The sequence below is a fragment of the Dermacentor albipictus genome, chromosome 1, assembly GCF_038994185.2.
Source record: "Dermacentor albipictus isolate Rhodes 1998 colony chromosome 1, USDA_Dalb.pri_finalv2, whole genome shotgun sequence".
Lineage (NCBI taxonomy): Eukaryota > Metazoa > Arthropoda > Arachnida > Ixodida > Ixodidae > Dermacentor > Dermacentor albipictus.
This window is the reverse complement of record NC_091821.1, coordinates 168504929-168793286: the sequence shown is the minus strand read 5'-3', so window position 1 is coordinate 168793286 and position 288358 is coordinate 168504929. Positions and strand designations below refer to the sequence as shown.

At 45.8% G+C, this 288358-nt stretch overlaps 4 protein-coding genes and 2 long non-coding RNA genes across 9 annotated transcripts; 2 read left to right on the top strand and 4 right to left on the bottom strand.

Annotated features, from left to right (window-relative positions):
* Positions 1-44391: 44391 nt before the first annotated feature.
* Positions 44392-48183, bottom strand: LOC135905724 (uncharacterized). Its single transcript, XR_010565457.1, has 3 exons — positions 47679-48183; positions 45594-45691; positions 44392-44907 (listed from the first exon to the last, which is right to left on the bottom strand). It is a non-coding gene; the product is annotated as an uncharacterized lncRNA (long non-coding RNA).
* Positions 48184-67257: 19074 nt separating this feature from the next.
* LOC139060018 (uncharacterized) lies at positions 67258-105640 on the bottom strand. The gene is made up of 3 exons (XM_070538726.1): positions 105101-105640; positions 67808-67948; positions 67258-67272 (listed from the first exon to the last, which is right to left on the bottom strand). Exons 1-3 carry the CDS (start codon positions 105620-105622, stop codon positions 67258-67260), a joined length of 678 nt encoding a protein of 225 aa, XP_070394827.1. The 5' UTR covers positions 105623-105640.
* Positions 105641-106621: 981 nt separating this feature from the next.
* LOC135905766 (nose resistant to fluoxetine protein 6-like) lies at positions 106622-150117 on the top strand. The gene is made up of 15 exons (XM_065436821.1): positions 106622-107599; positions 114890-115101; positions 117376-117487; positions 120451-120535; positions 124540-124631; positions 124715-124894; positions 129662-129755; positions 132018-132104; positions 132222-132384; positions 134907-134989; positions 135346-135468; positions 140647-140767; positions 145527-145716; positions 147004-147146; positions 148913-150117. The coding sequence occupies exons 1-15, from the start codon at positions 107320-107322 to the stop codon at positions 149201-149203; spliced, it is 2256 nt and encodes a 751-aa protein (XP_065292893.1). The 5' UTR covers positions 106622-107319; the 3' UTR covers positions 149204-150117.
* Positions 150118-151610: 1493 nt separating this feature from the next.
* On the bottom strand, positions 151611-162313 carry LOC135905721 (uncharacterized). Its single transcript, XM_065436697.1, has 4 exons — positions 161957-162313; positions 157254-157560; positions 155810-156041; positions 151611-155431 (listed from the first exon to the last, which is right to left on the bottom strand). Exons 1-4 carry the CDS (start codon positions 162023-162025, stop codon positions 154297-154299), a joined length of 1743 nt encoding a protein of 580 aa, XP_065292769.1. The 5' UTR covers positions 162026-162313; the 3' UTR covers positions 151611-154296.
* On the top strand, positions 151616-283293 carry LOC135905722 (CKLF-like MARVEL transmembrane domain-containing protein 8). Of its 3 annotated transcripts, XM_065436701.1 has the most exons (6): positions 151616-152304; positions 172907-172971; positions 267846-267963; positions 273549-273737; positions 274790-274900; positions 278667-283293. In XM_065436701.1, the coding sequence occupies exons 3-6, from the start codon at positions 267895-267897 to the stop codon at positions 278802-278804; spliced, it is 507 nt and encodes a 168-aa protein (XP_065292773.1). In that variant the 5' UTR covers positions 151616-152304; positions 172907-172971; positions 267846-267894; the 3' UTR covers positions 278805-283293. The 3 variants fall into 3 exon arrangements, with proteins under 3 accessions (XP_065292773.1, XP_065292771.1, XP_065292770.1); XM_065436699.1 differs by lacking the exon at positions 172907-172971; XM_065436698.1 differs by lacking the exons at positions 151616-152304; positions 172907-172971 and adding an exon at positions 195033-195179.
* Positions 192215-278740, bottom strand: LOC135905723 (uncharacterized). 2 transcript variants are annotated; one of them, XR_010565455.1, is made up of 3 exons: positions 278616-278740; positions 193740-193830; positions 192215-192514 (listed from the first exon to the last, which is right to left on the bottom strand). It is a non-coding gene; the product is annotated as an uncharacterized lncRNA (long non-coding RNA). The 2 variants fall into 2 exon arrangements; XR_010565456.1 differs by lacking the exon at positions 278616-278740 and adding an exon at positions 198589-198891.
* Positions 283294-288358: the final 5065 nt, after the last annotated feature.

The window sequence follows — 288358 nt, the reverse complement described above, 5'->3', positions numbered from 1 at the left end:
CTTTGATAAGTGTTTTGTGTCGCGCTCTCCCGTTATCTTTGTAGCATCGCGACAATGCTTTCTGAGAGGGGGGCGTTGACACGTGCATTCGTTTATCTTTTTTGGGAGAGCGCTTTTAACGTCTAACAAATGTTATCGCTCAGCGTGGGACGCGCCTGCATGTATCGGAAGTTTCTGGATTGTTATCGATGGTTCTATCCGCTTTCTTTTGTGACCGAACCTTGTGTAATCTGATGGAATGTATGCGCGACGCGAACGGTGTGGAACTTTCTGGAGGACACGCGGGCACCAGCGATTTCTATGGAACGTTCGATGGCTCGTGTATAAAAACCGACGCGCTTGACGGGCAGATCATATTTTAGACGATCGCCGACCGTGTTCGCCGCTATGGCTGTGCTTTGAGTGTAACTTGCTTTTGTTGGCACAAGTTCGCCCAATAAAAGTTAGTTTCGTCATCCACAGATTTGCTGCTCTATTCTTCACCGTCTCTGCTACGTGACAATATATTGCTACCGCTTAATATATGCTTTCATTTTTACAACTGACATGTTCGCTTTCTTACCGCTAATGGCTAAGAAATAAGCATTAATATTAGTTCTTTAATCCAGCAGATCACAGTATCACCGCAATTGACTTTGCAGTGGCTAAGATAATTCAGCTTACTGCAATGTTACGGACTGTCGGGACAATATATTGTGATAGTAAATTTGCCCGTTTGTTAAATGCTAGCTATTTAGTATAAGAATAATGACAACTGAATAATAAAGTCCGTCTATATTGGTAAGATATCCTTCAGAGATTACAACATGCTTCTTTTGCTAACGAAAGAGTTGTACGGCGCGACAATAAAGGAAGTATGATGCAGAAATCTTAAACCATACGCACAACTAAATGCGGTACAGCTAAATCCGATGTGTACAACTGCGTTTTTTGTCATACTGTGGAACGTGTAACCTCATGCAATGTCTTATATGTGTGTGGGTTTTTTTTCTTTCTTTTTTCTCTTTTTTAATGTTTTTCTCTTTCTCACCTATAGCAGCCCTTTGCCCCTCCCCCAGGACAGGGTGGCTAACTGGAGATAATCTCTCGTTCACCTCCCTATCTTTCCTTTGCCTCTCTCTCTCTCTCTTTTATATACAACACGTACGCTGGATTGCAGCGCTGTCAATCGTGTTTCCAATGGACGATCGTGTTTCTAATGGCGGCGAGTGTGTTTAGATCTTCACAACGAAGGTGTTGACGTGCGCAGGACGCCGTGGCTGCTCACTTGGTTTCCTTTACCAGTTGGCGCATTGGTATGTGGCCTTCGTTCTTTGTATCGAGAGCGATGCAATCCAGACGCCGAAGCACGCAATGGCTCCTATCTTTTTTTTATATTTTCATTTCGAAGGCTTTCTTCAGAGCAAGGAAAAAACGCCACGTAAACGATAACATCATGAAAGCCACTTTATTGAGTGTCTCAGAGCACACTCTATAGCTTTTCAAGTACGACTTACGGCCGGAAATGCATATTCGAAATTTTCTTTAATAAACTTAACTGAATAGCATACTAATCATGCTTCAAAAAATTGCCTGATGAAGAGAGAAAAACCAAACTGGGCCATAGTCCTAGTAAATCAAGACTACTATGAAACTATATTTCGTTGGTGCGTTCTGTCTAAGGTGTACCACTGCGTTCTTAGATACCGTCCGACCCTTATGAAAATGGTTATGCCCTTTATGTTTACTGTATGTTTCCCGCAGTTCACATGAGGAAATGTCCTTTATGTTTCCTCCATGTTGAAATTTGGCCACTGCTTTTATGTTTCCTTCGTGTGTCCTCCCTTTATGTATCCCTTATGTTACCGTACTTTGTTTCCTCCATGTTGAAATTTGGCCACTGTTTTTACGTTTCCTTCATGTGTCCTCCCTTTATGTATCCCTTATGTTACCGTACTTTATGTTTCCTCCATGTTGAAATTTGGCCACTGCTTTTATGTTTCCTTCGTGTGTCCTACCTTTATGCCTCCTTTATGTGGCCGCAGTGATGAAATCCTGTATTTTACGTAGACATGCATAGATGAAGAGTTCCGTGTGCACATTTTATTTTTATAAACATTTCCTGAGTTAAAAAGTTTTGCATTGGTTTTCATTGTGAGGTTACTGTTCCCTACATGATGCAGCGCACGGATTGGAACTCTTCTATGGCACAGAAATTCATGCCAATTTGTTCTAAAATTACAAAGTAATTAGACTTCATATATTATTTCAGTAAAACACTTGGAGTGCCATGTGTACGTTCCTCACTGCAGTGCTGCTGTTCTAGTTATGTCTTTGTTACTAATATAAAATGTAATGTTTGCATAGAAAGATCAGGTTGGATCAGTGCTCGCACTTTTAAAAGAAAGTTTTGACTATACTTTGCAAAGGTTTGTCTGAAACTACAAACAGTTTATTGGACTATCTGGATGTTACTGCAATTTGCCACGTCTGCTCACAGCAGACCTCTGGAATGTGGTGCTTGGGACCTGAAAAACAAAACAAAAGCCAATCTTTTTCACTCATTCAAAAATATTCATATAAGCAAGAACAGCCTGGCCTGTATGCACACAGCTAAGAAACGTGGAGCAGTCAAAAACAGCTCATAAAAACATCAGGGCAACACAGAAGCTTTTAACTAATTGTTGTTTGAAACAGACTGAGCTGCCAGTCCACTCAGGTATTAAACTGCTCACAAATTTTTTTAAACATTTCTGCAGCAGCTGCTAAGTAGTACATGACATTTAGGAGTAGGCAACTGGCCAACAAATCTTTGTGTGCCTGCTTGTACAGATGTCTCGTAGTTATATCTCAAGTGGTTACACTGTTATATGGTAAAATTCAGGCGGGAATAAAACCAGCAGCAAACATCAGACTACCTGGGAAATTATCACCAAAACTCAAATATCTAGTAAATCAAACGAACAATCGATTACGAAGGGTCTAAAACCTAGGCCGCGATTTCATAGCGATCCCTTTTCCGATGCTACTCCTTTTGCTCATTGATCTGACCGACATTCGGCTATCGTTATTAACTAGAACAGCCAGCCATGGAAGGTGGGTTATAAGAGTGGCAAACATCGAGCGGAAAGCATCGCAAGAAAATCGCATCCCTTATTAGGCAGTGCTACAAGCCACTGTCTTTAACAATCGCAGGCACTGACATCCTGTTCTTCGGATGAAAATATTAATGAAAACGAGCGTCTGATTGACATGCCTCGATTAAAAAGAAATTTCGCTGTTGTTATGTCGGTCTCTATTTGCCCTACAATATAAAAGACAAATACGCGAGCACGTCGAACACAAACAATGCAGACAAGTTCTCGCGAAGCTGGACTTCAAACTGAACACTTTTAACAAAGTAATCTTCACACAAGCTAATATCTGTTCAAGTGTCAAACATCGCAGTCGCGTGCCAACTCGCGATGCCCGTGACACATCGACATGTATTACACACGTAACTTGCGGAAATTCATATCTACGGAAGGATTTCTTGCCGGGAAACTACCGAGAAAACAGTAACTTTCAGCGTTTAGGTAAATATTTGCCCATTAAGTCCCAACGATCAGCGGTGGTAGCACATCACTCCATAAAGCAAGTAAGCGGTAAGAAATAATACATTTCACGGAAACTCCCCTCGTGAAACGCTTTGCTAAATGTGCAGAGCAACATGGTCAACGTACGCTCAGAAAGTGCTCTGTTGTCGCTCCACAAAGCTTACTACATGAACCAGAAGCTGCGAGAATGCGCGCAAGCGTCAGACATGCTTACCTTCAATGTGGTCGGCAAACGGCTCCTTCGTCTCGCAGGCACCACGCGACGACGCTCTTTCCAGCGCGAACACTGTCAAATTGCCGATGAACACCCGCGCACGAAAGCACAACTTTCAACAAATTCTTCCACGCACCATAATTCGAAGCCACAATACCAGGTATTCCACGGGCGAACGCGGACAGGCGAGAACAAAGGCAGCTCGGACGGGCGCTGTAGTACACATAAGACAGTGGCGTATCACAGGAAACATAAGGCGAACTAATGGCGTTACACGAGTCCAGAGGTTTCCTGATGGGTTATGCACACGGTAGGGATCACAGTTTGTTTAGGCACTTCGAGAATATGATTAAATTACCGTGTAACTGCAACGAGCACTCTCCAGCTCACAGCAACATAACGTGGCCCAGCTCACCGTCAACCGTTACACTGCGGCAGCGCCGCACTGCGGTTAACAAGTGAGTAGCCTCCGAGATCTGCATTTTCTTTTAGGGCGTACATGTTGACAAAGCACGGCCTTCGATATTTAAAGAAATCGTAGCTGGAAGGAAGGCTGGTATTTAAACACAAATTATTGAGTTTAAAGTGTCTTGGTGCGCTGTCTTGTTTTTTAATGTATATACAGAGATTTTAGACGAACTATGCACGAACTTTTGCCGGCGGACACGAGCCAATCAGCGCGCACCATGTGCAGCTCCGTCTGCTTTGAATGGCGGACGGTGGGCGGGCAGCCGCGATAGCTGTGACACCCACCGATCAGAAATTCGGAATCGCCACACATATACACGCTTCTTATGGCGCCCAGTGGCGTGTTTTTGAGAATGTCAGGCCTTATCTTGAATAGGTGGAACCATATTTCCCGTAGCGTAAGGAATAAAGGCAACAAAATGTGGCGATGGCTGGCTTGTAGCGGCAGCGGAACTTCGGCCAAAGCAGGCGTACTGCTTGCATGCTCGCGTAATCAAATACGGCCATACCCCGCACACAACTTTCATACTCAGCCAACTCACAATTATAAGTTATTCAGTTGTACGCCCAAGCAAGCATTTACGGGATCCGCGCTGCCATTCTTCTTCTACGCGTGCTAATATCGACACAGCAGTTACTCGTACTTGTGGTCAGCACGAAAGCGACGAGAACAGCTACTTAAATGGTTGTATCATCATATACCCTTACTAGCAAAGCGGCAGATTGGCCGCGGAGGCGTCCGCCTCTATTGCGGTTCATGTAGCGCAAGCCATCGAACACTGCGCGTCGTGCCACCGCGTCTCCAGCCGCCGCGCAATTATTTGTCGTGAGGGATTATTCGCTGCATGAGGCTTTGATGTACGTATGTAGTGTTGATGGCGCGTGGTGATCAATACGGCCAAGATAGGGAGGCAGGTGCACCCCCCATTTTTTTTTGCTTGGATACGCCAGTAGTTAAAGTTAATTAATACATCGTTCAGGTAGACGATCTATCTGTAGCATGTGTAAAAAGATAATCACTATATATAAGCGCACTCTATCTTACCTGGATGTGCACTCAAGGGAGTACACAGCCAGGTAACAGATATATAAATTAAGTAGATTATTTCCCAAACTGGAGGCGAAGCGGAGCATCTGAAAGACGCCTGCTATGAGAACCGTCTTAAACACTCAATCAACTCTATTTGATAGCCTGGCGCACAACTTTCATGAAATTCATGCATATTAGGTTAAATACTGCAGATTTCTGCATATGACTTGCTACTGGAGAATAGCAGGTTGAAAAAGTAAGAAATACTTTATATATTAAGAGAATGCATGGCATAAATCATTATATGCACCATCCTATTTCATGGCATGCTCGATTTTCCGCACAATATAGCCACAATTAGTGCCGGTCGGCATGTCTAGTGCGAGGGGTGCAAGCAGTGCCTTTTCCTTCAATCTGCCAGTGACTAACATACAGTACAGATAGCTCTAACTGTACTATTCGCAAAAGATGCTTACTGCGCACATTCTGTTACCTACATGTGCACTCAAGTGCACATGTAGGTAACATATAAAGAGTGCATGCACCATATATAGATTAATGCTCTTTGTTACCTACGTGTGCACTGAAGTACACACCTAGGTAACATCCCGCCGTAAACACAAAGGGCACATAATACAATAATTATAATAAGGGTTGTTTTCTTGGGGCAAAGGAAAGGATAAGTCAAGATTTAGTACTTACAATGACTCTGCAGAGTGTATCAACGGCTGTCACAAAGTACAGATATATCTGCCTGTATTATATGTACAGACAGTTGTTACAGTGAAGAAGAAGTGATTCTATTGCTGAGTGCTTGTTCTCCGTCACCAGTAATTTGTGGTAATTCTCGCTTTCTTCCGGGCATCACTGTTCCCTGCCCGACGGGAATGGAAGTGGAGCCACCCGCACTCCCACCTGATGTAGCGGCGCCCGCGTCGGCAGCCTCAAGGAAGCGGAACAGCCTCTCGAGCGACAGCGAGGCTACCCTGATAGACTCGACCGAGAGCGACGACAGCTCCGATGACGACTACGTGACTGTCCTGAGCCAGAAAGCAAAGCGGCGGATGCTTAGGGCCTCTGTGGACACATCTACTATGAGGACTCCGCAGAGTTCGCCGAAGTACACCATCCTTTTCTTACCTGTGCTACCCTCCGACAACATGAGGTTCCTCAACAGGCAAGTTGCATCGGTTGAACTCGAGAGACTGTTGCCGAATAGCATTGAGGACGTACGAGTCAACCCTCGGAAGAATATTGTCGCGGTAGACGTCGCCCAAGCGTCGGCGTTAGATTCTCTGCGAGCCGTCACTGTTCTCGGTGGCATGAATGTCCGTACCATCATCCCGATGGGAAAAGAGACTACTACAGGCGTCATATATGACATTGATGCGGCCATCTCAGGCGAGGATTTACCCCTTTTGATAAAGCCTGCCAATCATGGGATCCAGATACTACAGGTGGCCCGTCTCGGAACTTCCAGATGCGTGAAAATTGTCTTTAAAGGTGACTGCCTTCCATCGCATGTGAAGGTAGGTCATTTTCGACATGCTGTCCGGCCCTTTGTTCCGAAGCCGCTTCAGTGTAGAAACTGTCAGAAATTCGGTCACGTGAGCGCCGTATGTGGAAAGTCTGCTGTATGTTCCCGCTGTGCAGCGCAACACTCTGCAGGCAACTGCCAGGCAAAAACTTTTAAGTGTCCGAACTGTCAAGGGCCCCACGATGCCTCATCAAAGGAATGTCCTAGAGTTAAGCGAGAACTCTCCATCTTGAAGAAAATGGTGAGGGACCGGTCGACTCATCGTGAAGCAGCTGCTGACGTCAGGCGACGTCGTTCTCGTCGCAGACGCTCATCAAGGAATTCTGCTCTCCGCACACAGAATACGCGTGCCGCACAGCCTCTTGCTGTTAAATCTGCTCCAACCTCAGTGCAGAATGTTTCCAAACCATGAATAGATAACGGAGCATCTCAAAAGAATGCCGTGGATGAGGAATGGCCACCACTGCCAAGGATAAGCCCTGTGGAAAAACCCCAACAAGGAAAGGCACCACAATGCTCCACCCCTCACCCAGATGAGCTGACAGAGCATGACCGCCGAATTGTTACAATGCTCAAGTCTTTGATACATGCGATTCGCACGCTTGTGGGCAACTCGAATACGCCAACAGCTCGAAGCGCAGTGCAAGTGTTGGATGCCCTGAGCCCAGTGCTTGCAAATCTTGCATAAGCACAATGGCTCTTCCACTGCCTTCATTCCGTGATGAAGTGCGTAGCGCGACGATTTTCCAGTGGAATGCCAGAGGACTTAAATCACGGATTTCATGTTTCCGCCAATACGTTTTCACGCACCAATTTCCTGTCGTGGTAATATGTGAACCGAACGTGTCCAAAGCGCTAAGGCTCTCTGGATACGAAGCCTTTATGGCGTCGACGTGCGGGCAATCCAGCAAAGTAATTGTTTACATCCGTACAGAACTGACTTACATTCCCCACTCCGTGCAGCCTCATGATGGAAACCAATACGTGTGTCTCCGCATTACAAAGAATAAAGTGGCCTTCACCCTTATCGGCGCCTACATATCCCCATATAGTCGGTTCGACGGCGACCGATTGCGAGACATCATGACGGCGACTACTGGACCCTGGATTATCACGGGAGACTTCAATGCTCATCACTTGGCTTGGGGAAGCTCCAGAATAGATTCGAGGGGCCGGAAACTTGTGGAATTTGCTTCCGACCATGAACTTAGCATTATGAACGATGGCAGTCCGACGTACTTGCGTGGTTCGAACTACAGCAGTTGCTTAGACTTGACCTTGGTGTCACGGCAACTTGATCAAAATGTTCGATGGTTCTCTGACATCGAGACTCATGGTAGTGACCATATTCCCACCTACTTAAGTATCACTGGATTCGGAAGCTTCTCCTCTTGTACTTCCCGACAAGTATATATAAGGTGGTCAACGTATAAGACAAAGGTGGAAGAGGCATGCAAAGAAGGATTTACCAGCACCATTGAGAATCTTATTACAAGTGTACTGGAATCGTCTAAGTACACATTTACATCCGCTAAAAAACGTACGGATTTTGACATGGAGCTTGAGCGACTTCGAACCATTCGCAGAAGAGCCGAGAGGCGATACAGGCGCACGAAGTCAATTCATGACCTTAGAGTCGCTCGACGTATACAGAAGAAAATCCAACGTCGTATGGACAGGCTGGAGGAACAACGATGGAAGACGTTCTGCGAATCACTTGACCCCCGCAAGCCACTGTCTATCATATGGAGGACGGTGCGCGGCCTTGGCTCGTCTCCACAGCAACGACACCCATTCTCATCCCTAGCCCTCTATCAAGGCCGCTCACAGGTCGATATAGCCGAAGACTTCTGTGTGAAGACTGCGGGCAGTGTGGTCACCATCAGTGACGAAATTCTGGGTGAGGTTCCTGCGACACGCTTCCCGGAATTGAATGTGTCCTTCTCACTTGAGGAATTGGACGCTGCTCTGGCCTCATGCAGGCGCTCATCGTCGCCAGGACCAGACGGCATCACCTACGCTGCTTTATGCCACCTAGGTGAAGATGGCCGAAGCAGACTTCTGGAATGTTATAACCAGTCATGGACTGATGGCGTCGTTCCTGAGCGGTGGAAGTCCAGCCGCTTGATACCACTCCTGAAGCCTGGAAAGTCGCCACTTGACCTAGCGTCCTACCGACCCATTGCGCTGTCCAGCTGTGTTGGGAAGGTCATGGAAAGAATGATTCTCACCCGCCTAGAATGGTATCTTGAGCGCCACAACGTATACCCCGATGCCATGGCTGGTTTTAGAAGAGGCCGTTCGTCTATTGACAACGTCATCGATCTAGTCACGTCTGTACAACAAGAAAAACACCACAAGCGTATACCGGTTGCACTATTCCTCGACGTGAAAAGCGCCTACGACAATGTAACGCATGAAGCCATCCTTGATGCCCTGGAAAATAATGGAATTGGTGGACGCATGTTTCGGTGGATTCGGAGCTATCTATTCAAAAGATCCTTCTTTGTGCACAGTGCAGATGGCCGAACTACTGACCATTACACTTATCGTGGCGTCCCTCAGGGTGGGGTTCTTAGCCCCACTTTGTTCAACCTTGCAATCCTTGGCCTTGCCGACGTTCTACCGCATACAGTAAACCTCTCAATGTATGCTGACGACGTATGCATATGGGCCTCGGCAGTTACACGTCTGCAGGTGCGTGCACGGCTCCAAAAAGCAGTGACTCTAACATCATCGTACCTGCGTGCGCAAGGCCTAAGTATTTCGACCGAGAAGTGCGCCTTAGTCGCCTTTACCCACAAGCCCATGACCTGGTACCCCATTTCTATTGACCACCAACCAATTTCGTACGCAAAAACTCACCGATTCCTAGGCGTTATTATAGACAGAGACCTTTCATGGAGCCCCCACATCTCATACTTGAAGAAGAGGCTTACTTCTATCTCCCATATACTAAGGTTTCTTGCCGGTAAAACGTGGGGCACATCCGTGGCATCTATGCTTCAACTATACAGGACGCTCTTCCTAGGATACTTGCGATACAGCACACCAGTGCTGTCCAATGCTAACAAAACTAGCATCCATGTCCTACAGAGCATTCAAGGCCAAGCCCTTCGAACATGTCTGGGGCTACCTCGAAATGCTTCAACCGTTGCAACAATTGCCCTCGCGAGAGACAACCTAATAAGGACCTATATAGATATCGACACACTCCGGGCGCATGTTCGCCATATATCCAGAGTCCCTGACCACCATCTCGCTCACTTGCCTGAGAAAAGACCCAAGGCAGCGTTTTCCAGATCGATTGCGGCTAACCGGCACTCTTTGTCTTTGAGGCACTCACCCGCAACAAGAACGCCATCCCCTATGTGGTGCTTGAAGAAGCCTCCTGTGTACCTTGCTGTTCCAGGAATAGTGAAGAAAGCTAGCCTGCCCACCGCGGCTCTCAAGCAGACCACATTGGAACTTCTACATTTTTCATATGCTAACCGAATTCATGTTTACACGGATGGTTCCGTGTCCGAAAATTCTACGGGCGCCGTTGTTCTACCATCTCAATCGGTCGTCATCAAGTTCAAAACTTCTCACGTAACGACATCTACAGGTTCTGAACTGGCCGCTCTTCGCGCTGCTGTCGAATACATTGAAAAAGAACCGCCCAACAAATGGGCAATATTTTGTGACTCGAAAGCAGCCCTCCAGAGCTTGCGAAGCTTACGACGTGGCAATTATGAACAGCTGGTGTCACAAATCAACGAAACCTGCCATTGCGCATCTGAACGAGGACATGACATCATATTTCAGTGGCTGCCGGGACACTGTGGCATCGTTGGTAATCACCTCGCCGATGACGCTGCCCGACGTGCCCAGGCTGGCTCACCGACAGTCCTTATACCTTTATCCAGAGTCGACGCTGCAAGAGAGCTTCGCAGTCTTGCTCGTGCAATCACGTTAGGTTGCTGGCATACACCACAGAACTCTAAGTGTCGTTTACACAGTCTCGACCCATCACTAAAACTTACATTACCAGCGAACCTTCCACGACGTGACGCAACACTGCTGTGTCGGCTGTGGGTAGGAGTAGCATTCACCAACTCCTACAGCTACCGCATTGGAATGGCGGATTCACCAATGTGCGCTAAGTGCAAGTGTGAAGAGACCATCAGCCACCTTCTGTGCCACTGTTCTCGCTTCGATAATCAACGTGAGACTCTCCAGTGTGCATTAAATAGACTGGATGACAGGCCATTCACGGAAGCGAAGATCTTGGGAGCCTGGCCTCACAGCTCATTGGCCCAAAAAGCAGTTAGAGCGCTTTTTCGCTACCTGAAGGCGACGGACTTGAGTGCGCGACTATAGACACTTAAGTTCTCTCTCTTTCTCTTTCACTCCCCATTCCCCTCCCCACGCGTAGGGTAGCAAACTGGACTCAGTCTAGTTAACCTCCCTGCCTTTCCGTCTTCCCTTCTCTCTCTCTCTCTCTCTCTGTTATGTGCACTCTATGTCACCTACATGTGCACTCAAGTGTACACTCAGGTAACACATAGTACACGCCCAGTTAACATCCTGCCGTAAACATAAAGGACACATCCTAGAGGCATAATAAAGGTCACTTCCTCGAGGTATACGTTAGGATGAGTAAACATGTGGTACACACAAAGTTGGCGTCCCGGAGGTCACACAAAGGACAAGGAATCATAAAGGTCACATAGGGCACAAGAAGGAAACATAAAGGAAACATAAAGGCAATGACCATTTTCATAGGGGGAAGCAGACATACAGTGTGGGGGATAGACAAAGTCAATTGCAAAGCTAACATTCTTGCGAAAGACTGCAGTCGAACCTGTGATGGTTTGCACTAAACGGAGACGGTGCGACTGAGCTGCGAAATCAATAGGAACCAGCTGTTCGAGTTAAATAACTATTTAAGTGAGCACTTGTTAACGCGACAGCGTTAAGGGCTCCGTGTTGCAGAAAATCCTGTGTAAGCTTCATTACCCGGACATCCTGTGAGTGAAAATTGCCGTATATATTCTATACAGCACTAAAGTTCTTCTATCACTTGAAAAAGAAAAGTCTACTTGTCAAAACGTTGGCTCCCGCTTTTACCTTGTTCTCGTTTTGCTCATCGTCTTGAACTTCCATATCCCAATTTCCTCGTGTTTTCTATCACTGAAGTTACTCATAAGTGTCTTACATTCTTTACAAAGTTATTCCTCGAAATTTTGAGACTGATAGCCCACAAACAAATGTCATGAAACAAAACACCGACAGCGCATATTTTTTGTGTTAAATCTTCTCACACTGAAATATTAAAAGTGCGAAACAATAACAAAAGATCGGCCCACACAAGAGGCCGCGTTTCTACCAGAGAGCTCGCCTTCCTGCATAGCGTTCGCCGCCAGCGTTTCCCGGTAAACATTACGCTTACATGAGCCGCATGTGCCGGAAAGCATGAGAAGCAGTCAGGGATCTTTGAATGCAATGGCGATCCACTCTAAAAGCCAAAGCTTAAGCGTCCTCCAAATTTTTATTTGCATTTTAGACTACCAGCTTTTTGATTTAGGTATTTGTAGGTGTCATCCTGTTCGAATTTTGCAAGGGTTCTCCCGTACGCTTGTTCATGCACTGTTCTTGAGTCCTACGTCAGCTAGTAAAGACGTCTCTCGTGGCAAAAACACACCGTATAAACTGTAACATGGCTGATGACGTGTGCTGCAGGACTGACGTACGCCTGATTAAAGAATATGTGCTCAACATTATTCAAGTTACACACGTGAAACTGCCAACTTCTCACTTGTGAGGACCATGTCAGGCGAAATGTCAAGGAGCGTCCGTACCTCAATGCCCTTAGCGCGAAAATGGAAGCTCACTATTGTTTCCTACACCATCCATAGTTTTATTTTTCACACCTATATTTGTTGTTATGTTCTTTTCAGAAACTATATCCCCATCTTGGGTAAAAATTGCATTTTTTAGTAAACAATGATTCCTCTTGCGGCCTGTGTGACTTGACTACAGTCTGACAGCACGCGACAATAGCCGTACACCAGTAGCTCATAAGAAACTAGTGTTATCACAATCCCATAATTTATTTAAAAGAATATACTGCTGTCAAATTGTTTCCCGTTGTTTATGTGCTTTAAACTATGCAATCTTTGTATTTGACCCCAAGCACTTTTGGCGCCTCGCATGCAGGCGCCCCAGAGAAGATGGTGAACGCAGCCAGTGTTGGTAGATCAATATGCATCTTTAAAAAATAGATTATGGGGTTTTACGTGTCAAAACCGTGATCTCATATGAGCCAACCCTTAGTGGGTGACTCCGTATAATTTTTACCACCTGGGATTCTTTAACGTGCACCTAAATCTAAGTTCATGGGTGTTCTTGCATTTAGTCCCCATCGAAATGCGGCCGCCATGGCCGAGATTAGATCCCGTGATCTCGTGCTTAGCAGCGCAACAACAAAGCCACTAAGCAACCACAGTGCGTCAATATGCATTTTGAATGTCCCCTATTGCCTGCATTTAGGACCCAGTCATTTGTGCTGCTTAGTTAGCTTGGCAGCTTTACCAATTTAGCCCACTTTTCGCTTCATTAAATATCAGTCTTTGAATTCAATGACGTGCAAGCAAGCTATGTTGGAAAAATAGCCGCAGGAGGCAATGGCCTGTATTGAGAAAGCAACAACGGTTCACGTGGAGTTGCTACAACGGTCCTTAAGAGCATCTGCCAGCCTATCACAACAGCGAACATAATATTAACGAAAGTGCCCGACCAATGACAAAACAGCTCGTACGAACAAAACGTTTTGTGAATTTGTAACAATATTTTTCGACTGCTCACAACTGGAATTCAGCAGATTTTAACTTCATTCTCGAAAAGCCTCGCCAAATAGCACCTGTCAACGGCTGCCAAGCAATGAAGCAAATCAAATAGTTCTAAACCACTGGTGGAGCCGTGAACGAAACCGCCATAAACTTTCGAATCTGGCGCCACATTCGCATGGCTTTTCCTTCCTAAGGGCTCTTTCTCATTGGTAAGCTGCATTCAGTCATAATATGTCCACCATCTGGATTGGCTGAAATTTTCGTCTTACGAACAATTCTAGCATAAGAAGTTTTTACGAATACGAGCCCTGGGGCCGAATTTACAAACTTGCCGTTCGTATGTGTTCTTTGCCATTGGCTGGTCGCTTTCGCTAATGATATGTCTAGCACCAGGTTTGGCTGAAATTTTCCGTTCCGAACAATTATACTGTAGGAGCGTTTTGCGAATACGGGCTCTGGGACGAGCTCTCTATGACTAAACCAGCACCTCAGCAGTGCCAGAACATTATCCGAGCTACCACTGGATGCTTTTGTCGGAAGGCGAACAAGTTTCATGTGTCTAAAATACTGTGACGGTGATTACTCTATTACTGCACTTAAAGTACAGATGTGGACAATGATGATTATAGAAAGATGAAAGTGAACGCACTGGGCACATGAAACAAAGACAGTGCATTCGCAGTGCGAAAGGCGACGATGGTGGCGATGAAGGGACATATTCTGCGTTTAAAGAAACCTGGAGATATTTTCAGGTCAGGTTTCAGGTCCCTGACTCTGTCACTTCCACGCAACATACGCGCACGCACATAGCTAGAACCAACTCGTACACACAACGGCTAGTTCACGAGTGGGTCCCGATATTAAAATTATATTCTGGGATTTTATGTGTCGAAACCCCGACATGATTCTGAGACGCCGCAGTGGAGGGGCTCCGGATTAATGTCGACCACCTGGAGTTCTTTAACGTGCACCCAAAGAGTCCCGACATTGAGGGCTCTGGTAGCTGTAGTGACAAGGGAACAGATGATAGCTTTTAAACGAGTTTTCATCATGCTTCATGGCTTTCAGAACACTAGCAAGGTCGAAATGATGGAGTGACAAAGACAAACTTCGTAACACACGTTCTTACACTTGTGTTTCGACATTGTGTTTGCCGCGTGCCTACGATTTGCTCTATTTCTGAGAATCGACTTGCTTCTGCCCCGCCTCCGTTTTCTGTCAGGTGTTCAGCGTTTCTGCATTCGGCTACTCATGGGCTGTGAAAAGATCCATCAAAGGAAGGCACCCCTGTTTTGCACATCTCGGCCCATATTCACGAAGTATCTTAATCTAGGACTGTTCGTAAGGGCAGGTGACAGCAAATCATGATGCATATACTATTAGCAAAGGTCGCCAACGCCAAGAAGCTCTTACGAAAGAAAAACTTTGTGAATTCGCCCCAGATCTTGCATAGCGCATAAGCGCAGGTTTGAGTAAGGGACACATATACTGCGCTGAAACCTTACTGTGCCTGTACAACTTGTGTCGCCAAACATCTACCGTACCAGAGCTGCCAAAGTTACAACTCTCCGGTTGTAGTGTTTGCGCTGGATAAATAGGGATAACTAAGGGGCATGCCTTTTGTATCGATTATTCCTTTCTTTACCTGCCGTGGTTGCTCAGTGGCTATGGTGTTGGGCTGCTGAGCACGAGGTCGCGGGATCGAATCCCGGTCACGGCGGCCGCATTTCGATGGAGGCGAAGACACGCGTGTACTTAGATTTAGGTACACGTTAAACAAACCCAGGTGGTCGAAATTTCCGGAGTCCTCCACTACTGCGTGCCTCATAATCAGAAAGTGGTTATAGCACGTAAAACCCCATAATTTAATTTTTATTGGTTTCTTCATATTCTTGCCCCGTGCAATTATGCACGTCATCCACATGTGGGTACCAAGCAGGAAACATATCCCGCTTGATGCACTGGCGCCGTTGATCAATCGACGCCATATTCTTTTTCTGCGGTTTTACGTGCCAAAATTAAGATTTCATTATGACACACGCCGCAGGGGGGGTGAGGACTCCAGATTAGTTTTACCTACCAGATGATCTTTAACGTGCGCCCAATGCACGGGACACGGGTGTTTTTCCACTTCGCCCCCATCGAATGCGACCCCGCGGCCGGGATTTGATCCCGCGACCTCGTGCTTAGCAGGGCACCACCATAGCCGCTAAGATACCGCGGCGGGTTGCCATCTTCAGTAATGATTGCGTTGTATGCAAAGCCTTCGACGCAGCAAAACGTAAAATAATTGTTGTTCAATTGCTGAATGTATTGATTTTATTTCAGTGGTTTTCTTTCCTTTACCTTACGTTGAACGAGCAGTGTGGAATCCGGGCTCTTGTCGGACTCATTGATCTTATAAGGTTTATCAGGTAAGGCTTTTGGCAACGAGACCTTCATTCGCAAACACTTCTGCGACGGCACATAGGCTTCTGAAATCCTGATCTTTTTGTCCCAAACTTCATTATGCGGAAGGTTTCTAAAGTTCTAGCGAAAGTTTTTGAGTTTCATATAATGTCGATTTGCCCGCTGAAGATTGCTTGTGATGACAGGGTTCGTGGCGAAAGTAACAATGAACGGTGAAAATTTTTATTGTACTACCCTCAGAAATGTAGGTATTTGAATTGTTGCAGTTTATCTAGGAGCTTGCAATATATTTCATGGTAGGCCAATGCGCATTTCGTCAGGGAAATGCAGAGGGGAAAAAGAGACCGTGAAGCATGGTGTTGGCTTGTTTGCATCATAATTTTTGACGCAAAGTAGTTCAAAGTTGTTTACACCAACTATAGTAAAGAGGCAGCATATTGATTTGAGTACTTGCTTATCTTTTTTCGATTACAGCCCTTTCAGTTGATAGCACCTGTTATCGCTCGGCGGAAGGTACGCCCGCATGTATCAGAACATTCTCGATTGTTGTTGCCGATCCCATTAGTTGTCTATGGAATAATATGTCGCCGAACCTTTTGTAATCAGATTGTATGCGTTACGCGAACAGTGTTGGGCATTCTACAATGTACGCGTACACCAGTGACTACGGTGGAATCTTCGGCGAATCATGTGCAAATCGCTGACGCCGCCTGACCCGTCTATGAGATTGCCACGATCGAGCCATGTACTCGATACTATCGTTCTGCTCGAGCGTAACTTGTCTTCGGGAGCACCGGTTCGCTCAATAAAGAGTTAGTTTTGTGACTCGACACTGTGCCATGGTCTAATTGTTCACCGTCATGACAACGTGACATGCTGCATGGAAACTGCCAACGCGAAAGATGGCGAATACCTTTACTAGCCAAGGCATTGATCACATCAATATCATCTGCGGCAAGTTTTTATTTTTGGCTTTTTACCTTGTTGGTTGTCGAATACAATGTAGGCGATCGATGCCTGCTATGAAACGCATGACTCTTTGAAGTGCATCGCGGCATTGAATTGAAATATGGGTGAACTGAATAGCTTTCGGTATACCGTGTTCTCGCCGTCCTTTAGAGCGGCCATTGCAAGTTCACCTCGTCGGCCCCTGTACCGGCTTCACTACGAAATTTCTAGGAACCCTGGAGGTATATACTTTCTGCGTTAAAGGGCTATGTGAGAAGAAAGCTTCTGCCACACCATTGGACAAGTCACCGGCTGGAACGTTTTATTCGCGGCGCACTGCATTTCTTAGCTACCATAGGCGCTCATTCACCGATGCGATTTGGTTACACTATATTTTTCCAAACTTGCGTTGTGTCTGATTCTTCACGCCGTCATCCACCCCAATTATATGCTTGTTCTGACACCAATTACTGATGTATATATAATGTTAAATATTAGAGGAAGACGGCGACGTGGACAGCGCATTAGCGCAAGCGGCGCGATCGTGTGCCGCGATTAGTGACTGATTCTAACGACCATCACGGACCCGTCTCGACTGTTCCCTAGGTAACCAACGCCCCCTTTTACGCCTTTCTACCGCGAAGACTCCTTAGTTTCAAGCAGAAAATATATGAAAATTGAGGACTATTACGTCTTTTATTTTTATGAAATTATTTGCTCCGTGGCCTATAATGCGAATTAAACGTATCCAATCGTTATTCGCGTTCGATTCGGTGCTCCCCCATTATGATACTCAGTCGATTCACTTTATAAAGATACAGATCGCGTATCACTGAACTTTTGATTGATTTATGATCCTTGCAATGTAACTTACCAAACGCAACCCAGGGGTGCGGACGGACACCGTAATCGAGGACTCCAGTTGAAACGCATGAATCTTTGAAGTGCGTTGCGGCATTAAATGTAATATGGGTGAACTGAATATTTTTCTCACCGTCTTCTTTTGGCTTTATGAGCCATTTATCGCGCACCTGAATCTAAGCATGCGAGCGTTTTCTTTCTTTTTCCGCTTCGATGGGAATGCGGCCGCCGTGGCCTGGAATCGAACCCTGCACCTCGTGCTCAGCAACTGAACGCCATGGCCACTGAGTCACCCGTGTTCTCGTCGGCGTCGTGTTCCCGGATTTTTTTTTTTTTTTCGAAGTACAATGAAATTCTGCGTTCATATTTTGTATTCATGCCAACAAATAAGCATAAACAAATACAATGAGGCTCTAATTACTTCAGCAGCCGAAAAAAAGAAAAGCTTAAACCCTCGTTAAAGTAGTATAAAAAGGGGCCCCCATGTCGAAGCGCTTTTTTATTTCTCTGCATCTGTCTGATGATTTCTTATCGAAATTCAGCCCCAAGAAAGTTTACAGAAAACAAATATTGTGAGTTTTAATGTCATTATTGCTTTCAGAATCGTCTTGCATAGGCGATGGGAGTACCTTGAGTATAGGGCAGTAAGTCAGTAAATAAAGAAGGCCGGGGACACATGCTGCTAACGTAGTGCCATACTGAACTGTGTCCTTTTCTTTTGCAGGGTGACCGTGAAACATTCTTTATGATTATATGTACGCACCTTCTACTGCTAGAAGCCTCTGGCCCTAAATCGAAAGAATACGAGACCACTGGTGGTATTTGCTCTTATTCGCAACTGGAGGGAAGATGCCAAAATTGTAAGTACTTCAGAAATCTGAAAGTACTCATGTAAAATGATAGCTGTGTGGCGGTTGTTAATTAACTGCGACAGAAACGCAAGTTTGGCCAAGGTGCGGAAACTCCGTACATCCCCCTCGGGATGCTCGGCCGCATGACGATACGCGGCGGCAGCGCCGCTTCCACCACTAGCGGCTGCCGGATATCCAACTCTGGAAATAATTCACTACCAAAACAATGTCTTCATCACGTCACTGGTGAGCTCAAAAGGTAGAAGGAGAGGGCGTGAGCCGGAATGAGGAGTATTCCCGCGGAAGCCCTCCTTTCCTCCTTCGCATGAAAGCTGGATGTCCGCTGGCCGTGCGGCGCCATTAGAAAAATTGCGCAGCAGGACCCGCTGATGTGTGCCGTCTTTACGAAGCGCTTTTTTTCTGCCGCGTTTACCTTGCAAGCTTCTGTGCATTTTTCAAAGCACTGATAGATCCGTCGTACACGTCAGCGCTAATGAATTATAATGAGGAATATTTATATAAGAAACTATCTTTAACTACCAGTATTCGCTGTTAACATGTTACATTTTGTCATTGCGTGAAAGTTGTCTCTTTGAAATTCTTAAATTGTGGTTAAGTTTCGGGCTACAGTTTAACTAGTCCACAGGTATAGTGGGTGGTAGTATAAAGAAAATAACTCCCTGGTACCATCAATGGTTAATTTTGTAATATTGTAACATTGTAACATCAGCGGGAATGGTCACGCCGATGAAGCCGCCCGATCTGCACATGAAAGCGGTCAACGAGTCTTCATTCCGCTTTCGCGAACAGACGCTGCGGCTTAGCTGCGATTGATGTCCCGTGAGTGTACCTTGCCCCTGTGGGACTCGAATGTTTTCACCATGTGTCGGTTACGTTCGTTTTCTCCTGACATACGGATGCACCTCCCGCCTGGATTACCACGACGTGAACAGACGATTCTCTACCGTCTGTGGCTAGGCGTTGCCTTTACAAACTCCTATGCTTTCTTCATAGTAATGCTTAACAGCCCCACGTGCGACACATGTAACATCGACGAGACGCTAGCACACATTATCTGTTTCTGCCCGCGATACAGTGCTGAGAGACAAGTGATGTGCAGAGTACTGGATCAGTTGGACAATCGTCGACTCTCAGAACTAAAAGCTTTAGGCCAATGCTCCGAAAGAACATCCGCGTTGAAGGCCTTACTCGCGCTATTAAGGTTCTTGTGGTCCACGGGGCTTCACGACAGACTCTAAGAATGCCGTCCCCTACCGCTCTGTAGTGTACGCGCTTTGTTCGTGCTTGTCTCCCTTTCTTTCTATACCCCCTTCCACTCTGTTTCTCTTTTCATCCCCCTTAACCCTGTCCCCTGCGCAGGGTAGCCAACCGGAACTACCTCTGGTTAACCTCCCTGCCTTTCTCTGCATTATTTTCTCTCTCTATCTCTCTCTCTCTCTTGTTCGTTTGTTGTGAAGTGGTCCAACTAAAGCTGGCCAATTTCTCAGTCAGCCAAAGCTCAACACAAATAAAAGTTTAATGTTTTTGTTTTTATTCACACATTTCAATTTGGAAAAAGACTAACCTCCACACAGTGCGAAAGTGTCAATCTGCTGAAAAATTCGGAGAAAATACATAGCTTAAAGCTTCTTCAGTACGATCAGGGGTGCATCAAAACGCAACAAGGAATTACGTGCGTGCATCGCTTCACCGTCATTGCTCTTGATGTTTGATAAAACATCACGGCTGTTATTTTTTTTTTTACTTTAGGCTCGACTGCTCATGTCGACAAAAAGTGAACAAAGCGCACAGCATACGCGCACTCAAGCGCTTCATTACACGCATTTCACCGACACCAGATGGGCTGCTGTCGTGACGAATGAATCGAGCAAGATCGTTCTTCTGTCAGTTCACTCAGGCTTGCACAGAACTGGTTCACTCATGCAAAATGAATATCTGCTGAGAAAATAAAGTGAAATACTTGCGCTTACGTGTTGTCCTTACCAAACCTGAACGATTCCGCAGAATTGGAAGTCCCGGTGTTAGAACACCACGGAGCTGCACAAGACATGTGATGCGCTGATTTAGCCGCCTTCGTCTAATTCTTGGTAGACTGCCCTCCTTTCCGTGCACGCGTGATCAAGCTTCTCTGTCTTATCTTTCCCATCTTCATACTTCGCGCGACAACCGAAGCTGATGACCGAGCGCGATTCGACTTATGATATCGCTGAGCGAGCGGCAAGTGCGAGTGGAGGGAAGCTGGACAGACACACGAAGTCAACCACTTCGCGTGCTTTAAAATTCACAAAAAGAGAAATAAAAGGTTACCTAAACGGAAAGAACAGTCACTTGCCGTTCACTAATGCCATCTTCGACTGGTCGTTTCTGAGCGCTCTGGAGCGCTCTCGCGAGCGGCGTTGTCTTCGGCTGGTTGAAAGAGGGTGCCCGCCCTGCGTTCGGCTGGTTCTTCTCGATTGCTCTCCTCCACCTTCGAGCGCTCTGAGGCGCTCCGAGCCCTGTCGTCGGAGCAGTCGTCGAAATTGAAACGTCATCGCAGAGCCGCATCGCTGCTGTTGGCGACGGCCCACCGTAACCTTGGCAACCTAGGCCACTGCGACGAACGCTCGTCCCGCCGGCGCGTCCGCCGGTTTTCCCGGCAGCGCCGGGAGCTTTCGATAAGCGAAACATCTGACGTTGGTAGTAGTCACGTGGTTTAGCATCTGCCATTGCCTCCTCCGAGAGCGAGTCGCACGTTTGGCTTGCGCGCTCGTCCTCTACCTGTGAGCTCGGGGAACGCCGGATCTGCCCGACTCTGCTTCGGGGGATGGAAGCGACCAGCCGAAGATAGCATAAAATTTCGTTATTTCTAAAAGCTTGCGAATGACAAGAAATGTGCACACGCACATGTACTATCAGCGTCAAATGAAACTTGAACAGCGGAGCGCGTGGCCCAAGTATATGTGAAGATATAGTGCGCGCCTTCCAGTCATCACCATTGACAGGTGCGCAAATCCGGTTTGGAAGCACTGCGCGATCCCCCTCTAGTGAGATAATTTCGCTTCTGTTCTGGTTCTTACATTTCAAAGGAAGAAAATGAAAAATAAAAATGAAGCTAAGATATTTTAGTTCACGGCGAGTCTTGTCGCACAGATCGCCGAAACCACAAGTGCTGTCGGCACGAGCAACGGTGCGCGTGGTGCAGTTTGCACCGTCATCGCCGGCGCCGCGCAAATGAATCTAACTTGCGGTGACGGTGCAAACTGCGCTACGCCGTTCGCACCGACAGCACTTGTGGTTTCGGCGATCTGTGCAACATGACTCGCCGTAAACTGCAATATTTTAGCTTCATTATTATTTTTTATTTTTCTCTTTGAAATGTAAAAACCAGGGGTGCTATTGTCGACACGCATGGCGGCTGCACGGCCGCCATTATGCGCCATGTTGACTCTCTGATTGGTTGTGGAGAGCTCACGTGCCTTGGAATTTGTGCAGGGAAATGGAAGTTTTGCGAAATGTCATTTTGCGTTTTCATCAAGATGACGAAACGTGACGTGGAGCTGCAAATTTTATGGACTAATACATTTTTTTGGTCCTTGGCATATATATTGTGATGTTAGCGCTTCAAAAAGAATGTGAGCGGTAGCGTGCAGAAGCCAGTGCAATGCATCTGCAAATGCGCGAATATGTGGTGGCGATCCAAGATATGCGCCATGCCAGCTTGCTGATTGGCTGAAGGAATATCTCGTGAGGAGCGTCACAGGAAGGGCTGTTTCGTAAACGTCATTTTGAGGATGCGTGACGTTGCGCTGGGCCGCCATTGCTGAGATTTTCTGCCATAATTTTTGCTGCGACGAGCCACGCGAATTATGCTAATGAGCAGCCATATGCAATGGCAGCCGAGAGGAATGCGTACCGCCACATTTACCCCGTCGTTTGGCGCCGCGAAAACCTTTTGTTCATAACGCGTGCTCATAGTATTTGCATCGCTCTCGGGTGGTGTTGGCATTTGTGTTTGGGGCCATCATTGTTTAAAAGAACGCGTTTATACGAAATAATATTGGTTGAACATAGCAAACTTTCGGCAATGTTGACCACTTTTCACTGCTGCATTTGTATTGTAACCAAGATTAATGCCTTTTCGCACAATCAAAAGTTATGACAATGGCCTCTTTCTAATTTATAAAAAGAAATGTACGCAAGGCGGCGCCTTGAAGTTTCCTCCCGCGGTGCGAGTAACCAGCGAAATGAACAAGAGATGGCAGCGCCGGCGTTTGCGTCGCGCTAGTGGATATATCTGGCGCGCGCAACGCTATCGGTGATATTCGGCCGTTTCTCAGCCAGCCGAGTCGGGCTGAGTCACTTGCGTTTCACGAGATAGCGATAACGTGGCCTAGAACGTGCGCGCATCACCACTGGTAGGTCGCGTATGTTGTCTCAAGCAAGAAACAAGCCAGTATATATACGATTACGAGGCACGCACTTCCAGTAACTGACCGTGGCGCGGGAATTGATATACCAAAGACAGAAAAATAAAGAAATATCGGCCCCTACAGAGTGAAGTTTGCTAATGCATAGTGAGTATAGCGTAAGTGGGTTAAATAAGGACAAAAGAAGTGGTGTCGACGCCATTCCTATGGAAAATCCATGAAATCGTACTCCCAAGGGCAACATCCCTGTTGTTGCCGACCTCATACCATAGAGAAAGAAATTCAACAAGAGGGGACACTCAGCGAAAACTGGCAACTGGATACGCGTCACGCCTAGTGTTAATCCCATCCGTTAGTTGACGCAAGCATTAGAAAAAAAAGAATGTGAAATTGACTTACATAGTTTTATTTATTTTTTATTCTTTCCCGCTAAAACTACAAAGCTTTGCGTATACTTCATACACTTCGCGGCCTATTCTTCTTGCGTTACCTAGCAACAGGCGAACGGCACGCCAGACGCGCCATATGATGCGTCATGCGCCAGACGTGCCAAGGACGTGCCGACGTGCCACCGACCCCACCGAAGCGAGCGAGGCCGGCTGCGCATGTGAAGTTCGTCTGTTCGGCGACCCGTCTCTTTTGGATGTAGCCCGTTTGTTGGGCTCCAGGCGTTTTCTCGCGTTCATTTTGCACTTCGACACGGCACCACTGCACTATTGGACTACGGCAAGGTGAGAAATATTGTGACACTTTTAGGCTTTTAGGCCACAAAACCGAGACTAGTGACGCAGTTAGCGAAAAACAGCTCGGCCATTCTGGCGCAGTTAATTTGAGTTAATGACACGTACTGACCCAACATTACTGTATTTCGCTACTATTTGGGATACTTCTGAGGTACGCGCGCTGCGCATGGCGTTGTGCGGCAGTTAGCGGAAAGCAGCTCGACTGTGTGCCGCAGTTTTGCGTCTGCTGAACCTTACTGGTACAAGTTCGTGACGCAATCTCTGACCCCCAAAATTATTGTAATTCGTAACTTTCTGGGATACTTTTGAGGCATGCTACCCGCCGTGGTTGCTCAGTGGCTATGGTGTTGGGCTGCTGAGCACGAGGTCGCGGGATCGAATCCCGGCCACGGCGGCCGCATTTCGATGGGGGCGAAATGCGAAAACACCCGTGTGCTTAGATTTAGGTGCACGTTAAAGAACCCCAGGTGGTCAAAATTTCCGGAGTCCTCCACTACGGCGTGCCTCATAATCAGAAAGTGGTTTTGGCACGTAAAACCCCAAATATTATTATTTTGAGGCATGCTCGCCGCGCCTGGGGTAGTCAAGCAGTTAGCAAAAAAGCAAGCCGTCCGTGGTCGCAGTTAGTTCTGCGGGTACTGAATTTTAGTGGGAAAAGTTTGTGACGCTTTTTATGGCCCCGCAACAAGACACACCTCCTTTCGGTACTCGCGCTTGTCGAAAGCGCGACGAGCGATTGCCAAGAGTGATAACACGGGAGTGTGTTGCGTGTGCCTGCAGGACGCGTAAAAGATAACGCCAAGGAGCTAAAAAACCCAGAACTTGACAATTGTCTTCTGAGTGACTGAGAACAAGCTTTGCACCCACGAATTTGTCTTGAGTGCGACTATAAGGCATTCTGCGAGCATGTAATATTGTCTGGCTAAAAGCATAGAGCTGAGAGCCTGTGTTGTGGCCCCTTCTGTGTACTTAGCGTACCATCGCGTCGAATGAGGCCAAGTTTTGGAAACGCGCAGTCAGCCGTGCATTTGTGCTCTTAAAGCGTAGGAAATAATGCCAGGGAAGGGAGGGATGCTTGAGAATGAGATGTTTTCTTCATATTTTATGGCATTGTTTGGGAAGAGTCCATTTGCTACGAAATGTATGTAAAAGCGAATTTATCTGTAATGCCGCCCATTCGCCACTTACGCAGGTTTCCCCTCTACATACAGTATTCCTGTTAGGTCTATATACCAAAATGATACATGCTTGTAATTATTTTTCAGCTGATGGCGTCCGGTGGAGCTTCGTACGGCAACGACTGCTGCTTACCTGGTGCCACAACCCTGGGTGAATGCACAAAAAGCCCATAACGAGTATTTCTACAGAGCAAAATAAACCTTTCATGATTTCAGACGTCTTGCGTTTACTTTATGAAATTCCAATTGGTACAGATTCGGTGGAGGGTTGTAACGATCGTTCGCAATAATTTTTACTAAATAACACGATTCCCCGTCAAGGCCGCACTAGTTCAGCAGTTGAAGCGAAAACAAACAAACAAAAATGCTGCGCCGATGAGCGGAGCGGGCGTGGCGTGTACCAACTGGTGTTCAAAACGCGCGAGCCTAAAACAGAAACCGCAATATGTTAATCCCATCCGCTTGGTGCGCTGCAGTCAATTCGGAAGCTGGGTTCTATGGGAGTATCCGCTATTGTTGCTCATACCATCATTTACTTGCCCTAGCTACTAGAGTACCTGATAAATGCAGTAATGTTTCTGGCAGGCTTGACATAAAACATGTAGACTGCAGCAATATGCAACCCGTACATTTTGCTTTCATTCATTTCGGTTACATCATTATATTATCCTACTCGCGCTTCAAACGCTGCTCCCATAACCACCCTTGCTGATGTCGGTGACAATTAGTTCTGAACCGCTTTTCGCCCGAAGCTTCGCGACCTATTTGGACCGACCTTGCGACGCTCGCACTGGAGCGTGCTCTGCACACGTGCGCGCATCATCGGCGATCTCGACGCTTCTCAGCGGTGTAAGGCGCTGATATGCCGTGCGGTCGACACTCACGCGATATGTTTTTAAAATGCGGGAGGCTGCGCAACGAGCAGTGCAAGGCTAACGGGAGAATCTGGAACAAACGCGAACGTCATTCCACGTGCTTAATTTATTAAAATCAATGTATAATTAACGTGTAACAGCATTAAACACACGCGGGCTGAAAAATACTGAAACGGCGACGCTGAAGTATAACTAATGAATAAGTAAATAAGTAAATACACATTATTATGAAAATAATTAAAACAGTGTAAAGCTCATGACGTGTACTGCAGGCAAGGATAAAACACCAAGTTCCTTTAAAGTGCACGAAGTAAGTGCTCATTTACGCTGATTCAATTCGACCACGGCACTGTTATATATAGTCGTATTCTATATGGGCCTGTACAGGGATATCTGTGATACTGTCATGCACTCTCTCGAGCACCTTTGGTCGTCTTTTATACCTTTCTGTTCATTTCTCCCTGTCCGACGCACACTGACAAAATAGCATTCACCATATTGAGCTCTATGTTTTCTTTTTTCTTTTTTAAGTGAAGCTTTCTTCGCCGAGTCTCCCGGACTTTCCTGGACGTGGCCACTGTGTGCAGCTTCTGTCTTGCCGAATAGCTCATACTTAAAGAAATGAATTACGTGCCAGATGGTCGGATCGAACCTCGATCCCCGACGACATCAGCCCAGTGCTCTAATCATCAGTCTACAAACGATTTTTGTCTTTACTGCCCATCAGGCCGCAATCGCGCATATTGACCCTTTTCGCGAAGCAGTCTGTTCTAGGGAAACGAGATGGCGCTTTTGCCGGCGCGCCCCACGCTTCCTCAGCAAAAGCGCACGAATAAGAAACCATTAACTTTTCTTCCCTGCTTCAGTACGATCAGCTGTTGGAAATGCAACGGGATTTTCGCTAATGCACTGTGCTCCATTCATGATGCAAAATATGGAGCCGTGGAGTGAAGACGTGCGTGCGGTAGTTGGCTGCAAAAATTCTGACTGGCATATTAAGGAATGGAATGAATTTGTGGGTCCAAGTTCACGGACCATTGATGCATAGGGACTGCCTGAGTTGCCGGCTCTTCGCAATGCACGCCTTCTCCCAAGGATAAAAAAAAAATCACTCATCCGCCAGCGTTATAGAGCTAACCTCCAATTAAAGGACTTCAACCACGGAACGTCAGTGCGAGTGAGTACCGCTCGTTATACGGTGACAAAGGGAGTAGTGCCGCTTCTTGCCATATAGTAAGTTTCCCGCACGTTAGCTACACACATCCACTCCAACCCACATGCAAACTTACGCCCAATCTCTCGCCAACGTATGCCCAGAAAGAATGAATCCATCGCAACTGAGTACAACCGCGGGCGATCAGGCAGAAAATAAACAATCCGATAGTGACCGCCCGGGGAACGTTACCGAGTCAGAAACGTGACAAGCCGCTGCTTAAAGCATGTGCTAAATAAAGAACAAAGAGCTAAACACACTGATACTGATTCATTTCATGAGCGGAAAGTTAGGATAGATTGAAATACATTTATACCCGCTTTTATAACAAGCACCATTTACGCTGCTCGCGCCGTGTGGACAAAGTGTATAATAGGCTCCGAAAGCGCTTACATCTCCTTTGAAGCCAAAGCTTCGCGTGTCGTCCACCCAGTCGCCGTCTATGATATCCGCCGAAATAGATGTTTTCAGAACCGCACCGGTGCCATGTACACCTATTGTAAACACAGAGGCAACGGAGGCAGCGAAGGCAAGCAATGGACGTGTCAACGCGTGATCAAACATGGCAGCGCCCGCGGGATCGCCGCGGAAAGGGTCAGCAGTTCTATCGTGCCAACGCCAACTATAGCTCGCTGATGATCGCCGCATGTGTCACATTACGTAGCAGAGCACATGCGCACACGTTAGTTTCTTTTGCGCCAAAGACGCAGGAGTCAACTGGGTAAATTTCTAGCATTTGATTAACCGCTTCACGAAAACTTCACTTCACATTGCTTCTAAAACGTAGGTTGGATATGCACATTTTCTTTGCCTTTTTTTTTCTTTTCACAGCCAGGCGTTTCCAAAAATTTTACTCTGCTATCTACGTCAACAGTTCACACTCACTTTTACGTCTGTTCTTGTTTACAGAAAAAAAAATGGTAGGTTGTCATTCTGTTCTGTGCCATTGCTGCGTGGCAATATACGGCACGATTTATGCCACCTTTCCTAGTTGCCGTCACAAACTCATTCAGGTAGGTAACGCGCAAATGATTCTGCATCAGAGCTTACAATTTAAGCAGCGCAGGACACGCTGTCACTCGTGTGTGCATGTGCTCCGTTTTTGACATAAATGCTGCAGTTATTTCTTAAGCATGCGATCCGTACATCCTACTTTCGTTTGTAAACAATCCATGCTTAGACGTGACGTCCTTACGCCTCCAGAATCTCCGCAGTATATTACGACCATAGTTTTGTTTTCCCTAGTGCATTTTGTGTTCTACAGCTAAACAGATACTTCACCGGAGACTCCTGGCACACCGGAGACCAAGAAAGAAAGCAGTCGCGATAAATGAGCGGTTTGTTCGTAATTACTGTAGGCGCAGCGGCTACGTCGCAAGGATGCAAAGTACATTAGTTGGCCATCTCTTTTGATTAGTGCATTCAGGCACGTCACTCTAATCGGGAACCTGGGTTTCCTGCAGGGTATACTTCGGGATGGTTTTTATTACATTCAGGAGCGCAATGCTTTGCCATGTTTTCGTGCCGCCGTTATTAAGCCTCGATAACTTTTTGCCTGCGCCATAGTCTCTTCTTACGCTGACGTGAAGCCTTGCGCTGTAAGCATAGTTAAGGATGACCCACCAACTGGCCCATATATTTACGTTGCTAAGATTTTTGCACTTCCGCCAAACCTGAAAAGTCAGGCTGTCCCTAAATTAAGGTGCAGGGCACATCGAACCATTAGTAATCATGCATTGACTGTCGAGAACTCGTAAAAGCTTGAACTCTGGCACCTGCGATCATTGCTCATAACAGAGAACTAAGGGTCCCCTGTAAGTGCAGGCTACTTCCAGAGTCATCGTTTCTGGATCTATAAACTATGACTGTGCTCAAGTAGCGACAAAATCTTTTTCGACTGCATATTACACAACGATAGAAGGAGAGAAAAGGAAACGAGGGGAGGTTGTATGCAACCATTTCGCCTTTTTGAAGATATAACAGCCACGTACCTCTGCAGTCCGTACAGACAGACAGACAGACAATGAACTTTTATTGAGGTCCTGAGGGACTAGCCGGTGGAGACCCGTTGGGGCCCCCGGCTCGCCGCTGGCTGCTCCCATGTCGGAATCGGGAGGCCAAGCCTCTCCGCTCTTTCACGGGCCCTCTGGACGGCCATACAAATTTTTTTTAATACGTACGTAAATGAAATACCTAGTTTAGAAGTACATTTGAGATAAATACCTGATCCACTAAGTAAGTGAAGGAGGAGGGAGCTCTGGATTAATTTTGACTACCTAGAAGTGTTTTTTTTTTTCCTTCCACGTTCATTGCCCGCTTTATGTTTTACGAAACCCCTATTATTAAATTTAGGTACGCCCCTTCCACCCGCAGTTCAATCATGTCAAAATACATACTCACCCTAATTTTGTAACCTTACTCCTTCAGGCTTTAAAATTATATTATGATGAAAATGAAGACGCCTGCTGCCACAAACATACACGAAAGTGTAGATATATTGTTTTCTAATGTTTGTATAACGACTGAGCTGCTCTTCTGTGCTGCAAATTTTAAAGCTCCACCTACAGGAATGCACGCGTAATGCGAATACGGGGGATCGTTCTCCACCTGCGGCAAGTTGTTTTTTCATCCGCTTTCATTGCCATTAATTTATAATTTCTTTAATTCAATTAGTAAGTACAAGTAATTTCCTCTATGTTGCCCTTGGTGTCTTTGTTTGTTGGCTTCTTATGATGAATAAAAATCGGGCCCCTCGGTTAACCCCCTTTCTTCTCGTTCACCACCAGGAACGCGAACGATATGCTAAAGTCTGGTACCCTAACTCTGGTTGTAAGCGTTGTGATAAATGTTTCTCATAATAACTTCCAGATCTTATACTTGTGGTGTTTGTGTTAAGTATCAAGAAGACATTTGTGTTTCTTGCAGCAAATTCTTGGACACACTGAACAAATACTACAATAGGTCATTTTACCACGCCGTATGCTTCTCCGGACGCATGGAATTCCTAGCAGTTCAGAAGTACCATCACAGAAAGATATCCAAGGCAAGTAGAATTTTATAAAATCATCGTTACTTGCGTGAGATCCTGCAGCATTATTTTTTATCTGGACATATATCTCTGGAAGTTCATTTCAAAATGCCAGACGTCGTTTCAGTACGATGTCACATATACATGTAGGCACATCCCGCATGTGAAAACAGAGAGAGGGAGATGCAAATGAGAGGAAGGCAGGGAGGTTAAACAGAATTAAAACGTCCGGTTTGCTACCCTGCACTAGGGGAAGGGAAAGGGGAAGTAAAGACGGAAAGAAGAGCGTGACCAAAATGAAAGCGTGAGAAAAAAATATGAAAAGGGACGAAATGGGGTCATTATAGTCTTTCTAATAGGCCACTGTCACGTAGAAAAGTCAACAGAGCCTTGACCGACTTTTGCTGCGACAGTTCACGTCGGCATTCCAAAACTGGCTGTTCTGAAAGTGGCCTGTCGTCAAGGCGTGCCAACGCGGTCGCTAGAGACAGCCGGTGCGCGCTGTATCGAGGACAGTGGCAAAGCACGTGTTCAATAGACTCTTCGCCGCCGCAGTGCCTGCAAGCCGCGCTGTCGTCCATACCGACTCGGAAGGCGAAGGATCTTGTGTAGGCGACACCAAGCCACAGTCGGCAAAGAACTGCTGTTTCGAGTCGAGAGAGTCCAGGTGGGGGTCGAAGTCGAAGGGTGGGTTCAGTCGGTGTAGACGTGTATGCTTTAAGCTGGGTGTGTTCCATTAAGTTTTGATGGCTTCATTTGCAAGCACACGAATTTTCGTTGCAGCGTCTGTTCTTGAGAATGGAATGGAGTCTTGCAAGCCCTCCTAGTGTGCAGATCGTGCTGCTGCGTCGGCATGTTCATTGCCCATTATGCCACAGTGGCTTGGAATCCACTGCAACGTGATGTCGTGTCCTTGCTCGACGAGATGGTGAAGTAGCAGTCTGATTTCCATAACTAGTTGCTCGTGGAGTCCTCGGCGTAAGGCAGAAACCAAACAATGAAGAGCAGCCTTGGAGTCAGTGAACACGCTCCATTTCCGGGGTAGTTCTTCAGAAATTACACGAAGTGCACAACGAATAGCAGCAAGCTCCACGGCAGTCGATGTAGTCTGGTGAGATAGTCGTATCTTTATGGTGGAAGGTTTTGCAGGAAAGATCACCGATCCTGCAGATCCATTCACCGTGGTTGAAGCGTCAGTATAAAGATAGTGATGCTCGTTGTACGTCTCATACAGCAAGAGCAGTGAAAGCTGATTGAGGGCTGGAGACGAGAGTTGGGCTTTTGTTCGTATTCCTGGTACCATTAGTCGAACATTTGCTTGAGCCAAGCACCATGTTGGAAACGGAGGAAGGAAGGAAGGAAAAAGTGGAGAAGGAAGGCAGGGAGGTTAACCAGTTTAGCTTAACCGGTTTGCTACCCTGCACATGGGAGCGGGATGGGGGAGATGAAAGATGGCAGGAGAGAGAGAGAGAACACATAACACAGCGAGCACATCGTCAGTTACAGTCCGTCACTCTTGCGCAGTAGGCGATGTCACTGTCACAGCCGCTTGTCCAAGCCCGTATCCTTCATAAACCGAAGTAGTCCCTTCGTCGCCTTCAGCTGCGATGTCTTCTGTCGGCGATATGTGAAAATGGTTGCAACTGACAATGGTCTATTGTCCAGGTGCGCTAGAACAGACGCCATGGACTGTCTCTGAACAGTATATTCAGGACAGTCGCACAGAATGTGTTCCAGCGTCTCGTCCGGTGGAAACGGAACTTTCGCTGGAGCTGTATAACCTGGTGGAAGGTATGCGCGATAAGGCAGGACTGTTTCACAAAAGGAAGCACGTGGTCGATCCTCTGGCAGTGAGGCTAGATGATGGGCAGGGGCTCGAGCAAGGTGTCTTACGTGTGCTCTGAGCGCTTCCATGACTATATGGGTCTTGGCTGGGAAATCGTGTGCAATGGCAATTGTTTCAGCCGTTGACGAACACCGCGGCAATCCAAGACACACTCTAAGTGCCTGGGCCTGGACGCTTTCGAGTGTACGGATATTACTTCTGCAGGTGTTGGTCAGCACAGGCAAGCTGTATCGCAAATACCCAAGAAAGAGCGTCCTGTACAGTTGCATCATTGCATGTACGAAGTACCCCACATTTCCTCCAAGAAACTTAAACACATTAGAGATATCTGTCAGGCGCTTCTTTAGGTAGGCCACATGAGGACTCCAGCAGAAGTCACGATCAATTATTACGCCTAAGAATCGGTGCGTCGTGACATAAGGTATGCTTTGACCGTCAATAGAGACATCATATGATCTCATTGGATTTCGGCTAAACGCGACCAATGCGCATTTTTCTGGCGAGATCTTGAGGCCTCCCAGTTGAAAATGACAACAGAGGTTGTGTTCAGTACTACAGAAATTTCTGTTGTACAACAGGATTTTTCTGTAGTAACTACAGATTCCTGATGGAGCGACAGACTTTTCTGATGTACAACAGACATTTGTTGTTGCTACTACAGAAGTACAGTCTGTCGTATGTCTGTTGTTACAACAGAAAGCTGAAGCTCTACAACAGATTTTTGTAGTACTACAGAAATTTCTGTCGTACAACAGGATTTTTCTGTAGTAACTACAGATTCCTGATGGAGCGACAGACTTTTCTGATGTACAACAGACATTTGTTGTTGCTACTACAGAAGTACATCTGTCGTATGTCTGTTGTTACAACAGAAAGCTGAAGCTCTACAACAGATTTTTGTAGTACTACAGAGAAAATTGTCATCACTACAGGCACCCTATTGTCCCAACAGAAATGTTCCTGAAGTAACCCGAAAAACTTCTGTAGTGCTACAGAGAGCTGTTGAAATACTACAGAAACCTATTGTGGCAACAGGCCCCCAGTTGTCACAACAGAAGTGTTCCTGAAGTAATGCGACCAACTTCTGTTGTACTACAAAAAAATGTTGTTGTACGACAGAAGCCTATCATTGCAACAGGCCCCCAGTTGTCATAACAGAAGTGTTCCTGAAGTAATGGACAAACTTCTGTTGTACTACAGAGAACTCTTCCCCAACGGAAACCTATCGCCGCAACATGTACCCAATGATGACAGCAGAAGTGCACTGAAATTGTGTGATGCGACAAGCTTCTGTAGTGCCTCGTTGAAAAAGACAAAAGGAATTCCTGTCGCAACTACAGAAATTCTGTTGTACGACAGAAGTTGTTGACATTTCTTAATTGCGAGACATTTCTGACATTACGACAGAAATTCTGATTTCGCAACAGAAGCATTCTGTCGCGACAACAAGAGTTCTGAAGTCGGAACAACAGCTTTATATCCAGACAGCGACTCCGACGTTACGACACCAATTCCGACGTCGCAGCAGAAACATTCGATCGCGACGGCCAAGAGTTCCGAAGTCGCAACAGAAGCGCTTTCCGTCGCGGTTTTTTAAAATTGTATGTTTTCGCATCGGTGGTGTACACTGTACTTTTCTCTTGCGCGGTATTCAATCGCGCTTCTCTGAAGCCGGCAATGCTGATGGCACTGACACAGGTAATAAAGTCGACGTGGCGAATAGTTATAATTGTGCCGTGACGACGCGGCACCAGCAACGCCCTGCCGGTCTCCTTAAAATCGGCCGCTGATCAAAATCGTACCATCTGCGGGAATGGCTGCGCATGCGTTTTGTTTTATTTGGTAAAATGTGGCACACAGGCCTGTGGACTTACATGTGCTGTTACACTGACACATTAGTTAATTTCCCAGGAATATTTCCCAAGCTTATGCGAAGCGGAAAAGAAGTTTTGGGTTGTTCCACAAAGTTGCGTGAAAGGCTGTCTCGCTCGGGTCACATTAATCTGGTACAGCGCTGCCGTGAGAAGCCAGTATGCTGTCAGAAAGAACTCTCATCCACGAATGTTTATGTAGCTATTTTGCATTGAACACACGAATTATATGCGCGCTCAAAAGTGTAAAGAACGAGAGACAACTGTCGAAACTAGCAGTAATAACCCTAAAAGTCAACGTTGTCTATTTCTGAATTTCTTATTTAATAAGGATATCGTACATCAAAATCGATGTTCTAGCACTGCAAGATGTACCTGTCGATGGTACGAACACTCTTGCTCTTCTAGAGATGCGCCACTTGACGCGGTGGAGTGATAGCGGATCTTGGCTCTCAAAATGCAAATGTAAACATCAGCGCATCAGCACGTCGTACTGTTCACATGGCCAAAACGTACAATCCGAGAGCATGTCAGGGGTGGTGCAAAAATGTGAGTTGCAAAAGTATGATGCACTGCGTTACAGAGGTGCGCGCGTTCGATCTCGAAATAGGCGTGCTCTGCAGTCTGAGCAACCAACACGTCATGCTTTACTTGACGAGCGACGTCACGCTGTTTCCAAAGTAATTCCGGAAATATACTCCGAAGGTAGCCTTCTAACAAATACTAATGACATAATTTCTGAGTTCGAAACTTTCTACACTATGTTGTTCAGTGTCCCTCCGGATGATCACGATGCAAAAGTTTTAGAGAGTTTTGTATCTCTTGTAAAACCATTACAGGATGATGAATGTGCAGTTATGAGTGGTAGCCTTACGATCCAAGAAATTGAACTAGCTATTGATCAGCTGCCTCTGTCGAAAACACCCGGCCCTGATGGACTTTCCTGTGAATTTTACAAAGCTTTCAAACCAATTATCAGCCCCATATTATTGGACATTTTTATTACAAGTTTAGAGGTGGACGCCCTTCCGCAATCTTTTTGCAAAACCCACACAGTTTTAATTCCAAAAAGTGCAGATAAGGAGAAACTGCGTTCTGTTGAAAGCTACCGACCAATCACATTGTCAAACGTGGATTATAAAATTTTTGCAAAAGTTTTATCGAATAGATTGCAATTTGCGATGTCAATTCTCATTGGTTCCCATCAGACGTGTGGAATTAGGGGCCGATCCATTCAAACCAACATACATATCGCCCGTACACTCCTTCAATACTGTTACGGTTCCACTGAGCAGCTTGCAATGCTCCAGGTAGACCTTGCTAAAGCTTTTGATCGTGTCAGTCACTCCTATTTATTTACACTTCTGGAGCATGCCAATGTTGGCTCCGTTGTGGTTAAAGGCGTTAAGCTTTGTTATACGTGTTGTACTACTCGTTTAGTTATTAATGGCCAACTCTCTAAACCCGTTTCCATCTGCTCTTCGGTAAAACAAGGATGCCCTATGTCCCCATTACTATTCGCCCTTTATCTGGAACCGCTATGCTTAAGTATTATTCAGTCGAGTTACATCCATGGCTTCAATATACTGGGTCATGAAGTAAAAGTCTTAGCTTATGCAGATGATTTAGCGTTCTTCTGCACGGATAAGTCGAGTGTTGAAAAGGTAGTATCAACAATAGAGGAATTTGGCAGCGTATCAGGAGCACGAATGAACTCCACAAAAAGCTTAGGCTTATGGTTTGGCTCATGGTGCTATACACCAGAACAGTTTGCAGGCGTTAATTGGACCAATGTCCCGCCAAAGTATCTCGGCGTGCCGCTAGACGCATATAAATTAAGCGCACACTATTGGAAAGAACAAGTTTCGGCCCTGCAAAGTTACGCCCAGACATTCGTTCCACACCGACTTTCTATTTTTGGGAAAGCCGAGGCCTGCAATAAGTTCTTGGCAACAATAATTTACTATGTATTGCAAGTTATACATTGTGCCAGGCTCTACATCCAACGCTTTCACCGAATCTTTGCAACCTTCGTATGGTCTTCAACTTTTGAGCCCATGAGGCGAGACAATATTTTCAGGCCCGTTAGTGAAGGTGGGCTGGGTTTAGTGCATCTTTATGTGCGGCAAATAGTGTCTCGTTTCTTCTTTTTTCGCGATACATCGCATCCTATACTTCGGTCATTCATGCAAGTCACACTTGTTAATGCATTACCCGACTTAATTGTTTCTTCGAATTTTTCTTCGCGTTTATGCTTGTGGGGATTCATGCAAGAAGTTTACTTGGCGATTCGTTTCCTGACAGTTCGGTTTTCCACTGAATACTTGTACTCTGCGTCGCGTAAAACGTTATACAAAGATCTATTGTGCATGCTTTTTCCGCCTCCATTTTACCGATCACTATACATTCAATGGCCAGGTCACGATGTTCTAAAGCGAGTTCGTAAAATGTATGTATCCCCTTGCTGCAAAACGTTCTTTTATAAACTTCATAGTGAAACCGTACCGGTTAAAACATGGCTACAGAAAAAGGCTATCTTTGTCTCTTCTGTTGTCGGCTTTGTGACGTGCCAGAGACGATTGAACATTGTTTTATTAGCTGCACCGACGCCATACTATTTTGGGATGTCCTCCAACGGACTTTAAAAAAAGACTTTGACATCAACGCTCATACTGTGCGATACCTGCTGCCGACCGCTGATAATAGTGCACCTTTTGATATGTTTTTTCTCATCGGACTGCACAGTTTGTGGAAAACGCGAATGATGGACAGAAACGCCGAAATGGTTGTACCTACAAGGGTGAATTTCATCCAAATGACCCTACATCTAAAGCAGGTTTATGATGGACTTGATACCCAGCCGGAGTGGTACCCCATTTTGGTGAGGTACCTATCCTTACCACCCTTCTAAAGTGAAACCACATTTCTACCCACAGTATGAACGATGCGTGTTCTCTAAGTGACTGTCAGTGTGCTCTCCATTCTCTGACTATGCACAACTGGTGAATATCGGGTTGTTGCTACTGTAATAAATACCATGAAAGAAAAAAAAAAAGTCAGGGGTGGTGCAGTGGTAAGATGCCGGGCTCGGAATCGTGAGGTCGCATGTTCGAATCCTAGGCGAAGACGGTTTTTTAAATTTTTTTTTTTACTTTTATGTTTTTCTTTTTTGTACTAACAAATTTACATAACCTTACGGACGTCTCTGTCAATTTTTAATTAAATATTGATCAAGAACTACACAACTTTCTACTACAGGACGTCACACTACAGACAACAGAACTACAGACAACAGAACTACAGGCAACAGAACTACAGGCAACAGAACTACAGAAACAACGTCCCAAAATACGACAGACTCTTAAAATGTCCTGTTGTGTTTTTCAACTGGGCTTGTTCATTTAAGTACGCCGATGTTGACGTGGCAGCTTTTTGAAGCCTGGCGCGTACTTGCGGCCGTGTCACACCAGATGCCCAGACGCAGATGTCATCGGCATACATTGATATTTTAATTGTGTTCGGAAGTCGTTCCGCGAGACCAATGAGTACAAGGTTGAAAAGTGTGGGACTCAAGACACCGCCTTGTGGAACTCCATGGTGCGTATAGTATTGCGAGGTTGGGCCAGCTTCAGTGTTAAGAAAGAGAGACCGCCTATGTAAATAACTGCGAGTCTAACGATATAATGGACCGCCTAGGCCCACCGATTCCAATGCTTCAAGTATGGCGTCATGGAGAACGTTGTCGTAGGCTCCCTTTATGTCTAAGAACATTGCGACAGATAACCTCTTACACGTCTTTTGGTGTTGAACATAGGTTACCAGATCAATAACGTTGTCGATAGAACATCGGTGACGTCGAAAACCAGCCATGGCGTCCGGGTAGATTTCGTAATGTTCAAGATACCACTCAAGTCTGGCGAGGATCATTCGCTCCATTACCTTCCCAACGCAACTTGCCAGCGCAATTGGTCGGTATGAAGTAATCTCTAAGGGAGACTTGGCAGGCTTAAGAATCGGTACCAGGCGGCTGATCTTCCAATCTTGAGGAACTTTGCCCTCGTGCCAGGACTCGTTATAGATATTAAGGAGTGCTCTTCGTGCCCGTTCGCCAAGGTGACATGGCATGCGGTAAGATATGCCATCCGGACCAGGCGACGACGACCGATTACATAGGGCGAGCGCCGCGTCAAGCTCTTGCGTAGTGAAAAGCAGATCCATGCGTGAATCTCGTGAATCTGGAATACGGTTCAATGTAAGCGAACCTGTACGAGTTGGCTGGCCCGCAACCATAGCACAGAAGTCTTCCGCCACATCAATGTCTTGTCGGCGCTGGAATAGTGCTAGGGCCTTAAACGGGAAACGCTGTTCCGGAACAGAACGTAGACCTCGCACAGTTCTCCATATTTGAGATAGCGATTTGCGGGGATCTAGCGACGCACAAAATTTCGACCACCGCTGAGCCTCCAGTTTGTCCATGCGGCGTTGTATCTTCTTTTGCATTCGCCTGGCTGTTCTTAAATCCTGAATTGACTTAGTGCGTCGATATCTTCCTTCGGCACGAAGGCGAATCGCACGAAGCCGCTCCAATTCCAGGTCGAATTCAGAACACCTTGGAGAACACGTGAGTGTGCGCGTGGCTGTCTGTGCCGTTTCCTTGATAGCTTGTTGAAGTCCACAATAGAGGCCTTTGTGACAAGCGTCCTCAATGTGGGATTTAAAGACAGTCCAATCTATTCTTCGTATCGTGGTGGACGTATACGTGTTAGACATTCCCTTGATCTTGAGGTAAGTGGGGATGTGGTCACTTCCATGCGTTTCAATGTCCAAAAACAACTTAACATATGTGGCGAGGCGGTGGGAGACGAAAGTCAAATCGAGGCAGCTGCTGTACGTTATTCCCCGCAGAAATGTTGGACTCACGTCATTCAGCAGGTAGAGACCATTGTTGGAAACTAATGAAGCTAGTCGTCTTCCCGTCGCGTTAACCTTAGAGCTTCCCCAAATGGTATGGTGTGCGTTGAAGTCACCGGTGATAATCCATGGACCAGGTTGTGTTTTTAAGATGTCTTCTAGCCTTTTGGTCTCAAATCGGCTTGATAGAGACAGATACACCCCCAAGAGTGCAAAGGTGACATTCCTATTTTATTCCGCATGTGAAACACATGTGCAATGCCAGTGATGTGCTCGCGGTAGCTTTCTCTATACGTGTGCAGTGTGTACAGATCAATTGTTCATGCATGCTTTGACGAGATGATTCAATCAATTGGCTGGTGCACTTCGCTCTGATGCGGCCTCTACTGTCTGTTCATGAAGCATGAGTAGTACCGCAGCGAAGCCCGAGCCAGTGAGGTGAACCGAATGCTGTACCCTTTCACAGACTGACTATTCTGGTCCTTGTTCTTGGCCTGGTTCATATTCGCCTGCGCCACAAGCAGGGCAGGTGAGCGGAGCGGCAGCCGCAAGGCGTCGCTGCTTAACATAATTTATGACCCTACTGCGGCACATTTACTCCTTAGCGTTAAAGTCAATCTTGGCAATTTGACTGTTTCAGAGATTGCTTACCTGTCCACAGTTTCAGACTACAGAATCATGTCACAAGACAAAGCCGATTTCGCAGGCCAAATGTTTGGCATGCACCGGTGCACCATGCGCGTGCCAATATCACAGCTTTGTTTTATGCTTCTTTTCGTCCCGACCAGGTCCCGCAATCCAGATCCTGTCATGGGAGGGTTTCCTGCCGTTCAGTCGGCTATCCTTCTCTACCCATCTCACGATGAATGTCGACATTCGTGTAATTAGCATTGAAGGAATCTATCGACACACCGTATTGCCACCGTCTAAATGCGTTATGTATGAGGCGTGTATGCAGCCAGGCGTCCCTCTCGTGCTTCCTTCTGGACTCGCTGCACCATCTACGTGTGAGACTAATATTCAGACAAGATTGTCTGAATATATTGAAGCGGGTTCGACTCCACCCAGCACCACAGAAATTTAAGTTATAGAGTTTTTTGTTGCTGTTGTTGAAGAGCGGCACATATCTAGTGGCACTGATTTAGTGACACAAGTTGGAGTCAAAAGGATTCAACTTAGACTCCAAGGCCACAACAGGACGAAATAAGTGGCATCGCCGTCGAGAAATAAAGAGCATTGGGGGTTATAGCGCTGGAAGGCACGAACAAGAGCGAGACAACAAGGACGAGCGCTAACTTGCAACTGAGTGTTTATTTCCAGAAAAAATACCGTATTTGTAGGCCCGCACACCGTACACAATAAAGAGTTTCAGTGACAGAAAGAGAAAATTATGCAGAAACTTCACTGAAGTTTTCTATGCATGCGTAAGCATCGTGCCACGTGATCATTTCCATGCATACGACGCGGCGTATGTTGTTTACCGAGATTGACGAAGCAGTGGACGGTTCATTTAATGCATGCTTCATTGGCCTTGTAATCTGTTTTGGCTCTTGATGCGACCAGTGTAAACTGTTATTAACCCTTATCGCTCGTTATCGAACTTATCATACTCGATCCGACCCTTACCAACACTTATCGGCCCTTATCAGTCGTTTTATCGGAATTGATCTGGCCCTTATAAACTCTTATTTGTCTTTGTCAACCTTATAGGAACTTATTCGACCCTTATGAACCCTTATCGGTTGTTCCCTTATCGGACTCAATCCATCACTTATCAACCGTTATCAGTCGTTATCAAGCTCATCAGGCTCGATTCCACCCTTATGGATCCTTATCGGTTATCAACCTTATCGCGATCGCTCTGACTCTTATCAACCCTTATCTGTCCTCGTCAACCTTATCGAAAATCATCCCACCCTTATCAATCCTAATCGGTCGTTATCACCCTTATCTGAATCAATCCGACCCTTAGGTCATAGGTCATGATTCGACCCTTATCAATCATTATCTGTCCTTATCAAGCTTATCGAACTTGATCCGACCCTTATCAATCCTTATCGGTCCTTGCCAACCTTATCGAAAGAGCTCCAATCTTTCTAAGCACTTATTGCTCTTTAGCCCCTAAACCATCCTCGTCGAAGCATTACCAACCGCGATCGGACTCATATAACCTCTTATCACTTCTTATCATCCTTATCAACTCATTGTTTACATTTATAACCATCTGACTCCATTTCTTTAGTTTAGTTATCAATATAGCATTTTCTGACGCAGCGAAAGCATCACACATCAGGCGTTATGTGCCAGGCAATTTTGTTAAGTGGATCGACATAAAAATGCTTAAACTATCATTTTAAGCAAGCGCGTTCTGCGCTCTTGGTGAGTGGCCTCCTATCTCCAGATCGTAGCCTACTGCACTGCGAAGTGTACACTCTTGTATGTATGATAGAGTGTGGAAGCGCGACTGAACGAGGACGTAGAAAGAAACAGATACAAAGAGATAGCACTTCAAATGGATTCAAACTAACTAGTCCGCCAACGTGTTTTAACACTCTTCTGTCCTCCAGCACTTAGATGAGAAATATGTGAAAAGAAGCTCACTAATGATGACATAAAATCTCCGGTGGTGTAAACCTAGGCACTAAAAGTTGGTGTAACATGCCCCACGCAGTGCGTTCGAGAAGTTGTGACAATTGTAAAAACTTAGCGCGCTGTCCGGCACGATCACACAACTCCGTTGCGCTCAAGTGTAAGAAATTTTATGTCATGCCATCAGACCTGTCTGACCCGTTGGGCAGAGAAGGCCCAACGAACTTCATATCGCCTTGCAATATACGTTCAAAAAGCTCTCAAGAACTTCAGGCACAATGCAAATTCTACTCAGTAGCTTCATGTGTGTTTCTGACATGCGAATTAAATGAGAGGAGTCGCCAATTTAAAAAGTTGAGCTTCTGCTTATGACAGAACTGACAGTCTTATGGATGGTCGTCGTCGTTGTCTTCGTCGCCGTCTTCGTCATCGTCGTCGTCGTCGTCATCGTTGTTGTTGTTATTTTATATTACTTTTCTTTCACAGTAGGTTTCGTTTCGGTGTTGCCAATATTTATGTCTCTACAAAAGTTTGAACACAGCGTGCATGAAACAATTTTCAGGTGTGATGTTAATGTGATCCAGTTTTCCGTCTCATGCCTCTCACAGAAGCTTATATGGGCTTTTTAAGATTATATAGCAAGATCTGTTGCTCTGGATTACACTCGTTTCGACAACGTAATAAGTCGAACCAGTGTTGCATAACAAAAGTGCAGTTATTGAAGTAATCACTACGTCAGTGAAGATTCAGCACTGTGATTCGTAATGGGTTGTTATATAAGCAGTACTCTGAGGAAGAAGAAAAACACACGTTTATGGTCTCTATATTCATTAAAGTTTGAATACACTGCCGCAACATGGAAGGAGATCAGTAGAAAAGTATAAACTGCAATGATGCCACGTTTCTGACGCTTAGAATTGACACAGCCACTGCTGCCCTGCAGCGACCTCATCTCTCGGAAGCAGGTGTTGTTTTGTGCGAGCTGAGCACTCGTCCTTGAACGTCTGCGGGGTGCCTCCTTTGAAGTTACCAGAAGGCGTCAGCGGAAGCTGATGGCGAATGTGAAAGCGCCCTCGACGAGGCCTTCAATCTAACGATCCTTCGAAGCTCACAGCTTCAGGTCATTAATCTGGGCCGCAGCGGCTCAACAGAAAAGGCTGCTTCAAAGAATTTCATCTTGCTGAAACTGACAGCAAGAGGCTCTGCGTTGGTTTTTATTTGTCTTTCATATTTCTTGTTCTATTCTTTTTTAATTGTGAAATCACAATCAGGAGCCAAACTGGCTTGATCCAAGTGCTCGCAGAGTCGCACTTATACCAGTATCAAACGAGGCACCAGTTTTCGATTCATTTCCCCTCAGCAAAAGTTTTGGGCTATTCAACCTAAAAATTTGCGACAAAATACACTGTTGTCCTACGTCGAGGTTCGTACTGCCTTAATCAAGCTTTGAAGGGAAGGAATATGCGGAACACAACTGCATTTGCCGTTACTTCTAACATAAACCTGGAAACTGAAGCTATAGCCTCCAGATTCTAAGACAACCTACGTTGAGCAATGACCAGCCCAAATTCCGCCGTTGCGACATCCGTGTGTCAGTTAATAAGCAGTTCATTGACGAAGTAAGCATATCTAAGAACTTTATTGCAGATTATCGCAAAATTTGTTAGGTTCATCGCTACTGCACTGTTGTGAATTTCGTCGAGATAAAAAGAACTACAATTTTGTCCCAAATCACTCATTACTCTCAATATTAAACATATTCGCTGCCATAACACTCGATATGGTGTTATCGACAGTGTTAAGCTTCCAGCATATTCGGAAGTTCTTAGTAAGCGTTATCACATATGTTTCACAGACTTATTCACTCTCCGAATCGAAAGCTGACTGGATAATAACGCGTCACTTAATCTTTTTTCTCGGTGCCTTCTTTATGTTTGACAGAAGAAACTACGCCTGAAAAACAAATGCAATATAGCAAGAATGTACCTACATCGCCAGGTATATAGCGTGGGCAACACCTAGGGCTCGCGGCAAAAGGCCTGATGTAAATAGAAAAAAGAAATCCCAAGACTGCAGTGAGCTATATAGTCCCTTAGCTGAGTTATTGCGAACAAGAAGTATTAGCCTTCTGGTTACACATACGTTTAGATAATTCCGCGTGATCTTGAGAAGAACTCCCCAGTATGCCTGAAAAGATTCAGTCGAATTCAGTCGTTTAACATAACGACGGAGTTCTTTCGCCCAACAAGGCAGATTTTTCGCTGTTAAGATAGCAGACAATTTGAGCTCCCCCTGGAAGAAGTCCTGGAAACTCCTGAACAACGCCAAAGGACTTCCCCACTTTCTTAAGAATCAGGAAGCTTTCATGCTTGCATGAAGCAGCAGACACGCATAGCGAGCCCTCACGTCACCCTCTCCTTCAATCCCCCCTCCACCACTATTTTTTTCTTGTTTGCTTCACGTGTTCGCAAATGTCGCAAGCAACATGTTTAGCACTATACGAACGCCGGTAAACTGAAGGAAGAGCGCGCTACACCGTGTGTCAAGGAACATCCCAGTTACTGCGTTTCGATCAACGCTGTGCACAGCCGGGCGCCCGTTAGTGCACTGGATGAATCTGACGGGAAGCTGCCAGTGTTTGTCAGTGTTTATGGCCAAGCGGCAGTGCCGTAGTGATTCTGACCGAGATAATGCAACGATTTTATTTTAATTATTTGCCTTTCCTCACTTCGTCACCGTCCGAGTGGCACTTCGAGAACGTTAATAGGTGGATCGGTAGTGAGCAGTGGATGATAAGAACGGAATCGAGCGAAAGTTTCTTTTTCGAAACGCTTACAATATTACCGGAGTAGATTTCTCTCCCAGCTTGAACCTGCAGTTTTCCTTTTTCTTTTTTTTTTTCGTCACGTATGTACGAACGAAGATTTACATGTCGAGTATTTCAATAATTGGACAGCACATTGGACATCACATTGGACAAAGAAATGTATTTATTGTCAAAAAAAAGATTTGAACTTTTGACTAGCAATATATTCACACAAACAAATGAGAAATCATGATGTGACTTGTGTATACGATGTTCTTTCCCATTCTGAAAGAGTTGGTAGAGTTAATACAACCACAGCTGCTCAATTTGTTCGCTGCTTACAGAAATACAAATAGAATACGCGCTGCAACTGCTCCACTGTTGCAGCGGTTTCACTTCTTCTCTTAGTGCAGCACTTTCACTTCTTCTCTTAGTGCGTTATGGCATGAACAAGTGCGTATGACAAAGCCAAGAGAGCTGTCATTCAGGTAAAACACATGGGAAAAGCAAATTTGGTCGAAGAAGGTCACGCTTCTAAGGAACTTCTCTCACACTATAGTATAGCCAGTGAGTCCCAAGCCTCAGTAGCAAGTGCATACGATGTTGAATGGTCCGTTGCAATAGCCTCCTCGGTGCCCACGTTCATCTCGGCATTCTTGGACACAAGACAGTGCCGACTTAGGGCAGCCGACACCTGTAAAGAAGAATAGGGCGCATGTTCATGACAAGTGATGCGTGGTGCAAATTACATGATCAGCAGCTACCGAATCGGTGTTTCTCGCTTTCCGTGAGCTGAGTAACAGAGCTATTCAATTTTATATCAATATTCAAATTCAAATTCTTTATTTCTGCCTTGTACAAATACAGACAGCGGAGGCGCAGAAAAAGCTGTCAGAAACAGCTTGACAAAGCCGCAGCCCCCTTTCGCTTGGCAGTGGCTTCACAGCAAGGCTTTTTAAAACAAAGGTAATTGCATTCTAATAACACTTATACATAATGAACAAATACAAAAGGAAACATAACAAAATTATACAATATTTAGACAATATTCACCACAAAGAAGAACAGAACCTATATGGTAACATACATAGTACGCAAAGCACTGTTTGACGCACTGAAAAGATCATTTAACGTGAAGAAATAACATGCGCGCTTCTCTGCTTACGTATCGCTGATAATTATTCGCACGCAGGTTCTAGCATAAATCATGTGGTATGTTGGTTCGATCGAACCATCGCCCCCTGGCTGTACATTGAATATGATGACTGCGTGCCTTAAGTGATTTTTCTTTCTGAGCGCGAATGATCGTTTCTCGTTTTGTTTACACTGTAGCTTTATGAAAACCTTCCAAAAAGTTTCCTTGTCGTTGAACAGACTCACCGATGTTAAAGAAGGTGGCGTCGTAAGCTGCCGCCATGTCAATCAATACGGCACAGGTGACTAGGACAAGGACGAATGCTAGCAGCTTTGCGTTCATCCTGAAATGAAAGTAAAAATGACGATATGACCGTATGTTTTCTGTAGAACTTCCTGGCAACACTGAGAGAAAGGATAAGAAAATTTTGCAGCACCGAATTTGATAAACATGACAATTATATTGCTTCTTGCTCTAAGAAGAGCAAGATAGGGTGCCGAGCATGCACAGGAAGACAGCACATGTCATAATTCTCCAAGGCCAAGTAATATAATACTGCTATTCTTCATCATTACAATGAGACTCTCTTCGTCACTAGTCGTTGACCAACGTTTCACCGTGCCACCGGTATCGCCGAGGAGGAGCAATGATAATTGTTGATGGGGTTTATTCGTGTGATAACACCCCAACGCAAGCAAGCACAAGATCTTCAACACAATTGCACTTCACACCGAGCTAGCAGCAACAGTGAAACAAAATTTTTAAAAAGGGGAGGAGAGGGTACACTCGTCGAGGGTTTCTTGAATTGTGATCGCTAAAGATGAATGCCTGAGGTGACGTTGCATAATACCAGTCCAAAGGATAATATTGCCACAGACAATATCAAGCACTTTTCTTTACAAATGGCATATTGCGGCTATACCGTGTGTCCTAGCTAACGACATCAAAGCTGTAAAATGAAAATAAATATTAAAAAAGTATGGTGGCATGATATAATTGTAAGACCTACGATGTTCGGTCCTCCTAGGCCTGATGATGGAACAGCGTATGTTAAAGTCGTATCTTGCACCATGTATTTTTATCTTCTTTTTCGTTGAAGAGTTTGGCTACGCAACGCAACCCCATATACGCAACGACGCTTTTGTATAAGCCCTTGTCCAACTGGTTGCTATGATTTTAGGCAGTGACTGCTCGATTTCGCTAAAACAAACATGGTTGAATATCCGATAGTTGCGAAAAGGGCACACCTCACTATTTTATGAGGGGAAGCCTCGTTATTCAGTCCCTTGTTAACTTTAATCTGGCAGAAGACCTGTCCTACAATGTACACAAAGTTAAACATGAAATGCCGAAAGTTACGACAAGCGCCTCTTTGATGTCACGAGAACCAGAAACTTGTAACATCGAACACTGTAAACATGACCATTCTACTAAAACCGCATGTCCAGACCTGAAGAGATAAATAAATTCGTTAAAACTACGTAACATTCTGAAGACAAACGTTGGTACCACGTAGTTATGTACCGGTAGCGAAGCTGAATAGAGTCCACTGCATGTAATTAGTGTCTTTCATTGCACTGAACTGTCATAAGTAGTGTATTGCACGACATGTTCTTCAACATCTTGTTCACTGTGACAGCAGGAACTGCGGCAAAGTCCGCGCAACTTGTATAGTATATTTTTGCACGCTTATGTGCAAAAAAGTAACCATAAAAGAATATCAAACAGTGAATGGTTCAACCTAACGCCGCACACATCGTGGACAGCGATGTGGACAGCAGTTGATGCACGCTCCTTCACAAGTGCTACTGTTAATTGCAATGTTAATGCTAACATTCTAACGCAACACAAAGCCACGTGGCTTTGTCAAGTGGCTATATTTTGCGTAAAAATTGTTTTGACCAAATAAAAGCACATGTAATCTTTCAGACAGCCATTAAATGCCTGGAGTGTTGTACGACGGGGAACTACATGTACTTCTGGAAGTATTTCAGAACCCCTGAATACGAACTTTCCCAATTTTGATTGAAGTCTACAAGAACGTTCTACGCAATCACCTTTTTCATCGCTTCGCGGCATCTAAATAACGAACAAGTAACGTACTGCGCAATATAACAGAATAATTTTGGTAGGGGGGAATGGAAAGATCGAAGTGCACATTGCTCTCTGTCTGGTCTCTCTTTTCGCCTTTCTTTGCGTATTTGGCACAGTACGTTACTTGTTCAGTATGAATCGGCTATTCAGCCACAGATTACTTCTGGATCTAAGTAATGTGAGCAATCTAATTGTTCCAGCGCCAAAGACATAAGGATGGACGCGCGGTTACTCACTTAAAGTTTGAAGGCACTTCTCACACGGCAGGGGAATTTCCACACTTGTCTGCTGCTCCGGACGACTGAGCTCCAATGAGTGGATCGGGGATGCTACGTGGCTGGTCTTAAGCCACCGCAGCTCAGCCTTCTCCCCGTCACCCACCCCTCGGTTCGGGAGGGCAACATTCGGGGAAGTCCGGTTGGGCCGCTGCAACCGCTTTTATTGCAGTTATACATGGTGGCGACCGCGGCGATGCGAAACTGGGCACAGCCACGTGTCCGCTCTGATCAATGGTCGGCCCTCTCTTCGGGGAGGGACAGGGCTGTGCCCTTTCTTCGCTCCTCGTTGTGCCACCGACACTGGTCGCACGGCCCGAAGACCACACCGACAACTTCTCGGACGTCGGGTTTCCCGGTTTCCGCCGGAGGCGGACATTCGTGGCAATAGCAAGGCCAGAGTGCGGTATAGGCGACCCGGGACGATCATATTTTGTTTGCGATTATTGCAAGCTATTTTTCTGCGCGCGCACTAGGTTCGACAGAAAATGAGGTTACGCGCGCGACAGACGCAAAACGCGCGGCAAAGTGACAGGAAACGGTGATATCGAGCAGCGCCGCTGCTGCGTATGTTCCTGTACGCCTGTAAGGTGGCATTTCCGGACAGGAACTCTTTCACGCTGTTTTCTCGCGGCTTCGCTTCCTTCAAATTGTTCCTGTCTTCTTTCGCGGCATGAAAGGGCAGAAGTGTTTTAAGGTGCACCCATGTTTACAAGAAGCAGTAGGATGTGACGTAAAGAAATGTTGACGCGTGATTGACTTTTATCGTTTCCATTCCGTAAATGTGTGGAATTTTAGACACTTCTTTGAAGGTCGATTGCGATGTCATGTCGCCCGTGTGCGACGTCATTCCTCGCGCTGAATCATCCCTCACGTCATCCCTCACGTCATCCCTCATGCAAATCTGAAATTTAATTCCCTAAAGTTCTCGTTCGAAAGGACTGCGTGTAATTACCTCATCCTTTCTCGTGCTTATTGAGTATAATCAACGTGCGTGGTCCTCTGTTGAGGTACATTTATGGGGTTTAGTTGTTGCCTTATTCTGCCAAACATATTTTATTAACCACATCCACAACTGCTTCAAAGGCGAGGCTGCGAAATGCTTGGTTCCTTCTGGTCCTCCAGAAATCCGCGACAAGTCATATATTCAACCAGTCCTTCCATCCTCCACGGAGGCGTAGTCAGTGAATGAGTAATAATAATTTCACTATTACGATTAATAAGTACAGCTCCCGAATATGAAATGCTTTCCGAATACAAGCTTCGGGCCTATTCTCATATAGGTGTATATCACGAGTGCTCAACAGTAACGTGCTACCCCGGCGAATTTTACACCGGGGAAAGGCGTCGTGAGCGTTCTCCACTCAAGGAAAAAAATTAATTACTTATCCCACATAGCTTATAACTAATCGCTATTGCATGGATTAAAGAAAGTATATAACATGTTTTTCTCCATTCTCATCTCGTAGAAAAATTCCTCACAACGAAGTTGCGAATGTCAGTGTTTGGAATTAAGATGCGAGCGGAAATAGACCGGTAGTTGAACAAACGAGGGGAGAGATTACTTAAAAGGGAAAGTATAAGGTAGGCTCCTTGCATCACAGCATGATGCAAGGAACCTGCCTACTTGCACAAGCCAGCTTCTTCCAGTGCCTCTCATCGCGGAACCAGCGAAGTCTTCCATGCTCAATATAACTCTGGGGACACTACTGTGGGTATACGCCATGAACACTCATAACAACAACGACGACGACGACAACGATAACAGCACTGGTCTCGAGGGGCAGCCATTGAGACAACGATACGCTTGGTGGAAATGTGCCCGATCACACTGGAAAAGACGCTGGTTTCACTGCAATGACACTGGGTGCCCTGCAGCTTCTTGCTGGAGTTCGCTGGCATGCGCTGGAATCTGCGCTGGCTGTGGTGGTGCCATATTGGTTCCCGTATTGCGCTTTTTCTTGCTTTATTTTTGTTTTTATTTAAATGTAGAAGCAAGGACAAATAGGCTCTGTCAGAGCCGGCTATCCCAAAATCCCAAATTCCTTACTCAAGCACCAATAAAGAACGAAAAGAATGAATAAAACATCAAAATCACGAAAAGCACACGAACACAAGCGCGCAAAGATTGCCTCCTCTACGTGTCTAACAGCACCGAAACACAGCCCAGTAACTACAGCACAGTCGCTTATCACACATGAGCGAATAAATACATGCAAGTCTCTTCATATACACATAAGGACAACACCACCGTGACATGAGCTCGTTAAGAAAGACGCGCAATGTAGAAGACTAAACAGTAATGTCAATTATAAGCAGTCTATGAGCTTAGTGGCTACTGAAAAATTGCAAATGGCACTGAAAGCATGCCACTGCTTATTAGGGAGCAAGGAGCCGGCGCCGTTGAAGATCAATCTGTTCTGACCTGAGAGAAAAGAAGAAAAGATAAACTGATTTAAACTGTTTATTGTAAGCATTTTCGGGCAACGAAACACTTCTTTGAAGACGGAAATACGAAAACTAATTTTGGACGGAAAAATAGCGGTACCCATTTCCGTACATCAGGCCTAAGTAGAGTGAAAATAAAGGAAGTAGTTTCTGCTTACAAGCCAAAGAAACCGGTCACATTTAGTCTCTCTAAGGCGGGTTTTTCTGCTGCAACCTTCGTTACGGCATATGATGTGAGTCTTCAGGGCACATGCTCTGAAAAATGTTAGTGAATATGAAATCGGACCTCTTTTGGGGGTATTGAAATCATCTTCATACGCTTCGGGACTGGAACAGACACATCGGTTTCCTCTTACAGCTGTACTGTACTTTCGCCTTCTTACGAACGATCTTTCGCTGAGTGAATGCACGCACGGCAATGCTTTAAGCATTCGTGTTGGCTTTCTAGCTTCGAGTAACTTCGAGTACAGCATATATTTTCTATACGGATGGTTATACAAATTGAGTGACTGCATCTTTTTACAGCGAAGCTGTATATGGCTAGAGTTCCATGCATTTTGATTTTCCGTTGTCTCATACCCCCGTAAGCATTCATGCTCCCGCTAGCAAGCAAAAAATGCAGTGGCTCGTAGCCCCTTACGGCAGAGGCTACAAGCACTCAGCAAAGTGAAGTGAACAGTGCTTATATTCTTTCTAATCATGCATACAAAATACAGAACAGCTTGTCGAAAGCTATCATCATCAGTGACTCATACCCCCCTGAGCAATAGCTTATACCCCCGTAAGCAAGCAAAAAATGCAGTGACTCATAGTCCTGTAAGGCTCATGGCTACCCACGTTGCGTGAATATTAGCTGCGATGACACTACCCCTGTGGTCGCTGCCGGTAATTTCAATGCGGATGTGTCAGTACCGAAAAGGGAGCGGTTTATGGGGGAGAGAGAGAGAGAGTAAAACTTTATTAAATGTAAATAAAACAAGGCACGATGGTTGGAGCCCCTATTCCAGGGCCCCACTGGCACGAGCGGCTCGCTGGGCTTGGTCCAGAAGAGCCAACTGGCTCTCCCGACCCTCGTCCGCAAGTCATGCCTCCCACTGCCTATTCCTCATTAGTGGATGTTCGTGTAATATGGGACTGTCTATGTGTGGAGGCCTCCTGGGACACTCCCATGTGATGTGTTTTAGTCTGGGTGTGTCTGCGCACCATGGGCACTCGTCAGTGAACCTCGTGGGGTCTATTCTGTGTAGGTGGTGCTGGTTGGGGTATGTACTCGTCTGAATACGACGCCAGTCCCTCTCCTGTTGGCTGTTTAAATCGGAGTAAGGATGTCCAAAACGTCTCCGCTCCTGCCTTTGCTGTAGGAGGATGTCACGAGAATTCGGTGGAAGGTCATCGCTAGGCCATGCCGTTGCTCGGACGTGCAAACCTCGAGCAATACGGTCTGCCTTAGCGTTTCCTGCCAGTCGCTCGTGTGCCGGACACCAGACGATAGTGCGGTGCCCCTCTAGTTGAGTGCCTAAAATTTTGATTTATTGATTTGGGTGCCGTTCCTTGTAAAAACAGGCGGCAAGCCGCTTGTGAGTCGGATAATATTACAGCCGAATTGGTTTGGTGCTCGGCGTCCTGAATGGCCAAGGCGATGGCTGCAGCCTCTGCCACGCATGCCGAGGCGGTTTTGAAGGATGCCGTTGTTATGTTGTTGTTGCATGTAGAAACTATGGTGAAAGTGTCTGAGCTGGCTCGACTGGCATCCGTATAATACACCCCCGGTCCCATGCCGAAACGTTTGTGAAGGTTCTTTGCCCTTGCTCTGCGTCGTCCGGAATGGTACTTGGGGTGCATGTTTTGGGGAATTGGGGCCCCCGCGATGTGCGATCGAACATTGCGGTCTATCTGTGCCGTTTCCTCTCCGCAATACTGGGGTCTCAGGGGAAAGCCTAACCTCGCCAATACTTCCCTGCCCTGAGTTGAAGAACAAAGTCGTTCTTTCTGGGCATATAACGTCGCGACTGCGTACTCGTCAAAAGTATTGTGCAGGCCCAGTCCCTCGAATCTCTCTGTGCTAGCGCATTCGGGAAGACCAAGGGCGGCTTTGAAGGCTTTTCTTATTATTGCGTTTGCCTGTTTAATCTCTTCGTTTGTCAAGGCCTGATATGGAAGGGCGTATGTGAGTCAGCTAATTACGAATGCGTGAACCAGGCTGATGGTCTCTCCCTCAGTTAGGCTGTCTCTGCTTCTTGCCACTCTCCTTATCATTCTGGCCACGTTTCCTGTGACCGCCTTTAGTTTTTGTAGGGTGTGAGATGTTCCAGCATTCTGCTGTATCCACATCCCCAATATTCTGAGTGTCTCCACTTCATGAATTGGCGCCCCGTCGAGAGTGAGAGTGAGCGGCACCCAGTCCTTCTTTCTTGCGTATTTCGCACGCACCCGAATGAATTCCAATTTTTCGGGTGTGCATACCATGTCCGCCGCCCTCGCGTATTCCACGACTGCGTCTATGGCCTTTTGAAGGGTTTCTTGCTTGTCCCCGTAGGACCGCTGGTGAGCCCAGAACGTGATATCATCGGCATATATCGCACAACCGAGATTCGGGTGTTTATCTAGCTCCAGGGCTAGCTTTCTCATCCCTACATTGAAAAGCAGTGGAGAGAGTATAGCTCCCTGAGGGGTACCTCTGTCGAGACAGTTGAAGGTGTCGGACCTCGTGGAGCCTAATCCGATTGTGGCCGTGCGGTGGCTGAGGAACGAGCGCACGTAGTTATAAATTCGCGTTTCGCAGTTCACCGCTTCCAGTCCCTCCAGAATAGCGTGGTGGGAGATGCTGTCGAAGGCCTTTTTGATGTCCAATGCCAGTACAAATTTATCTTCCGACCCTCTGTTGGGGTGCAGGACCTCGTGTTTTAGTAGTAGAAAAACGTCCTGCGCTGACACGTGGGGTCGGAAACCGAACATGTTTGAGAGGAACATGTTGTTTAGCTCTATGTGGTTCGAGAGCCGGACCTGCACAACCTTTTCAAAGAGTTTCCCCACGCACGACGTTAGGGAGATGGGTCGAAGGTTGTTGATGTTACGAAGGCTTACCTGGTTTTGGAATAAGAATAATTTTTGCTTCCTTCCATTCTTTTGGAAGGACGCCGTCCTTTGTCCAGACCGAGTCGTTAAAGAATTTGGTCAAGCTCTTTAGCGTGTCGTCACTTAGATTGCGAATCATTGCGTTCGTGACCTGATCTACCCCTGGGGTCGTGTTTTTCTTGAAGGAGTGTGCCGCTGCGTAAACCTCTTCAAAGGTTATGGGGGCGTCCAGTTCCGGTTGGTCCTGACCTTCGTAAACGGGTTTGGTGGATTGCCCGGTCGGTACAGTTCCTACGTATATGTCTTTATTTTGTCTATCATGTCAGCTTCCCGACCTTCAAACTCGTTTTCAAGCAGCTTGAGTGTGCGATTCGCGACTGTTTTTGTTCCTCCCGGGTCAATCATACTTCGAAGAATGCGCCATGTTTTCTTTGTAGTCAACGTACCCCGAAGCGAGTCACTGAACTGACGCCAATTGCTGTCGCTTAACTTTTGTGCGTATTCGTTAGCTTCCTGCGCTAGCTGAGCTATCCGTATCCGGAGTTTGCGATTAAGCTTCTGCCTTTTCCACCTTTTTGTGAGGCCTCTCCGGGCTTCCCAGAGATGCAAGAGGTGACGATCCACGGCTGGAGCCTCCGTTGTCGTTTCAATTGTTTTTGTGACCCTAGAGTGAATAACTCGGATCCGCTCGGCCCATTCTCCTGCGTCTGTTATGCTGCCGATTGTTTTCTGTTTTTCCCGAAATTTGGTCCAGTCGGATAGCCTTGCCTTGCCAATAGCTCTTCGAATCCTGGCTGCATTAACCGATATGCTTAAGATATAGTGATCGCTTCCTGGGTTTTCACCTAGGTTCGTCCATCGCGTCTCACTTTCATTGTTGGTGAACGTGAGGTCGGGGGAAGTGTCCTGGGACACGCTGTTCCCGATTTGCGTTGGGAGATCTGGTTGAGTTAGCTGGAAAAGTCCGTAGCGCTCTACAACGTTCTACAACGCTCTACAACCGATCCGGCCCAAGCGACCACCCAGTGGCGTGCGTGCATCGATTTGACATTATCAAAGAATGTGATTCCAGTTGCTAGTGAAATGATGACCACCGATCAAGACAATAAATGAGTTCGTACCTTTGTTCAAAATTACGTGTCACCTCCGTGTCGTGTGCTAAACAGCTTCTCTGGTCAACCATCTTCACAGAGTGGAACGGTTCATGATTTTTTTATATAACAATATTTTAAAAAGTATCTAAACGAGCACTGATGCCCTCCCATGACGACTCCGTAGGTATCGTGTATGCTACAGTATTAGGTACGCCACATATGTCAAGCGCTTGTTGCAAGATATTGTTGTAAATGGTTGCGAATAGCATGTTTACGATCGCACGCTAACACCCTGGCCTCCAGCAAGCCCTCAGTAACCTAAATAATTAGTTCCGTTCTTACTAGGTGAATTCGCGGCGCGTATCGGCTATGATTCACAAAGGCTGGCAGAGGGCACAAACAATCGCTGCTCTAAAGGCTCGATAGAGAATTACAAACTACAATACTGCCTACGTGCATGCTTGCCAATCTTTGAAGTACGCGCAAAGGCTCGGCGGTGGCCGCTGGTGCTGTTATGTCTCTTGTGTCTTAAAATCGACAGAAATGCGCGCGACCGATCATCGAGTAAACAGGAAATGTAATCAGTTTTACAGTGAAGCTGTTAAGCACTAACTTCCCCACTATTGTGTACGCGTGTAGAAAAAAATACCGGAGATAGTGCAATGCCAGGCCAACCTGCGGCTGGGAAGCAGGTGTTAAGCCCTCCCCATACGTGAGCCGATCCCGAGATAGTGCAATACCGGGCCGACCCAGGGTGGAGGTGCAGTTCGCCATTAAGGAGCCAACATACACAGCCTCGCTGGTCACCCTTCACAGAGTGGAAGGGTACCAAGTTTTTTAGCACACGTTCGCGAAGCGGGAACGCGGTAACAGTGTTTCACTCGGGCTCAAACAAGAGCATAGTTAGCTTACGTTGAGTAAATTATCTCTAGTCTTTCAGGTTAGTGAGTGATCACGAGAAACACTTATCGTGTGTTAGCTCGTCTCTTCACGAAGTCACGCACTTGTCGCGAACCGAGTTTCACCATCAGTAATTAAGAGGGGCATGCATTGAGGACGGTTGCACTCGCTTCGAAATAACATTTGCAAGATTTGACATTTGAGAAGTCACGACCGAGCGAACGACTAAACAAGCGACGACTAAACGAGCCAGTGAACGAGCCGCACGTTTTCTTTGCGAGTGCTCCACTGCCGCGTCTAAGCCTTCGCAAAAAAGAGGTGCTCATGAGGCGTGCAGACAGGGCAGAAGAGTAGAGAAGTGGACAACTGGAACGCCTAATTTTACATAATGAATCTTTACCAACTAGCTCAGCTTTCTGCCGTTCTAAGCCTTCGCACTGTTTAACCCTCATGCGAATTCATGTATACGTCTCAAAAATCTATGATGGTGCCGTTCCGCGAAGAATGCGCCCCGTAACTCGATTTCAGGAGGGGGCACGCATGGTTTCCACGGCTATCTTTGCATCCCAATCAACCGGCCGACCGCCAACGACGAACACGAACAAAAGAGGCAAACAAAGCTATGCGCTCTAAGCAAGGCTAGTAAGTAACCACAAAAGGCCGAGAGTTGCTTTCATAAGAGGAGTTTTCATGCTTGAGCTTCAAATTTAGTCAAAAGGACTGTGGTGAATCTAAAAGTTTCGCAATCAATTTCTCGCACGCAGCCTCGCATGCCAGCAAATTATATATTTTATTTTCGCACGCATCGATAAATATATACCGTGCGAGCGGAAACAAACGTGACAGCAAAAAAGAACATTGAGTGGTACATTTCGTTGAACCGGACACGTGTGCAAGGCAAGTGAAAAAAAGAGAAAAAAACATCTACTACAATTGTCACGAAGACAAACCAAGGAATCGTATCTCCTTTTCCGAAAGTGATACCGAAGGCTTGCTTACGCACTTTTGCTGTAATTTTGCTATCTCGTATGCCTCTACAATCTCCCTCGTCATCCTGCTATGAGCCTTATACAGAACGGAAGTGCTTTCAAACATGGGCTTGCAGGAACAATCTCGGCAGTGAATGCCCAAGTGACCCGAGATTACCTTATTGACATTGTATTGATGCTCCCTTAATCTATCGTTGATGCATCTGCCGGTTTGACCAATATACGTATTTCCGCATGAAAGTGGGATGGCATAGACAACGTTATGAGTACAGGTTACAAATTGTTGGCGATGTTGGGTAGAACATGAGGGCCTTTTGTTAAATAACAAATGGTCCCATGCTTGGGACTTGACGTAGGATATGATCCTAGAAGGGGGAACAGTATTTATTGTAGAAGCCTGTCCATTGGTGCTTTAGAGGTGTGGTCTTCTGATATTCACTCATAATGCTTCTTCTCAAACAGCATGGCTACACACCCCTGCACCAGGCAGCTCAACAAGGGCACACACTTATCATCAACGTGCTGCTTGAACACAGAGCTGCGCCTAATGCCATTACCAACGTGAGTATATAATATCTTCTTTTTTTAAATTTTGTCTTTAAACAGTGCAACTTCTTTTTAACACCAGTGAAAAAGTCATTGTACTCGCGGACAACTTTCTGTGGCTATTAAGGGAAAGCTACACAGGCAAAGCATGCACAAGTGAGAATGCTTCTAAAAAGAGTCCTGCATTTCATTCATGTTAGTTTAAGCTCGGGAAGAGACACCATAAACACCTTATTAGCAACAGTTAAATAAGAAAGATCACACCACTGTACGTAAAAGTTCACTTATTTTGGGGCTTTTCTCTTCCACATCTGGGCAAATGCGAAACCATCACACATGGAAGCTGTGTCGATTCACTGTCTGTTCCGAGCAACCAAAAGCACTGTCACATGCTGGTGGACTACTTGGCGCGGTAACACATTCGTAGAAGCTCCACCCCTGTAGCTTTCCCTTCATAGCCACAGAAAGTTGTCCGCGAGTATAGTTGGGGTTGTTTTTTTTGTTTTTCTTGTCCTTGTCCCATTGCACTGCTTCAATACTCATTGAGGATGAACCAACTCACCCTAATCAGGTTGAGCAGACAGGAGCAGACCTAGAAGTTTTGATGGTCATCATCATCATCACCCTGGTTACGCCCACTGCAGGGCAAAGGCCTCTCCCATACTTCTCCAACTACCCCGGTCATGTACTAATTGTGGCCATGTTGTCCCTGCAAACTTCTTAATCTCATCCGCCCACCTAACTTTCTGCCGCCCCCTGCTACGCTTCCCTTCCCTTGGAATCCAGTCCGTAACCCTTAATGACCATCGGTTATCTTCCCTCCTCATTACATGTCCTGCCCATTCCCATTTCTTTTTCTTGATTTCAACTAAGATGACATTAACTCGCGTTTGTTCCCTCACCCAGTCTGCTCTTTTCTTATCCCTTAACTTTACACCTATCATTCTTCTTTCCATAGCTCGTTGCGTCGTGCTCAATTTGAGTAGAACCCTTTTCGTAAGCCTCCAGGTTTCTGCCCAGTAGGTAAGTACTGGTAAGACACAGCTATTATACACTTTTCTCTTGAGGGATAATGGCAACCTGCTGTTCATGATCTGAGAATGCCTGCCAAACGCACCCCAGCCCATTCTTATCCTTCTGATTATTTCCGTCTCATGATCCGGATCCGCCGTCACTACCTGCCCTAAGTAGATGTATTCCCTTACCACTTCCAGTGCCTCGCTACCTATTGTAAATTGCTGTTCTCTTCCGAGACTGTTAAACATTACTTTAGTTTTCTGCAGATTAATTTTTAGACCCACTCTTCTGCTTTGCCTCTCCAGGTCAGTGAGCATGCATTGCAATTGGTCCTCTGAGTTACTAAGCAAGGCAATTCGTTAAGCGCTATCAGCAAGGCGCTAAGCAAGGCGCTATCAGTGTTGTTCAAAAATAATTTGATTGTAGAGACTTCGACGGGGACTGTGAAGTGCCGTCGCGACGATTCAATTTTTTTTCCTCTTCTACATTCTTGGACGTTTCAATATTATTTCTCGAGTTGCGTCGCACTGTATGTTTATCGGTGTTCTCAGCGTGCGATTTACCGCTGCTTCTTCATTGTAATCGAGTGCATTAATTCATAACACAAACATGACCATATGCCATGATTTTTTAAAATGTGCTTTTTATCGCTCCCTTTCCACTCCAGCGAACTTGTCAGTATGTATAGCATCGACAAGTTCATAGACTAAACCGTCATGACATTAGTCGGGCAGCGGACTCAGGCGAGCGTCTCAGTGCGCGTTTTCCGAACATCACAGACCCGGCGCCGTAGCAGAAATCTTCCTCGCGTCTGTGCTTGCTGCATACCCGAGTTGTAGCCGATGGCTGTTTGCCGGTTTTATGTTTCGCGAGCCAAGCTTCACGCAGCTTCTTGTCCTGAGGCCACGTGTGAATAAGGCTGACACCGGGCTCCGTTGCGTACGTCCGGCACTGCGGCACCAAGCAGTAGTGTACCATGTTGCGCGCCTTCAAAGGCAGCCACTATCTATTGTGGTGCTTTCAAGCGCTCTAAAGGAGACACTCGAAGCGGGAGAATCTCGCCACTAAATGAGGACCGCAGCGTACGAGGGAATTTAAACTCTCGTTTTCAGCTCACTTCGGCGCTCCCGAAGCAGCCGACGTGGACGCTATGTCCACGTGATCCCTAATAGCACGTCACGTCGACGGTGGCGCCAGCTTTTCCAGTGGTGGAGCTCGAGGACAATACCCCTGGCATTCCATTGATAGATCGACGCACTTTTAACTTCACATCATGGCTCACAACATCATGGCTCGGCCAATAGTGCGCAAGGGCACTATTGGCCGAGCCATGATGCTTAAACGATGCTAGCAAGCCCTGGATTTAGTCCATCCAGTATTTGCAGAGCACTTCGAGCTGCTGTTGTTTGCAGCTTGTTCAATATAATGCGCTTTGTATTAATTAGCGATTGGAGCATATCAGCCACCTGCCTGTCTTGGTCGCACAAATCACCGACAGTAGACGGCGGGGGTTGTGCAGCAAAAGTTTGCTGTGATTCTGTTGGTGAATGCTGTCGTTTCGGTAGAGGCGGCCAAGATTCTGCAGATGTGGTCTTCTCAGTGCACTTGTTTTTCGCGGTTCTTCCCACAGTGCCTGTCCTGGGAGGTAGAGGAGGAGGTGCACGGTGTTGTAGGAAGTGGCATGCGCGTCGCAAAGCCAACAGCCTTCCTTGAGGAGCACCGGCGACGGGAACGCCGTTTCCTGATTTTATGGGCGGCTTCGCGATGATATACAATCTCTTTCAAGATGGCCATTTCCATCTTAATGTGTGGGCATTTCGTCGATGAAGTCGAAGAAATGCCCACACTAGTCGAAGGTCACGGGATGGGCCACTTATGCACCTTCATGTTTTTGCTGCGTGTGGCGCCAAAGGTCCTTCTTCGCGAACCCACTCCGCCATCGCGGCACGTCTAGGGACAAACGCATACAACACGCGCTAAGAAACTTCCCCGTGGTACATAGGCAGTCGTGTATTCAAGGAACCAAATCCGTCACATTTTCTCTTTGGCACCCGCCCTTATTCGCGCAAGCGCCCAAACGTATGGCGCCTCCGGAAGTGCCACACCCCGCTGTACTTACTAGCAATTGTAAAGTCGCCATCACGAGGGGAACATGCCCCCCTCCCTACCCTCCCCGGAGCATTGCGCGTGACGAAGACGGCGCGCATCCTCTCTTTCGTGCGCGAGATAGAGCCGCGGCGGCCGGCTCACCGTTGCAAGCTTTCTCGCGCACATACAGCATAGGGCGCGCGGTGCGCAGCGGCCATTTTATTGCCCTTCGACTTTATACGGAGACTCACGGCGACGGCGACGCCAACGGTAGAAATGCGTTTGGAGTATCCATATAATTGCTATTGCAATAATTCTGCTGCAGGAAACTGAAGTTTCAGTGCAGCTGTTTAGCAAACGCACGAGGTCGAATGACTTCTTTTCCGTAAAATTTACACTCATTCAATAAGAACGCTCGTTTGTAGGCATCTCATCTAATGTACGATTTTGTTGTATGGCTTAATTGGGATGGAAAAGCTAAAAAATAATATCGAGCTATGACTTTCCAAGCTGTGGGACGATACACACGAGCATTACAGTTACTTTTGTGCTTCAATGCATAAAAAGGCGTTTTGTTAAAAAGGATGAGTACAACAGCGTCTTTTTACGTCGAGTTTCATGGCGCATATCTCCGAACTTGTAACATTCTGGAAATTCATTCCAAGTGCATACGCCTTGCAAACTCACCGGCTACAATTCGTAAATTACAATATGAGCCGTAAAGTAATTAGTTGAGAAGTTAATTTGTTATTTTTTAATTAATTGAATATGTCTTGAATTCTCGTGCTCGTAATGTCCACATGCTTGAATAATCCAGCTCAAGAACTATAATTATATCTGCAACATGCGATTTTTAAAATTTTTTTTAAAAAATTCTGAAAAATAAGTTTGATCACCCTGTATAACCACGGGCAAGTCTTTATTACTTGGCTCAAAAGTGTAACATAACAGAACGTTCAGCTTTCGTGCCATGTGGTTTAGAACAGATCGTTATTCTTCAGCTCTCTAGTGCCTCAGTTGCATCGACCCGCCCTGTCCATGTACGGCTTTGAAAAATTCTGCGCTCCTCGAAACATGGTCTTGGATTGTAGCGCGAAGTGACCCGGACACACTTTCTATCCTTTTGCATTGCGCTCCTCGAAACGCCGCGCGCTGCCACAAAGCCTTTGAAGTGGCGACGCCTGGCGCCCAATAAGCAACTTTATTGCGGCTCTTGTATTCGGTATGCTCCACAGATGCCGCCAAAGACATTATTGCAAGGGGCTTTATATTGCAAGTACCATGGAGGAAGGAAAACTGAGGAGGGGCCCTGACGTCACTCATCGTGAAGCGAATGTTGGCGTTGCTGCGCCATCATATCGGGCCAGTTCTCCTCTCTTGTTTAAATTTTAAACCACGCCGCGCTGGGCGCAACCGGGCTGCTCGGACGCGCGCGCTCCGCAGCAATACTGAACAAAAGGATGTAATCGCGATGTCTCATTGCATTACCGTTGCCAACGTTATGTTGAAAAAGAATGATAATGAACTTCGCAAATTGGGCTGTGAGGTCGAATTGGTTGCTTTTACCGGCTTTTATGAAAATAAGCAAGCTTTATAAGGCCAGCCAAGTGAACGCTTCTCATCAACCGCAGGTACCGCCCGCTGCCCAGTTCTTGCGCTTTTAAAAAAGGTCCCCTTTATCGCTGCCTTCTACTTGCATTTCTCTGCTTGGGCTTCCTCGGGCTCTCAGACGGACTTGCGAGCTAGACGTGTGGCGATACGAAAAAAATGTACTAATCCTCACTGCACCACAAGAACACATTTATGATCCATTTGGAGTTTATGAGCACATACACTTTTTCTCGCTGTGGCTTGAGGAAACGTCGTGCTTTATTGAACAAATTTAGGGTAGCCGCGCACTACTACGACAGCGCGCCGCCGAGAAGGCAGAACGTCATTTCTGACTCCGCGTTTACATTTATTAATCACGGCCTGAGGTGCCTTCTTTCCACGGTCAGTGAAGCTTCCCGGAACCAAAGTTTTGCGATAGCCGGCGCACGGTGCTGAACAGTACGCGCATAGAACCGGCCTACGTGCGACCATGGAACAGCCGTTTGATGTATTCGCAGGCGTACATTGTGTGAAGCCGTACTCACTCTTGCAGCGCATCCGCTGAACTTCATTTCCCTGCGCTTCTCGCGCGCACAGATAAGATACGCCTTCGGTAGGGAGGATTCGTTCCTTAAGTCAAAGCTGCCGCTTCTTTACCATCTCACTGGATGAAGCGTCGACGGGCCGCCGCCAAGGTGTCGAACGCAGCAAAATGCACATATTCTACGTAACACTCTATCAGCACGTGCATTGTGGTACACCTGTGCAGGCGTGTAGGACACTCTAACGCGCTCTGCTTAAAAGACTTCCTGATGTCGCGAGTACTGCGAGAAACAAGCACCAGTTGACCAACATATGTTTTAATATGCACAAAAGCAAGTTGTTACTGAACACTAATATTCTAAAACCAGGCCTATGGATTCGTGCATAGACCGTGGGCTGTCAAAAACAGGAATCACTGACCTGCAAGGCGTTCATGTACAGATTCTGAAACGCATCGGTTTCTGCCTGCGATCGCATGTTCGCATGATTGTGCCGCATGCTCTGTTCTGTTCGCATGCTCGGCATCCTCCTTAAGAGGAAGCTTTAGCTCGGGTGCTCCTATCTAAATACATGTAGAAGGGGAGTTCGTTTTTCTCGGCAACCACTGCACCAAATTTGGCGAAGTTTGTTGCATTTAAAAGAAAGAATTGGGGGGGGGGGGAGTTCTAGTGACTGCTAGTTTCGAATTTTTCATTTAGGTCGTCAATTTATATTAAAAATTGGCCAAAATCGCATATTTTCCGAAAACGAACCTTTCAAGTTTAAAACTCTAACTCAACAATGAAAAATGATATCACAATTTTGTTAATTTCATCTAATATATTAGACTGTAGATGAGCTATAGCACATCTACAGCGGACAAAATTGATATATTACACATGAATTTAAAAAATTTAGTATTATGGAAACACGGCTTTTGCAGAACCCTTGTACACAATGTAACCAATTCACGTAAGATACAAATTGACATACCAAATTTGTCCGCTTTGACTGTTATAATAGATGCCGTTGACAGAACCGTGATATCTGTTCTTGATGCCGAGCTGTCAGTTTGTAAACGACGTGCTCCTATTTTTTTCGAACTTGCACATTTTTTTGAAAAATTTATACAAAATTCAGGCCTAAATCGAAATTCCGCTTCCAACAGACACTACAATTTAACTTTCTCTCTCAAATGCAACAAATTTCATTAAAAGCGATCCAGACGTTACTTCAGAAAAGCCTTTCTGCGTTTTACGTGTATTTGAATTGGCCGCGTCAGGGTGGGGCCCGAGCTAAAGATTCCTCTCAAAGAATTTGTCGAGGGATCAAATACATGAACAATAATTGCATTGCCAAAGATGCTGCAAACGAATTTTTGAACGCTACGTACCGTAAAAACAAGTAAAATGTATCATTCTTCACAAAAGAATATATTCGTATGTGCCAAAAATTGTGTCCAAAATAACTGATATCAATGCTTCCATGTTTCCTTGTCTATTCAATAAGTACAGAAAATATCCCAAGAACTTTAAAACTATATCAGTTCGAAACCAGCAAAGTGGTGCATACCGCTGATATTAAAGATGTAAAGTCCATGAAATGAACAAGTTGAGGACAAATATCTTAATGAAACTTTGTCTTTCAAGAACCGTGTTTACATTCATGTACGTATGCAATGATCAGTGCAAAATATCAATGACGCTGGCATTTGTTCCAATGTATTACGCAGGAGCAGCCGTCACCGGTCGTGTACATGAGTAATTGCACCAAAATTATAGTCGCAACAGGGAGCACGTATAAAAAGCAGATGTTCTGCAAAATATACGAGGGCGATTGAAATGAAAGTGAGCCAATGCGAATATAGGACAAACGGGGTATTTTATTTAAAAGTAGAGTTCATGAGCATTTAGACATTTTCCCCATTGACTATGGAGTCGCGTGATTCCGGTCTCATAAAATTCCTTGGGTTGCTGCTTCAAAAAGTCTGCAACTGACTCTTTCACCTCATCGTCCGACACGAATGTGGTTCCCTTGAGCAGTTTTTTTTGGGGGGGGGTGGGGGGGGGGGGGTCGGTGGCCCCAGAATGTGGATGTCGCACGGCGACAGGTCTGGGCTGTGTGGCGGATGTTGCAGCGTTTCCCACTTGAATGTTGCCAGTTTTGTATTAAATATATCAGCGATGTGGGCACAGGCATTGTCGTGGAACAAGATGACCCCATTCGTCAATTTTCCACATCGTTCTTCTTGATTGCAACACACAGCCATTCCGGCGTTTCACAGTATCGGAAACAATTGATAGTCTCTCAAGACTTATCAAATTCTATCCGTAATGGTCCCTCACGATCGAAAAAAAAAAGTCGACAACACCTTTCCGGCGGAAATGATGGCCTTTGCTTTCTTTGGGCGTGGTGAATTCGAATGTTTCCACTGTAAGCTTTGCCGTCGTGTTTCAAGCTCGCAGTAGCGGCACCATGGTTCGTCCCCGATCAAAATTGCAGACAAGAACTCGTCATCCTCATTGTGATACCGGATCAGATGAATCAATGCACCGCAGAATCTTCTGGCGGTAGTTCAAAATCTTGAGCATCCATTAAGCACACAAGAGCCGATAACCGAGATGAAAAATGGTGTGAACCGAACCGTGACTAATGTTCACACGCTCTGCCAGTTCATCGATGCTCATCCTCCGTTCTTGTCTCATCAGCTCATCAACTCTTGCAATTTTGTTAAGGGTGATTTCACGATGGCGTTAGTCCCGTCTTGGATCGTCTTTGCAACTTCCACGTCCTCCTCGAACCATTTGCTCCAACGCTTCACAGTGGCCAATAAAATGCGATGTTCAACCTACACGGCAGCCATACGGCAACTAATTCCTTTTTACGAAATAGCTTCAGCAGTCAAAAACTTCACGGCACCACGCTGTTCAACTTTTGGAGTTTACAATATGTCACGCAACCATATTCAACCCAATGTATGAGAGCATTACAGAACCTTTATCCTCACACCTACGTGTGAGTTTTGTAAATGAGACATCCCTCTCGTCTAAGCACATGCCTCTGAGATAATATACCGAAGCATTATTGCGCGTGGTGGGTAGGCTCACTTTCATTTGACTCGCCCTCGTACATTAGAAATTCGAATGGAATACGCAAATGCTTGATAAAGGGCAAGAAATTGTCACTGGAAACAAAGTTCACTGCACCTATAAACAATATCTCCCAACAAGATATTTAAATATACGAATAAGTCTCCAATAAATGTACGTATCTAAGAAAAAGTCACAGTGTATAATGCGTTAAACGAAGCAAATAAGCACCTTGCGCAGTCACAGATTCACACAATCCTAGATACTGCCCCCATTCCATCCCCTCCCCCCGATGTATCCCGCGCGACGGAAGATGACTAGCTTGCTCTCCGATTTTCTCTTTTGCGCACACAAGACTGAGTCCCCATCGTCGGCTCACCCATTCCAGCCCTCCCTTTCCGTACGCTTTCACTCGCACATGCAGCATGCGGCACTCGGTAACGATGTTATCGCCCTTGGACTTTATACGAAACATGAGGGCGACGGTGACGGCAGGAATGCGCTTGGAGTGTCCATACAATTGCTATTGAAATATTATAAGAGTATCCGGCAACTGAAGCGTCCCGTGGCCCATTACTTTCCGCAAAGGAAGAAGTAACAAAATCGAACTTTCACCATGCAACAATTCGCTGCGCCGCACCAATGTATTCTTTTTTTTTTGCTTTTGTGGGGAGGGGGCACCGAAATGAAGAAGCCCCAAGGAAAATATGTTGGCCACAATTTAATGCCTACTTTGCGCACTTAATCTAGCTACCGAAAGAATATCGAAAAAAAAGCGTGAGACGCTTGCTCCACAGAGAACCATACGCATACTGCTCGGTATCCTACACCGGCGAGCCAAGACTTTCCGGAGAGGTTGCCCTCAAGCGAACGTGGAGCAATCGGTTGAGCCCCCACAGTGGTGGAGGCGAGCGACCATTGTTTCTTTTTCTCGTCTGCTAGCCAGAAAGCATCTAAACCTCTGCCAGGCGCAAATCCACTCGGCCAGAGCAAACCGAACACGCACCGATGTGCACCACGCGGTGGTCAGGGCAACACGAGAAAGACGTATGCTCTCTGTATGGCTTTGGCAGCCCGCGTGTAGGGTAGCAAGGCAAAAAAAATTGAAGACAATCAATGTGTCCTCGGGAATAAAAGTCAAAGTAGAAAAATAAGTAAGAACGTAGTTACCTTGGCTGGCTTTAGTGTCTTAACATGGATGCTTTGGCGTAGGTGAAAAAAAATAGATTTTTATTTTTATGTGACATGATGGCACAAATGAACCACCACAACGCTTCGTTTCATCGGACCTCGCCGGGTGCTTTATCTTTGTATAATAGTGTGTTGATTTGGCTTGTCCCGTTGTATGTTCCAATGCAAAACTTTAGAAAAGCCAATGCACCTTTGGCGTCAAATGTTTATAACAGCATTGGACCCACAAAGTTCCGCAATTGAAAATCTAAAGCACAACTTTGGAAATGTCATTGCACAATTCACATCAAAAGTTTATGAGATTTATACCCATAAAGTTTCGGAATTGATATGCGTGCGCTCAGTAGATTCCGCGGCCTCCGCGAAATGCCGCGGTGAGCCCGTTTGTCACCAAAACGGCATTGAAACTTTGTGCTCGGATGGGGCTGCTTGCGTTATGTGACTCCCGGTGCATGGCGCAATCCCGGTGCAGTCCAGCCCGAGTGTGCAATTTTCGCGGTGAAATGCCTTTTCGAGCATGAAAAAGACATTCTAGACAAATTCCAGAATTATTTCCAGCGCCAGGGGTTGCTTTGGTCGGCGGTGCATTGACAGCTCGACAAAACTCGACAAACTTCGATGAAGTACACACAAAAACACTGCTTAGCATGACACACTTCTCAACTGTGGTACATATTTAAACTAATATTTCTTACGCGTAACGCGAAGCAAACTTGCAAGCTTGCTGAAAGGGATATGCTCACGTAACCTGTTCGCTATGCTCAAGTTTCCACTCAACTATACGTGCAAAAATTGCGACAAACTTGCGTACTGTGCATGCCAAAAGAGCAACATTGATGTGAAACATACGTGGTGGCATTCATTTACGAATTTCGCAAAGAAGACACGCAAGTACGAAGGCAATTTAAGAAAACAAGACATGCAGGTGCTTCGACGGCGATGGCTCTCGCTTATTTTCCTTAGCGTACATGAAACGCGGACTGAATACCCATTACGCAGCAATTACCTAAGGAAGAAAAAAGAAGAGGGAGGGAGAAGAGCAATGTAGGCATATAGATAGATTACAGGTATTTAAGGTTGCTGACACGTACACGTAAAATAAGTAAAAAAGATACAAATGAAAAGTCCTAAGCAGGAAAAGGTTAGTTACAATTGAATAAACTGTTAAATTACGGGACTGTTGCAAGCATTCGTACTGCGCAGGTTGGAGGATATTGCGCTGGTCAACGAATGAACTGTGATGTGATTATAAACTCATTTTAAGGGGGTGGAAGCTTTCAAAGCTTCATTTAAATCAAAATCGAGAGAGTATTTTAAGAAGTCATTCATTCATTCATGAATTACCCGTTTGTTTCAATGTAAAACAATGTCTACACGCAACACGCACACAAAAATACCAAAAACATCAAGGAAGATAAAAGACATTAGTTGGTACGTGCAGAACAAGAAGGTCGCCATGCTCAGGCGTCCGTATCGATAAAGAAGGTTGAAGCTGCTACATTGGATTGGACAAACATTAATAAAGATCCGGCAGGACGCACGTCAGCACGCAGTGGGCGTCTCCCACGCAGGGACCGACAAGGAGCACCTGGCGGCTGCTGCGCGAGCCTCCTGGACGGGCCATTGCTGGTCTTGGAGGAGCGGGCTTCGTAGGGTCTTGCGATACGTAAAAATGGCCCGCCCTGCGCATGAAACACCTGTGGCACGTGAAAGTGTAATCTGGTGCTTCGGCTCGTCATCGATGCGCGTCCATTATTTCTCCATTACGATTGTTCTTGAAATATCAGTTCTTTACGCAACACCATTATGAATAACGTTTAGCTAATGGCTGCAGCTGACGAGCGCCTTCAGCTACCGCGTTATGTACAAAAATGACGTAACAAGTGCCCTTGGAATGGACGAGAAATCGTATGGCCATGTACTTGCGAGTCAGGTATTGCGCCTCTTTCCATTTTATTTTTATTCATTTATTTTTTAGGCAGCTTCCTCTAGTGGGTTACTACAGCCGTCTGTCTGGTAGCGAGGTTATGCTCGAAGTCGAACTGCACGACACTAAAGATACTGTGCGGGGAGAGCTCATGTCATCATTGACTCCTAGCCGTCACTACTGAAGAGACTTTAATGATAGCTGTCAAATTTACGTAATCAAATATCATTCCGGAGCTTGCTAAAATCTTCTTCTACTACTCTAGTGTGGGAAATATTGAAAGTTTGGCCATTGAAAGGGCCGACTATTTCAATATATGAGCTAATGAAAGCTACAAAAACAAAACAAAAAGGGACATGGTAGACTACAACAGTCTCAAAGCAAGTCTCTAATGAAATCTATCACACTAGCGCAGCGAGTCAATTGATGACGGTGAGACTAGAGAAATAAAAGAAAGTTGTAAGTAGAAGAAGAATATAAACATGCGCAGGTCATGAGACTATACAGAAAAATTAAAAATGCGCATAAACTATACCGTTCACAGAGAATTAGCAGAGTCAAATGTCGTGAGAAAATCCAGTAAAGCATTTGGAGCTAATCTTTGTTTCTCAGACTAGGACCCGGGTTCTAGCACTTTTGACACAGAGAAAGGGCGCCTATCTAAAGCGCTAAGGCAGACAGTTGACTGCGAGGATCTTCGTACGATGCAAAAAGTTAAGGTATATAGGTAACCCCGTGGCATAAGCGGTTTAGGAGCTCATCTAGCGTGCGATCGACTTTGAACTTACGCCTAGTGTCTGATCGAGAGAAAATTACAGGTGTCTGCGTGTCTGTAGCCTGTACCGTTAGCAGCCAGTTTATCTGCGACTTAATTGCCATACTACACCAATATGGCTTGGAATCCACTGTAACTGCACCACACAACTACTAAAGTTTGCAAGTGTTAATATTTTAGTAATTTCATGAGATGGGTGCATGAAGAAGAGTCTAATTGGTAAGAATAATTCGTTAATGTCTCGAGACCTGCTTTAGAGACAGAGAAAATTACCCATTTGCTGCTAGGTACAGACTTTCGGCAACAAATTCCGCAGCTTGAAGAAGCTCTAGTTCTTCCACTATAGATGACGTTTTGGGAGATAGACGATAAATGTTCCGTGTGTGGTGCGCCTAAATGTATAAGGCAGCTGTCGAACTTGCAATTGTGGAAGGCCATCCGTAAATATTAAAGTGGAGCACTCCTGTAACAAGCTCATAAGCACTGGTCGGAAGTTTGGTCTCAAGAGGATGAGCATTTCTTTTTTCTTTCTTTAAAAGTATGTAAGGAGAGGCTGGTACCTATGTGTGGCGCCGGCTACTCCTCTTCTCTTACACGATAGTTTTCATCGGAAAGTTCTAAACAATCACAAAATTGGACTAACAAACACATGAAGGAACGTTCCCTTACTAAGGCTCAGTACTGAAGTATAAATAAATGTTTGCGCAACAGAAGAGTTCACATAGCATAAGTACTCACAAAACCGAAATGTTCACACACCAAACATGAGTTCACACAACATAAATGTTCACAAAACGAAGATGTTCACATAGAAGATGTTGGGCACTTGCGAGTTAAGTCCCTCTTGAATGCCGCCTCTAAATACTACGAATGTAAATACAAATGTGACATGAATATTAAGACACAATGGCCATGTAATTAAAGGTGCCTGTTAATAATAACAATGCGAGCAATAACTTCTGCGTGACTTAGTACTTTTGTGATATTTTTGATTTCTCCAAAAATTGTACTAAGGCGCGCGCAAGCGTTTGAAGTTTTTCTGTTGGCCATGGACCTAAAATTTTTCCTAGGGAGTGGTCGTCGATCCAAGCCATGTAGCTTTTCCGAAAGGTTCTTGTGGGGAGCATCATTATTTTACAGAGTAAAAGAAGGTATTCTACGTATTCTTCAGCCTCTACACATGAGCATGTAGCACTGTTAGTTTTTCTTATCCTATACAGGAAGCTTTAAGTACAGGCAGTGCATATAGTCGAAGCCTATGAACTGTTAATTGTTTTATCAGGTCGACTAATTTTAAACGGAATGTTCAATTCTATTCCACGATCTATATTATATCATTGTGATTTCTGTACGTCACTTATGGACTAAGTTTCCTTGTAGAATTTACCGCATAGTTTGTTCAATAGACATCATGCGTCACTCGCCGCTAGAAGGAGTAGTGATAATTCATTCCCCTGATGTGCTGCGCGTGTCATGTGGTCAGCTGTTACATTTCCTATGATTTCACGGTGAGTTGGAATCCATAGGAAAGTTATGTCGTGTTGTACGTGTTTCGCAATGGTGTACATCTTCTGTATTTCGTATGTCAATGTGCTGTTTGTTTTTCTTAAGCCGATTTCATTTAAGCACAGCAATGAGGCTTGTCAGTCACTCAGAATTACCCAGCGAAGAGGTTCTGACTGCTGACATATGTAACGTAAAGAAAAAAGTATTGCGTAATGTTCTGCCGTTGTGGACGTTGTAAAGTGACAAAGCTTATAAGCTCTTTTCTCTTGGTGTGCAGGTATATAAAACGCAGATCTAGAGCTTTGTCTCCAGCATGGCCCATCGATATACACGTGAATGCGATCTACGTACTTAGTGTAAAGATGTGAAAAAGTTAATTGCTTTACCACAACTACGGGCATATCACATTTGCGACCTGCTCCAGGATTTGAAGTGACTATTTCTGGAATTGCTAGTCACCATGGGGGATGAGCTGCGCAAGTGGGGCAGTATTCGTAGGCAGGCAGTAAGTTTTTGCACCACCGTATATGTTCATGTATGTGTGCAGCAGTTCTATCCAGAAGCTCTTGGCATAGTGGATGATTAGCATGTTGCGTTGCCAAACGAAAAAAGTGACCACAAGTTTCCGTAAACCTTAGTGCATGAAAAGTTAGTTGGCCCGACACGGCCATTACCAAAGCATTGGCAGATTCACGCAGAAGGCCAAGACACATGCGAAGACTTCTGTTCAGCAATCTTTGCATTGCTTCCTCTAGATTACAGGATATATCCGTGTAGCACAGGAGCAGAGTATGCTATTTATTGTCTAATGATCGCCAAGTGAATGCGTAATAAGGAAGAGGTTTAACTACCCCATCTCACTTCACCAGATCGAGGCAAAATGTTGATTAGGGAGTTTATTTTCTCCTCTAATGCTTTTATTTGGGGAGCCCATGATAGCCGTCTGTCTATTATAACACCTAAGAACTTGTGTTGTCGCACAAGTTGCAGACGCTGAAAGTCTATCACGAGCTGTAATCTGTTGAGGCACTTCCTTGTAAAAGGAAGTGTAGCAGTTTTCTCATATGAAATAATCAAACCTCTGCTTCCCCAAACAAATTGTTCGGCCAGCTTGTAGCTTTTGCTGAACGGCTTTATACTCGAGTTAGATGCACAAGTCGTCTGCATATAGTGAATAATTCAAGGTGGCAGGCAGGATATGGGGTAATTCAACCATAACACGGTTAAATCGAAATGGACTGAGTACATTACCTTGCGGAACGCCTTGAATGACTATATGCTCTGTGCTTCTGACATCCGCAGTTGCAATAAAGATTTTCCTATCTCTTAAGAAATCAGCAATCCATCTCAGTGTTCGGCCAACTATGCCCAACCATGTAGTACGTGAGTGCAGCTGGTTGCGTCAAATGCACGCAGAGCCCCGTCAATGTTGAAAGTGAAATATTTGTAGAAGGTTGTGGATAAACACTAACTATAGTGATATTTACTCGGCCAAACCGAACTTCACATGCTACGTATTCTGGAGTGTCTCGCACTGCGGCACTTAATAATGCTGACTGCAGGTCTCTTCGCACACAGACCATCGCCCTGCGCAGTCCTGAAGATCAAGAGGACGTGCAAACAACGTAGTTAACTAGTCTAAAAGCATTGTCTACACTGGCCTCTGTAATACATAGCACTGGAAAGGATAACTGAGCCACAATTTTTCTAAAATCCGCACCCTTAGAGGAAGACTACTTGCGTTCCATTGGAACACGGCGACATTTTGATAACAATTATTGATGCGCCGCCTGCGCAAAGGCTGATGTGATCTTTTGCAGAATCACTTGTTCCATCAACAATACAGCCTTGACCTTCGGGAGGTTATTAGACTGTGGAATCGTGGCAAGTGGGGCTTTTGAAGCACAAAGTAACAATTGTATGACAAGTTTAGCAATAGACGCAAAGGCGTTCGCCTGTTTCGTTACACTTATTGGTAGCGGTGTGCTCGCATTCTGTCGTATGTTAGCCATGTGGTTGCTCTTCTGACGATATGCCTCCTCGAGCTTCTTGTCGAGCTCGATGTTGGCGTGGTGATGTCCCAAGACTTTGCCCTCGGTGTCGTGGTCCCCTTGTGACTGTTGCATTTTGCATAGAAGTGTCCTGATGCGGAGGCGCTTGTGGTCGAGGTGGTTGCGCTGGGTTCATCATTTCATTTTTGGTTCCGGTGCACCGCGTTATTGCGTGCGACCATAGATAATGTCGTTTTGATATTGAAAAGAGGCCGCTTTGTTCTATCCAGAAAAGGATGAAGTGCGGGGCTCATTGCAATTCGCGCACTTAGGTTGTCTTAAAGACTTGCAATTTTTGTGGTGGTGGTCTTCTGCACTTATTTTGCAGCGCCTTGTTCCTCGGAAGATTTTTCCCTAAGTGATCAAATTTCTGGCAGTTGTAGCAGCGTCTGGCTGGCTCCAGATATTTCTCGACTGGATCACTAGTGAAACCTAGGTACACTCGCTCTGGGATTGGTCAGTCATTACGGAACTGCAAAATTGCACTTCTCACAGGGCGCGATTCCACGGTGCCATCTTCTTGACGTATGTAACGGGTCTAGCGTCTAGCTGACGCCACTCCTGCCTCTCTTACATGTTGTGTTAATTGTTCTTCTGTGTACTCAAGAGGTACATTTCTGATTTTTCCAACATTTCGTATGTATAACTCCGGAATGAATGGCCTCACTAGTAAGCCAGCCATCTGCACACATGACAACAAACTCTTCACTAATTCGACTTAACTCACAGTGACTGAGAAACTTCCGTCTTTGTTCACTCGGAAAGAACCTTTCTCTTTTGCTAGCTCAAAGATTTCTGAGGCTAAAACATTTGTATTTACTTTCCAGAACGTTTTCATTTCTTCAATTGGTCGGAATACCACAGGACTATCCTCGACCCTTCTTTTTTTCATGTGTCACAAGAGTGAAATTGCCACCTCATCACATTCAATCTCTTCTTCTTCGCTAAAGGACTACGTAGATGTTTTCTCATTCATGTGGTCAATCTGATATTCCACTCCCACCTTCTTCGCAAATCGTCGTCGTCGTCGTTGCCATTTCATGTTATCAATAACATTTCTAAATATATTCCATAAAAGCATACAAAAGCACTAAAGGAAGAGTTCATGTGAACAGTACAGAAACTTTTACAAAACAGGTCATGAGTCACGTCACCAGTTCCGTTCAGCCCCTGTGCTGTTGTGGCGATGGCGTTCTGCTGCGGCATCAATGGGGGCGTGATGTGAAACCGCTCGTGTGTTAAGGTTTTAGTGCGCTTTAAAGAGCCCCAGGTAGATGAAATGAAACCCCCAGAGCCCACTACGTCCCTCCTTGCTCCTAAGTTGCTTTGAGACGATAAACCCCGTTTGTCAAGCGTACGTCAGCACTTGGTATGTTCTCTTCAGAAGGCAGAATGAACACATGAACACAAGGTGAGGCACAAACACGACCTTCATTGAATGTACAGGTTAAATTGACGTAACCACTGTAAAGTACATGATGTTTGTTGCAACATGTTATCCACACGAAATGCGTCCTCCCTTACTATGTTCTGCGTTCACACCACAGCGTCAATCAACGTTGTGGGGCGATTGTTTACACGCTGGGGTCGTGGCACTTACAGTACCGGTAAGTCCGTCGCGGGTGTCTTCGCAACCTGGTCTGTGGTCTGTCGTCGCTGGTCACCGGCGTCATCGTTGCTGAGGCTGAAGTGGCAAAAGCGCCGTCGCTCGGTGGCTGTCGCACTTCGGCAAAACGGGACTCGTGCCGGCTGGCGCTCCTGGTGTGCACAGATCCAGCTTAGGTCCGCATGCAAGACGGGGACTGGCTGCAGCAAGCTTTCGCGCGTCCACGTTCAGCGGCGTGAACGGTGCCGTGTCCCGGGTAGGTCCGGGCCAGTGGTGGTTCCAGAGCTGGCGATCCGCTGCCGCCGAGCCTGGTACTCAGGCGGGACATCGCTGGATCGCCAAGGTACTGAGGCAGGACACAGAGTGGCGTTCTCCGGGCGTCTTCTCTGGGAACGCTGCGGCCCGGGCACCACGTCCTTCCATGCGCACACTCCGTCTTCAAGATGGCGTCTCCGCGCTCTCCCTTCGCTTCTTCTTCCGTTTTCTAATATTCTTGTTCTTGTTCCCTAGTGAAATGGAGCGAACCACTCTAGGGGATCAGTTATGATTAGGGCAGTCAAGTGACTGTTATAAATATTTTTAGGAAATTAAGGTGAAATGAAATAAGTATCATCTACATTGGATTTCAAGTGTCTACCGGTACAGATATAAATGATCAAATATCTAAGTATTGCAGAAAAAGAGTTTTGAATAATTATGGGGTTTACGACCCAAAACCACAATCTGATTATGAGGCACGCCGTAGTGGGGAGGAGGAGGAGGAGGATGAGGAGGAATGAACGTTTATTGTGAGAAACAGCGAGAAAGTGTTCTTTCTTCGCCCTGGGTGGGTGGCTCTCGTAGTCCAGAAAGTCGTTGGCTAATGCCGCAGCCCGGGCCCGGTCTACCAGACTTCGCTGATCTTCCAGGCTCAGTACCTTTAACAGTGCCTCCCACGTTTCTTCGATCGCTTGTAGCGGTTCTGAGGTATCATCGTGACTGTTTTTCTCGCGGTGTGGGCACACCAACACCACATGTTGGAGGGTGTCTGGTACATCACAATATCGGCATAGGTATGAGAAATTAATAGGGTGCATCCGGTGCGTGATAATTCTATGGACACACGTATTCGTTTGTAGTCTGCGGAGGGCGGTGGCATCTTCCTCGCTTAATTTTGGATGTGGTAGAGGATATTCTCTTCTTTCCAATCGGTAATGTTGCAATATTGCGGTGTAGTTGATGGGAATGTCCTCCACCCTCGTCGCTTTCCGGAGATCGTGCGGCAGAAAATCCCGGCTGGTATGCCCTGGAACGACAGCATGTGCTGCTTTGTTTCCTGCCAACTGTTAGTGGCCTGAAGTCCATGCGACGTAGGTTTCGGGTAGTTCTTGGCGTCTTGTTATTCCTTTTAGAATCGTCACTACTGCGGCAGAAATTTGGCCTTTTCGTAGGTTTCTGCATGCCGTTTGCGAGTCGCTCAAGATGATCAAGCGATGCCGAGAACGATGGCCACTTCCTCCGCCGTTCCTGGATTTCTGACCGGTATGGTGGCAACGACTAAGTCATTCCCTTGGTTATTGGTCATGGTAATTGCGTATGCTATCCTACCTGGGTAATTTGCCGCATCTGTATATCTCGTGTTGGGGTTCTTTGAATATTTCTTTCGGAGCGCTCACACTCTTGCTTGTCTTCTGTCTTTGTGGTATGTTGCATGCATGTTGCGAGGTATTGGAGCGACTGAGATAGAGTCACGAAGAAGTGGCGGCAATCGGGCTTTCGCGTCTGAGTCTGCTATGAAGTTTTCGCTGTGTGCGAGTTTGCGAAGTACTGCTCTGCCTGTTTGAGTCAGCTTAAGGCGTTCCAGCTGGCTGGCTCTGTGCGCTTCGCTCATTTCTTCCCAGGTGTTATGGAGGCCAAGTTTGAGGAGTGTCGTGGTTGAGGTCGTACTGGGGAGTCCTAGTGCGCTCTTGACTGCTTTTCTGATGATGATGTTGAGTTTTTCAATTTCAGCTTTCTTGAGGAGTAGATACCGGGTGCCATATGTGATCCGGCTTATAGGGAGTGCTTGGATTAATTGGACGGTTTCTTGCTCTTTAAGTCCTCTTCTTTGGGTGGTTATACGCCGAATGAGATGGGTTACTTGTGTTAGGGTCTTCTGAAGCTTCGTAAGTGCAGCTGCGCCAGAACCGTCTTTATGTATTGTAAGGCCAAGGACGCGGAGAGAGCCAACTTGAGGTATATCGATTCCATTGAGTCTGACGTTGGGATCTGGGGCGACGCAGGCAGGTGGTCTTCCCCGGGTCCTTGCCTTGAGTACAAGTAGCTCTGATTTTTCGGAGGCGCACTACGGACCACAACTTGAGAGGTACTGTTCTATGTGTTCGATTGCCTCTTGGAGGGTAGTTTGCTGTTGGCCGGTTGTGGGCGCTTTTGTCCATAACGTTATATCGTAGGCGTATATTGCATGGCTTAAACATTCGATGCTATCGAGTTGTTGCGGGAGCTTAATCATGGCGAGATTAAACAGCAAAGGTGAAATGACTGACCCCTGTGCAGTTCCTTTGTCGGGCATTTCGAACCTGTCCCTTCGGACGTTGCCGATACCCAGCGTAGCCGTGCGATCTTTGAGAAAGTCGTGTGTGTATTGGTAGGTCCGGATTCCGCAGTTTGTGTCTTGGAGATTCTGGAGAATTGCTTCATGCTTCACATTATCGAAGGCTCCTTTTACATCTATTGTTGAAATAGATAAATTTTTGTTGCGTTCTAGGTAGTCCAAGAGGTCTTCCTTGAGCTGTAGTAGTATATCTTGTGCTGAGAGGAGGCGTCGGAAGCCAAACATTTTGTCAGGCATGAGTCCTTGAGTCTTAGAGGTATGTGGTGAGGCGATCGTGAACCATGTGTTCGAGAAGCTTTCCAGCGCAGGAAGTAGGGGAGATGGGCCGTAGGTTGCTGATTTGTAGTGGCTTTGTGTTTGGGGATCATGACTTCTGCGTACTTCCATTCTGCCGGGAGTTCACCTTTGTCCCAGCAGTTATTCATGTAGTCGAGGAGTCCGTTTAGGGCCTTGTCTGGGAGGTTTCGTAGGATCTTGTTCGTCACCTTGTCATTTCCTGGCGATGTGTTACGGGTGAATTTGGCAAGGGCGGCATTGAGTTCAGGAAGCGTGAAAGGGCTGTCGAGGGTGAGGTTTGGTTCGCCTTTGTACGGTCGGGGATCGGTAACCTTGGGGGCATTGTCTCCGACTAGATTACGTTTTATTTCTTCCAGAATTTGTTTCTCAGTTCCTGGATGGGAGTTAATGATTTTCTTGAGGTCATGTCTTTGTTGGGACTTGGTTTTCGTGGTATCTAGAAGGGCTCGCAGTATATGTCAGGTCTTCTTCGTGCTGAGTGTGCCTTGAAGTTAGTCACACAGCTTATGCCCGTTCTGACAGCTGAGTTGATCTCCGTATTCTTCTGCTTGCTTTGTTATGTGAGCGATCCGTTTCTGCAGTTTGCGGTCAAGTTACATCTTTTTCCACCGCCTCAGTAGTCCTCTTCTGGCATACCAAAATGTAGGAGGTGAGAGTCTAAGGCCGGCGTGTCTACTGTGAGTTGGATGACCTTCGTGTGCTTTTCCGCCATCTTGACTACTTTGGTGAGACACTCTTCAATATTTTTGATGTTTTCTGCTATGTCCTCTTCTCAGAAGGCCTTCCAGTCCGTCAGCCTTGCCGTTCCGGTTCTGCTCGGCTTCTTATGGCGCAGGATTTCAAGCTGAAGGATGTGGTGGTCGCTGCCAAAATTTTTTTCCAGTGGGATCCATTCCGCGTTGGATATTCCTATTGTAAAGGTCAGTTCGGGATTTGTATCCCTGGACACACTGTTGCCTATTCGAGTCATTAGTTTTGGATCATTCCAGAGGGTGAGGTGATACTGTTGCGCCGAATCGTGCACTCGCGCTCCTTTCTTGGTCGTGTGCAGGTAACCCCATGCTGTGTGGGGGGCACTAAAATCCCCCATTATTACTAGTTTATGGCTTTTAGATAGTCTTCTGGCTTGCGTAATGAAGTTTACAAAGTCGGATAATGGATCCCTGGGAGGACTATATAAGCATAGTCCGTATAGTCTTTGGTGTGTCTTCTTGTCAGGTAACACTTCCGCTAGGGTGTGTTCCACCGGTTGTGTGATCTTGCGTGGTGAGATTTTCCTTCGTCAGGTTGGCTGTGCTCTGAGATCCGGTGTGAGTATCATATCCCTGTATGCGCAGATTCGTGTGATAAGTTTCTTGGATAGCAATGATATCTGGTTGTTTCAGTTTGGTCGGTTCTTGGAGGTTTGTTCTTTCCGTTCAGATAGAGCGACAGTTCCATTGCCACAGCTTCATTGGTAGTTTTGGTAATCTCTTCTTGCTATTACTCGACATCTTGTTCGATGTCGTCGCCCCGGGCCATAGATTTCGGTCTGGCTGCATTGTGGAGGTCTTTACGTGCTTTCTTGTGAGCCGTGTCGGTGCTGTTGAGTAGCTTTTCTACTGTGGCTTTCGTTACGTGGTTCTGCTTGGCATAGGACATGAAGTTGCTGAGGTCTTGGAGGGTAGCATGGATAGGAGTCAGCTGAGTGGGGAAGTGGTGCTGGAGCTGTTGTGTTATCTCCTTTGTAAAAGTGGTCATAGCCTCCTGTATCTGCTTCTGAGCCTCCATTGTTACAATTTCCTTGATTCTTTCTTCAGTGAGGGGCGGTGGAATGTTTGGCATTCGTTGAGGTTTCGAGGCTTGATTGGCGCTGCTTTGTTCTTTGCACCTTTGTATGAGCTTGTCAATGAGGGCTTGCTGAGTTTGGAGTTGCGCTCGCAGATCTCGTTCGGTTTCCGTGGGTTCTTGTGCTCGTGTGTTTCCTCCCGCAGCGTCTGCATACGTGACTCGCTTTTGTGGGTTGCGTGTACGGGATCCAGACTGTGGTGTTAACCGGGGTCCATCGTTTGCTTCACCACCTGTTGATTTGGAGTCACTTCTGGATCTGCGTGGACTGTGTAGCGAGGTGCTGCTAGATACGGATAGTGCCGGGAAGTGTCAGTCTGAATTTGAGTTCCATCTGCGTTGCTGCTCTTGTATCTTGTTTTCCCATTGCAGTCTGATCTTGTACGGGAGTGGATTTGGTCTCAGTTTATGTAGGCACCCCTTTCCTGCTGTCTCATGGGGTTGTTGACAGATTTTACAACTGGGTTGGAAGTCATGGTCTTTCGATTGAATTTCCATCACGCATATGTAGCAGAAGTTGATAAGGGGTTTCGGGCAGATATCTTGCCGGTGCCCTAGTTCTCCGCAGGTTCTGCAGTATTGCACAGATTTCCTGTATGGTTTGCAGCGGTAGTCACAACATTTATATATGATGTTATATGGAACGTGTGGTCCGTCGAAGTAGATGAGTGCTGTTGACGATCTTCCCAGCATGCGCGCTGCAAGAACCGTGTATCTTGCGGATGCTCGTACCCCTTGTAGTAGTTCTTCTTCGCTCGTGCCTGGCGGGATGTTGTAGATTACGCCTTTGCTGACACCCTCTGGTGCCCTGACATGGGCTTTAACTTCGTGAATGGGCCCTCTAACTGCATGCTTGTGATCTTGAGGAGCATGTCGTACGCTATATCCTTGCTTGGTGTACTTGCGATTATTATATTCTCGACATGTTGCACTTGAATCCGGGTGTTGTCATAGAAGTCTTTTTGGGATAACTTGCTAGCTCGGACGATGGCATGTCTCATTGCCGCCAATGTCCATTTGGAGAGTTGTAAACCCGCCTTAGGCCTGTAGATGATCTTCGTGTCGTCCACTGGCAAAGGCGGAAGTCTCGGTTTTCTATAATGTGGCATGTTTCCCGTAATAGGTTTTGTTGCTCCGGCTTGCTGCGTTCGTAGTTGGTCTGCTTTCTCGGCTGTGGATTTTATATGCACCTGAGTTTTCTTGCCTTTAACGTGCACCTAAATCTAAGTACACGCGTATTTTTGCATTTCGCTCCCCCCTCCCCCCCCCCAAATGCTGCCGCCGTAGCCGGGATTCGACCCCGCAACTTCGCGCTTAGCATCCCGACACCATAGCCATTAAGCAACTACGTCGGGTAGAAGAGAGTTATGCGAGCATAATATGTAGTAAGAAGAATTTTAGCATGCAATTCTTTTTGTCTCACGCAGAAAGATGCAGAGAGCTTCCCAAACGTTCCTGTGGCTGTAACCCAGTACGGTAGCCCCAAACGAAAGAATTACAGGAATAGTCAAATTCAAGCCAAGCATTTGGAAGGGTTGTTCTACAAATCTTTCCTGTTGAATAATGAAACGGCGGCATGTCAAAAAGAAGTGTTGCAGAGATTCAATCTCATAGCATAAAGGTCACAAAGGTGATATAGCCAAACCAGACCTCTGGAGGTAAAAGTTCAGTGGGGGGACTCGGCATAGTAGTCTCGTAATCGTTACTTCAATTTTTCTAGTTGGCACCATTTGTTGTTCCAAGGAAAATTGAGATGCGGGAAATCAGAGATAGACAACGGTGATTGTGCGAAGTTATTTGCAGTAGTATGTTTTCTTAATCGCGCCGGAGTTATGAAAGCTGACGTATGTAAAATGGGGATTATAGGACCATCGTGGGATGCTACTGCGAGTGCATCTGCATATTCGTTTTAGGCTAGACCTTTGTGGCCTGGCACCCGCACTATACGCAAATCTCTTGGGAGGAGAGAATAGTCAGTTTCTAGTGAATCTAGCAATTTGTATGTGGTTAGTTAAGAGCAGACAGACAGACAGACAACAAGTTAAAATTACTGCAGATGTTATTGCTGAAACCATGACTGATGTTCACACGCCCTGCGAATTCATCAACGCTTATCCTCTGTTCTTGTGTAATCAGCTCATCAATCTTTGCAATTGTGTTGGGGGTTATTGCACGGTGGCTTTGGACCCATCTTGGATTGTCTTTGCAACTTTCATGTCCTTTTTTTTAACCGTTTGCTCCAACGCTTCGCTGTGGCCAATGAAATGCAATGTTCAATGCACACGGCAACCGTAGGGCGACTAATGTCTTTTTGGGAAACACCTTCAGCTGTCAAAATCCTCACGAGCTGTTCAATTTTTGGAGTGTTCGTTATGTCACGCAACCATGTTTAACCCAGTGTATGAGAGCATTAAAGAACCTTTATCCTCACACCTGCGTGTCACTTTTGTAAATGAGAGATGCCTGTGGACTACGCGCATGCATGATCTTGAGGAATGTGATAACGAAAAGAACCATCATTGCTCCAGGTTGGCTGGCTCACTTTCATTTGACTCGCCCTCGAACATTAGAAATGCGAAGATACAGCTTGATAAAATATAGAAAAGTGTCAATGGAAACAAAGCTCACTGCACGTACACACAAAACCTCTCAACAAGATATTTAAATATATGGGTATAAGTCGACAATACGTATACGTATCTAAGAAAAAGCCACTGTGTATAATGCGTCAAACAAGGCAAATAAACATGTTGCGCCACCACAGGTTCTCAGCACCCCTTCCTCCATGCCCCCCCCCCCTCCTCCCCCTCGCCCGATGCATCGCGTGCGACAGGACGCGGCGCGCTTCCTTCCCGCCTTTCTCCCTTGCGCACACAAGACTGAACCACCATCGTCGGCTCATCCATGCCCCCCCTTCCCCCCCTACGCTTTCACTCGCACATGCCGCATGCGGCGCGCGGTCACGATGTTATCGCCTGTGGACTTCATACGGAACATGAGGGCGACGGCAGGAATGCGCCTGGAGTGTCCACACAATTGCTATCGCAATAACATAATACAAGTATCTGGCAACTGAAGCGTTCCGTGGCCGATTACTTTCCGCAAAAGAAGTAGTAACAAAATCGTACTTTCACCATGCGACAATTCGCTGCGCCGCAACGTCTTTCTTTTCTTTTGTGGGGCGGGGGCACGTAAACGAAAAAAGAACGCAAAGGAAAGCATGTTGGTCACAATCGAATGCCTACTTTGGGCACCTAATGTGGCTACCGAAGGAATATCGAAGGAAACGTAAGATGCTTGGTCCGTAGAGAACCACACACATACTGCTCGGTATCCTACACCGGCGATATAAAATTTTCCGAAGAGGTTGCGCTCAAGCGAACGCGTTGCAATCCGTCAAGTCCCCGTAGTGATCGCGACGAACGACCATGCACTTTTTTCTTTTTCTCGTCTGCTAGCCAGAAAGCGTCCAAAACTCTGCCAGGCGAAAATCCACTCTGCCAGAGAAAAACGAACGCGCATCGAAGTGCGCCGCGCGGTGGCCGGGGCAACACGGGAAAAACGCATGCGCTCTGGCTGGCTCCGACAGCCCGCGGGTAGCGAGAACGAAAAAAAAAATTGAAGAGGCTCAATGTGTCCTCGCTAATAAAATACTAAGTTGAAAAATAAATAAGAACACAGTTACCTTTGCTGGCTTTAAACGAGAAGAAATGGGGTTAACCGAGGGGCCCGATTTTTATTAGTCGTATCATAAGAAGCCACAAACACTGACACCAAGGACAACATAGGGGAAATTACTTATGCTTAATAAATGAAATAAACAAACGTTAAATTAATGGATATGAAAGTGGATGAAAAAACATCTTGCCTCAGGTGAGGAACGATCCCACAACCTTCGCATTTCGCGTGCGTTGCTCCACCTATTGAGCTACCGCGTCGCCGTTTCCCCATCCACTTTCTTGGGCCCCATAAGCCGAATTAACGATAACTAAATACAAATTAACCAGAACTCCAGTATACCGATACAATAACACAACAAAAAGAGGTCTGAAGCTATGAATTATATAGGCATTCTTTTAGACAGCCTTTGAATGAATCGTGTTATTTAAGAAGTAGGTTTTAAAGTACACTGTAAGTTATTCAACAAGTTAGTCGTTCCAAAGGCTTAGGTATATATTCTGCAATTACTGAGAGCCTTAGAAGTGAAAAAAAGTATTCGCATAAATGTGGTGCAGTAGATTGTTTGTGAAAAGATTGGAATTAATAAATTAAATCAAAATATCGTTTGCGTTTTTCTGACACGCCTAACCGATGAGATTATAACGAAATATACAACCTACATTCAAGACATCGTCGGATGAAAGCAGAATGTTAGTTTTATAATCGGGATATAGATGAAACAGGATATAAAATACTTGACTATTTATTTATTGTAGAGACGAAATATGACACTGGCATGTATTTCCTCATGACACAATGCTGTGCAGTTGAAGCGGCTCTGAATGAAGGCAATGTACAGCTAAGCAAGGGTGTGACAAGAAAAAAACTAACACGCCTCAGTTAATTCAAGAATTTTCAATAAAGTCGCCTTTCTAATGTGAGCAATGCGGTTAGTAAACATTATTAGGCCGGTATATTTCCCGTCGTGAAGAATCACAGAAGCAGTGGAACCCTTAGGGGTAGATATATTTTATGCGTATATTTTCTTTACTTTTTGACGACGTTGTGGCCCCGTGACTGTTCGTCTCTCTAGCGAATTGAACAGCCTTTATCGTAGTCTATGAAAACCACAAATAGAAGGGCTGTTTATATTCCGCAGGCTTCTCAATTACGCCATTGATGATGTGGATGTCATCCATTGTTGAATATCCCTTTCTAAAGCCAACTTGTGGCCCTGGAAGGATTCAAGCGAAATATCGTTGTCATTATATTCTAATTGTTATTGTTATTTAATTGTTATTCTAAATGTTATATAATTGTTGTGTATATCCTATTGTGTTTTTTTTTCAAAGCGAAAGCAAGCTGATGAGTCTATAGTGCGTAAGTATCGCTTCTCATGGAGTAATAATTAAGAAGTTGGGTCATTCTTTCCAGTCTCTGGCAAACCTTAAATCATTAGGCGCCGGCTATGGAGGATTGCAAGTTTTTTGCTAGTTATGTCATTTATTCCGCCCTTTAAGTTGATTCGCTTTAATTTGTTTACTGTACCATAAACGAAATTTCAAAAGCTGGAAGTCCAACTATAGCAAGGTATGCATGTTTGTTTGTTTTTTTTTTTGCATTCAGGAGCGCTATAACGTAAAGCTATTCTAAACATTTCTATTCCAATTCTGCAATCAGCCCGCTGCGATTGGTCGAAATCTTTTTTGGACCACCCCCATTTCGCCTGTCTGTCACGAGACGTCACGAGAGCTGCGATAGCTCCCCATCTGATATGACGTTGCACACTGATTATGCATGATTGGATCAAACAAGCGAAAAATAGCTATTTCTGATTCGACGCCTTTTCGCCATTAGCCCTCGGCTATTGGCCAAGTTTTCGGACTGCACCCACTTCACGTGCCTGTCACGCGACGTCACAAAACCACGGAAACTCACCACGTCAAAGTTACGTGTATTAAAGGCCCATTAATGTACCGAACAAAACTGTTTATTTTTTTTTTTTAGAGCGCAGCTCTTTGGCGTCCGTTCCTGGGTTTCGCGTCGTCGTCGTCGTCGGCGTTGTCGTCGGCCTCGTAACCAGCTCGCCGACGAATCTGCTCCGCCGCCGCGCATTCGCGCTGTCGGCTCTCCGGGCGAGGGAGGATGATGGAAGGGAGGAGGAGAGACTGTGGAGGAGGGCTGGCTACACAAATGGCTCTTTGGCGTCCGTTCCTGGGTTTCGCGTCGGCGTTGTCGTCGGCCTCGTAACCAGCTCCGCCCCCCTTTCATCCCCCCAGCGCTAGCAGCGACCGACTGATACCGCTTTCGTGAGTCCGCTACCGCACTCACGAAAGACGTCGTGCACTTCCTGCAACTCGCATTAACCGTCCATCGATCCACACCGATGTTAGTAGTGGGGGACTTTAATGTTGACATAAAGACAAACAGCAATTTCCTAACACTTATGCGGGAGAACATCCCGTTCCTCTCGCTCGTAACGCGTCCCACGGCTGTGACAACCTCGCGAGGCACTTGTATAGATCTCGTCTTTGAGAATCAAGCATTGGTGTACCAAGTCGAACATATATCAGTCTATTTCTCCGACCACAAAGCTTCCTTCATGACTGTCAAGAACTGTTAGTGGAGTCTTTGTTAAAGGAATACGTGTGAAAAATAAAAAAAAATTCTGTGATAGCGCATACATGTGTTGCTCGATTTCTTTGCCTCAATCTATCGAAAAGGTGAAACAGCTTATTTGCTGCGCTCAAATTTCGCATTAGGAAGTAACGTAATCGTCGGTAATTTTTTTTTGAATAGCCGCAGGCTGCCCCGTTCGGAAGGGAATAAAAGATGGCGGCCGCCGATCGCTCAGGCACTGGCTACTCATACCTGCCGGAGGAGATGGTTTTATTTACGTATAATAAAAACCTTTTGCGTGGCCGTGTAACGTTTTCGAAAACTTTCGGCACGTTTACGACCTCGTTCTGCCAACTCTTCCTTGCTGAGGATCCGTTTTAGCGTCATTCTTAAGCTTCCGTTGCATGCCGCCGCGAGTTTCTACCAGCCATTGCTAAGCTAAGCTAAGTAAGGGAAAACTGACTAATCGCAGACGCCGGCACCACCCTCTTCATCCGGTTATCTATTTTCAGGGCAGTGGCTAGGCCCCATTGAATCCCTCTCCACTTGAGCATGCTCCTCGCTTCTTGTCCTCCAATTAGATAAGACAAGCCGCTCAGTGTAGGCAGCATTATTTGTTCTTAAAGCAGACAAAAGTGACTTCCCATAAACGAGGAGAGAGTTTCATTGGTCTGTTTAGACAACCGTTCGGGTCAGCGCCCGATGCTTGCGTCGGCGGTTACGCAAATGTGCCGCAGGAAATTGGAATGAAGCATATTGGAATAGTTTTACGTTATAGAGCGCCAGGATGCGCAGTTCCCTTTTCACATAGGAGAGTTAGTGCAGAAAAATTTTAATGCAAAAAAAATAAAAGCAAGAACTGCTGCTTCCTCTATCTACTCCGCCTTAGGCCCGCACGGGAGCTTGTGACTTCTTGTGACTCAAGACTTCTGCGTACGCCATAACACTTCGTGCCTACATAGTATGTACGACGAATTCCCCTTCGTGCAAAATAAGCAATATATTTTTCTAACTGACAGCTAAACCCCGGACGTCGTGGAAATTCTTCTCAACCATCGCTCTCATCCAGTGCCGAAAGCATGCAATTCTAATGCTTAATATAGGTCCCAAATTTATTCGGAAGCTCTTAGCCATGACCAAAAGAAATAGTGAGGCGAATACACTTCTAATAAAGGTGAAAGAAAAGCTGAGGCACCCGAGAGGAGTGCTCAACCTAAAACGTAAACACTGCAGTTGTAAGCGGTGCCGATAAAACGGGGATTTCTTCCTACTATAGCGACCGGCCGTGGGGGCTGCCCCCGATCGAGGTACAGATAGGCGGGGTAATTCCGCTCCGCCGACCTAGAGGGTCGGGCAACGTGCGTCTGGCAGTGGCCCTTGTTTACCCTGCGTGAAAGCAATCACTCCGCATTTACCTTGACTCATTCTAGCACACAGAGAAGACTGAACGGAAGACGAACGCGGCGATTAAAGCTTGGATATGGTCTTAAGCAGTCGTGCTGAGAAAAGGAAAAATTTTAACTGCGCTACGTTATATGCTGCGAATGTTCCAGCTGTGGTCTCGCCATAATGACACCGTCGTTGCAAAATCGCGGCCAAAAATGATTCACATTTAGTCACCAGGTGACGAAGCAAAGGTCACTTTCGACGTCTGGTGTTGTGGGGAAATGAAAATGTTCAAGGAGCATGAACGAGAAACACTAAATCTGCTAAAAACGATTCCTTCAAAGCTGCTTTCATTGGAAGAAAATTGTTGCTTATAAGAAAACCGGGAATTGACAAATCCCCTTGTTTAATTTTGCGCCCGAACCACAGCACTGATTACGTCAGTTTAACTTCATGAAGTTCGTTGTATATTTGAGTATTTGAGGCAATCTTGTGCTGGGGCAAATGTGTCCTGAAGCGGCAAGGTTTATTCTTTGCTTAAGTTTACAATGTGATGTAATTGTCGTTTACGAGTATATGTAAGAATACCGAACACTGGCACAATTTAAGGTGGTAAAGAGCACAATTGAATGTCACGAGTCACATGTCCGCCACGGAACAGAAATGCGCGTTGCTGAAAAGTGCTGCATGCTATGTTGAATTAAACTGAACAGCCTGTCACTTCAAACAGCAGCATTCATTTTCATACAACCATATCGGCAACAAACTAAAAAGAAAAGGTTTGCTACTGCAGCGGACATCAGCGTTTATACAAATTATGCAGCGTTGTCTGTCACTTAACAATTGAGCTGATTAAGTATGCCACCTTGTTCTCACGTGGTGTGCTCAATCATATTTTTTTACACATACGAAGGTAAACCTCTGGGACATTTACCGCTGATTTATTCTCTCCGCATTTTTTCGACCTACTCCACAGCGGTTCACTAGAAGAAATTATGCCAAGGCCAGAAGGTATTCTTCATGTGCAATGCCGTTTCTATATCTCTCACTATTAAATAAGCAAGACCGCAGTTGCACAATTGCTGCAGCGGTGAAACTTTCGTTGAAATGTTTTCGTACAAAGTCATTTTATTGGACGCTTGCAACTGATGCACACTTTACTAGTGTCATGGCGTGTCGAACTTTAAGTCTGGATTAAAAATGGCGGTATCTTCGCAAAGAATGAAGCAATAAATCCTGTAGGGCGATTCTTAATTATATCCGCCCTGGTGGTTCGCTGACCATCGGGTTCTGGTGCTGCTGCAGCACCCAAAGCTTGTGGGTTCGACTTCCTGGCGCGGTGGTCGCATTTTCTTGAATTCATAGCCCCCGCGGAGCAATTTAGGACACTAAACACCATGAGCCTGTCGATTAACAAGTACGAGGGTAACAAAAGCTTACATCAGCTCACCTCGATTTCACTTGCGAAATGAATTAACTTCATCAGTAAGCTACTGAAATAGAGCAAGCAGCAGTACGCTTTCGTAGCGCTAGAAAGGGATTATCAGTACGTCACGCTCATCAGAAGTGTGCGACATCCTGTATGTAAGCAGTGTAACCAGGTTCTGGGGACTGACCAGCCAAGTCAATTTTCGGCCGTTTTGTTTTCTCTCTCATTTTATATTAAGCAGTGCCCTAGTTTTTTTAGGCGCAGAAAGTTATGTACATTAAAGCTGACGAAGGCGGTTATGCCAGAAAAATTAGAAGGAAGGCCCCTAGAGTCGTTAAGCCAGGGCATGTTCGATGCTGCTATCGTGCGGTGAGATACAATGAAAAAGGTACGGATATTGTGAATGGGAAGAAGACAATATAACCAGCACATAGGGTTTGCATTTGCAATCGATATCAAAGTGGTCTACCAATACAATGCGATTACTGGCTTTTGAACCGAAAGCATTTTGTTGTTCTTTATTACTTATAACTTCCTTCCTTTCCCCTTCTTTTTGCCTTACTTTATACACGGTGTTTCAGCTAACTTTAGCCGGAGTTTAAAAATATGCCGATTCCCTCTAAGACGACGCGACCAAATGCATGTTGCTCAATTTTGTATGTAGTGGGTCACGCTATTGTTGTGTGTTACTTAATTAGATTATTAGTCAAGATTAATTGACCAACTTTTGAACCAGTGAAGTTAGGCAAAAAAAAATCAATTCTGAAGTTGTAGGTCACTGTGCAAAACGTCCGATTAGACAGTTTCTAACTTTCTATCTATTAAGTATTAGTGTTTTTCCAGTTACTGCGGATGCCCCCAAGATACAAAAAAGTGCCACGTGACATACCCCCTTGTGCGCCGTGATTGCAGCGCTCCCAAAGTGTCCGTGTACAAATGAACATAGCATCTAGCAGGGTGTGCTGCCGCTTAAAGGCGACAGGGCAGTGACGAAGGCGTTGGCTGTGCGATTTACGCCAGCGATATGCTTCCCTCGCGGCGATTCATGCATGATAGCGATAAGCAGACGCAGCGGCAGCACACCCGGCTAAATGCTATGTTTCTTTGTGCGCGGAACTCTTGGGAGCAGTGCAATCCCGACGCGCAAGCGGGCATGTCATGTGGTGTTTTTTTTTTTTGTATTTCGCGGGCATCCGCAGTAAGCTGAAAAACACTAATACTTAATAGATAGAATGACAAAAACTGTTGGTCCGGAGGTATTGCAAACTCCTCTGCAACTTTCTCATTGAGATTAATTACTAACTTCGTTGCTTCAGAAGTTGGTTAATTAACAGAGACTAATTATTTAATTGGGCAAAATAAAAAAACGTGACACACTACCTACAAAAGTGAGCAACATGCACTTGGTCGCGTCGTCTTAGAGTGCATCAGCATATTTTTAAACTCTGGGTAAAGTTAGTTGAAACACCCTGTAAACGATGCGTCACAAAACGTTCAGTGGAACATTTGAGTGAATCGGCGTGATACCGTGTTCCTTGTTCCATTTACCTGCGTTCACTGCAGCTACACTTACCAAGGACAACACAGATTACAGTTGCGTTCGCGCCAAGCCACAAGCAGCTACATGTAGTACCTATACCGTAAAGTGATAGCCAAGTCAGATACAAAGAGACAAATATATGTCCCCGACTGTTTTCTTAGCCGAGGTCGTGTACTATAAAGTAGTTCCTCGAATCCGACCGTTCTTCGTCGGGATTCTTTTGCACAGTATGCCATACGTCTATCATTCCTGCGTGTTGCACGGCTCAGAAACAACGGAGGCGTAACCTGCTGCTTTCTTCTTGCCCATTTTCGTTGGTTGAAGTACCTACCGCACCGATCCATTGTGTGACTAAAGCATTACGCAGGACCGAAGCCACCCTCCTCTATCGCATCTGCACAGGGTCAGCGTAAACTCCACCGTGGCGATGCAAGACAGGACTTGGCGCGTAATCATCGTGTTTGCGCTGTCAACCTCTTGGTGACAATGCCAATATTTTGTTAGAGTTTCCTGAACCTGATATCGAATTGAAAGAGTCAGTAGAGGAACTCAAACGTAAAACGCCCTCGTACACAAGCGCAAGGGACAATTTATCCCCTCAAGGACACTGAATATTTAAAAGGTAGGTGTTTCAGCCCCTCAAATTCCTCACCGTGGGAGAGCTATAGCGCGGCGACGTGGTATGAATGTTGCTCATCGTATTGCACCACGCTTCAAGTCCATCCTCGCCCTGTATGCGTTGTGGCCGGTTTCAGGCTCTACCTCGATTGATAAGTGGTGCTCAGGCGGAAAACCTGCCGGCAACGTTTATTATGTTACGTCGGCCCGGCAGATTGCAACACCCCTGCTCTCCGACGCATGTTGTTTCCTCGTGAGACGAAGGGTTAGAAAAATGTTCGCCTTCATTTGTGACAAAGTTATGTGACTGAGGCCACTCTATGGTCGTAATTGAACTGCCGCGCCGGGCGGTGCGTCACTGAATTAGCCCGCTGTGATCCTACTTCTCTCATGTACTAAATATTACCTGTTCATCAGTGCTAACGAGAACTTCACCCCTATATATATGTATAACGACTTGTTGCGCTCACTTCGCACGGGCAGACTTACCGGCGACAAAAATTTATTTCAGCACTGTATATGTAAGAGCTCCATAAAGTAAGTTAACTCTTCGATTCCGTACTCCTAACTTTTTTTTTTACTCCCACCTTCATAAAGAGCAATTTCTCAGCACAAGATAGCCGTGTACGAAAAACAGCACCCGCGCTAAAACAGAAGAATGCTCCCCTCCTCGTGTGACGCCCAGCGACGAGCGCCGCTTTCTGACCACGTAAAATTATCGCGGATAATATTACAGGCCATTCTCGGCTCATGCAAATGTCAATGCATTACCTCGTTGCTATGGCTGTTGCACTCCTAAATGCTGCATGCAGAACGGTTGGGGACGACTCAAGGTCTTACCTTAGCAGGAATTTTGTGTCTCATGTTCTCTCTCCCTTTTGTTAAGCCTTCGGGGCGCTGTGCCTTGTGCGAGTGTGCGCGTGCGTGTGTGTGTGTGCGTGTGCGTGTGTGTGTGTGTTTGTGTGCGTGCGCGCGCGCGTGCGTGTGTGTTATTAGCCAGGCCACCTTACCTCACGTTTTAATGCGAAAGCATTATATGATCCATCACGCGAAAATCCGGCGCTTAGTCAGCGGCGTGACCGAATGATGTTGCCAAAAATGGCCGAGGGGAAAGAATAAGAACACGTCAACAATCACCCGGATTCACGTCAAATTTCTCAGGGAGGTTCCTGTAAACAAAGTAAACTAATGCCCTTTGAAAAGAATATTAGGTAAATTTCGGTTTGTGTAGGAGTCGAATCCTAGCCTCCGGGATGCGAGACGAGCAGGCTTCTCCGATAACCACGGCAGCTCCACAGTTTTGATTGACTAAACGTGTGGCCTAGTGCGTATGTCGTTGGGCAGGTGGCGGCGCAGCCAATGGGTTGTAGGTGGCGCCACGTCGTGAGTGTATAACATGAGTACATAGAATAAAAAACAACAACATTAATGTCCGATTGAAGGCCGCCTGAGAGGTCCTTCTAATAGTGAACTTCTTGCGGGCAAGCGAGCTCGTTGAGACGCTTGGCGCGTTTTTATTTTGCCTTACCGCATCGCGAGGCGCGCTTAAAACGCCGGCGAGAGCTTGCGCAGACAACGAACGCGCAGAAAAAAAAAAGCGTTTCACCAAATAGACCTATAATGCTTTCGCAATCTCACACGTAAGCAGTCTCAAGTGTCTCTGTTGAACTTTTTTTTATTTTCTAGTTGGTGAAAAAATGTTACCTTGAGAACTAACACGTCAGCCGTCGATCTTTAAGAAGTGATCGGAATTATAAGAAGCCGTAAAACGCTGTCGTCCGTTGCGAGAAACAAGCAGCTCCGGCTGCATGGGCGTCTTGACCAATTTTACTCACCTCTGCTGACTGATGTAATTGTGTATGAAGCAAGATATCGGGGAAACTGAGATATCAAGTGCACTATACACTTTGTCTTTTCTTTTTCTTTCTTGAACTCAGTGTCGTGAAAAGCGTTTACAGCACTTGCAGCCTACCCTCTAGTACAACTACATTTTCGCTGGTGAGAAATACTCACTGCTGCTCATTGGCCACAACCAGCTCTTCTCTTATTTTAATTATGGGTTCTACTCAAATTGAGGACGACACAACGAGCTATGGAAAGAAGAATGATAGGTGTAACGTTAAGGGATAAGAAAAGAGCAGATTGGGTGAGGGAACAAACGCGAGTTAATGACATCTTAGTTGAAATCAAGAAAAAGAAATGGGCATGGGCAGGACATGTAATGAGGAGGGAAGATAACCGATGGTCATTAAGGGTTACGGACTGGATCCCAAGAGAAGGGAAGCGTAGCAGGGGGCGGCAGAAAGTTCGGTGGGCGGATGAGATTAAGAAGTTTGCAGGCACGGCATGGCCACAATTAGTACATGACCGGGGTTGTTGGAGAAGCATGGGAGAGGCCTTTGCCCTGCAGTGGGCGCAACCAGGCTGATGATGAAGATGAAGATGACGTGCCAAAACCACGATCTGATTGTGAGGCACGCCGTAGTGAGGGACTCCGGATTAATTTCGCCTACCTGAGGTTCTTTAACGTGCACCTAGCTCTAAGCACCACGGGTGTATTTTGCATTTTGCCCCCATTGAAATGCGGCCGCCGTGACCAGGATTTGATCTCGCGATCTCGTGCTTAGCAGCGCAACACCGTAGCAACTAAGCAACCACGGCTGGTGCCACAACCAGTTCACCACCGGTATTTGGTCATTCGTCGTTTCTTCGCGGCGCCAGTTGCATGGCCGCCAGGCCGCTTTATGGTCTGCCTTTCATTTACATGACGTCCTACCAGAGTCAGATTAAGTATCTCCGTGGTGGATATGTCGGAGGGGGACAGCAATAGCTGACAAAATGCGGGGTGGGGGGGGGGGGTACTCTAACTAACAAATAAACTGATGCAAGGGGCTCGATTTTTTGTTAGTCAGAAGGCTACGAAGAAACAGACAATGAAGCAAGAGGAATTTATAGGGACAATTATTTGTTGTAGTTGACTGAAATTTAGAAATAGGGCAAACGGAAAGTGAAAGTGAACTAACTTGCCGCAAGTGGAAAAGGAACCCACATCTTCCACATTACACGGGCCATGTCTTACCTTATTTCGACACTTCAAATAAATTAACAATTAATTTCCCCTATATGCTTTACTTGGCTTCATTGTCTATGTCTTCGCATGGTTTTATTTATACCAGACAGAAAAAAACAAGCTGAACGCCAACAGCCCTTGTGGACCATCCTGCACCTTCTGGATTTCAGCAGAACTGATTTGCCAACGCAGATTGATATGGTAGAGTTAAGTGCGATCGCCAGTAGGTAATCTCTCTTGCTGTGTCCCCGCCTCTAAAAATCGATCTCGTGAAAGTGATGCTTCGCGTTCTGGTACTTCATGTGCTTTCGGTGGGAAGCGCCGCTAGAAAGGCTCGCGTTTAAACCTGGCAATTCCTGCATATTTGGCAGACACCCTGCCACTAAGCCATTGTTGTATATAGCCGGTGGTGATAAGAACAGAAAAGCAGCAAAAACAAGTGGATGACTTTAGTGGTAATGTGTCCTGTCCTGCATTGGCTGCGCGCTTTCCATTTGGATAAAGTAGCAAACGGTCACGATCTGCTGCATTTCTGCGGCGAGATGTCGGGTGACTGCGACGAAACGCCACTAATCGAAAGACACATTACCGCTTCTCACTACTACCGACGTCAGGCCGTACTCGTTTCGACCATGCAAGCCAGCTAAACAAGTTTAATTTGACTAGTTGGTGTCCCTGCAAAGACAAAAACAATAAATCCGTGCAGCTTTAGACGCATGACGAATGAGAGGGAGACCCACAGGTGGCCAAGCGTGTTTTTTTCTTCAGGTTTTCTCCACTTCGTTCGTTCCTTATAGTACAGCGCCATGTCCATGCATGCCAAATCAGAGCCTGTATTTGTAGACCCACTCTTACTTAATTGCCATCCCCGATTGTCATCGTCACAGAGATCTCTTTCACGAGTGGACGGCGCACCGAAAACAGTCATTGAAGAAATCCCCTTAAAGGGTCCCTCACCAGGTCCCATAGCAAATTTCGGTTATACACTGGAAGTGGTTACGCGTCCTCTAGGGAGCGTTCTGCCGCAAAAATTTTTCAAATAGGCTCATTAATAGCCAAGGTAGAAATCTTTCAGTGCCGCGAACCCATGATTTCAGGAGGCGCGGGCTCCACTGACAAGCTAGACACTCTCTCCACTCGCCCCGTCTAACCCCCGCAAGCGAAATTGCTGTTGCGACTGTTTCGTTTCGCGCAGTACACGATTTTGCGCTCTGTGCACGTGGGCACCTGACTAGCGGTATAAGCCTGTGCTACACGAATACTGAGGTAGACACAAGCAGATCACAGAGCATGATCCCGCGCTTGAACACGGTAGAAAATGACATAGTCTCGGTGTCTGCGCTCGCGACTTCACGACGTGGGAACAAGCAGACGAAACAGAAGTACACCTCTCGTGCTGCGGTGCAAAGTAAAACAAAAACACGCAGACATTCACTTTGTGTTTTATTATTTTTCTAAGCTTCATTTCCTCTATGCTAGTAACATATTACACAAATAACAGGTGTTGTCTTGATTAATTGTCGAAGTCACGTGTCACCCCGAGCGACGTCAAAGCACAAGCTCGTGTACGTAGGCGCACTAGCACGTGTACGCCATCCTCCGGCTTGGAGCGGGGTGGCGGCAAGAAGGGAAAACGGCGTTCAGTTTGAAATTTCAGGTCTTTCCGTGGCGCGTAGCGATGAAATACTTTGTAGCCACGATCGTCATCGCGCAATGTATGCTCTGCGCTTGTCAGCTCAAAATTGCCAGACCTGGTGAGGGGCCCTTTAAGGAATCGAAGTTCTAGCGAATGTTGGCCTAGATACCTTAGACATCTAGTACATAAACCGGAAAGAAAACATGAGCAGTGCGAAACGTACATACGCTGTGTGACTTGATAGAGAAGCACCACAACTATATTATAAAAGGTGTCGTCGATCAAACCACTCCACGCACAGATAGCTCAGCGTTGCGCTAGCACGGGTTATCGAAACCATATACAAGCTAAATGATGATGCCAGCGTGCGTGCCTCCGTATTTCTTCGCTTAAACGCGTGAAGGTCGCGGCGAAGACCGCCAACGCCAAGAGATATGCACGCAGACTGGAAGAAAGCGCCATTTTGTTTCGCCATTTTCTTGTCTTGTTTGTGCGTTCGCGTGCGCGCGATTACTTGCATTGACGGCGCTGGCTGCTCAGAGCCAGCTTGGACAAATGCCAGGTGCCCTTTGTCGCGGCGCAAAAAGCCGCAGTCGCCTCTTGGAGTGTTTCTCGTAGTGTTTAATGGTGTGGCTTTCTTAACAAGCGCGCACGGTTGCAATGGACGATAGTCAGACGCAATTCGATACAAGACGATAGTCAGAGCAGAAATATTGAAGCTACTTTGTGGTGATGTCGGGAGGGGGGGGGGGGGGGATCGACGACTTCTGACTGGTTGCAAGGAAACTCTCTCTGTATCTATGTTGTTTTATCAGACACCATCAAGAAAAACATGCAGCTGCGTAGATACTTTGCTCGAGTGTGAGCATTCAAAGTAGCTATAGCTAATTGATGATGTGTAGTGTTTTATGGCGCAAGGGCCAGGTATGGCCAAAGAGCGCCATGACAAGCTATAGCTAATTAGGGTAGAGGCTTGGGCGAGAGAGAGACAAAAGGGAAGGAAAGACAGGGAGGTTAGCCAGTGTAAATACCGGCTGGCTACCCTGTGCTGGGGAAAGGGCTAACGGGAATAAAATGAGAAGGAAGATGTGTCGTGGTTCATAACGGCGATGTTTGCGTAGCGCACGAAAGTGATTTGACTTATCAATGATGTGCTGGTCCTGCATACCCCCCCCTTTTCTGCGTGTTTTCCTGTTTGCCGCGCATATATATTATGCTCGTCCGCAAATAGAGATCTGTTAGAAGTTGGCGCTTTTTACTCGTCTCTGCCCTTCCTTTCCTACTTTCGTGCGTTACGCAAGGACCGCCGTTATGAGCTATAGCTTATCCCGCATTGTAGGACGCCCTTCGTGAGCATTTCGATCGCTTTCTTTTCTCCTTCAAGTCTTCTTTATTTCGTCGAGACCCATTCATATTCCGCGCGATGGTAAAGCCAGAGTTCCTTGTTTCAAACTATTCTAACAGAAAAAAAGTGCCGATATCGTACAACCAGGCTATCACACTGTAACCCACACTGGGACGCATACAAGGCTGCCGCTGATGCGTATATAGCTGCGCTTAAACAAGCAAAAGATAACTTCCTTTCAAACGCTTTACCATCGATGCTATCTACCAACATCTCAAAATTTGGCGCGTCGTCAACCCGCATACCGAAGAATCTATTAACTTAACTGACGCGTCAGGTGACCCTATTCCGGCTCATTTATGAGCATCAGAACTTAACGAAACCTTTGCTCTGAACTTCTCGCACACATCAAACACCAAACATCCCGTTCCACTCCGGTATAATTTCCCAACTATGCCTCAAATTTTCATCGATTCCTCTGGCGTCGCTAAACTTATTGATGCCCTAAAATTTTATTCATCGCCCGGTTTTGACTGCATTCTTGCTAATTTTTTAAAAAAATACAATTGTCTACAGTTCCTTAATACTAACAGATATTTCAGCAGACTTTTGATAGTTACATTCTGCCAACACAATGGAAAGTCGGGAAGGTGGTTCCATTATTCAAATCAGGAAATAGAACATTCTCTATAAGTTATCGCCCCATCTCGCTCACTAGTACTTGTTGAAAACTATTAGAACATGTCATCTTCACTAACCTTGTGAACTTTCTCGAGTCTAATTCATTTTTTACACCCACACAGCATGGCTTTCGTAGGTCATTTTCTTGCTAAACACAACTTGCCAGCTTCACTATCAAACTTCACCATATTTTAGATCGCGCATCTGAAGCTGACTGCATTTTCCTAGATTACTCGAAAGCATTCGACAAGGTATGTCACCGCTTATTATTTTTAAAGCTAACCCAACTGAATATCGACTACAATGTTCTCAAATGGAGTGAATACTTTCTTCTTAACCAATCGCAGTTCGTTTACGCTAATAATTTTAACTCACGTTTCAGCGAAGTATACTCGGGCGTGCCACAGGGGTCAGTGCTTGGACCCCTTTTATTTCTTATTTACATCAATGATCTCTCTTCCATTGTATCATCTAACATTCTTTTGTTTGCTGACGACTGTGTTGTTTTCCGCGAAATAAAATCCCGCAACGATGCTAACATTCTTCAGCGTGACCTCTCTAACATTTCTCTTAGGAGTAATGAATGGCTTATCGAACTTAATAATAATAAGTGCAAAATTATGCGAATATCAAAAAGCGCCAACTCTCCGCCTGTGTACTACCTAAATAACGTTGCATTAGAAGCGGTTACTTCATCTAAATACCTGGGTGTTCATATTTCTGCTGACTTTAATTGGAAGCGCCATATTGAATACGTTACTAACAAAGCTAACTGCATGTTGGGCTACGTGCGCCGTAACTTTTCCAAAACTCCATCTTCTTTTAAATTATTGCTTTTTAGAACACGAATACGTTCTTATCTGGAATATGCCGCCGCGATATGGGATCCGCATCATGAAAAACTGATAACTTTGCTTGAGCTAGTTCAAAATAACGCTGCTCGTTTTATCCTGTCCAACTTTAGCCATACCGCAAGTGTAACAAGCATAAAAGCTAATCTTTCTTTACCTCTTTTAGCATCCCGCCGGCAGACAATTCGTTTGAGCCTTTTTCATAAACTATACCATCACCCCATGCTACGCGATTCCCTCATTTCGTCCCCCAGATACGTGTCAAATCGCATTGATCATCGTCACAAAGTTGGCATTGAAACACGCAACACTAAAACTACATTTCAGTCTTTCTTGCCTCGTACATCACGTGAATGGAACCACCTTCCCGCGGATATCGTCGACATAATTGATAACCAGCATTTTCGTTCTGTACTAGCTAACATTGTGTAACAGGAGGATGATAATACTTGTTCTGCAATATGCATTGTATCTATTTATGCATTTTTGTTTTGTAACCACTCCCCTCTTTAATGCCTTTGGCCCTGAGGGTTCAATAAATCAAATGAAATGAAAAAAAAATATGATACCAAATGTACACCAAGAGTCGGGGTATTAAAATGCAGTACAAATAAATATTAACTGTTCATATCAGTTCAAATTTTGAGTCCGCATTCATTGAAACCAATGCAAGGCGAAGAGCTTCTAGCCAAAACTCATGCTTCGAGCAGTGCATGACTTCAATTCTGCGATTACAACAAGCCCCCTAATGTCATGAATTGAAAAAGTCAATTACTGCGACTTTGTTTATTATAGCTTATAATGGAGATTATCGCGCAAACTATGTCCACCTCTGCTATGTAGCTTTGAGAGTAAAAATTATAACTTTTCCTGAATCTGATACTTATGAAATTTTTTGACAGTGGTAGCAGGAACACGCCGTATACATAAATGGATAGCCGGGGATGATCTGACCGGCATGATCATCCTTCAACCCACCATCTTTCTTTCTCTTTTTTTTTTCAAGAAATGCTTTTCTGCTCTGTTGGCATTGATGTGCTGGTTACTTTAACTGTCTGTGCAAGTTGATTGGCTGCCTGTGTTACTGCCTGTGTTCATTGTTAAGCATGAACTTCAAATGTTCGTTTTCGGCTAAGCTGCGGGTCCATATTTTTAAACATGCATTTCACTTCCTATTCTTCTTATCATGCGTCGCGTGCAGTGTTCAATCGCAGTGATGGCGGTATTGCGGCGTCGTCCGAGCCGATCTGTGACACGAAGGGCAAAGAGAACGGGAAGTTGCTTACGGAAACAGGGTGGGATTTATTGTACTCTCTTCCGTGCATACTGAATTGCGTACCGAACTCTGCATTTCGGACTCTCGGGCTGTAGCAAGTGATTTTTTTTATGATTTCACTTTTTTGTTTGCAGTGCGACAAGGAGTAGCCGCAGTGCCAACCTCTTACAAAAATCTTATCCTTAGAAAAACAGAAATTGACTATTAGGTGGTGTGTAAACCGTACAGAAACATTAAAAAGAACAAACGCAAAAAAAGAATTGTGGCGCGGCAACATTCATATGGGGATGGATTACCAGCGAATCCATTTAGGCCGCATAAAAATTCTCCTCTTTTCCGCGGTTCCACCGTCACTGGCTGCATTCGCGTTTCTCCTTCCCCCCAGACGCCTCTCCGCTCGTTCCTCCGGCGTGAGCCGCCGCTGTCACCGCGCCTGCCATGCATCGGCCGCAACCGCTGCTGCAGCCGCGGCGGCACCTCCGACGCGCGTGACGTCATAACCACAGAAGCGCAGGCCACGTAGCCACGCAGTCAAGATGGGTAAGGGATTAGTTATCATCTTTGCCAATGCCTGCGCACTGTTGCCAGACTGAACGCCGCGCGCAACAGTCGCGTCACATCAGGGGGGAGCTTTGCGCCGATCCTCACTCCCTTGCATGCGTAATCATGCGAACGACATATAAAATTTGCGGTCGGGTATCTCGGAGCGCAGACACGCTGGAAGAATTCTTCCGACTGATTGTGTGTAGAAACATGACTGGCTCTAATTTTCCAATACAAGCATACCCACTTACTGCCATCAACAATTTAATTATTCAATTTTCATTAATTGGGCTGCTGACAGCGATAATAATCATCTTACTTTGTGTCCCCCTCGGCACATAACTTGTCTGCACAGGTGGTCTTCGCCGGCCTCCCAGTGCCTAACTTTATGAAAACCATCAGGCTTAATTTTGAACACTGGGTATAGTCGTATTATACCAAGTTAGCACCCACCTGACGAAGCCTTGATTGTTCCTCCCGGGTTGTCGTTAAATAAAGAATGAGTACTGCTGAATTAAGTGTATAATTACTAACAATTTCTCCACTACATAAATATATATATATATATATATATATATATATATATATATATATATATATATATATATATATACGAGAAGAAAGGAAGTTGCGAAGACGTGGGATCGTGCCCCACCTGCGGCAACGTGTTTTTTCATCCGTTTTCATTTCCATTATTTATGATTTCTTTAATTCAATTATTAAATGCAAGTAATTTCCCCTATGTTTTCCTTGCTTGGTGTCCTTGTTTGTTGGCTTCTGATGATATATATATATATATATATATATATATATATATATATATATATATATATATATATATATATATATATATATATATATATATTCTGTTGTGTCTGTTAGCGCTAAATACATCTTAACCGGAAGTTGGTAGGCGCAGCATCACTGCGGCGACTCTCATTGGCTCTGTATCGGTTTGAGGCGTTATAAGCCCCATCCGTAAATCGTGTGTTCCCCCGCTCATCGGTTGCCCCCCCCCCCTCTATGAGTGACAGAGGGGGGGGGGGGGTGACAGGCTCCATTTTATAATAGCTCCTTTTCTGCGTTTGTGCGTGCTCGCACGCGTTAGAACTAAAGTTGGAGTAATTACAAGAAATCGAACCAGTCCGGAAACCCGTCGTCGAAACGGCGGGTAGACGAGCGTAGACGGGGCGCCTCTCACGAACCATTGGCGGAATGCGAAGAGGAAAATAATTGGTACAGAATTCTTACAGAATACAGTATATATATATATATATATATATATATATATATATATATATATATATATATATATATATATATATATATATATATATATATATATATATATATATATAAAATACTATATATTTGTATATTTATTTATCTATGTATTTATTTATATATAATAAAATTTAGCAATGAGAGGCAAAGAAAGAAGAATCAATACTGGCCCGCTGCTTTCGCTCCGCAACAGGGCTGGATGAGGTTAATGCAAGAATTCTGTACCAGTTATTTTCCTCTTCGCATTCCGCCAATGGGGCGCTCTCACGAAGAGGAAAATAACTGGTACAGAATTCTTGCATTAACCTCATCCAGCCCTGTTGCGGAGCGAAAGCAGCGGGCCAGTATTGATTCTTCTTTCTTTGCCTGTCATTGCTATATTTTATTATATATATATATATATATATATATATATATATATATATATATATATATATATATATATATATATATATTTATTTATTTATTTATTTATTTATTTATTTATTTATTTATTTATTTATTTATTTATTTATTTATTTATTTATTTATTTATTGATACTGTTGACCCTCGCTTGAGGGTCGTTACAGGGAGGGAATACAATGTACAACAATGTACAATTTTGCACAACATACAAAGTTCATATATCATAATCATCAAGTTGGGTGCTCCTGACAAAAGATGTCGATAGAACGTTCCAACTTGTGCACGTCCGATTGCTCGACAACTTCAACAGGCAAACCATTCCAAATTTCGATCACATCAGGAAAAAAAGAAAAACGAAAAGCATCAACACGTGACTCGTAAGGCTTGATGGATCGTGTGTGGTTTGTTCTCGCGCTCCGTTTTCCCGGAGGCTGAATATATCTATTTGATTTAATCTTAAAGTGCCCTTGAATTATTTGAAATAAAAGCTTTAGTCTTGATTTTTTCCTTCGATTTTCAAGTGACTCGAGCCCACATGATTTCAGCATTTCCGTCACTGAATCCCTTCTTCTGTATCTTGACGAAATAAAACGAGCGGCCATTCTTTGAATTCGTTCCAGTTTATTTTTTAGGACTTTTTGGTGCGGGCTCCAGACAACACAAGCGTACTCCAAGGATGGGCGGATGAATGTTTTGTAAGCTATCAGCTTGACATCTTTTGTTGCATGTTCCAATTTCTTCCGCAGAAAGTAAAGTTTTTGGGAAGCTGTCGAGCACACATTATTAATATGTTTATGCCACTGCAGATTATGTGCAATTGTAACACCTAAATACTTGAAGGTATCAACATTTTTTAGATTATTTTTTCCAATATTATAAGAAAATAGCTGCACAGTCTTCTTATTAGTTATATGCGTAAAAGTTGATTTTGTGTAATTAATTTCCATGTCCCATTTTTCGCACCAGAGATGCAAGGAATGAAGGACACGGTTTATTCTAATTTGGTCGGTAGCTTGTGTTATTCGAGAATAAATTAAACAGTCGTCTGCAAAAAGCTTCAATTCTACGGGAGATTCGGTAACCTCGTTAATATCATTAATATAAATTAGGAACAGTAATGGAGCTAAAACCGATCCTTGAGGAACGCCAGAAAGTACTTCTAGTGTAGAAGAAAAACAATCATCCACATGCACAACCTGCCTGCGATTGTTCAAATAGGCTTTAATCCACTTAAGAATGGTTTCGCTAATTCCTGCTCTGTATAACTTGAAAAGTAATTTACTGTGTGGAACCTTGTCAAATGCTTTTGCAAAATCTACGCAAATGACATCTATTTGTTCTTGGGCATCTATGGCTGAACTAAAATCATGTATCGTTTCTATGAGCTGTGTTATGGTAGATAGCCCTCTTCGGAATCCGTGCTGATACTGATAAAAGAACGCGTTATCCTCGAGGAAAGTTAGTATATGTTTACTTATGATATGTTCTAATAGTTTACAGCTGATACTTGTCAGGGAAATTGGGCGATAATTATTTGCGAGCAGTCGGTCGCCGTTTTTAAAAACAGGTGTTACGACTGCGCACCGCCAATCTTGTGGCAACGAGTTAGTGCGTAAGGACTTTGTAAAGATTATTGTCAAGAAAAATGATATCCACTCAGCGTATCGCTTTAAAAACTGGGTTGGAATCCCATCCGGCCCGCTAGCCTTTTTAGAATCCAAAAGTAACAATTGATTAAACACGCCGGCCTGAGTCACGACCAGGTCTTCCATCGAACATGAGAGGGAGGAAGGCGGGTACGCGTCAAAGTCGTCATTGCTTGGTTTAGAAAAAACAGACTGGAAAAAGTTATTGAAATGATCTGCTATTTTTGTTTTTTCTGTTACTATGTTGTCACTAATTTGAATTCTATTTATTTCCTCTTTGTTGCCACTAAGGTAAAGCCAAAACTTCCGAGGTGCCGTTTTAACGAAGCTACATAGTTTTTTATTAAAAAATTGCTCTTTTGATTCCATCAGAGCCGTTTTTAAACTCTTTCGTAATTTCGATACCTCAGCTGAGCTGTCTTTTCTCCTGCGCAGCCTCTTTATCTTGCGCTTGATGTGTATAATAGGTCGATTAATCCAAGGGTTACGGGGTTTTATTTTCTTTTGTCGAGTTGGAATGAATCTGTCAACGCAATGTTTTATGATATTCTTGAAACGTAGCCATAGATCTTCAACTGGTTCACAATCGCAGGCAAGTTCGAATTCACTATATGACATTTCTAGAAAATCTTGAATGGATGTGTCGTCTGCCTGCCTATAAGCCTTAAATTGCACAGGTACAAAGGGTTGGCCACGAGTGTTTGTTCTGATCGGAATGTGCACAGAAACCATTTTATGGTCAGATATCCCGTCTTTAACAGACACAGTATAGTCACCCACTCTACCCGAGAGAAACACCAAGTCCAAAAGTGACCGGGATTCGAGTGTTACCCTCGTGTCTTCTTCCACGATTTGTTTAAGATTGTGCGAAAACATTATTTGCAGCAGTGCTTCGGAACTAGAAATTTCAACGTTCCCAGGTATCAGTCTGTCCCAGTTGATGCTTGGCAAATTAAAATCTCCGGTCATTATTAGTCTGGTGGTACGGTTCAAGTGAGTGCATAAGAACATATTAAGGTCATCCAAAAACTCTGGTGAAGTGGCAGGCGGCCTATACACTGCACCAACAAGGTAAGTAACACTCGCATAAGTAATTTTGCACCAAACTGTTTCAGGCAAAGTGCACTCGACCGTTACTGCATCTATAGATCTTTTGACAATGATTGCAACACCCCCACCACGAGTATCCCTGTCCCATCTGAACATCTGGTAATTTGGGGGTACCATACAGTGACTAGGCACACCGTTGTTTAGCCATGTTTCGCTTACGACGAGTACGTGTGGACTTTCTGTCAGTAATACATATTCTAATTCGGTTACTTTGTTAAAAAGGCTACGAGCATTCAAAGATAAGATTCGTAGCTATGACGGGGTGAGTTCAGGCATTGATTCGCCGGAATTATCCGAGCTGTCAGAGCCATCATGCGAGTTGCCTGCTTTTCTAGTGCGTTGCTTGAACTTATCTCGGGAGTTCAGGAGCGAGCGTGCGTTCTTCTCGTTGTCCCATGTGTATAACTTGTCATTTATTTTGAGCTTGTCGTCGATCAAAAAGACTTTCTTGCCCTGCGCCCTTTCAGCAGAGGCACTTTCCCACAACTTCCTTCGCACCGCTACCGTTTCCTTTGCATAATCATTGCTTACACTAACCGATTGTCCTTTCAGTTTATTGCAGTTCTTTAGCACTTGTTGCTTTTCTCTGCTGTCATAAAATTTCATAATAATTGGCCTAGGTCGTTCTTTGTTCTTTTTCCCGATACGATGAATTTTTTCGACGGTTTTTACTTCAACTCCCAGCGTATCGTGAAAAATTTTATCTATGACAGCTGCCTTCAACTCCGTCTCTGAATCGCCGATTTTTTCAGAAACACCAAAAACCAGCAGATTGTTACGACGACTATAGTTTTCATATTCAGTCAGTTTCCTGGCCTGTTGCTGAACTGTTACCTCAAGATATTCAATTCTTTTGTTCAATTCTTGTATCACTGCCAAGGAATCAGTCAGTCTATCAGTCTTTTCATTAAGTTGACCAATATCCTTGCTGATATTAGTCAACCGGCAGTCAGACGCGGCTTGATTATCAATAATCGTCTGTAACAGTTCAGCTGTCTTAGGCCCGGGGTTTTCTTCTATGTCTCCCGACATCAACAGCATCAGCACGGACCAACAGTCAATAGCAATGCAATGAAGCCTACCAGGGCACGGCAGGACAACTAAAAATCTATTGTCACTATGGTAACAGCAGTCTGTGGATGGGGAACCAACCTGCACAAACAGCAGCAGCGGGTGAGCCATGCTGTCCGCAGGCCAGATGCCGTGCCCTCTGATCTGGTCGGTGTCGCGTCGTTCCTTAAGTAGATCGGCTGCTGGTGACGTCACACCTCGTGGTCGATATCCCTTGAATGTGCTGTTGCTTGTAACGTGGCCCGCGCAAAGCATCAATGGTTGTATCACGGTGATGTTGGTCGTTGATACCGGGGTGGGCGTTGCATGCAAAATCCACGGCAGAACCTGCACAAACAGCAGCAGCGGGTGAGCCATGCTGTCCGCAGGCCAGATGCCGTGCCCTCTGATCTGGTCGGTGTCGCGTCGTTCCTTAAGTAGATCGGCTGCTGGTGACGTCACACCTCGTGGTCGATATCCCTTGAATGTGCTGTTGCTTGTAACGTGGCCCGCGCAAAGCATCAATGGTTGTATCACGGTGATGTTGGTCGTTGATACCGGGGTGGGCGTTGCATGCAAAATCCACGGCAGAACCTGCACAAACAGCAGCAGCGGGTGAGCCATGCTGTCCGCAGGCCAGATGCCGTGCCCTCATATATATATATATATGTCATAAGAAGCCAAGAAACAAAGACACCAAGCAAGGGAAACACAGGGGAAATTACTTGCAGTTAATAATTGAATTAAAGAAATTATAAATTAATTGAAATGAAAACGGATGAAAAGACACCTTGCCCCAGGTGGGGAACGATCCCATGTCTTCGCAACTTTCTTTCTTCTCGTTTATATATATATATATATATATATATATATATATATATATATATATATATATATATATATATATATGTGTGTGTAAAGGAAGAAGGGTGAAAGAGGGAAATACTAGCTGTATGTTCGCCTGGTCAGGACTCTCTATATTAAGCAGGGAAAGCAATATTTTAACACTCTTACGGGTGCATAAAAGGTACCTACAGTTACCGACCTCACCCTCCAGGGGTGTGATCAAATCGATGATCGGGACACGTAAGCATTTCTTTCTTTTTTTTTCGGGACTTTTTGTGGCAAGTAAACGTGCGCATAGCTGCGACAGGCGACACGAAAACTACTTCTCATAGTTATCGCTATGAAATTCTAATGTAAGGTATTTCTGCGCGGAAATAGGTGAGTCAGAATTACCGCACAGGTTTAAGCTGCGGCTTCTCTCATCACAACTGTAGTTTGACCCCTTTTGTTATTCACAGTAGCATTCTTTACGGCTTTAATGGTAAAGGTGTTAGCCACGAGACAAACCAGCACCCATAAGCGCGTAAACAGTTCTAGAGTTATGTAGAAGAGAAAACAAGCAGTTAACTTTGAATATTCAGAGGCAGCGACAATAATATTATGCACTAGTTAAGGATACCAGAATCAAGCTAACTGCCCAAATTAACGCAATGGCAAATCCTTCACCCAACATCGGTAGGTTGTTCACCGGCCGATCGTCACCGCAGGTCGACATTCATATAGAAAATTTCAGCAAAGATCGTTTATCGTAGTTCCAGAGACTATAGCGCGTTGGCAAGCGTCCCAGTCGACTGGAAAATACGCCATAATTTTTGTTAGCCTTCTACATCCTCCAGCTCATTAGTGATTCACTTATTTCGTAATGTTTTCCGAACAGAAACGATACCGAAACGGGTTCCTGTTCCCTTTGGCAGCTACTTCTCCATCTTTTTTCGTTCTTGTGGCACTAAGCGTGCCCTTTAGCAGGTTGGCGGCGGCAGCAATTCCCCTTCCACAATGTTTGCGTATGCAGGCGACTGTTTTCCTTCCCTTTCCCAGCAAAGTTTATTTCAGCAAGTGGCGTTTCGCAACCAGCTCGCGCGTTTGTCCGGCGACGCCACCAGCGTGACGAGCGCGCGAGCGTCACTGGCCGGGCAAAGCCACGGGGTGACGTTAGCCCCGAGGGAACTTCACTCTCTTGGCTGCTCGGCGTAGCTCGAACAGACGAACAGCGTACACCAGCCAAGACTGCCCCGAGGCCAAATTGGGCGAGGGCGAAGACGTAGAGTCGCTTCGCGCGGCGCCGCATCACGGTGAGAGCGACTTCGCAAACGACGGCTGCGCACCTGCGCTGCCCAAACTGGCTGCGGAACGAGCCGAGATTAATTTGCAGCTTCCACTCGTGGTCCGCAACACTTTCGCTCGTCTCTTCAATAAGGCCGCCGGCGCCGCTTCAAAACAGATCGGCTTTCGTACATCGTGGATCGTGGGCCGGAATGGCCGCCGCAAAAGCGCTACCATGGGTGTCGCTCCTTTGCTTGCTGATAGTGTGCGTGCCGGCGATTTGGTGCTACGATGAAGGAAACACAACTACTACACCGCAACCAGACGATGGTGTCGTGAAAAAGGTGCAGGCGTTCGTTGCCAGCATAATGGACAAAATACCTCCCGACGTGACGAGAAAAATGTTGACGGCTGAAGTTTCGTCGACGTGCAGCATCGGACTCCTCAAACTCATCGGCGCAATTCGGAGGGTGGAACCATGGGCTCTCAGACGTGAGTTACTTTTGGCATTACGATATTTTTGCGCTGATAAAAAAAGTAGATCTTTAGAATTTGTTAAACATCTTAAGAAGCCAAGAGGCCATTTTACATGAGCCACTCTAGGAATATTACAGCGTTTCTAAAACGCTGTAGTATCCCGCTCTTCTTGGCGTTCAAAGTGAGGAGCTCAGTGAAGCTATTAACCTGCTGATTTAATTGTAACGTGCTACTGGAGGAGGGAGGATAGTGGGAACGGTACGTGGTTAATTATTTCGTACTGGACCAGTAATTATTTCGCTATGGTGTTTGTTACTGTAACTGCAGTGATATTAAGACCACATCAATTTTAGCAGCTTTTCTAGGTACCTTCTGCTTACGAAGCGTTATTCGATAATATATTTTTTGTTACTTCTACAGATTACAAACTGTTTGTCATTGCGCGCCTCGTAGTATAGGAGAATGTTGGAGAGAGAGAGAAAGTAGAGAGGAAAGAGGCAGGTGAATTGGTACAACCGGATACCGTAACCACACATTCAGGAAACGGATTATTAACCTTGCCCCTCTGCGCTCGTGGCGGTTCACCTAACATTACACGGGAGGGAGAAAAGGAGTCGTCAGAAAGCATTGCTCATTTGGGCTCTCTTCAGTAAAGGAATGAGTGAACGAACGAAACGTCTCTCTTTGTTCTGTGTACTACGCGGACAAACACAAATGGTGCAGGCAAATTAGCATTTAACATCACACCACGACTGTCGTATGCCGTCCATATCACCATCAAATACCGTCAATGAACGCAAACAGCACAGAAAGCTTCGCTTACATCGATTCCCACAGTGCGTGTGATCTGCACATTTTCTTTTTTAAGTTGATGGCCGGCAGCAGCTCTGGTCGGCCTCCCATCGCTGCTATAACGTCATCGTTGCGGTCCAGTTCATACGACTTCCTAAGAAGTTCCTAAGAAGTTCTTAGGAATCAAAAAGAGCTGTGAATTGAGCCCCAGCTTTGTAGATGCGTGCGTGAGCACTCGCGTGTGCGTGCAGGAGAGAGAGAGAGAGAGAGAGTACAGTAAAAAATACGAATTACGTTGCTGCATCTTCTACTTGTTGCAAACATGTCTGTCCGCGACTTCGTAATGCCGAAGATATCTTTGTTCCTACTTTTTTGTGGTTTCGTGCTACCCGTGTACTTTTCGGGTCCATTTTTGCAGACGCGTAGACTTCGCGGTACAGCCGGTGCTTTACGAATCAGGTGTTGTCCGTTAGAAGTGCTATGGGAGGAAACACGCTCGGCCTCAAACCCGGACCTTCAAGGCTCAGAAAACCCTAGGTGGGAGAAAATGCGAGTGCAGAGAGAAGAAAATATCATAGAAAAATAAAAAAGGATGTTTAGAAGAAGCAAGTCGGTAGGTACAATGATAGGCGCCATGGCGTGAACAGAATGAACAGAAAAATGTATAACCAGACCATGCGCAACACACATGAGAGCTACAAAATGCGTTCACTGGAAGCTACGAGTATGGTATGGTAAAACTTTATTCGGGTCTTTCGGAAAGCGCGTCAGCACGTAGGGGGCCGCTCCCACGTCAGTACAGACAGGCCGAGCCTCTCTGCTGCGTCGCGGTACAGCCCATAGCTGTGCTTCGACATCGGGGCTGCTTAGTACAGCCTCCCATTTGGACGAACGGCTGATAACAACAAAAGTACGATTCCTACCTGCGAAAAGCTTTGTGAATTCGGCTGTATGAGAGTATTCTTGGAGTCCTTACCTGACGTTGCCCGAAATTTATTTTCCGCCAGTTAAATTATCGTTCTTTAATCTTTAATTGAAACACGGTACCTAGTACCTCCACCGAGGTGTGATGCAAAAGGAATATGGTAGAAACACATGTACAGTGATCATCAGCAATGGTCCTTTATAACATAGCCACGGAGTCAATTTCAGTCCCGTATCTACATATTTCTAACACAGCGTTGGGATGTATTACGTATGTAACTATCTTATCCGCCCAAACCTATTGTACCCCCCCTCCTGCCATGACCGAATTCACATCAACGCTAAGCGTTAACTCTCTGACAAGCTCCCCACTTGTTCTTGTTAATGAGTGAACGTCAATCGACAGCAAGTACAAAACTTATCACGTTACAGCATCGACGTGTTCCGAGCTCGCGGCCCTCCCTGGAGCTATTTATTTGTTAATAAGAAAATAGGATGCAGCTAATTACTGCGCTATATCCTGCCATTCGTGACTATACGTTGTCAAGTCCCCCCACTCAACATTTATCTTCAGAGGTCTGGTCTGGCCATATCACCTTTGTGCCATTTTTGCAATAAGAATGAATCACTAGAATATTTCTTTTTAGCGTGTCACCGTTTTACCATTCAAAGGAAAATATTTTTATAAGAACATTTATTAAAGCATTACTTGAATAAAGGTTCCTAAAACCGAACTGGGTTTTAGCCATCAGAGCGTCTGAGATGCTCTCTGAAATTTTCCGTACGAGGCAAACAAGATTTCATGCTGAAATATTCCTTTTCTTATTAGAGCGCAGCTCATAGGCGTAACCGAGCGAACGAGCACCGCGAAGGATGAAAGAGCAAATGCAAATCGCAGCGGAAGATGAAATACGGCGATAGCGAAGAGAGCGTGAGGAGGAAAGAAGAGGAGGGTGCAGCGGGACGATGAGGCGGAAAGCGGAGAAGGAGAATAGGGCGAAAGCGTTAAAGCCCCTTAAACTTCGTAAAATAGTGACACTCTCCTCCTCCGCCTTCACTCCTCCTCGTTTCTCCTCTCTTTCACGCTCTCTCCTCGACCGTGGTCCCACCTACACTGCTCGAGCGTAGCAACGACGCCAACATGCGCTCCTCGCCACTCCGTAGACGCTTCTCGAGCAAAAATGGCGCTGATTCACGGCGCGAGGGCCCATGTGATGCTATTAGGCCAATAGCAACGCGGCATCAGCCTCGGCCAGAGCGCGTGAGGAGGAGGCGGCATTCTTCAAAGCGTGGCAGTACTTTACGAAGTTTAAGGGGCTTTACGAAAGCGTGACAACAAAATCGTGGCGCTGCGCAGGACGTGTTCTGCGGCGACGATCGCTACGAGATGGCGCGAGAGTAGCGCGCGTCGTCTGTTCACCGGTGATGCCACCGATACCATATATGCAAACAAAGCGCGGCATTAGAGGAGGTCGGTCTACGGCAACTGCTGTGAATCGCGCCCACGCGTCACCCACGCGCTGCCACTCGCGATCTCCCGATTAGCGTGGCAGTCGCGCCACACTTCGCTCCGTTTGCAGCATGCCGCACGGCATAGATTGTCCGCGGCAGACAATATATCGCGAAATGAAAAACGTGTACAGCTGCGCTCAAATTTCGCATTAGGGGGTATGGTAATCGTCGGTGATCTTTTTTCGTTTTTGTATTCAAATTTAATTTTATTGGTTACTACAGACGTAATACCTATATCAGATAACTTTTAATTGCACAACTTCCAGTTAATAATCTACTCTTAATTTATTTTACTCCTAATTATTATTATTATTTAAAACCCTTGCACCACCCGATTTATGGCCGATCCAACAGTCTCAGTCGCGCTATTTCACTGAGGAACAACCAATCAACCTTCAAATAAATCCCTAGAATGTCTTCTGTGAGCTATATTTGTAAGCGGATAACCAGACAGACAGCCAGCGTTTGTCCCGTCTTCCTTCTCGTGTTTCGTCTGTATGTGCGCTGCCCAAGAATCTACGAGTATATTTGTCGTGGGCCTGTAAACAAGTGGGGTTGAAGGCGCGATAAAGACACCACCGCGCAATCAAGAAAGGACATAACGTCCTTCAGTGGTTAGTATAGTCCATTGTGGCATCAAATGAAGCTTCCTGCACTGCACAGCCCACGAAGGAGGCTCTGTATCACTTTCGTGTTCAAGAACGAACGCAGCATCGCACCTTAGCAAGCTTGCTTGTGCTACAAATTTCCGGCTATAGAACTCGCCTGGTGCCACTCACCGTCGCTTCTCACCAGTCGACCGATCCGCCGACTACTTGGTGTTATTCTGTGTCGTTAAATTTAAATGACATCAACATTAATGTAACTGACACCCATTGGCTTTGTTGACCTCATTGATTTAAAATCAAACACAGCGTTTAATCTAACACCGGTGGTGGCAAGGACACCTTAAAAAGCTTTCTGCGCGACTGCGCTCCGTTAGAAGATAACAGGCTATTTTTCGAATCGCTTAAAGTCAGCTGGGTGGATTAGCTTTCTTGCAGGTAAAGACTCGGGCCACCACGACTGCTGTCATGTTTTCCGAAGTCAGTCGAGTTGAGTGGCCGCATGCGATGCCTTTCCCGTGAGCCTCGCGAGTGCATCAAATCTGTCTTGCCTCTCCCCGTCCATGAGCGACAACCACGCTCGATCGCGATTAACTTCCATGTTTCTCCTTTGTCCATCTTTCTCTCTTTCTCCCTCTCCAAATATATGTCTAAAACAAATATGTGAGAGCTCAACGGCGTCACGTTTTCAATTTCTGCAGTCTGCATCATGCACCGGAAACTGCATTCTGGTAATTATTCGGGTTTTTCGCTGGACTTGTTCCTATCTAGATGGCAGGCTTTTGCTTGATTATAAACGACACGTGAAGGGAACGAGGACACAAGCGAAGAACTGCGGCCTTGTCGCCTCGTTCCAGCTACCACTGCGTTCTTTGCGTGCGTACTCGTTTTCTGTGCGCATCGTTTATAATGAATCCATTCAGTCTTGCTCAAATTTCAGTCGCTTCTGCTTGTATGCTCATTCACACTCCACCCTCACAATCATTAGCGATGCCTTTGAAGCGGCAGCTAAGTTTATACCTTACCACGGAGCCAAGCACTATATTTTACGCCCACGTTCATTGCACATAGACTGAGCATAGCGATTGCTTGGACATTTATACCGACTGCTCCATTTCGTCTGCGAGCTGATCGGGGGCTGTTATCTTGGTGCCATTAGTAATGATCAAGTTCATAGTGCCCCACATAACGACCTCGATGGCGACGGAGCTTGTTCGCTTTAACACGATTAATTACGTCATTGAAGAACCACCTAGGAAATGGGGTCCCTTTTGCGATTCCAAGCCAGCCCTTCAACGGCTTCTGTCAAGTCTACGCCAACCGGCCATGGTTGCTCAGTGGCTATGGTGTTAGGCTGCCGAGCACGAGGTCGCGGGACCGAATCCCGGCCACGGCGGCCGCATTTCGATGGGGGCGAAATGCGAAAACAACCGTGTACTTAGATTTAGGTGCACGTTAAAGAATCCCAGGTGGTCAAAATTTCCGGAGTCCTCCACTACGGCGTGCCTCATAATCAGAAAGTGGTTTTGGCACGTGAAACCCCATAATTTAATTTTTAAGTCTACGCCATGGAACGTACGACCAGTTTTTGTCCGAGATCCGGGAGGCTCACCATCCTGCTTTCGAAAAGGGCTATAACATCGTTTTTCAGTGGTTGTTGGGTCATAGCGACATCGTTGGCAATGACCTCGCTGACGGTAGCGCTATGTCCGCCCACAACACATGCCCAGGCAGTTAGGATACCGGTGTCTAGAACGGACGCTGCAAAAGAACTGAGATCACTAGCTGATACCGCTACTCGAGCTGACAAGGAACTCCCCCCGTCTCTAGCATTGCCGCCTGGGAATTGTCGACCCTTCCCTGAAATTCCAGCTACCACAAGGCCTATCCTGCTGCAATGCGACATCATCGCGTCGCTTGTGGCTGGGTGTGGCGTTCACAAAAAAGTGATGCGTTCCTACTAGGGATGAGTGATACACTCTCGTGCGACAGGTGCGGGTGTGAGCGGTCTATCTAATAACCCCTCTGCATCTCTCCCCGCTATATGGTGACCAGTGCCATTTTCTCCGCGCCATGTTAGATCACCTGCAAGGTCATTCGCAGTGACAGAAGTACTTGGACCGCGGCCACATGCCCACATGCCTAGAAAGTGATACGTGCATTCAACAACAGTTCTGAAGTCGACATACCTCAGTGAGCGACTGGAGTTTAGATGTGCACTGCTGGTCCAAGTGATACCCAAGGTGTTTTCTGTTTTTTTTTATTTATCTTCAACTCATAACCCATATCCCCTGTGTAGAATAGAAAACTGGATGTAAGTCCTGTTAATGCCATTGTTTTTCCTTCGCTTCTGTCTCTCACTGCAGACATTTACGATCAAACAACTTCACTCAGAAACTCTGTATTAGAATATTTTGTATAAAGAGAGAAAGAGAGAGATAAGTAGTGAAATAAAAGTGAAGGAAAGACGTTAACGTTAATCAGAGGATATCTCAGGTTGGCTTCGCCCTGTACTGGGGTAATGTAAATTAAATACGAAAAGATGGGTGAGAACAAAGAAATAAAAAGCAAGAATAAGAATGAGCAATATTAGACTATCCTTGTGGGCGCTGACACACAGACCGTCAAGGAGCCACACAGGTCGCAGATAGTGTCATTATAACATGCAGTAAGATACAACGTCACAAAGTTCACAGTGTCATCCAGTCACAATTCGTCGTACAATCCAGACGCTCGACGGTAATGCTGTGCTAGGATGTCCCAATGATAACAAGACGGCATCGGATCCAGATAAACTTGCGTCGTTATAGTAATTACGCCTGAATGGCTTCGCGCTGAAATGTACGTTATGAATCACTACTTTCATGACTCGTGCGTCGCCAATGCAAGCCAGAATGGCGGAAATACGTAGAACTCATCCACCTCACTATTGCCAACCTGCCAGACGACGAGGCGCGTTGAACATTCACCAATCAGTAGGGCCAAAGCAGTCTTCATTGTAGTTTCGTTTAACCGACGTAGACAAACAAACAGTTTCGCTGTTATTGTAAAATGTATAGAATATTCTTCTTAAGTACAACAATGGCCTCGTAGTTTCGTTTATGTGAAAGTTACCTTTGTTCATTTGCGTTCATCAGGACCCTGGCCTCTCGAAAAATATGTGCCTGATAACCACAAGTGTTATTGTTATGTGCATCAATGATTTTTGAAATGTGCATCACTAAGTGTATGTTTTGTCTTTATGAATGCTAATACCTTATGTTACTGACGCTAAGCGACGAACAGTAGTCACCTCAAACAGTACAGATGGACCCTCAAACTTCCCGTGTCTTTATAGCATGAACACGGGGCTTGGTCTGACTAACTATATCTGAGCTTTAGGCATCGAAATCCTCAGGTATTTCTCATGTAAGAAGTGCACGCATGCTTCCCAGTAATACGTTACACGATTTGCGTCACTCCTTTATTTCAGTCATCGATGCGATGGGCAAATACCCTACGGGACTAATGCAAGCCACAAAAGCTGACCTTGGAGCATTCGACGAGTGCGTGGAAACTGTCGTGCGTGACAGTTTTGGTCACGAGGTTACACGGGGGCAGTATTGCAATCTGGATATGCGCATCAGTAAAGGCAGCAGCTTTGTGGAAGCGACGTTAGCTGCAATGGGAATGGCCTTCCCGCACGTAAGTAATTATACTTCGTTTCCGAAAACCTTCTGCGCCTTTCGCCAAAGTTAGATATACTTATTGTTCTGGAGATTCATTTGAGTTCTTGAGTTTGCATCGTTCGTCTGCGTAGATATTCCATGTATTCACATTTGTAATTAAACACACGAAATATACTTTATTAATTACCAAGATCTAGTAAGCTTATGCACGTTTCTGTTTGTTTCCACTGGCCGCTGTTGCAGTGTATAGCCCAAAGACCAAATTGTACCATGTAAACTTGCGCACTTTAGCACTTTTCAAGAAAACTGACCTGTGCAAAGATCTCTGACTGCTTGACTGTCTCTGGCGCATGCGCGCGCTCACTGTGTCTATATGATAATGCTCACATAATATATGAGCATTAGGTGTGGATATACAGGGCCTCATGAAAGGAGGCTAATCCGCACATGGCAATAATATTTTTTCCGTAGATTCTTGGGTCTCACTTTTAACTATATTTAATGTATCACTGCAGTTTAATGCTTTCCTTAGCGCAGAAAATGTACTCGTTATCAGTGGCTTCGTGTTTTCTTATTTTAATGCAAGAAATATTGGCCGCGAAGTATAGTGTAATATATCAGAATTTGTAGCTTAAAAAAAAAATTAAATTATGGGGTTTTACGTGCCAAAACCACTTTCTGATTATGAGGCACGCCGTAGTGGAGGACTCCGGGAATTTAGACCACCTGGGGTTCTTTAACGTGCACCTAAATCTAAGCACACGGGTGTTTTCGCATTTCGCCCCCATCGAAAATGCGGCCGCCGTGGCCGGGATTCGATCCCGCGACCTCGTGTTCAGCAGCCCAACACCATAGCCACTGAGCAACCACGGCGGGTTGAAATTTGTAGCTTAGCCGTTTGTATTCCTAACAAAAGCAAATCAGTCTGATCGTAAATGTTCTGCGTACACTTAAGTAAAATTTCAAAGAATCATCCAAGCAAGCACGAACTTAAAAAAAATTGTTTTTTTTTCTGAAAAGAAACTGAGAGCATTTTTCTAAATTTTATTTATACACAGTAATATAACGCCTGGTATTTCTCATAGAGGGATTACGAAGTCAGTATTTGGTAGCAGATATAGTTTTCATGTGACCGCAAGAACGCAGCTCTCACCGCCCTAGAACCCAAATATGGCGGCAACGATGACGTAGCTGCTCCATATATTCAGGCGCACATTGTATTCGTTTTTGAGGGCCAGTGTTTTTCACCGGTTCATCACTGTTATCGCCGCGTCTTTCGACGCAAGACGCGCTTGTCGTGCTGTCACGTTTCTTGTTTACGCCGTTTCTTGACGTGCTAGTGCACCAAAAAAAGGCAGCCGCTATGATGTCTGCAAACTATCGATAGATCAGTCAATTTCCCATGGGACAGAAACATAAAAAAAAATTCAGCTATTACGCGCGCGACGCCTCCATTCCCTTTGCCAAATAGAGCTACCGCAAGCTTGTATAGCCTCTTCTAAACATTTGGATGGCAGTGAGCAAGTGCCAAGAACTGTCGCCGGGCCCTGTGGCGGGGAGGCGCTGATGAAAGTGACAAGTGCTGCTTTTGACGAGGGGCCCGATTTTTATTAATCATATCATAAGCAGCCAACAAATAAAGACTCCAAGGACAACATAGGGGAAATTATTTGTACCTACTAATTGAAATAAATAAATTATAAATTAATGGAATTGAAAGTGGATGCAAGAACAACATGCCGCAGGTGGGAAACGATCCCACGTCCTCGCATTATGCGTACTATCCTCTACCAATTCAGCTACCGCCGGCGCCGTCTTCCCATCCACTTTCTGAGGTATTTATGTGTTACGACTAGAACTAACCCTGGGAGTGTTAGCCAGCGCCACCACTAACAAACCTTGACGGAGGATGTGGAACATCCTTTCTGCTGCAGGCGTCGCGAGTGCGTGATCTTTTTGAATGAAGGCATCTGGTCAGTAAACCCACACATGTTACCTGAAGGCATAAATGTTGTCGGATTCGAGACCCTCAGGCGTTTGGCATCCGTTCCATTCATTGCCGCACAAAGGGAACTGTAACGGCCTGGATGCGACTGCGTCAAACCAACATCTACACGAGAATCACAGGAGTGCTATTTCGGGTGGCGTAGAACACCAAACTTCCTTTTTCTTTCACCTTTGAAGAAAACTACCGCGGAAGAATAGCGTTTGCTTTTCTCTTTAGCTCTCGACTTTACAACTTATACTTTTTACTCCTGTTTCAACAAGCATGCAAACTATATCTTTGCAGCTTATCAGATACAAGGAGCATATAACAGACTTACGTCTGCCACCAATTCGCCTTGGAATCTGCGTCACGAACGACTGTAACGAGGAGGAATTGCAAGAACTCATCAACAAAAGTAAGTGGAGCAACTGCTATACGCAACTTCAAAGCACACCGCCGGGGGTGCAGTGGTCGTGTACGAAGTACGATGAACGAGATGTCGCTTCAAAACACGGTCTATGCAGTCAGCGATGGATTGGGCAGTTGAAAAACGCAAATTACAAACGGAGGAACAACATTGCTGCTGGTCTTTTATGCGACAGCGACATTTTACATTATCATAGGTCCTGTGACGTCGCCTTATATTCATGACCCCGTCAGTTCAATGCCGTCAGTGCGATGCTTGTAAAAGATGTTGGTGGGAATCTCGGGATTCGAGTCTTCCACCTCTTCACCACCGAGTGATTTTGCAGAGCGTTTTTTTTTTTGCGTCGCTTGGTGCAGTTATGTACGTTCCTCCACCTGAAGAGGACTGGTGGAAATCCCTCAGCTACCTAGGTGGCCACCGAAAAGCCATGTGGTATCTCCTGGCATCACTATGATTTATTCACTAAAATCTTGCTCTATCTCAGTTTAGCCAAGTGCCGCAAATGCGAGCGACTAGGGTGAAAACGTACGGAGCCAAGTGAGTGAAACACCCCGTGTTTATTGGAAATGGGCGCAGCTTTCGATGACCCTGAGCATTTATAGAAAGTGGTTTTCAACGTATGCTTTCTTCGTCGTTATTATTTTTCCTCTGAACGCTACGTGCTTTCTATACGCGCTGGTGTCCTGTAGCTTCCTCTTTTATATTTCCACCACGGGGCTTCTGTTTACTCGTTCGTCGATGGTGTAGCACTTAACTCACTTACCTCATTTATTTGTGACACTTCAATCCGTTAACCTGTTTCGGAAACAGATTGTTTCCTAAAGCAGAAATGTAACCATCACACATAGGTAGAATGAAACGGGGCTGCCATAGGTGTTTAATGCACATATAACGTATAAGGACATGCCGTTTGCATCACGAGGTAGAGTGGGCTACTTGGCCAAAGTGGTTTATGTGTCGGGGTGTAAAACTAAGCACAAGTTTCCATTCTCAGAGCCACAGCAATACCTATTTTACTTGTGCCTGCCCTTCCTCCAATTAAGCTAAAAAATTATAACTTCATCAACGACACAATTATTCCCTTAATCACAATATTGTAGCGTCAGCGCATAGGTGTGAACCATCAAGTGACAGTATGGGTTCATGGTTTCGCGAGTCTGCCGCAGCGAATTTTTTCTGTGAGCACTTCTATTGCTTCACTTTAGTCAAATTTCTCAGCGCAGTCTCATGTGTAGAACTAGGTGGCGTTAAGCTCCGCTCGTACATCTCCCTGAACAGTGGTTCAACTACTGTTGTCATCTACGACGTGGACGTCTCCATCTCCAGCGCTGACTTGCGATTCTAGTGAAGCCTGCCGCTGATGGCGTCGCCATAACTCATGTGTATCGCCTCGGCACATCCCGCTGTGTGAAAATTATATTCAAGGGCAAGACTATCTAATCGCACGTCAAGGTGGGCCACTTTAGACACGCTGTGCGACCATTTATCCCAAGGCCACTGCAATGCCGCAGTTGTATGAAGCTGGGACACGTGAGCGCCGTGTGCGCGAACACGAGAGTTTGCTCGCGCTGCAGCGACCCCCACGCTGCAGACTCTTGTGCAGCCACGGTTCTCAAATGCACCAGTTGCCTTGGGTCCCATGATGCTTCCTCGAAGGACTGCCCCAAAGTGAAGAAGGAAAAGGCGATCTTGAAGCAGATGGCGAGAGACCATTCGTCTCGTCGGGAAGCTGTTGCGGCCGTTAGAAAGCGACGCTCCCCAGGCCGCCGGACTTCAAAGAACGCTGATACCTCTATGAAGAGTACGTCCCATCCGACATTACCCCCTCCTCGGCCTCCTAGGCCTGGGGCAATTCAATCTAAATCGGACAAGGCCATGGCGGAGAACAATACAACTTGGTCCTCACTACTAAAGCAGCAGCCAAAACCAGAACAACAGCGGAAGCCACAACCGAAGTCATAGACGATGCCACAGCCGATGCCACAGTCGGAGGCACAGCCGATACCACAGCCGATGCCACAGCCGGAGGCGATGCCGCAGCCGATGCCACAGTCGGAGCCGGAGCCACGTCAAGAGATACAGCTGCGCATGGCTGCAGAGCGAACAGCGCGGGTTCCTGACTAATTGCCCGGAGAAGACCTACAAGTGGTCGTGACGCTCCGGTCTCTGATGAATACCTTTCAAATGCTCTTAAATAACCTGCACACTCCGTCAGCGCGAAGTGCAATGCAAGTGTTGGATGCTATCAATTCAGTACTTGCAACTCTTGAGTAAGCATCATGGCTCATCCGCATCCTTATATCCGCACTGTAGTCAGAACGGCTGAGGTTTAGCTTAAAGATATACTACCACGCACTGCAACGTACTGCTGACGCCCACCGGCTCCTTAGTCTTCACTGGTGACTTAAACGTGCATCACCAGCTATGAAGCACCAATATTAGTTTCAGACAGCAGAATGACGGCAGCTTAACGTATCGACAGTGTACTTCCTTTGACTTGACTGATTTGCAGGCGCTTTGCTGCGTGCACAGACAGTGTTCCTTCTACCCCGCTTTCTCCTTTGTGTTCCCCCTTTCCTTTCCCCCAGTGTAGGGTAGCAAACCGGACGCTCGTCTGGTTGACCTCCCTGCCTTTCCTTTCTTTGCTCTCTCTCTCTCTCTCTCTTGCCTTACGTGCCCCATTTGAACGAAGGAGTTACGCGTGGCGGCTATACTTGTGGCGTCAGTCAGCGAATTGTAACATGGCAGTGTCCATGCCTCTAAAGAGTACGCACTGTTTGAACGCATTTCGTGGTTTTTCGCCTTTGTGAAAGCAGTAACAGATTTTTGCGGCATTCCTACTACTTAAACACCGTGTATATTCGATATGTTAAAGCAGTCTTGGTAACGTTGAAAAGTATATTGCTTTATTGGTGCCGACCGGCTTTACATTCTTTTTTCACACGTTCCAGTGCTACCACCTGCGTTTAATCTGAAATTGAGCAACTGCGTGACAAATCTTCCAGTGCCACTAACCAATGGGCAAAAAGCGATATTGTAAGTATGCCACATTGCCAACTATCACGCTTTCTTAATAGTTTGTTTGTTTGCTTGTTTGTTTGTTTGTTCTTCGCCCTAGATATAACGTATTCCAATGAGATCATCCGCGCGTCTAGTTTACTCTCGCCGAGAACGCCTGCCGTCTGTGTGCTTTTCAAGCGTGAAGGACGCCAACAGCGGCATAGGCGTCGCTCGTTTTCCTTGCGACGGAAAACTTTCCATCAGCTGCGACAACAAATAATTCTGTCCTTGAAAAGGATCGCCCCGAGCAATAATTAGCTGCGTTTCCGCCTAGCTATATATTCCGATGTGCTCTCCGTTAATTTCGGCGGTTATTAGAATGCAACCGAAAACACACCTTTAAGCCACCTCGCGCAACGTATAGTCAGCTGCAGCAAAACGTTTTTGTGATTTTATTGGTGCTAGACTAGATAAATTGAGTACAAGGTTGGAGAAAATAACTTGAACTTGCGTGATTCTCAAGTAGCGTTATCATCTCTTGTTCATGGTAACATCAGTTCGCAAAACTTTGTTTTAGTTCATAAAACGCTAAACAAACTCACACAAGTCGCACTACCAACCAAAATCACTTAATAATGTTTCAGTGGGTGTCTGGCCAATAGAGTATCTCTGGAAGTGATGCAGTTGATGAGACTGCACGCCAAGCGTAGGTAGAGCGTAACATCGAGACTTCTGGTGCAAGGCGAATTTCGTCATATTGAGACAAACTGCGACTTGCGGTTGCCACATAGCTATGCCTCAAACTTCAAAATCATCATAATTGTTTGACATGTACCCTTACCCTGGGCTTAATATCCACACACATTGAACGCCAGCAGATTTTTCGATATTCTGGGTCCTTGATTGCGGATCGGTAAAACGTGTTCCCAAAACACTTTCTTCATAAACTTTGCCGCGCTAGTAGTCTAAAATGCACTTGTTACACCGCGAATGAGGATGCACAGCATCGGCTATTAGAATGCCCATGACACAACGCTGGAAGACGACTTTTGATGTGTGGTCTAACGGCATTTGCTTGCAGGCCCTTAACCACTTCATCAAGGTCTTTAGGTCAACAGATACAAAGACTAGCGCTGTAGTCTCCCTCCAGAGATTTCTGGAAGCGAATATATTTTTTTGGCAAATCTTGAGTATAGTTTGTATCACCTGTTGTAAGCTGACTGCGTGTGTTACATTTGACTTTATTCTATGTTCCTTTCTGTGCCTTACTTCATTTTGTGGCGCAGGTATATTGTAGCAACAGGCAGGTTTAGCCTGGTGATCGGGGCCAGAAATTCATGTGCCTTTCGATGACTTCGTGTCGTCTTTTCTTTCTTGTATTCAGTGTGCTTATATTACCTTAATTTGTGTTTCAGTGTATCTTGCGTGACCTTATTTTCTTCTGTCAGCTCTTAAGTGCATTTATATTACCCTTTTATCCTTCCTGTAACATGCCTTTTGCTCTGTTCCGTCTTTTTCATTCGTTCTTACTATGCAATTCTATGTGAAGAGAAGGCGCCGGTGCCACCAACATTTCCATCAACATAATGTGTTTAGAGAAACTGTAAATAATACTGCGGGCATGCTGTCAGTGTCTTCTCTGCGCGAAATTGCGTGTAATCAGTTTACACTGCATAATTAGTGCTTTAGTGGAGTGCAAATGCTGCAAACGAAATCCTAATAAATTCTCGTTAAGGAGAACTATATAAAGGGCGAAAAGTCGCTGTGAAGTAGGCTACAGATAAGTGAAACGAGGTAAAGTAGCAATCTTGTGCACTTTTCAGACAAAGACAATGTAACTGAGCATAATTACAGTTAATTCATTCAAGATACCTTTCATTCTAATGATTAATTAGACTTTCGCAAAAGTAATTAATTGATTGATTGCAAAATTTTAAATAATTCGATTATTTACGGCTTACCACGTTTGTGACAATTTCGCGTCGGTGCACTCAAGAGAATGAAGAATACATTGCAATACATTGTTTGAATACATTGCAGTACATTGAATATTTGCAATACACTGTTTGTTGTCGGTGCCATGTGACCTTCAAGGACTGTTCTTTTGGGGAGTTGTTGCCGAAGGTGTTCAGCCCTATCCTCACAAAATTATCACTCGCGGCGTCGCAAATGCTCGTTATTCACGAGCAAGCCGCCATGTTCCGCGGTTGCCATTTCGTCACACCGCGACATGGATTGCTGTTGTTCACCGAGTTCTCAATTTGTTCCCTGCGTTCTCTTTGCAAATGTAAAAAAAGTAACAGCAGCTTGGCGGGCATGTCCGAACCTGTGCTCTGTAGTTGACCGCTGTTCTATACACTGCCACGCACGAGTCACTCCTCCAACCCGGCAGAATTGTTCGCCACCTGTTGCGCGGTCTCAAAGTTGCCTCAATTCTTGTAACTTCTTTGCTGAATATTATAACGGAATCATGTAGTTAGTCGGCGGTTATTCAAGAAGAGTAACTAAACTACCGTGTGCGCTACCACTCCATAGAAGCATTCACTCACTTACAAATTGACAAATAAGAAATACGGCAGACTTGTGCTACCTCGCAGGAATCACAACCCAATCACTATAGCGAAGCTACATAATGGGTGCAAAATTATCTGGCCAATGCACTCATTAATACGTTTACGGGAAACATTTCGGACGCCCGGCAAGCCCTGAGGCGTGTCGAAAATGCTACAGTTTTTTTTACATTTTCTTTTGGCAAATTCAATCGTTGTACAACTTTCAAACTTCGTCAGCACGTTCTCGACTGTATTTTCACGATACTCTGTTCGTACAAAATGTGCTTATCGGGCACACGCAGTGTTACATCGCGGCGCTCTTGTACCGCTTCGAAGTAAGCCTGTGCAAGCAACTGTAGAAAAATACGTAATTTTCCCGCAGTGCACCTAGTCAGCTCTCCTGCTTGTAACTTTGCCCACGCATCAGCCTTATCACCAGGTGCTCCTTTGTGCTTGTGTTTGTTCTTTCAACGCGTCTCCTTAACGTTTTACGCGTCTATATTTTCTTTTTCGGACGCTTCTGTTCTCAATCACAGCTTCGCTGTAAACGTATAGTTACAAGTGATCAATTACTTGTAACGCGTAACGTGCCTTGCGCGTCCGACATATAATAGCTGTTGAAGCTATGACAGCTCGCACTAAATATGCAAAGAGTGCTCTCCGCAGAAGCGTGGAAGCCGCTACTTGTGGACATGCCGCCCGAAAACTGAGTGTTGTTCGCTAGACCGCATTTGCATTCAACGCAGTTTTCGTTGATGCGGTACGGTGATTCAGGTTATTGACAAAGGTGGCACCGGACCGACTGACTGAGCAGCCTTCAGTTTTCTTCCGCGACAGTGTCCCTCGCCTTGGCCGTGCCTACCATTCAGTATAGCATTAATACGAAAGCAAAGGGCTGCGCGGGTGGTCTCCTGGGTTAATACGACAACTGCTCTCATCTCAGGCTAAAATGTGCGCGATCAAACTACTTGGTTGCGTTGGAAAAGAGAAACCAACAAACAGCAACGCACTTCCTCCTTTCTTTTTTTTCTCTTCTTCTTTTCCTCTTCTCTTCTTTTGTTTGTGTACTTTCCGGCTATATAAATATTGACTACATCTCGCACTTGCATTCACACGTTGCAGAGCAAAGGAAAAACCCTAGTGCGTCGATTGCACTACTACTTTCCTCAAAATGTCTTAGGTAACGTAGTATAGCTTAGTTGTTAAAATTCACGGGTTGTTTAATATAAACCTCACGAAGGGTCTAAACGGAGTTATACCAAGATGCTTGCTACCTTTTTTTTTGTTTGTGTGTGTGTGTGTGTGTGTGTGTGTGTGTGTGTGTGTGTGTGTGTGTGTGTGTGTGTGTGTGTGTTTGTGTGTGTGTGTGTGTGTGTGCACTGACCTTCGATTCCTACCCTCCCCCTTTTTTGTTCTTTTTTTGGGTACGTCGCATCCCACTTAGATTCCCTTCTGTTTGTTGCTTCTTCTTTTCTTCTTCTTCTTCAGGATAACTCTAGGAGTCCTTGTCGCATTGTTGGCGATTGGAACTGTCACCGATGTTTGCGTGCGCTCACAACCCAAGAAAAAAGCAGCATGCGGTGAGAAAAGAGCCACATCTGCTAGAGAGCTGTGAAGTGCAACGCGAATGGCAGAGAATGACGTTCTCACCCCTTCTTTTCAGATATTCTGCTGCGGTGCCTCAGGGCATTTTCCCTCGTCTCGAATACAAAAGTACTGCTACAAGTGGTCAAGGACAAAAGTTCCGACGCCTACACCCTTCGTTTCTTCCACGGATTGAGGTTCTTCAGTTTAACGTGGATTGTGCTCGGCCACTGTTACGGAATCTTATCTCCAACTTGGTGTAAGTGGTTCTGCTACGCCGTTGGAGTCGTGGGTATTGAGTGTCGCAACAACTGCAGTTTCGCATCATTTTTCGATCATCAGATCCCCTTACGGTAGACTCCGATAACTGTCAAAATGGTGGGCAATAACGTAGCGGATGTACTTTCATGATGTTGCGCCATATCATATACATTAGATGTGCGTGCGCTTGCTGAGTCTTAGCCAACCACCGGTAGGCAAATGATTTGTGGATTGGGACGCAGGCTATGCGAGACCATGTGATTTAAAGAGTGGGCGAAATCATCCCTTTTGTGCAGCATACATCGCCTGCTACGCTTTTAACCAGACCTCGATGGGGTACTACTCGTACCCACCCCATCCACCACTCTCCGTCTATTCCCGGAACGAGACGGCACTCTCTGCATTTTTTCGCATCTTATGCGACGAAGGAAGTCCTTGTGCTGCGCTCGTTTTCATACCGCAGACGCTTCTGATTAACGTTTTCCAATGTATAGTGCCCGCACTATGTGGCCAGCAGAGTTATATGTGTTTTGCAGTCGCGTCGAAGATACGTCATGAGAGTTATGCACACTGGTCGTGCTTTCAGAGGTGTGCTCTCAGAGCTCGACGAGATTATAGCGCTGTACCATTACACGTTCTTCTTTTTTTATAATTCTTTTCTTCTATTCTAATGCATTCTGACCTTTTCGCGTGGATGTGTGTGTGTGTGTTTTGTTTGGCAACTCTGATAGCACGCTATTTATAGTGAGTGTGCAAGCTAGTCATATTGCTCTCAAATTGTGCGTTGGTTTTACGGTTACGTCTGGTACAGTATGCTTGTCGGCCATATTTTTTTCTACTTTCCTTTTCGTAGTTTTGAATATTTGTCTTAGGGGAAATGCTTTTCGTTTATAGACAACAAGGAATTCCTGCAATTTGTTCCTTCTTTTTTTTTACACAATTCTCGCAGTTGTATCTTCTGAGCTTTTATTTTGATGCGCCTAGCTTTTAGTATCCAAATTTTCATTATTGTTGCACCTAACCTCGTGAATTCTTAAATTATTTAATTAAATTATTGAGTGTTACGCACCAAAACCACGATCTGATTATGAGGCACGCCATAGTAGGAGACTCCGCATTAATTTTGAGCACCTGCGTTTCTTCGACGTGCACCCAAATCTAAGTACACGATCATTTTTGCATTCCACCCCCACCGAAATAGAGCCGCCGCGGCCAGTATTGCACCCGCGACCTCGAGCTCAGTTGTGCAACGCCATAGCCGCTGGGCTACTGCGGAAGGGGGGGGGGGGGGGCGGCTCTCGCGAATTCTGGAGGCCATGGAATTGGCTAACACTCTTCTGTGCGCTCCGCTTGTCGCCACTCGTAAGCTACAAACTTAGCTCATTTTTGTTTATTTAACCAGAGTGCGAGGTTGTAAGGAACCTGTTAATGAAATAAATAAAAACCTAATTTAAGGAAAATGTAAAGTTGCTGTGGCGTAGTACTAAAGGGCCAATATCACAGTCGTCTTATTTTTGGTTCAAACCAGTCATTTAATGTGAATTTCTTTTGACGTTTTCTTTACTATGCTGACACGTTCGAGTGTGATGTTGCAGACATATAGCCCGAATCCCAGTTCATAACTACTTTGGACAGTAAATGAGTCACCGAAGAGCATTTTTAGCGGGTTTCAAATTATTGTAAGCGGATACAGGCGCTTTGAGTGGAACATGGATGCTCCTAGCCAGTCTTCTGCGAACTAGCGAAAGACGTATGGGACGTCACACCACAGCCGCATCGATGCAGTTACGTCGTAAGGTTGGCGGGCCAATTTTATGTTCCGATGAGCGCCGTGACGCAAAAATGAGATAAACCTTAACCTTGCTTGGCTGGCGTCCCATTTACGGAGTTTTATGGCGCGCCTTTCTTCTTCTACCTCGCCGACCTGTTAGTCACCCGATGTTAGGTCAGCGGTTACTGATTAAGAGAAAACGACGTGGCGCAACATACCTTTCTAGATCATTCCTTATGTACTTTTCATGTGTGAATTCAGTAGAGAAATGAAGGAGCTCATATTGCAGGTTAACTCCCCCCTTGATCAGTTACCTTTGATCTGAACAGCCAGAACCCTTTTATTAACTGGGACAGAATACAAGGTCACAACGCAACTGTTTCTCACGAGCGATGCAATTTAGTTGTACAGTATTGGTAAAGCAATATATATATATATATATATATATATATATATATATATATATATATATATATATATATATATATATGTGTGTGTGTGTGTGTGTGTGTGTGTGTGTGTGTGTGTGTGTGTGTGTGTGTGTGTGTGTGTGTGTGTGTGTGTGTGTGTGTGTGTGTGTGTTTCGGTATGTGCTAGGCCACAACGCCCTCTGTATGAAACCTGTCCAAGTGACAAAGCTGTCCGAGACTTCTCTTTTTCAATAAAGCAATCTTAAAACGCAATAAGGCTTTAACTGGGGCTAATTGGTGTAACATCAATTGAGGCTTTCTGCGGCGGTTCCCGCACGGAAGACAACACAAAGAAGGTCGCCTGCGCAAAAGGACAACTGAGCAGTTTTTCGTTCTTGTCCTCTATAGACTAGCCTTCTTTTTGTGCAGAAGCTAGCGCAGCAAACCGAATTATTTAAACACAGCATTATACATAAACACATTGTGATTAGACGCACATACTTCAAGGGTTCGCTTTGAGTCTAATGATCACAGAGAGTAGGCATATCGCTATCGCGGCGCGCTATGCATCTGCGCCCACAGTTATAGTATTTAAGGAGGCTCTGAACCACCCCTCGAGCTTGGTGGAAAAAAAAACACAGTCCGCGGATATCACGCGCGGCTGTGAACAACTGAGCCAAGTTTTGCAGTCGTGCGCGGCGCGTGGAGCTAGCAAGCGGAGCGCGAAGTCGCTTTTTTTCTCTAAAACGCTCTTTTCAACAGGAGCCTGTTCCTCGCTCTTTTCTTGACGCTTTATTTCGTAATATAGCGGATTTCCATTCGCGGCTGCTATTGACCAATAGTTGATATCAATCAAGAAAGGTGTTTGGATCAGCACGCTTCTTCCCACTGTTACTGTTTGTATTTATCGACGCAGTTTAATAAACAGGCCCAAGTAAGCGAAAATTTGCTTTCAGATTTCGATAATAATTACGTACTTCCGGAAGAAGCCGACTATCGTCTGCTCACGCTCGGCCGGGGCTGCCCGCACAGGAATTAAACTTTGGCCACCCTGCTTATTGGCGTCGTAGCCGTCGGGTCTCGCTAATATCGACTAGTTTTGAACACTCGACTAGCCTATAATCACGCGAAACCTAAGGTCAGACCACACGCACGCTTGCCAGTGCGCGCTCGCTCCTGGCCGCTCCTTGTTAGACGCCTCGGCAGACTTCGCTTAGTAATGAGCTGTTGACAGCAATTAGCAATGGGCAAGTTTATATGACTATACTATCCGCGGGTAAAGCTGGTGCAGGAAGAAGCCCCTCCGCACCGCGTAGCACGGCTAGACTGGAGCATACGAGCGCGAGCGGGCACTCAAGCACTGTCGTGCCCAAAGCAAACGCTGCGCATGCGCACTGCAGTTGCATGTAGCTGCGGTCTGCTAAGTAGCGTAGATGCCGAAGTCACCGCGGGATGCTGCGATGAATCCGCTGGCTGAGCGCATTGCGGCCCGTTGAGGACAATCGCGTTTGGCGCGTGATAGGCGCCAGTATCGGAAGTATGGTGGCGTGTACGTGAACACCCAGAACCAAATTTAAGCTGCGCACCACGGTGACGTTGAGTATAGGCGGGGCGTTGTGGGCACGCCTCGCTTTGCCGTAGCCTTCGCAGTGCAACTCGTTGAAGAAGGAATGGAGGCAGCGTTAACGCGATGTTATAGATTGCCAATAAACTCCGCTATATAACACATTGAAGTATACTCTTTGCTGCAAAATACTTCTGAAATTGTCTAATTTAACTGCAAATGCGTTTCTCAACTTCGAGAAAGAAGTGGTTCACGGCCCCTTTAATAGATCGAACAGTGCGGTGTGCCTTCTGGGCATTCGACGCCTGTGCACAGTGTTCAACACTTTTAACAACGCGCCCGTCAGCCGTCCTTTGTAGCTTCAAAGGCTGTAGGCTACTCGCTTCTATTGAGGGTGATTGACCCAGTTGCGTTAGTAGAGTGTGAACTGAGCAAAGGCAGCGCTAACCTGAACAAAACGAAAAAATATATATCTTAATATTGCATGCTGTCTGGAACACTATTGTGCAGCAATTCGACATTTTGTGCGTCGCAAAGAACGAAGAGTAGTACCGCGGCCGTAGTCAACGCGGAAAGGTCGTTTGAATGTCTCTTCCTTGTTGTTGGGCCCACTTAATGAAGCTGAAGCAAGCTATATAAAACTGGAATTTATTGCCTCATTCGTAGTTGCGCGATATATAGACGGAATAGAAAAAAGAACAAATAAAGACGCGGTTGCCGTTGGCTAGCTTCCCAAGTTGAAGGCGAAGTTTGTTTCTGGTGCTCGGTGGCCCAAGTGCAAACACATTTCAATGCCAACACTCCCACTGTATGCTTTGCGTGTTATAGCGTTGAAGTGCCTTCTAAGGACACAAAATTCCCCAACGTACTTATTTGTCAATGGTGTTTGCTGCGTGTCTCCAGCAAGAACTTGACGAATAAACGCTTATAATAATTTTTGTTTTGGGACACCGAGTTCTTTGCTGTGTCGTCCTGCGCTCTGCCGCATAACCGAAGTTGGTTCTGCTCTTTTTCTTGCAGCGCGACTGCTAAACAACTTGCTCATGGCCCAGCGAACGCCAAGCTTAGCGGTTCCGGCGGCCTATATAGCTGTGGATACGTTCTTTTTCCTCAGGCATGTCAGCTCCTTTACGAAGTTGTATTGCTCTTAACACACGCTCGCTATTTATGGTCTTGCAGTTGAGGCTACATGGTAAAGCATTTGCATCGTTCGAACACGCGTATCTGTCTTTTATTTTTGTCTCCAACTGTAGTGTGCTTTTAACGAAAAAAAATGCTGTACGAATGCTGTCTCTTGCCGTATAAAATGGCGAGTTTATCAAATTCTTTTCCTCGCAAAAGAAAAATACATTACGTGCAATTAGAGCCCGTAAGAGAAGCATGTTCAGCTCAGCTGTTCGCGCGTCAAAAATTATGTTGGGTCATCTCTCCTTGTCAGATGTCAACTTGTTTATGTTAAATTCTTTTAAAGGCTAGGGTGCCGGTTTGTGATGTTAAAAAAAGACTGCTTGTTTTTTTTTGCCTACAAAAACGACCACGGGTGCTACGGATGCAGTTGCCGGAACTGAATTTTCCACCTTTTATGGCAAAGACTCGATTGACTCAGGGTAGGCAGTCTCCCGACCTTATCGCTCAAGCTTTCCAGAGGCACGGAGTGACCTGTTAAAACATTATTGGGTGCCACAAGGGTTTATGTGGAAGTACAAATTAGAGCAGATATTTTTACTTGCACATGAACATTTGTATTTTACGAACTTCTCAGTGGCATTTGATTTTGCGTATTTATGCTGTGTGTGTATACTATACATGAGCTTCAGACTGTTGTCACTATATTACTTTCCCAGTTCTTTGCCTGAGAATTTTGTATCGTTGGGTGCACATCTGTCAGTTGAGGGGACACCAGTTGCTGGCACCGTCAACAGGTACCAACGTTTCTTTGAACACATATAACGGCAAAAAAATACAAAGCGAAAGAAAGAGAGAAGCCAGGGCGCTTAACGAGCTGGTATTTGCAATGACTTCTCGTTGCTTCCGGAATTTTTTGTTTTCTTACTTAAGTATATACTAATAGACTAGGGAAGTTCTGTTGCAGCGCATAACGTCGGAGAATGTGGGCCTCAAAACGTAAGGACGTAGATATTTTAGAAAATAACTACTTTTTCTCGCTTCTTTTCTTATGTCAAACAACTTTTTAGTAGTATAGTTCTGTTGAAACTTCGTGTGGAAGCTTTACTCTTGAATCCCAGGAATTCTTGTTCTTGTAGGCTTTTGAGCCTTTATCGTGTCTGTGCATAGATGTAGGCAAGAATATAACGGAAACGTATCGGCAAATAAAGAAAGAGAAAGAACGAGAAGAACCAAGGCGCTTAACGAGCTGATCTTTGCAATATATTCTCGTTGCTTCTGTAATTTTACACGTTTTCTCATTAAATATATACGAACAAATTAGGCAAGTTTTCTTGTAACGCATAACATCGGAGAAGATGGGCCTCAAAACGAAGGGACATTTATTTTTTATAAAATGACAATTTTTTTTCTCTTTCTGATGTCAAACAATATTTAAGTACTGTAGTTCTGTTGAAACTACATGTTGAATCTTTACCCTTGAATTGCAACAATTCAGGGTCCTGTAGGCTTCTCAGCTTCTATCGTGTCTGTGTATACATGTAGGCAAGAATGTGGACTAGTCACTTTCTTTGATGAAGGAATCATGTGCTACGTGTGATAGATTCAGTGCGAACAGGACGGGAGAATGAGTGCTTCACCCTCATCGCTCGATGGTGTCAAGTGAAGTGTAGTCCTGTTCGCGGTAAAGATATCATGAAAATGTAGCGCTGAAATGAGTCGTTCTTAATATCAATCTTTGTCAAGTGTTCGATGAAAACTCATCGTCTGGCGAGGAAACATATTCATGCCAAAAAACGGGCACTCGCCAAGATTGAAAGAAAAATAAAGTATGATAAAGAATAAACTTTAAACGGCGCTTGAAACAACACATGAATGAAGTTGCCAAGGGCCACACAACCGCGAACGCCCTGGCGGAACATCACGAAAAAACCGGACACATCATTGACTGGGACTCGGCAGCCATCATCGCAAAAGAGAAACACTTATCTGCCCGTTTGCTTTTAGAATAATTTTACGTCCAATCAACTAGACACACGGTAAACAGGACGCGGGATAATCTTCCCGACATATACACCCGCACGCTGCGCCACCTCACCCATAAACAGCCGCGCGCCCATGCTTACATCTTCATTGTGATCAAGGGACCTGTACGGGGACCAAAACGTCTGTTCTTTATTTTTCTTTTATTCTTGGCGAGTGCACGTTTTTTGGCACTAATATCAATCTTTGAATGTCTGGTTCGTTGCAGTGCGTTCCTCATGTGCTACACGATATCAAAGCAAAGGAAACCTGCCATCGTCGTGTTCATATTCGCGGTGATCCGACGGTTTATAAGGTAAGCCCTCCGCCTCAGCGGGCTGCACAAATTTCGCGAACGGCGAGGTGCCCATTCTATAAAGCAAGGTGTGCTGCCGCCAAGCTTTACAACGCAGCTTATTCACAACTCTTGCAGGACCATGGTGCCGGTATTCTTCCTTCTCATGTGCATGTACTTGCTCCCGCTGGTTACGTCTGGACCAGACGCAAAGAGTTATTTTGAGAAGTTCTACGACGAAATGAACCGGCTTTGGTTGGACATACTACTTCAGATTCAGAACTACAGGAAAACTGCTTTCGTAAGTGTTCGAAATGTAATTGCAGATTTTTACTGTTCGAACTTCGATGTACCAGATTTCGCTGGAATAGGGTAAACCTATGAGTTTGTAAAGCCGCATTAGCGCAAGCTCTTGGGCCAATTGGGTACTGTAGACAAAGCTACATCACCCAATGGTGGCCACAGTAATAAGCTGGCATGTATGCGTACGTTTCTTTTCAGCCTGTGGTTGATGTAGGTTACGTTTGAGTTTGCAAGAGAGAGAGATAAAAGGAAGGCAGGAATGTTAACCAGTCAAGAGTCCGGTTGGCCACACTGCGCTGGGGGAAGGGAGAAGGGAAATAGAAAGAATGGAGAAGAAGAGAGAGCTGGGGGCAGGGAGACGTGTACGGACAGCACTACGGAGTCAAAGGCGCTCGCACAAGCCAAACAATCTCAGAAAACGCAAAAGTGCCTTCACTGCCTTCTGAACCGATTATCGGTGGGGACGGTATTCTAGTATTGTCTGTTTACTCAGAAGACGATCATCTAGTTAGCGAAGAACTCATAACAGCTATCACTGTAAAACTGCCTTCAGACTGCGTACGCAGTGCGTAGATATTTTGCAAGAAAGGCAACCGCAAAGTCAATGTAACTACACATTTTGTTCAGACTGCCGTAGTATGGTGAGTGAAGAGGGCATCGGTCGCATTAGAGGTGAGCGCAGTTGTTGGTAGGCCCGCTGCATTTACGTCGGATTCAGATACGGTGGGATCAATGGGCGCAGTATTTTCGGTTTTTCCTTTTTCGGACAAGGAACTTCCTGCATCCACTGCAACGTCTGGCTTATAGACCGGCAGAAGCGGCAAGGGCTTTTGAGATGAACGACTTTGAGCGCAGCGACCGTACTTCTGCTTTCGAACGACCAGCAGCATTTACGATTATTGGATTACCGACGCCCACGAGCATTAATAAAACAAATAGGAGCATTGCGAACTTTACGACCGCACTGTAATCACAGCATAATACAAAGAACTTGTGGTCTTGTACACTTGTACAACATACTGCTTATATGTTCAGGCTTCTGCGTTCAATAATTTCTGTTTGCGTGTAATAATTATCATAGTTATTTCTACTGTTATCTCTTTGACGTTTAAAAAATAGATCTACAGCAAATATGGTTGATTTATGTATTTATCATTTATTTATTTATTTATTTATTTATTTATTTATTTATTTATTTATTTATTTATTTATTTATTTATTTATTTATTTATTTATTTATTTATTGTGTTTAACATCCCAAAAAAATCTTGGAACTTAGAGAGACGTTGTAGTGGAGGACTCCGGATTATATATTGACCGTCTTGGATTCTTTTAACATTCAGCCATATCGAAGAGCACGAGCGTTCTTGCAGTTCGCTTTCATCCGGATGTGCTAGGCAGCAGAACGTTCTGGCGATATAGCCACCATGGCAGGTAGCAGAGCAAATAAGGCTGCATCACTGACGGTCATTCGCGTTAAAACGGGTAGTCTTCTGTTATTCGATTTTGAGCAGATGAAGGCACTAAACCCCTCAAAACTTACCGAATAATGAAGGCAATGACTGGTGATAAAGTCCTTTTCGTGCAACAAGTGCAGAGCTATAATAAAGATTTTGCAACGGCATTACTTCTATGCAAGGCAAGTTTTTCAGGCATGACCAGCTGATAAAGCAGGCGCTGCCTGCGTACCAATCAAAGACAATCTTTCTTTTTCTGGTAATATTTATGTGTTTACCTAGCACACGAATAAGCTTGCTAAAAGATATGAATCCTATGAAACAATATGCAGACTTCTGCAATTATTGCTTGCTTCAAGTTCATAAAATATAGTTAATACACGCTTTTAGTTCAGCAGCTCTGGTAAATACGCCATCCATTATTCTAATTCACTCGGCTCTCATGTTGAATGTTCCTGGAAGAAGCAGAAGCACTTCGCAGAGCGAACAATGGGAAACAACAGCCAGAGATGACACATAGGCCTACGCTATAAGGTCTCGCTACCTTGATGAAATGAAAAGCGAATATGTGGCGATATCACCGAAACTGTTGTGGGCTTGCGCAGTGAAGCAGCTGCACTGCGGCACGTCAGTAGCAGGTGAATGCAAAACTTTCTTGTTCTCTTAGTGGCGAAGTAGCCTTATTCGTATTGCAAACTGAAACCAACCCGGAACACTTCATGGTCACGTAGCCGATACCGCCAGTGCTGGTGCTTGCCGTTCCTCTCTCCGGAAGGCCACTGTCGCCTTGTTAGCCTTAGACAACCTCTGACTGCAAATAATGGGACAGGAGGGTCCCCGTGTACTGCTACTACTTAACAAAACACGCAGACCGCCGCTCGTCTGTAAGTTGTTATTATCTTGCAATAGAGTACCTGCACTTAGCACTGAGCAATATAGTTAACAATCCCACTAATGTCCTTAAAAATAATTTTTAGTCAATATTGTCACTCCTCACACTGCGAATACTGTTCTCGTGGCTTCACGGTATTTCTTGTTCTTTGTTCTTCTACCTCGTTCGCAGTCCATATTGGTGCACCTGTGGTACCTTTCCGTCGACTTCCAGTTCTTCCTTATAAGTCTCCCGATAGCCATCATCTTGAAAAAGTACGTCCTGCTAAAGCTGTAATACAGCCACAGCTAGTTCCTCAAGTACAGCCTTTGTAAAAAGAAACAAGGCAGTTTAGCAGAGAGCCGCAGCCGACTATGAGATGTCGGGTCAGCCTCCTGCTGCAGCAGCTCTTCTCAAAGCTCCGTATGGGGAGGCGAACCATTGTCTCACTCGCCAAATTCTGTCTCCAGCAGTTCCACGCTCCCCAGCACCGCGCAGCCGAGATTAATCAGCGATCAAGCACCTAGCAGCTACGTTTCTCTTGCAAAGGCTGTACAACTGCTAGAAATACATACATAGAAACGGGCTACGGGCTAGCAACTTCAATCTCTTGTATTCGTTTTCATTGCAGCCGACAACGCTGGGCGATTGGCGTCTTCATCTTGCTTTCTATAGTAAGTTGCTCAATCTCAGCATGGCAGATCAGCGGAACCCACAATACGCCTTTCGTGATTGCTGTCACGGAAAAAATGGCGTAAGTGATTATTTTTTTATTTATTTCTAGTAGTAGCAGCACTTCTGGACAAAACGCTTTTGGGTGCGTGCGTGTGCATTCGTGTGTAAGCGTGCATACGCGTATGTGTGTGTGCACGCGCTGAACTTATTATGTCATTGGAGAAACTCTACCGGCAAAGATAACAATGATACTATTTTAACCACTACCTCTATTCAGAGTGTTCGCTCTCGTCAACTGCGCGTCAGCACTGTTTCTACAAGTACGAGAGCGAAGCTCTGTTGCTAAAAGTTTACTCTTGCTCGTGCAATAACGTGCAGTTCACAAAACGGCAGTATTTTAGCATACTGCAATGCTGTAAGGCGTAGTAATCCATCTTTTGATTCGTTTAGTTTCAATACCACAAGTCAAAGGCTGGGGTGAGGGGCGATAAGTAATAGTACGCATAAAGTTATCGGCATCTGTGGTTGAAGTGAGGGGCAATCTCTGAATTAATTTTGTTTCAGATTTACAACGCAGTGCGGACATTTAAGGGTGCATGCAAACTTTATGGTCTGTGCGGAGAGCACGTGTTATCGCGGATGATATATTATTGGTTGGGAAAGAATTACACAGTTTGTCTACAACACAGATTATATAATTTCAAGGGAGGAATCCTAACGCAGTCTTCATCATCGTTCTTTAGCTTGGTTAGGGAGTACCTCGGTTGTGCCCTGCAAGAAAGTTTAGAGCAATTTTGCGGACGCGTACAGTTTCGCTGCCAACTGAACGTGCTTCATTCCAAAATGCTCAAAAGTGCTTGCGAACGCTTGTCGACTCTTTAAGTACATCAGTATTAATATAACCAACTTGAAATACAGTTGGTATCATGGGGAAACAGGCGGAAGACTAGAGATGGAAATTCAAGACGATGAGCAAAACGAGAACAAGGTGAAAGCGGGAGCCAACGTTTCGACAAATGGACTTGTCTTTTTCAAGACATGTTGGTATCATAGTTACAGTGGGAGGTCACGAGGTAAAGCAGCGAAAGTAATTAAATATTAATGCACGAACATTCCGCAGGCAACCAGCATTTGTCGCAAAAGTACGTTCTCGGTAATAAGGGCGCATGGGATTAACAATAAAAATAGAGCGTTTGAATGACACAAGTGATGTATGTCATTAATCAAATTACAACACTCACATAATCAAAGCACGCTTAACGTTACAGGGCCTAAGTATTGGTGATAGTTTCTTCGAGATGTGCATATTTTACACGCATGAAACAGAAGAGAGTGGCCCTGATGGAATATCTACAGTCGTCCTTAACGTCATAGCATCAATGCCGCGTACTTAATGACGATTTACAAGTATTGTCTTGAAACAAGGTTCATTCCTCAAGATTGTAAGACTACGAACCTGACATCTGTTTCAAAATCACCAGCTGAAGAACTTACAGAAAACTATCGGCCTATTTTATTACAGTTAATATGTTGCGATGTATTTGAGCATACTATTAGCAGTTCCATATTCCCACTTCTTGATTTTGTTGCCTTATTGCACCTTGTCAGCACGGTTTCTCCAAAGGTTATTTCTGTAATACACAACACATGCGATTTCAGCATATCGCACCCGGAGTCAATGATAACAATAGCCAGATATGCGTCATTTAATTTTGTTGTTGTTGTTGTTGTTGTTGTTGTTGTTGTTGTTGTTGTTGTTGTTGTTGTTGTTGTTGTTGTTGTTGTTGTTGTTGTTGTTGTTGTTGTTGTTGTTGTTGTTGTTGTTGTCGTCGTCGTCGTCGTCGTCGTCGTCGTCGTCGTCGTCGTCGTCGTCGTCGTTGTTCTCGCAATGCTTCTCAGTGCCAGTGTCACAACACTTCTTAGATATCAAACTTACTGCTTTAAACATAAACACTAAAGCTTGCAATTGGATAGAAAGCTACCTGAATGGACCCCCTCCGTTGTCCTCAAAAACACCAAAGTCTTCACAAATAACAAGCTTCGGGTGTCTCTTAAGGAAACTTGTTTGGGCCCAATATTGTTTTTAATCTCCATAAACAGCATTGTTCAGAAAATTAGGTCACCAATCAAACTATTTCCCGACAACTGTGTCATTAAAGAAATCACATCTGAAAATGGCACATATATTTTGCAAACTGATTCGACAATACACAAAACTGATGTCAACAATAGAACGTGCATTTGAATACTAGAAAAGTCCGTTTTTCCAAGAAATTATGCAAATTATAGCTCCAATGTCGAATCAATAAACGCTTATGGACAAACTGTCTAAATGCAAGTATCTAGGAGTCTATTTCACCGAATCACTCACTTGGAACAAACGAGTTGACTATGCCCTATCATAAGCAGGTAGGATTGGGAGGTATTTCGAGGTATATTGAGCAAGCAACGCCGGAAGTCAAGGAAGCTATTTTTTACGTGTCATGTCAATACTTGATTGTGTCTGCTCATAATGGGCCAGATATCAAGAAGGCTAGCCTATATTATTACCAGATCAAAAAGCAGCAAGGTTTCCATGCAGTAATTCCGATCCATACTTAAGCATTTCAGAAATAAAGGCCACTATATAGGGATGACGTCTCAAAGCGTTACCTGTACGTAGGCAAAAACTAAGACCTAAGCTAATGCACCATATATTTGACAGTCAGATAGGTAAACCGTTGTAATTATATTTTTTACCCAGCTCATAGTATATACTTTCGCTTTGATAACAATAAAAGATTTCGGAACATAATTCCCGAAGAAGCACTTTCCACTATTCCTTCCCAAAAACTGTAAGAGGTTCAAACCGTTTGTCAGATGATGTGTTACATGTATCCAATAACTAATTATTGTTTTCTGTGCTGGGTGATTGCTAGGGAATTACAACTGCCTTTTTTGTATATTGTACATGCTCTTCTCAAATATTTATTGTTCAGTTTATTTGTATGTATTTTTCGAGGGATCATTCTCCTGCGTTATCTACGAATGTGATGTGTAAGTTCTAGTATATCTTGCGCGTGGTTTGCCAGCGTGCATCTGTATGGGTAAATATTCAGATATGTGCATTGTTTTTCAGTTACATTTAATGCGTACATTAAACATGAGATTTCTGTTCCCCCAACCTAATGCTTTCAAGTCGATGTAGGTATATTGTAATTAACTACCAAATATATCTCAGTCAGATTGAAGTAAAGGTTTGTGTTTCCTTTCGGGAACATTTCATCCTAAAAGTTCTTATTTTCAACATTCTGTGATTATGCTTATTCAGATGAGAAATATTGGCCACTACTATAGCCGACCACCCCACGAGAGCAAATGGTTACATCATTAAGCAAGCTCGAGATCAGATAAATGAAATACAATTTTAGAGCACCAGCTCGACATAAACCATGTAGTTGTTTGGCTGGACGCGAGAATAGAGAGCATCAAAGCAATTTCTGCATTTTGGTGCCATTAGGTAGGTGCCCACTCTTGGCCGATCCTCCAGAATAGGTCGTTGCCGCTGTGGCGCAAGGGGAACAGAATCGTTGGATGCATTTGACACGTGTCGTTCTCCTCTGTGCCCATACCGCTTTTATCGCTATTCTTCCCTCGACAGACATCATACATCACCTGAGTCATCGTGACATCAGTGTGTCGAGTCTCACTGTGTGTATCCGTCACATTGGGTGTTTGCATTTCGGCGTAGTTTGTGAACGCTGCAATGCATAAACATAAACATTGCGTTAGATTAAAGTTGCGACCTATGCGAGGCGTACCCGTCGTGGCTACTTAGTGGCTTCGGCTTTTCGCTGCTGAACACGAGGTCGCGGGATCAAATCCCGGCTGGGGCGGCCGCATTTCGATGGGGGCGAAATGCAAAAACGCCCATGTGCCATCAATTGGTTGCACGTTGAAGAACCCCAGGTGGTCAAAATTAATCCGGAGTCCCTCATTGCGGCGTGCCTCATAATCAGATCGAGGTTTTCGCACGTAAAACCCCAGCAATTATTCTTTTATTTATACGTGAGGCATAAACATAAACATTACACGAGGCTACGCGTTGCATAGGATGCAAATAAACGCAATCGTACATCAGAATGAGTTGTATAACATTTCATTAACCGCTCCACTTATGTTTCGCTTCACATAGGTTGAATGAGCGTTCGATCTCTCCCGCCTGGCGCTCGCTAGGGCGCTCTTCTATATCTTTTGCCTAACGATTCGCAGTACCTATGAGTAAGACTGCAGCAGGGAAAAATTGTACACCTCAGTTGATGACGCCAAGTTACACCAAGTTATGCGCTCGCGCATATTTGCCCGTCTGACCCGAGTAGAATTGTTATTTCTTGCTACAGTTTACTTGGTACACTATTGGACCCGTATTCACAAAACGTCTCTCATGTATCTCCGTTCTCGATGGGCCACCGCTGTAGCGATCACCTCGCTATCACTTAGCATGCGCCCGAACACCGGCCAATCAGCAAACTCTCTTGGGTAAAAAAGACGCCCTGGGAAATACAGGCTCCGCTTCTTTGACGACTCAGGCCTTCTCATGCCTTGACACTCACTCATAGGAACATATGTTCATAGAACCTTTTTTTTAACCTTCTCTGTTAGCTATCTAGAGTATTTAGCTTGCAAACCAAACGCGAAAATAAAGTTACTTCATAATGCACCTCTTTTGTGCCCCCTAACGCCACTTCCATTGCCTCTTGAACAGCTGCAATAAGACCCGAACGATGAAATAACTTACGTGTACTGTTTCCAACATCGCATGCATGATATTTCATGTTTTCAAGGTATACAGTACTCCTCGACCATGGGGTATAAAGTATGACGCCTTATATCGGACTGTTTTTGTATCCCACGCCTTTTGCCCTAAATAAATATAATGCTGAATAGGTGAAGATGAAATAGCCGATTTCCCGAGCATTACTAAAAGCGAACTTTCGTAACCGAGGCTTCGTGGACTCTTTGTATTTTCTCCGAATACTCCTGATTGTTGAGTCTTTTGAACCCACCATGCATTCGTAAAAGTGACGCTTCAAGTCAAAGCACTTTTCCTTATTGCATTCATGCGTACTGTGCAATTTGCTACATCGCTCTTCCACAACAGTGAAAGCGGCATTGATTTCTTTATTCGATGAGAAGACTCACATTTAAATTTTTTGTTAGACTTCATGTGCTCCTGCTATCACCACAATCTTTCTTTTGTTTTACTTTAATTGTACAGAATACTGGAGGACACATTAAACAACTACTACATGTTCCCTTTCTACCACGGCGTATGCTACTTTTCCGGCTGCATTACATTCTATCTGCTGCAAGGCTTCAAGAATGTCAAATTGTCGAAGGTAAGTGCGTAAAATTTTCGAAAATACACAACTTTCTCTCTTTACCCGGTTTTCTTTCTTGCTTTTTTTTCATTTCTTTGTTCGCATTTTTCTTTCGCCAAGCGTGTTCTAGCTTTGGTTGACAAATACGCCTGAAGTTGTAAGTTTGGTTTATACTTGGACCTTTTTAATGTTCAAGGCCGAATTCTAAAAGCTTTTCGTTCGCAAGTGCTCTTTGCCATTGGCCGAACGCCTTTGCTAGCATGTACTTCACGATTGGCTGGCGACTACTCTTGAGAACAATCCTATACCATAAGAACTTCGTTGTGAACACATGGACCTAATCTGCGGCCGATACGTAGAAATCATGAATAGCAACAATGAAGACACGTTATCTCAAATGAGTGAACTACGATGTCGAGTGTCGCTTTTAATCAGATTGATGTGAACTGTGAATAATGTTATTATTGACAATAATTCATATTGGCACTAGTTGGCGCAATGTATACTTTCGTCCAAAGGCGGAGACAGACCAAGAATAGAAAACTCTGTTCTTTATCTTTTGTGTTTTATATTGTAGCGTTTATCTGGAAGGCCACGCTCAGCTTTTAACAGCTACGTGAGTGGAACACACACACCCCGTGCAACAAGGAAGCATAACGACCTTTAGGTCGACCGGGGAATATCACGCTCCGCTCGAGTGAGAGCGCCTGCCACTTGAAAGCGGAGGGTGATAGTGATCCTCGCGTTCCCAACATTCATGGCGAAGCTTGTTTCCTCAGGTGTGTGCAATACTGGCCAATCATTCCCTACTAGGCCTTCGTGCATGCGTGTATATATATATATATATATATATATATATATATATATATATATATATATATATATATATATATATATATATATATATATATATATATATATATATATATATATATATATATATATATATATATATATATATATATATATATATATATATATATATATGTGTGTGTGTGTGTGTGTGTATGACCTCGTCTGTCACCACTGTACATGATGGTGCTGATTTAAAGCGAAGCTTCCTTAGCGAACTCTCCTGGAATTTGCTTAGCGTGGCCGCTGCTGCTGTCAGGGTGAATCGCACAAATCAGCTTATATATATATATATATATATATATATACTGATCTATAACAAACCTACAGATGCGCCGGTGACAGACTACCTTCGCTCAGGACCTACGCATTGAAACTAGAACCTGTACCTACCTAAATATCCTCGTTGCAACAAATATGCACGTTCATTCTTCCTTTTAGCTGTTTGGGCCATCTTCCCCGGTGTTTGGGCGTTTCTGCTTGGTTGGTTTCTCGCAGAGTTAACAGGGCCGATCCCAAAAGCAGTGTAATAGCGAAATGGGTCGATCAAGTGTAATACGCTGTCGCTTACCAGTACTCGCGTACGGGGCAGAAACCTGGATGCTTACGAAAAGGGTTCTACTTAAATTGAGGACGACGCAACGAGCTATGGAAAGAAGAATGATAGGTGTAACGTTAAGGGATAAGGAAAGAGCAGATTGGGTGAGGGAACAAACGCGAGTTAATGATATCTTAGTTGAAATCAAGAACAAGAAATGGGCATGGGCAGGACATGTAATGAGGAGGGACGATAACCGATGGTCATTAAGGGTTACGGACTGGATTCCAAGGGAAGGGAAGCGTAGCAGGGGGCGGCAGAAAGTTAGGTGGGCGGATGACATTAGGACGTTTGCAGGGACAACATGGCCACAATTAGTACATGACCGGGGTAGTTGGAGAAGTATGGGAGAGGCCCTTGCCCTGCAGTGGGCGTAACCAGGCTGATGATGAATACGCTGTCGCATTGGCCACGTGAATAGCATGGTGGGGGTCGCCGCATCTGGCCGCGAAGGCACCTATGCGCTATGCTACCAAACGCGGTTCAGAAGATGAATAATTTATCTATTACAAAGGCATGTTTGGTTCCGGGCCCTAGTAGAAAGATAATTAATTGAAGGAAATGTCGGCAGAGAGGTCGGCCTGAGCTGATAGGTCCAGCTACTCTGCACACGAAAAAGCAGAAAGGGTGCAAGAAACAAAGATGAAATATTGGGAGGACGAAAAGAAAGGACGTGCATATACAATAATCACCTAACACCATGGTTTCCTTAAAATCTTCAGTCTAGCACGGTGCTCTTCATATAGTCCACAACAGCCCTTGTATCTATTATTGCAGCTGTGTGGTCACACATTGCGGCTGAAATAGTACTTCCGGCAATTTTTGCCTTCCTGCATCTGACAGCGTAGCAGCCAGCGTCTTCCACTGTGACGGGTATGCTGAGGGCAGTCACAAAACACATCTTGTAGTCTCAGGCACTTGACAATGTTCACACTTCGAACTGTCAGCATGGCCGATAAAATGTGTGCAGCCTCGACTGAAGGCGACGTCCAGGTGAATCCGGTGGAGCGTACTTGCTCGGCGTTGCTTAAGATCAGCTGGGAGGCAAAAAGTCATGTCATGGTCTGTTTCCCACAGAATCCATGTTACAGCTGTATAGGTGTTGTTTGTTGGGTTCCTCCGGTACAGCCTACTTGTAATATCCAACAGCTGCAAAACCAATTTGCGTACAGTTCAGAGCATTTAAGTCCAAGCTCTCAGGATATGCCCTGGATTACCATGCAGTGCGTCAACGGTTGAAACTATTGCCATTGCTCAAGATTATTCAATTACGACGCACATCGTCATTGAGACAATGCGTATACATGTCAGGTGCTCGGACCCCTTGCCACCACCTCACCGCACTCACCTTGGAAAGACCCCGCACGTGATTTAGCACAACTGTCAGGGCATATCGTGCGTCGCTTACATCGGGGTACACACCTGCGCCAACGTCGGGGTCTCCTCCATGGTGTTTGTGCCGTCGTGAAGTGCACCTCAGAATTCGAGGACTTCAGAAAAATTCAGATCTACCATCATCATCATCATCAGCAGCAGCAGCAGCAGCAGCAGCAGCCTGGTTACGCCCACTGCAGGGCAAAGGCCTCTCTCAGACTTCTCCAACTACCCAGGTCATGTACTAATTGTGGCCATATCGTCCCTGCACACTTAATCTCATTCGCCCACCTAACTTTCTGCCGCCCCCTGCTACGTTTCTCTGCCCTTGGAATCCAGTCCGTAACCCTAAATGACCATCGGTTATTTTCCCTCCTCATTACATGTCCCGCCCATGCCCATTTCTCTTTCTTGATTTCAACTAAGATGTCATTAACTCGCGTTTGTTCCCTCACCCAATGTGCTCTTTTCTTATCCCTCAACGTTACACCCATCATTCTCTTTCTATAGCTCGTTGCGTCGTCCTCAATTTAAGTAGAACCCTTTTCGTAAGCCTCCAGATTTCTACCCCGTACGTGAGTACTGGTTAGACACAGCTGGTATGCTTTTCTCTTGAGGGATAATGGCAACCTGCTGTTCATGATCTGAGAATGCCTGCCAAACGCACCCCACCGCTTGCACTAAAACAATTGAGCTTACTCCTGTGATACGAGAAATGCAGTAGCCACGTACACATCTATACTGACGGATCGACCACATCGACTAGTTCTGGGGGTGCTGTGTTTATACCGACAAGACGAGTAACACTGCGATTCAAGACGTCACACGTCACGACGACCACGGCTGCAGAACTCACGGCTTCGCGCAGTGCGCTTCACTTTACTGACACATAGAGTCCTGGTACATGGGCCGTGTTTTCCGACTCTAGACCGGCTTTATACGACATGCAGTCAATTCTCAGACGTAGAGGTCACGAACAGCTAACATACGAGATCGTCAAGCTTCATCATGACGTCAAACAGAAAGGCCACGAAATTATTTTCCAGCGGCTACCTGGCCATTGCGGGATCAGTGGAAATGATCGGGCAGACAAAGCTGTTCGAGAGTCACATCGAGAACAACACAGCGTTCCCATTCCTCTTTCCAGGACAGACACTGCAAAGCAGCGTCATCACCTGGCACGCAAGCTCTCTTTAACAGAGTGGAACACCCCAAATATAAGGCTCACCAGGTTGTACGAACTGAACCCTTCGCTACATCTCCGACCCCCACCCTGGCTTCACCGATGTGAGACATCGCTTCTATACCGGCTGTGGTTGGGAGTGGCTTCCACGAAGGCGTACACTACTTTGATTGGAATGACCGACAGTGCTGCATACGACGTCTGCGGTGTGGAAGGGAACATCGAACATTTATTGTGCGATTTTCATCGATTTCAGTCGGAAAGACAAACATTATCTATCGCATTGCGACGACCGGACGATCAGACGACTGGACAAGTGCTACTTGAAGACCGGAGTCCCCATCGCTCGTTCGCCCACAAAAGTATGAAGGCAATTTTGTCTTGAGGGCGACTGGCCTATGTGAACGTCTTTGACTCGCTCAGGCCCTCCGCGTGCATGCGCTAGCTCACCGCGGCTTTCCTCCCCCTCCCCTGCCTCTCTCTATCTTACCTTTTTATTCCCTCTTTCCCGTCCCCCAGAGTAGGGTAGCCAACCCAGACGCATTTCTGGTTAACATTCCTGCCGTCTCTCTTTATTTGCTCCTCCTCCTCCTTCCTCTCTTTCTATCTGTCTCTCTTTAAACATGCCTCGGCCCTAAATGTGCGTTCGATTTATAATATAGTACTCACAGAGATAACTTGATTTATTTCTCCTCTAAATGGTGTATCTTGTGTTCAGTAGGTTTTGCAACATAACGGTGTTGTTGTTTTTTCGTTTTTTTTTAATCCAGATTGTAGAGGCACTCCTCTGGATCGTCGCCCTCGTTGCTGGTGCTGGCTGCGTCTTTGACAAGCAGCCCTGGTACATGGAGGGACATCCGACCTCCGAGGTTGGCAAGCTGTGTGCGGCATTCTTCGACCGAATACTGTGGTCGGTGTGCCTCAGCTGGATTACGCTTGCGTGCGCTACGGGACGAGGAGGCAAGACATTTCTGCCATTTGAAGAGTTGTTCTCGAATGCTTACATGCTAATAAGAGCTGCTAGCGTTATAAAGGTCGAGTTTGACAGCGTTTCGTTTATTAACGACAATGCGCCACAATTTCTGTTTTCTACATTCACGTTCATTAGTTTGTGGCACATCTGAATGGGAAACTTTGCATTCTTGTGGAGCTCCAAGCGCGCGACAAATGGTTACACCACATTTGAGCCGTGGCATGTTGACATCTTAAACTTTCCAACCAAGCTTCAGATGTCTCTTTCACAGCTAGCAGATGGTGCTATGTGCCCGCAATTTGTCTTCGCTATAATCGCTTACACAGTATCATCTGCTCACAGCATCCAGCTCTTCACTACTCTCACATTAAAATCACAACTAGTAGTGTTCATCATGCTTCAGGCTTTCGCATTTACGTACGCGAACGACCTAAATCTTTCCAGTGAAAATTTGCGAATTCTTGAGTGCGTTCGCTGATACTCCAGGCATAGTTATTGTTTATTTTTTCTGCTACGCCAGAAGAGCGATGACCGGCAGGGCTTACGAAAAAGGACGAATATGTTAAAAGGACACTAAAACCAAAAAAAAAATAGGTTGAGCTGTACTGATAAATTTCCTTTCTATAACACCGTAAATCTCCCTCCTTTCGTGAGAAGAGGCTCGGTGAGATCAGAAAAAGATGAAGACACGAGGACTGGGGTGCGATGCCGCCTTCAATCTCCGGCATCAGCTTGCCGTTACGTCATAGATTTTGATACCAGCTGCTCGGGCGTAGTTAGTTCATCGGTAAAGATGGACAAAATGTTCGTCTAAAAGGGCCAGATACTGAAATTGGAAAGTTTCAAGAACTTTTTTTGAGTCTCAGTGGCCCAAATACGAGAAAATTGTTTGAAATACGTGACATCACACTGACGTACCGGTGCTGGGGTTTCGGCACGAAATTTAAAGAATGGAGCTTCGACCTCCATTTTCTCTGTATTAATCAAACTCTTAGAGTGAAATTAACGAAGGTAGACGTTTGAAGGTGTGCTGTATCCGTGTAAACTAATTGTCTCTCTTTCGTGTCCCTTTAAAGGGCAACACTTTCACTATTTTATTCAGTGTAGTTTGGTAATCGACATCTATTGGGGTGTTTACCAACCATCGCCACCGTTATCAAAATGAATCGCGTGCTTCTTGCTATGTCTAAAAATTTCACATAACATAACTGCAAGTACAGACCTTGTGGTTAATCTTGTTCATGCAACGAAGCCCTTTCCTTCTTTTTTTTCAGGGTACATGAACAAGTTCCTCTCCTGGAACGCTTTTGTGCCACTAAGCAGACTCACGTTTGGAGTGTACCTGATTCATTATCCCTTCATTGTGTTGTTCCTGCACATTTCCAGAGAACGGATCTTGTTTTCGCATTTCACTTTGGTAAGTAGGAAAATTCTGTTTGGTTTGTTTGTTTGTTTTTTCACATATGAGTTATTTTAGTGTCCTTATGAGCGAGTGCTCTTCGCCACGCTGAACGCAATTTTGAAGGCTTGTTGCTACACAACAAAACAAGTTTCATGCAGCATTATTATTGATGCGAAATCGTCAAATGGCCCATTGAGCGCAAAAGCCGGCGTCTGTAGCAGCGAAACAGCACCTTAATTCCCATTGGCTGCGACGCCACGTCAAGCGCGCGCCTCGACGGAGCAGAGCGGCCGAAATGGAACGCCTGCTGCGTAAACGCGCCAGGTATTGCGTAAAGGGAGAGGGCAACGCCGCGACGTGCCTCTGTCTCATACCCCACTGGGCTTAGCGGCTGCGCGCCCCTTCGGGCCTTGGTGGCCGCTGTTGCTTCATCGGTCTCTCGTCGCGCAGGAAGTCGGTGGCATGCGGCGTTGGCACCGCAGGCGGCTGCTGCTTGCTGGCTCGGGCAGCACGTACCGCTGTGGATTCTGAGGCGGCCGCAACCTCGGTAGTAGCGAAACGTGGCCGTCCGCGCCAGTACACCGCAGTCGAAGTAAGGGAGCGAAGGAACGCAGCAAAACGAGTGAAGAGGCCGAGGCACGTCACTCTGCTCCATCGAGGTTTGCATGTGCGGGCCGAGTTCTTCATCAGGCGCCGCATTCACAACTGCTAAATATTTCCAAGGGGCCTTCGGACTTTATTATTATTATTATTATTATTATTATTATTATTATTATTATTATTATTATTATTATTATTATTATTATTATTATTATTATTATTATTATTATTATTATTATTATTATTATTATTATTATTATTATTATTATTATTATTATTATTATTGAGTGTGTGGCCTGTCTACTGAAACTGGTGGGCACTTAATAGATGCGGCACAGAGAGAGAGAGAGTAGAATTCAGGAAGGCAGGGATGTTAACCAGTCAATAGTCTGGTTGGCTACCCTACACTGGGCGTCGGGAGAAGGGAAAGAAGGGAGAGAGAAGGTGTAGATACGGGTACGGGCAGCACTTCAGTTAAAGTCGCTCGAGCAAACCAGAAGTTCTGAGAAAACACAAAAGTGCCTTCACTGCCTTCTGAGCCGATGATCGGTCGGGTATATCAGACAGCAAAGGGCTGGCTGCTTGGGCTGGTTGGTGAAGCATTCTTTAGAAATGGAAAAATTCCCTTTCGCATGTTCCTCCCCCCTCCCCCAAACCACCTACGACTGTACTTATTCCCCGCCATCTGAGCAATAAACTTGGCTTTTAGTGTGCGCTCTGTCCTGTCGCTTTCATGCTTCCTTTCTACGTTTTCGTGCATTAAAGTGATTTTTCCTTATCTAAAGAATATAAAATGGGTCACGATATTGCAGCAGGGTACGCTGCAGTGCCGTGGCGCTGCTGATGAGGAGGTATTGCAAAAGTTGCTCATGTGGCGTGCTTTGTTCAGAACCCTCATGTGATCGAAGTTATACCACAGCCCACGCGCACCACGGCGCCTCTCACAGCTTCTAAGCAAGAACATTAAGATTAGCTTCCGCGTTTTGTTTGAGTCACTGTTACTCAATTTTTAGGTGGCACGGTCGGTACTTCGTGGTGCTGGCGTCCTTCTTCTTTTTTTTTTTTTTTGAATATAGCAGTCGAGCTGCCTAGAGTAGTTGCGCATTCTGAATTAATTATTTTGAATCTCGTTCACCCTCTACGCACTAAACTCGAAATTATATATGTTTTTTGCTGCGCAGGTGTCGCTGTCTTTCGCGGTCTTGGTTTGGAGCTACTGCCTCACGTATCTGATGTTCGTACTGTGCGAGGCTCCAACGGCGCAGCTGGACAAGCTCATTTTCATGGGCGCCGGAAGGAACGAGCGGCGGCAAAAATTGCCCCTTCAGAACGGCGCTCAACTCGACAAAACGTGGGTCGTCCCGACAGAAAGCGCTGTAGAAAAAGGCCAAGCACACGTCGACCTGGAGAGCGGCAACAACAACAACAACGTGAACGGCATCGTTGGCCAGACCGTTACGTACCATCTTTAAGAACGGTTCGCGAAGTTACTTCAAATTGCTGCTCGATGATTTTTCACGCGAGGCAGATGTGCGCCTCGGGAAGCGAGGACGAAGGTTGAAGGTATACGATGCGCCGAAGTAGGCTTTATGATGGGTAAAGTATTTGCGTCGTAAGTACTTATTAGCGGTAGTTCATTTTCTGCCTGACAGTCTCGGTGCTGATCCCATGTTGAAGGTCGCCATAACAGAAAAGGCCAGCAGCATATCGCACACAACTGTTACTTTAGTGTTTCCTCTGACCTTCATACCGGTTGAGGTCAGGCACGTCACAACAGCAGTGCCAAAGCCCACAGAACGGCGAGCCACAACTGCGCCGGCGTCACACTTCGCTACGCAATTGCGCAGATGCGCTCACTCGGTACAGCCTTTGGCTTTTGGAGTTTTGTACGTGTGTTCATGGCTAACACAATCATCGTATTCACGCTTATACTCTGATCACGTGCGCGCTGTACACGACTGCGCAGTGAGCTTCAAAAAAGCACACCGTCGCACGCGCATACCATGCCTTTGGCTGCTGTGCAGTTCGTCACGCTCGAGTAGGTGTCAAGGAGTCAAAATTATCCATTGTAGTTAAAGAATAATTAAGTTCGTGTGTTATTAAAGAAAAACATTGTTCTACTTCATTGCACTAATGGGCACTTCTCTCTTCGATATACGAAACAAGTTCAATCCTTAGTACCATGGCTGCATCATTTGTTTCATTTTTTTTTTCATGCTGAAAAAGCATTTCTTACCGTTTCCATACTGGCCGCTATGTGAGGCTGTGAACGGTGTCACAGAAATTAAAGCAACAAAAACCTTCTAGTCTTTGACTGTACATTGCATGCATTGAACATAACCTTCTCTTTAGGTTGGATGACTCTCATTCGTCCAATAAACGCTACTTTGAATGAACACCGCGTTTTCTTTCTTCTATTTTCTGCAACTGTGCCTGAGCGATCATTCAGATTGATGTAGTCAGACTTGGGAATTTGCCTCGTCATGCGATTTTACCAAAATTCAAAGTGTCTTATGAAAAACAAAGCACGTGCATTTATTGAGCTGCACTCCATAATATTGTCAAAAATACCTGTTTCAGTTTGAACGTTTTTGGATATGTAGGGCTCCAATCGTAACAACTGTTTGTGCACGGAATAATTGTCATGTGCCTATAAGCACTTGGGCAGCAGAACAACGTAAGCAGATCGTGCTAGAAAAATTGCGCAGATTCACGTAAGACTGATTACGTATGGGAATGCGAAAGCATTATGCCGTTTGTAGAACTCGCAACGTCATGAACGCACTCATGTTATACACTCATGACGTGGCGCCACCTCCTCCGGCCATTTTTTGGTACCATCTTTCGGTCACGCCGACGACCCCGACGGATTTTTGCGTAATGAGGCACTTTCGCATTATTAACGCATCTAAATTATGGCTCGAGGCCTATTTGGGGTAGTAGGTAAGTGTAAGAGAGGTCGGGCTAAATGTTATTCACTATGGGAGCTTCACATATGAAGCTCTATAGGGATGTTACGGGCCTTTTCACTATTAGCTTGTGTCCCGATCCAGCACTCAGCTTTAATAAGTTAGCATTTAGCTTCGATTAAGATGTTTGTCCCTAATTTATCTCTCTCGTTTTCTTTGTTGACGTGCAAGAACTGAACTATCAGAATAAAAATACTCCCTCCATTGCTAAGCTTTCAAGGGGATTCGTTCATAACCTGAAAATTTTTTAGGTTCGGTGTTTGAAGCAACAAACCTGAACCAAGTTGTATCATGAAAAGCATTTTTTTATGCAACTACGTGACTAAGAGGAATCATGAATTGAATTCTGGGGTTTTCCATGCTAAAGCCATGATTTCATTCTACGCCAGGAAACTGCCAATTAACAACGCGGGATTCCCGTTAAAGGCGATCAGGAACTGAAGTCATCATAAAATTCTCGTAAACTACGAGATTTCCTATATAACCCATTAATTTCCAGTTCGCTTGTACACATAATTACGTGAAGAAAAGAAAAAAAAACGAATACCTCTTACTACAGACACCTTCATGTCTGAAGAAGTGTGATTCATCCGCTGCGAAGGCAATATATGGTATCGAGTGCCGTTAAGCACGCGCGCCCATATTAGTTCACCCTGTACGACAGTTAGTGCGAATACTTGAAACACCTCATGATAAGTGCGGCGATCGGCATAACTGCCTATACATAGCCATTGAAGGCGGTGACGGGCAGAACAGAGTACGTTTTCGATAATTACAATGGAACGTTAAAGAGCACTTTCAAAAAGTGGTATTAACTGTTTCGCGTTGTGTGTGAGCCAGTTGGTTCCCTGAACCTCCAAGTAACAGAAACGGTGCATACCGTGAATGGTTACAAAATCCAGACCTTGGGCCAGTTTCTTGAAGATGCATTTATTATGAATGAATTTTTTATGGTACAAAATGAAAATGGTACATATGTACACGTCCTTGCTTTCAACGTATAGCAATATCCTGACGCACTTGCATACACACGCTAATACAGAATGCACCTTCAAATACACACTGAGAGATAAAGTGGACTCGATGAGTGAAATAAGTAATCATGACGACACACTGGTGTTAAACAAATAATATATGAGGTACGCTGGCCGCTTGTAATTCAGCGGTGGTCCCAATAGGTAGAAATGCCGCTAAGCACGCGCGTTAAAGCGCCCCATCCTGGCCATGCGACACCATGGCACAGTACTTCGCGACAGGCGGAAAGCGAGGACATGAGTCCGACCGGATGATGACGTCATGCATGCACGTCCGCTGAGGTTTCTCCTGTCAAAACATGTACAACCGTTCGGTTCCTATGTATATGATCAGGCTTTCACGCTTTCCGACGATTACTAAATTACAACAGCGGCTGCAACGGTCACTGCGCGTTCCCGACGCGCCATGTCAGCCTTCCGACAAGCCTGTCGAAAGTACAGTGCGCCTCCAGCCCTCATTGTTGCTTTCAGCATCACGAATGGCTTGAAAGCGATAACTTTTGAACGCTGTTTTACCAGATCTACAATTAATGCACAACGAGTTCGCTGCATCCTTCACATAATTTTCAGGTAAAGTCCCAAAGTCTTTCTGCAGTGCTTTTGTGTAGTCTGCCACTGTCTTCTCTTTCTTGTTGTCGGAGCTAACCACTGGTTATAGCAGTTGAGCGTAATTGCATTGCTCATGCAAGTGATTCCTAAGTGTCCAAAGTGGTCAAAGGGAAGTACCCTAAAATTTCGCTACTTGTCAAATATGTCATACTGAGAGAGTTCAGAAACGCGTCCAGCATTTCGCAGCCGTAAAAATATTCACCATTCGCTTATGCAAGCCTAAAATGTGAGCGAATTAGGCAAACTAGTAGTAGGCTTAGCTCTCAAGGTCTACATCTGAGGTAATCACGTCGTATCACCTAGAAGTGACGCTGAATAAACTGTTAGCATTCGTAGTGCTGTTACCGATCATTGTCGGTAACAGTCACCCTGCTACTAAGTATTATTATGCTTTCATTTTCCTGTGTGGAGGCGCTTTATTTTCTACTACGACAATATATTCAAGGCGCATAACTTTTCAACATCTAAAGCAGGAAGTAAATTTTTCTGAGCTGCTTCTTGAGCCCCTATAGCATAGCTAGAGCCGTCTTATCTTCACATCGTGCTCTTTATAATGAGATTAAATAAGTTTCTATTAGTTAAGTACTCGTGATAGATATCACTATTTATTTGAAGAAAATGATCTTAGACAAAATTGCACTTTGCCTAACGATGCTTAGTCTGCACGTCAAAACCATCCCCTAGGCTACACCGTAGAGCGATATGATCTGTCTCGTTGTCATCTGAATAGCAGCGCCAGTTAATGTATCAACGAGTGCGTGTTCGAACACCTCTTTTTTTTTTTTACAACCAGCGACAGTGACACTGTTTATATTACAATATTATAGCCTAATATTATAATCAAGCACAGAAGAAAAAAAGCAACGGAGCCCACTACGAGAATATTTAATACCGATTGCTGCCTTCAATTTACTCGTGTTTTGTATTTTCCTATGGGGTGGTTTCTGTGATGTGCTATATACACCTGCTTGTTGCAGTCTGTTATTGGCGGCACTAGAGATAGTTGTAGTATTTTTAGAATTAAATGGCTTTGCGCCATTTTTATGTTCACGATGTGTACATTTCAAGTAGTTCATGTTCAATATGTATATGTATTTAGTAGCGATGTAAAGTAAACGATACTCTTACTACTCTTTGTAACTAGTGATAGGCTGCAGCATTTACCAGAGCGATGAATTGGCTAGTTGGTGTAGATTCATTGTTCTTGCGCCATGTACGGCACACACTGGCGGGAGAAGATGAACACTAACTGGAAACCGATGATACGAACTGACACCAAGAAGCGCGAAACTGACACACAGTTTGTGTCTTCTGTTCCCAGTCAGTGTTCATATTGTTCCCGTCAGTATGTGCCCTACATGGCGCAAGAACAATGAAGGCTTCAACATATCAGTATTTAAAAAAAAAAACTTACGCCACGCAGGCGCAAAACGTCACACAACGAGTGATGTTCTTGATGAGGTCTTAGTGACCGTCGAGTCTACGCATACTATAATAGTATATTTCTATATATTTTTTCATAAATGCCTAAGAGAACCAGAAGTGAATGTGCAGGTTCACGATATGGAGCAAAGGAGGACATAGGTGCTCGGGCCTGAGATTTCAGGGTACAGCCGCAGTTACGTACCCAGATAGCTTAAGAGAAACTGGAAATGAACAGAGTATTATCACACGTCGGCATGCACAAGACAAATATCGGTTTGACCACAAGACAATATTTTCGCTTCGCACAAGTTAGTGAGCACCAAGCTCGACATTAGCTTGCTTCGTTTAAAAGGAGCAATGTTACTTCTTGCAGACGCGATACCTTTACATGTCGCGATTGTGTGCAGAAATGGCCTAAAAATACTCTCTCTGGCTATTGCAGAATAGGCGGCATAATGCGGTATACATTGCGCATCATTGATAAATAAGCACTTAGCGTTAAAAAACGGTGGTTACATGGCACAAACTTCAGCGTAGGAACAGGCTGGGCAAGCTACACGCTCGCTGTCGTCTCATCTGCCTAAGCATTTCAGGGCACAAAACCAACGAATGGGAACGAATTCTATCTTGGAGCCGACTTTCTTCGGCGAGATTTCCAACGGTTAGGCTAACTTGGCAGTCGTTCTTGCAGTCGACTGCGGTATACAGGTGGCTTCTTGGCCGCGCTGTTCTCTTGCATGCATGTAGTGTTTCACTTGTGGAGACGCAATCTTCTCCAGTTAAAACCGTGGTTGCTCGAGAAGTCATGTCGGCGTCTTCATTCTTCTTGTCGCGAGGAGAAAGGCAATGCGTCTGCTGAGACGACGGGGCGCCCGCATCCCTAAGGTCGTGCGCTTCTGTAGCAGCAGGCGTTGCGGTGTCGTCCGCAATCTGGCTGTTCGCGGCAGTGGCCTTTGTTATGGACCCGTACGGCGAGACGTGCGTGCCACCTTGGTTGGGACAGGACCCCATATCGGCTGGCATCGAGTACGGCCTCAGTGTCCGTTCGTTGGGGGACGACTCAACCACGCTCGCAGTTTCTTCAACGGACGCTGTCTTGGCTGGCTCCGACTTGCGCCGCCTGTGAGTTTTGGGAGGCAGTGGTGGCGGTATGTCATCCTCTTTCTCCAGCGATGCCCTTCTCAGCAGCACGTCATCGAGCTTCTCGTAGATGCGTTCGTCCATGTCGCTGCAGACGCTGAACGCCACCTCGGACATGGGCGACTCAAGTTCGCTGTCGGCGTTAGCGGACGTAATGGAGATTCCGGAGTCGAAAGTGGAAATGGACAGATGGGACTGGCGGGAGCAGGGGAACGCCTGCACTTCATCCAGTCTAGGAGAAGGCAGAGGCCCCTTGAAGGTGGGCATCTGCAGCACGGAGATGGCGTTGGTTTTCGGCACACTGTAGCCGTTGCTGTCTTCAACGGCGGCCGTGCGATGCTGCTGAGCGGAGCCTTGGCGTCGCGCAGGAAGGTGGCCACGCATCTCATGTACTTCTTTCCAGCTGTACTGTTCGGGTGTCATGCGCTTGAGAATGCCTTGAACGACGCCGCGCAGCGTGTAGACAAAGTTGAGCGCTTCCGGACAGTAGAAGTGGAGCACGCCTCTCCCGGTCGAGCTCTCGCTGCGGGATAGAAATAAAGAAGGGGTTAGGTTACGTGGGCATAACACTATGTTCTGGTCGAGGAGTAGCTTTTCGAACACGCACATTCACGCTTTCAAGAAATGAATCTTGCCATTTGTATTCACTTCTTTTGTTTATTCTTTGTTATTTTTTAATGTGAGAGTGTCAGAAGATGGGCTGATGCCTGCAAGGGGAGCTGGTCGCTCCTCACTGTTTATGGGGAAAAATATAGCTGTCTGCGAGATGTTCATCAATATTATTATTAATATGCGGCCGACAGCGGCACGGTGCGCGATATGCAGCGAATTCAGCACCTGGCTAGGGGTCTTGACACCGTGTCTAGTGTCTAGTCGCCGAAGCTCGGAACTGCATGCTCACCTTCCACACTCGATTGCTAGTAGTTTGCCATGGTCCGCCTCGTGTTTGTTCCGCGAGACCTGGAACCGGACGAGGGTGTTGAGGTACCACTCCTGAATCACGTGCTCCGTGTGCGGATGTGTAAGGATAAGTTTGTGACCACTGATGGACAGGTTACCGTAGCTGCCCAAGAGGCCAGCGCGGCCGCTCCATGCGTCGTCGATGAGCGAGGCCTCGAACTTGAAGCCCAGTACTGCGGGAACATAATAGCAGAAGACCATGCCCCGGTTGTAGATTGCAAAAGAAATGTAAAATTGAAATAAACTGTAAAAATTAAGCGAAACAAGGCCGAGGAGAAGCGTCAATTCAGGGCGAATATGGGCGAAGGGAATAAAGTGGCTGTAAATTAGGTGCCCTATAGAGTAGTAATTGCAGACGTGTTCAAAGATAAATCACCCGCGATCAGCCGGAGAAAGGCAAATGGCTGTTCGCTGTTGCGCAAGTCATTCATGATGGAACGAAAACGAATATATCTGTTTTTTTTTTCTTTTTTTAAACTTTTTTGCAAAGTGCACAGCGCAGCCGTTTCGTTCATTGAGCAACGAAGAACAACTTCCTCCATGGTTTTGTTTCTCTTGCGTCGCTGTTCGCTTTCTACGCCGCTGTCTCGCTAAAACCCTGAAGGTTTTGAAAGGTATAGATTGTTTCAGTGACACAGAGAAATGCAGATCGTACTACAGTTCTACGGCTAATGTATACACGCTTGTGACAAAGCCTCCTTGCGTGCAGAGGAATCTCACTGCTATTCTCATCATGGGAAGCCATATTAAAGAGCTCTACAAGGTGTTTTCGACATGCACGATTATGTAGTTAACCGTCGTCGGTGTAGCAACCTTTCTTGGAAGCGTGTTGTACACCGCTTCAGTAAGCTTCGTGTCCTTCCCAATGGCCTGCAGTTTCCACAAAAATTTGGCCACGTTCGAAATCAAGCGCTCGCGCACCTTCCCGCTTTCCACTCCAGCAGTAATAAATAAATAAATAAATAAATAAATAAATAAATAAATAAATAAATAAATAAAGGCATTGTCTTTTTTTTTATATTTGCTTACTCCAAGTCTGTTATTCCTACTGCCCGTGAGCTAGAATTGACAAGCCGTGGCAGGTGAAAGAATCCGGCTTTCCAAGTAACTAAATGACGGCGATTTCAAAAATCAACAAACTCAACGAAGGGCAAGCGCGACTTGTACAACAGCACTGTTGGTTGTATTGTCGAGTGTATAGGGGAATCATATTCGGCTCTTGCACTCACGACACGTACCTAACCAGAGAGCAGGTGTATTTACTCTTTTCAGAACGGGTTGCAGGGCCCACTTAAACGATTGCTTTGGCATTCGGCGTGCTCGCGCGCATCTAGTTTTGTCCCGCGATCCCAGACGTGCGCGACGTTGCGTGGTCCAACACGTACCGTTCTCAAGCTCCACCATGGGCACGGGCGGCCAGAGCAGCGCTCGCAACGCGGCCATCCACTCCTGGCTCTGCGTCTCGCTCTCGCCGGCCAGGTAGACCATGGGCGGCCGCTGGCCCGAGCGCACGGCCAGGGCGAACTCTCGCGAGCTCGAGCCGCACCGGAACACCTGGGCGTTCTTGGGCGACAGCGTGCCGCGAGCCTGGACGCCCGAGTTGCGGTGGGCGCGCACCTCGAGCAGCACGTCGCACGGCTGGCCCAACGCCGACTCCAGCTGGGTCAGGTCGACCCATTTCCGCTTCCAGCTCTGCGTCGCAGCGTGCGAGCCAGCATGAGGAACACAGCCGCGGCGGCGCACACACTCGCCGCGTCAACAAACGCTCGCGGCGAGTTTCAGCGCGGAGTACGTGCGCGCAGCCGAGAAACACACCACAGCTCGCTGCGCTATGTTACTACGCGCTGATGCTACACTACGAATGTTTATAGGGTACTATTGTGTTTATTTCTCTCCGGCACATGTTTTCACTACAAGACGCGTGTGCTGCTTTCAAGCATGCAGAATAGGAAAATAAACGATGCGCTGTGACGACGCGTGCTTACTGACAGTGAATATAGCCGTTAAAGGCGGTCCATGTCATGCATTCTTCTACATATGAGCGCTGTAACGTTCTGGTGTCAGTAGTTATTCTGCATTGCGTGCGTGAGCTTCGCGAAAGATCTAGGAAAGTATTCCATTTGCTTTTGTTTTTTGATCGCACGGTTTGCCCTACTTCGACGGTGTACAGCGCCATGGTAACGACAGGGACAAAAAAGGAGACGCGAACACCCTTGAAGATGCCTCACCAACTAGGCCAAGCTACCACTTTGCCAAGTTTGCCGTGCGGCATATGGTTTAACTTAATGCGTGAAATCTTTCTTCGTGAAGAAGCTGCATAAGTGGCCCCCTTAAATTATCGTCCATAATTAACCGTTGCTAATCTGTGGGCTGCTCTGTCCGTTTCCCAGCACCTCTAAGCATTTCTTGTGGCCTTCGTCTCTGGAAACAGCCACACCAGGTGTCGAGCATCCGCTGCGGACGCGGGGGCAGAGCACTTCGGGCACTTCACGGGGTCTTCAGGTGCTGGGCCCAGGCTCAGGTTACAGATCGGGTAAGGGCCACCTCAGCCCAAATTCTCCTGAGAAAGGCTTCCTTCACACAAGTTAGATTACGAGCAAAGGAGCATACACGCGACGGGATTAGAGCACAGATGACCTCCTCTCAATAAGGAGCCGGTATGTTCCGCTCCTTTTATTGTAAGCTGGACATATCTGCATCGAATAGTAGTAGTTGTTTTTAGCTTTTTTTCCCTAGATGCGTTCAAGTATGACCTGTAATACTTGAAGTACTCTACGTGTGTAGTTTGTATTGTTTGTTGAATTACTGTCACCGACCGTTAGCGGCGTACGTGCCTTAGGTCTCTTTGTCCAGCCGTTTCAGCGTGCCCAGAATATCGGTGCTGTCCGCATAGCACCGGCTTTTGCAAGCGGCGGCGTCAGAATTCGGACAGAGACAATGAACGAACTGTGCTCAAAGCGTTTCTTATCTCCTGTACTGTTCGAATATGTCTTTCGTGCAAGAACCTGTGAGCTAAAAGATACAGTGGACATATTCGACGAACTCTGGCATCTACTGATAACGCAAGCGGTATCCTGTGGACAATGTAACGATCAGATAGGTAACGCATGGTCCACCACAACAGCTTATGGAACAAGGGATCTCAGAAAACGTTGAATTTCCGAGAAGTCTATAAAGTAACCAGTACAGCCATGTGTCGCAATGTTGTTAGCATATAGTAGTAGAGTCTGCAAATGCGAATGCCAGGCTGCGTTGTGAGGCTGTGGAGATATTCAGCCTTTTCTCAGATCCCGTGGTCAGTAAAATTTTGTGGCTGATTGAACATTTTTAGAAGCCCGGCTATCCACATTAGCTGTATACGCTAAAGGAATGACGCAGAACTCCGAAACCGCGAGTGATGTAGGTGCCAGTGGTGCGTTATTCCTTGAATAGTGGAAAAGAAGCGGGACTTCTCATGCCATTAACTTATGGGCATATTGGTTCAGTTTGCTCACTCCACTGCCACGCGGCGCATCAAGACCTACAAGTGTCCCTGTTGACCAACACTCTATAATGGGGAAAGGCGAAAAGGAAAATTCCTTTTCCATTTTCCCCCCTCTTGGCTAGCAGACAGAACTTTTTCTAGTTAACCTTCTCCTTTACCATTGTTTTTTTCTCTCTCTCTCCCTCGCGTGCGAATGCCGAATGCAATGAGAAATTACAGTGTGCGACCAATTGGTAAATTTATCACAGAGGTGGCAAAGAACCAACCTGTGCCGGCCGGAACCACAGAAGACGCACGTTTGCGGTATAACAAGTTATAAATGTCATATATTTTCCTTAATTATTAATGCACATTTCCTAAGATTTGCAAGCACGTTAAAAAACCGCACGTGACCAAAATACGTCTTCTATAAGCCGATATTTCATATGTGACTGTGAAGTTCTTGGACATTTTTACATATCAGCAATAATTTTACTTCTAGTACTACTACTACTGCTACTACTACTACTACTACTACTACTACTACTACTACTACTACTACTACTACTACTACTTCTACTACTACTACTACTACTACTACTACTACTACTACTACTACTACTACTACTACTACTACTACTAACTAGTACTAGTAGTGGATTCCAAGCCGAGCGCCTTAGCGAATGTAAGCGGCGAGCTCAAGAGTACCAGCGTGGTGAGCAGGGCGCAGCTGCTGAAGTTTCAAAGTGCTCGATACATGTCCAACGACGACCAAGAGTGAGTTCAAGGTGTTTATTAGGAAGTTCGTAATTACTGGAGGAGACATCGCTGGCGGAGACCAGAAGGGAAAGTGCAGGAGCGAGCCTGCTAAGAAAGTACGGTCGAAGAAATTTATCGAATGCGCGCAACTCCGACGCGAACTACTCCAACAAAACTTTCGTCGATATCTTACATGTACCTAGACACTCGTGCGAAATAAGAGGCCTTTAATTTTCTTACAAAACAAAAGAAACTTCAGAATCATGTTTTTTATGACTTCTTGCGTAGCGGCGACTGATCTTTGACTGACAATCATCACTGTCCTAGTAACGTCGCATTAATTTGCAAAAAAGAAAAATTGCAGCTTTCGAAGTTACCGTGAACTTCAAGTGACAATGACTGGCTTGCTTGGTTTAGTTAAGCACGAAAGTAAGCACACGATAATGGCTGCTGCTTATAGTGGTCATGTGGCATAACCAGTGCTAGATACATCTAAAGACAAGCGTCTGACAAAAACAAAAGTGAGAATAGTTACAAATATATACGAAGTCTGTGGAGAGTCAGTGCAGACCTTGTAATCAAACGTTGATAGTACACGAGGCGTAGTGTTTGTCCCGTTATTCTTTCTTACACAGTTTCGCTGGCGCACTCGTATAAGTCGTTCATTCCTCCTTGTCGCAAAAATGCTAAGAAACACATTTCCCCGATATTGACCATTTTCAGCCTTCGCTATGGTTCCGCGGCTATGACGTTCCGTTGCCGAGCGTACGATTCCCGGCTGCGCTCTAATAGGCACTGAATGCAAAGAAGACTTGTGTACTGACCTCTCAGTGCGCGTTAAGTAGTCCCGCGTGATTCAAATAAACATGGTGTTGCACACAACAGTGCCCCTCGTTGCGTGTAGACTTGGGACATAAGTCGCCATGAGATGTTAATGTTGTAAAACTCGCACGATATAGTATATCCGAAGTGTAGAGAATGTTTTTCGTTCTCTTGGTTGACGCATAATATATAAATAAACAAATAAATAAATCACCTTGCAATAATATCCTGAAGTCGTTTGCTACCCTATATTATCGGCCAGCAAGCTCTAAAGTTTGTAGTATTTTTCACGCATGATCTCTAGCTTCAGCAAGCGCACATTTTATCGCTTAGATATTCATCTTAGACTAACTCATCGACGAATAGAGCAAAGTTAAGCGTTTAAAACATGAAATACTCTCGTTGTCTACCGACAGAGTTGCCTGACCTGTGTTTATTGGGACTTCCAGGTTAATTTATTACATGTGGTGTCGAAGTTTACAAGCTTGCGCATAGTAAAGCAAATTATTTTCATTGTGGTCTCTTTGGAGACAAGGTGAAATATAATCAAGATAAACCAAAAAGGCGCATGTGAATTCATGACGTACAACGCACAGTGCAAGTACACAATAGCAAAGCACTCATGACCGCATGGAGCATAACAACTGCTACACAAGGACATTATGCAGATACTAACCGCTGGAACAGCTCCCATAGGTCCCGTTAGCGATCATGAGGTCAGCACTTGATCGCTAGCGCGACTGTGTCCATTTCGCAATGCGCATTTTCTCCACCCTTTCTTGGACATGGTACCTATTCCGAACTGCTTTTGAACTGCGCGCATTCTCCAATAAACTTGACATCGTATTCGCTTCCTCTGAAGCCTGATGACGGGAGCACAGAGAAAGTCAATCAAGGGGAGAATCAAATACAAGCCTTTGAATAGTGCTAAACTGCTAATCTTTTCTACACCCGCTAGAAAGGCGCACTCTCGCGCAAACATTGAACAGCAAACAAGCGTTCGACAACACAGCCGCAGATGCAAAGTGCAATTGATGCTCGAACCTTCCAAGTGGAGCTGTTTCGGGCGCTTTGTGGCAGCTTCACGTCCACATATCCGCTCTTGATCACCATGGGACAGCTTGGACTCGACGGTAGCGTCGGCGAGAGAGTCTTTTCAAAAGCCAGTTGCTGCTCAACTTCGCCTGGCTGGTCTCTTCTCCCGGATTCACGGGGTCGCCCGCCTCACCAGTGCCTGCTCGGAAGTGTTAGCGCCGCGCAGCGCCCAGGATAGGACTGACTGAGTGAGGGAGCTTCGGATGAACGTCGTCACACGACGGCTGCTGAAGCGTGTCTGCTTCTGGCCTCGTTGCACCGAGGGCTTTTGGCCCCTGGAGCTGGCCTTATCGGCCACCGAGTGTCGACCACGGTGTGGCGCCAATTCGTCGCTGGAGCCTATTGTCTTTGCTTATCGCCGATGTAGTAGGCGGCGTGTACAGAGCGGCGCGCTCGGTTCCTGCTATTGTGTGTTTCCCTACGCGCGTCGTGTGGCCGCACTTTTTCTTCACATGTTACGTGCATCGCGAACGCTCGGGATATAATGTATCCGCTGTCTGCGCTGTGGTCACCACCACTGTTCATTCAACTAGCCCGTGCGACTCACGGGGCCCAAGATAACACCTCGGGCGTAAACGCGGTTGCCAAGCGATTTCGCTTGAGGGCAACGTCGATCACGAGCCGCCACGCTTGTAATACGCAAAATGAAACATAAGCAGCTGGCAAAAACTCCCCCGTTCTAAAACCTATTAAATTCAATAGCTAATCAAGGCAACTGAAAAAGAACAATCGAAATAACAGAAATACACGACCATAAAACAAAATAATTAGCAAACACAGACTTCAGGTCAGTGAGACTAAAGTCTGAGCGAGTGGCGCATTCCACAACAAAGCGTATCGCTTCCTTCCACTGGTATCCATGAGAGTGAGGCTACTATGTTGAATTTACTCTTCAAAGCCGACGCAAAGTTATTCTTTATGTGCAGACTACGGCTGCTATTGAGTGTTAAATCGCACATAAAAGAAACGTGTTCTAGAGAAAGAGTGCAGTGCAAAAGCGCGGGGCGTTACCGTATCTGTCGCAGAAAAAAAACATAGTTGGAACTCTGCCGACAATTGCCCACACAGATGACGAAAACAGCTCTTAAGACGAGGAAACGCTAATAATCAAACACATGCATTAACTAACAGCTTAATTCCATTATGATGACGAGTATTTTCTTACGCTTGAGAACAGCGATTGTCGAAATGGCAGCAAAAATGGCAACGTATTGTAGGCGAGGAAGAAACAAAAGACGAGATAACAAAGCTCTATAACTCACAAGTTTATTTCGAAAAGTGCAACAGTTCTTGTACAAGCCAAAGCAATTCACTGTTATACCAAGCAGCAAATCCAGCCTGAGGGTCGTAACACAATAACCTACGCGTGCTTCTTTTATAATAGGAAAGCTATTTATTTCGTCCTTGTTCGCAACGCATTTTGTGCTTTTCGTTGTAATGGAGGCCTAACGAACTCGAACAAAAGCAATTCTATAGTCACAAGTTTGCCTAGCCTGTGTTGTGCTCTCGTATTACTATTTAGCGTTTTTCTTCATTGTGGCCTCCATACGCACCAACTCAAGTGTCAATTACTTTGTTAGGATTTCAGAATGTTAGGATTTCAGACCAATCGTTCCTATATTTCAAACAAATATGGCCATTTCCGAAAGCAAAGGAGCCCTGGTAGAAGGAAGGAGCGTTATGCTGACTTTTTTTAACGCGAAAGTGTGTTATGCCCGGGTCCACCATCAACTTCCTGTAGCAGATGTAACGTCGGCGCGAACGCGTAAAATATGCTGTCTCGACAGGCATGGCGCAGCCATATATGAGCGGTAAGGCGAAGTATTGCATCACGACACTAACGAGCGCAGGCAGCGAGCGCTTCGGAAGACTCAGCGCAGCGGAGGCTCCAATGCGGTGTAGCCCAGTGTAGGCGGCGTAGGCCTTCTGCTGAGGTGACAATGCAGTATCGGCGCATGGTTTGTCTTTCGCGCCCGATTAGCCTGTGACGCCTCGTCGCCTACGGAGTGCAGCTTCAAAATGCACCAGCAGTGCTTACACGCAGCTTGCTGGCTCCACTTGCGATGGTGCCAATTAAGAAAACTGCTGCGCTAAGCGGCGCAGAAAGCTAACGACGTCGACGGGCGAATCTCGCTTTGGTCCGCCGAGAGACACGCCAGCGTGAAGCAGAACGCCTTCGCGCGTTCGCGGCGCACGCTGCGAACTCTGCCACTCGCATTCCCGAAGCTGAGCGCGTCGCAACTCAGCCGGCTGCCCAAGACACAACGGTGTCGGACCAAAGTGCTCGTGCCTTCGCCGAAGCGACTCAGCAGCTGAATCACGGTCGCCGACCCGCAAATGGTGCGCCTTTAACTGCAGCCGACCGTGAGCAACAGCTTCTGCGAAGACACGTTTCCCCCCTTGTGTTCTACCCATTCCTATGAAAGAGGGATCAATCATATCTTTTTTTCTTTGCCTGCTGACCTTTGAAATTGTTCACACTAGGAGAGCACATTTAATCCCCGTGTAGTGGTGACTGCTACTCCTACTCTCATATCAATATAATGACCCTTTCGTTTTACTTCACAATAATCAGTCATGGTTTCGTCTTAGCGAAGGATGTCAAAAAGTGTTGCCTGTGCTAAGGAATTAAAAATGAAACGATTCTTAAGTACGTAGTAGCTACGTTTCTTACATCCCTAAACACAGTTCAAAAAATCAAAGAACCCTCATCATATGTCAAATTCCATTGTTTTATTAACCAAAAATTTCTTCATCGGCGAAGCTAAATAACAGTGGCTGGCTGGGTGGCACTGAAATCAAATGGTACTGTTGTTTCCCCTGCAAGAAAAAAGGAACTCACGCCAGATATAATTTAACTGTGTGCCGCACTCCTAAAAAGTAAACGTTTATCGTCAAGCCTATAACATGTGTATGAAGCGCGAACCTTCAAGTGATGGATTCGTTCTACCGGACCAAGCCTCGTGGTGTAATATTAACATGTGCGCCTTACACGGCCACAGAACCGGTGGGTGCGTGCAGCTCTTGAATATATCAACGCTATGTTAAAACGGTAATCAGCTACCAGCCTTCCTAAGTGCCATCGAGTACCTCGACTCGTCGGGGCTCTCGGCGAGACTCTAGGAAATTTCTTCAAAGACGAATAGCCTAACGGCTATTCACCACCTCGGGCCTCCTGATCCGCCTCAACTTCGCTTTTGCTGGGCCACGTCCTATGGTCTATGACCAGTCCACTCCTCCGGTCGAAGCCACTGGGCCTTCCCGGCCGGGCTGCTCCGCTGCTGCCATGGCGATTCTCTACCTTTCTCCCTCCTTCTATCTCCTCCACTCCAATATCCATCTCCCTGCTGGCGCTGAGCCGTGCTCCCGCAAGGGTTGCAGAAGTTAGTGCCAGCCTTTCCTCCTTTCTCAGCAAGAACCACTTCTCTATATGTTTTTCATGGCGATGTATAGTGAACCACTGGAGCTTCACCTAGTGCGCTAGAAGTAATTTGATATATATGGCGCTCTTTGGCCATATCTGGCCCTTGCACCATAAAACCCCATACAACAATCAATCAAATGATATTGCCGCAGCACTGCGCGACTGAGGCAGAGAAAGAAGTAGAGTGTGTGCGCGTGATCTCGGGGTACTCTGCACCCGCTGGGTGCAGAGTACCCCGTAGCTTCCTCTCGTACCTCGTTTCACCCTGTAAATAAACACCATTCGTAACATCTTTCGTGGACGTGCGGAGCAAATCTTGGACGATCAAGGACGACCCAGCTCTACCAACCGTCCGACGGAGTAGACGCTTGGCCGGTTTACGACCACAAGCAGCGGACATGGCCGATTCCGGAGAAGGCAATGACGACCTCACCTGCGGCGAACCAGGCAGCAGTCACGCAGGTCAGGCCGGCTACTGGACACCGCTGCCAGAGCCACCCACCTTTTTGGGGAAGGCGAACGAAGACGTCGACGACTGGCTTAAACACAACAGAGTGAGTTGCCACAACCACTGGAGCACTACGAAGCAGCTGGATAACGTGTTTTTTTTTCTCACTGGAACCGCGCTTCTCTGGTTTGAAAACCACTAGAACGTTCTCACAAGCTGGGATAATTTTGTAGAAGAATTCACCAAGTGCTTCGGGGACCCGATCTCTAAGAAAAAGAAGGCTGAGCAGACGCTTTCCCGACGAGCTCAACTACCTGGCGAAACGTGTACAACGTACATAGAGGCTGTTTTGAAGTTATGCGGAATCATCAGCGCTACCATGACAGACGACGACAAAGTAGGACATCTGCTTAAAGGAATCGCTGAAGATGTTTATAATTTTCTTATAACGAAGGAAGATCTTAGTGCTCCGTCTGATCTGAAGAAGCACTGCAGGGCGTTTGAAGCGCTGAAAATGAGAAGAATCGGACCAAAGTTTGGACGTTGGGACAATGTTACTACTATGGCAGGGCGAAGTCGGCAGGGCGAAGTCGGATTTGTCGACAACACGAAGCAAAGGCAAGTATTTGCCTTTGCTTGCCTTTGCGAACGCTTGCCTTCGCTTCGTGTTGTCGACAAATTCGACTTCGCCCTGCCATCTGCTAGCCGCCTGGTTAGCTCAGACGGTAGAGCGGCTGCCCCGTAAAGCGGTGGTCCCGGGTTCGAGTCCCGGACCAGAACGAATTTTTCTTCAATTCTGAGGCTTTTCTTTCGAGGAACCCGTATGGGTTTCCTTTGTAGCAATTGCTACAAACGGGTGGATGTCTGATTTTCCCTTTATTCATTGCTTCTCTCCACCTTGCAGGTTTCCGCAGAACTATTCCGTCAAACTCTCTGGGTGTGTGTTGCTCTTCCTTGACCCTTTTTCACGCAAACTTGGGGCACCGGATATGGGACACTAGTTATACATATATACCGCTTTTCAATAATCATCTTTGATGCCAACTTGGGTCGCTGATTCTGTGTCGCTGGGTATGTGCCGTTTTTCTTAGTAATCATTATATAAAACATATCAGCAACAATTGCCCACGAACAATCTCACAGATTGCTAATAGCACTAAAGTTGCCACTCATCTCCAATAGATGGATGCAACCCCGAATTCCTCAAATGGTTTGTTCACCATAACCAGCCTCTTATCTAAACTGAGAACCAGCTCAATATCGCAAACGAACATGGGCGTAGCAAGTGCAGCGACATCGGCAGCAAGGGCGGCGCACGGTGCGCACATGGAGACAGCATCCCCAGGGCGAAGCAGACATTCCCATGTGGCAGCAAGATAACCTTGGTATGACGCCGTCAGGATTCCCGCAAACATTGTTTGAGGAGGCGTCTTGTTTGTTTTCTTGTTTGTTGACAGTTCGTTTTGTTTTTCTCGAGAAGGTATAACCATCGGCATACGGCAAAAAACTGGTTCCGCCCACTCATATCTCGCCCCTTTCCTCGGTCTCCACTTAAGGAAAGGAGAGGACAAAAGACAGCAAAGATAAGACAGGAAAGTCCGAAAAGATATTACTCGCTTACATGATATTTCCGCTGAGAAACGCTGCCGATTGCTTGATAAGTCGCCCTAAAGGGCCCTAAATATAGTATATTTTCACTCTACGCATGCACATATAAGTACGTATTAGCAGCGCCTGTTTTAGAGCGCATCGGTGCATGCCAATGTCCTGCTGTTCCTCCTACACGGTTGTATATTGGTTCTCAGGATGAGGTAATTTTTTCAAAAGCACCACATCAACTAGTAGGCAAGAGTTTCAAGTATTATTTATAAGAGAACGATAACATTGAAGTTTCATTGGTCTCTCATTCTGCCAAAACGACAAATTAACGTCCTGCCTCGGAAAGCGTGAATGGTTTTGCACGCCATTCAAAGGAATGTAGCCAGGACAAGCAGGAATGTGTCACGATTGGGGCAGCTCACGGTTGAAGCACAAGGACTGCTGCACTAAGTGGTTTAACTTTGTATTCTTTATTGAAGTAAAAAAAAAGTTCTGCATACCCAACGCACATGTTGAAAGCTACAGAAAGCGAAGCTTTCGTCAGACGGTTAGTGGAATGCTATAAAACTAGACGCAATGCTGACCACTAACTGACATCCTAACGTGTAATCACATGCAATCACATGTTTGTGCACAGCATAGGTCCTAACATTAATCTAATGCAAGCATTCCTCGGTAGCTGGCCCTGTCATCTCCTGATTCCCCAACCCTGTTACCATTAATTGGCTGATGACCTATCCCTATTTTAATAGAGCTTTATCATCATCATGTACGCGCATTTTTTAAATAATAAATACAGTAAAAGAATCAAACAAACAAAAAGCTGATGTGGCGAGGTGGCTAGAGCGTCGTGCTCTTGTACAGGGAGGGAGAGGAACGATTCTCCCCTTCGTTAGTTTACTTCTTTCTACTATTTTCTTTGTGTGATACATACGGCAAGACAGAAGTAGCCGCACCCAGTAGCCACGGTCAACGATGTTAGGGAGGGTTTGTCTATAAGTTTCGCTTTAAGAGATTCTCACGTTTGTGTCTATTTCTTTTTTTTCTCTGTCTGTCGCTTGCTAACCTCAAAGAATGCGCAGGAAAACGGTACCTTCTCCTGTAAGCTATGACTGATTTTTTTTGTGTCAGAAATTCAAAAACTGTTCACACTGCACACTTGCTTCAGCTTACAACGCTCCTCTGTAAGTGAGGAACAAGCAACCCGCGTTGTCGCTCTTGGCCGATAGAAAATTGCTGATTATGCAGGATCGGCATATTTGTTGCAATTGAAGCAAAGATTATAAAACAACCATAGATGACAGCTGCAAAAGGCTTCTATCTATTGCTGTTGGGTTTGTCTTTCTTTTTAAAAAAGAATCGCACAATATTCCTGTACATAAGTAACGCATAAATACCCCAGAAAGTGGATGGGAAAACGGCGCCGCGGTAGCTGAATTGGTAGAGCATCACACGCATAATGTGAAGGCGTGGGATCGTTCCCCCCCTGCGGCAAGTTGTATTTTTCATTCACTTTCATTTCCATTTATTTATAATTTCTTTAACTCAGTTAGTCATCATCATCATCATCAGCCTGGTCACGCGCACTGCAGGGCAAAGGCCTCTCCCATACTTCTCCAACAGCCCCGGTCATGTACTAATTGTGGCCATGCCGTCCCTGCAAACTTCTTAATCTCATCCGCCCACCTAACTTTCTGCCGCCCCCTGCGACGCTTCCCTTCCCTTGGAATCCAGTCCGTAACCTTTAATGACCATCGGTTATCTTCCCTCCTCATTACATGTCCTGCCCATGCCCATTTCTTTTTCTTGATTTCAACTAAGATGTCATTAACTCGCGTTTGTTCCCTCACCCAATCTGCTCTTTTCTTATCCCTTAAAGTTACACCTATCATTCTTCTTTCCATAGCTCGTTGCGTCGTCCTCAATTTGAGTAGAACCCTTTTCGTAAGCCTCCAAGTTTCTGCCCCGTAGGTGAGTACTGGTAAGACACAGCTATTATACACTTTTCTCTTGAGGGATAATGGCAACCTGCTGTTCATGATCTGAGAATGCCTGCCAAACGCACCCCAGCCCATTCTTATTCTTCTGATTATTTCCGTCTCATGATCCGGATCCGCAGTCACTATACCTGCCCTAAGTAGATGTATTCCCTTACGACTTCCAGTGCCTCGCTGCCTATTGTAAATTGCTGTTCTCTTCCGAGACTGTTAAACATTACTTTAGTTTTCTGAAGATTAATTTTTAGACCCACTCTTCTGCTTTGCCTCTCGAGGTCAGTGAGCATGCATTGCAGTTGGTCCCCTGAGTTACTAAGCAAGGCAATATCATCAGCGAATCGCAAGTTACTAAGGTATTCTCCATTAACTTTTATCCCCATTTCTTCCCAATCCAGGTCTCTGAATACCTCCTGTAAACACGCTGTGAATAGCATTGGAGAGATCGTATCCCCCTGCCTGACGCCTTTCTTTATTGGGATTTCGTTGCTTTCTTTATGGAGGACTACGGTAGCTGTGGAGCCGCTACAGATATCTTTCAGTATTTTTACATACGGCTCGTCTACACCCTGATTCCGTAATGCCTGCATGACTGCTGAGGTTTCGACAGAATCAAATGCTTTCTCGTAATCAATGAAAGCTATATATAAGGGTTGGTTATATTCCGCACATTTCTCTATAACCTGATTGATAGTGTGAATATGGTCTATTGTTGAGCAGCCTTTACGGAATCCTGCCTGGTCCTTTGGTTGACAGAAGTCTAAGGTGTTCCTGATTCTATTTGCGATTACCTTAGTAAATACTTTGTAGGCAACAGACAGCAAGCTTATCGGTCTATAATTTTTCAAGTCTTTGGCGTCCCCTTTCTTATGGATTAGGATTATGTTAGCGTTTTTCCAAGATTCCGGTACGCTCGACGTTACGAGGCATTGCGTATACAGGGTGGCCAGTTTCTGTAGAACAATCTGCCCACCATCCTTCAACAAATCTGCTGTTACCTGATCCTCCCCAGCTGCCTTCCCCCTTTGCATATCTCCCAATGCTTTCTTTACTTCTTCCGGCGTTACCTGTGGGATTTCGAATTCGTCTAGACTATTTTCTCTTCCATTATCGTCGTGGGTGCCACTGGTACTGTATAAATCTCTATAGAACTCCTCAGCCACTTGAACTATCTCATCCATATTAGTAATGATATTGCCGGCTTTGTCTCTTAACGCATACATCTGATTATTGACAATTCCTAGTTTCTTCTTCACTGTTTTTAGGCTTCCTCCGTTCCTGAGAGCATGTTCAATTCTATCCATATTATATTTGCTTATGTCAGCTGTCTTACGCTTGTTGATTAACTTCGAAAGTTCTGCCAGTTCTATTCTAGCTGTAGGGTTAGAGGCTTTCATACATTGGCGTTTCTTGATCAGATCTCTCGTCTCCTGCGATAGTTTACTGGTATCCTGCCTAACGGAGTTACCACTGACTTCCATTGCACACTCCTTAATGATGCCCACAAGATTGTCGTTCATTGCTTGAACACTACGGTCCTCTTTTTGAGTTAAAGCCGAATACCTGTTCTGTAGCTTGATGTGGAATTCCTCTATTTTCCCTCTTACCGTTAACTCATTGATCGGCTTCTTATGTACCAGTTTCTTCCGTTCCCTTCTCAGGTCTAGGCTAATTCGAGTTCTTACCATCCTGTGGTCACTGCAGCGCACCTTGCCGAGCACGTCCACATCTTGTATGATGCCAGGGTTAGCGCAGAGTATGAGGTCTATTTCATTTCTAGTCTCGCCGTTCGGGCTCCTCCACGTCCACTTTCGGCTATCCCGCTTGCGGAAGAAGGTATTCATTATCCTCATATTATTCTGTTCCGCAAACTTTACTAATAACTCTCCCCTGATATTCTTAGTGCCTATGCCATATTCCCCCACGGCCTTGTCTCCAGCCTGCTTCTTGCCTACCTTGGCATTAAAGTCGCCCATTAGTATAGTGTATTTAGTTTTCACTTTACACATCGCCGATTCCACGTCTTCATAGAAGCTTTCGACTTCCTGGTCATCATGACTGGATGTAGGGGCGTAGGCCTGTACAATCTTCATTTTGTTCCTCTTATTAAGTTTCACAACAAGACCTGCCACCCTCTCGTTAATGCTATAGAATTCCTGTATGTTACCAGCTATATTCTTATTAATCAGGAATCCGACGCCTAGTTCTCTTCTCTCCGCTAAGCCCCGGTAACGCACTCCCTCACCAGAGCAGGATTGGCCACCCTGGTGCAGTACTTGGCCACAACCTCCTATATGAACAACACAATCAAACTCAGTTAGTAAGTACAAGTAAATTCCCCTTTGGTGTCTTTGTTTGTCGGATTGGATTGAATAACATTTATTAGAGGCCCTGCAGGAGGCTCGCCAGCGCGCACAGGGCGTCTCTTAGTTTGTTGGCTTCTTATGCTACGATATATATATATATATATATATATATATATATATATATATATATATATATATATATATATATATATATATATATATATATATATATATATATATATATATATATATATATATATAAACACTGACACCAAGTGTCAGTGTTTGTTGGCTTCTCATTATATGACTAATAATTATCGGGTCCCTCGGTTAACCCCCTTTCTTCTCGTTCATTATATATATATATATATATATATATATATATATATATATATATATATATCCAACTTTGCCTAGATATTTGGCTGCTATGGTGTGCTATGGTACTACTTCTCTAGGTGGTAGCTCTTGAAGGAAATTAATTCGCTGGTAAGGTAAGAAAAATAATTCGCTCATCGCCAGTGTGCTCGACTGCGGCAGAGACGAAGGCCAGCGCTCCGAGTGGCCTTGTCATTATGGTTTCCATATAAGCTATTGGTGGTTCGTGGCCTGACGAACGTACAGGGATAGCAGAAAGAATATACGCAGCACACTGCAGTGTACTGCTGTCCCTCTCCGCTTTACCTGCTGAATTGTTCACGCCTTCACTAGCTTGAAGTGGACGGTCGCATTTATAGGGCATCCTCTCTTTCTTTTCTTGTAAGGCATCCAAGCGCCCTATGCTCGCAACTGTTCATCTGATGAAAACAAACTCGAGAAGTACAGGCGACTTTAAGCCGAAGCTTTCTTTGTCTAGTACACCATGGTTTCGAGTTTGTCAATATCTCGCAGTATACATTTATAGGCTATACGTGCACCGGCTTGTGGCATAAGAAGTGCGTGTTCATCTCCAAAGTAGTGCCAGTGCGCGCACCTCTGTTGTGCGCAGCCAAACGATAAGTAACGACACAACACATGTACACTTAATGTCGCCTCACAGGTATCTTTAATATACACAGACCTCCTAATCGAATAGCGCGTGATTATCTACGGCTTCCTTGAAACTTCTTGTATTTGTCTTACCCCCAGACTCGGGCCACTGCACGTGTGCCACTGCGTAGGTACACTGATTCCTGGGGAGTCCTCCAGAATGGGTAAGTGCCACTGTGACACACGAGGTATGGAATCCCTAAATATACCTACATATCTGTATTGTGAGACACGGGGTGCATTACATATGTGTCGGTCTTCTCTCTGCCATGCATCTATCTCTCCGCTCCATTCTTCCCCCGACAAGGATGATCAAACATCACCGATGTCTCACAGTGTGCACCCTCCCGTACTGGTGGTTGTATGTGTTGGTGGTGGCGAGTTGCAGCAACAGGCGTGGTTTAGCCTGGCGACCATTTCGGCGTAGCTCGTAAATAGTAAAATGCGTAAACGTAAACATTGCGTCACAATTATGTGGCGACCTGTGCGTTTCATAAAGGGTGCATGAGCTTACACGTTGCATAAAACGAAAATAAAGACAGTTGTGCGCATCGGCGTTTACTTGCACACAGCATTTAATTAGGCGTTTTACGATAGCTTCGCTTCGCATAGATTCTAACATGCGCGTAATTTCTGTGTAATTTTTTCACGCTAGGTTAACGTTTCTTTTGTACCAATATTATTACTATATTTCGCGACAACCAAGAACAACTTGGGTTAGTTCATTGTCATGTGGCTGGTACGTTCTGTGCACTGTCATACGGCGGTCAGCGGTCACCTCATGCCGAATAAACCAATTTGGCTAGATGACCGAAGGAAAAGCAACGTTGTGCTTTGTCACTGCTCTCAAGTGACGTCGCCAAGGAACACCAAGCGTCGATGGCTCCCCTGCTTCCATGGAATTGTGCAACTGTCCGCCATGAGCGTCACAGTGTCCGCAACAGGAAGCGTCATCCTCCTCCCACTTTCTAAAAGCAGTGTTATATTATCACGTGCAATTTATTTTCTTTTTGTCGACGGCACTATAGCCACCGTAGGTCTTTCAAAGTCGATTGGACCTATTTAGCATCTGTAGTCCGGATCAATTACTGTTTTGATTCCTGATTTTTTAATCTTTTTCCAGTTTACCTCAATCTCCTACTTGTTCTGCTTTTACTTCCTGTTTACTAAACTGCACAAACTTCATATCCTCTTAAGCCGGCAGCTTCGACGGGTTAAATTTTGCTTGGTTTTAACTGATTTAAGCTTTTAACGCGTTTGCAGATAATGTACCCGCTTTTCATGTCGTAGTGTAATACCCCTTAGTCGAAATTAACCTGTAGATGGGCCTTGCGCACTGTCGCTCCCTACGTCCCTTTTTCTAAGACATACGCCTGTCCCCGTACAACGGAAAGGCATTACCGAGAGTGTTTGAGTTACCGTATTCACTATTATGAAAGCAGTGCACCAGTAGACGGAATACCGACAGGAGAGACGGACACAAGCGCTCTTCAGTCAACCTTCGGTCCACTAGTGCGCTGTTTTTATAGTGGGCTACCAACTAGCTTGGTCATAGGCCTGACAGCATTCGCGCCTGAATGACTCACGGCGTCTTTGGTAAGTACCACCTTTACGCACGAATTTCCTTCGAAAACCCCGCATAACTTTTTTATTTCTGTAATTTCTTGCTTACAGTGATAAGAATTGAAATTCATCCATTGTTGCGTAAAAAACAATAGGTACCCTCAGCCTCTTAACGACATATTTGTAGATGAGCTACAACGACTCAACTCAACAATGTGCGCTGCTTCCTTTTGTTAGAAGCCCATTTGCCGTTCGCTGGTGCTCGGTCATACGCTTGAGCAATTGTTGCTACACTTCAGATACGAGAGCGTATGCATAATGATATAAACGGTCAATCTATATAGAGCGAAACGAGAAGCATGGCGACAGAGTTCATTGACATCAAGTCACATCTGTTTTATTAGCCTTCTTTCCTTGACTCATCTCATATGAGCATGATGGCAACAGAAAACGGTTTCCTATAGCCTCAATTTTAGTGTTCATATAATTTTACTCATCACCCAGTTCCACGCATCTGCTTTATTTTATTCTTTCGCCACGTGGCTGAATTAGGATCTTTATCACCTGACACACACGTGTATATCTGGAATGATATTGCCTTCTAGTTAAATCAATCAATCAATCAATCAATCAATCAATATTTATTTTTGACAAAAGAAATACAAGATCGGTATAAGTACACATTCGGAGGTCCCGAAGTAACAACTGTCGGGGGGACCTCCTAACAAAACATGAAAAGGGGATAGTAGGATCGTGGCAAACAGTGAGTCATGTCATATATTATACAGTTTCTACATCGGAAATAAACGATAAGATAGAAAAAAAAATCTGTTAACAATATCACAGGTATATTCACAGAGTTAAAAAGAAAAAATAATTGAAGAAATCTTAAAAATAACATGCAACAATTAAAACGAGGATAAATGGCACGTAAAACTAACAACGAGGAGAAGTATCAATTAAGGCAAAATTTAGTAACTCGGTAATTGAAAAGTACATTGCGTAATGGTAAAGTGAACAACATACTAATTAATTCTATGTTTGTTAAATTATGCTACGCGTCAGATAAAGTGTTCATGAAATGCTCCTTCGTTCTACGTTTGAATGATAATAATGTAGATGTCTTCATGTCAGATGGTATAGAATTCCAAACAGAAACGCCTGAAAACGCGACGGTAAATTTCCCATAGTTAGTTTTTGCTTTTGGAAGAAGAAGATTGAGTTGAGCTGAAAATCTTGTGTTGTTATAATTGATGAGGCTAGAGCGACTAAAACCTGGAATATTAAACTGGGTATTTATAAGACGAAACATAAGTAGCGACAGCTTATGATTGAATAACATGCGTAAAGGTAAAACATTTAGGGAACGGAATATTGGAGCAGAGGGAGATGTATGCGATTGGAATGCAATTAATCGTAATGCCTGCTTTTGCAAAACTTCTAACTGATGAAGATGTGTGGTATATGTATTACCCCAAGATGACAGGCAGTATGAGAGATGACTCTGTATATACGCGTAATATAAAGACATGAGAATAGTTTGCTGGAAAAAAGAGCGAGTTTTTATTATGATGTGAATACCAAATGAGATTTTTTGAATAAGTGATTGAATATGACACTGGAACTTTAGGTTTTCATCTAGTACTACACCAAGAAATTTAGTAGACGTGGATCTTGCAAATACATTATTATTTAGAGACACTACAATAGAATCAATGTGCAAAGATTTTGAAGAATGGAATACCATAAATGTTGTCTTAGATGGGTTAATGGTTAGCTTGTTTTTTACACACCATGAATGAACATTCGTTAGGTCAGCGTTAAGTTTATCCTGCAATGCAAATAAATTTTTATCAGATGCGAAAATGGTGGTGTCATCAGCGTAAAGAAGGCAGTGCGCATGTGTTAATATGTCTGGCAAGTCATTAATGAATATGAGAAATAAAAGTGGCCCAAGTATTGATCCCTGGGGGACACCTGTATTTACAGTTTTTGAAGAGGACAAGACACCATTAAATTCGACTATATATTGTCGGTTAAAAAAATGCCGCTATAAACTATCCTACCAGCAACTTAAGGGTGAAATGGTTAGCTTTCAGCCCCTTTTTAATAGGAATTCCGCTGATGTTTATGAGGCTCATAACGTATGTTTCGTTACCCTCACTTCTCGCCAAAATATTTTATTTTGATCGCCGATATGAAACCAAAAAAAAAGTTATTCCTGCTTTCTATACCAGAGGGGCTTGAACATGTCGCATGACGGTATTCGTTACAGCAATTTTAGACATGCTTTCGTCTCGTATCAATGTGTGTTTTACTTTACTTTACTTTTTACTGTGCATCATCACAAGGTTATTTACCAAATTATTGGCAGATAATTACCCGTATCATCGCAAAAGTCATACCGACAAATTATGCCCATCTGACCAAATAATCAGAGGCGCACTTTTGTTTCGCATTGGTGCACCGTACGTAGCTTTCTTCTGCAATTTTTTTAAAGCGAAACCTGACCGTGCTATACGAGCGTTTAGTGAGCAAGTTTGTGGAAAGGCAGTCGTTAGCAGCGGGTCTGTCAACGTGGCCTAGCGATAGTTTCCCAAATCGAAAGTGAAGAGAAAGCAGATCGCGCTTATGACATTGAATTTCACATCTAGGTAAGTGTCTTAACCGATGGGCCGACCTATTCGTTTACTATACGACTGACACAAAAAGAGATCGCGCGACCTACATCTTGAAGGTGGTTGAAATAGTGGTGGTTACGTTTTCTTTTTTTCTGAAGTTACAGGTTGTCTTCACCTTGTAGAGTTCTCGCCGGCATTTGTTTTATTGCAATAGTATTTACAGGAACACTCTAGACGCATCTTCGCCGTCACTGTCGTCGTTGCCGGGCTGTCCCATATAAAGCCTAAGTGCGCGGATAATGAGCCCGTCGCTGCCGGTGCGAGGGTAAGCAAGTGAGGGAGAGCCGAGATTGCTGGTGGCTTCAGGCGCTCTGCTTCCCGCGCACTTAGCGTTGGTGGTTCCGTTACCTGATTGTCTGCGCCACGGCCCAGGCCTGTTAAACTGTAAACGTTCGTATAATTGTCTAATGCTTTGTTATATTAATGCTTCGTCATACCGGCTAAACTGGGAGTTCTATTTAAAATATATTTAATTGCAAGCTGTAAATAGACCGAACACCACAAAGCTTATCGAAACAGTGATTACACGACTAGCCAGCGCGATTGGGCGGCATAAAATAACCTCTAGAGGAGGCTTGCCAGGTCTGTGGACTTGTATCAGGCGACTGGTCTTCTATTCTTGAGGAACGTTTCCATCTTGCCAGGACTCATCGAAGATGTGCAGCAATGCACTTCACGTTTGTTCACCGAGGCAGCAAGATATACCATCTGGGCCAGGTGATGACGACTGATTACATAGGGCAAGTGCCACGTCTAGCTCTTGAGTGGTGAACATAGGCGTAGCTACCGGGGGGGGAGGGGGGGCAAGGGTGGCAGTTGCCCCCCCCCACACCTCTCAACACTGGGGGGGGGGGGGCAAAGTAGGTCATTTGCCCCCCACTTTTGAAACCCGGGAATACATGCGCCTAGAGTCAGAACCAAGCTCACTTGGGCCTACAGAAAGTGGCTTGAAGCACTGATAATGGGGTTCTGGCCTCTCCACCAGCTGCACGTGGAGTCTCGGCCACATTGGTTTTTCAGCGCACTCATCACTGGTATTTACATGGCATACAGGGCTACTCAGTAACACTTTGTAAAGTTCCTCACCTCTGCAAGTCTGCAGTAGTCTTTCAAGTCTTGATCTAGACATTGATTCAGCCTACTTGGTCTGTCAATAGTGCAATTGAACCTCAACAGTGCAACTGAGGTTCCCAGAACTTTCAAGACTGCTTTCACTTATTTGGTCGTGAAAGGTGTGCTCGTGGTGAAACTGAGGCAGCACGAAGCGTTCGCTTCTCTCTGCCGCTTCTCGCTGCCGGCGGTCTTCATCACGTAAGCGTTGTGACAGCGAGTGCTCGTGGTCATCGAGTGAGATGTGTTTATATTCGCCTTTACGTGCGTGACACCATGCTTGTCGTAGGTGTATCTACCGGTTCGGGGGGAGGTGTGCCCCTCCACCCACAAATGGCCAAAGTAGGCCATTTTCCGCCCCCCCTCCCCTACGCACACACACTTGTGAAAGTGGGCACTGTCGGCTGCACACTGCACAAATACAACAAAACAGCAGCTGAGGCTAAGTTTTCTCTAAGAATTGGGCTCGCATAGGTACGATTTATTTGTTACGTATACCCTACTTTCGGGCCACGCCTCCACGTGCTGTAGCAGCTGGCGCGTTGCTCCGTACTGTGCGGTGCGAGACGCCTGCGGGACGTGCCTTGCAAGCCTGCATTGCTGAGAAAGCGGTCGCTAGGCTGTCCAAAACGAGTTTAATGCACCATCACTTGCATCATCCGCTGTTTCTTGAGGCCGTCTAACCGAACCGTCTTTGAAAACACAAACGGAAATTTACTTTTATAATTTACCGGTATTTTATCAGTGTTGCCCTTTAGAGGATGTTGAGGCTAGATTTGGTTACTTTCTGTCTGTTTACGGCAAAGTTTGCTATCTAGCAATCAGTGGGTTTTTTAGTGACTTGAATGAACGGTTGGCGATATTTTAACGGCTTATAAGTTACAAAGATTGCTTGGAAAATGGCATTCAAGAATGCTGTTTGATATTCAAAAGCCACATGCAAGTGGCCGAAAGTCGCTGTACGAAGCATAGGCTCCATGACCATGATGAAAAAACGGTTTCCTTCCCATTGGTAGCTTTCACAATGTTATAGTGCTTCACAGTACAGTGGTCACCACAGCCTTCACACTGTGGTCCCAAAATTGATGCTTATGTATTAATTACAAAACCTGTTGAATATGCATATAATTGACGATTACAAAACCTATGTGAGCCCGCAGCGTTCAAACGCTGCGGGTTCGGCGTGTCACTAAATCCATTCGATTGGTAGACGCTTGGCAAGCGTGTTAGAGAACTAATTTACCAAAACCAAGTGGAATAAATTTTATGTTCACATTTAGAACACAGCAGGCGAATAAGACATATTGACTGCGTAAAATCGTAAATATGGGAAAGGCTTAGCTCGTTCATGCGCAACTGAACAAATCGCTTCCGTTTCTCAGGCCTCTCGGATCAATCAGAACTTCACGGCGGCTTTCAGCTAGATCAAGGGCGAAAATATGGTATTTAACTTGTACAAAGCTCGGGTAATTTTCATTGCCATGTTAACAACATGCCGCCAAGCACGTTTCACACAATCTAGTTCTGCTACCACGAATGTCGACAAGCACAAAAAATTTAGGGATGATATGCAGACTAAATGCATTTTTATTGCTAGGAAAGCTACGTTGCTTGTGTTCTCTTGAATCGTGCTGTATTTGTAACTTTCCAATCTGAAGATAATGAAAAGCTTAACCTATAATAACCCAGTATGTAAATATTAGAGGTAGACGATCGAATGTCGACTTTTTCAAATACGAATCGAATACGAATAGTAAGTATCGAATATCGAACAGACAAACGTAGACGCTCATATTTACAGCAGGAATATTTGTTTCAGTATAGTTAGGAACATGCTTACCCGCCGCGGTTGCTCAGTGGCTATGGCATTAGGCTGCTGAGCACGAGGTCGCGGGATCGAATCCCGGCCACGGCGGCCGCATTTCGATGGGGGCGAAATGCGAAAACACCCGTGTTCTCGCATTTCACCCCCATTTAAGTGCGGCCGCCGCGGCCGGGATTCGACCCCGCGACCTCGTGCTTAGCAGCCCAACACCATAGCCACCAAGCGACCGCGGCGGGTCCCGCGAAACCGAAAATAAAGCTTCTATTACCCATCGAGTTTCTGCATTGCGTCAAAAACCTTGTCGCTGTTTTACTTCTGATAATTATAACTTGCGATACTTTGTCCAGCAGGTGGAGAACAGTAACCCGATTTGAACAGTCGGCGGTTGTTGCGAAATATTTGGTTGGTTTTGATATTCTAGAATACCGAATAGTTCATTTTAGAATACGAATAAAATATTACACACCAACTATTCATATTCAAAACTTCGATATTCGTCTATCTTATAGTAAATACATTACTAAAGCTAAAGCCCTCTATACTCGGTTGATAAATTAACTGTTTTCTTTTTTCAACTGCACTGACATTAGAGCAACATGACACGTCTAAGTAAATTATTTACTTCACGCTAGCTTATATTAGAGTGTTTCAAAATACCTACATTTTTTAAATCCACGTCACAGTTATAGCGAGAGTTTTAGTTACTTTTTTTGTCCACTTCAGTGGCACGCCTCCTGAAATGTTGTCAACACTAGAAAGTAATAATTCATAACGTAGGATTGAAAAGTAGATGTGTCGATGAGAAAGATCAATTTCACCGACGCAATTTTCAGCCTTATTTATTGCAATGGCAATCGGGTAATCCGGAATGGACGTGGACTTTAGAGTATGCGTGCCACCTGGGCCCCCTCTGAGTATGTCCAGTCGTGAACGTGGACTACGTTCTAATCTTAAATGAATATTTTCCAACAAATCAACATGTCATTAACAAGTTAAATAAAAGAACGTGTCATCGTTTATTGGTCTGTGGCCGCTAAAGCGGCATCCAGCTAACCTCCCTCCCACCCGGAAGGAGCCGGGTAGGCGGGAGGTTAGGCAGATGCAACTAACCTAACCTCCGCTCCCCTTGGAATGAGCCCTCCTTGTCGGGCTGTGTGGTAAAGTATACGGGAAATGAACATGTACTGCAAAAGTCGAAGGGGAAATTATGTGCAGGGTAGTGCAGCTGCCGTTGTTGGCGTGGGGCGTCATTGCGGACAAAGTAGGGGCGGCAGAGCGATCCCAGGTGGCATGTACTGCAAGATCCCTTTCCAATATATATATATATATATATATATATATATATATATATATATAGGTGACTCCTCCCCCTCGAAAGAAAGTTGGTACGCCACTGGTGGTGAGCGGCAAAATCCATGCGTGAATGTCGTGTGGCTGGAACGTAGTTAAACGTAACTGGATTCGTGCCCGTTCATAGCACAGAAATCTTCCGCTACGTCGAGGTCTTGTCAGCATTGGAAGAGCGCTAGGGCCTTGGAATGGGAAGCGTTGTTCGGGAACAGAACGTAGGCCTCTCACAGTTATCCATATTTGAGGCAGTGGTTTGCGGGGGTCAAAGGACAATCTTTTCTCCATCGCTCGGATTCCAGTTTATCTATGCAACGTTGTATATTCTTTTGAGTGCGACGGGCTGCCCTTAGACCGTGAATGGACTTCGTACATAGGTATCTTCGTTCGGTGCGACGACGAATCGCGCGAAGCCGTTCCAACTCAAGGTCGAATTGCGAGTACTTCGGTGAGCACATGAGCGTTCGCATAGCAGTCTGCATCACTTCTTTAATAGTTTCTTGTAGTCCAGTGGAGAGACCTTTCTGGCAAGCGTCCTCCAGTAGGTTTTAAACAAAGTCAAATCTATTCTTCCTAGTGTGTTAGGCTAATGAGTGTTAGATATCACGCTGATTTTAAGGTAAGTGCGGATGTGATCGCTATCATGCGTCTCAATGTCCAAAAACCACTTAAGGTGCTTGGCAAAGCGGCGTGATGCAAAGGACAAATCCAGGCAGCTGCTGTACATTGTACCCCGTAGAAATGTAGAACTAGCGTCATTCAGCAGAAAGAGGACATGATTGGAGGCAAACGAAGCGAGTCTCCGTCTCGATGCGTTAACTCTTGAGCTTCCCCAAATGGTTTGATGGACGTTACATCCCCCTGTGTTTAATCCAAGGACCAGGATATGCTCTTGTTGTGCGTTTTAGACTTTTGATGTCTAACGGGTGTGATGGAGATAAGTACGCATCTACGAGTGTGAAGGCGAGCTTTCTATTTTGGATGGTTAGGCAGACATACTGGTACTGATACTGACCTTAGACCTCTGGCGCTCGACTGAGTAATTTATGCATCTCTGACCTCCTTAAGAAATGACTGGTGATTGTTAACCATGGTTCACTCGAGGGTTGCTAAGACTGCGCTCAGCGAGTCCAGCACTTGTAGACCCCTTCGAGCGGATGGAGTTTCGATGCTGTTCAACATTACTCTGATGACACGGATTAGGGACTGCAGCATCGGTATGATTTCGCGGTCTACTGTTGGCACGTCATCAACTGAAGTTTGCTTCGATGGAGGCATCAAGCGTGTAAGCTCCATGGAAGGCTGGATACTCGGGAGCGCCGGCCACTCTCCCACAAGGGAAGGCTTTTCTGTTTGAGACCTCATAGGGATCTCGGGTCTGCAGCGCTTGTACTTGAAGCTGATCTCGTTGACACAACCTGTGCATGCAATGCACGTTGCGTTGTACGCTTCTATCGGTGACGACGTCGACGCCAGATCTTTTCAGAAGCTTCACGATGAGATGAGCTGTCCCTAACCATTTGTCCAGGATAGCAAATTTTTTTATACGTGGGCAGTTTTTATATGCGGTTACATGAGACCCATCCCAGTTGCACCGCCTAATATTTGTTGCGTGGCAGACGTCTGCAACATGCGACTCCATGCACCGGGGGCAGACTAGATTTTGCACAGGCGCCTTTGACATGTCCGATCCTGAAACACTTGTGACATTAAAGCAGCTTCAGGACAAATGGTCGAACGACGTGTGGGAAGTGACCGACTTTAGCATGCGAAGAGGATAGAGTCGCCCTTGAACACTATCTTCACGCAATGGCTGTTTCCAATGCAGCATACGTGCGTTATGACCAGTCCTTCATACGCCGCCTTAATCTGAATGGGCAGGTCCGAGTTCCTAATTGCCAGGTCAATGTCGTAAATTACGCCATCGGTACAAATTCTTTCCACCGGTATAACCAGTCGCACTTTGATGTTCCCCAGCTCTGTTATCTATCGCACCTTGTCATGCGCATTTCCACGGGTCGTGTCGACAGCCAAGACATTCTTCAGCGTGTTTAGTCGGACCTCCTCAATTTCATTTCGCGCAATTCCCTCAAGGAATGCGGAGAGAGCTTGCATATTTAATACTCGAAGGATGATGGAAGACTCCACAGGCATGAAAAGGATGGTGGGCTGTCAGCGCTCATGCGTTGCTTGCAGGGTTGATGTACTTCCAGGTGATGACGTCTTGGTGAGTCTCCTTTTGGCCTTCCGGCTGATCACCGACACAAAGCTACCATCCGACGAGTCATCGCCTCAGACTGAGTAAACCTCAGTGTCTTCGCTGGTGCTGGACCAAGTGCCTTGCTTCCTTGAAAAGCTTATGAAAGAAGACCTCTGGCCTACCGGGCTGGCAAGCTACGCGTCCATGGCCTTGATAGCAGGAGCCTCAGTGGAGTCTTCACTGCAGGTGAACAAGGTGACACGTGTCAACGAAGAGCTCGCTGTCGTAGTCCTCTGAACGTTCGGGTGTAATGGGAGGTTCCGCTGCCGTAGCCGCGAGGCGGAACGAATAAAGTGCCCCGGAAATCGTGAAAAATTGGACGAAATACAATTAGCCGAGAGATGATTATGATGATGAAGCTTCAATAATTGGCACAAACCCACTATGGGGGATAGGCCACGAATCGGGTGGTAATATTACTGAAAAATAAAATAAATAGGTAAGAAATAAATAACACAAAAAAGGAAAATAAATTATAATCCCACATCATAAATAATTTTTAATAAATAAGATAAAGTAGTGTCTATTACGATAGTGGGCCTTGCCTTGATAGGAGTAGTAACAGGAACTTATTACTGAAATACATAAAGTAAAGGATGTACTTCAACATGAACAAGTTAAATTTTGAATAATAATATTATCAAGATTTTAACTGTGAATTTGTGTTTCTACTTTTTGAATTATCTAAATTGAAGTAGAAGTAAATCAATAATGGAACTACGAAATAGTAATAAGGCAGTCTTTCTGTGTCACATAGGAAACTATAAATGGCTAGGCAAATGTTCCTGTGGCTGTATCCTAATACCGTTCCTCCAAGGGAGAGTATAGCAGTACTGCTTAAGGCAGTCCTAGATTTCGAAGCGGAATTTCCAGACATCGTTTTCGATGTCTAGAAATTAGGCGAGAGATATGGGCTCCAGCAAAGAGCAACTACGTCGTCATCCAAACTGCACAGCAACATTACAGTAGCGGTCATGCAAAAGACACAGATAACACCGCATGCACAAAAAGAGAGGCGAAGACGGAAGTGCACTGTTGCGGAGGTCATCCGCAAGGTGTACGTAGATTAACTCAAGTGGCAATATACCAATACAATATACCAATATACCATGTTTTTCCTCTTTTTTGTTTTTCTTCCAATCGGGCGTTCCCACTTTCTTCATCGTAGCTTCAAGAAAGAGACAGACTACACACTGTAACTCTCTTGTACTCTTCTTTTTTTCTGTGGTGCCTTGAGGAGCTCTGCTTGCAGAACTATATCTCAAGTTGCAGTATTTTCGCTAATGTAACAGCAGGTGAAGGTACGATAAAATGTAACTCAATACATTCGACGTAATACATGCAAGCCTAAATGTGACTACTAATTAAGTTATTCTAGCAAAAATATTTTTTAGCGCTCCCCTGATGTCTTTATCTCGTACAAACTATTACTAGTCGATCACTACGCTCCGTTCAATGTGCGGCTGTCATGTGTGCACCGTTTTTCTATGCTTCGCGACTACACCGCTAGCGTGTCATCCTAGATCATTCAATTGACAAGTAGCCCCCTTCACTGCCTCCTTACAATATTTCGGTTGCTTTTAATATGACGTAGCCATTGCAGGAATCAAGCGCAGTACACAAGACAATACGGATCATCCAGATTTTGAGATAATTATCCGCGTGCAGCACGTGCTCATGGTCAAAAGTAAACAATATACAAAAGAAGCTTGGTGCTTTACGTGCCATTATCAAGATCTGATTATGAGCTACGCCGTCGTGGAGGACTGCGAGCTCATTTTGACCCCTAGGGCTGCTTAACGTGCACCTTAACCTAATTGCACGAACGTTTTTGAACTTCGCCTCCATCGAAATGTGGCTCAAACCCGGAACCTCTAAAATCTGCCGAGCTCAGGTTCTGAGTGAAGGAGATTGAATTGTTTTTCAAGCCGAATGAATTGACATGAGGTATCTGATTGTCGAGAAGTACATGATAAACACGCATACCGCCACTGATACTGCTACACATACGAAGCCTCTAGGTCAAAGACACGAGTGGAAATAAGAAAAAAACTATGTGTGCAGCTAGCAATTCTGCCTCTTGAACGAAACAATGTATTACATTTGTAAGCACTAAAATCAGCATAGCCTTGTTAGCGACTCGTATAAAATTAGCAGAGCGGATGCAATGCGTCGTTCACCGAGACAAATTGTCTACATGCGTGCTTGTAACGCTATAATGCTGCGCAGAATAGTGGCAAAGATCGTATGACGATTTTTCGGTATGTCCTTGCCTGCTAAGTGCTAAGCTTTGCTTTCGCATGTTTATTTATAAATTGTCTATAGACGCCAGTCTCAGGCATCAGTATATGAAAGCCATTTCGACCGCCCGAGAGCTCGCCATCATGTCCTTTAGCTACATCTTCCCAGGTCACGGAGCAGCGATGGCCTACATGGAAGCGCGACGCTAGGCACTGTTGGTCCACTGCTTACATTAAGAGTGGTGATCCAGCAATGGCGTCTTAGATAAATAAAATAGAGCAAATAGGCACACTCGCAACCACGCATGCACCCACACAGGCAGACACACTAGATACGTCCACCACACAGTGTGTCGAGTGCGTCTGCGTGCGAGGGTCTGTGCGTGGTTACGAGTGTGCCTATTTGCTCTATTTTATTTATCTAAGATGCGTTACCAACTAGCCCAACGGCAATTTTTTTTAATGGCGTTGATGGCACCTTTCTCAAGTTTCAACTTTACTCCAGAGCGGCTCCCCTCAAAAGTGTCAAAACCTAGCTATAAAGCAGAGTTACCCTCCGCAAAAACTTGACCGAAAGAAAAAATGATGCATTGAGAAAGTTCCTGGGGGCCTGCAAGGAATATTTCACTAGACGTCAGTGGTAGCAACCGCTCCCGTTTGTGGATCTGTGTGCCTTACTCTGTTTTTGTGCTAGAAGCGCACCCCACCACAGTATACAGTTCCAACTCGCCCAAGAAGCAGCACTCTTTGCGAATAAGCTTCACAAACCTCCCGTTGTGAGCGGGCAGCGCCTTATGGGAGACAGTAGATGACAGGAACGTATACGTTCAAAATATCTTTCTTGTGCATTTAAATAATGTATGGAGCACCTCTTTCAGAAATCAAGACGAACAAGTCGGATTACTTTCGCTGTCAGAGGAACAAACAGGAACGTCCGTAAGCTCGCCAGGTGATTAACCAAACGAAAAGAAAAGTTGTAAAGCGACTCAACTTCCAGCTGAAGTAGATGATAGACAAAGCCTTACTGAGCAAATTGAGGGTGAGCTAGGGGAGGCGTCACCGCAAACGGCGCTTAATCGCGTAATTTCCGTAGTCTCCTAAATTTATTTTTTTGGCTGCACTATCTTCGAGATCGGCAACACATTTTGACTTATAAGGACCTGTCAGATAACTTGAAATAATGTCCGGGGTTTTACATAATAAAATTATGATCTGAGTATCAGGCACACCGTTGTGCGGAAAACCGTCCACTGTATCGAGCTTCTATGCTAGGAATCCTCGGCTTGAAACCGCCAGTTGGAATTATATATATATATATATATATATATATATATATATATATATACACATACGCAGTAGCACAACTTGGCCAACAACATTTATCACGGGATCGGATCGGCCCACGAAAGAGGCTAGAAACATACCCGATACAAAGAAGTGCTGGTAACTTGCTAAGAAAGACTTGGCCGAGAAATCTCCTTTCGGAGCATTCACTTTTACCACATGGTATTGCAGCTAAGTTAATACCATTTCAACCGTTCTTTTCATTTGCCGCAGCTGAACTTGCTAGGCTGCTATTAATAAAATCGGCAGCGCCACCTAAACGCTCCAACATCTAACAATAGCAGCTCAGGTAGAAGTATCTTTTAAATGTTATATTTGCTTTAACTGGTGCCAAGTACTGTGTTTTTCTCAGCCTTGTAGCATCGCTGGCGAAGTTCTCTCAACAAACTTAACTAGGAATATATACCTTTGCGACGCGTACATCGGTTAAATTATATATGTGTTGGTATTTTTCTTTACCGTTCCTTTTTTTTCTTTCACTGCTTCTTACGTGTGTACAGACTCCCAGGAGCCCTCAGCTGCCTCTGAGCTCTTTTTGCCTAGGTGCCTTCACGCTATCTTGTTAGAAACAAAATTTTGATTGATTGATTGATTGATTGATTGATTGATTGATTGATTGATTGATTGATTGATTGATTGATTGATTGATTGATTGATTGATTGATTGATTGATTGATTGATTGATTGATTGATTGATTGATTGATTGATTGATTGACATTTACATTTTAAGGGAACAGTTTCGACAGGCGCTTCTCAGGAGTAAGTATGCAGCCAAGTAGTAACGCCACGACCTACGGACCTACACGCAGGATGAATGGACACATTTGAGTTTCTGCGTATCACTCTTTCTTTCCTTACTGAACCTTCATTTGGAACTTTTCTTTTGGTGTAAGCGTGGATTAACATGATTTGGCGGCCCATTTTCGGCGGTATTTGGCAGGGAAACAAGTGGCCGGCGAGCCCTACTCTCCGTTTGTCGCTCGCGGCTCCGGAGACTAGGAAACATCAGACGACCCTCGCGACAATAGGATACATGGCCGCGCCGCGTACGGCTGGCTAAAAAACACGATTTTTTTCCGAATGCGTGCCCCCGACAGAACGCGATAAAGTTCGCAGACTGGCGGCCCCCGCGTGCACTGGCCCGTCCATTGTTCCTTCGGCCGCAGCCAGTGTCGATGTCCTCTCGTGCGCCGACCGAGGCGACTCTGAGGCGATGGCAACACGCTTCGGTGCGAGCGAGGGGGAAGCCCCTCCTCGAGCTATCACGCCGGCCGCGCCCGAAGGAGCGTGCATACGTGCTCTCGCAGCCGTCCATCGATGGCCATTGTTGGGCAGTAATGTATGGCGAAAAAAGGAGGGTCTATACATAGGCGCGATTACCCGACGTGTGAACGATGCAGTGCGTCGCTTGTAACTCGGAGGTCTTGTATCTATGAATTGCGATTGCTGTTATAGCAGCGGAATTCGCGTGATGATTACATCCACACGGCTAGCAACCACAACATCGAGCGCAATCTAAGAGAACGACACGCAGTTATGCTACTTCCTGAGTAACCTGATTATAGCTCTCTACCACTCACACATGCGCACATACACATACACATATGCATACAGAGAGCAAAGAGGGAGAGAAGTAATAGTCATCATTCACGAGGAGGGGCAGGGGGGGGGGGGGGGCAACCAGCCTAATCATGCGCGGTATTTGTGTATCATGGCATTTGCGTATCCTGTTTAATTTCTCGAGTCTGTGGGCGCCCATACGCATTCGGCCTCTGTCTGAGTCTGCGAGTAAAGATTGTTTCTGAAGCGTAAATCGAGCACGATTTTGGTCAGCCGCTTTTCGGAAGGACATCGAAAGTTATGTTGGACATTAAAAGTACCAATAATTACTCTTACCTGTGTCAGATATTCCAGCCAGGCGCATCCCTTTTTATCTGGTCGTTTTTATCTGAATATCTGGCGGTCTCTGTCTCACTTCATCATGACTGATATCTGCGACGACAAGGAACGTTCTTTTCCGTCTTACAGTTGTTGACTTAGCTTTGGGCTTTCTGCGACTCATCGCGGACATTTGATTAGCAGTAATCTCTTTCCTTTCGTTCATGTTTACCCTCTACGTTGATGTTCCCCCTCGACCATCTCTTTCTTTCACTCCAGGATTTCTTCCCTTGTCATCCACCACATCTAGCATCAAAACAGTTCTGATTTTAGAAGTTTTAGAGTTCGCTATGTTGTGTCAACGTATGTGCTGATGCTGCCTCTGAAATACGTGCGCAGACGCGACTGTTGTCCGAGCCTGCGTCACGCATGCTTCAGGCTTCGTAAAAACTGCTAAACGCTCACGTCTAGTTTTTTTTTTTTCGAAAAAGGTTGCTCTACGGCATAGTAAGAAAAAAGCTAGAAAAACGTGCATGTGTAATGTACATCAAACGCGCAAGTTGATGTAGGGCTCAGTGATTAGCCCGTCCAGTTCCGAGCTCCGCACGGCCGCAGTGTCAAGATTTCGATCCCCAGTGGCGATGGCTGGCAAAATTTTATCTATCCTCTCTGCCGTCACGCCAACTCAACGTATCTGTAACGTCAGCGGCATTTTCCAACCAATCCGCTGGCGCATATTCTGACCACGCTGCACCGATGTCGAGTCCGACTTTGTTTAATGTTGTTATGTCGGCTGCTACCGTAAAAACTTCCCCTGCCGTTGCCCATCCCAATATACGCTGATGATATTTGCAAATGGGTATCCGTAACGAATCCTTCGCTTACGCAGCAGCACTTACAGTCTGGCATTGACGTTGCGGATGAGTCTCTGCTTGCGCGGGATATGCATTTGTTGCCAGAAAGCCAGTCTATGTGCGATTTACTTGAACCGATTAAGGTTTTTTTTTTCTTTCTCTAAATCGAAAGATCGCTGAGTGAGGGAATCACCATAATTTTTTAGTGTTGTCATTGAAGTGTCTCTGTCATGGAAAAGACGAGTAAAAAAAAAGGTAAAGCCAGTTCCACGCAGTGACAGTTGTCAAAACAGCGAAGCTCGTGGTCGTTTTCTCAAGTTCGAACTCGTGTTTAGCACCATTTTCATGAAAGCCTTTTGTCTCATGGTCGTCATTTTGCTAGATTCTAGCGTCGGTTCCGGATTGCGCACACTCTTCAGTTACGTGAGGTTGTGATCAAACCACAGTCTATGACACACCTTGCAGCTGTGGCCGCACTCACGGCCGAGGCATTCTCTCTTGAACCGTCCATCGGCACCCTCCGTGGGAGGAATCTCTCTGCGTCGACGTCTCTGCTCTGCCTCCTACTCTCAAAGTTGGGGGTTAGCTTGCCTCTGCTGGCGCTTGGCTTGCGCTTCCAGTTCTCGATCCTCGGTAGTAGCGGCTTCCCTCCACTGGCGCTTTGCTTGCGCTTCTCGCTCTCGAAGCTCGGGATTTGCGCGGCGTCGGCGCTGCCGCTCGCGCCGAACGGAATACATGGGGCGAAAGGGCGCGCGCCGGCGAAACACCTGCTCCTATACCCCTCTCCTCACCCTCCTATGTAAACCCATAGTGGAACACGTGCGTTTTCTTGTAACCAAAAAATGCAATTTGCTTGGACGTGTTCCCGGTGCGAAGTAATTCAAGTAGCGCCATCCTCCGGTAGTATTCTCAGCTCATCGTTGAGCAATTCAAAACTTGCTTATTGTTCAATGATTTGTCTTTGAATGACGTTGCAACTGAGGTTAAGTGCTGCCAGTTTTTCTACGCTGCATTAGTGTCAGGCTGAATGTTACTAAATTTTAGGAGGTTGCATCCCAAAACAATGATCTGATTATGGGGGACGTTGTAGTGGAGGACTCAATGCAATACGTGCGCTCATTGCACGGTACACGAGCGTTTCTGTACGAGGGCGAAGCAGAAAGTCTTTGCCCCTATTCTTTATTAGTCAAAATAAGGTACATACAGGTAATTACGAATAAAGGTACAATTTTACGTACTTTATACTTTTTTTTTTCTTATAGTCCCTACACCGGTTCAGACATTTGTCCCATCGCAGCAATAAATTTTAGATGCCCCTGTGGTAGAATTCAACGAGGCAGGCGGCCTCCCCGATGGCTCATTCTCATGCAAGTCTTCACGGCCACTCACAATACCACCGCCTCACACTTCTCAAAGCGAGTCACTTTTCCTCATACGTGGGCTGCATTTCCTTGTGGATTTCGATGGGCGTTCGTCCCTTGCCTCATAGAAAACGAATCACACTTCGCCGCTCGTACGCCATGGACGTGTCAAGCACAACCACCATCTTCAACAGTTGGCAGCAGCGCCGTGCCGCGGAACTACCGGCAGATAAGGCCGGGCCGGTCCAAGAAAGGTCCACCGCTGGGAATGGATATGTTGACTTCGCATTTACAGCCGTAATTTGGCTAAAAGAAAATAGGCGCAAAGACTTTCTGATTCGCCCTCGTATTCCACCCTCTCAGAATGCAGCCGCTGCGACTTGCATCGAACCCGCGCCTTCGTGCTCAGATGAGCAACGCTATAGACACTGAACTACAGCGGCTGGTAGACTTAATGTGAAAAATTTCCGAATTTATACAAAGACGCTGAGAAATTAAAAAAAAAAGACGCCTACGCATGGAAGTCACCAGAGTGATCTTCCTACATTATGCTTTTCCTCAGGCTTCCAAAAATTTCTATATACAAGGCGCCCCTCCTCCTCCTCCGTTATTCAACCGCGACCATATGGCTGCCTGGAATCCAGACCATGACTTCGTACTCAGCACACCTGTGAACAATGTAGTTAGAGTGTATATGCATTGCCTCATTCCTGTAAAATTTGATTTCGTTGGTAGTTTAAATAATGGAGTGGCGTGTGTATACTGTGAAGCGTTTTGGATCCTTTACAATACAACCTTCCACATTTTGTACAACTGTCGTATGTACAAGAGGATTAAAATATCAGCCCGTAAACAGCTGAGTCAGGTGTAGTCTGGCTAATGAGTGGTTTCACGCGAGTTACCCCAATAACAGTGATGGAAGTTAAATGAATTATCGCTTTATTTAACCAAAAATACTGAAATACATTTTTGAGGTGGTGCTTTCGGTGGTGCGTCCTAATTTATAACACGTAGATCCAAGTGTATGCATTAGCACTATTCTTTTAGTCAATTTCACAGCACCATACCACGAAAATCGAAATTGCGCTGACGAACAGCGTAAATGCCACGCCCAGAGGAAGTGCCTCTCGCCTTTGTCCGACAGGTCCGCCCGAAGCAAGCAACGCTCCTCCTCCTCCTCCTTTATCCAACCGCCGCCACATGGCTGCCGGGAATCCAGGCCGTGATTTCGTACTCAGCACGCCTGTGAACAACGTAATTAGAGCGTCTATGCTTTGTCTCATTCTGCATTCCTGTAAAATTTGATTTCATTGGTGGCTTAAATAATGGCATTTCGTGTGTATCCTGCGAAGCGTTTTGAATTGTTTGCAATAGCGCCTTCCACATTTTGTCCAACTGTCGTTTAATTTATGTACAAGAGGATAAAAATATCAGCACGTAAACAGCTGAGTCAGGTGTAGCCAAGCAGCCTGCTGTGGAACGACCTCAACCGCGATGGCAAATTCACCAGTGTTCTATAAACGTCGCATAGACAATATCACCAGTCGCCTGGTAGCGTTTATGTTGCATATTATAATTTTACCATTCCACATTAACAGACATGTGATGACACGACTTCGTATCACTGAGACAAGTTCTGAGGCGGAGCAAGCGTTTTGCACAGAAGACGATCTGGAAAGTTGTCCGGCACGGAACGCTGTCATGTTAATTAACTCATGACCTGCACTTCATTATTTGGACGGGGTAAAAAGCGCGTAAGACGAGGACACAAGCGCTGGCTAACAGCGTTGTCTTTGTTGCAGCAAGGCAATATATAAAAACCAGGCACAGCTTCCCCGCATGCGCCGAGCATGTCGTCAAGGATAAAAGGCATTGATTAAAGTTTCTTGTGCATAAAGCATGAATGATCACTTTATAAAGATGATTATTACTCAGGAGGGGTCTAGGAGTGCCATTTCGTTTTTGCTTGAAGCTATCGAAGCCGTGCTCACGCACACACTGTCTCCTTTGTGAATAGCGTGTGCTTCGGCTCGCGCGTGAGTCTGCCGGTATCTGCCGATATCCCTACACGCACGGAAGGTTCTCCGGGTGTTCGCCCCGGAGAACTTCTGTGCATGTAGAAAATTAAGGTACTTATTCTAATTATTCTACTTATTCTTATTACAAAGAAGATGCTTAGTCGCATGCACGCCACTTTCATTTACAAAATACGAGCGGGAACCGCCTACACATCCGCTTGGACGTTGAAAACTTGTCTATATTGCACGCCACTATGCACAGCATATAAGAAAATTTGTATGTAGAACCTTCCTCTCCTCCTGTAGGCGCTTCAATGATTGCAAGGTAAACTTTGACAACTTGAAAATGAGAGGCGTCCCATATGCATGTGTGCTGCAGATAGCGTTCCCCGAAGAACCGAAGATAGTGTTGAAAAGGTCTCACGTTTTATACTAGCGTCTTCTACTGACCTGATCGGCACGAAACAACACGTTGCTGGTAGTGGAAGGACGCTCTCAGAGTGGAGCGATTGCCGGCCCGGACAGCCAGGCATAACCCACCCTGCACCAAAAACATTAATCATTCAAACAACTGACCAAGGTAGACCACCACCACCACCATTTAACAACAACACCTCAGCGACTTGTCAGACAAGCAATCACTTGAGTGTTAATAGCTTTGAACATTTCCAGAAAGTATACGTGTCCTCGTTTAAATATACATTTCACCCTTCAAGTAAGGTATTGCGAATTCTAAGCATCTACTTCAACATATAAAGTTGCAGTTATGTTAATTTATCTACAGTTGATAATTATTTCACCAAAATAAATGTATGCTGCAATGCCTTTGACACTACAAAATTGTGAGGTCGACTTCCTAAAGATTCATTTCTTGCTTCTCTCATTTTCAAGCAACTTTTCCTTACGTCGGTAGGTTCGCGATAGCTTTTTATTCTCTACTTTACAGTTTATCGAACCTTCTCCTTCTCAGGTTTTTCTACTGTGTAACCGTTCTCAATGTGATGCAACTCCTCAGTGTTGTGATTTGTGAGAAATTTCACAAAAGCCTGTGCCTTCATCTCCAGTATACTAGGCCAAACTCTAGCGTGATTTTCCTGGTTTCACGCAAACAATCTGATGTCGCTTGATATAATATCCTATTCTCACAGTTCAGGTATTATTATTGCCAATATCCGGTCATGACAATAAATTCCTGTCCGAGGCAAAGTCTTGGGACTCGGGACCTCACCAAGCATCGGCAGACTAAAAAAACCAAGGCGCCCTTATGTTATGTTTGTTTAGCATGACATGCCTGTAGGGATATCTCTGGCAGCCCAAGGACACATGCAACTGCTTACGCAATAGAAGTATAACCCTTGCTTTTTTTGCGCTTGTATGCTTATCTCTAGTACCGGTAACTTCTTTCTGTGTGTGCGTGTGTGTGTAGGGGCCGGGCAGGGGGAATGAAACCGACCGCGCCGCCTTTGAAGAAACTGCAGTGATATACTGTTGCTGGCTGCCGGCGTCAGCGTCCGCAGAACACGTAGACGCTTACGCGACACGCGCACGCCAAGGGAAAGTGTGGTACGGGCCGGCACATGCACGTGTTCGGCTCAAGGAGTTGAACACACACGGCCCGCGAGCGGTCTTTTTCGGTGCCCGCTGCTGCGGGCCCCGCAGAATGGCCGCGCGGCCCGCGCCAAGGACCGGCGGCGGCGTCGCCGACGCGATTGTCGGCGTGCTCCCGGAGCTCAGCCGCAAAAGTATTTCCAGTGGGAGAGGGGGTGGCCCAAAATAAAGCCCGCTCTCTGGGATCCGGGCCAAGCGAAAGGAGCCACGGAGCCGCAGTCGGGCACGCCGCTCGCACCGGATCTGCCTCGACTGGCCTGCGACTGAAGTCCCAAGGACCGGGTAAGGGCCGCGCCACAGGGGTCACCCCTTGGGGCTGTCGGCGACCGACCATCCGCATGCGCGCCTGTCTGCTAGGGCCCATAGATTTCTGAAGTGACCGCGGATATGCATGCAATGCACCGCAGCGGGCTCCGTTCAGGTAACCGCGTTGCCTTCGAGCACGCACCTTGCGCGACCGATGTGCGACGACGACGTACCTCCTTGTGCCGAGTTGCTTCATGATAGCGCTTCATGATCGAGGCGAAAGGCACAAAGAGGGTGCTATGTGTTCCACTGTCGCCGCTGATACGAGCACACCACCATTCAGGCAGACGCGTTCGACCTCTCGGTCGAGGCGGCCTCACTGACACGAGAGGACGTGCGTGTATCTAAGATGATAGTGGCTCTGAGCAGGCCACTCGCATCTGAAGCATGAAAAGCATCATGCTTTAGTGAGTGCGTGCAAGAGGACAGCCCATATGTGTTACGAGAAGTCAGTGCACAAGCCCGTTCTCAAAGGAGGGACAGCTGTAGTAACGCGGTGACTGCGGATCATTTTCTTTTATATATAGATCATTCATTTGAGATTGGCTGATCAGATTAGAGAATGGTTACTCAGACATTAATATTGAAGAACTGACGCTACTGTATCGCTATTTGAGTGAGTGTCGGGTTTGGATTTTTGTTAGTGTCTCCCTACTTGTGAGTTTTACTGTGCCTTTTTTATTAACTGTAGTAATAAACTTAGTGGAACAATAATGAGATACCCGGAAAGTCAAGCAAGTTGTAGTCTCAGTTCACTCAGTAAAATACCTAACCGGTTCTCAACGTACCTAGCCTGTTCAGAAATATGCAGTGTTGAGCGGCCCGAACCACGCCTGTCAAGGGTTCATGGCTTTCCCGTCAACTTTCTTTAATGTATTCAGTGGATGGGGGGGGGGGGGGCAATACAGAAGTATAGGCGATAGTTCACGAAGAAACAAATAGAATTAACGTCGTGCTGGAAAGTTTTACGAGTACAATCAAATTCGTGCATCTAACGCTGTAACTAGAGCATTGTTGTCTGACGTACCACTTTACCACTGCCCTTCGCCTCTAACAATGTACCGGAAATGGATACTTTCTTCGCCGAAAACGGGTACTCTGGCAAATGCGCCGGATACAAATTTCTGCTATCATCCATCAGTGACCACCGCTTGCGTCCCTCTTACGTCTCAGGCAGCGCATGTGATCTTGGGCCCAACAAAAAACATTGTTTTTCGTTTTCCCTTTAAATGTTGGTCTGTTTTATCATGTTGTTAGGTAGACACCACCAACTGTCGCTTGCACTTGAGATTAATATGGTGATGCTGTTCGCTACGTGTGAGTTTTACTGTCGTTTGTTTTTATCTGCAATAATAAACCTAGCGAAACAACGGCAAAATACGCGAAAAGTCCAAGAAGTTGTGCGTATGACGTGTTTAAGAAACATTTGAACCTCCGCACAGACCAGGGACGGAATATCGTAGGCACATTGATTATTTTTGTTTCTTTGCTTGCTTGTTTGTTTTTATTATCTTTGACTTGTCCCTTAAAATTAAATTATGGGGTTTTACGTGCCAAAGCTACTTTCTGATTATGAGGCACGCCGTAGTGGTGGTCTTCGCAAATTTCGACCATCTGGGGTTCTTTAACGTGCTTGACTTGTCCCTGAAGTATCTCATTATGTCTATATATACATATACCGGATGTTCAAATTTAATCTTTACGGTTTTCTTAAAATTAGGCACTGGGAGGCACGCGAAGATCACCTGTGCAAATAAGTTCTGTGGCCAGGAGGACACAAAGTTAAATGGCTATTATCGCTGTCAGCAGCCCCATTAACTAAACTTGAATAATTAACTTTTTGTTGACTGCAGTAAGTGGGTATGTTCGTATTGAAAAGTTGGAGGCAGTCGTGTTTCTATACAGTATCAGTTGGAAGAATTCTGGCGTGTTTGTGCTCCGAGATATCCAACCCAAATTCTAATTGTCGTTCGCATGATTACGCATGCAAGAGAGTTAGGATCGGCACAATCGTCCTCCCTGATGTGACGTGGCGGTTGCGTGCGGTGTTTAGCCTGACAACGGGGCGAAGGCATAGGCAGAGATGATAACTGTTCCCAAGCACTAAAATTGCCATTCGCCCTGACAGAGTGAACTACCTTGTCTTAAGAAAGACTTCGGTGAGAAAATAAGCTCACGGATGCAACACTGCCTCTAATTCACACTTTCATTAAGGTCATATCAATATTTAGTTACCTCGCCGTTTTCATGTGTTGGCTGGTCTGAACACTTATATAAGTTAAGAATAGGCAATGGCTGAAAAGGAACTGAGAAAGCTTTATAAATATATATAACCAAACAGTAACTGAAGAACCAGCCTTCAACATACTTCCTGACCGTGTGATTAAGGTGCCATGTAGCAATGAACTCCAAGCATCGCCTTACAAGCAATTTCAAGATACTGTTCGCAGAATATTGGCGGCTTCATAATCTGCCGTAATTTTCGCTTGCTCCATATTGCCCATTGGCCACGGACACTGACATGGCCATGGACATGGCCACGGACACTGACGCGGCACTCGGCAGAAACAAAATATGAGCTCCGCAGTGACGGACTTCCTGCGCGGAGCACTGTACACAATGGAACAGGCTGCGGTTATGTGCTTATTCTTGGCGCCTGCCTACTGTTCACGAACACACCAAATAAGACGAGCATCTCTAATGTTGCTGAAGTGGTCTATAAACGTCCACATGCTTTTCTGTATTGATTTTATTACCAGGACATGAGGCAGGCATGACGATAATTCGTTCCTAAAGCCTTTCGGTAGTCTCTTAACCTCCAGACGGCGTGATGGGTAAGTAGTCCACCCAGATCAATGAGACCCTCACGGCGAGACGAATTTCAACTTCTGAGTCTCATGATTAAAAAATTATTGGCAGGAATTCGCAATCCAAGACATGAACATTATGCAGAAGATAAATTTCCGCTTCCTATCTTCAGCGGCACTTAAGTGCGAAAAATATTCTGCGAAGCGGATAATTAAATCTTATGCAACTAACGGTGATGCGTATAACTGTGTTCATGTTCATCCTATGCAACGTGTAACCTGATGCAATGCTTATGTGTACGCAACGCACTAGTCCCGACTTTATTTCATGCAGTGCTTATGTTTATGCATCGCACAGTTCACATGCTATGGCGAAACGCAAACACCAAATCAGGTGGATGAACCCTGTGAGACGTTGACGCAGCGATATCACGAGAACGAAGGCTCTGTGCGACGCTTGCCGTGGGAAGGATGGTGGTGAAAGGTGCACGCAGCGAGAAGCGGTCATACACTTGGCAACTAGAATGCGGTCCACCCTGCATAGCTAGACAACAGTAGCGACATCCAGCTCCACTTACCCACTCGCGTGACAGTCAGACAACCCTAGTCGCGCTCACTATAACCCAGGATCTACTCCTGGAATTTCTTCGATACGTAAGGCGTCGTTCCGGAGCTGTCGTTGTGCCGTCATTTTGTATGTGCAGTCAATATCGTGCCGTCGTATTCGTCACGCCGTCATCGTGCCAGCATGGCACGTTGCCGTTGCCTTGTTGCTGCTCTCTTCGTGAGCCATCATCGAGGTTCTGAACAGCGGGCGAGCAGGAGAAGACGCAGTCTTACGATTTTCCTTCAAGTCACCGTATGAATAGTTTTCTTAAGCTCACGAGCACTCTTCTCAAAAGGTAAGAGTGTTGCAGTATGCTTCGCGGTGCGATATATTCATGCAGCTCCAAATTGAACAGGTTTACGGTCGCGCGAATAAAAGACAGGACACAAGAAGTCGGACAGGGGCGCATACAGCGCTAACTTCCAACAAATTGTTGGAAGTGAGCGCTGCGTGCGTCCCTGTTTGTCTTCTTTTGTCCTGCCTTTTATTCGCACTGCCGTAAACCTATACAAGATACATTACAAACAAGCCCACGTTGCAACCCTCGTGATCCAAATCGAAATTAGACTCATGCATATATCTTTTTGGAAGACTTATTTACCAAACGTTTTCGGCTGGTGCACCAGCTTTCTTCCGAGTACAGCCATATATATATATATATGCGTGTGTGTGTGTAGCTTCTGTTTTTATTTCTTCTCAGCCTTCTCCAAAGGGACCGTTACTTAGCTGTGAGAAGCTTGACTTCATAATATAGTTGTAATGACGCGCGGATGTGCTCAGATCACCGTCCTCCGTGGCTTTGCCGGTCTCATCCGCCCTTTTGCGGCTCAACCGCGTTTCGCCCACCCTCTTGAGTTGGCTTTTGTCTCACCAGGAGCTTCAATGGCACCGTTTTGTGTATAAACAGCGCGTGTCCTCTGACCGCTTTCAGTGAGCGATCGAACGCCGCGAGATACGCTTTCACCAGGGCTGAGTGCCATGGTCGATAATGGCGCCTGTTCAGACGATAGAGAAGCGACGTCACCTGACAGGTTCGGGCCACAATTTGTGCGTATAGCAGCGGCCTTCAGCAGCATCCGGTCGTGTAGTGGGACTCATTCACAAGATGAGATTAGACAGCTTTTGGACCGAGCCCACATGGACCCGAAAGTGGGTCGTCGATCCTGGCAGAGTAACAAAACCTGGAATTCTCGGGCGTCGTTTCACTTTGCTTTTGTTGCCACGTGTAGACATGGCGATGGTAGGCTGCAGGAGAAAAACCTCGCACTGGGATAGCCTGCGCCAAGTGTTCGACAAATAACGACATGTATCTAATGGTTACGTGGACTGTGCGAAAAATGACGAGGACAGGAGTAAATGCAAAACAAAAACCACGTAAATGAATAATTTAGCGACAAACTCTGCAACAATCGTTTGATTAAGGTGCCGACTTTATAGTAGTTGCTCACCACATGCACTTTTTCTTATGAATAACTTAATGGGCTGCGTATCAGCTAGTCACTGAGTTCATTGAAATAATTGATCTCGTCAAATTTGTAGCATATACGAGCCCCTGATCTTGCACCAGAACTTTCAGGAAACGACCAACATGGTGTTTATGAGGCTTATCGCAGTAGCATAAAATTGAACGAAATACAAGTAACGCAATTTCTTTGATAAGCATTGCTCATTCTTAGCATAACATACATGTGAAAGGTTCTCTTGCAGTAAATGTATCGAAGTGATAGTCGAAGTTGACGGAAACAATATTATTAGGGTGCATTGAAGATTTTTTTAATAACTGAGAATGGCGAGAAAATTGTGCTTGTAGAGTCAAACGAAACGTCCATAGGGCAACGATTCCCGAAAACACGTTATTCTGAAAGCTTTCAATTGATGAACCTAACATGCTAAACCCAAAGGAGTGCTAATTATTTTCACAAGAAACGTGCAGTAGCAAGCGCCACTTGTGCAGCAACAACCAAACTGTGAAGTCGGAACCGAACCAAAGCCTGCGCCACATTTTTCTTAGCCTCTGAGGAAAACTATGGCGTTCAGTATAAGTTGTCATATTGAGTAGTAGAAGGAGACATTGACTATATAGAAGAGGAGTACCATAGCTAGCCACTTTAATTTCCTAATGCTTGCATAAAGAGCTTAGAAGAACAGTCACACACGTAATAACGACTTCGCATCACCGACGAGCCCATGCCGAACCTCTACTGCACCTAGCTAATCCACACAATAATTATTATTGCCATATGTAGTACGTGCACCGGCCAAAATGTAGTCATATATAAAAGTTGAATTCTTTTTGTATTTAACAATTCTCCTTAAATTTTAGTGGTTATTTTCATTGATTAACTGTAACTTTTGGCGAATTATTTACTTGAGGCTGCCCGGAAAGCGAGTCATTCAATATGTGGTTGCCGTTTCATACATCCTTTATCAAATTTATCAGAAAGAAATTTATGAAATAGGATTTATCAAACGCCTTTTTCCAACATGATTTGCCCAAGAGGCAGTGGAAAGCTCGACATGAAAGAAACCACCGTAGTCCTTCTCCTGCGCGCTACTAATGCTGCGACGCATTATATACCACGAACTCAAACCTATCTGAAATAAGAAAAATATTCCCTTCTCTCTCGGCGGAATACAGACATTTCACATGCGCAATGCCGGTATGAAGGTTATCCCAACGCATGACTAAATTTACAGCAGTTGCGAATGGCGAAACATTATAATACAAGTACCGCTTCCTTAATCAACTTCCTTATAGGCAATGCGCTCTGACATGATGGCGTTGCGGCGGTTTTTGCTTCCTACAAATGCTGTCGACATCAGCCGCATGGACGATGACGCAAGTGAGACGAGACGTGCAATAGCAAGACGTTTAATGGCTTGCTTGATCTTCATAAGCGAAGCCTTGCACGATCTACGGCAGGGATATAGAGCGCATAATGCATGGACGTTTGCCACAATTTCATGCCGCGTCCGCACGGTCATGCATGCACGGCAGGAAATTGTGGCCCAACCATGCATGCGCGGTTGTGCTGCCTTCGCAGAGCGCACAAACTCTTGCGTCGAGATAAACGAAGGCTATAGATGGCATCGGAAATGCGCAATGTACACTTCAATATACGTTTCCACCGCTCGCTCTGTGCGCTCTGGCGCTGCTCTCAATGTGGATAAGTTGAGCGCACGGTGCCTATAGCATGCTATTCACTATGGACAGCACGTTGAAATGGTCGCCTAATCTAGAATGTGGGGACCTTGATATTTATGCTGTGGCTGCTTATCCGGGAGAGCTACCTAACAGTAGTTACACCACCGCTTCATCGTATGCGTAGCTGCACCTCTCTCTATCTGCCACAACTAGCGTTCACGCCACGGTCGTAAATGTTACAACTTGCGCATTCAGTGACCTACTACTTGTCTGGGTTGATGCCACTTGCAGATCGATACCGGGGGCGTCTTACGTGAGCTGCTTTCGATGCGATTCTTAGTGTCGCAGAGAATGCAGAACGCAGCCTCGCCACCATCATCATCATTTATTTTACTCTTAAGGTCCCTTTACAAAGCATTACTTTAAATAAAAAGGGGGGGGGGTGCAAGAAATAACAAAATATTCATGTCATAAAACGAATCCAATAATTAACATAACGGCAGCCGTTTTCCAAACAAATAAATGCTAGTTTGCTATATACTTTTCTCAACGCACGGGGTGACCCTGCCAGCTCACATCGTCCGTTGACTCCGCCAGACACTCAAACTGACGGTTGTCGCTGCTTTTAAACATCGTGTTTCCGATGTCATATTGAGCTTTCTTCTGACTTTCCACACAAAGGTTCAACGTGGCGCTCCGTTTTTTATGCGGTCGCGGCTGCTACCCTCCTCGAGCCATGCTTTAGAGCACCAGCATTGTATATAAAGGATGATAGCTTGCTGGGAGTACACTGAACACTTTGTCCGAGCTCTTTTATATGCAAAAAAGAATTGGCTTGTCATCCCGACCCAGTAACAGTTGATGTCTAGCGAAGACGTTACGAAACCGCCACAACTGCTGAGGGAGGTATGCAATGCTTAATTTATGTTTCGTACGCTTGCTTTGAGCTTGTTTTTTTATTTAAATGTGTGCTGTTCTGTGTGTTTTACGGGTGATTTCAATTAATGTATGCACTGTTCGCTTCACTTTACTGAGTGCTTGTAGCCTCTGCCTTACAGAGGTATCAACCATTGCTTACGGGGGTATAAGCCATTGCTTACGAGGGTATGAGCCATTGCATTTTTGCTTGCCTACGGGGACATTAACTATTGCTGATGATGATAGATGCTTGTTTTGAGCATGTTTTTTATGGAAACGTACGCTGTTGTCTACGTTGTATGCGTGGTTCCAACGGATGTATGCACCGTTAGCTTGACTTCGTTGAGTGCTTGTAGCCTCTGCATTACGAGGGGGATGAGCCGTCGCATTTTTGCTTGCTTAGGGGGCATGAGCCAATGCTGATAACGACAATTTCTGCTCACGGACGGACATGACAAACTGCCGACCGCCGAGAGGTTAACAGCTTGGCTGTAAAAAAATAAACACTGCTTCTCCGTCACAATATTATGCAAATGGCTATTGCGTGACAGAAAGAGAATATAAGCGATTATACCTCTTTTCACTAGAGTTGACGCTTCTAAACCGTAAGCATTTGATGCTCCCGTGGCTTTTCATTTTGAACCTCAGGTCGTTCCACTTCTTCATTTAGTTTGCGCCAATCTCAGCACCCCTGCTGTTAACAGCGCAAAAAGTAGACGAAAGACGAGACAAGGCGACACCACAAGCGCTGACTTTCAACAACGTTTATATGTGTCCTCTTGTCTGTGTCGTCTTGTCTCGTCCCTCGTCTACTTTTTGCGCTGTTAACAGCAGTATGGAAAACCAACAAGCCCAAGCTGCTATTCAGCACCCCTGCCATTTAGTACTAATTTTTGAGCCCTAGCTTTGTTCCACGTTTAGATATTTTTGTGTTAGTTAGTTAGTTAGTTAGTTAGTTAGTTAGTTAGTTAGTTAGTTAGTTAGTTAGTTAGTTAGTTAGTTAGTTAGTTAGTTAGTTAGTTAGTTAGTTAGTTAGTTAGTTAGTTAGTTAGTTAGTTAGTTAGTTAGTTAGTTAGTTAGTTAGTTAGTTAGTTAGTTAGTTAGTTAGTTAGTTAGTTAGTTAGTTAGTTAGTTAGTTAGTTAGTTAGTTAGTTAGTTAGTTAGTTAGTTAGTTAGTTAGTTAGTTAGTTAGTTAGTTAGTTTATGAGATCCTGGGTTAATAGGCCACCGAAAGGCCGGCTATCACAATAACCAAGAATAAACTCCAGCCACTAAAGAATGTAAGAAGTTTGCGCGTGTAGGGGGCCTAGGAGTCCCGCGAGCTACGTACAGTCACCTCACTGTAGCAGAAGCACGGGAGCCGTATTTTACTGCAATCGGCAGCCTAAAAACGCGCCAGCAACTGTTCAGACGTGTAACGCAGCATTCTTCACCTCTACTACTTTCACTGATAGACTACGGTGCGGGTGCGAAGATACGCGCTGTGTTTCTGGAGCATAAATCACTTCTTCCAAATGGGGCTTATTGGCAATGAGACCTCTCTTAACCCCCATGGCTACTACAGGTGCCTATATTAAAAACGTCAATTGAAGGTATTCAAAGGAAAAACGAGGTTTCGACATTACTAGCGAAACAACTAATATTAGATCAACTATTTGAAAACATCAGGACTATATTCATTTTTACACGGACGATTCTGTGAACAAGTTAGGTGCAACAGCAGCTTATGTGCCACCAGCTTTACAAGTGAAGTATATACGGTTGTCGGCTAGGCCGCATGTCGTCAACAACTGCAGAACTTGCGGCAGTTCTCAGAGCTGGAGATTTTATCCCACATGTAAGACACTAAAAAAGAGGGTAATCGCTATGGACTCCTCATCGGCTTTAGCATGTCTTGAATGTATGGACGAGATATCCTTCGTGTATCATGGAAAAAAAGTTCTTTTCGATCACAGGTATCACTTAAAACAATCACTCTTACATGAAGTCTCCAGTTTTAAGTACTTAGGTGTAACAATAACTTACAATCTTTCTGGGAATTCACATGTTGAAGATATCTGCTCATCCGCCTTTAGCAAAATATGTCTTTTACGGAATAAACGTACGAAAGCTCCCGCTAAGGTTAAACTACTCGCTAATAATTCACTAATCAGGCCTAAGCTGGAGTACGCAAGCGTGGTATGGCATCTATATACTATAACCAATATTTAATAACTTGAAATAATTCAATGGAAAGCCGTAAGTTTATTTATTCAAAATTTTCACCGTTCGGTTCACCATCTGAGCTAATGAAAAATGACAGTGTCCAGCCCCTTGAAACAAGAAGAAAAAATATGCGTCGAGAATTTCTTTCCTTGCTAATAAATAACAAATTGGCGCTTGATCTTGCACCCTATGTATCGTTTCTAACTACACACCGCACGTGTCACCATCAACCCGGTTCACTAACCCCTTACTTTGCTCGCACTGACAGATTCTAATATTCCCTTTTCCCGCATACTATTAGAGAGTGGAATTCGCCGACACAATAACTGACAACGCATTGTGATGGTGGGTATGTATTTTTTAGTTGCTTTTACTTGCTGCCTTTGAACTTATGTTATCAATTTTTGTATTTCATCTGCTTGGATCTGTAACATTATCTGCAGTATGAAATAAATAAAAAATAAAGAAAGCCAACACCATGCACGGATAACCTGTGATACTAAAGGATAACTCGGGCTGTTCAGCTAAGGCTGCTGAGGCTACTCAGGCTGCTCAACGAAAGCAAGTTGTATCACAGTAGGTCCTGGGACATACTGGCACAGCAGGCAATGAATTAGCGGACTCTCTGGCAAAATCGGCCCATAAAGGCGCAGAATCACATGGCATACCATTATCACCAATGGATACGCGATGCGTATAAAAGCACCAAAGCTACTGCGCATGACAACCTCGTTTACAGAAAATACTACGGAATTGATCCTTCACGAAGTGCACCCTCATCTGAAATACCAGTACGATCACGACTTCTCAAGAAATATCGAGGCATTATGTATTCGACTGCGCCTCGGAACAGCATACACAAGATAAGTCTTATACTGCATAAGACAGGCATCACATCCTGCTTGCTGCCGTAGCAACGATGGTGAGGACGTTCGCAATGTATTCTTTGCTTTTCCATCTGTAAGCAACAAGACAGGCTCAGAATTAAAAAAGGAATTACACGCAGTTGATCTCCACCGACGTTTCGCCCTCGTAGGATTACTCGACTCTTGGCCATCGAAAACAACACAGCCTAAAGCACTGAAGGCACTTGAACATATTTTAGAACATAATAAATGTGTACTAGGTGCGGCATTGCATAGATTTATGCAAGTTCAACCCATTTTATGTGGTCTTGTTGTCGAATATGTCCATCTAGGCCCGCATTGCGGCGTCCAGTACGTGTTCGGAACTCAATATACGCGCATGTGTCGAGAATGCAGTATAGTAAATGCACGGTTCAACCTCCTTTTATCTGTGGATGTCCCAGTATATCTAGGACCACCCTCCTCCCCCCCCCCTCCGCCTATATGTGGGCTTCATTTACTCTCTTCTTCGACTCCGCCCTAGATTTTCTGAACCTGCAACCTTATTTCTTGTTATTAATATTACCATTACGTGGCAAGCAGTAGCCGTCACCCTTATGATTGACTAAATTTCTTCCCTTTATTTTCATTTCAATAAATATATGGATGCCAAAAATTAAGATAAAATAAAGAACAAAGCCAGAAAGGAAAGATAGCAGAGGAATAAAACAACGCATAACTAAGGCACAGCTTCCTATACAATGCATCTCTCTGCCTCCCTGCCTCCATTCGCATATTCCTCTCCTCGACTTTTCAAACTGCTACAGCGCCTGCTGCCATATCTATATACACTTACGGTCATCAAGCTTTTGCCCTATGGAGGCCATGCAAGAACACCTATTCTCAGCGAGGCTTGGCCACAAGGCCTCGGTAACTGCTACTGAGTTGGAAGCGCTGCGAGAAGCTTTCGCCTATGCATCCTAGAACGTGCGCGTATGATGCTCAGCGACCCACGCGCGTCCCTGCAATTTCCGGAGTCACCGGTCACGCAGTACCAACTAGTGAGTGACATAAACTACCTATGCACAGCGTCTCGCATAGGGCGCATGCCGACGTTGCGCTGCAGAGGTTGCCCGCCCACTGCAGCGCAGAGCAGGTAACGTTGAAGCCGTGGTTCAAGCCGATCGAGCTGCTGGAACTGTCCACGGTAAGCTCTTCCCAGCCGATCCTCATACCCTCCTCTCGATGTTACGTTGTCTGATGCTGCGAGGCGTTCGCAAGTGATTCGGAATGTCAATTCGGGCCGATGGTCACCCGAACTGGGAATTTCCCGTGCCGCGTGGCCTCGACTGGAGTTATTGTTGGTGCTTGTATCGCATTAAGCTCAATGTTGCATCCGCTAATCTCTTCGTAATTAAAATTAAATAAATTACGCTGTTTTGCGCCAAAACCCCGATGTCATTATGAGGCACGCCGTAGTGGGAGACACCGGATTAATTTCGACCACCTGGGGTTATTCAACGCGCACTCAACACACGGTACACGGGCGTGTGTGCGTTTCGGCCCCGTCGAAATGCGGTCGCCGCAGCCGGGATTGGATATCGCGTTCTCGGGCCGAGCAGCGCCACGTCATAGCCACTACGCCACCACGGCGGATAATATCTTCGTACTTAAAATTCAGCTGTGCCACATGTTAATGTGTCACACATGTAGGGTTCGCGAGGACTTAGCACACACAATCTCCAAGTGCAAACATTTCGTAATTACCTTCTAGTAATCACTGAAGGAGTCTGTTTCAAACCTCCGTTTAGCTGCTCGTCTTGAACTACGCGAGACGTCCTCGCACTCTGTAGAGAGCTGCTTATGCTTTTCGCATAAGGTACCTTTCGCGAGAGGCGCACAAAGGCGCCTTTCGCTTTTTTACGTGTCACAGTCCTTAACCAAGTCCCGCAGAACTTCCTCCGCGAGTGTGTCCCTTTTGTTAAATCTATATTTTTTTAATAAGTGTTCTTCCTATTTCTTACCAGGTGTTTAATTTAATATTATTGTTTTACTTTATTTGTTTAATCTTTTTCTCTCTTTCGTCCTAATCATCTGGATCTTATCATGCCAAGTATTTCACTCGGCTAACATCTCCAAGGCTCCCTAAAGTCTGTCTCCTATCCCTCACAGCAGGCTCTAAGATCTCAACTCCGCGTTAAAAGTGGACAGGTCTATATATACAGGGTGTCCCAACTATCACGCACTAAGATTTTTAAATATGCAAATGCCACATAGCTGCACAGAACCAAGGGGTAATGTTTACCGTGGCTTGGAGATACTCGTATTATAATTTTTTCTTGCATTCAACCTAACTACATAATTAGGCTAAATTAATTAAATAATTAATCACCCTCTCGAATATTATGATGAGACGAAAAGTTTCAATTAGAAAATTGTATAGCAACATGAAAAACTCCCGGTACAGCTTTCTGTTGTTCAATGCGTGCTACACAAAAGTGTTTTTCCGAGCGTGAAAGAAGCCCGCAAATACACGTAAATTTGTCGCGCGACTGTGCACTCGAGGCACTCTGCGTGTATTCGCGGGCTTCTTTCACGCTCGGAAAAATACTTTTGTGTAGCACGCATTGAACAACAGAAAGCTGTACCGGGAGTTTTTCATGTTGCTCTACAATTTTCTCATCGACACTTTTCGTCTAAATATAATATTTGAGAGGTCGATTAGCTAATTAAGACTAATTACGTAATTATGCGGGATGCAATAAATAAACTTAGCATCTCCAAGCGACGGAAAACAACATTACCTTGCTTCTGTCCAGTTACGTGGCATTTGGGTATATTTAAATTTTGGTGTATGATAGTCGGGACATTGTATTGTGAAAGACTACCACGGTACGCCGGTGTGAATGCCCTTATTGTGCTTCTTTCTTTATATTTTAATCCTTGCTTTATCATACCCCACGTAAGGCAGCAAGCCAGATTTCTTCTCTTGTTAACCTCCCTACCATTCCTTTTTGCTCTTCGTCTCTCTCGCTATTCTTCAGTGCGCGCGAAGGTATACGGAGTCGGGAACGTCGAGAACGCACGACCTCCTCTATGCATAATACTTTTCATCCTCATCTTCCTCCAGCTCTCAGGAGCGAGATTGCATGTGGCGCAACACCCACGGCCACACAAGCTATGCGCGCCTACGCGCTCTCCATATACATATGCTCTTCCCAGCATCCGTCTGTGTTTTCTCCTACACCCGCTGCGCTACGAACTGCGTGTTCTCCGGCCATACACGGAAGCCGCTGGTTCACCCTCTGACTTCACTCGCACACGTGACCGCCTCGTATGCTGCTCGGTAACCCAACTGCTCCGTAACTGCCGCAACTACTTTGCGCACAATTCGTACCGCGGACGCCCAATAAGTGTGTGCCTTATGTGTCCCTTTAAGAATACAGATTACGCAGCACGTTACGGACAAGGGCGCCAGAAAGAGCAAATGGCACCCACACGGTGCGCCCAGAGGGATGGTTGAAAGTTAGCGCCGTGTGTGTGCGCGTATTATTTTTTTCTTCCTTTTGCCCTAGTCCGTAACGCACTACCAAATCAGTAACAGTGGCACGCCAACGAGTCTTAACAGTAACCTTACAATTTGCGGCGTGCTATATTAAGTAAAACTGGTCGGCGTTAAACAAGAGCCTGTAAAATTCACAGCGTTGGTTGGAGTGGAGCAGCCAGAATAGTTTTCGTTAGGAGGGGAGTGGACACTCACTTGGCCGGGGACGGAGGGGGGAGCTAGATAGGCCACATACTACCACATAACTTTTTCAAGAATAGGGAAGGAGGGGGGGGGGGGGGGCGTACCCTGTTGCCAACCCCTGGCAACGCCGCTAGTTGCTTGCACGTAAAGCCATAGGTCGCCTTTATGTTATTGACGGACGCGTCGTGCGCGTAGAAGGCTCACAGAATTCAGTTCATGATGGCCAATACACATTATCCATGGTATCGTTTCTTGGAAACTTTTACGACATCGAATACTACGGGAAGTAGTGACATCGTCTGAAATTGCCTTTCTTTTTTGTGTGCATCTCCTAGCACGGCCTTACTCCTACTTCAATTTCCCGAAACGCCGAGCTATTCGAGAGAGTTTGGCAAGTAAGAAGGAAAGACAAGAAGGTTAGCTAGTGCAAGGATCAGATGGGTACTCTGTATTGGAATAAGCAGGTAAATGGATTTAAAGTTAATAGACTTGTTCAACGAACCTGGTCTTAGTGATGCCAACAGTACCTCCCATAATCACGTGAAATCATGCGAGTCAACCATGCATGTCACAACGCAAAATAATGAAGGAACAAATATCAAGAGGGGAGCTCATAAGGCTCGCACCGAAAACAAACACGGCTTCTGGAACAGCCGAACAAAGGGAGTTGTGGCAGCCACGAGGCATCAAAGGGGACCTTATCGAATGCATCGTATCGGTGCCGTATCAGCACGCGCCGGCCTTTTTACCCGCTGACGCCAGCGTGAGGTACTTCCGATGCAGTCGAGATGTAATCGAAAGCAAGTCTCCAACAGGGCATGTGGGTTATGTCCATCGAGAAATAGTTTTCATGTACCCGTGGCGGTAGCCCAGCGGCTATACCGTTGCGCTGCTGAGGTCCTGGGTTCGATCCCAGTAGCGGCGGCCGCATTTCGATGAGGGCGAAATGCAAAAAACGCCCGTGTGCTTAGCTTTCGGTGCCCCACTACAGTGTTCATCATGATCATATTGTGGTTTAGGCATGTAAAGAACCACGGATTTAATTTTATTTTTACCCGTAGTTCTGTATACGGCTGTGGGTACTCTAAACTGCACAAGACCCTCCGTGGTTGATTAGTGGCTATGGTGTTGGGCTGCTAAGCACGAGGTCGTGGGATTGAATCTCGGCCACGGCGGCCGCATTTCGATGGGGGCGAAAGCACCCGTATACTTAGAGTTAGGTGCACGTTAAAGAGCCCCAGCTGGTCCATATTATTCCAGAGTCCCCCTCCCGCCCCCACGGCGCTCCTCATAATCAGATCGTGGTTTTGACACGTAAAACCCCATAATTTGATTTTATCCACAGGCATCATTTGGTGCCCCCTGACCGGGGCCTAATGTTCGTTCCTCTGTTTAGCTCTTTTTTTTTTAGGTGACTTTCTAAACAATACCTGTAGGTTCGACACACTAAGTTTTGATCCCATTCAAGGACATAGCAGCGCGAAAAGAAGATTCCACACCTGCCACGAGTTGTCGGAAGTGGCTGTATCTGCAGCTTCTCACCGTTGTCTTCGACACTGACCTGCCCAAGAGGAACATTGTATAAAAATGAAAGATGCGTATAATTTGCGTAACTGAAATGACATACATGGTACCCGGGATCGTTATTTCCACTCTCTATGCATTAATATCCTGAGCGGACATGGGGCTACTTGTATCGCTACAGCTTCTAATCCGCAAGCTGTTTAACACGGTAACAATTTGTACACCTGCGCAGTATTTTGCTGCCGAGAATGGCCGTTTGTCATGCAGACCTGGACGCGACGCAAGTAGTCAATTATGTTCGCGAATGTACGAGTAGAAAGGGTTGCATACTCCAAAAGCCTCAACCGGGCTGGCTTCCAAGAAACGATGAAATCCTATGAATAGGCCAGTTTCATTCGACATTTATCATTGCTATTCCTGTCACGTTGGTGTGTCTGTTTACTTTACTGGTCGTGACGATCCCTTGGACAGAATTACGTAAAACATGACAGTGGTGGCTCAATTGCTTTGGCATTCTGCTTGCTGAACGTGAATTCGGTTCCCGGCAGTGGACGCCGTGACACTGTATAGAAACAAAACATGAGGGCGTTCTTTTAATGCAACTCGTCAAAATAATTTGGCACCATTCACTATGGCGTTTATATTAGCCGTTGTTTTGCTTTTCGACGTTCCCCCTGCATCATTCGGTCGGTCAACCTGCGGCGCTTTAGAAAACGCAATTGCAGCCATAACGCAAAATATAGGGTAGACGTACACCGTGCACACATCTGCACTTCAAGAGCGGAACGATTAGGTGAAAATAAGCGCCTGCTTCGCCCGCCAATTTCTCTTCTCTGTTTTCCCGCCATTCCGAGATATTTAAAAAGCGAAACTCCGTAAAACAATAGGGGGGAGGGGTGTCAAAGTTTTCTAACTACAGCCCACAAAGCCCGCTGACACTTCTCGCCATTATCTTACCGGATGTGCTGCGTTATGGCGAGAATGGCAAATGCTTCAGGTGACGTGCAGTCGCCAAGATAAGGTGCTTGACTGTCGCTACGAAGAAGCGAATAACCCATTTACGAATTCTAAAGCGAGAGAAGAACGCCGGCCACACCTTCACACAGCCTAGCGCCGCACCGATGTCTGCGTTCTCGTCTTCATTTCGTGTTCTTTGCCCCAGGCAACAGTCTGCCCTGTTCTCACCGAATGAAACGCGATAATTAGATCGCCTGACCTCCGGTACAGCAAATGTACAAAAATAAGTATGGGTACGGCACCGAACAGAATAAATCAGGAAGAAAAAAAAAGCTATAGCATATCTAGGCTAACTTCATCGTAGCAAAATATCAAGAGCAGCGTCCGCTATGTTACGAGCGAAGACTTAAATGTCCGCAATAATTGCCAAATGGTATACCACTAACTTACATTGGAGTTTTCACCCTGATCACTTCAGGCTGCGAAGGTTTACATGAAGATCGCAAGAAAAGGCTCTCGGCCGGCTTAAGTGGTGCGCGGCCCCTCTTTCGAGGTGCATAGCAACTCCGTTAGTTATTAAAATCTTCAAGAATCTCGTTAGTAACAAACCTGTCTTTACTCACTACCTGCGAAATTTCACCCCGATACCTCTCCTCTTCCGACTATGAGGATTATATTCAAATACGCTTACGACTACAACCTGCGGTCACATCCGCAGTGAAACATCATCGCAGATTATGTTCAACAAAGCGCGGCCGCATAGTGCTTCCAAGGTTCCTTGCGGTTTTGTTAATTTCCGCCTTCAGAATTTCACCATACAGACCTTAAGGTAGTCGCCAATGGATACACACGCTCTAATATCTGCAAAGTTCCATCCAGCTTCCTCTAACTACCTTCTCATGGGAATTCTTTGAATATCACCCCAACACACACAGAAGAGCCGACCAACGGAGAACGAATGCGGCAAATCTGTTTTCTGCAGCCAGCGTCAGCATCGTTCATTTTAAAAACGGTTACTGTTTCAAACGACAGCTGCTCCGGGATTAATTGTCCTTGGCGTTTTTTTTTTTTTGTCATCCAGCAGCTTACCTTGCTTTCCTCCTCCTCTATGGTCACTCTTTCTCGACAAATTATAATTCGGATTATCCCAACAGAGCTATCTATATTACCTATCTTGGTTTCTCTCACAGCCTCTACACACCGCAACAGCGTTTACGTGCAATATAGAGCTCAAAAATTCCATAAACATTGAGTATAAAACTAGCTGTACGCTTCATTTTTATCCTTTCTATATAGTCCTCGAACACTGACATTTTCTTGTCAAAACCGAATGTTGCAAGATAAGTAGGGCAAACTTTATTATTCTTTTTGTTTTGTTTTAACGGAGACTGTCAAGTCCTAACTTCAATGAACCCTTAGCGACCCGAATCCATCAACATTTACTTGTCAGCAATCGTGGCACTGCTTCGCCAGTGAGCGATTGTTTGTTATACCTTATTTATCCCTCGCCATCCGAACTATAGAGCCGGTCTTCTATTCGGCTGCCCTTTAATACACCTTAGCTTCTCTCGAGGCCTTGACGTACCGAAGAAATGAAGTAAGCAGATCGTCTCGAAGGGGCCGAGAGAAATAAATAACCGCCAAGGAGGAGCGGCAGAAGCACGCGCGAGCAACGCGTAGCTTAAGCTTCCGGGGTGCCAGCGGGTGCCCCATTGTTTGGCTTGGCCTGTAAATATCTTCCGCTGAAACAACACGCGTCGGGCGCTTCCTTCAGTTCAGCCATGCCCTGACACCAGCCGCCATTCCGCCCGCTACGCGCCAGAGGCTTCGGGCGTCTCAATCTGCGCAAGGAACATCAGGAGGGTGAGGTGGTTTCAAGAATGCTTGGTGCAGCCCACGGCGAGTCAAGCGGCGAGGTGCAAGACATGACTTGCCCATTCTCTTTTCAACAAGTTCCCTTTTATAGCGTGCGGCTGCGGACGGAAATCCATTTCGGTGCCTCGATAGGCCGCTCAGAATGCCACGCGACTCCGGTTGCTGGAAAGCTCGCCGCGCGCGGTCGAAAATACTAGCTGTTCTTACAAAGTCAAGAACAAACGAGTGTTTGAAAAGACGTTTCCGTGCTAGAACTATAGGCAAACATCCGTTACGTTATGAATAAGTGCCTTGTGTATGATGAGCGTCCCTCACCCTCTCCACTTCCTTTCTTCTAGTGCACTCTGGCAGCGCTGAATCCGGAACCTGGTGGAATAGCTTGGCGGCAGCCGCCTTGCGCTAGTAAGCCCGATGGAGTGGAACCTAATCGCTGCCGCGGTGGCCGCATGTCGATGGGGGTGAAATGCGAAAATGCCCGTGCACCGTGCATCGGGTGCGTGTTAACGACCCCAGGTGGTGAAAAATGAATCCGCAATCGCTCACTACGGCATGTCCCGTAATCAAATGGTGGTTTGAGCTTGAAAGACCCCAGAATTTAATCTAATTTATTTGGCGACAACCGCCTTGGCCGTTACAATGCTAAATGGGTGCACGGGAGGCCAAGTGCTGTGTGAACATAAATGTACGGCAAGGTTTTTAGGCCATCTAGGTAACTATTTCTGTTATCGACCATCAGTTGTGCAGACAAAAGGTAGACTCATAAGGTATTTCGCTCTCATAATTGAATATATGTAATAAATATCAGCTTACAGTGACTCCTCCTATAAATACAATTGCTCTTCGAGCTTCCAGTCAATCTTTATAAGTCTTCCGAGGACTGCTGTGCAGACTGTACGGTTGTGAGTTCACAGGGAGAGCGATAGCACAAACTTTGTCCAATACATTTTTTTTAATCCCAGAAGAACGGCATGTTTCGTCTCCAAGGCATATCATATATGCCCTAGAGACAAAACATGCCATCCTACATGCGTTGTGCGTGCTGGGCTCGCACGAAAAGCGTACCTATGCGTAAAAAGCGATGCGTGAGCTGGCGGCTCCACTTAGTTGAAGCAAGAATGCAGTGCCGTTACGTTTCGGCGTTCAGTACCCTTGCTGACCACTGTATCATTAATACACGCGTTTGGTGCACAGTGAGCTTTTATATTCGAAATTCCCTCGATGACGCCAGCAGTGACGTAGAGCACCATGTGCGACCAATCACCCAACTGAGCCGAGCCGAAATAGAACCAGAAAGCTCACATGGCGTAGCAACAGGGGGGGGGGGGGGGGGGGGCGTGGGCCCCGGGTGCAAGGGGCCAGTGGGGGGGGGGGGGGGGGGGCGTTGTCATATACTTCTGAAGACACTCCTCCTTCCGCCGGCTACACCCGGGGACGGGGGTGACAGAATACCTATGGGCCCCGGGTGCCAGACGACCTAGCTACGCCACTGGTCGAAGCCACTCGACCACGGACAGAATGTGCACATCGGCTCACGACCTAACTTTCCGAGAAGGGTAGAGACTTAGGCATATTGGTAGTTCATGTTTAAAATAAGAGCGCGAGAGACGGGGACAAACGAAGAAAGTCGCACACACGCAGCGCTACGTGTGTCTTTTTTCGTTTGTCCCTGTCGCTCGCGCTGTTCTTGTTCTAATTTTCCGCTCGATTTTGTGATCGAGCTGTTGCAGCAATCTGATAGAGGGGCTTTCGTGAAGCTTTCGCGAAACGTTTAATTAAACGCTATAAAACTGCTACTCTTCTGCAACGCATTTTGCAGCATAGCGACCACGCGCCTGCACGGGAAATCAGCAAGGCGCGCAAGCCCCCACCACGCGACCCACGTGATCGATACGACTGTGGATAACACTTGTATTCGGGATCGGCCTACTTTACACCAGATCATGTCCGCGATCAGCCTAGTTTACAATAGCGCTATCTCCAGGACCAGCCCGCCTTATTCGGCAAGACGTCGACAGAGCAGACGAGCCAAACCCCAGGAAAGAAGGCAAAGAAAAATATTGAGGAGCCTTTCCGCTCTGCGAAGGTAAATGGCCAGTGAAGCTGTAGCACGTCACATAGGGTTAGATAAGGGTGGGCGTATTAATTTTCATTATTTCATAATGGTAGTGACGATAGCTTTGGGATTACTGTGATATACACTGATTGGTTCGGTTACAACCTTAGACAGATTCTTGGCCAAAGTTAATCCATACACGACTGTTGTTGAGTAGTTAAGTGACTTGGATGGGTGTGGCACTTCAAGCCAATCTCTTCCAGCACAAACTGAGTGAACTATTTCTAGTCTGCTTTCGAATGTCCACATTGATGTTTCCAACAATGATCACAGGGATAGTGTCACCACGGCGAACCCATGCAAAGTGCGTGGTCATGAACTTCTCGATATCACACTTGGGCGTGTCTGGAAATATATATACACAAATATATATTCCGCCTTTCGTTTCTACGGCACCGACATCCCCACAGTCAGTGACATTTTCCTCTTGAGAGTGAAAGGTCTATGGTTGCACATGCATTTCGTGCTTTTCGTATATGGTAGTGCCTCCTGCTCGTGAGTCCATGTGCTGTCCACAAACGATTCCAGTATACCCACCGACTTGAAGCAACGCATCTTGACTTATTGATTTCATTTATTATTATTAATATTTATTATTATTAGTGGTGGAGTGCTTGAAGCCTGCTTCACCTCCGCCGCGGGTGGGCCCTGTATTGCACTTGGCCGATGTTGGCCGAGTTGGCCGATGTTGAGGGGGACTTTGACAACGGAAGGCTTATTTACATTATTTAGAAGACTTCGAAACAAGTTTAGCTACGCAACTCGCACTCCTGCGAACTGCCCTCAACTGCATCGTCCAGCCTCCACTGCGCTTCGGCTCGCAGCCCTGACTCGACACGGGTGCTCGTGTCTGTCGGGTCAGCGGTACTCTGAACTTCGTTAACAATCTCGTTAACAATACATGCGACGCACACGTGTGGTGACTGTGCCAATCCATTCACAGCTGGCCTAGCTGTCTCCACCATGCTCGGCTGGCACAGCACTTCGCTCTTACTACCGCCTCCAACGGCCTTTGTTGCCACTAAGGCATCGTCAGCAGCTAACACTTCTCGTTCATCCATGAACATGCTGCTAGTACTACTCCTCTCGTCGGCTGTCGACGAAAATCTCCTAGCGACTTCCTCGTTCTTTCGCTGCGTACTACCTACAGAATCTTCAGGCAGCCGTTGTCTCTGGGCGATCAAACGTTCAATTTCTTCGAACTGTTTTGGCAGTCTGCCAAACAGTTGGCAGTCTGCACTCGTGGTGTGGTGTGTGTTTCTTGTGTCCTTGTTTTTTTCGTGCAGTTATAAGAAACGTCTCAAGAAACCACGTTTCGAAGAACACAACATAATCTTCGTCAATTACAGTGCCATGGCGCGCTGTGCCCTTCGGAATACGCGCACAGACGCCATCTCTCCCACAGTCTGCGTGACGTACAAAACCACGTAAAAACTTCCAAACGCTGATGTTGCGCGATAGCTCCGGTATGCGGGCATGTTTGTTTGTTTGTTTTAGGAAGTTCGTTAAGACATTTCATTTTTAAGTTCCTCTCTAAGAGCTGATTTCCTATGTTATTCGAAAAAGTTAAATCACCACCGGGGGCGGTGGTGAGAAATCTTTTGCTTTTCTCACCGTGTGGATACCATTCCCGCTGCCGGCGTATAAATCGCGGCATCCCAGTGGTTTTCCGCAAATCTCAGCGCTAGCTGGCCCGACCCGCCCACGTCTACATGCAGGCTGCAAATGGGTCCAGCTAAAACAACCCATGCAGTCGAGCAGACTCAGCCTGACACGACGCTCGCTTAGTCCGGCCGACTAGCGTTTACGTAAACTCGGCAGGACAATTCAAGCACGACAAATCGCCCGCTTGTCGTGCTAAGAAAAATACGTCGCACGAACAGACACAACAAACCTCATTTCGAAATTCTAACTGCTGCTGCAGCGAAAATCCTGTTTTCTTGCACAGTTGCGGTCCTAATCTAGAGCCGCATACTGGGGATAATAAGCTGACACTATCGCATAGTAACTCGCATTGCATCCTACTGGTGAAATTATATTCTGTGCAAGGCGTAGTGCGACGGTTGTATGCTGTCAAAGCCTTTTGCAAATCTGTTGGGAAAGCATACAGAGTTTCTGCCTGCAACACTCCACGCGTTACACGATACGCTGATAGCTTGGTGGGCGCCCGTTGCATTGTCAGAATGGGGGGCTTTTGTTTCTTGAGCAATGGTCAGCGCTTTCGTCGTAGGCACGTAAAAACAAAGTAGAAGTCATTATTATTAGGGGGCATCAATAGTCAAATCCTTCTATTCAAATAGAATATGAATGTTCCTCAAATTTTATAAGTGCCCCTAAGTTTAGGTAACAAAAGTTGTAGGCAGCCTAAGGAAGAAAGATCCTTGATCAGGTAAGTGACTGCAAAATATCATGAAAAAAAGTTTATCCAAGGGTTGTTTATGAAACTGGTGTCTCCAAATATAGTACTTTCGTTAGAGATGGGTTAACAATCGTCATCTGAGGCTGTGCTGCTATGTTTTTTCTTTCTTTTTCACCCGACAGACACCAAACAACAACTCCCATTTTGTATTATAAGGACACAGACTTGTATTCGGAAATTTTGACTCTCAACTTTATGAATCGAATATTCGCACACAGATATATCGGTAGTAGTAGTAGTAGTAGTAGTAGTAGTAGTAGTAGTAGTAGTAGTAGTAGTAGTAGTAGTACATTTGTTGTTGTTGTTGTTGTTGTTGTTGTTGTTGTTGTTGTTGTTGTTGTTGTTGTTGTTGTTGTTGTTGTTGTTGTTGTTGTTGTTGTTGTTGTTGTTGTTGTTGTTGTTGTTGTTGTTGTTGTTGTTGTTGTTGTTGTTGTTGTTGTTGTTGTTGTTGTTGTTGTTGTTCGGCTCATATATACAAATAAAAATGAGTTGGCACCTAATTTTTGTACATTACGAAACGAAGCTCTAGGCATGTATAGACGCTGTATTTTTCTCCGACCATTTGATTGACATAGCACTCACCAAAAATCGAGTTGCGTAAGATGCGTAATCACTGTAGGTTATATTATATATAGTTAACTCTCGGCGCGCGCACTTGTACACCGCATAGCAGTTGTTTGAACGAGTGCATCATGCACAAGGAATATTTTCAATAATAGCGACTATAACATAATTATATATGTTTACATGGTATGTTCGTTATTATTGCAGAAGCTGTGCATATGTACACAGATTTCCGGCGAAGCAGAAGCCACATAAATCTCTCACTATTCGCGCCCAGATATTGTCACTCAGAGCGGGAAATTTGAGCAATCATTCTTATATGCACTCCCTTCGTGTAATATTTTCTTTTTCGAGAATTGGAGTCGACGTGTCTTGGTGCAAGACTCAGTGCCATACATTTTTTGTTCAGTCTAGTGATATTTACGCTCCTTCTCGACGCCTAAAATTTCAAATATTGTATTACGCATAAGAAATTAGCGATAAATGTTATCAAAACCATGGTGCCTATTTGTAAAGGTAGTTGCAGCGTCCAAACATTACTAAGAATACGAAAAAAAAACAAGATAATTGTCTTGTCGATAAACAGTTAACTATATAACCGAGCAAGCGCTCTCAATATCTGCGACGTTACCGGTGGTTGGTGCGGGAACATTAAAGTGGCCACCTGTCTTCCGATTTCACGTCTTCTCTAGGTTGGCAAGCCTCCGCTTACGAATGACAGTTTCGGTAACCGAGAAGTGTAATTTACTCATAAACGTTTAACTTACTATTTCTCTAGTTCTTAGCGCAGAAATTTGAGACAAACGAACAGAAGTCGAGACACACTTCTGTCTGTTTTCTCTCACATTACTGCGCTAAGAACGAGAAAATATGTCGTACCCACAAGGCCGAAATTCAATCATTACTATTTCTCGTTGGTGTTTCTTTAATGCAGCTATTTACAGCCGCTATGGAGTGAAACAAGGTAGCGCACTCTTGTAAGCATTCTGTCGACTGCAAGTAGCAACTGCAACTGGCAGTACAACAGCTTGTGGAACTTTCCTCATTTCCGTATTGTTTGTGACTGCCATCGCAGGACGATGTTCTATGCTAGAAATTTACTATCATTTGATATCGTCGCGGAGGATGCAATTGGTAACCAACTGTGCTTCTTACCCGCCGTAGTAGCTTAGTGGCTATGGCGCTGCTAAGCACAGAGCGCGGAATAGAAGCCGACCGCGATGGCCGCGGTGGCCGCGTTTCGATGGGGACGAAATCTCAAAACGCCCGTCTACTGTGCGTGAGGAGCGCGTTAAACAAGCCCACGTCGTCAAAATTAATACGCAGTCCCCCACGTTGGCGTGCCTCATAATCATAACGACTGGTTCTGGCACATAAAACCTCAGATTTTTTTTGTCTGCGCTTCTTTCCGTTGGCACTTGTAATACAGGTGTTTAATTTAGTAGCCTACGGAACGCACAAAAGTTAAGGATATACAAGAGACCCATCCGTTTATTCCGTAGTCAGTATATCTGCGGCAAGAAAACTGCTGGTTCTTTATCCTATGCTGATTAACCCTGGCAGTAAAGTTACCTCTCCCCTCCCCCTCTTAGTTCACCTAGCATGCTTTCTATAGCGTGATGGCTCAACTTAGATCTTTAAATGCGTTAAAAAAACATGGTAACAGGGAAGAGGAAATGTCACGTTCATTCAAAATATAACGTTTTTAATACACTAGCGTTAGTGATGTTGGTTAGGTTTTTTATTATTATTATTCTCAGTGTTCAGTCACAGTACATGCACCGACACATGAAGTATGTGCTTATCGTGCTCTCATCACTTGCACACCATTAGCCATGATGTTACTTGCCCCAGTGCGTAGAAAGCAGCCCACGGCTCTTTGGTCTGTCGACGCCAAAGTAGGTTACCGTCATCATTTTCGGCCTTATTTGACCTCTTGCACTGCGCATGTCAGACTTCGTTTCCCATGAATGGCTACTGCGAAGTAGGGCGAACAAAGACCCACAAACTTATCGAGACGTGGCCGTATAACGTATCAGTCCTATCACCTAGTGTAGCGACCTTCGTAGGTTGACATAGTGATTGCGTGCTTTGATTTGTTGCCATAAAATTCCTAGCTCCCAATAAACAGCGTCCTCATTGTTTGTTTGTTTGTTTGTTTGTTTGTTTGTTTGTTTGTTTGTTTGTTTGTTTGTTTGTTTCTTTGTTTGTTTGCGCCAAGTTGACAAGGGAATGCTTGCGCACACCAGGGGCTTGAGAGTTTTGAAAACTTATTGGTCATGCCGATTGATGCCGCAATAATTTAGCTGCCATCTTTTCCGATATCTTTTTAATCGAATCATTACGAAGCATTAGTCTCGTACAAAGCAGCGAATTTCACGTTGGAAGGAAAGTCTGTTGGCACGGTTCCTTACTCCATGCGAAGAGTTCAGTAAAATAGTACGCATGCAGAAAAAGAGTGTGGGGTATATAAATAAATGTTGAAGGGGCGCTAAACAAGGCTACAAAGTCAGCTACATCTGTAAATTACACTAATGTGACACTGAAAATGCCACTCATAGTGCGCGCGGAAAGTTGGTAAGCCAGCAAAGAGAGAAAAACGGATGATCGGTGGCGACGCCATCTTGAAATTCCACCACTAGCTGCCTGTGGCGTCGTCTGTTTGAATAACGTCTTCTCGGAACTAACAAGCATTGCGCCAGTAAATAAGGGCTACGTTGGATTCTAAAAAAAAAAAGCGAAAAATCCGAGGACGCCTGAACCCAGCACTTCTTATCAGTTGTGAATGCGAAAGCATTAATGTCCACTTGAACGCTGCTGAGCGGCCCTTACGAACTCCTCGCGGGCAAGCGAGCGCGTTCTGATTCGGCCTCAACCGAGGCGCAGTGAGAACGCTGGCGAGAGTTTGCGCTTCCGTCGTGGCGGTGCCCTCGCCCGCTCTGCTGCGTCGAGGAGCGCTCGCGCCGTGCCGTCGCATTCAAAGGGAATTCAGGCTGCTGGCAGGCATTTTTGTTCAATGAGCCATTTGATGCTTTCGCATAAAAAAAAAGGCAAGGACTCGACGCAGTGAGGTTTGACGACTTTTTTCACCCCAGAAGCTGGCCAAGTGCGCAAAACTACTTTGAAATCTGCGAGGCAATACTGACACATTGGTACTGCGGTCATCGCTCGAAATTCAAGAAGCGATATATTGACCTTTGTTTTATATGAGCTTGTAATCAAGCCTTTCTCGTGAAATAAATAAAACGGAGTCTTGAAAGTATACTTAACGACACCAAACTGATTTAGAGCTGCTCTTTAGTGTCTCCCCAAGTTTCAAAAAACAAAATAGAGCCTATAGCTATTCATTGTGTGAATAAATGCCTCTAAGGCGATGACACAGTTATACAGTCGCTTCTGTTTCTTCCACCTTTGATGCGACCGACATTGAGTAATATTGCAAAAGCACGTTAGAGAGACACCACAATCAAAGAAGCAGGTAAAACAAACGCGGCGCTGTTACCTGTTTCTTTGTACATGCAATCCTGCCTGTAACGCGCGTTCGCCAATATACCATGAATTACCAACTCGGCTAAGTTCACATCCTGACCGATCTGGGAAATGTAATCAAAAGCCTTCGTCCACAAGCTCGATTTCAAGCTCAGTCCGCTGCTGCGCCTTTATATTTTAACTATGAAAATTGATTAATAGATCGTGTAAGACATTTCATTAGTTCGTTAAAACTTTAAAACACTGTTTGAGATTATCTTTCATCCTTGTGACCCCACAAATGAGTAGCCCCTGCATTGTCTGAGTAGAATATTTTGTCAGGCACTAATCCCTAAATCGGAAACACTATGTTTCGTTACATGCCTGTATTTTGAGCAAATGTGTATGGGAACGCTTTTTGTGCGTGTCTGTGTTCGAAGTTCCCGAGAGAGAAGCGTTGGAATCTTAATTGCTAGTAAGGACTCTAGAAACTAGAAGTCGGACGTACAAGACCACTCCTGCGTATCCATTCAGTTTGTGCGCGTCGTCTTCTTTCTTCTTTTTTTTTTCCATGATGAAACGTTTAAAAGTATAGAAGCACCTGTTAAACCAATTGTACTTAGCATGCTCGCGCTTGCTCTTCTGAAGTAGCTGATTAAGCGAAATTTCAAAAGCAGCACGTATTTAGTGCAAGAACAAAATATTCACAAATAATGCAATTTTCCGTGCGCTCACAAAGCACTCATAACGTATGCCCAGCTATTCTCACAAAATGTTCCACCTCTTGATTCTGATATACGCGCTGCTTAATGGCCGACCTTGCGATATATTTCGATTCATGTTAATCTATAGATCCGCCTTCGCCATCTCAATACGCAGGCACACGCAAGGAACGATATGGGGGCTCCGATTGCAACATCTCGCATACACGCACCTCCGCACAATACGATGCGAAATTTGCCCGGCAGATAATTAAGCACAGAGCCCTCACAGGGCGCCTCCGGCACCTTTAAGCCCATCGCCCGTACACTCTCGCCGTTAGACGTCGCCAGTCATCGGTGACAAAGCAAAGCAACGCAACTTTTGTATACGCGACCTTAGACATCTCGATCCCGAGCACCGCATTCGACACCGACTGGGCCAAAAGCTCACGTCCGCTGCGCAACGTGGGCACGGAAGTGTCACTGCTTCTTGCGTCGTGCTCTGCAGGAAGCAGCGGCACGCCCCCCCCCCTCCCCGAAAGTCGTCCTGATGATGGTCCTGAAGAAGAAACAATAAAATTGGCGAAAATTACAAGCGTTGTCCTGATGATAGAAATATATGAAGGGAGATGTTCGAAAGCACATCCCACAAAGTAACCAATGAGAATGTGAACGAGCAAGAGAGACGCTTGTGCTACGAGAACAACGGCGGGTCGTCCGCCGCTTGTGCAGGCCACAAACGCTGCACGTCGGTACATCCGTGGGCGCAAACGGTTTTTCGTCGGTCCGTCATGTGAGTCCAATTTGCGGGAACCGCAATATGAACGCGTTGAGTCTGTGAATCTGGCAAACGAGAAATTCGGCCGCCTTTGATTTATATTTTCTTTTGAGCTGACGGCAGGCCTCGGATGTTCGAGGTAACTGCATCCACTTGTTCCGGCAACAAGCCAAGTATTTCTTTCCTGGAAGCAGAATGAGCACCGTCAACATATGCTCAATGAGCACTCGCCCTAACCGGTCCCTTCGCGTGAATCATCGCGCCCCTGTCACCTGCCTTTTCAGGCCGCAGCATCGGTGTGCTCGCGTGGTCTGTTCGTCAGCTGATTTGTAGGATCGCGCTGTGCCTCGCCCGCGGACCCTCGTTTAGTTCACTGATTCTGTCCGGGGATGAGCGTGGCGTGTTTTTCTGCACACGACCACGTCATGGGTAGCTTCTCTGCGATGCCTTCGTGCGTGACATGATCCGAACAGACAGGCGTAACAATGTTTCGAGCTATTATAGCTATCGCCGCAGTATAACAGCATATGTCGAAAGTGCAGCAAATATGCCTCATCTCGCTGTGGACAACCGATCGGTGGGAAAAGGAGGTAACCTGAAAAGAGCTTTCGGCCTCCATTGAAATCTCCAAGCATTGACAGATGAAGCGCCTTTTCATGAATTCGCGATATGAAAGGCGTGTGCACTCCGACCAGCGGGAACGCCATGCGCAGCAATATCGTTGAGTGCACGTGTCAAGCAGCACCCGCACACATCCCCCGCCCTGAGCTTAAAACTGCTTCTGAGGGGAAATGCTCATCTCGGCGCCGATCGTTGGGGAAAAGTAGCAGCGCTTATAAAGCCAGTGTCTGACTTCTCGTGTTGCGTCTAGTCGCGCTATAGTTGATTGTGGTCTACCAGCCACTTTCTCACTTCCCTCTTTGCAAATTTTTATGCTTTAATGCCACCTTTAGCAGTAGTTAGTAGTAGCTGTAGTTAGTAGCAGTAGTAGCAGTAGTAGTAGAAGCATTAATAACAATTACGGTGAATATTAGTGTGATTGTGATAATGTTGAAAATGATTAGATGATTATAGAGTCGTCATTTTAATCGTTTATTCGGACACTTATATGAGGACTCACCGCCATGCTTGCTCAGCCCAGTGCCGATAACGAAAGCGTCTCATGTGCACTTTATTGCTTGGAAAAAGTCACATTAACTGCTATCGATAACCCTTAATTCAGTCTTCACGGAACGTCCTGACGTCACCGCTATTGTCACTCAATTGCACCTGTCTTATCGCATCTCGCACAAGTGGAAGGGCGTATCTCGATAGAACAGGTCACATGCTTCGCCCGTTTCATTTCATATCAACCATGTGACTGCCTCTACAGTCATGGGCAATCCCTTCCATATGCGGGCTCTGTTGTCAAACAACTAGCGCACAACGCTCTAGTGGCGCTTCTGACTTTCGCTATCAAGTAAAACACGCGTACATGTGCCCACGCCAGTGTTAACCACTGTACAATGTTATAACTAATAACGAACCAGTAAGGTTCCTTTCTTTCGCAACCTTTGTACTCAATCCGCATGGCTAGATTTTTTTTATTTTTTTTTCTGGGGAGAGTGCACGCACTTGACCGGGGAGGGTGAAGGGGGAGGCAGGCCTGGAGGGTGGGGACACGTGCCCGGTGGGCTAACCCATGGCTGCGCCACTGTTTGTACTGCTTTTATAAATTTCGTGAAATGAGCTCATCTAAGCCTTACCAATTTGTTTTGCTTTTTACTCTCAGCGTTACCGCTAAAGTGGAGCGTTGGGATACTTGGCCGTTATTCAAGATTTGGGCATCGTGTAACTAACATTTAAATACGAACAAGAGGGAGACGGGACACATGTCTTCATAGTGTCCCGTGTCATGCCGTCTGCTTCACAGCATTTGTTTTAAAAGCCGTTGGCTCAGTGGTGAAGACGCTCTCACTTGCTGGGCTTGGGAATACGGCGTGTTTCGTTGCTTCCAGTGGCAGTCAAGCTTTGGTAAAAGTGGGATTAATAAAAAAAAATTTCAAGCACTCAGGGAGATTCTAAAGCAAGTTCAAAAGATGTTTGCTGCGACGGCAATGCGTGAAGTGTGCCTGTACATGGTGGCGTTCGTAACAGACCTCGCAGTGTATAAAGAATAAAACACTCCTAAATGAGAAGAGTACGTCTAAGTTTATAAAGTTGATCAGTACCAAACATTCGGTTACCTCACTGTTCTTGCATCCGCTTCCGTGAAACGTCTTATATTATTCACTACTACACTCACATCGGTATTCGCTTTATTGCTTTTCGTGCTCACAAGCTTTTTCTTTTTTTCGAAAGTTTAGAAGCTCAAAAGTTTAGTGCTGCCTACCACAACGCAATGATTTAATGCTTTTCAGCCTACAAGTAAACCAAAAGCTGAGTTGGCCCAAATCCAGCTATCATGTCCTCAATATTATTTGTCCTCTTCCATCAGGTATCGCCTTTCTTGAGCGTATCATAACATCTACCGGGCACCATAAAGCACTTACTGCACTGAGAAAACTTGAAATGTGCCAGTCTGTCTCTCTTTCTTTCCTTTTCGTTTCTTTTCTTTTCTTTTTTTGCGAGTGTACGTTTTAGAATGAAAGGCTTTGCAGGATATAGCTGTGCAGGTAACGAATAGTGCCTGAATATGCCTAGGCAGAGTCATCGACGTCGAGGTAGCCGGCACATACAAGGCGCGGGTATGACGCAGATGCCAGTTGCTGCGTTGGGAGCTTGCAACGAGCGTCGGGTGACTGTACAAACCAATGTACGATCAATCTATGGGACTCGTCAGGTATGCGTTGAGGCAGTGTCAGCTTGCAGGGATTGCAGCCCAGGTCGTGGGTTCAGTTCCCGGCTGCGGCAACCGCATTTAGATGGTTGTGGAATGCAAAAACATCAGTTTGTCGAACTCACGGTGCGCATTAAAGAACCCCAGGTGGTTAAATTTAACCAGTAGCCCTCAACTACAGCATCTTTCGAAGTCATATCGTGGCTTTGGGGTTTAAAATTCGGAAAATAATTAATAAAGTTCTTCTGTATCGCACTGGCCCCACCATAATCCCAACACTCCTCGTTTCGGCTATGTTTCAGACCCTCACAGTCGATCAGTGTCTCTCTGAGTGGTGTTATAACTGATGGAAGCGTGACTGGCTTTTGACTTCACTTCCACTGCATATAGATCCAAATATACAATAAATATGACCAAGTTACATGCAACCAAAGTATGCATCGATACGAATACGAAAAAAAAATATAAACACTGCTGAGACTGAGAACATAGAAATGCAAGCAGTACACGCGTAGATGATAGTGCAGGTGCCCAGCAATCCATCACCCAATAACGCAATGAGTACTCGCATTTACTACATATTCCCCACCTGGCCGTGATATTGATTATCCCTGGGAACATAGCGACTAAATAAGCACGTCAACACGAAGATCCAATGAGCATTAGCAGCGATTTCTACAGACCCTCCCAAGTTCTTTCGCTAACTGGACTCTCTCGCGTACAACAGCACTGAGCACCATATGCAAATTCTCTATCGCAACTGGTTCGCTATCTCGCACGAGAGTGGAGATCTTCCAGTTTTGTCACTTCCCGCAATGTACGACCGGTCCCAACCGGTCTGGAGCGGGAAGATAACGAAGGCACTCCATTTCCCTTACCCGCGCGCTACGTTTCTGATCATATACGCGCGTGCCGTAACAATGGCAGCGTGTGCAATCGCTCCTTCTAATCGTTCCCCGCATGAACTACCGAGCGAACTCTTACGACTTGCATGTTTTTATCTGAACTCAGCGTCGAACTGGATGACAGTCTGCTACAAGGCGAGGCAAACAGGGCGTTCAGGCAAACTACGTCAACAAGCACCAAAATTAGCAACAGGTTTTGAAGGTTCTGAAGCAGGTATTGGCAACTTAAGCGAAGAAAGAAGCCCGAAATGAATTAAAAATACGCGCAATACAAGAATGCACAAATAATAATTCTGCAGCATGCACAGATTAAACCAGAGAAAAATAAGGCGGTGCGTGCGTGTGTGTGCGTGTGTGTGTGCGTGTGCGTGCGTGTGTGCGTGTGTGTGCGTGTGCGTGCGTGTGTGCGTGTGTGTGCGTGTGTGTGTGCGTGTGCGTGCGTGTGTGTGTGTGCGTGTGTGTGTGTGTGTGTGTGTGTGCGTGTGTGCGTGCGTGCGTGCGTGCGTGCGTGCGTGTTTTGTGATTTTGGTTCATAGGCGTATTTGCGTTCCTCCATTTAATCTGGGCGCCACGTTCTGACTGTCTCCGACCTTGAGCGTTCATCGTTAATGAAAGGGGCATTATTACGTCCATAATTGTGTTTTTCTAGCGTTAACCGAATTTCTTTTTATCACCAGCGGCATGTAGCATAATTAAACTCCTTGAGCTGGATTACTGCAAAAGGCGGACATTAGCTGTAAGTTAAATCGAAACGTGTAATCAACTAATTAGTACAATTTTTCTAAATAATTCTTAAATTAATTGCTGTATGGCGCACATTGCAATTCATTAATTGTAGCCGGTGAGTTGTCGAGGCACATCTATTTGGAATGATTACTGAAGATGACACCAGCTTCGAGATAAGCGTTCCCAAAGTGTGCGACATTGGCGTTCCAATTATTTCTGTGCTTGAATGGATAAAAATTCATTAAAAAAAGATGGCAGTATCGTACCCAAGGTGAAGCACTGAATCGACAGCGAGGTCTAACGTTGCGCTCGAGCTCCTGTGGTGGTGTTCAAACACTACGCGGAGGCTACATGCAGGCGCGACGCAGCTCGCGCTGATCTCTGATTCGCAGCTCGCTGCGAATCAGAAACATCGCTTTGGTAGACATCAGGCCTCGCACAACCCTGACGAGATGAGGAACGCCGTCAGCGGCGTTACAGGTGCCGCACTTCGATGGTGCCCGAACTGAGACGGGTCCGAAAACAGTCCAAGTTTGTCATCGCCCAACGAAAGGATTAAATAGTTTGAGTTTGACGTTCACGGTTCGTTCCGTTCAGACCAGTGTATACACCACGCGGTCAGCAGGAACGCTCATCTGTGCGGGCACAACGCTTGTTCCAGCAGCCGAATGAGCGTGACGGTACGTATTCTAGGTTGCGTCTTTTTTTTTTTTTTTTGTCTGCCAAACGCATTTGGTGTCTCTGCAGCCCTTCTAACCACCCCACATGGGGCCGAGGATGCGCCGTCGATACCGTGACATAACGACGGTAGTGGCGTCGGCGGCATGAACGCACGTCGAGTGTCCCCGTATAATTGGCATCGCAATAAAAGTTAGTGAACGTTAGTATGTTTGGCCGCAGTTCTGACGGCGCTTATCTGAAAACTGGCGCTTGTTTTAAAATTTGCACCAAGTGGACGTGCCTTGTGAACTCACAGGCTTCAATGCATTAATTGCATTGTGTGCTCAAAGTAATTGATTAAAAAGTTTATTAGTGAAAATTGTGTTTAGAACTGAGGTTGAACAGCGTGAATAAAACGAGGGCACGAAGAAACAAATGCCACAGACAAGCGCCGACTACCAACTAGAAGCTTATTTGAAGTTCTCCAGCCATTTTGTACCTTTTCCAGCATAGGCATGCGTTCCCCAGACGCGTATACACCTGCAAAATCAGCAGCATCGTAATCTTTCATGCAAAAAGCTATTTCTTTTTCCCACAAAGTAAGAGACGGAGCGCTTACACATTTATCTCCTTCCTTTCTAATGTGATATGCGTCTATTATTTCCCTGTCCCTCTTACCTTTTCCTTTCCCCATGATTTTTCTTTTTCAAATATGGGAGGGCAGGGACACTTGTTGCAATGTACTGCTAAATGACTCCCATAGCCATTCTTTACGTTACTGCTGTGCTATTAGATACCGCTGAACTGTGGAAAAACTTATACAGGGCAAATGGGACAGTGCTTTAATGAAAGAGCTCGTCAGCACAGCAGTAACCAAAAGAATGGCTATGGGAGTCATTTAGCAGTACATTGCAACAAGTGTCCCTGCACTCCCATATTAGAAAAAAAAAATTCGTGGGGAAAGGAAAAGGGAAGAGGGAAAGGGAAATGATAGAGCCGTATCACATTAGAAAGGAAAGAGATAAATGTGTAAGCGCTCCCGCTCTTGCTTTGTGGGAAAAAGAAATAACTTTTTGCACGAAAGGTCCTCATGTTGCTGATTTTTCAGATGTATATGCGACTGGTGTACGCGTTCCTATGCAGGAAAAGGTACAATTTTGGCTGGAGAATTTTAAATAAGCTTCCAGTTGGTAGTAGGTGCTTGTCTGTGGTATTTTTTTCTTCGTGTCCTCGTTTTATTCGTGCTGTTCAACCTCAGTTCGAAATATGAACCAACTAGCCCTCATCAAGATCTTACTGTAGTGAATATTGTACATTAGTCAACTTTGTATTTTGATTTCTTGCGTAAGTAATGTCTTTCTCTTTCAGTAATCAAGCACAAGGAGTACATTAGTGCTACATGTCACGGGCGATTTTAAGAAGTTCTATTAACTAAAAAAAACGCTCCAGGTACAATAGCACAACCAGACATCCATGGACAAGACTTGTGGAAATGTAGAGGCAAAATAATAACTTCTCTGTACACGTTAAAATTCTCAAAATAAGTGAACATGCTGAAGTAAGGATATCGTTTCCAAGAGAAATTGAGTTATTTCTTGTACTTTTTTTGCGAGATTTGAGTGAGCTCCCAAGATTGCTGCAAAATACCTTAGCCCCCTCTGCCATCCCCGATACAACCGATGCACGCTCAGGCAAAAAATAGTTGTTTACGGCATATAGGGACGACGACTTTCCTCTGTCTCTCTCTCTCTCTCTCTCTCTCTCTATATATATATATATATATATATATATATATATATATATATATATATATATATATATATATATATATATATATATATATATCTGTCCTGCTCTCTTAGCCTCCACCTCCACCCCCCACCCCCACCCCTTATAACCGCCGCGGTTGCTTAGTGGCTATGATGTTGGGCTGCTAAGCACTAGGTTGCGGGATCGAATCCCGGACATGGCGGCCGCATTTCGATGGGGGTGAAAACAGTCGGGTACTTAGATTTAGGCGCACGTTAAAGAACCCCAGGTGTCCTAAATTTCCGGAGTCCCCACTAAGGCGTTCACATAGCGGTTTTGACACGTAAAACCTCATAGTTTATTTTCTTTCTTGCCTCCCTCCACACTTCGCAAAAAGCTGACGGTTGAAATCTGTGGGAAAGTTTCCTGTAGCGTTGCATCTCCTCTCTTATTTCCAGCGTTATAAGCAGCCCGAGGTCGTTTCGACACCAAGGAATGTAACCGTTCCCTTATCCGCACCAGTCTGGCAAATAAACATGTATCCGCTTTATGTAGAGCGACGCGGTGACACCCCACAATAGTCCCTCAGAGGCACTTAACGACAATACAAGCACACGCTATGATAAACGTCCGCTTGTGGTAGAGCACGCTGTTTAACAAGCTATGCGTAGCTGCATGTGCAGCGTGACCTGTAACGCTACATATACAGCATACACATTTTGTACACACATACTGCAAGCAGCATCTCGACTGATGTGCGGCATGTATACTGTGCGTCACGTTCGCCAGAAAGTTATAGCCTGGAGGAAAAACGTTTGCAGGATGAACGGCGGGCATCTGCGCTGTAGCGTAGCAGCTATAATGTATGCTGTCTCGCTGAGCAGAAGAACCTATATTTGATTCCTGGTTGAGGCAACCGCATATTGATGCACGCGCAATGCGTGTATTAAACGGCCCAACACCATATAGAATCCGTCCCACATAGCTTTAGGCCGGAAAGCCTCACAATTAGAGGAAACGCCCGGTTAGGTTTTCTGCGTGGGTGTGATAGGTCCAGCGTTCGTCTAGTTGTGTGTGTTCTTGTGAATATGCAAACGAGCAATTAGCACAGCTGTCTTATCTAATCGCATGCTCCAGTGGCCACTCGCGAAGCGGGTAACTCCTAGAAAACGAGCCAAATGAACAAAGTTGCATAGTTCACGTTGACCCGCTCAAGAAACTAAAGGAATGCAAGCGGTTAATACGGTATGTGGCCACTGCGCCGGTCGCATATCATTCTCCTGCGTCGATTTCTGTGCTCGCGTCGGTATTTGGAGCGGTGTGCCAAGCATGCGTTATCTGCAAAACTCCACGATGTGCATGGCATTGCTTGTGCGCCAAGATGTTCAAACACGCGCTTTGTCAACCTCACACAAACGCATCGATGGCAGCGTGGACAGCCGTTATCTTCGAAGCCTGTGACGTCAGTCACGATAAGCTTAGGTCAATGGGACAGATACGTATTTCGCTGTTTGATCCCGAAGTTATCTGGCCAAGGTGGTTGATCATACATATAGGAAGAATCCTTGGAGCTATCTGTCAACAGGAAAACCTATGCTCGTATACTCATATCGTACGAGAGAGATAAAAGCCACTGCTGCGAAGTTTTCTCGTGCCTCATGATCACTCCTGGCATGCTGAAGATGTATGTCGCGAATCATTTCTGCAAAAGTCCGTAAGTCGAAGGTGGTTAAAGAGAAAACTGACATCCACCCTCAGGTTTATGGCGATTTTACCTTTCCTAATGTTGTACTGTGCATGCTCGTACACACCCAGAGCGAGATATCAAAGCGAACATTAGGAACAAACTGGACAAGAGTGGTTCGGTTGTTACGCATTTTGTCTTTTTCTGGTGCACGGTCAATGTGCAATATTTCACCCTTATACCAACAAGCCCAGTTGGCCCCTCTGCAGCAGGCTTCGTTAAAAAGCCACCGACCCCATGATATCTTTAATTGGAGTAGTGCTGATATTCAAGCAGGGCAATTATATGCGCAACATCTTAACCATAAAGAAAGTCTTACGCCCTAAAGCTTCACTAGAGCAACTAGTTTACCAGAGGCACTGTGTTGAAGGAGGGAGGATAACTGTTAACGTGAGTGAAAGACAACTACGGTTTCACGCTCCAGTTTTGGGGAGTTTCCTCTCATCCCGTTGGTATTGTTCGAAACAACGACGTTGATGCTCTTGCCTGCGTAGGACTCTCACTCTCCTAAAGTGATAGCCCCGAAAATAATCAAAGCTACGAATGGCAAACATTCGGGCACACTTTCGATCGCTTTTGGTTTTGTTAGATGAACCCGGCGTGACCAAGCTTAATTTTCCTAAGGAAGCCTCACTACTGCACTGGATAAAAGCAGTGTCTGTCGGTGTTTATTTTATGCTTTGTTCCTTATGTCGTGAGACAGAAGACATCGAACGCTTTCCTTGGTCGCGACTAAGCTATTATGCTAGAATGGACGCTTCTCTTGAGACTATACAGCATGGCCGCCCGTCTGTGCGCCTAAAACTTTTTTTTTTCTTACAACGAAGCTGTTAGCCTCTCGGTGGTCGGCGTTTTACAGCGAAGCTGTATATGGCACAGGATCCCGAAATTCTTTCGCGTCCGTCGGCAGAAAACTACCGTCATTAATGGATCATACACCCGTAAGCAAGTAGAGAGAGAGAGAATGAAGAGGAAAGGCAGGGAGGTTAACCAGATATGAGTCTCCGGTTTTCCACCCTGCACTGGGGATGGGGGATAGGGGTTAGAAAGATGGCAGATGAAAACGCTAAAAAAGGGGGGAAAAAAGACACACACACATGGAGGCGCACACACAAAAGGCGTTCCAGTTAAAGTCGTTCACACAGGCCGGTAGATCGTAAAAAGCGCAATAGCGCTTGTACGGCCTTCTGTGACGGTAGGTCCTTTCGATGTTGTAGAATTATTTTTTCGGATAGCGGTTGGTCATCCAGTTGGCCAAGTTCGTGGCGAAGGCATGCCCTCTGGGAACTGTACTGCGGGCAGGCACACAGGATATGGCCAATTGATTCTTCGAGGCCGCAGTGGTCACAGGTTGGGCTGTCGCTCATCCCTATGCGGAATGCATAGGCTTTAGTAAAGGCAACGCCCAACCAAAGTCGATATAAAAGCGTGGCGTCTCTACGGCGAAGCTGTGATGGCGCTCGAAGACTTAATGTTGGATCAAGTGAGTGCAGTCGCGGATTTCTTAAATGTGGCTCATTCCATTGCGACGCGGTGCACTGCCGAGCAAGTAGGCGGAGCTTCCGTGCTGCGTCAGTTCTAGAAAGAGGAATTGGGACGTGGTTCTCCGCAGTATGGGCTGAGCGGGCAGCGTGATCCGCCCGTTCATTGCCGATAATCCCGCAATGACTTGGAAGCCACTGAAAGGTTATTTCGTGGCCTGCATCACTTGTATGTTGTAACATTTCTGTAATATGGAATATTAGCTGTTCGTGCGGTCCGCGTCGTAAAGGTGACAGTAGAGACTGCAGTGCCGCCTTCGAATCGCAGAATATTGTCCATTTGTGTGGTGGTTCATCACCAATGTGTTGAACGGCAGTAAAGAGCGCTGCGAGCTCTGCTGCCGTCGATGTTGTGGCGTGAGTCGTCTTAAATTTGATTGTTGTAGCTTTCGCTGGTATGACGATTGCCGCCGCGGAGCTGCTTGGAAGAACAGATCCATCAGTGTAAATATGCGTAGAATCACGGTAGTTATCGTACAAATGTAGTAGCGTGAGCTGTCTAAGGGCTGGCGATGATAGATCAGCTTTTTTCGAGATACCAGGTATAGCGAGGTTGATTTTTGGCTGAGCGAGGCACCATGGAGGAATTGAAGGTCTCGCAGCCGGGGTGAAACAAGCTGGCAATGATTCATTATATGCGGTTATCGTCTGGCTGAAAGATGTGTGTGGTCTGTCCGTTGTTAGGGAAGCCAGGTGGTGACGGGGAGTCCTGGCCAGATGCCTTATATGTGTCCTGAGTACTTCAATTTCAATGTGGGTCCTGACAAGGTGGTCTCCAGCGATTGCTATCGTAGCCACTGTTGAAGCACTCTGAGGCAGGCCTAGACAGATCCGGAGCACTTGACCCTGAAGACTTTGTATTGTGCGTACATTTGTTTTACCTGTGTTGCTTATTGCTGGCAAGCTGTATCGCAGAAATCCTAGAAAAAGCACCCTGTACAGTTGCAACATGGCACTGGGCGACATTCCCCAGGTATTGCCAGCGAAAAACTTGAGCAGGTGACAGGTGCCTGTCAACCTTTTTTTCACGTATGATACATGTGGGCTCCATGACAAGTCCCTGTCGATTATGACACCTAGGAACTTGTGCGATCGAACCCGTCGTATTATTTGGCCATTTATCATTACACTGTAATTGGCCATGGGTTTGCGCGTAAATGGCACTAGTGCGCATTTCTCTGAGGAAATTTCCAGGCCTCGATTACGGAGGTAGATAACAGTTTGTGTGGCGGCTCTCTGAATTCTCGCTCTCAACTGTAGGCGTGTTACTGCAGACGTCTATATGCAAATGTCATCGGCGTACATTGATAGCCTGACTGTGGTTGGCACGTTCTCAAGGATAGCAATTAGTGTTAGGTTAAATAACACAGGGCTAAGTACACCGCCCTGGGGGACGCCGCAGTAGCTGTAATGTAGAGAAGTATGGCCTCCCTCGGTGCTTACAAAGAAGGATCGCATGGATAGATAGCTCCGTATCCATTGAAACATCCGACCACCCACTCCTACCTCTGCGAGAGCAGAGAGGACGGCTTCATGCGTAACGTTGTCATACGCCCCTTTAACGTCGAGGAATAAAGAAGCGCAGAGACGCTTACGGCATTTCTCATGTTGAATGTAGGTGACCAGGTCGATGACGTTATCGATCGATGATCGACCGCGTCGGAAGCCCGCCATGGCATCTGGGTAGGTGTTGTGGTACTCCAGGTACCACTCCAGACGTCCTAGGACTTTGCCCACACAGCTCGCCAAAGCGATCGGGCGATAGGATGAGAGCTCCAACGGCGATTTGCCAGGCTTCAGCAGTGGAACAAGGCGACTTGTCTTCCAGGTTGTTGGTAGCGTGCCATTTCTCCAAGATTCATTGTACACCTCAGGAAGAACCCCTCTCGCTCGCTCCCCCAGGTGACACAGAGCTCGGTAGGAAATTCCGTCAGGTCCTGGCGCTGATGTGCGGCTACACAAAGCTAATGCTGCCTTAAGTTCGTGGACTGAGAATGGTAGATCCAACCGGTGATCACATGGTGGCGGACAGCTGCTCGAAGGTGATAGAATATTGGTAGCTGTGACTTGGCCGGATAGTCTGGCGCACAAATCCTCTGCCACTTCAATCTCCGATCTCTTTTGAGAGAGGGCAAGCGCTTTGAATGGGAATCGCTGTACGGGAAGTGTCCGGAGACCGCGCACCGTTCTCCATAGTTGAGATAAAGGCTTGCGTGGATCTAGCGACTCACAGAAGGCAGCCCAACGTTGCGAATCGAGCTTGTCTAACCGGCGCTGTATCTTCTTTTGCGTGCGCCTGGCGGTCCGTAGATCGTCCATTCTCTTCGTACGTCGGTATCTGCGTTCAGCACGTCGTCGGATTGCTCGAAGTTGTCCTAGTTCCACATCAAAATCATTCAGTCTCGAAGAGCATGTGAGAGTACGCATAGTGTCTTGCACCGCGCTCTTGATTGCCTCTTCCAAGTCGAAAGATGGATTGGCGTCGCAGTGTTCTTCCATAATAGACTGAAATTTAGGCCAGTCCACTCTTTGGATCATATCCCGTATTTTGGAAGGGGACAATCCTCTGATCTTGATGTACGTGGGGATATGGTCGCTTCCGTGCGTCTCTATGTCCGCAAACCACCCTGCGCGTCTGACAAGGCTTCGTGAGACGAAAGCCAAGTCAAGACAGCTGCTGTACGTGGAGCCACGTAAGAAGGTAGGACTTCCATCATTCAGCAGCCAAAGTTCATTACTGGAGGCGAAAGATACTAGAGATCTGCCTCTTCCGTTGATCATCGGACTTCCCCAGAGTGTATGGTGGCCGTTGAAATCTCCAATGATGCCCCAGGGATATGAGGTTGAGGAGAGGATGTCTTGTAGTCTTTTGTAATCAAATCAACTTGACGGAGATAGGTGTGCGCCCACAAAAGTAAAGGCCAAGTTCTTTTTCTTTACGTTTAGGCATATATATTGGTTATCGTCATTAGGTGGTACAGGCTGATGAGTGTAGGTGAGGTCACGGCGAATACACACCAAAACCTTACTGTTTTCATAAACAGTTGACGACATGAATAATTCATATCCAGAAAGCCTGATTGTGTTCGATAAGTTCGGCTCGCAAATGACGATAATGGGAAACATATTGGCGTACACGAAGCGACGGAAATCCGAAAGGCGCCCTCTGAGTCCGCGCGCATTCCACTGGAAAATAGCTGCTTGTCGGACCTCTTCCCTAAAAGACCGTGGCTGTGGAGCCATGATCTACTCAAGGGTTGCCAGCACCGGACTCAGAGCATCCAGTACTTGAAGCGCACTTCTGGCAGACGGTGTGTGCGTGTTGCTTAGCAACACGCGAATGGCATTCATTAAAGGCCGAATAAGTGCTATCACTTGCTCATCTGTTTTCCGCGACTCCTCGGATACAGCATCTTGGTGTACTGGGGCCGGCTCCTTCTGCGGCTCTTCTGGCGGTCGTGTACGCGGAAGTGGCGGCCATTCCTTTGTGGAGAGAGATCTGGCAGTATTCTCCCTTCCAACATCGGTGTTCAGAGTGCTGGAAACTTCCGCTGATGATGATGCTTGACGCATTGACTTTTCCTGGAAGCTTGACGTTTTCCGTCGTGAAGACCTTCGACGGTGACGTCGTCTTCGCCGTACTTTCACAGCGGCCTCTTTGTGGGTAGAATTGTCTCTCACCATTTGTTTAAGAATGGTGATCTCTTTCTTGATCTGGGGACAGTCTTTGGAAGAGGCGCAGTGATCACCCTGACAGTTAGGACACTTCAATGTGGTTGTGCTGCAGTTGTCTTCTGAGTGAGGTTCGGCACATCGAGGGCACACGGCCGAATTTCTGCAGACACCCTTCACATGGCCAATCTTCTGACAATTGAAGCATTGCATATAAGCAAGTAAAAAATGCAATGGCTCATAGCCCTGCAAGGCAAAGGCTACAAGCATTCAGCAAAATGAAGCGAACAGTGCTTTCATTCCTTATCGTTATTCATGGTTTTTACGCGCCAAATGCACGTTCTGATTATGAGGCACGCTGAAGCGGGGAACCCCAGAAATTTTGACCACCTGTGGCTTTTTTTTTTTTACGTGCATCTATACACCCCGGGCGTTCTCGCACTTCACCCCCATCTAAATGCGGCTGCCGTGGCCGAGATTCGATCCCTCGACCTAGTGCTTAGGAGCCCAACACCATAGCCATTAAGAGGTAGCTTTAGCTCGGGCCCAACTCCGACGCGGCCTATTCAAATACATGTAAAAACGCAAAAACGTTTTTATGAAATAACCCCAGAACCGATTTTGATGAAATTTGTTGCATTTGAAAGAGAAAGTTAAATTCTAGTGACTGTTGGAAGCGGAATTTCGATTTAGGGCTTGAATTTTCTTAAAACGATTTTCAAATATTTGACCGTTTGAAAAAAATAGAAGCACGAAGTTTACAAATTCATAGCTCTGCATCAAGAACTGATATCGCCGTTCTGTAAACGGCATCCATTAGATCATTCAAAGCGGACAAATGCAATATGTCATTTTACATCTTACGTGAATTTGTTACGTTGGTTACAACGGTTTTGCAAAAGTTATATTTCCCTATGATTAAATTTTTTTTATATTCATGTATAACATATCAATTTTGTCCGCTTTAGATGTACTATTAGATTCAATTCACAGAATTGTATTATCATTTTAGTGGTTGAGTTACAGAGTTGTAAACTTCATAGTTTCGTTTTTTGAAAATTTTCAATTTTTGCCAATTTTCAATAAAAAATTGACGACCTAACTAAAAAATTCGAAACCAACAGTCTCTAGATTTTAAGTTTTTCTTTTACATGCAGCAAACCCCGTCAAATTTGGTGCAGTGGTTGCCGAGAAAAACGAATTCTCCTTTTACATGTATTTAGATAGGAGCACCCGAGCTTAAGCTTCCTCTTAAGCAACCATGGCGGGTAGCTTACATTGTTCGTAATCACGCAGACATCATCTAGAACAGCATGTCGAAAAGTATCATCATCAATGACTCATGCCTCCGTAAGCAAGCAAAAATGCAATGTCTCATGCCCCCGTAAGGCAGAGGCTACAACAACTCAGCAAAGTGAAGCGAACAGTGCATATATTCTTTGGTATCACGCGTACAACACAGCGTACGTTTCACTAAAGACCAAACTCAAAACAAATATCCGAACCACATAATTGATGATAAAGCGGTTGGGATAGCAATACGAAGCACGTGGCGCTCCCCGCATGCTTTTCCCGGTAAAGATTACTGTTGTGCAAGCTGCCGCGGTGACGCCAGCTTCTGACGTGGGTGTGACGTCCCTAGCCTTTCGTAGATAAAACAGCCAGCCTCGCAATTGATTTCAATGTTGTCGCAGCACTTGTACCGGCGGCGGCGTGCTGTCAAAATTACCGTTAACCCTATGCCATATGGTATGAGGATGTGTCGGAAAAGATTGCACCGAAGACATCCAAACGCTAATTGAAGAGCAGTAGGAGGCCCAGCTATCAGACTCGGACTCGAAGAGACAGCGCAGCCATCGAACGGGCACGGGAGATGGCCATGGCCCGTTGCTACCTGGAATAAGGAAGCCGCCCACCAAGGGTGCAGACTGCGCTTGCTGAGAATAAAAGTTTATTCTCTCTCTCTCTCTCATTCCTACGACTACTCTAAAATAGCACTACCATTAGTGTAAAGCCAAAAAGCAGTGCATGCCCCCTTCAGCAGATGTAGTGGTCGTTTTCAACCGCTTCGCTGGACATGCACTTCGGACGGGCCGGGAAGGCGAGTCACTTTTTTCCCTCAGGACCCACCGCCGCCTGCTACAAAGTTCACGTATTCATTTTGTGTTTCTAAACGACCCTGGCTTTCTGGACGTGTGGTGACATACCCTAGTGGCACTAGCAGACACGGTACAGATTGACGGCCTCGATCGCCAGGCTAACCATTAGCTACAGCCACCACCACGTACGCAGCATTTCAGGCGTCATGAACCCGAACGTTATGAACCTCGGCACGGTAGAACATGAGCATTCATCCAGCATACCAGTCGATCTAGAGTTACTGACGTGGCGTGGCTGCATTACATACGCTACACTTGCTGACCTATTTATCAGCTATTTACTGCTGTCGCAGCAAAACTTCCGTCGATTTGATAGCCCTGTGCTGGGGTAGCGAGAAGTTCTTGTACACACTGCCTGTATGGGAAGCGTGTGCCATTGTGAACAAATGAAACGCGACTAAGGCGTAACTATTTAATTTTATTGACTCAATTACTGCGAACCACAACAATGAACTGTTGACTCGTGCATATGTTAGAGAATCCCGAGTGACCTTACGAAGTACCGTCTGGTACTCCACAAAAAAAAGAAGAAAATACATTTGCAAAAGTGCAGTGATACCGAAAGAACTCCGGGAAACAGATGGACAACGCCAAGGGGCTCCCCTGGAATATGAAAAAGCATACAGCTTGAATGCAGAAGAAGGTGTGCGTCGTCCGCAACAGCATCCATTGGAAGTAGGACATGCAAGACACGCCCGATTAGCGAGGCTTTCTAAAGGTGGCTTTTACTGAGTTTGTTTTCATTACTGCCGCATTTTTGTACATTTGCTTCAAGAAGCCGCGAATCTCACAGGAGGGAAATGCAGCCAAGCGCAAACGCCGGTGAAAGGAAGAGTGCGCCATGCCCCGCACAAGTGCGCCAACGTCGCTTGCAACGTGTCTCATTCAACGCTGTCCAGTGTCCACTGTCCAACCCTAGCGATGTGGGGCGGTGCATAGAGTGAGCCTAAAAAAAATTGTTGGCGTTTTTTAGCGCCGACTCCCTTACGCAAAACGGCCGTAGCGTAGTGGCCATAGAAGGGTCCACTCGACTCCAGCTTGGATGTTGTTTTTTTTTTTTTTTCTCGTCACCTCGTGCCGTGGCTGAACCAAAACGGGATCACGGGATCGTAGCGTATAACTGCCCTTGATTTACTGACTTATTCGTGGAGTTTGGCGTCCCAAATCAAACTTTTAACACCCGGGGTCCTTTAAAGGGCGTCTAACGTTTTTACACGAGCGTTTTTCGCATGTTGCCCCTATCGAGATGTGGTTATACCGGCATCGTTGAACGCGCCACCTCTTAAAATTTTCACTTTTCAATCAGCATTTCTGAACATAGATGCTTCCAACGGTTGATCGCGTAGGTGATCTCCCGTGTGCGTCTACGAACTTTCAAGCAGAAATGTTTGGCCATTAGCTTAGAGCAACAATCTAAAACACATCTCATTGCTTAAGGAGCTCGAAAGAGCTTCGCGAGGTCCCAGCAGAAATTTTCCCTATATGCCGGAAGTTGTACAGCACCGACCAGGGCACGCATTGCCGCAAGAATTATTTTTTTCTTGAGGCCTTAGTAATGACGGAAATAGCACTCACAGGCAATATGCATCAAAGCAAGGAAATATTCAGGCAAAGAAAATGGGTGGGAGCTAATATGGTAGGCTTTCTCAGGTCATGAACGACAGCTTGCCGTTATCTTTGGATAAAAAAGTATATAATCGTTGCTTTCTAGTACTAACATATGGGGCTGAAACTTAGAGGATAACAAAGCAGCTTGAGAGAAACTAAGGACTGCGCAACGAGTAATGGAGTCGAAAATGGTTTGGGTGAGATTAAAAGGCAGAAAGAATGCAGAATGCGAAAACGGGTATAGTTTATTTATATTAAGGGACTGCTGTAGAGAAGGGTAGGGATGCCGTTTTATTTGCTCACGACTCTGCTTCTGACCTCGAACGTATACCTATGGCACTATTCTGTCTACTCTCGGCAACTTCATATAAGCGTCCGGAAGGTTGCGCCGGGCAGCCCTGTTTATTTGCTTGTTTTTCTTCCTTTCTTTCTCTCTTGCTGTGTGAAGGCACTATCTCCTTCAGTGCAGCCAATCCCCCTGGTGAGTAAGTGCCTTGTGCTGATGCCTCAACAACATCACATAATACGAAGGAAGTATAATTGTTTGTGTATGAGTTTAACAGAATGGGTACCAAGAGAAGGGAAACGGGCGGCAGAGAATTTGACGGTGTTGTAAGATTAGGAAATGTGCGAGCATAGGATGAATTCAGATAACGCAAGACAAAGATACTTGGAGATTGCTGGAGATTGCCTTCGCCACCACACGAACTAGGAGGAGGAGCCGAAATCGATGCAAATTAAATGCTGCGACGATGGCGGGCCACCCTCGCCTCAGCAAAGGCTCGCTCGCATTGCCTCGATCAGCGTCCGCAAGCGACATTGTTTCCTTGACTGTCCCATATCTGAGCCGAAGGCTCCCGTAACGTCTGCGTCCCGAACACCGCCTTCGCTGTCTCTCTTCCATATTTGCTTAGCGGCGCATTTCCGGTGGCGATTATGCGCAATCTCCGTTTCAAGGGGATTTCCGCGGCCGCGATGCTGCTGGCTATTTATGCACCGCATCTTGATCTCTGGTGTTGCAGGTGACACCTGCGACATGATAACCAAGCCTGTGGCGCCGTCCTCACTCGCTAGAAAGCTGGCTGCTATGTGAAGAATGGTGCAAGGGCTTTCGTTATGTTCGGTCATTTTCACGGCGCTCGTTTGTAATGTTTCGCTGACACAATCGTCACTGCGTGCTTAGGGCGCAATGCTTGTTTGTTCGTCTGTATAAACATGGGGAAAAAGCCTTTCAAAATGCAATCGCGCTTCGGGAATTTCTAACGGCACCCCGCTGTGCGTGCAATTTCTAAAATTTTCCGACACGCTTTAATTATATATTTCCCCATGGTACACAGAGCTCTGCAACGGAATAAACAAAATTCAGGTCACTTCCTACAAAGCACATAATTACCCTTACACATCTAGCTTTTTCACACAGCACCTTTGGCATCTCAACATCTCTAAACTTCATTGCGCGGACATCAGTGGTTCTCTCAATTATTTTCGTTGACGAGCGGTCGTTCCGAGCGAATGCTTTGAGCTGTCGTTCTCCACAGCATCTAGTGACGACAGCTTTGCTGTAAATATCAAATGAGTGCAGCAAATCTGGAAGGTAGAGCTTTAGGCATAGAACATATTATTTTTATTGATCAGAACTTCAGCATATGGTGCGGCGTTCTTTGCAGAGAAAAAGAAATTGCATTTTCCTATGCAATCTGCTTGGAAGGGATGGGGGGGGGGGATTAACATTGCTTGTACCTGTTCAACAAATCTTGCCTACTACGGAAGCACTGTCGTGGCCCGTCTGCGATGTATCATACATGCACTAGCTAAGCCACCAGTTATCAGTTCATTACAGCTTTCGCAGCAGCATGGGTAGCCTTCAGTACCCTGCAGTGACAGACTAGCTGCTTTACACATTTTATTTTTTGAAGAAAAACATGATGAACGGCAAGCAAGAAACACCCAAGGATAATCACAGGGGCAGTCATGCTGCCTGGTATTCGTGGGACGCTATCTATCCTCTTCCTCAGCGAATTCAATTGACCAAGCAGCTACGCCATCCTTTACCTTCAACCGAGTCGAATCAGCGCAACGCCAGAAACCCGGGCCACTCTTGCCTTCAAAACTGAGATTTTTAGCATTGGACGGATGTCCCACTCCTCAATATAAAGCTGTAAAGGCGTCAACAGTATTTTAGTAAATAAGTAAATAAAGAAAGAAACCTTATTTTGAAACGAAAAGAAAGAGTCTTGTGAACAATGTCGCAGGCACTTTTGTCCTCGTGACTCGAGCGAGCTTGTGACGCTCTAGTAAAGAAAGTGGCAGTTTCGCCCGAAAGGCGAAGCATCGATTGCGATAGCAAATCAGTAGACAGCTATACGAAGTACGGATAGTAGTTTTATCGGCCCTGTAAACTCGTAAACATTTAAAAAAAAATTATGGGGTTTTACGTGCCAAAACCACTTTCTGATTATGAGGTACGCCGTAGTGGAGGACTCCGGAAATTTCGACCACCTGGGGTTCTTTAACGTGCACCTAAACCTAAGTACACCGGTGTTTACGCCCCGATCGAAATGCGGCCGCCGTGGCCGGCATTCAATCCCGCGACCTCGTGCTCAGCAGCCCAACACCATAGCCACAGAGCAACCACGGCGGGTAAAAAAAATCGTAAACATTCGCTTGCTAGGCTAAGAAGCATGGTGCCACGCGCGCGCAGGCAAGCATAAACACATGCCCCTCGATGAGCGCGGACGCTTTCCTGTCATACCGCTGGCGTGAGGAAGAGCGGCAGCAGCAGCGAGTGAATTAACCTTCGTGCTGCTTCACGCTTCAAGGCGAACTAAACGACGAGAATACAGCGTACAGGAAGCTATGAGTCACCGCCACGCTTAGAGGGTGCGCTTGCTGCCCGCTTTCCGCCCTTGCGCGCGCGAGATTGAGCCGCCATCGTCGACTCACCCTTGCACGCTTTCACTCGCACACACAGCATATACGGCGCGCGGCAACAATGTTATCGCCCTTGTACTTTATGCGGAACATCACGGCGACGCCGACGGCCGGAATGCCATTGAATGTCCATATAATTGCTGCCACAATAAAATATCGAAGATACCGTTTGCAAGCCTCACAGGAACGTGCTCTCGCCCTCAAAATATTGCGGGCTGCGCGAGCGCGTGGCGAAACGACCCTCCTCCCCTGTAGCGGGGAACCCCTGGTGTCGAGACCGACGCCTGCACGCATGCGCGTCCCTCCGACACTGCAAGCGTGCATGTTTCCGCGCTTCCGCCTCACGCGCCGGCGATATCCGAATGCAGCCGCGATGTGCCCCTCATGAGATTTGTGCTGTGGTGGCTTCGACGCGCACAACTATGTGAAGCATGTTTAGAAGCGTAAGCTTGCGCTCGCCGCTGCGGCCACTTTTTGTCGAATCACGAGTGCTGACGCATAGGGCCCGGGGGCGAACGCAACAAGTCATTTCTTTTCTGCGCTGCACCTTTTCGTGGCCAATCTTCGTTGTTTTTTTTTTCTTTTTACGAACGAGGCGTTCTCCCGCGGAAGATCGTGGCAGAAAACGCGCTCTATAGAAGGAGACAGGCAAGACGAAAATGTACTCTTCATTTCCGTTGTACAAACGAAGTTTTGCCCGTCGAAGCCACCACAGCGCCAAAGGCAGGAGGGGCACATCGCGGCTGCATTCGGATATGGCCGGCGCGTGAGGCGGAAGCGCGGAAACATGCACGCTTGCAGTGTCGGAGGGACGCGCATGCGTGCAAGTGTCGGTCTCGACAACAGGGGTTTCCCGCTAGCATGCAGGGGAGGAGGGTCGTTTTGCCACGCGCTCGCGCACCCCGCAATATTTTGTGGGCGAGTGTACGTAATAGTAATAGTACGTCTTGATAATACGTCTCATAATAGTACGTCTTGATAACTGTGTGTCGGCGACTGAGGCGGGAAATGCGACCGCCAGCAGCCAAAGAGACAGTCAATTCGGCAGTTTCGGCGTCGGTTTGCTTTAGCGATTGTAGCATAGATGATAGCAATCAACCCCTTGCTTCGAGTGTTTTGCTTGCGCCTGGGCAACCTATTCACGGTTTGTATGCGCAATAACGCGTTTGCCCTATTTTAATGTAATCCTCGTGAAATGCTACGTACGTTGCTGCGTGCTTATCGGCGCACGCGGTCATCAGGGATATATGCTTGTTGCTCTCAATGACCATTACAAGATTGTAGAGATTGCAGACTGAATGAGGAACGCACGAGTGCATTAACTCGCTACTGCTCTTCCCGACCTATCGGAGAAAGTTCTCAGCTGCGCAAGTTACCGTTGATAACACACTCAGACATAAGTTGCAAGCGGAGCGTGTGCATTTTCCTCTTATCTCAGCGGACGCGCTCAGCCTTATGACATTGTAAGCAGAAAAAGTAGCAGTCTTGGCACGACTGCTAACGCTGGCGTACGGCAAGGTGTACAACAGACAGTCTTTGTCAATGGGAACGTTCAGGCGAGCTTACCACCGCCCAAACCTAGCAAGTTGGTTAAAATGAAGTTCACAAGTTATGCAGAGAGCTCGTCCGGTAAAAAGAGGCGAATAATAAGAAAGAGCGTCTTTTCATTCGTACTAAAAAAAATCCCTTGTTTGAACCCCTTAACGGCCTGTTCGGAGTTTACAGCTGGATGCGTAAAAGAACGATTCCCACACAGATGCTTAGAGATCGGCGTCGTTCATCTAGAAGCCTTCTGTTATGTTCTGTTATACAGAAATTGCAGTGGCGAAGTTGAGGTAAACAGTACCTCGGCAACTCCATTTCTCTATGTTACGCAGCAAGAAATAACGGAATAAATGGTAATGCTAGAATAAATAAATTAGTATAAAACGAAATGAAACATTAAAGACAACATCGGGAGCTTCGTTGACGTCTGTCTATGTGGCTTCCCGAATAATATATACACTTTGTAGTCCTTATGCGTTGGTGCCAGAGTCATTCACGCACTAACTGGCTAGGCGCCTTGCTGCTAGAGTGCTAATCGTCTTCAGCCATGTCTAGCCATGGTAAATGAAACTTGTATATTGGCTAGCTAAAATTGTGCTGCTGTACAGAATATGCTCTCGTGTAAACACTTTCAGTCACCTACATATACATGAAATCGTTCAAAATGTAATCAATAAGGCATCCGGACAAGAAAATAGCCGCGTGCAGTTTGGTAGTTTGTGTCACACGTTCACAAAACACGCTGTCACAAGTAAATCGCAGGAGCATAAGAAGGCACTGAAGTTACCACGACATGAATAAAAAAAAAGGACAAAAGGTTGTGGCAGAAATCATCGAAGGTGATTGTCAAAGTCAGCGATAGCTTTCAAGTGTAATCTGCTGCTTATCCGCATGCCATCCGTGGATTACGAAACCTTACGGACACATCAGCAGACGAACGAAGTGGCAATCCCACTGCGAACCACAATCCCGAATGATCCCATGACCCAGTAAAATTTTGTTGTAATCACGGCACCCCAGTTGAAACTCCGCAGCGACCCCCACTATCCTGGCTGCGACATCGTTGCAATGACTACCCATGAAGAGGCCACGCTCGACGCGGAGGTGTCTGTTTCGGGTGGGGCGCTATTGCGTTAATATATTTAAGGCTACAAATCCCTTGTGTCACCTTGGCACATTCATGCTGAGGGATTGGCTAAGAGCGGCCACATGCCAACATCACATACGCAGCGTCGAAGTTATCTGTTGGGGCACAACCAGTGATAAATGCCCAGCGGCCCACATTGTCTGCGGACCCGCCGTGGTTGCTTAGTGGCTATCGTCAGTGGATGGGCAATGGGGCTAGTTTCGGTATTGGCAAAAAAGCGTCGCCATTACCCTGGTAGCCAAAGGAAAATTCAATATATTTTGCATATGTGGCTCTATCTTTTAATAATAATAATAATATTTGGGGTTTTACGTGCCAAAACCACTTTCTGATTATGAGGCACGCCGTAGTGGAGGACTCCGGAAATTTTGACCACCTGGGGTTCTTTAACGTGCACCTAAATCTAAGCACACGGGTGTTTTCGCATTTCGCCCCCATCGAAATGCGGCCGCCGTGGCCGGGATTCGATCCCGCGACCTCGTGCTCAGCAGCCCAACACCATAGCCACTGAGCAACCACGGCGGGTGACTCTATCTTTTCATACTGCATATAATAAAGAGAAGGGATGCAATTATGTGTAGAAATAAAATGTGCTTTTGCCTATTTTCTTTTTCGGCATCTTATATCTTTATTTGGTCGCCTCATTTGTTGCGCCAGCGGGCGGCGCTTTCACTGTTGTCGCTTCAACCTATGGTGCTGGGCTGCTGAGCACGAAGTCACGGGGTCGAATCCCGGCCACAGCGGCCGCATTTTGACGGGGTCTAAATGCGAAAACGCCCGTGTACTTAGATATAGGTGCACGTTAAAGAACCCCTGGTGGTCCAAATTATTCTGGAGTCCCCCACTACGGCGGCGTGCCCCATAATCAAATCGTGGTTTTGGCATGTAACACCCCAGAATTTAATTTTTTTTTCAAGTTGTCTGCTCGGCAAGACAGAAGCCAGCAGACACCTGGTAGGCCAAGCTAGTAGACAACGTGGTTCATCGCGTATGTGCCGCTGTTTATTGTGCGAGATCGTCCAACCATCCAAACTGACCGAAGTATCTAAAGAAAGCTGTCGCTTTAAAACATCTTCATACGCTTTACTTTAACGAGATTCAAAGCTGTGCTTCGCCATTTTTCGTACGTTTGTGTATACCGAATGTTCAGTTAACATGGTCGACTGCCGGCCGTAGGAAAGGACAGTACATCCAAGCCCGAGGGCAGCATGTGTTCCTTTATCTGTAAGAGCTTTAGATTAGCTCAAGCGTGAGATGAGTACCATTTTTTTTTATTGAAGTGAAATGTTAGGAGAGGTTGGCGCCTTTATGGTGGCACCGGCTACTCCTTGTCACTTGGCAAACGAAACAAATTTACGTAAAAAGGGTGAATAGTGACACAAAATATAACACTCAGTAGAACACTGTGTGAATAAAAACTATACGGTCCAACAGTACATGAGTCGCAAAGTTCTGTGCATCAGTTCAGTCCACGTACACATATATAAAGACAGATGTTTTGAACAGCCAAAACACACAGCACATGTAATACACTGCAAGTACAAAACAGAATCATACATATCGCGTAAAAGTTGCGATCATCACATAAACCAATTATGGACCATGAACAACATTTATGTAACTCATTTAGCGTATTCGAATATCGGGTACCTAATATTTTCCCAAAATGTTGGTGTCCTCCAAAAACTTTTTCAGAGCAAGAAGTGCTCTTTTTTGAAGGCCCGCAGTTGGCCATGGGCCAAGTATCTTTTTAAGAGTGAATGGTCTTCTGTCTAATATACACAAATTAGCTTCCAGTACCGTTCTTTGTGTAGCGTATTTCGTGCATTCGAGGAGAAGATGATGCACATCTTCGTCTGGGTGGCCACAAGAACACTGCGGACTAGAGGCACGTTTTATTCTGCACAAGAAGTGTTTCGTAAATGCAGTACCAAGACGCAGTCGGTGTACCAATGTTTCAAATTTTCTGTTGTCTCTTAGAGTTTCCGGCATTGATAAGTTTATACAAGGGTCTATAGAGTATAATTCCGAGTTTTTAGTTTGTTGGTCAAACCAGGTAGTTTTACTGAGGCGACAAGAAATCTGTCTCAGGATCAGACGGACTTCACTACGCAAGAGGGGAAGATTGGTCGTCTCTGCGTTATTGTGCGCTCGATTCGCAGCTGCGTCCGCTGCAGTATTACTGGGAATATTGCAGTGCCCAGGTATCCATTGAAATGCAATTACGTGGTTCATTGCGTTTGCTTTAGTAAGTTCTTTGAGCGTCTCATACAATAGCGAAGTGTTCAAAGAATTTTTCTTATTGCTCTGTAGTAATGTGAGGGCGGCTTGCGAATCGCTAAAGATAACCCATTTTTGCGATTGTTTTTCTGATGTTATGAAACGCAAAGCACACAGGATTGCAAATAGTTCTGCCATGGTGGAAGATGTCTCCCGGGATAATTTGAATGTTTGCTCTAGCGCTAAATGTGGAATGACGAATGCTGAAGTCGAAGAATTTTTATGACACGAACCATCTGTATAAACGTGGATGTACTGGGGATATAATGAGTAAATTTGGAAGAGTGCTAGTTGCTGTGCGGCTACTATGAACATGTCTCTCTTTGATATAATCCCGTCAACCGATAATTCTATTTTAGGGCATGTTAACATCCAGGGAGGGTAACTAACATCCACTTTGCATAATTCAAATCTTGGTAACAATGCTCTATGTTCTCGAACAACATCGTGAATTTTGCTTTTGTTTCTTTCGGTGAGCGCGAGGTTTAATGGATGCTTCTCATGTTGGGTTAAGATGCGATAAATATGTCGGCATGTTTCAACCGTTCGTATGACTGGAAATGGAGGGTGACGAGCTTCAGCAATTACTAAAGAACTCGAGGTAGCCTGCGGAACCCCAAGACACACTCGTAGCCCCCTTGCTAGTAAACGTTGAAGACGTTCCTCGGAAGTTTGCGATAATCCATGGAGAATAGGGGCCGAGTAAGCAATTTTTTGTTTTATGAGTGCATTATGAACTTGTAGTAGCGAAGAGACTGATCCTCCCCACGTTGTGCCAGCGAGTCGCCGAAGTACGTTTATTACTGCGTTGGTCTGCTTTTCAATTGCGCGGATGCGTGATGCCCATGTTAGCTGGCGGTCAAGAATAACTCCAAGAAATTTATGCTCTTTCACAAACATCAAACTTTGCCCGTTAAGCGTAAGTTGGAAATTATTCAGCTGTCGTCTAGTGAAAGGAAGTACGGCTGTCTTTGCGTATGAAAGACTCATGCCTCTTTCTTTTAAAAAGGTGTCGATACTATCAAGACCCTCTTGCAGCGTTCTTTGAATGTCTTGTATATGAGATCCAGAGGCCCATATGCAGATGTCATCTGCGTACAGAGAATACTGTAGACCAGACGGTAGTTTTTGTGGCAAGGCTGCCATGACACAGTTGAATAAAAACGGACTGAGAACGCTGCCCTGCGGAACACCCTGCGTGATGCTGTGATAATTACTTTCTCCTTCAATTGTTTCCATAAATATTTTTCTATCTTTCAAGAAATTTGATACCCAGCGCAGCGTTCGACCGTGTAGGCCAAGCTCTAACATACCAGCAAGGACGTGTATGTGACTTACAGTGTCGAATGCTCTTTGAATGTCTAAGAATACTGCTATTGTCACATTTCCGCAACTTCGTTCATGTTCGACGCATGTGGCAATGTCTAATACTGCATCCATTGTACCTCGATTTTGTCGAAATCCGGTCATGTGGTCGGAAAACACATTTGTGTGTTCACACCACCATTGCAATCGACTGTCTATCATCTTCTCCATTAGTTTGGAAAAGCAGCTTGTGAGACTGACGGGTCGGTAGGAGTCAAGGCAAAGTGGGGTCTTTCCTGGTTTTAACATTGGAATTACCCGAGCTAATTTCCATGAATCCGGGAGGGTCTCTTTTAACCAGATATCATTAAATATCTCCAAAAGAGTCATATTTCCTACTGGACCTAGGTTCTTTAGCATCACATACGTAACACCATCTGGGCCTGCGGTTTTCTTTGTACGGCATGACGAAAGAGCACTTTTCAATTCATTTAAACTAAACTCACAGTCAAGTTGAGGATGTTGTGACATAAAGCATGCACGAACCTTCTGGTCTGCTAGTGTTGTTGAACTTGCGAATTGTAGGCAAGTATATGAAATTCCCGGTCTGGATATAAGTTGACAGAATTCGTCAGCAACAAATGTTTCCGGAGTGCTTCGAGCTACGGCAAGGGCTCGGAAGGGATGGCTCTGGGTAACTGGACCACTAAAAGATCGCACAACGGACCATATTCTGGGAACTGGAGTAAACGGAGACAACGACGTGCAGTATTCTCGCCATCTTCTCGTTCCTAATTTTTGTAAGCGTCTGCGCGAATTTGACTGAATTTTCTGTGCCATCTTGTAGTCATCTAGTTTTCCACTGCGGCGGTAAGCCCGTTCTGCGCGTCTTCGAATTGCCCTTAGGCATTCATATTCCCCGTCGACTGCAGCGTATTCATTCGGAACAATGACTTGCTTTGTGCAGACCTTGTACGACTCACACAATATATTTGCAAAACTTTGAAAGTTCGGGTTTTCACCCAATGAGTTACTTAACTGGTGCCGAAAACTTTGCCAATTAGTATATTTTGAGTAGCGCCGGGTCCCCTCACTCCGTATGAGGCGATGTTTTACCAGGATCGGAAAATGATCACTGCCGTGCGTTTCTATGTCTGTTGACCATTCAACGCCATCAAGAAGGTCTTGTGAGCAGAGTGTGACATCTATACAGCTTGAGTAACGAAACCCCCGCAAGAACGTTGGAGAGCTGTCATTTAACACGATAAGATTACTTTTTTCTGCGGCAGACTCTATGATGCTTCCACGGGAATCGTTATATTCACTACCCCATATGACGTTATGTGCGTTGAAGTCTCCACAAACCATCACATGTGAGTTCGCGATACCAAACACGTTCACCAAGCTGTCTACTGATATTTTGCTAGAACATTGCAGATAAAGACTAATCACTGTGACGCTTGTATTTCTAAAAGATATCTTGCATGCTACGAACTCCGGTATATTTATATCGCTCGACTGTATTAAATAGGACGGTAGGTCTTTTCTCACGCATAACATCGCTCTGCTACTTCCAGCAATGCGCGATGATTTATATATAATATAGTTCGAAAGACGAAAGTCATCTCGTACGCCTGCCTCCTGTATACATAATACAGGAAAGTTATGTTGAGCTAGTAGTTTGCGGAAATCAGCTGACTTATTTCGAAGGCTATTAGCATTCCACTGAAATATGAAAACATTGTTATAGCGATTATTCATTGTAGGCCTGCAGCGGAGCTGTTGGTGGTTGTGGAAGCACCAACGATTCCATAGAAAGCAGTGCTTTTACCTCTGGAAGGTTGTTTGCGTGTGGAATGGCGCTGAGGATTGCACGCAGAGCTGCGAATAGCATGGGCAGGATCATCTGTGCCACGGGTAAAGACGCGTAATCACCAAATGACGCTGAAGCTCCATGTGTGCTCGGAGCAGGTCGCTGAAGAGCGGACTGAGATGGTCGCTGGGGTGACAGGTGTGGTTGAGACGAATGTTGAGGTAGTTGTTCAGATGTTAGGTGAGGTTGCCGTGTCACTGGCAGAGGGCGTTGTTTAGAAGGTCGGCGAAGGTCACTCGAAGCCTGGGCAAGATGAGTAGTGTTCTCTGGTGGTGGATCGTGTCGCTCGCTGTCAGAGCGTTGTCGACCTGAGTGCTTTAGAGCTGCAGAATAGTTCATGTTGACCACTTGTTCTTGTTCTCTGTTGGCGGTTGGAGGCGCGCATCTTACAGCATCAAGGTTGGGTGGTGGCGCATTACGAGGAGGTAGCCTTCCGTATTTCAACTCATGTCTGCGCAACCTTGAGGCAGCTCTGCGCTGAGGGCACCCGGAGTACCATTGTCTGTCATCAGTTTATTGGCGATTAGCATGTCCTTATCACGCTACGCTTTTACGTGTCGTATACGCAACCACGGGATTGTTCGTTGAACTTATGACGCTGTTCGCCGTTCATACCCAAACCAGCTGACCTATAGTGCAATCGTACTCATGGAGCCCAGAACCAGCCTAGAACTTAAGCTTATTTATTAATTAAGCCAGCACGATAAACCACCCTAACAGTGTTGCAGGCATTCATAAAAAATGACGAGCAATAACACATGAGAGCCGTGACGCGTCATCATGTCTCTTGCTGGCGACTATAGCTGCAATCACCGACTACGTCAGCAAAGCAGTGGTAGCAGGGGCGTAGCCAGGAGGGGATGGGCTTATGGGGCTCCAGCCCCCCCCCCCCTCCAGAAATTATTTCGTGCTGCCATGCACCGCCGAGCAAAACAACCCCCAGCGCCGGAAATCATTTTGGACTTTGTCTAGAATGTCTTTTTCACGCTCGAAAAGGCATTTCGGCGCGAACAATGCGAACTCGGGCTGTCATGGCAGCGCCCATGCCCCTGGAGTCACATAACGCAAGGAGCCCCATCCGAGCACAAAGCTTCAAGGGAGTTTTGATGGCGAGCTGAAGCCCCTCGATAATCTGGAAGTAGCGACACTCTCCTCCACACGGCGCTTTCCTAATAAGACGCTTTACTTTGTGGACCTGATCTAGTATTGCATGTGACACATCCGTCTGCGTTTGGATTTTTTTTTTATGGCCTATGCGTGCAGGTGCACCGCAAGTATTATATTCAGCGTGCTTTCTTATAATGAATTAGTCGCGAGTGCATCGTCCGTCCATGTGCTTTTCTTATTATTGTGAAATTAGCTATGTAGCTCAATGTGAAACTGAATAGGACGGTTCTGCAATTTAGTGCGAGCAAGCGTGCGCGATCCTGCGAACACCCCCTGCACATTGCCTGTGTCCGTGAGAAATCCAAATAATAATCGTCACCCACTCATGCGCTCGTAGCAGCCCAATTCAAAGCGAATTCAAGAACTGAAAAATAATGCAGAATCTCCACTGCAGTTGTCCAAGTATCCGTAAGCATACCACCAAATTTCAGTTGGAACACCCGCAAATTTCAAGTTGGCCCACCCCCAGTTTTCCACTTGGTTTATCCCCATGTTTAACTTGTGCAACTCACAGATATAAGTTGGCCCACTCCCGAATTTCAGTTGCCCGACCTCCAAATTTAAAGTTGGCCCACCCCTACTATAAGATTCCCCATGTATTTTCTAAGGAGCCCGATCTATCTCTATGGGTATTCTCTTTTTATTTATTGTCATAGCTCAAGATCACCCAATATCAACGTATTTGGCAACCAACGCTCTCAAGGCGCATATTCTATAAGATTCCCCATGCATTTTCTAAGGAGCCCTATGTATCTCTATGGGTATTCTCTTTTTATTTATTGTCATACCTCAAGATCACCCAATATCAACGTACTTCGCAATCGACGCTCTCAGGGTGCATGTTCGGCACGCTGCCCGACTATCTTCTCACCATCTTGCCGCTCTACCCGCAGAAAGCCCACACGCAACTTTCCGTCCTATAATTGTCGCCAATCGTACCTCATTGTCATCGAACTGCGTCCCTGCAGCAAGACCATCCTCACCTTTATGGTGCCTGCACAGACCTGAAATACGTCTCACCATCCCAGGAATCATGAAGAAAGCCAACATGTCGTCGTTTGCCCTGAAGCAAGCCACATTAGAACTTTTACATGAGGTGCACAGTAGCCGCGCACACGTTTACATCGATGGCTCAGTTACATCTGCAAGTTCAGCTGCCGCTGTGGTGATACCAATAAGATCCGTCAAAATACAGCTAAAAACCTCACATGTATCATCAACGACAGCTGCTGAACTGGTAGCCCTGCGTGTGGCTCTTCATTTCATTCAGGAGGAACCACCCCATGCATGGTCAGTCTTCTGTGATTCCAAGGCAGCCCTACAGAGTGTACTCTCAGCACTGCGCCATGGATCACATGATCGCTCGTCGCAGAGATCAGAGAAGTCCACCATCGCATAGTTGACGAAGGACACGATATAATATATCAGTGGTTGCCTAGTAACTGTGGAATGCATGGCAATGATCGAGCAGACGCAGCTGCCCGATCTGCCCATGACAGCATCAACTGCGTTGCCATTCCCCTTTCGAGAGCCGACGCAGCGAAAAAACTTTCCGCACTTGCGCGTGACCTGACATTAGCTCAGTGGACTTCATCTGAGTTCACAAGCACACGCCTTCATATCCTGGACCCTAATTTACAGCTCCATATTCCGCCCGAGCTTCCACGACGTGACATCTCCCTTCTAGTCCGTCTATTGCTTGGAGAAGCATTTTCAAACGCGTACTCGTTTCTTATCTGAATAGCCAACAGCCCACTTTGTGACTTCTGCGGGTGCAATGAAACAATCGCGCACCTTCTTTGTCAGTACTCTCGTTTCAACCCGCAAAGAGCAGTCCTCTCAGCCACCCTAGACAAACAAAGCGTCCAATGACAGAAAAAAAGATCGATCCTTGGAAACTTGCCTACGCGAACATCATCGTGATCCGCTATGAAGGCGCTGCTGCGGTACTTAAAGACCCTGAACTTCCTGACAAATTGTGACTACACTGTATGACGTAGGATTGTACGACGACACTGCGTAACGCTAGGAACGCCTTTGCGGGCTGCGTGACAGTGCCCACAGAAACTGTTTATGTGTACGTGTGTGTGTATGTGTGTGTGGGGGGGGGTATCCTTCTCTCTCTCACCTATCGCATCCCCTTGCCCCTCACCCAGTACAGGGTAGCCAACCGGAAATAATCCCTGGTTAACCTCCCTGTCTTTCCTTTGCCTTTCTCTCTCTCTCTCTTGTCACCAAGCTACTATCCCTCGACCTCGGTAACGTGTATCGCGTTTTTTTTTTGCAGTTCTTAACGCGTCTGATGACATGAGCTTTATAGCGCGTTCATCGGTAACTCGATAAAACTACCAAGATGCCTTTCCTACGTTGAGGAATTACAGGAACTGAACTAAACTGCCTGGCCATTACCGGAGTGAGAATGGGCTATGTTTTTTCATTCCAAGGAATGAAATTGCGGCAAGTTCTAATTCCGAGGAATGGAATGGGGGCGCCCATTCCGCAACACTGAGTCCCACCCCACTCTTCCCATTTGTAATCACTAGTGACTCAAACGTTTCAGTTCCTAGTTATCATAATTAAATCACCATTTAAGGAATCTCTCATTTGGTACCCATAATGTTCAGGTTTGAATATATTCGATAACACTGAAGTAAACATAATTACTAGTTATTACCGGTATTTTTACCCTGTCTCCTATACAATAAGAAAAAGATAACTTTATAATGACACTCATTCGTAGAAGTGCTAAAGAGGAAATGAAGACTTGCCCTGTCATACTAAACTAGTGATCACTGGTGATTCAATCCTCTCGCCTCCATGGTATCGTATTTGAATTCCCACTTTTATGACTTTTCATTTGATATCTATGACGTTGCGCTGTTTGAAAGTATGAGCACATTGAACTGAACTTATTATTAGTGATCACCAACGACTCCGCATCATCAATTAGAAATGGTAACAAAAAATACTCATTTAGACTGCATTATTGACACCAATGACGAGATGCACGAGTGATAGCTAATAGCGATACTGAAAAAAGTGATTCGTGATGCCTAGTGACTCAATACTACCATCTTCTAGTTATAATTCAATCACTGTTCATTTCCCTTTTCATTTAACATCCATGACGCTGTACTCTACAACACACGAGAACATCCAATCGGGGGTATCACTAGGGATCACTCATTAATGAGCGCTATAAGTTAGCAATGATAACATAAAAATACTCGTGTAATCACATTTTGATTGATACCAATGATGGCGTGCATGAATGAAGGCTACCATTGTCATACGAAGTAATTTATGCTCACTAGTGAGTCAACATTACCGTCCCCTAGTTATTATAAATGAATCATCGTTTGTATTACTTTTCATTTGATATCCATGACGCTGAGCTATATGAAAGTGCGAGAACTAACATGGAACTTAGTTCATCACTAGTGATCACTAATGACGTGTAGTAATCAGTCAGCAGCAGTAACAAAAGAAATGACTTTTTAATGAATATCACTGCGACTCTCACGAAAGAAAGCTACCATTGTACCAGCAAAATAAATAATTCATTACCACTCTTGACGTGGCAGGGCACGCACGCCATATCAATTTTATCACATATGTTTTGCTTTATCACACAAGCTTTGTTTATTCCATGTGAATGCATAATTCTGAATGCAAATAGTTTTGAAGGTGAATAGCTTTATGAGCCTCTCACCCGCAGTTTCGTGGTGGTTGGTGGTGTATGTGACGCTTACGAATTTTTTATCGTTTATTTATATATAGTTTTATCATGCCCCTCCTGTGCGGCTTCACTTTCGGGACATCGTTTCCACTCCAGCAGTTTTTCTTTAATCTCCTTGGACGCGGATTAAGTAATGGAAAGGAAACGGACGCTAATTTTAAGTGGAGACACTGGAGCACCTAAATCAATGCAGATACCTCCACTCGTTATTAATTTGGAGGCTCCTATGACGCCGCAGCTTCTCTTACAGATGACTGGCAGAAATGTAAGGCAGTTCTGGGAGTGCAACGCTTTGGCGTTACACATTTTTATGCTGCCTCCATTTTCAGCATTTGGAAGACGAAATCAGAGGGCGGCAGCGCTGGCTGTAGAAGTCGCATAGGTATAACGCTCAACAAGCGTGCCAACTGCCGCTCACTGCTTACGTTAAGAGTATTAGTTTGTAAGTAGGGCCTCCGCAGCAGCTCTGCGTACGCAGGAATCCTGCGGAGGCAACAACGCGCGTGCGCTGTACGCGGGAGCACGCACGGTCTCTGGCGTGCGCCCGCAGCTTTCCAAAAGCTGCGTAGCGTCCGCCGCGGGCTCTGCGGGCTTTGCTGGACGTTCTCGCGTGTTCTCGCGGGTTGTCGAGAGCGCATTCTTTCCATATGGCTCTTGCCGAAGATATGGCTCCGGCTTCTGGTTTGACTTCGTGGCGGCTGATATTGGCTACACAGTTTCAGAAGCTCGCACATGGCGGCGCTTAGTAGCACACTACCGGCTCCTGCGTGTGCAAGTCAGCAATCCCCTGCTCAACTTTTGCGTCCGTCAAACTATTGCCGTTTTGTGCGCGCGCTTCGCTACGCACGCACGACCTCGCTCGCTACGTATGCGGGTGGTTGCGGAAGCCCAACTAAAACTGTCTATTAACGCGTAGCGTTAAAGGGGCCCTCACCTGGCCAGGTAGCAAAATTTGGTTGTTACGAGCCCTCTTCGGAGCGTTCTACCGCAATAACTTTTTTAATTGGTTCATTAATAGCCGAGATAGAAATGCTTCAATGCCGCGAACCCATGATTCCAGTAGGCGAGCGCCACTGCCAAAGGAGACTCTCTCCACTTACCCCGTCTATCCTCCGCAAGCGATTTTTTTTTTTTACAGTGAAGCTGTTAAGGGCAAGTTCTCCCAGGATCGTGTCCGTGTGTAGACACAAAACTCTCCATACGTGGGCCGATCCCCAAGATAGTGCAATGCCGGGCCGACCCGCGGCGGAGGTGAAGCAGCCGTGAAGCACTCCCCAGTCCCCATACGTGGACCGATCCCGAAGATAGTGCAATACCGGGCCGACTCGCGGCGGAGGTGAAGCAGACGTTAAGCACTACCCATACATGGGCCGATCCCGAAGATAGTGCAATACCGGGCCGACCTGCGGTGGCCGTCAAGCAAGCGTTAAGCACTATGTTCGTACGTGGGCCGATCCCGAAGATAGTGCAATACCGGGCCGACTTGCGGCGGAGGTGAAGACGGCGTTAAGCACTACCCATACGTGGGCCGATCCCGAAGATAGTGCAATGCTGGGTCGAGCTGCGGTGGAGGAGCAGTTCGCCATTAAGGGGCCCAGCTTAAGGATACACATTACGCATTAAGGATACACAGCTTCACTGGTCATCCTTCTTTACAGAGTGGAAGGGCACTGAGTTTTTTTTTTTTTTCGCTCTTTCGCTGCGCGGTGCACTTCCGCTGACGGTCGCACGCGCGAGCTGTTGCGTTTTGTCTAGTTTCGCGCAGCGCATAATTGTGCGCGCTCTGCACGAGAGCACCTTACTAGCGGTATAAGCCAGTGCTACACGAACACCAAGGCAGACACAAGCGGATCACAGAGCATGATCGTGCGCTGGAACACGGTAGAAAATGACATATTTTCGCTCTGAGCGCGCGCAACTGCACGACATGGGAACAAGCAGACTAAACGGAAGTACATCTCTCTCTTGCTGCGGTGCGAAGTAAAATAAAAGCACGCAGACATTCGGTTTGTGTGTTTTATTATTTTTCCAAACTTTAATTCTTCTATTGAAGCTACAGATTACACAAATAACTAGGGGTGTGCGAATATCAAAATTTTCGAATACGAATCGAATACGAATAAGGCGAAAAACTGTCTTCGAATATCGAATCGAATATCGAATATATGTGTAGTATTAAAAAATTGCAAAACGACGTAACAATAGCTTTATTACCCTTTTAAAAATAATATTGCATTTTAATAGGCTGCTTCAGGTTAAAGAGGCGCTCATTATAGGTAATGCACTCAGGTAATGTCAGGCAATGCTCTGTCAGGTAAACGCTTGTTACAGATTACCGCGAAGGAAAATTGACTGCTCAACATATTCAGAAAGTAAGGGCTCTCTATGCACTGTGACAACATTTGTTCAGGTAACACTTTCTAGGTGCATATTTTATTGCGCATACTTACAGAGCCCGAAAGTACATCATATATTGTTATGAAAGAGCCCTGGAATAAAGCTTGGTAAAAAAATCGAAACTGATCATGTCTCACGGGCCTGATGCAGATAGACTGGAACAGAGCGTACACATTCATAGTAAGGTTCGTTACAGCACTTAAGATCACAGTGCTGTGACGCTGTGTCGTCGTTTTGTACCTTCTTTTGTCCTTGTTTTGTGTTGCGCTGTAACGAACCTTACTATGAACCTCAACCAACTGGCCTAACTTGCCGTCTTGATGCAGAGCATACAGATATTGAGTGGATCATGTGAAGCTCTCAGTGAATAAACATGTTCTTAGGAGAATGTGGAGCAAGCATATAATGCGTTAATTGCTAAATTATTCACAGTCTGTCCGAATATTCGCCGTTTCGACCATTATTCGGCCGTCCTCGAATATTCGGGAATTTACGAATATGCATTTCTCGAATCGAATGCTCTTCGAATAAGGAAAATATTCGATTCGTATTCGAAATTTCGAATATTCGCACACCCCTACAAATAACAGATGTTGCCTTAAATAATTCTCGAAGTGCCACCGCTCACTATGAGCCACGTCACAGCATATACATGTACGTAGGCGCACTTGCTGATGTGGTACGTCATAAACCCGTCTTGGAGCATGGCGCCCGCGAGGAGAAGGGCAAGCGGCGTTTAGTTTGAAATTTCAGCCCTTTCCGTGGCGCGTAGCGATGTAATTTTTAGCAGACACGATCGTGAGCGCGCATTGTATGCACTGCGCTTGTCAGCTCAAAATGGCCAGACATGATGAGGGCCCCTTTAAGGGCCTCGTGTCGCAGAGAATCTGGTGTCGGCGTCCGGCGCCGACCGTCCTGTGAGCGAAAATTGCCTTATATATTTACGCATGTACTTATGCCACGCCTTGCTATTCTTGCCACGCCTCCACCACTAAAGTTGCTCACGCCTTGTCTTACATTCTCGGCAAAATTATTCCTCGGAATTTTGAGGATGACAGCTCACAAACAAATGTCATGATACAAAACACCGAAAGCGCATACCGTTTATGTTAAATCTTCTCAGGCTGAAATATTAACAGTGTCAAACGATAACCGAAACCTGAAAATGATGTAAATATTTTGGTACTGCTGTGCACTATCTCCGAGATCGGCCCACGCAAAGGCCTCGGTTCTACCAGAAAGCTCGCCTTTGTGAATAGCGTTCACCGCCAGCGTTTCTCGGTAAACATTACGTTTACATCAGCTTCAGTTGCCGGGAATCTTGAGAAGCAGGCAGCGATCTTTTGATGCTATCGCGTTCCACTCTTAAAGGTGAAGCTAAGGGCCCTCCAAATTCTTTAATGCGTTTCATAAACTCGAAAAGTAGATTCACCCTTGCATGTGACTCGGAAATCAGTGAATTCATTCCTATCCATCAGGTTTACGAAAAGGCAAGGAGCTGTTGTTTTGGTAGCAGAGCTTCTACAGAGATTTTGACAAAGGTGAAAAATGCCACAGACATGTAAATCTGGTACAAATCACTGTTAAACGCTTGCGGATGTGTGGCGCTGTTTAGTGTCTTTAGAAATTATTTACTACTGCGGATAGGTAGCCCGCAGCAAACGAAATTAATGTGTCGGATAACTTGACATAAACCAAACAAAGCACAATGACGATGAGTAAGAAAATCATCTTGCTTGTACCTATGAAATTTTAGATCAGCTTCTCTAGGCTGTTTTGCATCCTTACTGTTTCTGACGTTAACAGAGGCGTCTCTTAAAGTCCTGGAAGTAGGGCTAAGTACATGTGAATGAACGGCGTGTCATAGCTGATCGAATGACTATTTATTTGGATTTCACGTAGCCTAGACACTCAGGCCATAAGCTCAGGTGAAATTAGCTACACCAGTTCAACTGTATATTTTGTAATTCCCAATCCATACAGCTTGTATTCTAACGGTTTAGTATGCACTGTATCAGAAAAAAATGAAAACTAAAAGCTTTTCACTCAGGCTGGTTAAACATTTTAGCTCCGGTGCGACGTGGTAAGCGACATTAGCCGTACTAGGTACCTGATCATGCTGTGGGATTTCCCAGGATGTGAGACGGCTAAAAAGAACAGGCACCAGGAGCAACAATTGCTTGACTTGTATTGACCCGCGTAAAATATTCATCGTTTTCGTTGACTGATTTAAACGATCCCAATCTGAACAGGGGTAATGGGGGATGCCGTAGTCGAGGGTATGGAATAATTTTGACCTTGTGTTTCTTACCGTTAATTAGGACGTAAAGCTACGTTTGTCTATGTAGTTTGTCTTTCAAAAAACGAGCATAATAGCCAGGTTTCAACCTATGACATTACACAAAGCAGCAGGCCACCAAACTGATGCGCCTTGCTAGAAACCCATCAGTGAAACAGGTCTTTGAACAATGACCAGTTACAGATAATTTTCTACGTTTGCTACCGTCGCTTACCAAGCCCTCAGAAGAAGTACCCAGCTTGTGCACGTCCCCTGCCCCCCCCCAAAAAATAACAAAGGAAAACGAAAAAAAAAGACGTTGATGTCTGCGGCAGTGTACATAACGCGACCAGGCACCTGCACTCAAATGCGAAGATACACTTGTGAACTCAGACCAACTGAGATTAAGTACGTCAATCTCGATACTTCATATCCTGAAAACAGACGCCATAGAGAAAGAAATTCAATAAGGGCGGACAGTGCCATAGAGCCAAGCGACCGAATCGACTGTAGCGCCCCAAGCCGCCGCCATTAATACCTGAACCATACTTCCGATTTCAGTTTTGGGTGCGCACGCTTTGGACGTTAGCTGGAACGCTGGCTGCGCTGGTCGGCACGGTTTTTTTTTTTTCTCTCTCTTTTTCTTCTTTTTTTTTACTGCTCAACCACGCGTGGTCTTGCTGCGGAAAAGACTGCTCAACCACGCGTGGTCTTGCTGCGGAAAAGTTTCATTAGGTAAAAAAAGATTGCGAACAATCTTTGCAAGCCTCTATCGAATTCATGGCGCGTGCAATTTCATAAAGTAGATGCAAGACTTCTCGTGATATGAGCAAATGTTTATTTTGCTCTGTATAAATGCTTGTTCCAGGGTTTTTATGCATTCATCTAACTTTGCGGTACCAGGTAAGCAGCAGCAGTTCCCGTACGAAGCTCCACTGGACGACATCAGCTGAACAAAGTAAATTACAAACATGTGTCATTTGGTATTTAGACCTTATAGGAATACTGCGTGTAGAGGCGAAACGTGCGAAAATGCTGAACGGGTGGCATTACAAACAAAAGCAATTCGTTTTTACATGCATGACGTAGAAAATACCCGATTCATCCTAAACACTACCATGCTTATATATGATGAAAACATCCCATTTCCAAGTATTCCCCCGTCCCCGAGCCTTACTTCCTACACTTTAGGAGCACAAATACACAGGAGACTGCCCGTTTCCAAAACAACTTGGCCTTATAAGGCCAAGTTGTTTTGGAAACGGGCAGTCTCCTGTGTATTTGTGCTCCTAAAGTGCAGGAAGTAAGGCTCGGGGATGGGGGAATACTTGGAAATGGGATGTTTTCGTCATATATTATGTATGGTAGTGTTTAGGATGAGTCGGGTATTAGCTGACGCGATGGTACGCTACGTACACAGAGGTGGCGACAACACAGGATCTCAACCACTGACCTTGCTAGACGCTAACAGAATTCCTTCTACTCACACTCATGCTAAATGCATTGGTGCAAAGCCTGTTTTCAGTCGTTCAGAAGACGGAATTTTCGAGTCACAAGTTCCTAGTGTTACAGCTCCTTGGCGTTATCTTTGGCGCGTTCTGTCGGCACAAGCAACACACTCCCATGTTTATCATCCCTTAGCAATCACTCGTCGCGTTTTCGACAAGCGCGTGTATCGAAAGAAGGTTTATGTTGTGGCGGGGCCATAAAAAGCGTCACAAACTTGTCCCACTAAAATTCATTACATGCCAAATTACCTTTGTCACCCCGGCCGAGCTGCTTTTCGCTAACTGCGTCACGACAGGCACGGTGACAGTGCCTCTAAATTGTCCCAAAATGTAACCAAATTATTCACAATAATGGTCGGGGTCAGCAAAACCATCACGGACTTGTCCCAGTAAGATGCTGTACGCACGAAACTAACTGCGTCATATGGCCCAGCTGCTTCTCGCTAACTGCGTCACAACTCCAGGCGCCGCGAGCGTGTCTCAAAGGTATCCCAAAGTGTAACAAAATTAATCACAATAATGGTCGGGGTCAGAGAAACCATCACGGACTTGTCCCAGTAAGATGCTTACGCACGAAACTAAGTGTGTCACACGGCCCAGCTGCTTTTCGCTAACTGCGTCACAACTCCAGGAGCCGGGAGCGTGTCTCAAAGGTATCCCAAAATGTAACGAAATTATTCACAATAATGGTCGGGGTCAGTGAAACCATCACGAACTTGTCCCAGTAAGATTCCGTACGCACGAAACTAACTGCGTCACAACGCCAGCCGCGGCGAGCGCACCCAAAAACTACCGAAATTAGGTACAATAATGTGGAGCCCACAGAGAGCGTGGGAAACGTCTCCCAGTACGAGTCATTAACTCATGTTGACTGCATGAAAACGGTTAAGCTGTTCTTTTTTTTTTGCTAGCTGCGGCACAAGTTTCAGTGCCGTGGCGTAGTCCTAAATTGCTTGAAATCCGTCGCAGACGGCCAAACAATATTTCTCACCTTGCCGTAGTCCAATAGTGCAGTGGTGCCATGACGAAGCGCAGAAACAAACGCAAGAATACACCGGGAGCCCAACAAACCAGGCTACGTCAAAGAGAGAGAGAGAGAGAGACGGGTCGCTGAACAGGCGAACTCCACAAGCGCAGGCAGCCTCGCTCGCTTCGGTCTTCGGTGGCGTGTCTGAAGCATAACGTATGCATCTGGCTCGTCTGGCATGCCGTTAGCTTGTTGCTAGGTGACGCAAGAAAAAAAAGTCGCAAAGTATAAGTTCATTTATATACAAAACTTTTTTAGTTTTGGTGGGTAAAATTTTAAAATTATAAAACAGCGCCTGTTAGCTTCATATTTCCGGTTAACACTCTTCGCCGTGTGTCCCCTCTTGTTGAATTTCTCCATGCAGGCGCCCATCACCACCATTTAGCAAGCTTGCATTATTCTTTGAAAATAAGCTTTTCAGATTACGATAACTGCTCCAACAAAAGGACGTTTATAAGGCCCCCGATGAAGCCGCACGACAATGCGATGATACAAAAATATGGCCGATGCATAAGATAAATGGGAGGGGAGGGGGGGGGGGCGTGCTTTTTCGAGATTCTGCGCCCGCTATCTCGAAGTGCGACTGAGTCTCTACGCGCCTAACAATTGCAACAAAGCTGCTGATCTTGGGAGCCTGGCCTCACAGTTCATTAACCCATAAAGCAGTTCGAGCGCTCTTTCACTACCTGAAGGCGACAGACTTGAGTGCCCGATATAGACATCCTACACCTAACTTAATGCAGGTGAAAGTGCGGTATAGACTCATGTTTTCTGCCTCTCTCTATCAATCCCCATTCCCCTCCCCACGTGTAGGGTAGCAAACTGGACTCAGTCTGGTTAACTTCCCTGCCTTTCCTTCTTCCTTTCTCTCTCTCTCTCTCTCTGTTGATTCACAGTCGGCTTGCCGTTATCAGATCAGCCATTCCCGATTTGGGCTCGGCGGTGAAAGCTGTTCACGTGGGCTTTTTTTTACTTGTTCTTTTTTCAATGTGCATTCCGTTTTCATCCAGTAAACTGCGTGCATCATAGCGCGAACTGTATCTTGAATGTCCGTACGCCACGTGGTGTAAGAGCTGTGAACTGAAGGCGATCATCAATGCAAGCTAGCACAGTCGCTAGCTATCGTCTTTTTACACTATAGCGAAGGCAGTCACACGAAACGTGTCGAAGTGCCTTTTCTCGACCACAGCCATCACGAGCAGTGCTGTCATCCATTTCAATACGGAAGGCAGAACATTTTGTAGAGCCTACTCTTATAGAAATAGCCAACAAAGCAGGGGACCCTCGTGTCCAAATCAATGCGGCATCGTAGGCAACGAGCACGCCGATAACGCTGCTCGCTCAGCTCTCGAAGACCGCACATAGGGATTCATACCGTTGCCACTGTCAGATGAAGCTAGAATACTTCGCGTACTGAAACGACTGACAAGGAAAATAACATTCAAATAGGCTAAACGTTAAAATAAAATTCAACGCCTATATTGCACCCGGAAGTAGCTGAAAGTATATGATGTTTCTGATTCCTTTGTAAACATTTCCTTCATTTGCGTCATGCAGAATTTCATGATTCACTAGACTTATTTGTTTGCAACACAATTTTCACCGAAGAAATAAACATGTCTTAAATAGTTGTGCCTGCTTTAAAGGCCTCAGCGGAAAGGAAGGAGAGACAGAAAAACCTAAAGCATGGTGGTTTTCTGTCTTTTCTGTAAAAGAGAGAACGAAAATATGTAAATGCATTGCTTCTAACAGACACTTCAACAGAGCACATCAAAGTCATCATTAGAAAATAATAAGAAAATAATACAAAGACATGGGAATTACAAATACAATATACAGCTACGACGCAGCTAGGTCATATAATTAGGCAAGAAAACAAACCATTATCGCTGGCGCGTTGTTTTAGGACTTAAACCTTATGGACTGGTCAGTCAATCAATTTTCCGGCAGTGTGTTCCAGTGTTCCCGACAGTCGCAAAACATTTATCGAAAGCCTTCGTTGTGCCATGTAAGCGTTGGGTACTAAGACTGTCAGAAACCAACTACAACAAAATACTGAGACTTGGGAAAACGCTGCCATTACCACTCGCCGGAAAATGCGGAACGTTGAGAACCAGCGTGCCTTCCGCGCATGACCTCCGAGATAAGCCGGTGCCCACGGTGTTTAAAACCTTGGAGGCTGGGATTTGCGTCATATCCGCCAACCACGAAGTACACGCGTCGTCTGCTTAGGTGTCATTAATTGGCACTTAATAATGAAATTAAACAATTACCCTGCAGCTTTGCCGAGATTGCTTTAGCATATACTACTCATATATAACCAATTTATCCGATGCGAAGTTTCGTTGCACTTGGCCTGTAAAGAGTCTGCATAATATTTCGTTCGTACAAACTGAAACTGCGTTCCTCAGGTCTGGTTAATTGTAGAAAAACTTAGGGAGCAGAGAAAAGTGAGAAATCTTAAGGTGAACTTACTGTGGAAAGAGTTCGAGAAATACGTCTGTCGTAACTCTATGTCATGAACCGAGACGCGCTATTCTTAATTACTTTGAATGAGTTAAGCAAGTCTCATTAGGGTTCCAAATAGCTAAGGCGCATTCGTGCATGGTACGAATTAACGTTCAGTGACCTTGTGCGTAGAAGCCTGAGACAGGTTTAATAGAAAGCCTGCGACAATGCCGATGAGTACCTCAAGGTAACATTATCGGGTTCAAATAATGAATAATTATCCCGCACATTTCGTTATTCCTGTAGCCGCCCAGAACGCCTTACGCAAGCACCGAAACACCGACGAAAAACGATGACACAGTCGGCAGTATTTTGCGTCGACAGAATGACAGTGGTGTAGGTAGCTTGACTTAGTATGCTACATGTGCTACCAGCGCTGCGAAAATTCGCCGGCAGGCATCTCGTCTATCTCTCTTGTGACCCAAGCCTCATGCTTTGTGCTAGTAATATGCCAAAGTGCATAAGCACCGTACTGTGTGCACCTTAATATTCGAGGCATTCAGCGACCAGAGCCACCCGCCAATCACTGTCCTTACTGTCCACAACATTACAAGCTACACGTTACGAGCAGGGTAGACACGAATGCCAAAGTAGAAGCTGTACCGATTCTGTCACATTATTAAAAACCCGACACAGTAGGCGGCGTTTCCGAGTGTCATTGGCGGCGTCTCTTCTTCGCAGACGGGGCCTGCTGTAGCTGTGCAGACTGCAGAGCGCAGTGGAGCCCAGCATGCCGACCATCGGCGCTGACCGTGGATTCATGGCCACCGCCAACGGGCTCCTGAGGATAGCCGAGATCGTAAGTGCACGCAATGCAAATGCGTTCGTCCTCTCTGGTCACAGAAAAAGAAAGAAGAAAAGAAATAAATACACAAGAGTGGCAACTACGCTCTCCGGCGCGACAAAGTAGTGTCGCAGATGCGCCGTGCGTCGATGCCCGTCTCAAGTGATGGGGAAAACATGCTCGCCAAACCACTCGATCCATCGGACGAAGCGCCAGAAAGATGGCTGCTTGAATTGTTGAAACCAGCTGCAAACTTGTTGGATGCGCCTGTTGATACGAGCGATAGGGAAGGATGTAGATAAAGGCAGGGAAGTTAACCATGAAGTAGACTTGGTTAGCTACCATCCACGGGGAAAAGGGGTGCACGGGAAACTGCCGCGCGACTGGCCGCCCGGCAATTTCGCGTGTACTCGCGGGCTTCTTTCACGCTCGGAAAAACACGTTTATGTAGCACGTATTGAACAGAAAGCTCTATCGGGAGTTTTGCATGTTGCTCTACAATTTTCTTATTGACACTTTTAATCTAGCTATACTATTTGAGAAGTTGATTAATTAATCCGGACTGATTATGTAATTAGACGCAATGCAAAAAATAATCTGAATATCTACAAGCGACGGCAAATAACATGACCTTGGGTCTCTCCAGCTACGTAGCATTTTCATATTATTGAATATTGGTGCATGATAGTGGGGACACCCTGCGTAGTCTACAGATGACACAGCCGATGACAACCCAGTTTCAGAACGGGCCATATTGGAATGCCGATATCCGAGCCTGCCATCGTGCAGAAGGTGACGAAGCCATTGCCACAATTTCAACAAGCTTGTACCACCGCCACTGGATAAAAAAAAAAGTTTTCGTTCTGCCGCGTGCATCGAAAATGGCGTGATCCCCCGCGGTGCCACCAGTCGAGAACTGTTGTCTGGGATCGGCATAGAAAAAGTCCCAATTTCGCCCGAAAGGCGAAGCATCGATCGCGATAGCAAATTATTCGACAGCTATGCAAAGTAAGGATAGTAGTTTTATCGTCCGTATAGTCTTGTAAACATTCGCTTACTAACTAAATTAACAAGCATGTTGTCAACGCGCACAGACAAACATGAACACACCACACTCGATGACCACGGACGCTCGCTGTCAAAACGCTGGTGTGAGGAAGTGCGCCAGCAGCAGAGAGCGAAGTGACCTTCAACGAAAACTGAGCGGTGAGACCGCAGCACGCACGAAAGTGTGAGCCGTTGGCGCACCTAGACTCTGCTCCTAACGCAAATCGCTTGCAAGATACGGCTCGCGCAACCCTGCGCGGCCGCACAATACGCAGTTGCTGCCTGAGTACAACGCCGCTCCCCCACCACCCCCTTCCTGCCCTCCTCGGTGCCTCGCCCGCGACAGAAGACGGCGCGCTTCCTCCGCGCCTTCCTTCCTGGAGCGCGCGAGAACGTCGGCTCTCCTCGCATGCTTCCACTCGCACATGCGATACGGCGCCCGGCGACAGTGTTACCTTGGACTCTGCCGCCGACGGCAAAAATGCGCCCGGCGTGTCCATATAATTGTTATCGCAATAAAAAGCACAAGGAACACGTTTGGAACGCCGTCGCCCATGGAAGCCGACGCGACCCATTCTCAACGCGTAGCGCCTTTCGGGCCAGCCAAGCGGCCGCGGATGCAACTATGGCTGTTAGGTTCGCTGCCTTTGCCGCCCGCGTGACGCAGCAGGCCGCAACTTCTTTTTATGCGAAGCATATTACGAGGGCTCAACCCAGCTCCTCAGGCGCGGCGGTGACCATGAAATCACGTGACACCGTGACGTCACGACAGAGGAGAAGTGGCTTTGGCTCAACTCTTGCAAGACGGGCTGGGTGGGAATCGAACCAGGGTCTCCGGAGTGTGGGACGGAGACGCTACCACTGAGCCACGAGTACAACGCTTCAAAGCGGTACAAAAGCGCCTCTAGTGAATGCGGTGTTGCCTTAGAAACGCGCTGTTTCTAAGGCGTGCGTCTCTTGCTCAGGCGCACATTTCGTTGCCGCGCCGAACGCTGCTTTGCTCGACGCTCACCGCGTCCAATGCGGGGCGCGTAGTCGCTGCCCTGTAGCCCATTGTCTTACACCCCTTGGCGGGTCGACGGGAACGCTGTCGCGTTCCACTCTTGAAGGCGAAGAAGTAATGCATGAGTTGTTTCTTCGTCTAGCCGAACCAAATATAGCCAAGCAACAGCAGTTCACCAGGCTAAACAGTGGTTCAACAACTAAAATAAAGGCTAGTATGCTTCGCATCCTGGGCTTAACCTTACCTAAGCCACAGCCATTTTTTTTTCTTTTTTTTTATCCAGCGGCCGCGCTTGCACAAACGGCTTCACTACTGACCATAGGTCGGCGAACTCACTCGTGAGTCGACTCGATCATGATTCGACTCGCTCAGACTCAGAGTGACCCGTGATTTTTTTTTTGAGTGTGAGTCTGGCTGAGCAGAATCTGGATGTGCACGGTTTCTATTTCCTGCTTATATTTCGGAATTAACCTCCCCGGTCCCCTGATGTAGGATGGCAAATCGATTTTTAGTTATGGTTGACCTTCCTGCCTCTCTTCTCTGTTTCGTCTATCTCTCTCTCTCTCTCTCTCATAAAAACTATTTCATAATATTTTCTGTTGTGCCTTTAGATAGCTAATTTCTTTACTGTCAACTGTGCAAATTTATAAGTGTTCGCCTAAGTGAACAATCGTTATTTTAACGACAACAATCTAAACAAAGTTGTTTCCGAGGATGTTTTACCCGGTTCCATGATATATAGAAGATCGATGTATAATGTATTGTAGAGTGTGTTGAATACACATGTATAAACAAATACGTATGTGATCCGATCTAGAGAAGCAGACGCATTGTACTTGATGAAGTGTATATTGAGCCGTGTCAACCGCTGCAGACTGTCTTGTTGATCAGGGGGCCAAGACCTTGTCAGGCTTTCTCGCCTTTAGCCTTTGCCTCCCGCGGGGAAATTTTGTATTCTTCCTGCAAAATAAACATGTTTGATTTGATTTGATTTGATTTGATTTGATTTGATTTGATTTGAATCCGAAGCCAGGCCTTCCGGCAAATGCTGTCCCAATAAAAACGTTTATACCATTACCACTACCTGTAAAGAATGCACGAGAAATTCTGCGTCTGGATTTTAGCGTTCTCAAGTGTACTCCCAACGAACGTGGCCCACATGATAGACGCAAGGAAACTAAACGCGGAGACGAGTTTCGTCGACGGCCCATTGCTTACAAGTTGCGGTCATGCTCCCTTTCTATCCCAAACCGAGCTGCTGGCGCGACTTTCTGGGCCAGTACCTTCTTTTCGGACTCCACGCGGACTTCGCATTCCGAAAACACGCTTGAGAACGCTACACTACAGGCGCGCAAGCACGTTATGGCCTTTTGATGCGAAAGCATCAAATGACCCATTGAGCGAAAAAGCCGGCGGCGTCTCTAGCAGTGAAATGGCACCCAAATTCTCATTCGCTGCGACGCCACATCACGAGGCGCCTCGGCAGAGCAGAGCAGGTGGATCAGAACACCTGCTGCCGAGTTAGCGCACCAGGTGTTGCGTGAGGCGAGGGGGCATCGCCGCGACGCCACGCCACCAGAGCCACGACGCCACACGTCACCGGAGCAGGATAGCTCCGGTGACGTGGCGTCTGCACGTCTGCACGCGGCGTCGCCGCGTGCAGACGCTGTTCTCTGGTTGATTGTGTAATCCGCGCGTTCCTTGTTCGCGCGAGTGCTCGCTTGCGTTCTAAATGCGCCTCCGTAAGGTCAAATCAAACGCGCCAAGTGTCTCAGCGCGCTCGTTTATCCGTTAAGAGTTCGTAACTCGAAGAACCGTTCAGCGGGGTTCAATCAATCAATCAATCAATCAATCAATCAATCAAAAATTTTATTTATGTTTTTCAAAGTATGATTACAACAAAAAGGGTATGCAGGAGGGGGTCCCAAGGTCCTAAGATCGTACCGGGACTCTCTGTAGGTACATGATTATGGGATACAAATTACGAAATTAGCAGAAAAATATAGAATCAACCAAGCCAACAGAAGAAACGGATACATAAAAACTAAAGTTTATATATGCATAAATCCGTCTTGTGAAGGCATAAATAATTGATAGAGAACTACAAATTTGCACTAACACGGAAAATATGCAAGGAAAGTTAACATGAATAGTAACAGTGCATCGTTATCGTGTAAAATAATTACAAAGATAAATTAGAAAGAAAAAAAGAACAGAGTACATACAATAAAGAATCATAAAATAATGATTTATTTAAAGCATAGGTTTTAAGAGCTTTTTTTAATGCAGTAAGAGATGGTGATGTTGTGATGGGGTGGGGAAGAGAATTCCACATTTTAATGGCGCAGAATGATGCTGTCATTTAACCATAACTAGTAAGAGGTTTAGGGAGCAAGAAATAATTTTTCTGGGCAAAACTAGTAGGGTTAGTATTCTTCTAGAAATCCAAGGAAATAATATTGTGTGTCAGGTCTTTATTAATCAACCTGAAGAGCATAGTAATTAGATTGAGTTCGAATAAATCAGTAATTGTAACCTATACCTGTTATTATTTTTTTTCATTTCCCCATAACCAGTTATTTGTTTTTCTAATACCTATGTTTGTGCTGCAATGCTTAGCGCTGCTTTTTACAAAGTGTTTTGTTATTTTGTTTCAGTGTTTATTTGGAAAATTGAAAATCTCTGCCTTTGTACTGTACTGCCAAGTTGATAAAGGGGGCAGGAGCTCTGTCAAGCTTACAAGCTTTTAGTCCTGTCTCCTTCTCTGTCCAAGAGAAAAATAAAGACTGAATTGAATTGAATTGAATTTCTTGTCCATCCATATTATATCAATATTTTATCGACTAAAGTTAGAAATAATGCGCAGAGCTTGGTTTCGTATGTGCTAAACAAATGATAAGTCGCACTGATACGTGTTGCCATAAGCATCACTACCGTAATTAATATAACTATGAATGAACGCATAATAAACTGAAAGAGGAGCAGGAGCAGACAGTCAAGATCTAGGAGTGCTCTTATACCGAATGAAGTTCTTTTCTTAACTTTTTTTCCTTAGCTTTTCTTTCTTTTCTTAACTTTTCAATTGGACATTAAAGCTTTCGTATTTACAACTCACAAGAAGTGCCTAGGTGTCAACAGATTTTCTTTTTTCTTTACAGCCCGTGAAAAAAAAAAAAAGCCGTCCAAAAGCCCTTTGATCAATACCTTCTATTTTTTTAATACACTGTGCAACCTTTTCAAGTAATCATGCCCCAATTTGAATGTTTAAAATTTGCACATTCGATACGAACTCACTTAAAAAGAAATTGTTGCAAACAACGTTTCGTTGGCCTTACACGTCTAAGAAATGGCTCTTGTTTTGTTTTCTTTTTACTCAAGCTGCGTGAAACACCCGGTATGTGCCGCACGAAAGTACAAAAGAGGCGGGATAAGACAAATACACATTTCTCTCTATAGCAACAGTTTGCATCGGCCAGTACCTTTGAGTAGATTGTGTTAGGCGTTCGCTTTCCAGTTCCAGCTATAGGAATTGGTTCTTCCGCCCTCGCAGATCTTGGGCCTGTGCGGGCTCATCTGCATCGAGTCACTCAGCGGCGAGTGTTATTACGCCTACCTACACCGCTACGAGTTCAGCCTGTTCGTGGTCATCACGTCGTTCCTGTTCGCTTTCTTCATCATCATGGTGTTCGTGCTACGCGCCCAGGAGGCCCTGGCCAGATGCTTCAACGTCCCACTCTCCGTAAGACCTCACTGGCAGTGCGCCCTGCCGCAAAGAAATTATTTTCCTTGATCTATGCGTAAGCCGAAGAGAAAACACAAGACGATGCCCGTGATGCTGTAGGCTACGTTGCACTACGCCATCGGCATATCAGCGCCATTAATGTAGCCCACACTAAGCGGGGTGAAGATCAAAGTTATCCCGCATTCCTCACTCACGTGCACAAATATGCTAGCATGAAACCTTCGAAGAAAAATTCCAGCTCTAAATAACCCCCGTAACTCAATTTCTGCGGAATTAAACAAAGACACTCTTGGCGGCACTGTTCTAATCTTGCTTCTATTAAGTATTCCTATGCGGTGGTTCACCAGCAATTCTGAAAGCAATTAATGATGGCGAGCGGGTAAAAAAAATGATGTACGTTTTATGGCCTATGTCCTACAACAGTACTCGTCAGTAATCTTTCCGTATACCTCTTTTATTTAACATTCTATCATATCTACTTTCCCACGAGGAACGCTATGGCACGATGGGACACGCATGCCGTTTCTTGCACGCCAATACCTGACGCCAGAGTTAAAGAAAATTGACGCAAGATTCATTAAGAATATTTTAAGAATATTGTTGTGGGACAAGATAAGCCCTAAATATTGTACGTTTTTTTTAGAGTCACACACACGTTTGTATGTAAATTTTATGTTATCTTTACGGTGGCTGAAGGGTCATAATCTTAACAATATTTAGAAACGACGCTCTGCTGCGCCACACTATCAAAGTATGTACGCACTGTGTCGACTCTGCAACAGTGTGTATATTCTTTGTGCACCAAACAGAGGTCGCCGTTACAATTATTTCAGTGACTTGGGATATAAAAACCCGCGAGACTGCAGTTATCTCTGCACTTATTCGACTTGCAATAGGAAGTCGCTTCACCACCACTTCTTTTGCTCTTGAAGAAGACTGGGATATAATCAATGGCGCACAAAGACACAGTCAGCTTTCTTTCTTAAATGTTTACATTGTAAATGTGCGCCGCCGGTATTTGCAGCCCTGTATTGATGTTCTCTTTACAGCTACTGGTGAGCGACAGCTTCATCGCTCTGTTCTACCTGATCGTTTGCCTGCTCGAGTTCACTGCTTTCTGCCCAGATCCAGATGACAATGCATCGACCAAAGTCGCTGGGGTAAGCATCACCACAGGGTTTTCCTGATTAGATCTAGTGGGCACCAACAAAAATAATTTTAGCCAACCACGCTTGTTAAAAGAATATAGTGAGTGTTCAAAATTAAGCTTTTTGGTTTCCTTTAAATTAGGCACTGGGAGGCATGCGAAGACCACCTGTGCAAATAAGTTATGTGGCCAGGGGGACACAAAGTGAGATGATAATTATCGCTGTCAGCAGCCCAATAAATTGAAATTAAATAATTAACTTTTTATTGACGGCAGTAAGTGGGTATGTTTCTAAAAAGTTAGGGGCAGTCGTGTTTCTACGCAGTATCAGTTGGAAGAATCCTTCTAGCGTGTCTGTGCTGCGAGATATCCGACCCCAAATTTTAATTGTCGTTCGCATGATTACGCATGCAAGAGAGTTAAGATCGGCGCAAAGCCCCTCCCTGATGTGACTCGGCTGTTGCATGCGGCGTTTAGTCTGACAACAGGGCGGAGGCATTGGCAAAGATGATAACCGTCCTCCTTCCCCTCTCGGCTGGCGAAATAAAAAATCGAAGAACCCGGAACCGCTGTCGCAACACGTGACCGCGCAGCCTGGCGGCAGCTGCCATGCCGAGACAATGGCGCGAGCGGAGAAGCCGGAGGGCAGTGCGCGTGCGTAATGGTGACTAGACGAGCGGGTATGGTCCTTGCCTGGACTACGCAAATGAAGTGGCTGCTGATTTCCAAGTATTGTAAGTTTCATTGAAATCTAGAGCAACAACTACACGGCATACCGCGCGGTCATATCTTGATTTCGCCAGTCGAGAGGGGAAGGGGTACAGTTATCTTTGCCAATGCCTCCGCCCTGTTGTCAGACTAAACGCACCATGCAACAGCCGAGTCACATCAGGGAGGGGCTTTGCGCCGATCTTAACTCTCTTGCATGCGTAATCATGCGAACGACAATTAAAATTTGGGGTCGGATATCTCGCAGCACAGACACGCTAGAAGGATTCTTCCAACTGATACTGCGTAGAAACACGACTGCTTCTAACGTTTTAGAAACATACCCACTTACTGCCGTCAATAAAAAGTTAATTATTCAATTTTAGTTAAGTGGGCTGCTGACACGGATAATTATCATCTTACTTTGTGTCCCCCTGGCCACATAAGTTATTTGCACAGGTGGTCCTCCCGTGCCTCCCAGTGCATAACTTTACGAAAACAACAAAGCTTAATTTTGAACGCCCGGTATATACATATTAGGGTTTTAAGGCCAAAACAACGATCTCATTATGAGGCGGGCCGTAGTGTGGGACACCGGATTAATTTTGACCACCGGGGTTTCTTTGACTTGCACCTAAATCTAAGTACACGCCCGTTCTTGCATTTCGCCCCCATCGAAATGCGGCCGCCGGGGCCGGGATCGAGCCCACGACCTCGAGCTCAGCAGCGCTAAGCTGTGTACCTCGGCATGGAGCCCTGAATGTGAACACTGGACAGTCTGCTAGGCATATAAATATCTAGAGGAGTTTGCTGAGGCACAACAATATCCGGAGTAAATGACTGCCACCAATTACAGAAAACCTCCAACCACGATTTCGATAAGCATCGTGTTGCCCAGTAACTGACAAAAGAAGAGGCATGAAGAAAATTAAAAGTTGCGAATAATATTCGTATAAGTGAGGAAATCGGTTACCTTACAAGGGCAAGCGTTATCTAAACATCAATTTTAGCGAGGAAAAAAAGCAAGAATAAATAAAAACAGTACTCCTCCCTAACCTGCCGCATTGTGACTGTAGTGGTAGACAAACGTCGTCGTGTATAAGCTAGTGTACAGTGGCTACATCGGAAGATAAAGCGGCGGGGTGAATCACAGTACTTGAGAAGATTTCTATGAATATTCATTCGGCAACACGCGTGGCAGGCAATGCAAAACTGTCCGGAACATATCTAATGAAGCAGTTATGCACGACAAAGATCTTGGGCCCAAGGTTTACCTACAAAAGAAGAACGCGAAGGGCCCGAGCCGTTGACTTTGCCATTAACCAAGGTCGCTCTTTTCGTTAAAAAGACATAGTGCATCTTAGGAAGAAGAGTAGCTTCAGCCACTGAATAGTGGAAAACAATAGAAAACAAGTAAGAGAGGAAAGGAGACATATTTGTGCGCTTCATCTACTAAAGCATGATCACGCTTGCCCATAGTTGCTGGGTTGATGCTCATTAGTGACGCTTGAGCACCACTGAGTGGATTATGAGCATCTGAAACTCAAAGTGGAGATTATGGCATGTATATGGTTCATGAACTTTCTGTGAACTATATATATGCATAAAGGGAGCCTAGAGAAAAACACTAACTCAATTTCAACTGATAATGTACTCTTTGAAAACTCTATTTTAGTCATTTGCGTGGCTTCAGGTTGATTACAAGAAAATAAAATGGCGGCAAATCTTTTTTTTTTAATTTCGCGCGAGAGCCACTGTGCTGGTAGTCGTCAATGCGACGTCACGGATGGAAAAAAATCTCTCGAATCGGGGACATTGTGGTGCAATAGAAGGTCCCAAACTTGTCAAGTTGACTCTACGGCTCTTTGGAATGCAATGTAGTCCGTCTTTACCGACAAGAAAAATCAAATAGGCCTGAACAGACGCCCTCATAATGCATGACGTAATGACAAGCAGATGCGAGAACTTCAAAGCGACGCTGGCCCCATCTTTTGTTCTTGCGTGAAGCCTCTTCTCACAATTGTAGAAAAGGGATCTACTAATAGAGCTCAAATTATTTTTTCCCTTTGGTGTCCCTTTAAGCTCGTTCTGACTTTTATTTGATTTTGCCTTTATTTTCTGATACATTCTGGGTTTGGTGCGTGTTGTGTGGGGGCTAAACGCAAAGTAGCAGCTGGCATCACCCGTGCCAGTCAGTCTCCTACACGCACATGCTTTTAAGGAAAACTGACTGAAATGCTCTTGTCTGTGCTCGTGTTCACTCTTGTACTTAAAGCCCATCTTTGCCGCCAAGGCCGCCTGTAATCCCGGTTCGTCAGACACAACCAAAGCACAGCGTTCTTCTATATTGCATTTGTTTTAGCTTATACAATGATGAACGACCGATTTACAAGTCCACGCGCTCTTATAATTTGTGTCACACTATGACGGTCCTAAATATCCGAACACTCATTCTACGATTCAGCCTAATACATTCGGAGTCGTACAGTTCTAGAAACTCGCTAACTTTTTATTAACAACTTATTGCGAACGGATGTCCGCCGGCATCCAGGACAGACACGCGGTCAGTTAAGCGAACCAGACACCCCGAGTAACCTTGGTGTTTTTCTTTTATTGCAGACCAGTTATACTTACGTAGTACGTGCTAAGCAGCTCGACCTAATGCGACCGACCCTATTCAAGGACGTTTAATACGTAACTGTGACGTCTTTATTCGAGCGACCTGCATAGAAAATTAACGGGGTATCGCATATCTGACAGTAAAGGTGCAAGCCTGAAAAGACGGTAGATACGATAGGCGCCCTAGACTATTTTCAAAGTAAATTTTAATTCAATAATTCCAAGTGATTACGTGGTTATTCTAATTGGAAGTAACAACGTCGACAATTTTTAGAATAAACATAACAAATACAAAAGCAGCGTTTTGGATGTGCATTGCGCTGTCCTTCATTGCTGAGCTCGAGATAGCTGTACGTGAATGGCTACGAAGTACAGTGGTTCAAGCCCTGTGCGATGCTTACCTTTCAGCGCGGTGCCAGCGCCATTCGAAAAATGTCCTCTTTCATCGGCAGGTGTTCGCCATGTTCGCCATGATGTGCTTCGTGGTCTCCTCCTATTTCTCGTACAAGTTCTTCCAAGAGGAGAGGCTACCCGCACTGCCGCCGCCAGGCCTGCACTCGGTCACCGTCACGCAGGTGCTGCCCAAGTAGCCACGCCGTCGTCTCTGCCGTGGCCCGATCACGCCGGCAGACTCTTGAGCAACTTCGCACCTGCGCGGAATGAGAAACGTTGCCGTCTTGGATGAGGACCACTTCAGCTGTTCCTGCGCCTTGCACACCTTCGGGCGAAGCATGGGGCACCGGGTGGGAAACGCTCGCGATACACGCGTGTCGGAGTGTGTGATAGTCCCAACGTGGCAAGCCCGGAATGGTCCGCTCCCCCCGCCGTCTGATGGGAGAAGCGTCGGCCAGACAAAAGTGGGGAGTTTGACCCGTTTATTGTGCACATAGACACCGCTTTGGTATAATCTCTCCAAACATCGTAAGGGAATGAGGCCTTGTTTATCGGCGATTCTTTTGTTTTTTGTTTTTTTTTAACCCATCTTTCCAGCCAAGTATGGCCCGCATTAGCGCTGCTGTTTTCGTTCGCTTGAGCCGCATAGCAGCAATCAACTGCGCCACCAGTTTGGGCGTAAGTGGTATGTGCAGATTCGGAAAATTCAAAAACAAGCCCCTGATGCACATGATATTTAATGCTGTGACATTTCTCATTTTCCCCTGACATATTCGTCCCATAATGCAGCGAACAAGCTTCAAAATTTCATCCACTGAGCCCAAGTGACAAATGGACTCATCATCTTGTCACCTTCCACTACAGTATAATTCATCTAGACCTCTCGTCCAGAAACAAACATGTCCCAGTAATGTGTACTTCACGCACACCGTAACGGCAGCTATGCCCCGTGATGTTTCCACGAAGCATTGTACATTAGTGAATGGAACAACGGGTGAAAACGGCATAATGTCAAGTGGCAGACAACAAAGTTCAAGTGAGTTATTGTAATTATTTACAGCAGACGATTCAGCAAACTAATCCCACTGCGCTCAGGTCGAATGTCGCGTAACCTGAATGTACCAGAACAGAGAAGGATGGAGCTGAGAGGTGGAGGAAAGGTTATCTAAATCCGAGCACGAGTTTTACAACAGCAGTCATTCTCCATGTTGGAATAAGTTACTAATAGGTGTTATTGTCAGTTCTGTCACGTTTATTCTTTATCCACTTGATAATTAAGAACATTGTTGAGGTCTAGGACATGTTTTGTTTGTATGTCATTTCTGTGAGCGTTGCTTTCGCAATAAGTGGCACGATCCATCCAGAGACAACTAAGAGGCGAAAGCCGAGCTCGTTGCTGCAATACCTGCAACGGCTGAGTGGCGCACTTGCCTGTGAAGTGCTAGCATCGTGCACAGCGTGGTCCTGTTGAGTCAACCTAATCCGAACAAAGGGGTCTTTTCATTGCGGGCGGATGAAACCGCGGCACAGTTACAGCTAAGTTGGTGCGGGAAAGATATACTTTGCCAAGGAGTTATAAGGTAGGAAACCTGGCCCCCGCTTCCGTAAGTCGATCAGTTTGTTACGCTGCGTATTTCTGTATGAGGTAGCGCTGATGTCACACACGACGTGGCGGCGAGGGAGCCAGGCTATAGTGGGCTACTGCGGAAAGCTAGCGCGCAGGGGTTCGCGCGTGCAGGCGCTGACGTCAACGCGGAAGGGGGCGTCGTGCAATGCGCGCGCTCCTGTCCAGGCTACAGTAGTTTGTGGGGCCTGATGAAGCCGAAGCCACTGCTCTTGCGGGCCCAGTGTAAATAGAAATTTGTGCGCCCGTGTACGACATGCGCACATCTCGTACACAGACACTAAAATTACGCATGTCGCACAGACGCATGTCGTACAGAGACGCACATGTCGCACATAACATAGCGTCGCACATCACTCGTGCGTCAAGGCTTGCCTGAGGGTGCATCGAGTGAGGTTCTTGAGGTTGATGGAGTGTCGACAAGATATACAGTGAAAGCTCGTTAATTCGAACTTCAATAATTAGAATTTACGGATAATTCGAACTGTACGATTTGGTCCGGCCAAGCTCTACAGAAGTCTATGTATGAAAAAGTCCGTTAATTCGAACGCGAGAAAGTTCCCTTACGGATTATTCGAACTACGCTCGCCTGGCACACGGCCAGAGAAGCGTGCCTACTGCCTACACACAAGGCTGTATTGCCTCCGAGACGAAGAGAACGGCGAGAGAAGGCAAAATCGGAAAAAAATCTAACCGACGCGGGGTCAGCCAGAAGGCAGCAGCGGCTGCCGCCTCTCCGTTCTACGTAACCTCCGAGACTTCTTGCCCATTGCGAATCTCGGAGGCTTTGCAAATCTTGTACAGCTGCTAATGTTGTGCGGAGATGGCACGGCAAGCTCCAAAACACAGCGAATCAAGTACGTCGCAGCGCGCTTGCAATCAAGAACCAACGAATCAGGGCCTTCGCCACCTTCACACGTTCAGCGTCTTTGTCTCGGCAGTCTTCATCGGTTGTGCATCTCTGTTTTCAGCTTAGGAGGTATCGGCCGTCGCGATTCATTGTGATGGTGTTAAGCCTCGGCTAACGTTCGTTTCGGTGGACATCGGTGGTGTGGCACAGTCGGACCCAGAGCTTCGACTTGAAGATGGCGTGTGCCCGCGGCACACGCCATCACTTTCTGACACGCCAAATTTCTGACATGCCCTACTCCTTCCAAATCGCAGTTTACTGTTGCCCTCCTTCACTTTCGTTAGTTCGAACTTTCGTTAATTCGAACTGAAGCGGCTTCCCCTTGCGGTTCGAATTAACGAGCTTTTACTGTAATGGATATAGATAAAGGAATTTGATTACAGAAGCACTACGCAGTGCATGAGGGAGGGATTGAGTTCTTACATGACTCGTCTGAGGTACGTACGTGATTAAGCTATCATCAGAAAGTGTGTTGCTTGTCCTCTGTTGGATATTAGATCATCCAAAAATATATCAGCATGCTGTTTTCTCGCACGAAAGTCAAGGGTGTCGCTCAGCCTACAACCTACTATCTGAAGCCGTGCTCATTATTACTGCTCTAAAAAAAACATATTTTTTTTTAATTTTCTTGCACCGAGTGAAGCGTCCATTGTGATGCGATATTGACCTACATCTATCATCTCACGAACTTCGTTCAGTGCAACGATACCTATAGCTTCGTTTACATGAAATCCACGCGAATGGATCGAGTCAAAAGTCAAGCTGACAAGTCTCTCGCGGCCAGGTTTACACGCATTTTCTAAGGGGGGTGAGCGAGTAAACCCCAATGCAGGCGGGTTGGCAGAACTTCGCCTCGACGTTCGATCAGCTCGAGCCGCTAGCGTTTACACGAACCCGAAGACCGGATGCCGGCCCGACAAGGACACGCGACTCGACCTTATCACGTTCATTTAAACGGAGCTCATGTCTCCTCCATTGTCCACCTCTGATCGCCCTCCATGCAACGCCGACTAAATGAAAACGGTCACAGAAAGATTTGCAGCGCACAATGGCCGAGTCCTCCCCCAATCCCTGAAACACGCTGCCAGTATTTGTTACTGATTGGTTGAAACGAGCTCGGCTTCGCTGCAGTGCAAGGAGACGCGCGAGACAGAGTGTAGCTGTTGTGCTTCTTTGTAATGAACATTGTCAAGTGTGGTGGGTGACTTCTGGTAGTCCAGAGGACATGGCTCCTGTGGCTTCTTGTCGTTCCCGAGTTATGTGGAAAATCACGTCATGGGTATACGTTATGAGTGAATGAAAATTGTGTCCCCATTGGTGTCTACGTGGGGGAAAAAGGACAGAACCACTCGAAAGATTAACTATGTGACAAAAGCGCAGAGACTGCATGGAACATGCCTGTACAACCACAAGTCTGTCCCTGACTACCGAAGTGATGAACGTTTCTGGGACTGTCTTGATCCAGTTTTATTGTTTCAAGTGGCTTGAATGGGTTTCGCCTGTCTTCAGCACGTCATGTCGGAGGGGTGCAACGTGAATTGATTCTCTGTGGTGTTTATGAATATGCAGCAGAGACCAACGTACGTGAATAGCGCTGACGGACGTATGCGTAAAGATGAACGCAGAGAGAAGGAAGCATGTTCATTATAACGTTCTTAGCGCTTATAAGAATGGGGCTGCCGGAATCCTACCGACAAGCAGTGCATCAATCACTGCCGCATTTCCCCTACACTGCTCCCTGTCCAGATAACCACGCTTTTTGCATACTTCTATAGGCATAGCTAGAAGCGCAACGTGCGTCACTAAGTTAGAGATCTTAACACTATGTGCTGAATGTTCGTCCATGTCAAACAATCCTCAGCTTCTCTTGAAAGAGGCCTCTGGAAAAACTCCGTCGACACCCGCTCCCCCAAAAAGCTGAGATAGAGGGCATACTACAAACGGGGCCAAGAGAAAAACGTTTGTTTTACGACCACGAAGTGGTATGCTCCATGGAGGTTGAATAACACACCACGAACGGACTAACATTATACATTCATAAATACGTTCATTCGTAAGCGAAGCATGTAAGACGTATTTAATCAAAATAAAAACAGATACGAACGCGCATGTGCGGATATCCAAGTGCTCAATAAAATGTTTGCAATGCTTACCTGAACCCTTCGCATGGAGAACTGGCAAAACACTGCGGGCTGCCCAGAAAAATGTGTGTGTGTGTGTGTTTGTGCGCGCGCGCGCGCGCGCGTGTGTGTGTGTGTGTGTGTGTGTGTGTGTGTGTGTGTGTGTGTGTGTGTGTGTGTGTGTGCGTGCGTGTGCGTGTGTGTGTGTGTGTGTGTGTGTGTGTGTGTGTGTGTGTGTGTGTGTGTGTGTGTGTGTGTGTGTGTGTGTGTGTGTGTGTGTGTGTGTGTGTGTGAGAGAGAGAGAGCGTGTGTGTGTGTTTTCGTGCGCGCTTCTTATAACCACGCAAACGAGTGGTAAAACAGAGGCCGTATCCCACATCGCTTCCGTTGTGCCCTCCCCAGCCAGCCTGTGCCGGCTGACTGCGGCGCCCTCACAAGGAGAGTTATAAACGGTAAGTGACATGGAGAGCAGAAAACAAATCAACGCACATCTAGCACACACTTATGCTGTGACCATGAGCAGCCGCCGGAACTAGAAGTTATCAATGACAGCATTATAACAAAGGAATAACATCATATCTCCTCCTTGCTGAAACGTCGTTTCCGATGGTCATAGAAATCACAGCTGTGATCTATTGTATGTGAAGCTCTGCGCAATGAAAAACAATTTTTCGGAAGTTTCTGACACAGATTGCGCACGTTGTCCGCAGCGTATAAAGGACAGCAAACAGCCGCTTTAAACGTGCATGGAATCATCTAAGCTGCACTGATTTGCGCTTTCGGGGAAAAATCAGCACTGTCAAGTTAAGCGTACATTGAGCCTCGCAAGCAAAAGGTCCATGCTCAAAGCTTAATTTAAACAATGTGATTCTATGATTCATCGTCGCGCTCTCTAACAATGTCCTGTGGAATATAATTTTATCCTAAATCATTGTACTCAGGGAGATCCCTGAAAAATATTTCATAACAGGCGAAATTGTTGCGAAACAATTTTAGCTATAGCTAAGAGTACATTATGAAGAAAAAATCTCACGACGGTTAGGAGTGCGCAACGCGAATGTTTAAGCATTTGGCTGTAGTGGAGGATAGGCGCTTTCGTTTCCGATCTCGAGCTCGCCGAATCGCTTGGAGGTCTGAAGGTCCTGCTTCCTCCGTGACATTGCAGTGGGATGTTTTATAGCCTCCTGATTTAAACTACTGCACTCCTCGCTAATCCCCCGTTATGCGCGGAAGGCAGCACCATATGGTGGTGTTGCAGAGAACCGAGGTTTGCGTCACGCGACCAAACTCTCCTCTCTCGTTGGTGGAAGCTCTCCCACCAATGATAGAAGATAACGGAGGAGGTTTTAGAGATGAGAGGATGTCTGCGCTGCAGGCGGCGACGGCGCGAAACTGAGGAACGAGATAAGAAAGCTTACGCTTTAAATCATGAAATGAAAAATACCGCTTAACCAAACGCCTTTCCGCGCATATGTAGGAATTTCGGCACGTAAGCCCTATTTAGGGCATGCGTGCCGTGTGGGCGTACATAGTCATCCAGCTGATAAACAGACGCCGCGACGTTCTCCCCCGCTGCACCATGCATCAGTAGATTGAGACGATCGGCTGCGTAGACACAAGGTACAGTCGCAATCTTTTTGAGTGTGAACACGGGAGCGCGTGGCTTATGATGCTACCACCGAAGTTTAGTGGCACCTCACGAGTTCTGTGCGCATGCGCGGCAAGAGTAGCGTCCCTTCGCGCGCATCACGTCATCGGAGTGCTCGCTTGTCTGCTAGCTGCTTTTTTGTTTCCTCGGCGATGACCGCAGTATTACTGTAAGCGAAATCGAGAATGCAATACACAATGCAGAAAACAAGCTAACAAACGCAAACGTCAGAACTTTTTTTTTTGTTCATTGTTCACAAAATAATGAAAGACTCGGAAAAGTAACAGCTGCAACCTGGAATTAATCGCTGTTTCGCTTTCTTTAATATTTTGTCATATTCCCTTTTGCAGCGACAACTGCCGCCATTCTAGACGGTAAGGAAGAGTACAAGGCAGGAACAAAGTTACTTGCTCTAAGATGCTCCCACTCTTGGGAAACAGCTACCCACAGCTCGTCCGCAGTTGCCGAATGAATAGGGTGTCGCACCATGGCTGCTTTTATGCGGCCCCATACGTTTTCACAGATGTTCATGTCAGCGCCCTTGGCCGGCCAGGAGAGCAGATGGACCCCACGAGTTTGTAGGTGCTCTTTCGCAATTTTCGCGGTGTGCACCGGCGCAAGGTCATGCTGGAACACAAAATCAGCATCGGGGAAAGTGGCGTGGGCGTAAGGAAGGAGCACGTTGTCCAAGATTTCGCAGCAATAGCGCTGCGAAGTAAGAGTGCCCTCGATGCGGCATAGAGGCCCGAGACCATGTCTTGACACCGCGCCCCACACGTTCACGCAGGTGCGTCCGCTCGCCGCGACTCCCTGCAGATTGGCTGGCTCGTAACTACATGGAAATTGTATTAAATTCAGTTCTTCACACAAAATAAAGTCCGTTAAGAAACATTTTCTTACAGTGTTCCTCTTGTGCGCCACAGCCGCACGCGTTGGTCTTGGCGTGTCGAAAAAGTCGACTCGTCCGAGAAGATTACTCGGCCCCAGTTATCGGAAGTCCACAAGGCGTGAGCTTCGGCAAATTGCAGGCGTGACACCTTGTTCGAAGCGGTGAGAGCGGGCTTCTGTGCAGCCACATAACTTCCCAATCCAGCGCTCCTGAGGCGTCTCCGTATGGTAACAACGGAAACGTCCACATCTAGCAGCTCCCGCACTTCCCTCGCCGACTCAAAGGGATTCTGCACTACCGCAGCTACCATAAGCGCATCTTCTTCATCTGTCGTTACCCTTGCCCGACGCCTATGTGGGGCGTCAGAAATGCGGCCTTCCTTCCTGAACGCCTGGATGATCCTATTGACAGTCTTCAGCGGCCTCTCCACCAATGCGCCGATGGAGCGCTGAGAATATCCCTTCAACGAAAGTTCTACTATTTTCCACCTCTCGTCTTCAGGAACACGGGCCATGCTGACTTTAAGCAGTTGCTCTGATCAATGCGCTAATGTGAAAGAATATATACCTTCCTCGAACACAGGGGTGGTTCACGCCCACCGACCCGCCATGGTTGCTCAGTGGCTATGGTGTTGGGCTGCTGAGCACGAGGTTGCGGGATCGAATCCCGGCCACGGCAGCCGCATTTCGATGGGGGCGAAATGCGAAAACACCCGTGTACTTAGATTTGGGTGCACGTTAAAGAACCCCAGGTGGTCGAAATTTCCGGAGTCCTCCACTACGGCGTGCCTCATAATCATAAAGTGGTTTTGGCACGTAAAACCCCATAATTTAGTTTTTTTTGCTACGCTCACCAGTATAATACGCATGTGTCGCAAAAGCTTAGCTACAGTCCAACAATGATCTTAGGAACGTTGGCAAAAGATAGCATAGTTTCAAGTTTATTCGTACATCGTGCGATATGTAATTTCAAGTTTAACATTGTTACCGCTCTTGAAGCGATGCGCGTGTAGCAGACGACACGCGCGTGCTTGCGTGACGCAATGCGCGCGAAGGTAGAATCTGGTAGAATTCTCACACGCGAGACGCACTGCGCATGCGCACTGCTTCTCGCTGCCGCCGCTAAACTGCGCTGGTAGTACGGAAAGCCACGCGCTCCCGTGTTCACCCCCAAAAAGATAGCGACTGTACAGATTATTGCTGCTTGGTGCTTTCAACAGATGAGTTAAACCAACAAAATAAACCTGAAACTTCTGTTACGAATATTTTTTTTAATGTGGGTAGTTGCCTTTCGGCCGCTTGAGTCGGCTTACATTATTCCTACTCTAGTATTCTCTCGCGCCTCCTTTAATTTGCGTACTAGTGAGAACATAAGTGCCACGAGGCAAGAATGGAACAAACTGGAACGCTGCCGCTCATGACGCACGGGAAAAACAGTACATGGTAAGTGGGGGGCAGAATGTAAACTATAGTGCACTCGTTCTGTCACTCGTGCTATGTGACCTGACACATGCGCCAGTTGGCTCAAAGAGTTAGTTGAATCAATAAATTATGGGGTTTTACGTGCCACAAAGAGTTCGTTGGCATTGGCGCGTGAGAAGTGCGACTTCGATCGCAGCCTACGAAGAAAAAAAATGATCGTGTCGTAATGGTGAGAGCATCGGGATGGTGTTCTGGGAGACTGAGGTTCGATACACCCATCGGACACGTGCTTTTAAAGCGTTAGTTTTTCTAACATCTTTCCTCAGTTTCGCGCCGTCGTCGTCGTCCGGACCTTGGCAGCGCGCCAAGATGGTTGGATGTTTGTGCGAGTAGAAGGTGCTTCCATTGGTGCAAGCTTAGATGATGCCGCGTGCACTGCCTTAAATGAGAAAGGCAGGTTGGGTCACGTCACGCAGAGCACGGTTCTCTGCAACACCGCCAGATGGTGTTGCCCTCCGCACATCACGGGCGGCGAAACCCGCGCGCCAATTGCGCCTGCAGTCGATAATTTTTAGGTTATTCCCGTATCTTTTGCGGATTACCGGGTTAGTGGCGGCGTAAATGTGAGCGGCCGGTTTGGTGACGCAGAGCTCAACCGGACAAACACTATTATTGCAGCTACCATGCGTGATCTACTACGCTGCCAGTGTAGATTTTCGGCGGCTGCGTAATCGTGAACACGTTCCCTTTTTAAATGTAGTTTCAGCAAGAACACGGAAACGTCTTCATAGGGCATTGTAGTTAGACGAAGCGTCACCAAGATGCCGCTACCAGCGTCAGCTAACCCGGTGTTACGCAAGCGTCATTTCGTATACCGGAATACCGGACACGCGAAAGTTCTCTACTATCGCAGAAGCTTTCCCGCCGGCGCGGTCACTCTTCGCATTTCCTTTACACTGATACGTCCTGAAGAAAGCAGTACCATCAGACTCCCAAGCGATTCGGCGAGCTCCAGGTGGGAAGCCAACACGCCCGCCAAAGCAGACCGGCCTTGCGTGCCGTGGAGGCAGCAGCAACGCCACGTAAGCGAGAGGACTCATTGGTGCGAGCCACAGAAGCAGAAATGAAGCCACGTTAAG

Coding starts and splice junctions, on each gene's coding strand:
- LOC139060018 (XM_070538726.1), bottom strand. CDS start 105,622: ATGGCTCACCCGCTGCTGCTGTTTGTGCAGGTTCTGCCGTGGATTTTG. Junction 67,949..105,100: donor CGCTGCTGCTGTTTGTGCAG/GTTGGTTCCCCA, acceptor TTTCATGCGCAG/GGCGGGCCATTTTTACGTAT.
- LOC135905766 (XM_065436821.1), top strand. CDS start 107,320: ATGGCCGCCGCAAAAGCGCTACCATGGGTGTCGCTCCTTTGCTTGCTG. Junction 129,756..132,017: donor GATACGTTCTTTTTCCTCAG/GCATGTCAGCTC, acceptor GGTTCGTTGCAG/TGCGTTCCTCATGTGCTACA. Junction 135,469..140,646: donor GCTGTCACGGAAAAAATGGC/GTAAGTGATTAT, acceptor TTAATTGTACAG/AATACTGGAGGACACATTAA.
- LOC135905721 (XM_065436697.1), bottom strand. CDS start 162,025: ATGGTGATCAAGAGCGGATATGTGGACGTGAAGCTGCCACAAAGCGCC. Junction 156,042..157,253: donor CATGGTGGAGCTTGAGAACG/GTACGTGTTGGA, acceptor ATGTTCCCGCAG/TACTGGGCTTCAAGTTCGAG. Junction 155,432..155,809: donor CTAGCAATCGAGTGTGGAAG/GTGAGCATGCAG, acceptor TCTATCCCGCAG/CGAGAGCTCGACCGGGAGAG.
- LOC135905722 (XM_065436699.1), top strand. CDS start 267,895: ATGCCGACCATCGGCGCTGACCGTGGATTCATGGCCACCGCCAACGGG. Junction 267,964..273,548: donor TCCTGAGGATAGCCGAGATC/GTAAGTGCACGC, acceptor CCGCCCTCGCAG/ATCTTGGGCCTGTGCGGGCT. Junction 273,738..274,789: donor GCTTCAACGTCCCACTCTCC/GTAAGACCTCAC, acceptor TTCTCTTTACAG/CTACTGGTGAGCGACAGCTT.